This window comes from Ranitomeya imitator, chromosome 2 (assembly GCF_032444005.1).
Source record: "Ranitomeya imitator isolate aRanImi1 chromosome 2, aRanImi1.pri, whole genome shotgun sequence".
Taxonomy (NCBI): Eukaryota; Metazoa; Chordata; class Amphibia; order Anura; family Dendrobatidae; genus Ranitomeya; species Ranitomeya imitator.
In genome coordinates this window covers 543108458-543370309 of record NC_091283.1, presented here as the reverse complement: position 1 = coordinate 543370309, position 261852 = coordinate 543108458, and the positions used below count along the sequence as shown (strand labels likewise).

At 45.5% G+C, this 261852-nt stretch overlaps 1 protein-coding gene across 2 annotated transcripts; it reads left to right on the top strand.

Annotated features, from left to right (window-relative positions):
- Positions 1 to 20590: 20590 nt before the first annotated feature.
- RBL1 (RB transcriptional corepressor like 1) lies at positions 20591 to 148844 on the top strand. Of its 2 annotated transcripts, XM_069751931.1 has the most exons (23): positions 20591 to 20869; positions 21962 to 22095; positions 22193 to 22393; positions 22739 to 22803; positions 22897 to 23025; positions 32708 to 32859; positions 43695 to 43744; positions 51008 to 51200; positions 57554 to 57720; positions 57797 to 57909; positions 59689 to 59792; positions 60479 to 60616; positions 79953 to 80114; positions 80225 to 80357; positions 94484 to 94714; positions 94812 to 95014; positions 95093 to 95269; positions 118624 to 118716; positions 133600 to 133671; positions 133756 to 133843; positions 134296 to 134444; positions 138617 to 138781; positions 147417 to 148844. In XM_069751931.1, exons 1-23 carry the CDS (start codon positions 20699 to 20701, stop codon positions 147582 to 147584), a joined length of 3258 nt encoding a protein of 1085 aa, XP_069608032.1. In that variant the 5' UTR covers positions 20591 to 20698; the 3' UTR covers positions 147585 to 148844. The 2 variants fall into 2 exon arrangements, with proteins under 2 accessions (XP_069608032.1, XP_069608033.1); XM_069751932.1 differs by lacking the exon at positions 118624 to 118716 and having other exon boundaries at positions 20592 to 20869.
- Positions 148845 to 261852: the final 113008 nt, after the last annotated feature.

Here is a 261852-nt window from a genome sequence, read left to right as displayed (position 1 = left end):
GTACTTAGAAAAAAAAGTACTTTGAATAAAAAATACACGAATACAAGTGCACGAATGCACCCCTGCATGAATGCTTCCCCAAGCTAAGTCTACATTTATAGAAGGCTAGCCCTTAGATCTTCCTATTTTTTTTTTTTTTTTTGTGTTAAAGCTCGTTAGCAATCAATCAAACTCAGTTGAGACAACAGGACACAATAAATGTAGTGATCAGATAAACAAATGTCCAGGTCTACATGGATCATAGACCACTTTGAAACAGTTATGTGATCTCTCTGAGTAAGGACATGCAAAGTCAGATTAAATATCTATAAACACAAAAAATGCATAATAGGATGACTAACATATATAGATATATGCAGGATTCAATGCCGAAGATGGAATGACTCAGATACCATTCAAGCTGCTTGCTGTCAGGGACTGGAGCAATAGACATGCAGGATATTTCAGCTCAGAGAATGAATGATCTGTTTACCATTCAAGCTGCTTGCTGTCAGGGACTGGAGCAATAGACATGCAGGATATTTCAGCTCAGAGAATGAATGATCTGTTTACCATTCAAGCTGCTTGCTGTCAGGGACTGGAGCAATAGACATGCAGGATATTTCAGCTCAGAGAATGAATGATCTGTTTACCATTCAAGCTGCTTGCTGTCAGGGACTGGAGCAATAGACATGCAGGATATTTCAGCTCAGAGAATGAATGATCTGTTTACCATTCAAGCTGCTTGCTGTCAGGGACTGGAGCAATAGACATGCAGGATATTTCAGCTCAGAGAATGAATGATCTGTTTACATATATAGATATATGCAGGATTCAATGCCGAAGATGGAATATATATACATATACATATATATACATATACACATATATATATATATATATATACATATATTGTAGGGATTTCACTCACTCAGGTGTGACGGCTGACACTCAGGAGGCAGGTTCCTTTAAAAGTTCACAGGGTTTATTACTTCATAAACCACGCGGCAAAAATAACAGAAAACAAATAGCCTTTTGCTCAGGGAAAGAAAAACAAATGTCCAGTCCATCAGGCTCAATTCTGGAGCCTTAACACACTCTGGAGGCTAGCACCTCCACACATACCCCCTGTGTTAAGCATTAGGCTTTCTTTTATATGTCTAACCACACCTAGAACCTATCACATGACCAGACATGTGGTTGTGACATCACCACAGGTCCTGAAACACATATAGGTAGCTATGGTTACATCACAGCGGCAAGCCATCTGTGTGACACATATCTCCCGTCGATTAGACACCCTTTAGCCACGCTACATACCTCCCCCCTCTGCCTAAAGCCGTGGGGCTTGGCACTTTCCCCCACTAGACAAGGGATTCTTGACAAGGCATCAGCATTACCGTGCAGCTTTCCGGCCCTATGTTCCACATGGAAACAGAAGTCCTGCAGGGCTAAGAACCAACGGGTGACCCTAGCATTTCTACCCTTCGTTTCCATCATCCACCTAAGTGGGGCATGGTCGGATATCAGTCTAAATTTACGTCCCAGCAGATAGTACCGTAATGTGTCCACCGCCCACTTTATGGCCAAGCTCTCCTTCTCTACGACTGAGTATTTCTTTTCAGATGAGGACAGCTTCCTACTCAGATAGAGAACAGGATGCTCCTCCCCGTGTAATTCTTGGGAAAGGACTGCTCCTACCCCAACATCTGAGGCATCTGTCTGAAGGATAAACTCTTTCTTGAAGTTTGGGGCCATCAGAATGGGTTGCTTACACAGAGCCTCTTTCATCTCTTGGAAGGCTAACTCTGTTTCTTCGGACCATTTAATCATTACTGATTTTGTCCCTTTTAGCAGATCAGTCAGAGGCGCAGCCATCGTGGCGAAGTTTGGGATGAACCTCCTGTAATATCCCACGATTCCCAGGAAGGCTTTAACTTGCTTTTTGGAAACTGGTTTTGGCCATGTTTGAATTGCCTCAACTTTACTGATTTGGGGTTTTATTTCTCCATGACCCACTATATATCCAAGGTACTTAGCTTCTTCTTTACCCACGGCACACTTCTTCGGGTTTATTGTAAACCCCGCCTCTCTTATAGCATCAAACACCGCTTGGACCTTTTCCAGATGACTCTCCCAGTCCGGGATAAAGATGACGATATCATCCAGGTACGCAGCAGCGTATGCCTTGTGGGGTGCAAGGATTCTATCCATAGCCCTTTGGAAGGTGGCCGGAGCTCCCTGTAGGCCAAATGGCATCCGGACATACTGGAAGCATCCATCTGGTGTAGAAAACGCTGTCTTCTCCTTGGCTTCCTGTGCCATGGGGATCTGCCAATACCCCTTCGTTAAATCCAAGGTGGCTATGTACCTGGCGGGCCCAAGCCTTTCGATGAGCTCATCAACGCGGGGCATGTGATATGCGTCGAACTTGGAGACCTCATTCAACTTTCTATAGTTGTTGCAAAATCTCCACTCCCCATCAGGTTTTGGGACCAGGACAATTGGGCTCGACCAACCGCTCTTGGATTCCTCAATGACTCCAAGCTTCAACATACGCTCCACTTCCTTGGAGACTACTTCTCGACGGGCCTCAGGAATTCTATAGGGCTTCACGTTCACGCGCACATGTGGCTGTCAGGACCTCATCCTCTATGACCTTCGTGTACCCAGGCAACTCAGAAAACAGGTCCCTGTTTTTCTGGAGTAACTCACGGCACTGCTGTTTCTGGGTCTTCGATAGCGTTTCCGCTATAGTAACCGCTCCAACCTCACCTTCGGGGTTGCTTAACAACGATGGAGTTACTGTCGGCTCTCTATCTTGCCACGGCTTGATGAGGTTGACATGGTATACTTGGAATGGTTTCCGTCTTCCTGGTTGGTGAATTTTATAATTTACTTCACCAAGTTTCTCGACAACCTCATACGGCCCTTGCCATTTGGCCAAGAACTTGCTTTCCACCGTTGGAACTAACACAAGAACTCGGTCTCCCGGATTGAACTGCCTCACTCTTGCAGACCGGTTGTAGACTCTGGCCTGAGCTTCTTGTGCCTGGAGGTGTTCTTTCACGATAGGCATCACCTTTGCAATCCTCTGCTGCATCAGGGCCACATGCTCAATGACGCTTCTGTGGGGCGTGACTTCAGCTTCCCAGGTTTCCTTGGCTATATCCAGGAGTCCTCGCGGATGTCGGCCATATAGAAGCTCAAACGGTGAGAACCCTGTGGAGGCCTGTGGAACTTCACGAATGGAAAACATCAGATAGGGTAAGAGACAATCCCAGTCTCTACCGTCTTTCTCTATAGCTTTTCTCAGCATGCTTTTCAGTGTCTTGTTAAATCTCTCAACAAGGCCATCTGACTGGGGATGGTACACCGAGGTCCTCAACTGGGAGATTTTCAGGGCTTTGCATAATTCCCTCATCACCTTGCTCATGAAAGGTGTCCCCTGGTCAGTCAGGATCTCCTTCGGCAGACCTGTCCGGGAAAAGACATGGACCAACTCGCGAGCTATACTCTTTGAGGAAGAATTTCTCAAGGGAATTGCCTCAGGATAGCGTGTGGCATAGTCCAGGATGACTAATATATACTGATGGCCCCGGGCTGATTTAACTAAGGGACCGACCAAGTCCATGGCAATTCTCTCAAATGGCACCTCAATAATGGGCAGTGGCACAAGGGGGTTCCGGAAATGAGGAGTGGGAGCAGTTAGCTGACATGTAGGGCAGGACCTGCAATAGTTCACTATTTCCCGGTGACACCCAGGCCAATAGAACCTCTGCACAACCCGTTCCTGCGTTTTTTTCCACCCCTAGGTGTCCACCCAAGATGTGTGAATGGGCCATGTCCAACACCTTCCGTCTATACGGACCCGGCACTACCAACTGCTCTACCAACTCCTCCCTTACTTTTGTGAGCCGGTACAACAACTCCCCACTCATTATAAAATGGGGAAATCTTGTGTCCGCCCCCGGCTCCTGTACCACCCCGTCAATAACTGTGACATTATTAAAGGCTTCCCGCAGAGTGGGGTCCCTATGTTGGGCAGTCCCAAAATTTTCATAGGTCACCTCTAACTCCAACCTCTGCTTTGTTGTACACTTTGACTTTTGATTTTTCCTCCTGTTTGCCAGTCGTTGCATCATGGCTGAATTCATCATCATCCTCCTTGTCTTCATCTGGATGATGCAGAGAAATAACAGTGTTCTCCGGCAGCTCTAAATCAGGGCCAAGAATCACCTTTGAGGTTAGGACGCAGTGTTCATTTATCCTCACTCTGTTCTTCACAATAACATTATTACAAACTACAGATTTTCTAATTGTCACATCATCCTCAATTCGCACATCATCCCAAATATACACATTATCCAAAACTACTCGATCACCAATTGTGCAGTTTTTCCCAATACTGGTGTTGCTGATGCTGCATTTAGACCCAATGGTCGTGTTGCTCCCAATTAGTACATTCTCACAGAGGACACTGCCATGGCCACGCCTGACATCTGCCCCTCTGTATATATTGTGCCGGGAGTGTGTGGAACTCTGGTCCTCCTGGTCAGTAAAGTTCGTTTCAGGCGTTCTGGGATACAACCAACGGCACAGGATGTCCGAAGTGACAGCTTCATACATTGACAGGTTGGATACACGAGCACCATACTCCTCCTGAGTCACATAGAGGTGTATCTGATTACCTAAAATCTCCTCATTAACCAAGATGCAACAGAACCAGCAGGAGCAACGGCAGCAGATGCAGCTTCTGGCAACCGCCATCCAGGGCAAGATGAGCGCCCCAACCCCAGGTCTGGCTGATGACACCCATGTTCGGAAGACGGTAAGACGCGCATTGCAGAAAATGACTCCCGGGGATGATGTTGAGGCCTTCCTGACGGTGTTTGAGAGGGTCGCTGAGAGGGAAAAACTTCCGCCAGAGCAGTGGGCAGAGGTATTGGCGCCTTACCTGACGGGGGAACCTCAGAAGGCGTACTATGATTTGACCTGCGGAAGGTGTGTTAACGAAACGCGCGTCGGGGTGGGCGCAAGGACCCTGGGAGTCACACAACTACATGGTAATTAGCACTTTTTTCATTTTGCTATTTAATATGGGAACCACGTAGTTTGCTGTTGTTATATTTCCTACAAAGGTATATTTTTAAGTCTATTGTGGCCCTCATTTACTTACTTATTTGGACGTTGAAAGTGCACCCATGCTTTTCCATATAGACATGTATGTACCCTTTATCTCTCCTCCGGTAGAGGGAATGCATGGTTCTCTATAGCAGAGGTCCCCAACTCCAGTCCTCAAGGCCCACCAACAGGTCATGTTTTCAGGATTTACTTTGCATTGCACAGGTGATGCAATTATTACCTGGGCAAGACTAAGGAAATCCTGAAAACATGACATGTTGGTGGGCCTTGAGGACTGGAGTTGGGGATCTCTGCTCTATAGTGATCTATTGTAGTATTTATGTGTTGAATTCCCGGCTCTGTGCGCTCTTGGTTTATTACACGACTGTGCAGTATCTTTGTATGCCATGCTGCGTCTTGCCCCTACCTGTCTGTTATTGTTTTATTAATAAAGTTGTTTGATATTTTGCTACTTTTTGAACTTTTTTTTGGTCGTTCTTTTGGTCCACTCCTCCTCTATGATTTGACCTTGCAGGATGCCAAGGAATATCACAAATTGAAATCCGAGGTTCTCACACGTTTGGGGGTGACACTGACTGTTAGGGCACAGCGAGTTCACTGCTGGGCCTATCATCGGGACAAACCGCCTCGCTCCCAAATGTTTGACCTGTTGTATCTGCTACATCAACAGCCTGTTGGTCTCTTGCTGCTGTGACTGCAACAGCCTGTTGGTCTCTTGCTGCTGTGACTGCAACTGGACCAAGTGTTTCAGCAGTTCCTCCATTTTTCCCGGCAATGTTTGCTGGCTTACAACAGACTTGACCCAGGACATCCAATAATAGAATTATGTCTTCGCTGGGAATGCTGCCCGCATTCTCCACCAATTGTAGGGATTTCACTCATCAGGTGTGACGGCTGACACTCAGGAGGCAGGTTCCTTTAAAAGTTCACAGGGTTTATTACTTCATAAACCACGCGGCAAAAATAACAGAAAACAAATAGCCTTTTGCTCAGGGAAAGAAAAACAAATGTCCAGTCCATCAGGCTCAGTCCTGGAGCCTTAACACACTCTGGAGGCTAGCACCTCCACACATACCCCCTGTGTTAAAGGGACACTGTCACCTGAATTTGGAGGGAACAATCTTCAGCCATGGAGGCGGGGTTTGGGGGTTTTTGATTCACCCTTTCCTTACCCGCCGGCTGCATGCTGGATGCAATATTGGATTGAAGTTCATTCTCTGTCCTCCGTAGTACATGCCTGCACAAGGCAATCTTGCCTTGCGCAGGCGTGTACTATGGAGGACAGAGAATGAACTTCAATCCAATATTGCAGCCAGCATGCAGCCGGTGGGTAAGGAAAGGGTGAATCAAAAACCCCAAAACCCCGCCTCCATGGCTGAAGATTGTTCCCTCCAAATTCAGGTGAGTGTCCCTTTAAGCATTAGGTTTTCTTTTATATGTCTAACCACACCCAGAACCTATCACGTGACCAGACATGTGGCTGTGACATCACCACAGGTCCTGAAACACATATAGGTAGCTATGGTTACATCACAGCGGCAAGCCATCTGTTGTGTGACACATATCTCCCGTCGATTAGACACCCTTTAGCCACGCTACTATATATATATATATATATGTATATATATGTATGTGTATATATATATGTATATATATATATATATATATATATATGTATACACACATATATATACCGTATATACTCAAGTATAAGCCGACCCGAGTATAAGCCGACCCCCCTAATTTTGCCACAAAAAACTGGGAAAACTTATTGACTCGAGTATAAGCCTAGGGTAGGAAATGCAGCAGCTACCGGTGAATTATAAAAATAGATGCTCCGTACCGTTCATTATTGCCCCATAAGATTCTCCATATAAAGCTGTGCCACATATAATGCTCCATACTGTTCATTATGGCCCCATAGATGCTCCATATAAAGCTGTGCCCCACATATAGTGCTCTGCACCGTTCATTATGGCCCCATAGATGCTCCATAAAAAGGTGTGCCCCACATATAGTGCTCTGCACCGTTCATTATGGCCCCATAGATGCTCCTTATAAAGTTGTGCCATATAGAATGCTCTGCACCGTTCATTATGGCCCCATAGATGCTCCTTATAAAACTGTGCCATATAGAATGCTGCTGCAATAAAAAAAAAAAAATCACATACTCACCTCTCTTCGCTCAGGACGCCGGCGCTTTCAACTACGTCACCGCACCCTCTGACCTGAGCGTCACTGCCAGAGGACGTTGGAGACGGAGCCGCACCGGAGCGAGGAGCAGGTAAATATCGCACAGCGCTGCCCCTCCCCGTATACCTGCTCTCGGCGCGGTCCCTGCTTCTTGCACCACTGCATCTTCTTCCTGTATTGAGCGGTCAGTTACCGATCATTAGTCATGAATATGCGGCTGCACCTCTATGGGAGGTGGAGCCACATTCATTTCTGTAATGAGCGGTACCATGTGACCGCTCAATACAGGAAGAAGATGCAGCGCTGGAAGAAGCAGGGACTGCAGGGTCCGCATCGGGAGCAGGTAAGTATAATTACACAGCCCCCGCTCCCCCTCCCCCTCCGACCCCCGGGCATGACTCGAGTATAAGCCAAGAGGGGGACTTTCAGCCCCAAAAAATGGGCTGAAAATCTCAGCTTATACTCGAGTATATACACACACACGTGTGTCACTGACATATATATGCATAGGATATATACATAGATCTCTCTCTTCTAACTTGTCACTCTGTAATAACACTGTATGCGGCGGATGATTTGCCGGCTTTTGTATCTAAATATATGTATTACTAGATGGTGGCCCGATTCCACAGCATCGTGTATTCTAGAATATGTATGTATGTATGTACAGTACATATGTTAGTATGTCGCGCTTAGCACAGCCATGTAGTATATAGCACAGCCATGTAGTATATAACACAGACAGCCACGTAGTATATAGCAGCCATAGTATATAACACAGCCCACGTAATATATAGCACAGCCCACGTAACACAGCCACGTAAAATATAGCAGCCACGCAGTATATAGCACTGCCCACGTAGTATATAACAAAGCCCACGTAGTATATAACACAGGCAGGCCGCGACCCATCAGCGACGGGCAGAGTCCGGCCGCGAATTTGCACCTTCCTACTCTGTCAGTATCCCCTCCAGTCAGCGCTCACATAAGGTTAATGGCTGCGTTACACCGCGGTGTAACGCAGTCCGTTAACGCTGCTATTAACCGTGTGACCAACTTTTTACTATTGATGCTGCCTGTAACAACTCTGCTGGCATCACAGCATGGCCTCACATCTCTCACACAATCTTACCCACTGCTCCAGGCCATGATGTGCTTTCTCTTTAATGCCAGCTCCATGTTCTGTGTCTTTGCTCTCTGCATGCCTCATGGCTATGTGTATAGGGGGCCGGCGCCTGAACTCTCTGGTTCTTATAGGAATCAGGTGCACCTGTCCAATCAGTTCCTGACCAATTACCAAGAGGCCTCCTGTATATAGTGCAGCTCCACCCTGTGTTCTGGGCCTGTGCAATGTGTTAGCTCAGTTAGTGTTTAGCTGCTGAGTTTGCCTGGCCTTGCTCTGAGTTACTCCCTCTGACCTTTTCTCTGTGCTTTTGCCTTGTTCTTGTAGTCCGCCCTCCAGGAGGCAGAATATCCTGGTCCCTGTGTCTTGTTCTATTGCCTTGTCTGTACTTTGTCTTTTCTCGGTCTCCTTGTTTGTGGCTTCCTTCCCTGCTTTCTTTCCTTGTGTTTTCTGTCTGCTTACTCTCCGCACTCTTGCGGCTCTGCACTCAGACCTTGCTTCGCACTCTCTGGCTTTGCTCTGTGGCTCCGCTCTTTGCGGATCTATCTGGCTCCGCTCTTTGCGGTACTATCTGGCTCCGCCTCCTGTGTTTCTGCACTTGGCTCCGTCTCTGCTCTTGGCTCCGCCTCCAGCGTCTCCGCTCTTGGCGTTACCTCCAGCGTCTCCGCCTCCAGCGTCTCCGCTCTTGGCTCCGCCTCCAGCATCTCCGCCTCCAGCATCTCCGCCCTTGGCTCTGCCTCCAGCGTCTCCGCCCTTGGCTCCGCCTCTTGCGGCTCCGTCCTTGGCTCTGCCTTCTCCTTCTCTTAGTTCCACCTTCTACTTGTTACCTGTTCCTCTGGTGTGAACAGGTCCCTACCTGTTCCTTCATTCTCCTTTCCTTCTGGCTTGTTTCCGTACCTGCATCTTGTGTGTACAGGTCCCTACCTGTTCCTTCATCACACTCACAATAGGACTGCACTCGGGTGTCATCAGAGTGTAGCCTGATTCATACACCACACCAGTCCTGTGTATCCTGTGTTCCTGCCCTGCCTTCCAGTCCTGTGTTCTCTGCAGTGCCTCCCAATCCTGTGTTCCTGCCAGTCCTGCCCTGCCTTCCAGTCCTGTGTTCCTGCTGTCCTAGCCAGTCCTGTTTCCTGCCGTGTCTCTGCCAGCCCTGTCTCAGCCGTACCAGCCTACTCGTCTGTGTTCCAGCAGTGCTCTTCTGCCAGTCCTGCCTAATGCCCGCACCAATCCAGGTGTTCCTGTCTCCCAAGTGGGATCAGCAGCCACAGCCAGACACCACCCTGGAGTAGCACCTGGCAGCTGCCTGCTGCACAAGCCTGTCCTCACCATCAGAGGCTCCAGTGAAAACCCAGGCAGCTGTCATAGTCACGCCCCTTCCAGGGTAGTCTGGTTTGTGGCACAGTGGGGCCACAAACCCCCCGAGCTCACGCCCACCAGTCAGGGCGTGAGCGTGACACTGCCTAAGCAGCATCAATAGTAAAAAAAAAAAAAAAAAAAAATGTAACGTTAAAATTAATAAACAAAATAAAAAATCATTATATTCTCACTTTTCGTCGCCTTTCCAGCTGTTCCTCGTGACGCTCCGGTCCATGCATTGCGGTCTCGCGAGATGATGACTCGTGCATTCTTGGGACCGGAGCATTGGTAAACGCCTGGGCTGGATCCGGGGGCCGACGGAAGGTGAGTGTATCACTATTTTTTATTTTAATTCTTTTTTTAAGTGCGATATGGTGCCCACATTGCTATATACTACGTGGGCTGTGTTAGATACTGCATGAGCTGTGTTATATACTAAGTCTCTGTGCTATATACTACGTCGCTGTGGTATATATGACGCGGCTGGGCAACATACTACATCGCTGTGCTCTATACTACGTGGCCTGTGTTATTAACTTCATTTGATGTGTTATATACTACGTGGCTGTGCAACATATTACATGGCTGGGCAATATAATACGTGGGCTGTGTTATATACTACGTGGCTGGGCAATATACTACATCGCTGTGCTCTATACTATGTGGCTGGGCAATATACTACATCGCTGTGCTCTATACTACGTGGCCTGTTATATACTGCATGGGCTGTTATATATTACGTCTCTGTGCTATATACTACGTGGGCTGTATGCTACTTGGCTGTGCTATATTTCTCTGCTGTATCTGTGCATCATGAATCGTGGTATGTTAAAGAAGGGTGCCCACTGAGACTCTTTTGCCCGGGGCCCTCAAAAACCTGGAGCAGGCCCTGCCTTCACTGATTGTTCGCGGCCGGGCGTGACAGGCGCAGTCCGGCCGCGAATTTGAACCACGCTTCGCTAATTGGTCGCACCCGGCCTGACGAATCTTGTGTATAAATTGCATTATTTTGAATACTTCATAAACTACATTCATATTCTAGAATACCCGATGCGTTAGAATCAGGCCACCATATATACTGTACTAGATGGTGGCCCGATTCTAACCCATCGGTATTCTAGAATATGCATGTCCACGTAGAGCGACGTAGTATATTGCAGTTTGCCCAGCCACGTAGTATATTGCCCAGCCACGTAGGATATTGCCCAGCCACGTAGGATATTGCCCAGCACAGAGCCACGTAGTATAGAGACTTAAAAAAATAAACATATACTCACCTTCCGAAGGCCCGTTGGAAGTCCTGCTATACTTACCATCCGCCACCTTTACCGCTCCTCGCCACACTCCTGGGACCGCTCCATTGCAAGCGCCAGCATTCCGCTCCCAGCACTGGTGTGAGCAGGACCTATGATGACGTCGCGGTCACATGACCGTGACGTCACGGCAGGTCCTTGTCGCACAGCAGCGCTGGGAGCGGAAGCTGCCGCTTGCAATGGAGCGGTCCTGGGAGCGTGGCGAGGAGCGGTAAGGGTGGTTTCACACTTGCGTTTTTGTCTGCGTTTTTTTTCCCTATATTTAACATTGAAAACGCATGCTTTTTTTGTGTACGCGTTTGGTCGCGTTTTGTGACGCATGCGTTTTTTTACTGCATGCGTTCATTTTCTGAAATGCTACTTGTAGTATTTTTAATGAACATAAAGCACCAACCCATTTCCTCAAATAAAGGATGGGTCACACTCCAAATAAACTATAAACATATTGACCAAAGAGTCATTAAACTCAGTCACAAAGTGTATTCAATCTTAAAACCAATCTTTATTAACACATAGACAATAAAAAACATTAAAATAGTGCCTCAAAATCAGAATACATATACACTCAAGGTAAGCGACGGGAACTACAGATGCATTCAATCCAATAACTATAAAGATTAAATAGTCCTAAAGGGATGTTTCCTTATAATTTATATAACAGTCATCAGGTGATCCTTAACCATATTGTTAACACGTCTCTCCATGGGAAATACCCAATTATTCAAAGTGATAATCCACCGAGATTGATGAATCACAGATGGTCCACACAGAGGAGGATGTGTTCAGGACCCAGGGCTAATCCCTTACCACATTAATTTAAATCCAGGAGGGATTACAAAATATTACACATATCCCATACTACTAAGATCCAGGGCAAAACAGCCCCTGTCATCAGACGAGACGCCTCTGTGCACCTCAGTTTGAACACACCAGCCATACAGGTGACCCCCTTATACTGTCAATGTAAAAATATGCAAAGAAATGGGCAATTTGCCCGATACATATTACCTTAGTGGACTCACTGTTCCCCTGCCTCGTGGCACGCTATCCCTTGACAACCCCGACGCGCGTTTCACATCCGCTTCCTCCTGGGGGCGCCCCCAGGAGGAAGCGGATGTGAAACGCGCGTCGGGGTTGTCAAGGGATAGCGTGCCACGAGGCAGGGGAACAGTGAGTCCACTAAGGTAATATGTATCGGGCAAATTGCCCATTTCTTTGCATATTTTTACATTGACAGTATAAGGGGGTCACCTGTATGGCTGGTGTGTTCAAACTGAGGTGCACAGAGGCGTCTCGTCTGATGACAGGGGCTGTTTTGCCCTGGATCTTAGTAGTATGGGATATGTGTAATATTTTGTAATCCCTCCTGGATTTAAATTAATGTGGTAAGGGATTAGCCCTGGGTCCTGAACACATCCTCCTCTGTGTGGACCATCTGTGATTCATCAATCTCGGTGGATTATCACTTTGAATAATTGGGTATTTCCCATGGAGAGACGTGTTAACAATATGGTTAACCCCTTCCCGACCCATGACGCCACGTAGGCGTCATGAAAGTCGGTGCCATTCCGACCCATGACGCCTATGCGGCGTCATGGAAAGATCGCGTCCCTGCAGATCGGGTGAAAGGGTTAACTCCCATTTCACCCGATCTGCAGGGACAGGGGGAGTGGTAGTTTAGCCCAGGGGGGGTGGCTTCACCCCCTCGTGGCTACGATCGCTCTGATTGGCTGTTGAAAGTGAAACTGCCAATCAGAGCGATTTGTAATATTTCACCCATTATAACGGGTGAAATATTACAATCCAGCCATGGCCGATGCTGAAATATCATCGGCCATGGCTGGAAATACTAGTGTGCCCCCACCCCACCCCTCCGATCGCCCCCCCACCCCCCCGATCTGGCCGGTACACTGCTCCGGCTCCCCTCCGTCCTGTGCTCCGCTCCCCCCCGTGCTCGTGTCCGCTCCCCCCGTGCTCCAATCACCCCCCCTGCACTCCGATCCACCCCCCCCGTGCTCCGTTCCACCCCCCGTGCTCCATTCCAGCCCCCCCGTGCTCCGTTCCACGCCCCCCGCGCTCCGTTCCACCCCTCCCGCGCTCCGATTCCCCCCCCCGTGCTCCGATCCCCCCCCCGTGGTCCCCCCCCACCCTATCATACTTACCGATCCAGCCGTGGTCCCGTCCGTCTTCTCCCGGGCGCCGCCATCTTCCAAAATGGCGGGCGCATGCGCAGTGCGCCCGCCGAATCTGCCGGCCGGCAGATTCGTTCCAAAGTGCATTTTGATCACTGAGATATAATCTATCTCAGTGATCAAAATAAAAAAAATAATAAATGACCCCCCCCCTTTGTCACCCCCATAGGTAGGGACAATAAAAAAATAAAGAAATTTTTTTTTTTCCACTAATGTTAGAATAGGGTTAGGGTTAGGGTTAGGGCTAGGGTTAGGGTAAGGGGTAGGGTTAGGGGTAGGGTTAGGGTTAGGGTTAGGGGTAGGGTTAGGGTTAGGGGTAGGGTTAGGGTTAGGAATGTGCACACGTATTCTGGTCCTCTGCGGATTTTTCCGCTGCGGATTTGATAAATCCGCAGTGCTAAACCGCTGCGGATTTATGGCGGATTTACCGCGTTTTTATGCGCATTTCACTGCGGTTTTACAATTACGATTTTCTATTGGAGCAGTTGTAAAACCGCTGCGGAATCCGCACAAAGAAGTGACATGCTGCGGAATGTAAACCGCTGCGTTTCCGTGCAGTTTTTCCGCAGCATGTGTACAGTGATTTTTGTTTCCCGTAGGTTTACATTGAACTGTAAACTCATGGGAAACTGCTGCGGATCCGCAGCGTTTTCCGCAGCGTGTGCACATACCTTTAGAATTAGGCTATGTGCACACGGTGCGGATTTGGCTGCGGATTCGCAGCAGTGTTCCATCAGGTTTACAGTACCATGTAAACATATGGAAACCAAATCCGCTGTGCCCATGGTGCAGAAAATACCGTGCGGAAACGCTGCGTTGTATTTTCCGCAGCATGTCAATTCTTTGTGCGGATTCCGCAGCGTTTTACACCTGTTCCTCAATAGGAATCCGCAGGTGAAATCCGCACAAAAAACACTGGAAATCCGCGGAAAATCCGCAGGTAAAACACAGTGCCTTTTACCCGCGGATTTTTCAAAAATGGTGTGGAAATATCTCACACGAATCCGCAACGTGGGCACATAGCCTTAGGGTTAGGGTTGGAATTAGGGTTGTGGTTAGGGTTAGGGGTGTGTTGGGGTTAGTGTTGTGGTTAGGGGTGTGTTGGGGTTAGGGTTGTGATTAGGGTTATGGCTACAGTTGGGATTAGGGTTAGGGGTGTGTTGGGGTTAGTGTTGGAGTTAGAATTGAGGGGTTACCACTGTTTAGGCACATCAGGGGTCTCCAAACGCAACATGGCGCCACCATTGATTCCAGCCAATCTCGTATTCAAAAAGTCAAATGGTGCTCCCTCACTTCCGAGCCCTGACGTGTGCCCAAACAGTGGTTTACCCCCACATATGGGGTACCAGCATACTCAGGACAAACTGCGCAACAATTACTGGGGTCCAATTTCTCCTGTTACCCTTGTGAATCTAAAAAAATGCTTGCTAAAACATAATTTTTGAGGAAAGAAAAATGATTTTTTATTTTCACGGCTCTGCGTTGTAAACGTCTGTGAAGCACTTGGGGGTTCAAAGTGCTCACCACATATCTAGATAAGTTCCTTGGGGGGTCTAGTTTCTAAAATGGGGTCACTTGTGGGGGGTTTCTACTGTTTAGGCACACCAGGGGCTCTGCAAACGCAACGTGACACCCGCAGACCATTCCATCAAAGTCTGCATTTCAAAAGTCACTACTTCCCTTCTGAGCCCCGACGTGTGCCCAAACAGTGGTTTACCCCCACATATGGGGTATCAGCGTACTCAGGAGAAACTGGACAACAACTTTTGGGGTCCAATTTCTCCTGTAACCCTTGGGAAAATAAAAAATTCTGGGCTAAATAATTATTTTTGAGGAAAGAAAACGTATTTATTATTTTCACGGCTCTGCATTATAAACTTCTATGAAGCACTTGGGGGTTCAAAGTGCTCACCACACATCTAGATAAGTTCCTTTCAGGGTCTAGTTTCCAAAATGGGGTCACTTGTGGGGGGTTTCTACTGTTTAGGCACATCAGGGGCTCTGCAAACGCAACGTGACGCCCGCAGAGCATTCCATCAAAGTCTGCATTTCAAAACGTCACTACTTCAATTCCAAGCCCCGGCATGTGCCCAAACAGTAGTTTACCCCCACATATGGGGTATCACCGTACTCAGGAGAAACTGGACAACAAATATTGGGGTCAAATTTCTCCTGTTACCCTTGGGAAAATTAAAAAATTCTGGGCTAAATAATTATTTTTGAGGAAAGAAAACGTATTTATTATTTTCACGGCTCTGCATTATAAACTTCTATGAAGCACTTGGGGGTTCAAAGTGCTCACCACACATCTAGATAAGTTCCTTTGGGGGTCTAGTTTCCAAAATGGGGTCACTTGTGGGGGGTTTCTACTGTTAAGCCACATCAGGGGCTCTGCAAACGCAACGTGACGCCCACAGAGCATTCCATCAAAGTCTGCATTTCAAAACGTCACTACTTCACTTCCGACCCCCGGCATGTGCCCAAACAGTGATTTACCCCCACATATGGGGTATCAGCGTACTCAGGAGAAACTGGACAACAACTTTTGGGGTCAAATTTCTCCTGTTACCCTTGGGAAAATAAAAAATTGCAGGCTAAAAGATCATTTTTGAGAAAATAATTTTTTATTTTATTTTCATGGCTCTGCGTTATAAACTTCTGTGAAGCACTTGGGGGTTCAAAGTCCTCACCACACATCTAGATTAGTTCCTTTGGGGGTCTAGTTTCTAAAATGGTGTCATTTCTGGGGGATCTCCAATGTTTAGGCACACAGGGGCTCTCCAAACGTGACATGGTGTCCGCTAATGATTGGAGCTAATTTTCCATTTAAAAAGCCAAATGGCGTGCCATCCCTTCCGAGCCCTGCCGTGCGCCCAAACAGTGGTTTACCCCCACATATGGGGTATCAGCGTACTCAGGACAAACTGGACAACAATATTTGGGGTCCAATTTCTCCTATTATCCTTGGCAAAATAGGAAATTCCAGGCTAAAAAATCATTTTTGAGGAAAGAAAAATTATTTTTTATTTTCATGGCTCTGCGTTATAAACTTCTGTGAAGCACCTGGGGGTTTAAAGTGCTCAATATGCATCTAGATAAGTTCCTTGGGGGGTCTAGTTTCCAAAATGGGGTCACTTGTGCGGGAGCTCCAATGTTTAGGCACACAGGGGCTCTCCAAATGCGACATGGTGTCCGCTAACAATTGGAGCTAATTTTCCATTCAAAAAGTCAAATGGCGCGCCTTCTCTTCCGAGCCCTGCCGAGTGCCCAAACAGTGGTTTACCCCCACATATGAGGTATCGGCGTACTCGGGAGAAATTGCCCAACAAATTTTATGATCCATTTTATCCTACTGCCCATGTGAAAATGAAAAAATTGAGGCGAAAAGAATTTTTTTGTGAAAAAAAATTACTTTTTCATTTTTACAGATCAATTTGTGAAGCACCTGAGGGTTTAAAGTGCTCACTAGGCATCTAAATTAGTTCCTTGGGGGGTCTAGTTTCCAAAATGGGGTCACTTGTGGGGGAGCGCCAATGTTTAGGCACACAGGAGCTATCCAAACGCGACATGGTGTCCGCTAACGATGGAAATAATTTTTCATTCAAAAAGTCAAATGGCGCTCCTTCCTTTCCGAGCCTTACCATGTGCCCAAACAGTGGTTTACCCCCACATGTGAGGTATCGGTGTACTCAGGAGAAATTGCCCAACACATTTTAGGATCCATTTTATCCTGTTGCCCATGTGAAAATGAAAAAATTGAGGCTAAAAGAATTTTTTTGTGAAAAAAAAGTACTTTTTCATTTTTACGGATCAATTTGTGAAGCACCTGGGGGTTCAAAGTGCTCACTATGCATCTAGATAAGTTCCTTGGGGCGTCTAGTTTCCAAAATGGGGTCACTTGTGGGGGAGCTCCAATTTTTAGGCACACGGGGGCTCTCCAAACGTGACATGGTGTCCGCTAAAGAGTGGAGCCAATTTTTGATTCAAAAAGTCAAATGGCGCTCCTTCCCTTCCAAGCCCTGCCGTGCGCCAAAACAGTGGTTTACCCCCACATATGAGGTATCAGCGTACTCAGGACAAATTGGACAACAACTTTCGTGGTTCAGTTTCTCCTTTTACCATTGGGAAAATAAAAAAATTGTTGCTAAAAGATAATTTTTGTGACTAAAAAGTTAAATGTTCATTTTTTCCTTCCATGTTGCTTCTGCTGCTGTGAAGCACCTGAAGAGTTAATAAACTTCTTGAATGTGGTTTTGAGTACCTTGAGGGGTGCAGTTTTTAGAATGGTGTCACTTTTGGGTATTTTCAGCCATATAGACCCCTCAAACTGACTTCAAATGTGAGGTGGTCCCTAAAAAAAATGGTTTTGTAAATTTCGTTGTAAAAATGACAAATCGCTGGTCGAATTTCAACCCTTATAACTTCCTAACAAAAAAAAATTTTGTTTCCAAAATTGTGCTGATGTAAAGTAAACATGTGGGAAATGTTATTTATTAACTATTTTGTGTCACATATCTCTCTGGTTTAACAGAATAAAAATTCAAAATGTGAAAATTGCAAAATTTTCAAAATTTTCGCCAAATTTCCGTGTTTATCACAAATAAATGCAGAATTTATTGACCTAAATTTACCACTAACATGAAGCCCAATATGTCACGAAAAAACAGTCTCAGAACCGCTAGGATCCGTTGAAGCGTTCCTGAGTTATTACCTCATAAAGGGACACTGGTCAGAATTGCAAAAAACGGCAAGGTCTTTAAGGTCAAAATAGGCTGGGTCTTGAAGGGGTTAAGGATCACCTGATGACTGTTATATAAATTATAAGGAAACATCCCTTTAGGACTATTTAATCTTTATAGTTATTGGATTGAATGCATTTGTAGTTCCCGTCGCTTACCTTGAGTGTATATGTATTCTGATTTTGAGGCACTATTTTAATGTTTTTTATTGTCTATGTGTTAATAAAGATTGGTTTTAAGATTGAATACACTTTGTGACTGAGTTTAATGACTCTTTGGTCAATATGTTTATTGTAGTATTTTTAGAAGCGTTTTTTGGACAAAAAAAAAACGCATGCGTTTTCATGCTTTTTTTTGGGTCAAAAAATACACTGGAGTCAATGGGGACGCATGCGTTTTTTGGTGCATGCGTTTTTTGCGGTAAAGAACGCACGCTTTTTTTATTAAAAAAACAGAAAACACACTGATATGCCACCCCCCAACATAAAGGTGATAAAGGGAACCTAACCCTACCCCTAAGGGATCCTAACCCTAACGCTACCCCTAACCCTAAGGGATCCTAACCCTACCCCTAAGGGATCCTAACCCTAATCACTTTATGGTTAGGGTTAGGGGTAGGGTTAGGATCCCTTAGGGTTAGGGGTAGGGTTAGGATCCCTTAGGGTTAGGATCCCTTTAGGGTTAGGGGTAGCATCCCTTTAGGGTTAGGGGTAGGATCCCTACCCCTAACAATACCCCTACCCCTAACTATTTCTGTTTATAGTGGGTTTTTTACTTTATTTTGATGATTGGCAGCTGTCACACATTTCTCAGCATGCGTTTAAAAAACGCAAACTCATGTAAAAACGCATGTAAACGCGTCAAAACGCCACGTTTTTTTCACCACATGCAAAAGCGCATGCGTCAAAAAAACGCAGCGTTTACACGCGTTTTTTCACCATGCGTTTTTTACCGCAAAAACGCACCCCAAAAAACGCCAATGTGAAACCAGCTTAAAGGCGGCGGAGGGTGAGTATAGCAGGTTTTTTTTTTATTATTTTTAACATGACATTTTTACTATTGATGCTGCATAGGCAGCATCAATAGTAAATAGTTGGGGACACACAGGGTTAATAGCAACGGTAACGGAGTGCGTTACACCGCGGGCCGTTACCGCTGCCATTAACCCTCTGTGAGCGGCAAGCGGAGGGGATTACAGAGCGGGCGCCGGGCAGTGAGTGTAGGGGAGGGACTAATCGGACTGTGGCCGTCGCTGATTGGTCGCGGCAGCAATGACAGGCAGCTGCCGAGACCAATCAGTGAACGAATAACCGTGACAGAAGGACAGACAGACGGAAGTACCCCTTAGACAATTATGTATATATATATGGTAAATAAAATTTGTTTGTTTTGAGAAATATTTCCTTTGAAAACGATGTGTAAAAATGACGGAGAATTGCTTTATGTATAAGCTCATGTTAAAATCGCATTGCAATCGCACTGCATGCTGATGTATATCGGATGCTAGTTGGGAAAAATTGGATACTAGCATAAAAAAAACACATGACACTCGCATTACACTTGTCAGACTCTGATGCATCAAAATCGGACAGATTTTAAAAATCGCTAGTGTCTCCACAGTGATTTTATCAAAACTGCAGCAAGCAGCTCATTAAGTGATAAATGGCTGGAATCAATATATACAGACACATACACGCTGCTCTGTGGGCCGGTATACTGTGATTAAGGGCTCATCCTCACTTGCGAGCAAAACAGACGAGTGCAATCCGACAAAAAAAATCAGATTGCACTCGGACCAATGTTATTCAATAGGTGACATCTCATTTGCGATTTTTTTTTTCGCATGACAATCGCATAGTTTGCATCCATCTTTTTTTGGTCCAGATTACGGACATTTTTTTTTTTTTTTTACTCGCAAATGGGTATAAGCCCTTAGGCATATAGGACTCCGTTGCCCATGCTGCAGCCAATTCCACACAACTCCTTTGACAGCAGTGAGCTGATTGCATCAAATCCGCGCCTGCGTTCTCTGCCAAGAGATGCAGAATCCGCACAAAAAATTCCACAGGGTAATCCGCAACGTGGGCACATAATCTAATACAAAAATTGACGAAAAAGGAGAAGAAAATTGACACAGTACTTGACTTCATATGACACCCCTTGTACCTTGGCTGCAGGGGAGCATATGGCACTGAGGTGACCGCCATTTTTCTCCACAGCTAACACTATCATCACTGTCCCAGCACGCCATGACAATCTGCAGTACGAACAGCAGAATTACCAGCCCCGTTATAACAGACCAAACACCAGACTTTTAACTTTCGCAGAAACTACAACTCCAAGAGTGCATTGCGATGCGAGCTACAAATTCATCCGCCGCTCATGAAAAAAAACTCCTCATTACTCATCTTTCCCATATATTCATTCCCTTCACAGACAGTAACCAGTGTAGAGACAGGCGGGACGAGCAGGGGAGTAAGCATCGGGTTTGTCACTTTACAGCGGAGGAATACAGCGCGGAAGTCAGGGAGTGAGCCTGTCAGTTTTCGCGCCTTTTTCGCAGCGCAAGGTCCTCTGGGAAGAGTCGGTGTTTGCTACGAGAAGTGCGGGGAATTGGGAGAAGTTTGGGGCCGGGAGGACGCGCTCACCGCCGCTATGCAGAGAGACGAGGCCGACCAGGAATCCTCCAACTCCTCGGACGGGGGCCCCGGGGAGCTGGTGCGGGAGCAGCTGGACAGTCTGTGCCGGGAGCTCAACTTAGACCAAGAGACGGCGGCCGAGACTATGAGCGACTTCACCAAGACGTGGAGCACGTACAGCCTCGAGGTGAGCGCTGCCGGGGCTCTGGGAGGGACCGGTGGGGGAGGCCGTCACCTGAGGAAACCGTCACCTGAGGCTTAGTACCTGGAGGGGAGGGCTAATGGGGCATCTGGGGTGCAGGTGGGCGTGGTCTGGGAGTGTGTGTGGCAGGGCTCCTCCCACTCAACTTTCCGGCACCACTGCCCTGGTCACTACTGAGCATGTGCATAAAATGCTGCACAGATTCATCGCCTGTAGGACTCCACAGCCCTGGTTACTACTGAGCATGTGCATAAAGTGCAGCACAGATTCATCGCCTGTAAGACTCCACAGCACTGGTCACTACTGAGCATGTGCATATTCTAAAGCTCATTAGGATTCATCTCAACTAAACCTCTGACTTCACATCACTTTCTCTCTGCTGAGCATGTGCATATTATGAAGTGCAGCACAGATTCATCTCAAACTAAAAGCTTGGAGCAGAACGATACAGTAAAGATATATATCTTGGTATCGTGTTAGCCAGTAGATAGAAAAATATTTAGAGTTGAGAGTCCTCAGTGGTTGATACCTTTTTATAGTTTACCTTTTCAGTTAGCCATTAAAAGGTATCAACCACTGAGGACTCTCAATTCTAAATCTGGAACAGAACGGACACTTCAGAACTTTCACTAGTTCTAATGACAACCAGCACGTCCTGCATTGCGCTACTGCACCCAATTCATTATATATTGTCTGAGTTGGTCCATTTTATTCTGACGCCACAGCCTTGGTGCATGGGGTGGCCTGAGGCTTATGGGGCTAGTGAGGGTGCACTGGTTGGGGGAAGGACGTGATGAGAGCTTCTCTGGAGGCACTGGTTGGGGATGGTCTGAGGTGATGGTGGACTGAAGGGTGCTGGCTCCCATTAGATCCCACTGCCCTCACTATGATGCCTCAGAAGCTGTTTCCTACCAGGTATGGTGCGGATGGAGCTGTAAGAAAAAAAGTTACTAACTTTAGAAGAGTCTAATTATAAAGATCTGAGGTCTACCTGTTAATGGACATTATTAAAAAAAATTACAAAACCTATTTTTTTTTTTCTTTCTGAATGATAAGTAACTTATGTTTTTCTCATAGGGGGATGTCAAGCACTGGTTGGCCTGTGCTTTATATGCTGCATGTCGGAAAGGTTTCATCCCAACCGTTGGGAGAGGTGTAATGGAGGGTAACGGGGTGTCTCTTACCCGTATTCTTCGCTCTGCCAAGTTGAGGTTGGTTGCCTCTACATCTCCTTTTCCCCTTTTTTCTTTTTGTCCTCTGTTTTCTACCTGAAATAATGGTCTCATCATGCCCATCTACGTTCCACAGTCTGATACAGTTCTTCAATAAGATGAAGAAATGGATGGACATGTCCAATCTTCCCCAAGACTTCAGGGAAAGAGTGGAAAGGCTTGAGAGGAACTTTGAAGTTTCAACTGTAATATTCAAGAAGTTTGAACCAATATTCATGGATATATTTCAAAACCCTCATGAAGAGCTTCCAAGACTGCCAAGGAGCAGAAAGCAAAGGTAACCACAGAATACGGGTAGGTGATGGATGTCTTATTACTGGGACCACATTAATCACCAGGACAGGGGTCCTTAGACATACCTTCTTGATGAGGAGTCCAGTCGCCCCAGCAGTTGTCTATGGGACTGATCTACATAGTGCAGTACAAGGCACAATAACTATTGCGTTCTCGTGATGTGAAGAGAATAGTGAGACCTTTCCTGGATGTTCAGTTTGGATTCTCTTATTGATATTTAAAACATTCTTTCTAAGTCAGGATTGACTGTCAGTAAAACAGTCACAGAGGTGATGGGTCCTGCTTTACTATTGGACTGTAGTATTGATATTTGTGGTCTTCTTTTCAGGAAACTGCAGTGTAATGCGAAGGAGCTCTTTAACTTCTGCTGGACATTGTTTGTGTATACCAAAGGTGAGTGCGATCGGTAGTTATTTCAGACTGTGCCTTTGATAAAATGTCTTGTTGTACGAAGAGTTGCTTTACTTTTAAATTTTTCTTTTTTAGGCAATTTCAGCCTAATAGGGGACGACTTGGTTAATTCCTACCACTTGCTTCTGTGCTGCCTGGATTTGGTTTATTCCCACACGTTGCAGTGCTCTTATAAGGATGATTTGCTAAATCCATCATTCACAGGTAAGTGGTTGTATTGTTTCCTATTCAGCTAGGAAACTGATTCGTCAAGACACGAGGAAGAGTGTTCTGGAGTAAGATGCTCTAATGTCTAAAAAATGACAGCTGTGAGCCAGATTAGGTTTCTGCTATTATTTGCACCACTGGCTGAATCTTTGCAGCCTCCCATTAATCCGTACCCAATTTTTAGAAATGTGGTTAAACATATCTCAAAGAACGACAACATTTTTATACCAGAAAAAAACTGCCATGAAGGTTATTATGAAATTCTTTCTTAAAGGGAACCGGTCTACAGTTTTGTGACAGCAGCTAAAAATATCACCTTTTTCAGCGTCTGCACTGCATGCCTTAAGTCCTTATGCCTCCGATAAACCTTTTTTAATTTCTCCCATGCTGTATGGTAACCACCTTGGTCCAATTCGATGGATGTTGCTTCGGGCCTATCCATCCCCAGATGCTGCTCGCCATCCTCCTTTAATTTGATGTGCAACATCTCACTCCAGTGCAGAAGAAATATAGCATCTCACACTTGCACTGTATGGTTTGCCCAACTGCGGGCAGAGCCGAAAAACAAGTGCGCATGGGTTCCACTCCAAAGATGGCTTGTACTCTGTGCAGGGACATTTACCCCGCTGAGTGCTAAGTATTGTTTATAGCTGTTCTTTGACTTGCTATCTTGCCAGCTATTATTCAATTTATTGTTTTAGGCTACTTTCACACTAGCGTCGGCCCGACGTACCGACTCATACTGTGCAAGCGCCGCACAACGGGGGCAGCGGATGCGTTTTTCCAGCGCGACGTGTGGCAATGCGTCGCTAATGTTAGTCTATGGGGAAAAAACGCATCCTGCAGACAACTTTGCAGGATGCGTTTTTTACCCTAAACGACGCATTGCAATGTATTCAAAACGACGCTAGTGTGAAAGTAGCCTTAAGGTACCTTCACACTAAACGATATCGCTAGCGATCCGTGACGTTGCAGCGTCCTGGCTAGCGATATCGTTCAGTTTGACACGCAGCAGCGATCAGAATCCTGCTGTGATGTCGTTGGTCGGGGCTAGAAGGCCAGAACTTTATTTGGTCGCTGGCTCTCCCGCTGACATCGCTGAATCGGCGTGTGTGACGCCGATTCAGCGATGTCTTCGCTGGTAACCAGGGTAAACATCGGGTTACTAAGCGCAGGGCCGCGCTTAGTAACCCGATGTTTACCCTGGTAACCATCCTAAAAGTAGAAAAAACAAACACTTCATACTCACCTTCCCCTGTCTGTCCCCGGCGCTGTGCTTTCCTGCACTCACTGAGCACAGCGGACGGAAAGCAGAGCGGTGACGTCACCGCTCTGCTTTCCGGCCGCTGTGCTCACAGCCAGTACAGAGAAGCACAGGGCCGGGGACAGACAGGGGAAGGTAAGTATGAAGCGTTTTGTTTTTTTTACTTTTAGGATGGTAACCAGGGTAAACATCGGGTTACTAAGCGCGGCCCTGCACTTAGTAACCCGATGTTTACCCTGGTTACCGGCATCGTTGGTCGCTGGAGAGCTGTCTGTGTGACAGCTCTCCAGCGACCAAACAGCGACGCTGCAGCGATCCGGATCGTTGTCTGGATCGCTGCAGCGTCGTTTAGTGTGAAGCTACCTTTACTCTTGCACTCTTGCTGCCTTTGATATTTTGCATGGACTTGTTGTGGTTAGAGGACATGGTACATTAAACATGGTGTTTTATGGGATATGAGACACAGCTGCACCTTCATTGCCTTTATATTATTATGCATTTTGTGTTTTTTTTTTTTTGTTTTTTTTTAAATCTTAAGCTTTATTCAGCTTAAACTTGCTCATGGAGTCCATTATTTAGCACCATTGCACTTTTTTTCCAAGTTTACATGCTCTGCTCATTATTGATTTATACCCCACAACCCATTTCTGGGACCATTAGCAACCATATCACAGGTTGTTTCTGTGTGTGTGTGTGTTTTTTTTTTTTTTTTTTTTTTTTTTTTTTTTTTTTTTGGTAGAGAAGATTACCTTACAGCGTGGGAGAAATTTCAAAAAGGTTTTCTGTATCGCCTTTCATTGGGGGACACAGGAACCATGGGTGTATGCTGCTGCCACTAGGAGGCTGACACTATGCAAATAAAAAAGTTAGCTCCTCCTCTGCAGTGTACACCCTACCGACAGGAAGTAGGATATTCAGTGTAGCTTAGTGTCAGTAGGAGGTGGACACGGGTCTTTCATTAGACCCTTATCTACCTCAATGTGCGTCGTTTCTTTTCAGGTTTCCGGAGGGATACAGGGTGAACAGTCACACCTGTAGTCCCACAATACGGACTATGAGTACGGCGTGTACTGCCACCCCGTATCCTCATAGATCCGACAGCAGGACCATGATCCTAGCACACCAGCGTGCTCAGAAGTCCGGTCCTGGCTCCGTCCCCCACCCACTCGCCTTCCAGAGCCTGTCAGTTGGAGGAGACGAGGACGTCCATCACAGCTTCCTGGACGTCTCATTCCTCTTCAGGTTAGTATCGACGTGGGAAGTTGAGGTGAGTATTTCCCATCCCAAATCTTTCAAGGGGGGTTCTGGCTAGGGCTCCCAGATTACCTGGTCGTCGCTTGCTCCCAGATTGCGCAGCACGGCACGAGATTACTGTTCCCATGCAGCCCCCTCTGCCTTCTATTCCGGCACAGGGCCTTTACAGCCTGCCGCGCCGCTTCCTCCACTCTCCCCAGTGAGACAGCCCTGACTAGCTGTCCTGCCGTTCTTTCTGCGGCGTGCTTCCCTGGCGCCGCGGCTTTAATGGGGCCACACTTCTTTCTCCAGCGCGACAGCCCTCTCAGGCTGCCGCGCCGCTTCTCCCTGCGGCGCACTACTCTGGCGCTGCGGGTGTTTCATAGCAGTCGCTCCATCCTCTTCAGCGTGACAGCCTTGGCAGGCTGCCGCGCTGTTTTTCTACCTTTGGCGCACTGATCCGGCGCCGCGGCTCTCCTCCGGCGGTCGCTGGCCTGTAATTTAGGCCCCGGCTTCTGCCCGGGCCTACTTCCAGTGCCGCGCTCCGTCCACTTCCGCTTTCATCGGGCGGGCTTTCTCCCGCCCGACAATCTCTTTACTCCCCGCCCACCGGCGCCATCTTGGTGCTCCTGGGCCCATGATTTCTACGACGCTGCTTAGCGCCACATCGCAGCAGGGCGCACGTTCCAGCGCCCTTTTCAGCGGTCTCCTTCTACGGTTCTTCCAGACTGCAGCCAGGACCTTTTTTCCCCAGCACACGTTTCCTCCGGCGGGGTCCCCTGCATCCTCCTTAGGTTGCCATTTCATCGCTGGTGCCCTGGACCTGTGCCATGATGCCGGTCGCAACTACAGTCAGGAGCAGTCTACAGGACTCTACTATTACTGTGAGTAGCTCTGCTATGCAGCCTATTACTCCCCTCTCCTGTTCCCCTAACCTTCGGGCATCATTTAGTGGGTCTGCTCCCAGGCCTAACCCTACAAGGAGAGCGTCCCCGTCCTCCTGCTTCCTCTTGTCAGCTGCAGCAACTCCCTGTCCAGGAGTCCCTAACCCGGGTGAGGCCGAGACCCCTATCCCTGGGTGGGCTTTCCTTCTGTCTGTCTGGGGCGGACCTCACCAGGATGTCACGACCTTGGTATCCGTGCCTGTCCGCAATCGCTAGTGGGTCACAGGATTCTCCGTCCAGCCTTGTTCAACTTGGCCACAAGAGAAACAGAACAGAGGGATACAGGGTGAACAGTCACACCTGCAATCCCACATTATGGACTATGAGTACGGCGTGTACTGCCACCCCGTATCCTCATAGATCCGACGGCAGGACCATGATCCTAGCACACAAGCATACTTAGATGTTCGGTCCCAGCTCCATTCCCCACCCACTCGCCCTCCAGAGCCTGTCGGTTGGAGGAGACCAGGACGTCCACCATCAGCCCCATGGACGTCTGACACCTGTCTTTCCCGCTCCATCTTGCCCTCAGGTCTGGACCGGTGAGATCCCTCTTCCTGATCCTCCTCTCTATCGAGAGAGAGACGGGCTTCCTCGGTCATGTTTGCAGAGGAAGTTTCAGACTTGGATAACCTTATTGTTGCGAACAACCAGACCCTAAGCATCATGGATACCTCTACGGAACCCGCAGAATAGGCGGTTTTCGTTTAGACGGTCAAACCACCTTCCAGGATCTTTGCCCCACACACACTGAATATGTGGTGGTACTTGCCAGGAGAAATGCGAGCCATACCAGATGCTTGCAGACAGGGAAGCGTCTCGGCATCCTATATCACTTCTCTCCTGAGCTCATCGCTAACTGGTCTGATTCCTCGGCAGGAAGTGGGCAATTCTGGACTCGTCAGTTCCCAGACTGTCTACCAGCTTGGCACGGGTTCCAAGGATACTTTTATAGAACCACTGGAAAAATCAGCCTTTTGTAACGGCTGCTTCTACTTTGTGCCTCGGCCATTACCTCTACCTGGGTCTCAAGGACCATAGATAGATGGACCAAACAGCCTTGTAAGAGCACCCCGCCTGGAGCTCCTCCGGGGGAGCTAGCCGACCTGACGGACCGGATTTCCTATGCAGGGAAATATTTGGTATCTGCCTCCCTAGATGCGCAGCTTGTGCAGCTCACGCATCCAGCATTATGGTGGCCATCCGACGGAATATTCGGCTCTACACACAGCCCTTCCAGGGGGCCTGTTTCTTTGGCTACATGAGGGAACAAATTATTAATGACGCCACGGGAGGCACGAGTTCCCTTTGTCCCTTCGCTGTTTTGCGGTGTCGGAAGATTCCTCTAGCTAACACAGACTGTGATCTCGTCTGGCTAGAGAAAAGGCTTCCTTTAAGCCTATCCCTTCCCTGTGTGCCCGCAACTCCCATGGTTGGTCCACCAGGCCTAGACCTGGCAGATCTTCTTCGGCATAATAACTTGTGCTAACGGCCCAGCGTTTCTTCCAGTTTGGGCGGGCATCTCCTGCCTTTTTCAGGGATGTTTGGCTGGCTTCGGTGGAGGACGCCTAGATCAGGGAGGTGGTATCCTCTGGATACAAGATAGGGTTCGCTTAGCGGCCCGGAATCGCTTCTTTGAATCCCGCCCTCTAAAAATCCTCCTCTGATCTCAGGTTTCTTTGCGTCCATTACCTTCCTTCTTTGTTCGGAGGTTATTGTTTCCGTCCCACAGCAGGTACGCTTCCCAGGTTTCTATCCAAACCTGCTTGTAGTGCCGAAGAAGAGCGGCGCAGTTCGACCCTTTCTGTCTCTGAACTTAGTGAACAGAAGGTTCCGCATGCGGCATTTCAGGATGAAGTTCCTCTGTTCAGTCCTGGCTTCCATGGACCCACAGGAATTCCTGTGCTACATGGATATCCAAGAGGCCTTGCTCCATGTCCTGATATTCCTTGATGATCAGGGGCCTTAGTTCTCATTCCATACCTTGAAGTAATCCTCATCAAGCCTCTGCCCCTCTCTCAGGCCCCGAGGGTCTGACCATCGTCCTAGACTCCCTGTCCTGTTTCTGGTGGCTGGCCAACAGAACAAAGTCTTGTCTTGTTCCGAGTCAGCGTCTCGTCCTCTTAGGCATGTTGTTCGACATCGCCGGGGGGTTTTCTTCTTGAGAAGCGGGCAATTCTCCATACGGAGTTCGCTCTCTGCAGGGCCCTCGGCTGCCTTCCTTCCGTTCAGCTACGACGGTCCTGTGATGCATGGTGGCAGCTCCGTAAGCGTTCTCTTTTGCGCGGTTCCACTTGAGACCACTTCAGCAGGCCATCCTTCCTCAGTGGGACACGTCTGTGCTGTCTCTGGACCCTCCAATCCGACTTTCCATCAGATTCTAATAGCCTCTCAACTGGTGGCTGTCATCCCCTCTCATTCCTCATGTCCGGTCCTCCCCAAGGCAGGTGGTGACGACGGTCACCAGCCTTCCCGGCTGGGGTGCGTTTTCTCGCCATCCGTCATTGAAGGGGGCGTTGGTCGGAGCAAGGGTCCTCTCCGCCGATCGACACCATTGAGAGAGGGGCCTTTCTTCTATCCCTGAGTCACTGGGAAAGGCTTCCCAGAGGTCTGCCAGTCAGAATCCAGACGTCCAATGCCTCGGCTGTGGCTTATGTCAATCGCCAGGGAGGGAATCAGTCTCTTGGCAATGGCGGAGGTATCCAGGATCCTCTGGGCAGAGGCGACGGTTTCAGCACTATCCGCAGTGCATATCCCCGGCGTGGACAACTAGGCCGCAGTGTTTTCTCTGCCACGAGGTCCTTGCGGCAGGACAGGGGTCCCGACTCAGGAGGTCTTCCTTCAAATTTTCCTTGGATGAGGAACTCCGGACACGGATCTCCTGGCGGCCCGACTGCTTAGGAAGGGTCCACCGTTTTGTTTCCAAGTCCGCGATCCTCTTGTTGTGGATACCGATACCTTGACCATTCCTGGGTCGCCATTTGTACTTACCTTTCTGTTCCTCCCTCCCCTTTCTTCCCAGACTGTTGAAGATCTATGTGGAGGGGGTGCCGGTCATTCTGACCAGAAGGTCTGGTTCGCTGAGATCGTTTATCTCCTCGCGGACTCTCACTGGAGGCCCCAGTCAGGTCAGATCTTCTGTACTAGGGATCCATCTGCCGCAGAGTTCTTGGTGTCTCAAGTTAACAGCTTTGCTGTTGAAACCTTCCTTTTTGGCCGTTCTCTCTAGGCGGGACTTGATGCTGGCCTTGCCCTTAGTTTTCTGAAGGGTCAGATAGCAACCCTTTCCATCCTTTTTCTGAAGTCCCTTTTCAGAGGTCCTTCGCTACTGGCTATCACGTTACGAAGATTTATATACGTCCCGTTCTCAGATCAGAACCTTTCTTCAGTAGCGCATGCAGCTCCCTCGTACCACACTTCCGTGGATCCCTGGGACCTCAGTCTTGTTCTGGAGGCTCGGTGGACTTTCTCCCTTGAGCCTCTCCATGAGCCTCACTGTCTGCTCTGTCCTGCAAGGTGGCTTTGCTGGTGGCCATCTCCACGCATCTCTGAGTTGGTGGCTCACTCCTGTCGCCCCTTTCTTGGTTTTTCACCAGGATAGGGTAGTTTTACGGCCTTCGTTGCCTTTTCTTCCCAGGGTGGTGTCCTCCTTTTACTTGAATAAGATCGTCCTTCCCACCTTTGTCCTGCTCCGATCGATTCTCTGGGGCGTTCTCTGAACAGGCTAGTCCTGGTCAGGGCGGTGAGGATCTATTTGTCTAGGGCCGCCTTCTTTAGGAAGACGGACTGTCTTTTGTCATTCCAGACGGTACGCCAAGAGGCCTGCCGGCTTCCAAGGTTACGATTGTTCTCTGGATCAGACCTGCCATTCTGGAGGCTCACCGGATCAAGAACAGAGTGACTCCTCCCTCTGCTGCGGGCAGTGGGCGCCTCCTGGGTGGTGCACCATGGGGCATCCGCCCTACATCTTTGCTTAGGTGGCAACCTAGTGTTCCGGTCACTCCTTTGCCAAGGGGTTATAAGCTCCATACCTACGCTTCGGCAGTTGCCAGCCTAGGCGGAAGGATCTTGCAAGCGGCAGTGGTGATTCCTCCGACCTGAATGGAGTTTTTCTGCTGTTCCCACCCCAGGGACTGCTTTGGGACGTCCCATGGTTCCTGTGTCCCCCAATGAAAGGCGATAGAGAAAACAGGATTTTTGGTTGCTTACCGTAAAATCTGTTTCTCGGAGCCTTCATTGGGGGACACAGCACCCTCCCAAGTTGAACAGCTCTGTTTACTGTATACGTTTGAGTTCTTTGAACACTCTTTGAGTGTTTGAAACTATTGATCTGTGAAGCGCCGTGGAGTTTGTTGGCGCTATATATAAAGTTTATTATTATATTATTATTCTTTCTCTTTTACACGTTGCTTCTCCTACTGCTTTCTCACTAACTGAATATCCTACTTCCTGTCGGTAGGGTGTACACTGCAGAGGAGGAGCTGACTTTTTTATTTGCATAGTGTCAGCCTCCTAGTGGCAGCAGCATACACCCATGGTTCCTGTGTCCCCCAATGAAGGCTCCGAGAAACAGATTTTACGGTAAGCAACCAAAAATCCTGTTTTTCTGGGCTGTACAGAGGGGTCGGTGTTATAGAAGGACTAAGGGAATGCAGTGCAGACGCTGAATGAGGTGATATTTCTAGCTTCTATATCACCAATCAGGTGATGGGGTCGCTTTTGAAGGGGTTGTCCGCTATGTATCCTGGGTCAAAATCGACAAATCCCCACAGCGTACAGTGTATGCTTTGGGGGGGATTCATTAGGTTGCAGTCACATGGTAAGTCAGCAGTCACCGTATCTGTTGTGAATTCTGTTGTCGGGCTCCCTCCTGTGGTCATGAATGGTACTTCGGCTGGTTCTGTCCATGGACTTCCTCGGGTGGCTGTGGATGTTTCTGAGCTTCCTTCCACAGGTGACGAGGTTAATTCGTTAGCTGGCTGCTCTATTTAACTCCACTTAGATCTTTGCTCCATGCCACCTGTCAATGTTCCAGTATTGGTCTAGTTCACTCCTGGATCGTTCTTGTGACCTGTCTTCCCAGCAGAAGCTAAGTTCCAGCTTGTATTTCTTTGGTTTGCTATTTTTCTGTCCAGCTTGCTATTTTTATTGTTGTCTTGCTTGCTGGAAGCTCTGGGACGCAGAGGGAGCGCCTCCGCACCGTGAGTCGGTGCGGAGGGTCTTTTTGCGCCCTCTGCGTGGTCTTTTTGTAGGTTTTTGTGCTGACCGCAAAGCTACCTTTCCTATCCTCAGTCTGTTCAGTAAGTCGGGCCTCACTTTGCTAAATCTATTTCATCTCTGTGTTTGTATTTTCATCTTTACTCACAGTCATTATATGTGGGGGGCTGCCTTTTCCTTTGGGGAATTTTCTCTGAGGCAAGGTAGGCTTTATTTTTCTATCTTCAGGGCTAGCTAGTTCCTTAGGCTGTGCCGAGTTGCATAGGGAGCATTAGGAGCAATCCACGGCTATTTCTAGTGTGTTTGATAGGATTAGGGATTGCGGTCAGCAGAGTTCCCACATCCCAGAGCTCGTCCTATATTATCAGTAACTATCAGGTCTTTCCGTGTGCTCTTAACCACCAGGTCCATTATTGTTCTGACCACCAGGTCATAACACGTATCTATTTGGACCAGGCAACCGCTTTAATTGTTTTTTCTTTATTCTTTCACATATAAACATTAAATAAGTGGAAATCTGTTTTTCTGATGTTGTATTTCCATGTTTTCATGTCATCCTTAATTAGTGAGGTAAACCCCCACATAGTTAACATCTTGATACTTCTTAATGGAGGCAGTTGGGTGTGTGTCACCGGTTCAGGAGATAAGCTGGCTCCACACAGGGCAGAGGCTGGCGCTGTTCCACAGCCGAAATCTGCCTTTAATGGCCAGACATCACTCTGAGTATTTAAGCCACACAAACCCACCTTGTCATTCGTTCTGAGCGCCCATTGCCCAGATGATAGTAGGTGTCGGGAGAGAATGAACATACGTTTCACTTAAACATCCCCCATCCTTCTCCCTGGCCCCCTTCCTCTGTGGCTGTTCTCCATGTTTTGATAATTTTGCACACTTGTATTTTTTTTTTTTTTATATATATATATTATGTGAGGTTGTCACCCTTATTAAAGTTTTGACATGTCCATAGTTTTCAACTATTTTGAAAATGTAATTCTTTTGTCTTCTTTTCTTGTCTGACCAGCAAAGTTGTCCACTTCAGATAATGATGATGGTGAAGATCCTCCTTGTGTCATCAGTACATTATGTGACTATTACGATGGTCTTACAGTAGAAGCTAAAGGAATAAAGCAACATTACTTTAAGCCTTACATATCTAGATTGTATGACAGAAAGGTACGGTTTCTATTATCATGTACTAAATATTAAGATGCAGCTCTAACTTTGAATGCCAAGCCTTTAAGGTTAACGTTATGCACTAGTTACCCTTTTTTTTTTTTCTTCTTTTTTTCAAATATATATTTACATGTGTATTTTGAGATATAAATATTTTTTTGAAATGGAATTTTACTAAAAAAGTTTCACAGTTAATCTTTTTAATGGTATTTGTTTTTCTGCACATTGGTGACTGCAAAACGAGAATTTGTTGGTGAGCTGTTCTGGCTGGGGCTTTTTAACTGTTCTGTCTTTTCTGTACTCCTCAAAGCTGATTTATAACCATAGACTATCAAAGTTGAGCTGAACTTTCATGTGATCATAAATTGACGGTGAAAAGGCTCAGAAAGACAGATGAGTTACAAGCTCACCAACAGAAGAATCGATAATAAAAATGTATGAAATTTTATTTAGATATTTTAAAACATACTTGACAAATTTTTTAGTCAATGACACAGAAGATTAAAACTTATAATCACAATGGGACATAGTAACAAGAACTATAAAACAGGAACACACCTCATAATCTAGCATATCTGGAATAATATAGAAATATTTTATAATGGGTATCGATTGGACTGATTGAAACAAATATTACCAAACTCATGTTATGAAATGGATACCTATATACCCTTGTTGTAATACTGCACATGTAAAGGACGGATCTAGAAACTATGAAAGACCAAATTTATATGTAGTAGGAGTGGAACCATAATAGGAATGACACAGTGGAGGCACATAGTCACACATCCGCCAAAATCGCTGATCCATAACCTGTAGCCATAATCAAGAGGTGTGTGTCCTGCTTACTCGGATTTCAATTAATTCAATAGATACATATTATAACACTAGATGGTGGCCCGATTCTAACGCATCGAGTATTCTAGAATATGTATAGTAGTATAATGCGCAGCCCACGCAGTATAATGCGCAGCCCACGCAGTATAATGCACAGCCCACGCAGTATATAGTAATGTGGGCACCATATCCCTGTTAAAAAAAGAATTAAAATAAAAAATAGTTATATACTCGCCTTCCAGCGGCCCCCGGATCCAGCCCGGGCATTTAGCGAGTCTCCTCGCGACGCTCCGGTCCCGAGAATGCATTGCGGCAATAACACGCGATGATGTAGCGGTCTTGCGAGACGGCTACGTCCTATCCGGTCATTGCCGCAATGCATTCTTGTGACCGGAGCGTCACGAGGAGCGGGAAAGGTGCCGGAAGGTGAGAATATAATGATTTTTTAATTATTTTTAACATTAGATCCTTTTACTATTGATGCTGCATAGGCAGCATCAATAGTAAAAAGTTGGTCACACAGGGTTAATAGCAGCGTTAAGGGACTGTTACACCGCGGTGTAACGTCCGTTTAACGGACTGCTAAACCGCTATGGGGGCACTGACTGGAGGGGAGTAAGGAAGGGCGAATTCGCGGCCGGACTGTGACCGTCGCTGATTGGTCGCGGCCGGCCGCGACCAATCAGCGACGCAGGATTTCCGTGACAGACAAACAGACGGAAGTGACCCTTAGGCGATTATATAGAAAGATTTCAGTATTATTCTAGATACTCTAGATTATGAGGCGTGTTACTGCTTTATAGTTCTAGATATCATGCCCTATTGTGATTGTTTTAAACTTGTGTTATGGACTATACAATTTGTCCATTATGTTTTACAATAACTAAATTAAATTTGATATTTTTATTATCGTTGATCGTTTACTCCCTAATAATCGCTATTGGTTTTTATGCTCTAACTAAGCAGGATCATCATACCATACATTCTTTGTTAACTCATTCTGCAGTCAGCATGCACAAATGACTCTTATTATCGCAGTCCTGTATGTTAGGTTTGTGCGCACGATGGTATCTGCGTTTTTTTTTTTCTTTTTCTGTTTTTTGCAGTTTTGTCACAAAACGTAAACATATTGAACTGGTTTAAAATCTGTACCATGTTAATTCTTTCAGTGTTTTTGCAGCGTTTTTTCATCAATGCTATTGATCTAGGAAAAAAATTATGCAAAAATAGGAAAAAAAATATGCAAAAACAAGTTTCTTTATGTAGCATTTACAGCAAGTACTTAACATGTCACGTACTCGGATGCAGAGTTTCAGAGAAATGCAGGCTAGGGACCATGCATCATGGATGACTGGTCTGAGACAGGTCACTGCCTGTGTCTCCGTTTCCCAATCCCTTTAAGTCTCCCCCTCACCTGATTGTTTTGTGTAGCCCACAACAATTTCAAAACTTTGGTAAGCCAGCTGCTGCAGAACCATGGGTCCCAAACTAGGAACATACTGTAGATTTTTTTTTTTTTTTTTGGGGGGGGGGGGGGGACCTGCAGTTCCCTGCACTGCTGGTGGAGTCATACAGGATGGACCCAGGATACACAATGGTTGAAGAAATGCGGTTTTATTAGACACGGCAATCCAACGAATGGTTCCTGAGAAGTCCACTTTTTTCTCACTTTCAAATTGGCTGACGATCTTTGCGACAGATTAATGTGTAAAGGGAATCTGTCACCTCAACCCCCCCCGGAGGTAAAAGACCTATTAATATGGGCATACACGTAACAGAAATATTCCATTAGTCCTACTTGTCTGCCTCATATTAACGGTCTTGATGCTAAGAAATGTTATATTCTGTCTTTATGGTAATGATTTCTTCCAGGCTCCAGGGCGTGCAGTGCCTGGATGAGATCCTGCCTCTTGTCTTCATTATAATACTTACCCTGTCCCATCATCGTCAGTTCTGGTGCTGGAATCCCGTGCCCTGCACGCAGAAATACATACCCCATCCTCCATTCTATGGGCACTGCATTCAGGGATCTTCTGCACAGGCTGGGTCACTGCGTCCTCCAGTGTGTGCCCCGATAATACGCTCTCCCCCCCCCCCCCCCCCCCTTCCTCCCTGCATAGTCATCGCTAGGAACCATGTGTACATGGCGATGACTATGCAGGAAGAGGGGAGAGCACCTTATCGGCGCACACACCGGAGGTTACTGGAGCGGAAGTTACCTGCTGAGAAGATCCCTGAATGCAGTGCCCACAGAAAGAGAGGATGAGGTATGTATTGTGGAGGGAGTGCAGGGCGCAGGATTTTGGGGCCCTAACTGACGCTGATTGGAGGAGGTAAGTATTACAATGAAAACAGGAGGAAGGGATTTCTTACGGGCACCGCACGTCTGGAAGAAATCATTAACATAAAGAGAGAATATAACATTTCTCTGCATCAAGACCATTAATATGAAGCAGACAGGTAGGACTAGTGTAACATTTCTATTAAAAGAGAAAAATGTGACAAAGACCGTATGGCCGAAACGCGTAGCTTTCTTCACTTGTGATATGGCATTGTCCCAGGAGTGTGTCTTCTACTATTTTATATGATGGATTAAGTTTACATTTTATCAAGAAGCTGGAACATTTTTCTCTTTTACTTGGATTTGCACTACGTCGAGTCAGGACGAAGTTCCGTGCTCCTTGCACATATCGGTGAGCTGGCTTTTTTCTTTCTTTGTACTTAACATTTCTATTACCTGTATGCCCATGTTAATAGGTCATATACGTCCCGAGGGGTGACAGGTTCCCTTTAATCTCTGTGCCAGAGATGTTTCTTTCTCGCCTCATTGGGGGACACAGGTAACCATGGGTGTATGCTGTTGTCACTAGGAGGCTGACACTATGCAAATAAAGAAGAAATAACTCCTCCCCGGCAGTATACACCCTCCGACAGGCACCAGGCAACTCAGTTTTTGCTTAGTGTCTGTAGGAGGCGGACCTGGATCTAACACCAGATCCGCATTTCTTTTTACAGGGGTTTGTTTTGTTTATTAACCTTTTCCCTTTCTTTTTCAGATTTTTCCTTCAGGGTAACAGGGTGCAGTTTTCTCACCCTGTTTTCCCCACTTTAAGCGACCGAGAGAGCAGTGTGGTATCACCCACATCGCACCCTCTCGGACCCGCTGGGCAGGACCTTGTCCCCTGTCACCCATTCGGGTGTTCAGGGTGACCACCTTCCTCGGTGGCCGGTCCTGCCCGTTTCCCCTCCTCATCCCTCTCCTCGGAGTGGGCTGAGAGGAAGACGGCGGTCACTTCCAGTGACCCTCTCCCCCTGGTTAGGGGTCGACGCCGTCTTCTGCACCGGAGAGTTCGTGGCGTGGGAAAGAGGACTTCTTCCAGGACCCTCTAGTCTACAAGGGATCCTGTTGGTTCCTCATCTCCAGGTAAGGGATCTTCAATCAACAAAGCACCCCCTTCCTTCCCTCACCCTGCCAGGCAGCGATCTCCATATAGCTTACCAGGCTTCCCCTGTGATAGGAGAGAGGGTCACATTTTCAGGCGCTGGGACACGCTAAACTGCGAAGAAAAGCTTCACATAATGCCGGCATTCTTTCCCTCCTTTTTTCTGTCTCCCGGATTTTCTCCTTTTTTGGCGCTTGGAATTATTGCGGCCAGAAGTTTTTTTTTTTTTTTTTTTGTTTTTGTTTTTTTTTTTGTTTGTTTTTTTGTTTGTTTTTTTTCCCTCTCCTGGTTTTTCTTCACTTTCCTTTTGGCGCCTGAGCGCCGGCATTATTGCGGCTGGGATTCTTTCAGCGCTGTTGGGGACGTTTTCTTCTGCTTCCCCCTTCAGCGCTTGTGCCCACCCACAGCGTCGGGCTGTCTCAGCGCTCTTTTCACTGTCAGCGTCTGCTCACCGCGTGGGACAGAAGTTTTTCGGGGTAACACAGGCACCTGCGGTTGCTGCTGTCGCTTTTTTCGGCAGGCTCAGCGCTACTGCTCTCTCGGGCTCAACTCCTCCCGACAGTACTTCTCCGCTCCAGGACAAGGTAATATCCACCTATGTCCGACCCCACCCCGGCCTTTGCCACTACGGCCATCCATTACGCCTGCGCTCACTGTAAGAAAAAGTGGGCCTCAGGTCAGCCTCCACCCTTCTGCCCGTCCTGTGTTCCTCCCACCATGTCCGTCCCTCAGGAAGCTCCTAGGTCCCGGGATAAGTGCACCCCCCCCTCCCCCGGAGTGGGCTGTTGCTATGTCTCAATCAGTGTCTGACCTGACTAAGGTTTCTCAGTCCCTGGTCCAGGCACTTGAACGTATCCCGCCTCTCTCTAATGCCACCAGTGCCACGAACGCCTCACACGGAGATTCGCTCGCACCTGTCCAAGACCCTCACAGAGGCAGACCGGACAAAAGAGACAGAAAACGGACCTTATCTAGATCCTCGTCCAGTTCCCTGGACGGGATTCCCCTATCTGCCCGTTCCCCCTCCTCGCAGGCGGACGTCGGGTCTGACCTATCCTCTGTCGGGATCTGACTCTGATGCAGATCAGACTTCCGAAACACAGGAGATGGTTGATAGCCTTATTTCGGCTATCATTCAGACGCTTGATCTTAAGGAGTATGAAGCGAGCTCTCAGGACGTCTCCGTTGCGTTTAAATGGATTAAACGTCCTAGGTTTTTTCCTAATCACAGGGAATTTGACAACACTACCTCTACACACTGGGAAAACCCCGGCAAGCGTTTCCCTGGCAGGAAACGGCTTGACGTGTTATACCCTTTTCACTCCGACCTTGTTTCCAAATGGTCCGAGTCTCCTAAGGTCGACCCGCCCGTCTCCAGGCTATCCTCGCAGACAGTTCTGTCTATCCCGGACGCGGCTTCCCTTAAGGACCCCACGGACAGGAAAATCGAGGCATTAGCAAAATCGGCATTTGAGGCTTTTGGAACCTCCCTCTGCCCTAGTTTCGCCTCGTCCTGGGTAACCAAGGCTGTGTCAGCCTGGGCCAAGACCCTGCGCAGAGGCATTTTGGCCTCTGCTCCTGCTGAGGAACTGTCTGAATTGGCGGATCAGATTTCTCTTGCGGGAAAATACCTCATGAATGCCTCCCTTGATGCAGCGGCCTGCTCCACCAGGGCTAACAGCAACATTGTGGCCATTCGCCGGATTCTCTGGCTAAAGGCGTGGAACGCTGACCCCGCTTCTAAAAAAAATCTCTCACTGATCTGCCCTTCCAGGGTTCTAGACTCTTCGGCACGCAGCTGGATCAAATGATCTCGGACGCTACGGGTGGTAAGAGTACCTCCTTACCCCAATCCAAGCCGAAACGTCCCTTCAACTGGAGGGGCCCTCAGTCCTTTCGTCCCTTTCGGTCCTTCGCCTCCTCAGGAAACCCCAACCAGAACCGTTCTTCCTCGCAAGGAGACCGAAGGAAACCTTCTTTCAGGCCTCCACCGTGCTGGAGAGCTAAGAGCCACCCCGCAAGACCATCTGGATCTCGGGGCCACAGGTCCTCTAATTAATGACGGGTCGCCCCCACCTGGAAATCGCTCCAGGGTGGGAGGCCGACTTCTCCTGTTCTCGACGACGCCTGGGTCAGGGAGATCGTCACTTCGGGCTACAAGATAGAATTTTCTTTGCCCCCAGGAAGACGTTTCCTGCTCTCTCGTCCTCGCAAACAGCCCTCCCACCTCTCAGGACTTTTCCAGGCCGTCGAGTCGCTCCTCGCCTCAGGAGTCGTAGTTCCGGTGCCTCATCGCGAGCGGTTTTTGGGTTTTTACTCAAACCTGTTCGTGGTTCCAAAAAAGGACGGTTCTCTCCATCCAATTTTGGATCTCAAGCGGCTGAACCGCCATCTCCGGATTCGGCGTTTCAGGATGGAATCTCTACGCTCGTTGATCGCGTCCATGGGAACCGGTATAGAGTTTCTGTGTTCCGTGGATATCCGAGATGCGTACCTTCACGTCCCTATTTGCGTACGACATCAGAGATTCCTCCGGTTCGCGATCCAGGGTCATCGCTATCAGTTCACGGCCCTCCCTTCCGGTCTGGCGTCTGCGCCCAGGGTCTTTACGAAGGTCATGGCCATCCTACGTTCAAAGGGGATTCTGGTAATCCCATACCTCGACGACCTCTTGATCAAGGGTCCGTCCGGTCGAGATTGCAGTCAGAGCCTCCAGCTTACTCTGGACACGCTTCTTCGCCTCGGCTGGATAATCAATTACCAGAAGTCTTCCCTGATTCCTTCTTAGGGGTTGGAGTTGCTGGGCATGGAATTCGACACCTCTCAGGCTCAGGTCTTCTTTCCCAAAGAGAAGTTCCTTTCTCTTCGTCGGGGGGTCAGGACACTAAAGAGTCAGCCCTCCGTCTCTCCGCCTTGCCATGAGGGTTCTGGGAAAGCTGGTCGCCTCCATGGAAGTGGTCCCCTATGCCCAGTTCCACTCTCGTCCCCTCCAGCTGGCCCTTCTGTCGGCCTGGTACAGGAATCCACTTTCCCTGGATCGCCCGTTTCGCCTCTCCCCCAGAGTGAAAGTCTCTCTCTTGGTGGACGCTGTCCACCCCCATGCTGCGCGTGAGGTCATTCCTCCCTCCCCGCTGGCAGGTGATCACCACCGACGCCAGTCTCCAAGGTTGGAGAGCAGTTTTTCTCCACCTCACGGCCCAGGGCCGCTGGACTGCTCAGGAGGCGCGCCTCCCTATCAACCTCATGGAAATCAGAGCCATCTTCCTAGCCCTCATCCGCTGGGAGTCTCTCTCCTTTCATGGAAACCAGTCCGCATTCAGTCACGGCCGTGGCTTACATAAACCATCAAGGAGGGACTCGCAGCACACAAGTCATGGCGGAAGTGGCAAAAAATCTGCGTTAGGCGGAGTATCACGTTCCCTCTATGTCAGCCGTCCACATCCCAGGGGTGGACAATTAGGAAGCCGACTTTCTCAGACGCCAGGACATCGTGGCGGGCGAGTGGTCTCTTCTCCCCTCAATCTTCAGCCAGATTTGCCAGCGGCGGGGCATCCCAGACGTCGACTTGATGGCATCCCGGGCAAACCACAAGGTACCCCAGTACGTCTCCAGATCTCGGGATCCGATGGCCGTCTGATGCGACTCTCTCGTCATCTCGTGGACCCAGTTCCAGATGCCCTACCTGTTCCCACCCCTCCCCTTGGTTTCAAGGGTCGTAAAAAAGATCAAGACAGAAGGGGTTCCCGTACTCTTGGTAGCTCCAGATTGGCCTCGCAGGGCCTGCTATGCGGAACTGGTGATCATGCTATCGGACGTTCCGTGGAGGCTTCCGGATCGTCCGGACCTTCTTTCGCAGAGGCCCCTCTTCCACCCGAATTCTTGGTCTCTGAATTTAACGGTATGGCCGTTGAGGCTGCAGTCCTGAAGGACACGGGTTTTTCTCATAGCATCATCCAGACTATGATAAGGGCGAGAAAGCCGGCTTCCTCGTGAATTTATCACAGGTGTCGGAAGGCCTTTTTCAGGTGGTGTCAGGACAACAATCTGTTTCATATGACCTTTTCCCTTCCATCTCTTCTCAGTTTCCTTCAAGCGGGTCTAGATTCGGGTCTTTCCCTTAGCACCTTGAAGGGTCAGATTTCCGCTCTGTCCATTCTTTTTTCAAAGAGACCTGGCCTTCCTGCCTCAGGTGCGGACCTTCATCCAGGGGTTCGCTCATATAGCTCCTCCTTATCGTCCTCCTGTCGAGCCTTGGGACCTCAACCTCGTTTTGGACGCCCTCCAGCTTGTGCCTTTTGTTTCAATAAATTTTTATTTGAAAAGTATCACATAGATCTCCCAACATGGGAGTATTGAATGTACAGAAATCACATACATATCAACAATAACATGGTATAGTAATTGGGGGTTAGAGATGTTGATAATATTAAGACAGGACAAAGACAAGACAGAAACGAGAGGGGATAAGCTCAAGATCATGAACACTATAAAACCGCTCCACAATTTTACAAAAAAAAAAAAAAAACTTCTCTCATATCAACAAATATTAGTCGGACACCATCGTCGGACACCATCACCGGCCCAATCAGGCATCCCCAGACCACCACAGAGTCAAAAAAGAATCGACGACTCATGGAGAAAGAGTAAGAGCCAACCTCACTTGATCGTCCGGATGTAATTCCAGCCATGGCGACCAAGTTTGAAAAAAAGAGTTCCAGTTATCAATCCTCGTCGCTTGGATGCGCTCGTATATCATGATAGTGTTCATTCTATCTTTTACAAGAGAAATCGAGCGCGAGGGAGACCTCCACTTTGACGCTATGTGTATTTTAGTCGCCATTCCCAGCAGGACCACCAATCTGTGTAGGTTTTTGGATAATCCCTTCGGTTTTAATTTCAGGAGGAAGGTCAATGGGCTCATTGGTATCTCTTTTCCATACATCCTCTCCACCAAGAGCTTCACCTCTCGCCATAGGTCAGACACCACCGGGCAGGTCCACCATATGTGACCCATATCTCCAGGTGCGTCACAACCTCTAAAACATTTATCAGAAACCTGAGGATATATGGCATGCAGCCTCGTAGGGACTAGGTAAGTTCTATGTAAGACTCTGAGAGAAGACTCCACTAGGGATACTTGGTGGGAGCCTCTTGATAAGGCGTTACAACAACTCTGCATTCTCCCAGCGATATGTCAAACCCCAGCTCCTCCTCCCATTGTTGCATAAATCTAAGCTTCTTCTCTTCCTGTATAATGGCGAGGGAAGAGTATAAGTAAGAGATAAAATCCCCCCCCCCCCAGCGGATCACTTGAGCATTTCTGTTCAAATCCAGTGATTCGGAAAGGCCTCCCACCCAGTGCACACTTTCTAGCAAAATCAAAGATTTGATTAATACGGAATGCTTCCCGGACTGGCGGTTCATACTTTTGAATGAACTCCTGTTTAGATAGGATTACATTAAACGGGGAGCAGAGATGCTCCCCGCCTCCAAGTCCACAATTGCACGTTGGATCCGTTCAGCGGTTCTGGAGGCATACCGTGTTCAAGACAAACGGCCTCCATCGGGGGTGAAGGCTCACTCTACCCGGGCTGTGGGGGCTTCCTGGGCAGTTCGTCACCAAGCTTCAGCCTCGCAGGTTTGCAAGGCCGCTACGTGGTCATCCATTCACACCGTTGTAAAATTCTACAAGGTGCATACTCGGGCTTCTGCGGACGCGAGCCTGGGTAAGAGGATACTGCAGGCGACGGTTTCTGACCGGCCGACCTAACTCTTTTTCTGCAGAATATCCCGCCCTAAGGACTGCTTTTGGACGTCCCATGGTTACCTGTGTCCCCCAATGAGGCGAGAGAGGGATTTTTGGTTCTTACCGTAAAATCTCTTTCTTGGAGCCTTCATTGGGGGACACAGCACCCTCCCTTGAAGTTGTACCGTGTTGGCTAACGTGCCGTTGTTGTGGGTTGGTACATAGGTTGAGTTTTAGATTACCTGTTCCTACTACTGCTTTTGCACCAACTGAGTTGCCTGGTGCCTGTCGGAGGGTGTATACTGCCGGGGAGGAGTTATTTCTTCTTTATTTGCATAGTGTCAGCCTCCTAGTGACAACAGCATACACCCATGGTTACCTGTGTCCCCCAATGAAGGCTCCAAGAAAGAGATTTTACAGTAAGAACCAAAAATCCCTCTTTTCGGCTCATTTGCATGTAAAAAAAATTGGACGTCTCGTGAACCACTTCATTGGATTCCAGATATCAAGGTATCATTTGGCGTAACTTCTTATGACCTGTATGTCCATGTTAGCCTACAGACAGATTCACTTTAAAACATTTTTTTTTTTCAATTAAAAATGTAACTTTTGGAGTAACCAACTCTCTCATATTTGTGTGTGTGTTCGGTGTTTTTTTTTTTTTTTTTTTTGTAATAAAAAAAAATGAATGGTAACTCCTGTGGGACATGCAGTGACTAGCATTTTGATAGTTGCCTTTCATTTTCCAGGCTATTACAAAAAACAGTGATATTTATTGTAACATTTATCCTTCCCCACATGTATTTCAGATCATAAGAGGAGACTGTTTGCTGGATCTTTCAAGTTTTACAGACAATAAGTGCGTACATGTAATGGTTACATTTTACTTACTTTCTAACTACGGTACTCCCTTTAATTATGGTGAAGCTTTTCTGCCATTACTTAGCTGTGTAATTAAAACTTTAAGGGGTTCTCCGAGAATATCCTACAAATGGCCACCATTGCATATTTTAATTTGGTCATGTGTCAGGATGGGTTGCAGCCTGAAGAAACACTGCTCAAGACATGTCTTGACTGTCAGCAGGCTTGTGAGGCTCAGGTATGCAGGGCTGGAGCAGGAAAAAAAAATAAATTTGTTTGTTGGCTGAACAGAACAGCCATCCTCCCTCCCAGCTGCATCTTGCTCTGCTCATTAACTTGAACTACTGAATACAGGAAAGATATATATCTTCGTGCTGTTAGCATACTGAATAGTCAGTCCGGCAGCTTTACAGCAGGGAACTGAGACTTGAGTAGTCGCAGCATAGCTTGGCACAAGGAAGAAAAAAAAACATGTTCTGCTCAGTTCAGTCAGCCGATGAGGTTTATTTTTTGTTCGCACCCCCCCTCCCTACCCCCCAGCTCTTCCGTTGAGTATCAGATCAGGTATGTTTGTACACGACGATGCTCCTTTGACACTGGAGACAAGTTTTTGAGTTTTCACTTTCTCGGAGAACCCTTTTAAAGAGTAACTAAACTTCAACTGTGCGTGGGTTAAGTACTTGTGGGCTTTTTTAATTCCAATCATTCAAACATCCATCCGAGAGGACATGGAGTGCAGCTCCTGCGTGAGTTTGCACGCAGTACAGAGTCCGGAATCTATAGCCTATGCTTTTTTTTGAATCTGGACTTCCCTTTTCAGGCCATTAGTGCTTCACTGAAATGGGAGTAGGATTAAAGTAGGGACAGCGGGGTACAGATATGTGTCCATAAGCACAGCGCTGGAGAAATGGGGTGCTTTCTCTCTTGCCCTGCACTGAACAGAGTGGCCAGAGTCTTGCAGTGTGAGAGAATACCTAGCTGCAATATTCATTGTGACCAGGAGGAGTGCTACATGAGTCAGAGGAAGGTGGACTTCTAACTGCAGACTACAAGGCTGGGTGCTCACAATCTGGAACTTGCAGCTCATGTTTGCTGCGTCCAAAGCGATGCCATCTGGTGAACGCAGGTATATACACACATGGTAACTGAACCATGCGGATTCAGTTCAATACATTCTATTGGGGAGACGTCTCTTGCGTAGACTAGCGTTACCGCAAGTGAAATTGACATGTTGCGGTCTGGAAAGATGCGTCACATGTCAGTCTCCGCGGGTAAATGTCAGTCGTCTGTGGACACATAGAGGACATGGCTTTTCTTGAAATCCCATCCTGCTGTCACAGCTGGCTGCTGCAGGTTTGACGCTGCATAAATATTGCAGCGTCAAACTCTCAGCAGTTCTTGATCGTGGGCACGTACCCTAAGGCTACATTCCCACAATGAGCTTTTGGTGAGGTTTTTGAAGCTGCAGAATTCCTGAACCTACGTTTTAAATTGATTACTTGTGATTTTTTTTTTTTTTTTGTGTACTTTTTTTTTTATTTTTTTATACATGTATCTAGTTTTTGATGCTGCTTTTTTTTCTGTGTGTGAGCTGCTTCAAATAAAGCTGCTTTGCTTTTCATACCTCCTGGTATTTGGCTTTGACAACTTTATTAAGGTGCAGAATACATGCTTTTTTATGTGTTTACACGGCGGCAATGCGCTAAAAATGCATGTGCGTTTTTTACCTGCTAATTTTTCACATTTAATGCAAGTGTATGGGGAATATGCACACCGAAAACTCTGCTTTCAAATTTGAAACACGCAATGCAGGTCCGTTTACACTGAGTATATAAAAGCACAGTGGGCATGATATTTCTATAAATCTGATCCACTTTGGTGGAACTGTAAGACACTGTTTTTGATGCATCAAAAATATGCGGCGTTAAAAACGCATCGGAAGCTCATCATGGGAACATAGCCTAAAGATTAAGTGCATCTTAGGCTATGTTCACAGGCTACGTTTTTGCTGCATTTTTTTTTTCTGCAGGAAAAACCTGCACTCTTGGCAGTAATGCAGTCGTTGCTATGTTTTTCAGGATCTCAAAGTTCAGCTTTGCTTGCATTGCTCATGCTTTTGTGGTGGAAAGGGGTCACCAATGCAAGACGTGTGAAACCATGAAACCATTTTTTTTTTCTCCTTCGTCTCATTGGGGGACACAGGACTGTGGGTGTATGCTACTGCCGCCAGGAGGCTGACACTAAGTAAATATAAAAACGTTAGCTCCTCCCCTGCCGTATACACCCTGACACTGGCCGCAGGTGAACCCAGTTCATGCTTAGTGTCCTAAGGAGGCACATCTGTTTTTTTTTTTTTTTTTTTCCCCCAGATTTTTTTTTTCTTTTTGTTATGAAGATGAGACAGAGGTGACCGACCCTTTTGAAAGGGGCCGATCTCCCCAAACCAACAACGGGCGAGCACGTGGAGTGTCGCCTCCACGTATCCTCTCCCGCAACGTGGGACAAGATGCTGGACTCAACCCTGAACTACCTAAGGTAAAGAAACCCCAAGGCTGTACAGAGGCATATGACAGTCCGTGCGGCCCCCACTGCATCACCAGTTCTAAGAACTGTGGTGATGCAAGGAGTCGGATGGTCCCTCTCCTCATCCCCTGTAGGGAAGATTGAGTTAGGGTGCCTGCACTGTCCTTTACGCAGCCCCCCTCCCTCTCTAACCTGAAATTGGGAGCGCTCCATCTGCGGATGTTTTGCAAGAGCTGGGGGTTTGGGAGGGCTCCTGCTGCACCATTTCCCTGGGCGATCTCTGGCTGGTTTGGCCCAAGTCAGGATTTCCGGTCGTCCACGTTCTGGGCAGGAGCGGCACTATGCGCGTGCCTTTCCCCCCCCCCCCCCGTAAATGGCACCGTAAATTTAGTCCCTGGCTTCTGTCGGCGCTAGGCCGTGGGCAGAAGTCCCGCCCCATTAACCGCCTCAGCTTTCGGTGAACCCACCCCCTGTATCCTCATGCGGGCACTGGAAATTTAGCTCCCTGCTAAGGCCGTCACTAGGCCGCGGGTGGAAATCTCGCCTCCGCAAGATGGTTTTTTTTTTTTTTTTTTTTTCCCCCGGTACCGCCTCCAGCGCTTGTCTGTCTGGGTCCAAGGTCTGCCCACAGAAGCAACATCCGGCGGAACCTTAAAGAGACATTGCTGAAGTCTCAGGCGGCGCCCTCTTACGTGTTTTGCAGAACGGCCAGAGACTCAGGACTGAGGTAAGTGCTACTCCCCCCAGCCTGGCAGCTCCACTCTCTACTCCTGCACCTTATCCAAATTCTCCTGCTTCAGATCATATCGGCATCAGGTCCAGCATGTCTAGAAGGACCAAGACTCATACGGTATTATATGCCTCATGTGTTGCCTGTCGGTCCGCTTTTCCGCATGCCCAGAGTAATCGTCTCTGTGAAGCCTGCGATTCTGAACGTGCCCAGGGGCCCTCCCCTGCGACTAAGCCCAGTGTGTCAGGTTCCCGGAATGGGCCATGTTTCTGTCGCAGTCTATGGCGTCACTAACAAGAGCAGTTGAGTCCCTTCAGGCCCTTGATAGGGGCAGTGGTTCACCTGTCTTGGAGGGGTCCTCCGTCTCGCAGGAGCCTCCGGACTGCAGGGGGCCGCTTTCTCACCAGGCAGACGCGGGGGAAACAAACCCACACAGTCTCGCCTGGTCCGTCCGGTGCCTCTGCATCCATGAGTTCCGTCTCTCCCTCACCAGCAGAGATTAGCAAACTAGGCTCAGATTATGATTCCGAGGGGCCCCTCAATTTAGAGGCGCTTAATTACTAGGAGACAGTAGACAGTCTCATTGAGGCTGTCGACCAAACTCTGGGGATGGATGATGAATCCACCTTGGCTTCCGGTCATAAGGTGTCCTTTAAGCGGATCAAACAGCCCCGTAGAGTATTTTGCACTCACCCAGAGTTTGAGGACTTAGTGTAACTCCACAGGGAGCGGGCCGGATAAGCATTTCTCAGTCCCTTACTGCTCTGCCCTATTATTCGGTGAAAAAATTGGATCAGCTCATTTCTGACACCATAGGAGGTAAAAGCAGCTTTCTCCCGCAGCAAAGGATTAAGCAGCCATTTCGTTGCCAGCTTCAGGCACTGTTTAAGTCCTTTCGCAACCCTGGTGGGACTGCAGCGGCAAACCCCATCTGCTCAGGTCGGCCTAATCAGGACATAGATCGTCAGATCTCTTACAGCGCCAACCCGTTGGGAAAAATGTGGTCCCACCAACCAAAATCAAGGGGATCTAGGTCCCAAAGATTTTCAGCCAAATGACTGGAGGCAGGCTTCGGTCGACACCAGCATATTAGGCGGCCGCCTCCTCTGGTTTCACCATTTGTCTTGTCGTTCGCAACAAGTGTGTAAGAGAGCTGATGTCCTCAGAGTACAAGATAAAATCTACTCGGGTCAGCTCCAATTGTCCGCTCAGATCAGACAGGCGCTTACATGGTGGACAATCAGTTCCTCTCTTCGACGGGGGAAGCTGTTTTCTCCAGTCTTATTGGCTAGTGGTCACGACAGACACCAGTCTTCTCGGATGGGGAGCAGTGTTTCGTCACTACACAGCCCAGGGACTCTGATCTTCACATGAGTCAACCCTCCCAATCAACCTTCTGAAGATTCGGGCTGTTTGGCTGGCTCTACAGCACTTTCATTATCTTCTGGCAGGCTGCCCCGTCCCGAATCAATCAGGCAATGCCATGGCCGTGGCATACATAAATCATCAAGGGGGTACCCGCAGCAGGGTGGCCATGCATGAGGTAAAACATGTCCTCTGCTAGACTGAGAGAAACCACTCCGTGATCTCGGCAGTCCACATTCTGGGCGAAGAGAACGGGGTGGCGGATTTTCTCAGTCAACAAGGTCTTGCGTCGGGAGTGGTCGCTCCATCCCGACATTTTCTGGCAGATTTGCCAACGCTGGGGAACTCTGAACGTAGACCTGATGGCCTTTGGGATAAACTCCAAAGTACCCAGGTTTGTCGCCCGATACAGAGATCCACAGGCAATCCTATTAAGTCAGGGGGTCCCAGCAATTCTGGTTGCTCCAGATTGGCCTCGTCGGTCATGGTACGCAGACCTAGTGCAGCTGCTCGCCGTGGCTCCGAGCGCCCGAACCTTCTCTCCCAGGGCCCGATTTACCACCAGAACTCAGGGGCCCTGTGTTTAATGGCCTGGCCTTTGAATCTTGGATTATAACCCAGGCTGGCTTCTCCCAGAAGGTAGCCGCTACTATGATTAGCGCCCGGAAGCCCGCCTCAGTACTTTTGTACCATCACACCTGGAAGGTCTTCTTCGCATGGTGCAGAAAGCACGGTCTTTCCCCGCTTCGTTTCTCTATCCCCAACATTTTAGGGTTCCTCCAAGCCGGCCTAGGTTCGAGTCTAGCACCAAGCACTCTCAAAAGGCAGATATCAGCTTTGTCTGTCCTTTTTCAGCCCAGGATCGCTACCAATTTACAGGTGAACACTTTCATACAAGGTGTTGCTCACATGGTACCGCCTTACTAGGCCCCCCTGGATGCTTGGGTCCTTAACTTGGTCCTTTTGAGCCTTTTCAGGATGTCTCTCTGACATACCTTTCCAGGAAGGTTGTTTTTAATGGCCATAACATCCATCAGGCGGGTTTCGGAGCTGGCGGCTTTATCCTGCTGAACTCCGTTTCTACCGTTCCATCAGGATAAGGTGGTGCTCAGGCCAACACCCTCCTTTTTTTTTTTTTTTTTTTGCCAAAAGTGGTTTCCTCGTTCCTCATTAACGAAGACATTGTTTTGCCCGGCGCCAACGCACCGTGTGGAAAGAGCTCTCCAGTCGCTGGATCTAGTGAGAGCGCTCAGGAGGTATGTGTCACGCACGGCGTGTTTTCGACAGACAGACACGCTGTTCGCCCTCCCCAAGGGTAGCAGGAAGGGACTCGCCTCAAGAGTGACCATAGCCAGGTGGATACGATTGACTTTTCAGGAGTCCTACCGCATCAGAGACGCAGTCATTCCGGCTGGGACCAGGTCACACTCCACCCGGGCAGTGGGTGCTTCCTGGGCACTTCGGCACCGAGCATCGGCAGAACAGGTGTGCAAAGAAGTGACTTGGTCCAGTCTACATGCTTTTTCCAAACACTATAGTATCCATACTCTGGCTTCGACGGATGCAAGTCTGGGTAGAAGGATTCTTCAGGCAGCGCTAGCGCACCTATAGGCAGTAAGTGCCTAGGGCTTATACCGTTTAGTCAATTTCCCACCCAGGGACTGCTTGGGACGTCCCACAGCCCTGTGTCCTCCAATGAGACAAAGGAGAAATATGGATTTTTGTGTTACCATAAAATTCTTTTCTCTGAGACGCTCTTTGGGGGACACAGCTCTTTTTTTTTTGCATTGCATTTATCAGTCGGTGGGGTTTTCTGGACATGTTGGTCCTGCATTAAAGCTGATTTACTTTTTGTTCTCCTACTGCTTTTGCACCAAACTGGGTTTGCCTGCGGCCAGTGTCAGGGTGTATACGGCGGAGGAGCTAACCTTTTTTTTATGTTTACGTAGTGTCAGCCTCCTGTTGGCAGTAGCATACACCCACAGTCCTGTGTCCCCCAATGAGCGTCTCGGAGAAAAGGATTTTACGGTAACACAAAAATCCATATTTTTTGGTGAAAAAAGATTCTGGAAAAAAAATTAACTACTCTGAACAAAAAAGATCATGTGAGTTCGTAAAAAAAAAAATAGTCACAAATGTAACAGCAGGGGGAGGGGTGAATTGGTCAGGAATAGGTTAGCTAAGACATTGGCAGAGCAGTGTACCTGTTCCTTTTTTTTAATCTGATACTTGCTTTTTTGTATTTGCTCATTGCTTTCTATGGGTGAAAAAAACACTGCAACAATGCTGAAAAGTGCCGTTTTCCAATTCAGTCAGGGAAAAATAAAACTCTTCACATGAGATTTCTGAAATCACATTGCTCTTGCTGGTACTGTACTGTAAAACACTGTAAAACACAGCTTTTAATTTGCATAAAAAACTCAAAAACACAATATGTGAACATAGTCTAAGTAAGACATTATCTTGCTAAAGTCATCTTGTAATCCAAAATTATATTTGCTGGGGTTCCATATGTTTTCTTAGAGTAGGTTCTACAGCCACTTCACATTGTAGACTGTTTAGGGTTGAGCATGTAAAACAATGTAAGTCCATATAGCCAAGATCTCTGCAATACTATATACAACTTTTTTTTTTTTTTTACAGTAAATTACTAAATAAGGAGTATGAGGAGTATGTCCTAACTGTAGGAGACTTTGATGAGCGGGTGTTCTTGGGAGCTGATGCAGATGAGGAAATCGGTACCCCTCGTAAATTTTTGACTGAGCTTCCATGTACTGTAGGCAACAGTACACCAAGGAAAAATTTGGAGTCCAGTCTCCAGCAACATTTTGAGAAGGTAGCAATCAAGGTCTTTATTTATTTTTTTGCTTGCAAACTGTCACTTGTAATAACTGGCATGAGACCACAGTGAGAGGGGCTAGCATTACCCTACCAATGTGCTGTCATTTTAGTATTCTGGGACATATTAGCAGATCTGTATGTTCAGATATCCGATTGGATTTGAACCTGCTGTAGCCTACCAAAGTTCATTTTAAATCTGATTTTTGATTTTAAAACCTTAATGACTTGGCATATTGGGCATTTAGGAGAAAGTACTGTATTTTCTGGCGTATAAGACTACTTTTTAACCCTTGACAATCTTCTCAAAAGTCGGGTATCGTCTTATACGCCAGGTGTCGTCTTATAGGGCAGGTGCGGAGTAATCTGCGGTCGCCGCATATTGTGGGGGGAGCGACCCCAATGACTAGGAGAGTGGGCACCTCACCGGGAAGGTGTAATTGAAGCAGAGAAGGAGATAATAGGATACAAGGGTGAGCTAGATTAGTGAAAGAGGAGTGTTTTTCTAGGCACAGCACCGCTCTGTCTCTTATTTGCATAACCTTGGCATCCCAGACGCTGACAGTTTGCTGCTGACAGTTTGCTTCACTTACACCTTCCTGGTGAGGCGCTCCCTCACCTCGTCATCGGGACCACTCCCCCCCCACTATATACTTCGACCGCAGATTGCTCCGCACCCACCCTATAAGACGACACCCGGCATATAAGACAACCCCCGACTTTTGAGAAGATTTTATATTTTAACTGGAAAAGTTGGGGGTCGTCTTATACGCCCAGTCATCTTATACGCCGGAAAATACGGTAGTTTTTTATTTATTTCATTCTTGTATTCCAAAGTGCCATAATTTGCTCATTACGGTAATTTTTATTCTGGGGAGAAATGGATAAAGGAGCAAACGAAGAGCAATTCTGTTCTTTGATGTTTTGAAGTTTACTCTAATTATGTCCTGCATAAATAGTGTTAACTTCAGTGTTCAGTGTTGTCCATATGATTATAGTACTTTTTGAAGGTATGTAGTTGTATCATTTGTACAAGAAATGCACTGTTTAAAAATTTGTCTTTGTGTCTCTATATACTGAGGGGCACACATTTTAGTCTTCACTCAAAGGAGCTGTATGACAGCTTATATTTTACGTGATAATTAAGTGGCACCATTTTCTGGTACATTTGAATTTTTTATCACTTTTTGGAGGTGGAATGACCAAAGTAACAGTGATTCTTGAAATTATTTTTTTTTGTTAAAAACTGTTCACTCTTCAGTTCAATTGACATGTTCACTTCATTCTGCAGGTCAGTACGATAAAAACAAAACCCAATGTGTTAATTTTTTTGGCCATGATCTGAGACCCATAACCTTTTTTTTTTTTTCTCCCTTCATTGGGGGACACAGGAAACCACGGATGTATGTTGCTGCTGCTAGGAAGCAAAAAAAAAATTAGCTCCTCCCTAGCAGTGTACACCCACCAACTGGTTTGAAGTTAACATATTTTGTGGACTCTGATACTCACCCCAAGCTTTGGCGAGGGGAAATAAGGAAAACACATTTATTTATTTTTTTTATAAACTAGTGCATTTTAGTCTGATTTTTTTTTTTTTACGGTAGCTTACCGGGGCATGTGGTGGAGCAAGGTCACTGCGGCAGGAAGCTGGCGGCGAGGGGGCCCCTGAGCTGTCATAAAATTTCAGCTTTGATCAGAGTCCCCTTGCTTTACCTTTGATTTCTCTGTGGTGGGCTTTGAGAAAATGTTTGCCGGAGACAACGCATGCGCAGATTAGGGTCTCAGCTCCTGACTTTTTCAGAGCACTCTCAACTTTATTTCTGTTTCCCCTACCTGGGGTTACCCCAGGACAAGGTAGTCCTGTGTCCGATCCACTCCTTTCTTCCTAAGTTCGTTTCCTCATTTTACCATAGTGAACACATCATATTTCCTTCGCTTTGTACTTCTCTTTCTCATCCTCAAGAGCAGTCGCTAAACAAGCTGGGCCTGGTGAGAGCTCTGTCTCTACCTCTCCAGAATGGCACCCTACAGATGAGTGAATTCTCTGTTCGTAGTGCCCGGTTATTGCAGAGTCCTTCCTGCTTTGTGACCTACCATGGCCCGTTGTTTTTTTTCCCATTCTGGAAGCCTGTCAAATAAGGGACAGAGTGCGTCCACTAAGGGTCGCTGCTCACTCCACTTGTGCATTGGGACCTCCTGAGCTGTTTATCAGCAGCTTTGCAAAGCTGCTACATAGTCTTCCATTCATACCTTCTCAAAGTTCACACCAAGTTCAGTTGTGAACCTCAGTAGAAGGGTCATGCAAGCCCGAGCTTAGACTTGAATACTGTCCTTTTTTTTTCAAACCCTTGGGACTGCTTTTGGTCGTTCCGTGGTTTTCCGTGTCCTCCAATAAAGCGATAGAGAAAATAAGATTTTGGGTTCTCACCATAAAAAGTTTCTTGCTGCCTTCATTGGGGGACACAGCACCCGCCCTTGTGTAAAGTTATCTTGGTTCGGCTATGTTGTTTTCAGATACGTTCTTGCCTTTTTGTTGCTTCTCCTACTGCTTTCTCACTAACTGATTAACTGTGTCAGTTGGTGGGTGTGTACACTGCTAGGGAGGAGCTTATGCTTTTTTGCTTAGTGGCAGCAGCATACAGCCATTTATTTCCTGTGCTATTATCACGTCCCCATCCACAAGAACTCCCAGAAATAACTCAGACTAGCAGTAGTCAGGGGAGGGGAAGTAAGGGAATATCAATACAAAGCTCTTCCCTTTCGCATATCAGTGGCACCCTGCATATTTATCAAATTGATTGCGGAAATGATGGCCCACCTGAGAGAAAAAGACATTTTGATAATTTCATACTTGGACGACTTTCTGATTGTAAGCAATTCAGCCCAACACTGCTGTCAACAATACGACAGAGTGATAGAAACTCTAACAGAGTTAGGGTGGCTTATAAATCTTCAGAAATCAAAACTAGAACCGACCAGAGATCAAGAGTTTTTGGGCATAACCCTGGACTCAATAACACAGGAATGTCGCCATCCAGACCAGAAAAAAACAAAAAATATTAAATCTTGTCTAAAAGGCTCGCTCAAACCCTCGTATGACCCTAAGAAGGGCAATGTCATTGCTGGGGTCCCTTTCTGCCTGCCTCCCAGCAGTCCAGTGGGCACAACTCCACACAAGAAACCTCCAGTGGGACATTCTGAGGAATCAGAATACACTAAGGGGACGTCTAGAAGACCACATCACTCAAAATTCAACCACTATTCATTCCCTAGTTTGGTGGTTGGATCCCAACAACCTGTCAAAAGGGGTCCCCTGGGTAATAGATGTATCTCGAATAGTTACCACAGATGCGAGTCCCACGGGGTGGGGAGCTCACCTGGGCAACAGTGTCACTCAGGGAATCTGGAGGGGTCAGGAATACAAAGCTTCCTCAAACCAAAAAGAACTCTGGGCGGTGGGCCGCGCTCTATTATCCTTCCTTCACAACCTACAGGGGCATCATGTCCGGGTGTTTTCGGACAATCAGGTAGTGGTAGCCTACCACACCGGGGGGGGGGACCAGATCTCATGCCCTTATGAAGGCCACTTCCGAAATCTTCAGTTTAGCGAAGAACAACTTCCTATCCCTTTCTGCACTACATATAAGAGGAGTAGAAAATCAGAAAGCAGACTTCTTAAGCCGTATCCATTTAAAACAGGGGGACTGGACTCTAAATCAAAGCATCTTCGATCAGAGCACAAAGATTTGGGGGGTCCCTGTAATAGACCTTTTTGCCGATGTAAAAAAACAGAAAAGCAAAAGAAATTTGTTCTCTAGACCCCAGGGGGGGGGCCCTCAGGCGATGGATGCATTCACGATTCCCTGGACTCAGGGTCTCGCATATGCTTTACCCCCTCCTATGCTTATTCCGGCAGTTCTGAGGAAATCAGACAGGACAGGGCGAGATTCAATAGCCCCTTCTGGCCCAAAAGGATCTGGTTTTCCAGGCTGAGGATGCTATCGGTCACCGATCCCTGGGTTCTTCCAAACCTCCTATTACAGAGACCGGTGCTCCACCCTCACGCAGAGGGTCTCCACTTGACAGCGTGGAACTTGAGAGGTCACTACTAAAAGGAAGGGGCTTTTCGGATAAATTAGTTTCCACACTGTTAAAAAGTAGGAAAACGGTAACCACTAAAATATACGGCAAAACTTGGAAAAAGTTTCTGTCCACCTCTGGGGTGAAATTACAAGATGGGGTCCAAATTCCTAAGGTGTTAGAATTTCTATAGCGGCCTTGGGGGCATTATACAGTGAGAATATAGCTGCTAACCCATGGGTAACACATTTTATTGAAGCTGCTATAAGATCGAAACCCATAAGCATAAAAAAACTACCAACTTGGGACGTAAACCTGGTCTTGTCAGCTCTAACAGAACCCCTGTTTGAGCCTATAGATTCATTATCCCTTAAAACTTTATCACTTAAATCAGCCCTTCTAACAGCCTTAACATCTGCCCGTAGAATAAGTGATCTCCAGGCCATATCTGCAAGGCCTCCCTTTACACAAATCCTGGATGATAGGCAGGGTTTGTTCTCAGGATAACCCTATCTACCCAAGGTTGCGTCCAAATTCCACAGGTCCCAGGAGATAATCCTTCCTTCCTTCCTTCTGCCCACACCCTAAAAATAAAAAAGAGGAAAAATTCCACACATTAGATGTGAGAAGGTGTCTAGCTCAATACTTAGAATCCACCCAGCGGCATAGGAAGGAAGGCTCTCTCTTTGTCTGTTTCCAGGGACCCAGGAAAGGACTCAAAGCCTCCAAAGGCACTATAGCACACTGGATAACAGATGCGATAGCCTTGGCGTACTCGTCCACAGGAAACACAGTTCCCGAGGGGCTGAAAGCGCACTCTACAAGAGCTATAGCGACCTCCTGGGCCGAAAGGTCGGAGGTATCAATAGACCAAATCTGTAAGGTGGCCACCTGGTCATCACCTTCAACCTTTTTTAGACACTACCGTTTAGACCTAGCCTCTTCATCTGATTTAACCTTCGGAAGAAGGATTCTGCAGGCTGTGGTCCCTCCCTAAGCAATAATCTCTGCAATTCTCTCTGGTAGTGCTGTTATGGGAGACTGAGAAAAGCATAGTTACTTGCCCATAACTGTATTTCTCAGAGCCCATGACAAGCGGCCCTGCGCTTAGTAACCCGATGTTTACCCTGGTTACCAGTGACGACATCGCTGAATCGGCGTCACACACGCCGATTCAGCGATGTCAGCGGGAGATCCAGCGACAAAATAAAGTGCTGGACTTTCCCCAGCGACCAACGATCTCCCAGCAGTGGCCTGATCGTTGGTCGCTGTCACACAGAACGATTTAGTTAACGATATCGTTGCTACGTCACAAAAAGCAACGATATCGTTAACGATATCGTTCAGTGTGACAGTACCTTAAGCTGAGCCCACCAGTCTAGAATCTTCTGGTGGACCCAACCATTGAATAGAAGGTGTGACCCCTATCCCCCTTCATGGGCTAATCCCAGGAGCTCAGACAATCCATTCTTATTTTTGAGATCAGATGTGAGTTGATCCTTAAAGGAGAAGGAGTGGGGATTCTTAGCTGAGGCAAGACCCCATGTCCATCTGTGACTGTGGAAGCGAACGGGGCGAGACTTGAGCTGAGGACATATCTCGTCGTTCGTGAGATTGTTTTGGGATCCCTTGGACTCGTGTGGACTATTGCTTTGTTAGTTGGCACAAGGATTATCGGGAGGTGCCCCCGAATCTGTTCCGTTGGACTAATTGTGGACTCTGTAGATCTACCTGCATGTGTTGTTCCAGCGTTCTTGATAATAAATCTGTTGAATCATCCCTCGGCCTGTTGTCCCTTCTTGCTCTGCCGTACACCCCGTCACAATGACCTATTCAGGCAGACTAATTACGGTAGTTTGGTTTCTCCCGTATGTCTAACTTGCTGTCCACTGCCTATTGTGATATACAGTTTCTCTAGCTTCTGAGATAATGTAAACGTTAACTTTATTTCTTTATGAAGGCAAATGTTGAGGTGTTGTGTTCTTTCCACTTTTGGCACCAGAAGAGAATGTGCTTATATGGGAGCTATTACAGCAAACTGACCTCATAATCTGCCCATTATTTCATTTCCTTATTCTCTACCAAAGCATCTGACCAAAATTTCAACTGGAAATATTGTCTTCGGAAAGTGGTAGTAAAGCACCTTAGTCCTTGGGCCTTCTGCCTAGTCAGTTGTGATATTGCTATATACCAGAGCCTTCTGGTAAATTTCTGGCAAATTGTTATGTCAGTAGTATTCATTATATGGTAATATTATATATTGTTCCACAGAAGAGATCATTTGCTCCATCCACTCCATTAACTGGTAGACGATACCTGAAGGAGAAGGAGGCGGTAATCACTCCTGTCTCATCAGCCACACAGTGTGTGAGTAAGCTTCAGAGCATGGTGAGCGGACTCCGGAATACGCCCAGCGACCAGCTGATTACGATCTTTAAGTAGGTATCAGCTATACTTATTTTCTCACTCCTATGTTAGTGATGGTGGTGTCAGACGTGTGTGGTTTTGCTCTAGGTCATGTGCCCGCAATCCGATTGAAAATATACAGAACACAGTGAATGACGTCCAGAGACGCTTTTGTCATCATTATACTCAGCCATCAGGAGATCAGCCTGGTTCTCATATTGGTAAGCTTCGGAAACCATTTGCGTGGACTTTTTTTGTTTTTAGTTAATACATTTGGCATTACTTTTGCAGCAGTGATGTCACCACTACAGTGTACATCACCGTCTACATCAGCTGAGCTCAGTGATATCTGCAGAGGTGATGTGCTCTGTAGTCCATGTAGGGCAGCTTGTAAAACAAAGGCAACTCTGTATAGGAGAGTCGTTGCTGGAACAGCGGAGAGAATAAATGCTATTTTAGTCATTTAAACCTAGTTCAAGATGATGGACTGAATAAAGTTGTTTGTTGGACCCCCCTCTAACCAGTTTCATAGAAAATTCTAAACTGCAACTTTTGCTTATGAAAGCACTTATGTACCGTATATACTCGAGTATAAGCCGACCCGAGTATAAGCCGACCCCCTAATTTTGCAACAAAAAAATGGGAAAACTTATTGACTCGAGTATAAGCCTAGGGTGGGAAATGCAGCAGCTACCTGTGAATTTCAAAAATAAAAATAGATGCTCCATACCGTTCATTATTGCCCCATAGATGCTCCACATAAAGCTGTGCCATATATAATGCTCTGCACCGTTCATTATGGCCCCATAGATGCTCCATAGAAAGCTGTGCCATATATAATGCTCTGCACCGTTCATTATTGCCCCATAGATGCTCCATAGAAAGCTGTGCCACATATAATGCTCCATATTGTTCATTATGGCCCCATAGATGCTCCATAGAAAGCTGTGCCATATAGAATGCTCTGCACCGTTCATTATGGCCCCATAGATGCTCCACATAAAGCTGTGCCATATATAATGCTCTGCACCGTTCATTATGGCCCCATAGATGCTCCACATAAAGCTGTGCCATATATAATGCTCTGCACCGTTCATTATGGCCCCATAGATGCTCCTTACAAAGCTGTGCCATATATAATGCTCTGCACCGTTCATTATGGCCCCATAGATGCCCCATATATAATGCTCTGCACCGTTCATTATGGCCCCATAGATGCTCTACATAAAGCTGTGCCCCACATATAATGCTCTGCACCGTTCATTATGGCCCCATAGATGCTCCATAGAAATCTGTGCCATATAGAATGCTCTGCACCGTTCATTATGGCCCCATAGATGCTCCATATATAATGCTGCTGCTATAAAAAAAAAAATCACATACTCACCTCTCTTCGCTCAGGACGCCGGCGCTTAAAATATTTACCTGCTCCTTGTGCGGCTCCGTCTCCAGCACTGACGCTCAGCAGAGGGCGCGCACTGACTACGTCACCGCGCCCTCTAACCTGAGCGTCACTGCTAGAGGACGCTGCAGACGGAGCCGCAGCGGAGCGAGGAGCAGGTAAATATCGCGCAGCGCTCCCCTCCCCGTATACTTACCTGCTCCCGGCGCGGTCCCTGCTTCTCCCGGCGCTGCATCTTCTTCCTGTATTGAGCGGTCACAGTTACCGCTCATTTACAGCAATGAATATGCGGCTCCACCTCTATGGGAGGTGGAGCCGGATATTCATTGCTGTAATGAGCGGTACCATGTGACCACTCAGTACAGGAAGAAGCTGCAGCCCCGGGAGAAGCAGGGACTGCAGGGACCGCGCCGGGAGTAGGTAAGTGTAACTAGACAGCCCCCGCTCCCCGTCCCCTGCCGACCCCCGGGTATGACTCGAGTATAAGCCGAGAGGGGGACTTTCAGCTAAAAAAAATGGGCTGAAAATCTCTGCTTATACTCGAGTATATACGGTACATTAATAAACAACAAGGCCTATCTTTGTTTTCTATTTTCAGACTTTGCTGTTAATCGATGGAAGCTGGCCGAGATTTTGTACTATAAAGTATTAGAATCTATTGTTTTTCAAGAAATCAGAAGGCTTAATGGGAAAGACTTGACGGTAAGACGAGAAACTACTTGACCTTTCCTCACATTGATGCTTAACTGTAGGCTAAAAATTCACTGAAATTTTTTGGCACCTGACTCGTAGGCCGGGTGCCCACGATCCGGATGTAGCAGTGCTTTAGACACAGCGCATGTTTGCTGCATACAAAGCGCTGCCTTGAGCACAGGTAAATTCAAATGTGTTCACTGAACCATGCAGATTTACCGCAGTCATTACATTTCTATTGAAGTAAGAGATGCGCCACATATTAGCCTCCGCAGAATATCCACAGGCGTCTGTGGACGCATAGTGGACATAGAATTTCTTGAAATCCCATCCACTATGCTGTTACAGCTGGCAGCAGTGGGTTTGACACTGCATAAACATTCAGTGTCAAACCCTCAGCAATTACTGATCGTGAGCACATACCCTTAGAGAGTGATGTATTCAGGTGATGAGGTACAGTAAAAATTGCAGTTGCAAGACTGTGTTGCAGGTATTTGATTCAGTAGCAGTTTCTACATGTGGGTGAAATACATCTTAATTTACATATTTTTTTGAGAACTGTAACTGGTTTTTGTGGCCAAATTTCAAGTATTTATATCACCTACAGTTCTAATGCAATTTAACTTCAAAATCTGATTACATTCTACAAACCTATACATCGCCATTGTAAAAATCTGTCTTTTTTTTTTTTGTAGGCATTACTGGAGCAGGATATTTTTCACCAATCTCTGCTGACATGCTGTTTAGAAATTGTTCTATTTGCTTATAGTTCTCCTAGAAAATTTCCTTGGACCATTGAAGTACTTAACCTTAGTCCGTTCTATTTCTATAAGGTAAATTAGCGGGGGGAAGGGGAGGGGTGGGGGGTGAAATTGTTGCATTGCTCAACTTCCAAAGTCTAAGAGGTTATATAAAAATGGTTCTTAAATGGCCACTGTAAAACTTAAATCAATAGCTCAAGCACATATAAGAAACTGTGTAATATGTTATCAGGGAAATATATTCTCCACTTATGAGCCATCTCTCCCCCTACCTCCTAAATTCATCATTCACTTTGAAAAAACAAAATAACTCAACTACTTACTGCTCAGCACAAGAATGCCTGCCAGCACAGTGAAATGGCAGGTTACAGAACACGTTGAATTATATGGGAGGAAGTGCAAGAGACGGATTATTTGTGCACTGAATGTCTGGCTTATCCCAGAGTTGGATTCACAGCTACACTTCCCATTACTGCAGGAATCCCTTCCTGTGTGCTGTGCTGTGTCTGGGAGACATCATAGCAGCTAGTCTTCTCCCATCAGCTCGGGGTCACTTGAAAGTTAAAGAGCTCTCAAAGGGAAAAACTAGTAAAAATGCAGGATATGTCATATGATGAGCAGAGTTTAACCCCTTAGTGACAGAGCCAATTTGGTACTTAATGACCAAGCCAATTTTTACAATTCTGACCACTTTAACTACTTAAAATAACCTGTGGCTGATGGGAGTGGGAGTGCACATGTCCAAAAAGGCTATAACACAAATAGAGAAAAAGACCAGCACATCCAAGCTAGTGTGAACAGGCGCCAACCAATTAAAGCATATAAATTGAAAAACGATTAAGGTTGCACCATGATTTACCAAGAATGATTACTCTAGAACATAGAAAATGCATTCCTGCATTAGAAAAGGGGGGGGGAAAGCACTATATAATGTACACATGAAATATTTATCTTCAAAAATTGCTATGAAAGGAGATTGATGGGGAGAGTGGCTTCTTGGGGGCCCTAGCGATCCTGTGCTGTGTGATGTAGAAAAACCGCTCCCCAACCGAGGAGACTGGCAACGGTGGTGACCTGCCCCTGGAGAGGAAGGAAGGACTTCCCATGTAGGACTGATGCTGGTAGCGTCCACCAGGTCAGGGACTGCCTCACCTTGAGAGGCAGAAGCACGGGTTGGTCCGGGGAGACAGTCCTCTAGTCCCAAGTCGACGAGTGCCAGCTGAAGAGGATGGGTATGGAACTGGGCAAAAGGCAGGGCTTCCATGCCAGCAATCATGTTCCCCAGAACTCTCATGCAGGACCGCAGGGGAAGAGTAGCTGGTCTCTTTAGAGTGCGGATCCCCTGGCAGAGAAATCTTTTCTCTGATGGAAGACACTGGCTTGGGCCGTGTCGAACCTCATACCCAGAAACATCAGATGCTGAGCTGAGGTCAGGGAGGACTTCTCTCTGTTGACAATCCAGCCGAGATGGAACAGCATGTCCAGAGTGATCTGAAGACTTTAGTCGCATTCTCAACGGGACGGCCGCTTGATCAGAAGATCGTCCAAGTAAGGAATTCTGAGAATCCCCTTCAAGCGAAGGATGGCCATGACCGCTGCCATGACTTTCATGAACACTCTGGGGTCAGAGGCCAGGCCGAAGGGAAGGGCTGCCAAATGAGTGATCCTCCTGGATTGCAAACCGTAGGAATCTGATGCTGAACACAAACAGCAATGTGAAGATAAGCATGTCTACCAAACAAAGAAATTCTCCCGGTTCCATGGAGGCGATTACAAAACGTAGGGACTCCATCCTGAAATGACGGATCCGAACGTGATTGTTCAATCGCTTGAAGTCCAAAACCGGACGGAGCGATCCGTCTTTCTTGGGGACTACGAAAAGATTGAAGTAGAACCCTGAGAACTGTTAATTCTGGGGAATGGATACGACTACTCTTGTGCATAGTAGGGAAGAGATGGCCTGAAGAACCCCTGTAACCTGAAATGGATGTCTTGGCGGGCAAGACCGAGAGAAACGTCTTCCTTGGGGGGGGGGGGGGGGGTTAGATTTTGTAACTGGACGTGACTCTCTTACCATGCATCATCAACCACCGACAACCATACTTCCTGGAAGAGAAGAAGCCAGCTTCCACCCTGGAGAAATTGGAGGGGGTGACTTGTCACGCCGAGGAGAATCTGTTGGCGCGGGACCCTGAAGACTTGGAAGAGCGACCCTTTGGACGTCAGTGAGGGGCAAGTTTGAAAGACTGCTTCTTCCTTTCACCTTGGGCGGAAAAGCGGTCCTGCTGGGCGGAAGTCCCTGAAGCAGAGAAGGGCCGACAGGAATGAAATTGAAGTGACCTCTTCTTATTTAAAAAGATGTTTAGACTTGGACTGGGGAAGCGAGGTGCTTTTTCCGCCGGTTGCATTGGAAATTATTTGATCCATTTTTTTTAAAATTTCGTTTATTAACCCCTTTCTGACATCGGACGTACTATCCCGTCGAGGTGGGGTGGGCCCCTATGACCACGGACGGGATAGTATGTCCAGCGCGATCGGCGGCGCTCACGGGGGGAGCGCGGCCGGGTGTCAGCTGCCTATCGCAGCTGACATCCGGCACTATGTGCCAGGAGCGGTCACGGACCGCCCCCGGCACATTAACCCCTGGCACACCGCGATCAAAGATGATCGCGATGTGCAGGGAAGCATCGCGCAGGGAGGGGGCTCCCTGCGGGCTTCCCTGAGCCCCCCGCAGCAACGCGATGTGATCGCGTTGCTGCGAGGGTCTTACCTCCCTCCCTGCTTGCTCCAGGCCCGGATCCAAGATGGCCGCGGATCCGGGTCCTGCAGGGAGGGAGGTGGCCTCACAGAGCCTGCTCAGAGCAGGCACTGTGAAGCAGCCTGCACTGCTATCAGATCGGTGATCTGACAGAGTGCTGTGCAAACTGTCAGATCATCGATCTGTGATGTCCCCCCCTGGTACAAAGTAAAAAAGTAAAAAAAAATTTTTCCAAATGTGTAAAAAAAATAAAATAAATAAAAAATATTCCTAAATAATGAAAAAAAAAATATATATTATTCCCATAAATACATTTCTTTATCTAAATAAATAAAAAAAAAACAATAAAAGTACATATATTTAGTATCGCCACGTCCGTAACGGGCCGACCTATAAAACTGGCCCACTAGTTAACCCCTTCAGTAAACACCGTAAGAAAAAAAAAAAAACGAGGCAAAAAACAACGCTTTATTATCATACCGCCGAACAAAAAGTGGAATAACACGCGATCAAAAGGACAGATATAAATAACCATGGTACCGCTGAAAGCGTCATCTTGTCCCGCAAAAAACGAGCCGCCATACAGCATCATCAGCAAAAAAATAAAGTTATAGTCCTGAGAATAAAGCGATGCAAAAATAATAATTTTTTCTATAAAATAGTTTTTATCGTATAAAAGCGCCAAAACATTAAAAAATGATATAAATGAGGTGTCGCTGTAATCGTACTGACCCGAAGAATAAAACTGCTTTATCAATTTTACCAAACGCGGAACGGTATAAACGCCTCCCCCAAAAGAAATTCATGAATAGCTGGTTTTTGGTCATTCTGCCTCACAAAAATCGGAATAAAAAGCGATCAAAAAATGTCACGTGCCCGAAAATGTTACCAATAAAAACGTCAACTCGTCCCGCAAAAAACAAGACCTCACATGACTCTGTGGACCAAAATATGGAAAAATTATAGCTCTCAAAATGTGGTAACGCAAAAAATATTTTTTGCAATAAAAAGCGTCTTTCAGTGTGTGACGGCTGCCAATCATAAAAATCCGCTAAAAAACCCACTATAAAAGTAAATCAAACCCCCCCTTCATCACCCCCTTAGTTAGGGAAAAATTAAAAAAATGTATTTATTTCCATTTTCCCATTAGGGCTAGGGTTCGGGCTAGGGTTAGGTTTAGGGCTAGGGCTACAGTTTGGGTTGGGGCTAAAGTTAGTTAGGGTTTAGATTACATTTACAGTTGGGAATAGGGTTGGGATTAGGGTTAGGGGTGTGTCAGGGTTAGAGGTGTGGTTAGGGTTACCGTTGGAATTAGGGTTAGGGGAGTGTTTGGATTAGGGTTTCAGTTATAATTGGGGGGTTTCCACTGTTTAGGCACATCAGGGGCTCTCCAAAAGCGACATGGCGTCCGATCTCAATTCCAGCCATTTCTGCGTTGAAAAAGTAAAACAGTGCTTCTTCCCTTCCGAGCTCTCCCGTGTGCCCAAACAGGGGTTTACCCCAACATATGGGGTATCAGCGTACTCAGGACAAATAGGACAACAACTGTTGGGGTCCAATTTCTCCTGTTACCCTTGGAAAAATTCAAAACTGGGGGCTAAAAAATAATTTTTGTGGGAAAAAAAAGATTTTTTATTTTACGGCTCTGCGTTATAAACTGTAGTGAAACACTTGGGGGTTCAAAGTTCTCACAACACATCTAGATAAGTTCCCTGGGGGGTCTAGTTTCCAAAATGGTGTCACTTGTGGGGGGTTTCTACTGTTTAGGTACATTAGGGGCTCTGCAAATGCAATGTGACACCTACAAACCATTCCATCTAAGTCTGCATTCCAAATGGAGCTCCTTCCCTTCCGAGCCCTCCCATGCGCCCAAACAGTGGTTCCCTCCCACATATGGGGTATCAGCGCACTCAGGACAAATTGGACAACAAATTTTGGGGTCCAATTTCTCCTGTTACCCTCGGGAAAATACAAAACTGGGGGCTAAAAAATAATTTTTGTGGGAAAAAATTTTTGTTTTATTTTTACGGCTCTCCATTATAAACTTCTGTGAAGCCCTTGGTGGGTCAAAGCGCTCACCACACATCTAGATAAGTTCCTTAGGGGGTCTACTTTCCAAAATGGTGTCACTTGTGGGGGGTTTCTACTATTTAGGTACATTAGGGGCTCTGCAAACGCAACATGGCGTCTCATCTCAATTCCTGTCAATTTTGCATTGAAAAGTCAAACGGCGCTCCTTCCTTTCCGAGCTATCCCATCCGCCCAAACAGTGGTTTACCCCCACATATGGGGTATCAGCGTACTCAGGACAAATTAACAACTTTTGGGGTCCAATTTCTTCTCTTACCCTTGGAAAAATAAAAAATTGGGGGCGAAAAGATAATTTTTGTGAAAAAATATGATTTTTTATTTTTACGGTTCTACATTATAAACTTCTGTGAAGCACTTGGTGGGTCAAAGTGCTCACCACACCTCTAGATAAGTTCCTTAGGGGGTCTACTTTCCAAAATGGTGTCATGTGGGGGCTTTCAATGTTTAGGCACATCAGGGGCTCTCCAAACGAAACATGGCGTCCCATCTCAATTCCAGTCAATTTTGCATTGAAAAGTCAAATGGCGCTCCTTCGCTTCCGAGCTGTGCCATGCGCCCAAACTGTGGTTTACCCCCACATGTGGGGTATTGGCGTACTCAGGACAAATTGTACAACAATGTTTGGGGTCCATTTCTCCTGTTACCCTTGGTAAAATAAAACAAATTGGAGCTGAATTACATTTTTTGTGAAAAAAAGTTAAATGTTCATTTTTATTTAAACATTCAAAAAATTCCTGTGAAGCACCAGAAGGGTTAATAAACTTCTTGAATGTGGTTTTGAGCACCTTGAGGGGTGTAGTTTTTAGAAAATACCCAAGTGTGACACCATTCTATCATATAGACCCCTCAAAATGACTTCAAATGAGATGTGGTCCCTAAAAAAAAAAAAAAATGATGTTGTAGAAATGAGAAATTGCTGGTCAACTTTTCACCCTTATAACTCCCTAACAAAAAAAAATTTTGGTTCCAAAATTGTGCTGATGTAAAGTAGACATGTGGGAAATGTTACTTATTAAGTATTTTGTGTGACATATCTCTGTGATTTTAATTGCATAAAAATTCAAAGTTGGAAAATTGCGAAATTTTCACAATTTTCGCCAAATTTCCGTTTTTTTCACAAATAAACGCAGGTACTATCAAAGAATTTTTACCATTGTCATGAAGTACAATATGTCACGAGAAAACAATGTCAGATTCACTGGGATCCGTTGAAGCGTTTTAGAGTTATAACCTCATAAAGGGACAGTAGTCAGAATTGTAAAAATTGGCCCGGTCATTAATGTGCAAACCATCCTTGGGGGTAAAGGGGTTAAACATCAGAAAAAAAGAGAACAATAAGACATTACATGTTTTGCTTGCAACCAAACCAGTACAAATGTATACAATAAGCCTTATCAGTACGTATCTTGGTACACAGAACTGGTCTCCTAAAACTTGAAATAGTAAAGTATGTCTAAAGCACCTGTAATAAAACCCTAAAACTGTTTGCTGCCAAAACCAATTCCATTTCGATAATAGTTTAATATTGAAGCAAGGCGTGAACCAATGTAAATTCTACCATTTATTATAGTGAAGCTAGGCTATCTGTCACATAACGACAGTGAGGTGTGATGAGTTCCATATATCCCAAATTTTACCAAATTTCCCCAAACAGCCCCTATTTTGGTATAACGTACATTCATAAGGTATAATTGAGTTCACCAAATCAATCCAGGCCCTAAGAGATGGGTGATTGTTTCCCATCCAACGCAAAGCTATTATTTTCCTTGCCAGGCAATCCCTCAAAGATTTAAACATGGTGTCCCCATGTCTCTTCTTCCAGTACCCCGAATAAGCATACTAATGGGCTCAAAGGAACGGAAATATGTATGAGGAAGGTTAGTAACGAAGTTACCTTGCTCCAAAAGGATTGGATAACTGGACATCTCCATATCATATGTATAAAGTCTGCTTCCACTACGTGGCATCTCAGTCATTCTGAAGAATTAGTCCATCCCATGTTAAATAGTCATGACGGAGTTAAATATGATTGGTGTATTATACACAGTTGGATTATTTTATTGTTGGCTGAGGGAGATACCCCAGTTGGGGATTCAAGAATTATCTCCCAGTCCTCATCTTGAAGATCAGGAACTAGGAGTTTCCATTTTCCTTTTATCGTCAATGCCCACGGATAACGTGTGATTTTAAGGATCCCTATTAACGGGAAGGATGATATTATTATCATGGTATTTACTTTCCGCATATGCGATTTTATTGCTGATCTGAGCTGCAGATAGCGAAAGAATTGGGGTTTCGGAATGTTATGTTTAATTTGTAAATGTTCAAAAGACATTAGAATGCCCTGCTCATACAGATCATAGATTGAAACCACACCATATGAAGTCTTAAAACTGAGTAGATGCGTGATTCAGTTGCCCTGGAAAGTACATGTTATTCCATAATGGCATTTCGGCTATAATGCCATCGAAATGAATGATACTTTTCACCTGTTTCCAAACCAACCTCACTAAGCAGAGAAGTTGTAATAATTTAGGGGTATTGGGTCTATCAATTTCCAATAAACCTATCGAGCAGTCAAGCTTCGCAGCGTGGGCCAAATGGCTCTCTGAATTTGGTAAATAACCCCCAGGCATCCATTCACCCTAAGCCCTGATTTGTCGGCCAAATAATACAGGAAGAAGTCAGGTAACGCCGCACTTCCCATTTGCTTAGACCTATGTAGGCTAGATAATATAAGTTTAGGCCTGGCTTTCCCCCATATAAAGGATGAAATTAAAGAGTTTAGATTTGAAAAAAAGATCTGGGAACAGGAACTGCACTATGTTGAAGGGAGTAATTGAGCTTCGGAAGTACCATATATACTCGAGTATAAGCCGAGATTTTCAGGCCATTTTTTTGGGGCTGAAAGTCCTCTTCTCGGCTTATACTTGAGTCATACCCAGGGGTCGGCAGAGAAGGGGGAGCAGGGGCTGTCTAATTATACTCACCTGCTCCTGGCACGGCCCCTGCAGGTCCCTGCTTCCCCAGCTACAGCTTCTTCCTGTACTGAGCGGTCACATGGTACTGCTCATTATAGTAATGAATATGCTGCTCCGCCTCCCATAGGGGTGGAGCTGCATATTCATTACTGTAATGAGCGGTAACGGTGACAGCTCAGTACAGGAAGAAGCTGCGGCCAGGGACTGCACCGCGCCAGTAGCAGGTGAGTATAAGGGGGAGCGCTGCGCGATATTCACTTGCTCCTCGTTCCGGCGCCGCTCCTTCTTCAGCGTCTTCTGCAGTGACGCTCAGGTCAGAGGGCATGATGACATGGTTAGTGCGCGCCCTCTGCCTGAACGTCAGCGCAGAAGATGCTGAAGACGGAGCGGTGCAGAAATTAAGTCAGATGAATATTGAAAGTGCCGGGGGCCTGAGCGACGGAGAGGTGAGTATGTGATTTTTTTTTTTTTTTTTTTTAATCGCAGCAACAGCAAATGGGGCAAGTGTCTGTATGGAACATCTTCTGGGGCCATAATCAAGGTTTGTGCAGCATTGTATGGGGAAAATGTCTGTATGGAGTATCTTATGGGGCCATAACGTTTGTGCAGCACTATATGGGGCAAATATCTTTATGGAGCATCTTATGGGGCCATAATCAACATTTGTGCAGCATTATATTGGGCAAATGTGTCTATGGAGCGTCTTATGGGGCCATTATTAACCTTTATGCAGTATTATATGGAGCATATTTTAATATGGAGCATCTTATGGGGCCATCATAAACTTTATGGAGCGTTATATGGGGCTCCTGATTCAATATGAATATTCAAAAACACTTAACCTACTGATGTCTCAATTAATTTTACTTTTATTGGTATCTATTTTTACTTTTGACATTTACCGGTAGCTGCTGAATTTCCCACCCTAGGCTTATACTCGAGTCATTAAGTTTTCCCAGTTTTTTGTGGCAAAATTAGGGGGGTTGGCTTATACTCTGGTCGGCTTATACTCGAGTATATACGGTAATATCATCTTAATCAGATTTATGCGACCAGAGACGGACAATGGTAATTTACTCCACACCGCAAATTTATGCTTAACTAGATCCAGTAACGGAAGAACATTAAATTTGTAGATCAAGTCTAAATATTTAGGAATAATTATACCCAAATACAGTAAAGTGGGACATCACTGGTAATAAGGATAGCTCTTCAAGGTGATCTGCTGAGACATGGGAACGAGGCATCAAAACGGATTTATTCCAATTTATATACAACCCCGAGCATTTACTAAATTTGTTTATGATACTAATCACATGTCACTGTCTCCTCTACGTCATCCATGAATATTACGATATCATCCGCATATAAGCCAACAACTTCCACGCGGTCCGCTACCTAAATACCTTTAATGATTGGAGTGGACCTCCTACGTATTGCTAGTGCTTCAATCGTGAGAGCAAAGAGAGCCGGTGAGAGAGGGCAACCCTGACGGGTTCCTCTGTTCAAGGAGAATGTCTCCGACATGGAGCTATTAATAATTATCCGAGCTTTAGGTTTCATATAAATTGCGCTAATCCATCTTTGAAATTCAGGGCCAAATCGATATCTCGGTAGACATGCAGATAGAAAGGGCCACTCAAGGGAATCAAATGCCTTGGCTGCGTCCAGCGAGGCCATAGCCCATTTATTCTCCGTTATCAATGAGCTATATTGAGCTATTGATTGGACTCTCCTAATATTAATACACATATTTTTACCTGGCATAAATCCGGTCTGGTCTGGGTGTATTATGTCCAATATTACTATATTTAACGTAGTGGCTAAGATTTTAGTAAAAATGTTATAATCTACATTTACTAATGAGAGAGGGTGATATGATTCACATTCCAGGGTAGTCCTTTCCTTCTTTTTTTAAAACTATAATATTTGCTTCATAATAGGAATCTGGCAGAGAACCCCCCCCACCACCTCCTCTCCAAATCCCCTGGAACACCTTCAAAAGACTCGGCGCTAGAATATCCCGATATTTTCTATCCATTTCTATGGGGAACCCGTCCGGGCCTGGTGCCTTTCCAGAGGCCATATCCGCTATGGCCGTATTAATCTCTTCCAGAGTGAAGTCTGCGTCTAGAAAAGCTTGTTTTGTAGGAAACTCAATGTCTGACAGGTAGTCTAAGCAACCTGAAGTATCAAAGTCCCCCTTAGAGCGATACAACTCTTTATAATAATCATGAAAACATTGAAGTATATCATTTGTGGAGGTCACTACTGCGCCGTCTGGTTTCCGGATTTTAAGTATAGTATTAGATGCATTGTGTTGTCGTACCATTAACGCTAGAAGTTTACTAGATTGATTCCCTAGTACAAAGTATGCTTTTCGGGTGAAAGAGTTTACGCTTAGATTTAGTATCTACATATTGAGTATATAACCTATGGGAATGTAACCACTCAGCCCTGTTCTCGCTGGTTTGGCTATCTATATAGGCCGCTTCCGAGTCACTCAGACGTCTCTCCATCTCATCATCTTCCCGTGAAGACACGTTTAATATAGGTAATTGTAGAGGACAAACTTCCTCTCAGATATGCCTTGAGACTGCATCCTAAAAAACATATTTATATTCTGTGGCTCTGGGTCAGATGTTATAAAACAGTCTAGTTGGTCTATAGTTCTATCATTGGGGCCTATCCGCTTTATCCAAAATGGATTTAGTTTCCAAACCGCATTATGTCTTGCCCTACCAAACTTAAGCTTAAGTATTACCGGGCTATGGTCAGAACATGGGAACAGGGGCATTTCAATCTCCCCCACCCACATCGCCAAATTACTGGATCCAAATATATAATCCAAACGGGATAGTATGTGTCTAACGGATGATTGGCAGGTGTATTCTTTTACGTCAGGATGGCGCATTCTCCACAAATCTAGCCACCCACTACCCTCCATGAATATTGACATTTGACAGACGAGATGAAGGAGGCCTGAGCATATCAAGGCAATCATCCATAACTAGATTAAAGTTTCCCATGCATATATGTGCATTCGGATAATTCAAAGCAAAACTCAATGCTCAATGCCTTTTTTATAATCGACATATTATAAGGGGGAGGGGGGTTGTATACACACATAGCATAATCTTTCAAATTAACCCATGCATGTACAAAGACAAAACGACCCTCAGGATCTCTCTATACCTCCCCAACTTCCCATCTGACATCTCTATGTATTAATAGAGAGACCTCTCTGGAATAGCTAGTGTGGAATGAACGTACAGACCATTGCACTCACAGCTTTTGCACATAGCGGACTGAGTCTCTGGTCAAGTGTGTTTCAACTTGGGTTACAATATGTGGATGGTAACGCCTTATTTGAGAAAATACTTTAACTCTCTTTCGGGGTGACCCAAGACCTTTCACATTCCAAGTCATACATGTAAGGTCAGATGCCATACCCCTTCATCCACAAATAATATACATTATCACGCCAATTACACTTCTGGTGTACAATGGAAAAAAACATGGCAGCAATTTCTATATAACGAATACCTAACAATACTAAAATAAAATAAAGCAAAATATGCTTCAAAAGGGAGCCAACTTTCATGCTCCTGACACAGTCCAAAAAAGAGGGTACCATTTCTGAACACAGAGTCCGGTATAGTTGTTTTCCTGGACTTTGGCGGAAAGAGCTCCTATCATTGAAAAAAAAAAAAAAAAAGAGAAAATAAAAGGAGAAAAAAAAACCAATGAGAGAGTTCTATTTCCAATGTATCTATCTATATATAGAGACGGCAGATGATCTAGGATTTTTCCTCCCCATTCGCTCCCACATGAGATCACATCCATTCCTCGGCTTCTGCTGGGGTCGTAAAAAAGAAGGAAGAGCCCTTGTAAACAATCCGAAGACGGGCAGGATAGATCATTGAATACGTATCAGGGCTGTGGAGTCGGTAAGCCACAGTTTTGACTCTGACTCCTGGATTTTATCAGGTTCCAGCTCCGACTCCTTCATAAATGGCCAATTCGTAACAATAAATTTACTGTTGTAAAATATTAACATCGTGCTTATTCAGTTTTTCACCATCATATAAGTAATCAGACCACTTAGAGCAAAAAATATATTTATTAGAATACAATTAGAATATAGCAAATAACTTTTCTAAACATTTCTAAACTCTTGTAAGTAAATATGCAATAAACACTTATGCAGTTAATAAGAAGAAATCTATAAATTTGTCCTCCGAAAAAGTATTGCCTCTGTCAGATCCTCCTTCATGGATGCCCTCAAATCTGATCTGATTTATTTTGAGAGCAGAGAACAAACTCTCTACACTAACTTGGGTTGGTGGCAAAGCAGTAACCACTCGTGCAACATCCCTGACTATGTCAGGATACAGAGGAATCGCTTGTTGCACTGTTATTTTTGATGACTGGTCAAATTTCTCAATTTCTTTTAGTGCACATGAAAAATTCTGCTGAAATGTATTGGCTGTGTTCTTTGATGGGGATGACTCTTCTATGCGGGAACACTTTGCATGGTCCTTGTGATCCAAATATTTTTCGAAATTAAATTCATCAGTTGATGAGGGTGAAGATGTGGCAGGACGAGCAAATTCTTCTTGTTCCTCCTGACTGTCCTGCAACCCTTTCATCCTTACTGCTATTTCAGACAGAGCTTCTTTTCCTTTAGTTAGCTGTTGATCATCTAGAAGAATCCGATGCATTGGGTCTACATAAACAGCTGCCAAAAGAATGTTATTTTGTAATAGTAGCTCCTCTCTCCGTTTCATTGATGTAGCAATGCCACTTGCAATTAACCCTCCTCTTTGGGACAGGCAAAACATCAGGTTTTTCCACTCCTTTAAATACCTGGAGTTAAGTCCTCTGCTTGTAATTTTTTAGTCACTGTAAATGGGTGCTCTAGCAATTTTTCCAGCTCAGTCACCTGATTCCACTGACTTTCATTTAGCGTCAGTTGAGGGTTAGCCATGTCTACAAGAAAGATTTTTCAGTTCAACCAAGCGCTGAATCATTAAGTAAGTACTGCCCCATCGTGTGGCTTGATCAATAATTGCCCCTTTTCCAGCACGTCTCTTCAAAATTGAGTCAACTTTAGGGGTTCTGGCAACAGTAGCCAATTTTCTCACCTTGCCAATAATCAGTGCAGCAGCATGTCCTTCTTGCAGACTGTCTCTTATAGCCAGCTGTAGCGTATGCACAACACAGCGCATGTGATGAATGAAAGAACGTATTGACACAGTTTCAACAAGATCATGTAAACTATCATGTTGCTGTTCATCTGAAGCAACTTCCGTTTGCTCCTCAGTTACAATACTGTCTTCCTCTATTTCAAACATTTCTGTGTCTGTGGACCCAGAATGTTCTTCTAGCTGCTGGTCACCATCATTACTCTCATTCATTAGCTTAATAGTACTTATCATATTTGAAGCATTGTCAGTTACAACAGAAAGAACTTGCTCTTTTTTAAGTTCATAGTCTTGCAGAACCTTTTCCACCAAGACCTGGAGAAACTCACTGGTGTGATGAGCTTTGGTGTCTTTTACTGCCAATGTCTTGGTAACTATTTCATTTTTGTCACAAACAAATTGGACATTGATGGCAAAGTAGTTCACTCTGTGACGTGTGCAGGCATCCATTTTAAGAAACAGAAAGCATCCCTTGAGAGTTTTTTTAAGTTCTTCCTTTTGTTTAAAAGCTTCTTCGATTACTAATTTTCTAATACACTCTCTCTCTCCAGAGAAACACCAAGCTTGCGGGCCATTTCCCCATTCAGACACATAAAAGCTGGTCGTGAAAATAATGAAATAGGCACACTATCCTTTACAACAAGCTCTATGATCTGTTTTTTAAATGTATCTACTGTCATTGTCACAGTAACTTTGTCACTGACAAAATATCTTGCAACTGATGGCTGCAAAGTTCTCTGCTCCTTTGTTTGGCTGGAAGAGCTGGGCACTGGTTCATTGGTTTGGATGCAGTCTTTCTTATCCACTGCTTTCAGTACTTCTGGATGAAAGCGCTGTAAATGTCTGTTTAGATTAGAAGCTCTGGTAGGAGCATTTTTATCTTTGCCTGAATATGCACTGATCTTGGCTTCACAGCATTTGTTTTCGTCTGGATCATTTGTCATACACTGACAGACAATGTTTTCTATCTTGAGTGATGGTGAAATGTTCAAATACAGCTGATTTAATGTGACGCTTCTTTGACATTCTCAGGTTTTTAATTCTGCATTTACAATCCAAATGACAATTGTTTTTCCTAAAAACAATTGTACAAAATTATTACCAGGTCGTACAACTGATATAGTGGTCAGTAATACGGTTATTCCTCACGTACTAACAGTTAACAGATGCAAAGTTTGTTGAAAGGATAATACTTCTTACAGTCTTCCTCTTCTGAGTAGCAGCTGTGAGATGCTTGGAAGACGCACACCTAGTAAACATCTAGTCTAGAGGAGGGGCTTTACTACTAAGAATTTGAAACACATTTTCACTTTCAGTTTACTACATTGTAAGTAGGGGGGTTGGGGCAGCATGAGGTTAACCAAGTATAAGATTAGATAAGGGCAGTGGAGAACAGTGACACACAAGAAGTAGGAAATGTCTCTATCTCCAGCAGAACTGCTTATCACTGTTCATAGTTTGATAGAACATATATATTTGAGTAACACTTATAAAATTCATATGAAAGTTCAATTATGAAATATTAATACATTTTTTTTAAAGCTGGAGTCTGTACATTTCTTCCGACTCCAACCAAAACTAACTGCGACTCCGACTCCACAGCCCTGCCTCGTATAAAATGTTTTTATCCTTGAGTTGCTACTTTATCTCCATGAATTGAGCACGTTGTTTTTGCAGTTCCATAGAGAAATCCGGGAATATTGAAGTAGTAGCATTATTGAATTTAATGGGACTTTTTTGGCTTGCCTTACGATGCACAGCATCTCTATCTCTGCAATTCAAAAGGCGCGCCAAAACTGGTCTCGGTGGGGTGCCCGGAAGAAGAGGTTTTGTTGGAACGATATGGGCGATTTCCACAGAGAATGTAGAGGAGAATTCATCTCCCAAAGTATCTTTGAGTCAACTTTCCAAGAATTGTTCAGGTTGTTGAGCGTTCTGATAGCCCAATAATACGGATATTATTCCGACGTAGTCTGTTTTCTAGGTTGTCCGCCTTCTGTTTCCAGGCATTTATAGAGCCTGCCACTTTTGTCAGTTAATAATAATATAATAATAATAATCTTTATTTTTATATAGCGCTAACATATTCCGCAGCGCTTTACAGGTTGCACACATTATCGTCGCTGTCCATGTTGGGGCTCACAATCTAAATTCTCTATCAGTATGTCTTTGGAATGTGGGAGGAAACCGGAGTACCCGGAGGAAACCCACGCAAACACGGAGAGAACATACAAACTCTTTGCAGATGTTGTCCTTAGTGGGGCTTGAACCCAGGACTCCAGCGCTGCAAGGCTGCTGTGCTATCCACTGCGGTCAGTTTAGTTTCCATGGGTACAGAATTGTCTTCCAGGCGAGATACCCGTGACTCCACCTCTGTGATACGACCCCTCATGGATTGCATGTCTTGTCAAAGGCGTCCCACCTCAGAGTGTACCTCCTCTATTTTCCCATTTGGGGATGTCCTGGTTAGAGAAATAGCCTGCCTCAACTGCTCAGATGCTTGTTTCAAAGTTAGGGCCCCCTGATCCCCATCCTCCTCGCTATTAGAGGCAGGTTTTTTTGGCTGGCTTGCAGTCTTGGCCCCAAATAAATTGTATTTATTTGACCGCAGGTTATCAGGGGATCAGATCGTGCACATTTTCTTAGTTTTTCAGTTGCACCTGAGGTTCTTGGGCGATGCATAGTTAATATTTTTAGGAGTAAGTTCCAATTACTATAGCACTCTAATAGGATACAGTCACTACTTGTTTAATGCACCAGTATGCTACAGTGTAGATATTTCTGTGCTAAATATCTGCACAGCGTGCAAAAGTCCTTACAGAAGGAGTAACGTGTAGCACCAAAGATTTATTGCAGATTTTACACTTATTTCCCTGGGGGGAGGATCAGGTCAGGAAAGATAGCCACTGTCTCCTGCAAGATCCGTCTCCTGTCCTGGCCTCCCCGATGTTTACCCAACCGGAGCTGCGCTTCACAACTCTGCAGAAGCCGGATGCCTCCAGGTGCCCCGGGGGAACACCACAGTGGCCAAAGAAATTCTCTCGGGTGAGTACACAGCAGGATGTTAGTCAGGATTATGGGAGATCCAGCCAGACGCGTCATCTCCGCTCCACTACATCGCCACACCCCCTTATTTCATCCAGTTTGGACCCCAAAAGTCTAGAGCCTTGGAAGGCGAGGCCAGTGAGGGACTTTTTTTGATGGCGGATCTGCATTCCACGCTTTCAACTAGAGAATGCGGCGTATAGCAACAATATTGCTGGTAGCCCTGGCGGAACAACTGGCCGCATCCAAGGAAGCGGTCAAAAGATGTTTGCCAGCATGGGCAATCTGATTTGCCAAATCTACCATCTAATCCGGAGGAGCTGCCGCTAGATTACCCTGGCGAAACATTCTTGACCAGGCAGACATGGACTTTGCCATCCAGGTGGAGGCAAAAATGGGACAGAGGGAGGCACCAGCTGCTTCAAAAGCGGAGTTAGCCTATGATTCAATCTGTCTATTCGTAGAATCCTTAAGGGATGCACCATCCGGTAGAGACAAGAATGTCTTAGAAAACATACGAGAAACAGGCGGAACCACATTAAGGGATTCTGCCAATCTACCAGCGAGGTCTGGGCTGAAGGGACAGAGAATATCTAGCTGCTTCCTTCCTGGAAAGCGCTTTTTAGAGTGTTAACAGTGTTTGGACATAATTGCTTCAAATTTCCTGTGATTAGGGAGATTCCAGGACGGACGTTTTACCTGTTTGAAGGAGACAGATTGCTCATGGGCAGGTGCCTTGTCCTCCTTTTAGGTTCAGAGTTTTGGTAATTGCCAGGATAAGGCTATTGATCACATCCTGCATCTTTGAGGTCTGGTCCGTATCAGACTCAGACTGGGAATCCACGTCTGACCCAAAAGCCACCTCCGAGGAGGGGGCATGGTTTGAGGAATGCATCCAGGAGGACACAGAGGGACCCGGAGAACTATAGAAAGAACCAGAAAGATCTTGCTTCCTTTGCTTTGTACCTGATTTTGTCCTTGTTAGGTCAGGTGCATTCAAATCCTTGTGAGAAGCATTCGGAGCACTGGTGGTGGTAGATAAATGTGGAAGTCGTTCCAGGACCTGGACCAGGGACTGAAACTTTTGTCAGGTCTGAGACCAACAGAGACATGGCAACAGCCCACTCCAGAGGGAGAGGAGTTCTCTCATCCCAGGCGTTAGAGGGCTCCTGTGGGGCAGACATGGTGGAGGGGCTGCAGGACAGGTAGAAAGGGAAGACTGGCCTGAAGACCACTTTCTTTTGCAAAGGGCACAGGTGTAGTGAATCACTGAGTTTAGAGGGGCAAGAAGAAGCCTCTCTAGAGTTGGGCATAAGTTGAGCCTTGGGGATACGGCTGTGGGGGAGCCAAAACAAACAAAAAAAAGAACAGAGCCTTCTGGATGCCAGCGACGACCAGCAGAAAGTCCTGTGGAAGCTGTGTGTGAGCACAGGTATAGCTGTGTCCTCTGTGTGCAGAGCGCCAGCAGGTTTGCAGAGCACGCAGGACATGGCAGTGTGAAGAGGCTGATGCAGCCTTGGCTTGTCCCCACACCGCTGCAATCTGCTGGCCGGCAAAAGAGAAAGCTAGTGTCCTATTGGCTGACATGCCGGGGGAAGGAAAACTGGAAAGGAGTGTGGCTGGCAGAGGGAGTGGGAGTGCCTACAAGTGCTGAGCTCGGCCATGGGAAACATGGCCACGGCCGCTGGCTGTTCCCCATCACGAATGCTGCTCTGTCTCCTTGCAATGAAGGGACAGTGTACCCCGGGATGACGCCTGTCGCTGAGGAGGGAGACATACCTGCGGTGAGTCCCCGTCCCTCTGCAACGATGAGGATCACATCAGGAGCCCTCAGGTGGGTGAGGGTCACCAGAATCAGGGATCCTCCTTCCTGCACCGTATCCAGATGGTGCAGAAGACCATGTCAATCCCTTACAAGAAGGGGGAGGCCACCACTAGCGCCCACCGTCTTCCTCCCAGCCCTCTCCACCTGGAATCACCCTAATGCACCCGAAAGGTGACAGGGGATCAGATCCTGCCTTGCGGGACTGAGAGTGGGTGACACCACACTGCTCTCTTGGTTGCATAGGTACAGGAAAACGGAGTGAGAAATTACACCCTGTTACCCTAAGAAAAAAGGAACCTGAAAGACAAAGGGGAAAAAGGTTAATAAACAAACACGGGGAATATGAAAATGGATCTGGGAGCAGATCCCGGTCCGCCTCCTACAGACAAAAAGGTTAGTGAAGTACTTGGTGCCTGTCAGTGGGTGTATACTGCTGAGGAGGTGCTATGTTCCTTTTTTGCCTAGTGTCAGCCTCCTGGCGAAAGCAGCATACACCCACGGGCACGTGAGTCCCTCCCAATGAAGTGATATAGAAATAACATTTCCCTTTTTTTTTTTTTTTTTTTGCAGTTGCCGTTATTCTGTTATCGGCGATTGCAACACTGCCGAGACCCCAGAGAAATTCCGACACTGGGGGGTGTTATACACTTATTTTTCTGAAAAATTACTTTAACATATGGTTACTCTTTTAAAACGAATATGTTGTGATATTCATGCTGCCTGGAGCACAAGACATCATGAATCGGACACTTGCTGCATTATTGCATCTTATGCGACACCTATAAGAAACAAAGTGAGCAAAAACCCTGCTGTAACTAAGTAAAAAGCGTTCTTAGTAATACTATTTTTGATAAAAAATAGCATAAAAGCCATCCCGCCATCGGCAAGGTGACTCTGATCGGGGAGTCCTACACTGACTAATATTAAAAACCTTACCATGTGTCAAAGTTGACCTCGGTGTGTGAATTAGGGCAGACAAAAAGGACTGAGTCCCAACAAGTGGACACCAGTCTGGTGATTTCCAGCTCAGGAGAGGGAGGCCACACCCCGGCTTGCATAGAATGCAAAAATACAAAGAAAAAACACACAAATTGAGCTTGTACTCACATCAGCCAACGCCTCTGATTGGAGGTAAACTTTCTATCCCCTGTCACAGCTGCAGGCTTTCTAACCGGTGGTGGTAATCTTACTGACTATCATGGCTGCCGGTGTTTATCGTACTGTCATGAAGATGACAGCATGGGAAACACCTGATGGGTGCCAAACCCGAACAGTAACACTGACTTCCTAGGGATGTCAGTGTTCGGGGTCTGTGCCCAAACAGTAGTTGTAGGCTTTGGACCCAAAACTTTACTATTTGTGTGCGCCCATGACTAAACACTAGTTTCTGGGGAAGGAAGCCATCAACCTGGAGCAGCAGTTTCATTGTACTCTTCAAAAGCCTATTTACAGCAGGTAAAATATCTTGAGAATAAATAATTAAAATCTGTTTATCACATAGGTCATTGAAGTGTTCATCCGGTCAGAGGATGGGTTGTCACGAGATATGGTGAAACACCTTAACAGCATTGAGGAACAGATCTTGGAGGAGCGAGCCTGGACAAACAGCTCTGTTCTGTGGGACCTACTTCGGGCATCAGAGACTGTGCCAACCTGTGAGGAGGTATGTATAGTGTACAAATTGTATGTTGATGCACATCTCAAAGGTAGTAATTATGCTACTGAACCTACCTCATATTGATTGTGTTTTTCATATTTATTTTTCACTTTTAGGTTATAATGCCAAGCAACTTTGAATCTGGCAATGATGCAGGCTTAGGACATCTCCCTATGATGCCTGCTTCACCAATCATTCATCCTCGTTTGAAAGAAGTCCGCACGGATCTTGGAGGCTCTTGCAGAAGAGGTATAGTTACTTTTGACTTGTATACTTCAATTGTAACCATGTATATTGTCTGTGTAAGGGAGGGTAGTGGGGTGTATGGACTTAGCCAGTTAAAAAGATTGTTATTGGACCTGAAAGTATCTCTGACATTTAGGCTATGTGCCCACGTTCAGGATTTTTAGCATTTTCTTTTCGTTTGTGCGGTGGTTTTCCGCTGCAAAAACACTTACATTAAGCATCCCATCATTTTAATGCGTTCTGCAGTTTTTGTGCCTATGCTGAAAAAAACGCATCATGTTCATTAATTTTGCAGATTTTTTTGCAATTTTGCAGCTGTATTATTGCATTGGGAAGCTCCGGGAAAAAAAACTTGAGAAAAACGTAAAAAAAAAACACGCGAGCGGATTTCCTGCGCAGGGAGTTTGGTTTTGCTCAGGAAAATTCTGCAGACCTTCTGCAACGTGGGCACATAGCCTGAGTCTTCAGGGGAAAAAAAAACCTTTTTTAGACACCACGATGGGATCTGCGACGTGTTTTTTTTTTTTTGTTTTGTTTTTTTTCCCCACTCTTGTCATCTGTGTAAATCTATTTAGTGTACAGAATTCTAAGAAATCTCCCATGTAGTGATATTGGTTTGACCCAGTCAGATAAAGGCGTTTTCTCATCTTATTGAATAGGAATGCACCACTCCGAAGCCTGCTGCTTGCTGGGAGATTGTGTGTGTGTGTGTGTGTGTTGCTCCTAATTGACAGTGCGTGCAGTTGCCTGGGTGAGCTGGTGGCACCAACTATGTGCTTTCTGATAATGCAGGCAGAGGCAGCTTTCCTTCTAACATCATCAGAGGAGTGCACGACCATTCAAGCTGGCCAGATTCACAACAGCGTTTGTAAGATCTAGAGAAAAGAGCTTCTAGTCACTGCTTTCCTTACATAGGAGACTGGCCACAGACCATATAGGTGGCCATAAACCTAGGCAACAAGCGGTTAACTATACAAAACCCTCTATTCTTGAGAAAAAAATTAAAGATGAGTTGATTTCAAAGTTGCTTGTTTATAGAAGTAGTTTGCAATTTTAGTTATTTACAATGATAAGACCACTGCAACAAATGGAGAGGCCTATTGAGGATGTTCCAGTAGTCAGGATAAAAATGTACACTTTTCTTTTATCTGGATAGTCACCTAACAAGGTACTTATTTAAAAACAGGCTTTTGATTAAAGGGATTTATAAATGTAGTGTTTTTTGAAGGTTTCTTTTTAATTTCCAAATTTAAGATCTGAAACTCCTATTTCTCCTTCACCTCACTGGGGGACGCAGACCGTGGGTGTATGCTGTTGCCACTAGGAGGCTGATACTAAGTAGACAGAAAAAGATTAGCTCCTCTTCTGCAGTATACACCGCCCACTGGCTCCAGCCGAAACAGTTCAAACTTAGTGTCAGTAGGAGGCACATGTGTTCTGATTTTCAGACCACATCTGATTTTTATTTTTATTCCCAATATTTTTCAAAGGATTACAGAGGGTCGACTGATCCCTTAAGTGCTCCACTCTCCCCAAACCTACAACAGGTGGAAACGCGGAGTGTCGCCTCCACGTACCCCCTCCTGTATCGCTTGCTACGGTATTTCTGAGATCTTTTAGGGGTAACGGGTCTCTTCAGGGCATCGCTCTCCCCACACCAATAACAGATGGGAACATGGTGTCGCCTCCATGTACACCCTTTTGCATCCAGGCCTATTACAGTGATACCACACATTTTGATCAGTCTGCTCCAAACCCTTTGACCATTGACTGACAGTCTTCTCATCACACTTGATATTAAATCCCTTTACTCTAATGTCAGCCATGAATTAGGTTTATTTGCTATTAATCATTATCTAATGAAGGATGATTCGATGTGGATAAACAGAAAGAATTCATTCTGAATGGCATTTCCTTCATTCTTCAGAACGTTTTTTCCTTACCTATCGCCAGTTGAGGGGCTGCGCAATGGGGACGAGGTTTGCCCCGAGTTATGCAAATTTTTTTATGGGGCTCTTCAAATCCATTTACATTGCGCAATCCGATCTGGCTCCAACCCACATTGTTTTATATCGTTGCTTTATCAATGATTTGTTCTTTATATGGAGAGGCACTAGGGAGGAGGTTATTGGGTTTGTGGCCCATTTGAACTCAAATTCTTGGGGGCTGTCTTTTACATCTTATATTGCCGACGGAGCCATTCAATTCCTGGACTTGTCCATCCTGCTGGATGCCTCTGGGAGGTTTCCACAGCCATGCATTTCAAACAGGTTGACGTGAAATGGGTTCGACAGTGGACACCTTCCCAGTTGGATCAAAAATATCCCATATAGTTAATATTGGAGAATATGTAAGAACTGTAGTAGTGACCATGATTTTTTTTCTTGGAGTCACAAGTTCTGCAAAAAAGATTTTTGGCTAAAAGATATCCAAAAAGGCTGCTGAATGATGCTTTTAATAGAATTAAGGCCTTGATGCAAGCAGATTGTATTGAAATGATCCACTCCACATCAAATTCAAAAGAACGGGATGATGTTGTTAAAAATTTGAGTCTTGTAACAACCTTCAGCCAGTCTCGGCAGAAGCTCCAAAGATTGATGAATAAATACTGGTTTATTCTTATGAGTGACCCAATTTTGTCAAAAAGCTTGCCCACTAAACCAAGGATTATCTATAGGCGTAGCCAAAATCTTAGAAATGTAGTAGCTCCTAGTACAGTATATTATAATAATAATACTTTTATATAGCGCCATTTATTCCATGGCACTTTACATGTGAAAAGGGGCAAATATAGACATGCACAATAAACATGAGCAATACAAGGCACACGCAAGTACAGAAGGAGAGAGGACCCTGCCAGCGAGGGCTCAGTCTACAGGGGATGGGTGAGGATACACTAGGAGAGGGTAGAGCTGGTCGTGCGGCGGTTCAGCAGACTAAAGGCCCCGTCACACATAGCGACGCTGCAGCGATACCGACAACGATCCGGATCGCTGCAGCGTCGCTGTTTGGTCGCTGGAGAGCTGTCACACAGACCGCTCTCCAGCGACCAACGATCCCGAGGTCCCCGGTAACCAGGGTAAACATCGGGTAACTAAGCGCAGGGCCGCGTTTAGTAACCCGATGTTTACCCTGGTTACCATCGTTAAAGTAAAAAAAAACAAACGCTACATACTTACCTATCGCTGTCTGTCCCCGGCGCTCTGCTTCTCTGGTCTGGCTGTGAGCACAGCGGCCGGAAAGCAGAGCGGTGACGTCACCGCTCTGCTTTCCGGCTGACCGGCGCTCACAGCCAGACCAGAGAAGCAAAGCGCCGAGGACAGACAGCGATAGGTAAGTATGTAGCGTTTGTTTTTTTTACTTTTAGGATGGTAACCAGGGTAAACATCGGGTTACTAAGCGCCGCCCTGCGCTTAGTAACCCGATGTTTACCCTGGTTACCAGCGAAGACATCGCTGAATCGGCGTCACACACGCCGATTCAGCGATGTCAGCGGGACCTCAACGATCAAAAAATGGCCCAGGCCATTCCGACACGACCAGCGATCTCACAGCAGGGGCCTGATCGCTGGTACGTGTCACACATAGCGAGATCGCTACTGAGATCGCTGTTGCGTCACAAAACTTGTGACTCAGCAGCGATCTCGCTATGTGTGACGGGGCCTTAAGGATCACTGCAGATTGTAGGCTTGTCTGAAGAGGTGGGTCTTCAGGCTCTTTTTGAAGGTTTCCGTGGTAGGCGAGAGTCTGATGTGTTGGGGTAGAGAGTTCCAGAGTGTGGGGGAAGCACGGGAGAAGTCTTGTCTGTGGTTGTGGGAAGACGAGATAAGAGAGGAGTAGAGAATAGAGAAGGAGATCTTTAGAGGATCGAAGGTTGCGTGTGGGTAAGTACCAGGAGACCATGTCGCAGATGTATGGAGGAGACAGGTTGTGGATGGCTTTGTATGTCATTGTAAGGGTTTTGAACTGGAGTCTCTGGACAATAGGAAGCCAGTGAAGGGCTTGGCAGAGAGGAGAGGCTGGGAAATAACGGGGAGAGAGTTGGATTGGTCAGGCAGCAGAGTGTAGGATGGATTGGAATGGTGCCAGAGTGCTGGAGGGGAGACCAGAGAGTAGGAGGTTGCAGTAATCGAGGCAGGAGATGATGAGGGCATGCACTAGCCACTAGCGGTTTTGTGGTTTCATGGTCAAGGAATGCACGGATCCAGGAAATATTTTTGAGTTTGTCGGCAGGCAAGGGCTTGGATGTGAGGTTTGAAAGAGAGGGCAGAGTCGAGGATCACCCCGAGGCACTGAGCATGTGGGACTGGGGAAAGTGAACAGCCATTGACACTAATGTATAGGTTTGGTGGAGGGGTAGAGTGAGAAGGGGGAAAGATGATGAATTCTGTTTTGTCCATGTTCAGTTTTAGAAAGCGAGCAGAAATAGCAGATAGACATTGTGGGATTTTGGTGAATACAGAGCTGAGGTCGGGTCCAGATAGGTAGATCTGTGTGTCATCGGCGTAGACCTGATACTGCAAACCATGGGATTCTGTGAGCTGTCCCAGGCCGAAGGTGTAGATGCAGAAGAGCAGGAGCCCTAGGACTGAGATTTGGGGAACACCGACAGACGGGGCGAGATGAGGAGGTTGTGTGGGAGAGGGAGACACTGAATGTTCGGTCTGTTAGATATGACGAGATTCAGGATAGGGCCAAGTCTGTGATGCCAAGAAATGAGAGAATCTGTAGCAGGAGGGAGTGGTCCACAGTGTCAAAGGTAGAAGACAGGTCCAGGAGACTGAGGACCGAGTAGTGTCGCTTGCTCTTGGCGGTTAGTTGGTCATTGGTGACTTTAGTTGAGGCAGTTTCAGTTGAGTGATGCGATCGGAAGCCAGATTGTAACCGGTCAAAGATGGAGCAGGAGGAGAGGTAGGAGGACAGTTCAAGATAGACATGCTGTTCCAATAGTTTTGAGGCATAAGGGAGAAGAGAATATCGGGCGATAGCTAGACACAGAGGATGGGTCGACGGAGGGCTTTTTGAGGATGGGTGTGATCGAGGCATGCTTGAAGGATGAGGGGAAGACACCAGTTGTGATTGAGAGGTTGAAGAGATGTTTTAGGGTTGGGATGAAGACTGTGGCGAGGTTAGGGATGATGTGGGACGGGAGCGGGTCAATCGTGCAAGTGGTGAGATGTGATCTTGACAGGAGGATGGAGAGCTGATCTTCTGTCATGGCGGAGAAGCTAGTTTTGGAAGAACAAGGCTGAGCAGTTAAGAGGAGGGGCATTGTGGGCTGCGGGCAAAAGCTTTCTTTGATTGTATTGATCTTCTGCTTAAAGAAAGAGGCAAAGTCTTCAGCAGAAATGAGAGGACAGGGGGGATGGAGTAGAGCATTGAAAGTGTTGAAAAGCTGTTTAGGGTTGTGAGTCAGGGAGGATATGAGATAAGCAAGTTTTGTTTTGCGGCAGTGAGTGTGGACTTGAAGCTGGTGAGGGACTGCTTGTATGCGATAAAGTGCTTGGCAGAACGGGATCTCTTCCATCTCTGCTCAGCAAACATGGAAGCCCGTTTCAGTTATTTGGTCAGCCAGGGCTGCCTGTTGATTGTACGTGTTTTGCTGTGCGTGAGGGGGACACCGAATCAAGTGCTGCTGTTATTTTGGTGTTGTATAAAGTGGCAGCAGCATCTGTGTCATGTAAGGAAGCTATGTCTGTAGAGGGAAAAGGAACTCGGAGAGTGAGTGTAAATTGAGGTGTTTGAGATTTCTGGAATGGGGGTTGCAAATGGAAAGGGAAGAAAATGTTAGTAGGTTGTGGTCAGACAGGGGGAGGGGTGAGTTAATGAGATTAGTAAGGGAACAGAGGCGGGTGAAGATGAGGTCCAGCATGTGGCCATCTTTGAGAGTGGCCGCAGAGGACCTTTTCTCCGAGCCACTCATTTTGGGACACAACACCCACCCTGTTGACCTGACTGCTTGAGTATGTTCTTTGGTTTGATGTTTTATTACCCATGTATTGTTCTTGATTTCCTACTGCTTTGTCACGGAACTGGTTCGGCTGGAGCCAGTGTGTGGGTGTATACTGCAGAGGAGGAGCTAATCTTTTTGTGTCAGCCTCCTAGTGGCAGCAGCATAACACCCATGGTCCTGTGTCCCCCAATGAGGCGAAGGAGAAATGGGAGTTTTAGATTTGGAAATTAAAAAGAAACCTTCAAAAACACTACATTTATAAATCCCTTTAATCAAAAACCTTTTTTTAAATGAGTACCTTTTATTTTGTTAGACAACTATCCAGATAAAAGAAAAGTGTCACGGATCCCTCTCCTTGCTGTCACTAATTCGTCACATATCTGCTCTCAGCACGTGACTTGGGGTTATGCCTGCAAGGGTTATTCTATCTCCCCACTCTCAATCCAGCATTCAACCTCTGTCCTATGCTGTGATGGGAGCATAAATCACACACCCGCTCATACACGCTGCCACTACTCACCAAATACACGGGCGATAAGTCCTGGAAATTACTAATATTGTCTACCACTCATAAGGCCGGCTTCACACTCAGCGTATGAAAATACGGTCCGTATATTACGGCCGTAATACGCTGAAATGTCCCGAAAATAGTGGTCCGTAGCTCCTCCGTAGGCAGGGTGTGTCAGCGTTTTTTGCGCATGGCATCCTCCGTATGTAATCCGTATGGCATCCGTACTGCGTGGTTTTCTCGCAGGCTTGCAAAACCAACATACCGCTACAGAAATGATCCATGTGTCCCAAAAAGAAAAAAATATGTATACTGTGTATATATATATATATATATATATATATATATATATATATATATATATATATATATATATATATATATATATATATAGTCATTAGACACATATATGTATATATATTTAATATTTTTTCCAGCGCTATACAGCTTGAAAGCCGGTAATTCAATTACCGGCTTTTTCTTTCTCCTTCCTAAAACCCGACATGATTTGAGACATGGTTTACATACAGTAAACCACGTCTTCTCTCCATTTTTTTTGCAGATTCCACACTACTAATGTCAGTAGTGTGTATCTGCAAAATTTGGCCGTTCTAGCTCTTAAAATAAAGGGTTAAATGGCGGAAAAAATTGGCGTGGGCTCCCGCGCAATTTTCTCCGCCAGAGTAGTAAAGCCAGTGACTGAGGGCAGAGATTAATAGCCTGGAGAGGGTCCATGGTTATTGGCCCCCCCCCTGGCTACAAATATCTGCCCCCAGCCACCCCAGAAAAGGCACATCTGGAAGATGCGCCTATTCTGGCACTTGGCCACTCTCTTCCCATTCCCGTGTAGCGGTGGGATATGGGGTAATGAAGGGTTAATGCCACCTTGCTATTGTAAGGTGACATTAAGCCTAATTAATAATGGAGAGGCGTCAATTATGACACCTATCCATTATTAATCCAATTGTAGTAAAGGGTTAAATAAAACACAAACACATTACCGGTATTTAAAATTATTTTAATGAAATAAAAACAATGGTTGTTGGAGTATTTTATTCTACGCCCAATCCAGTCACTGAAGACCCTCGTTCTGTGAAAGAAAAAACATAATAAACCAACAATATACTTACCCTCCGCAGATCTGTAACGTCCAACGATGTAAATCCTTCTGAAGGGGTTAAAACATTTTGCAGCAAGGAGCTTTGCTAATGCAATGCTACTCCTCGCTGCAAAACCCCGGGGAATTAGTCTAAATATAGATCAATGATCTATATTTAGCTTCATTTGCGGTGAGGCGCCCTCTGCTGGCTGTTCCTAGATCGTGGGAACTTACCTAGAAAGCTCCCAGGCTTTCTAGGAAAGTTCCCACGATCTATGAACAGCCAGCAGAGGGCGCCTCACCGCAAATGAAGCTAAATATAGCTCATTGATCTATATTTAGACTCATTCCCCGGGGTTTTGCAGCGAGGAGTAGCATTGCATTAGCAAAGCTCCTTGCTGCAAAATGTTTTAACCCCTTCAGAAGGATTTACATCGTTGGACGTTACAGATCTGCGGAGGGTAAGTATATTGTTGGTTTATTATGTTTTTTCTTTCACAGAACGAGGGTCTTCAGTGACTGGATTGGGCGTAGAATAAAATACTCCAACAACCATTGTTTTTATTTCATTAAAATAATTTTAAATAATGTGTTTGTGTTTTATTTAACCCTTTACTACAATTGGATTAATAATGGATAGGTGTCATAATTGACGCCTCTCCATTATTAATTAGGCTTAATGTCACCTTACAGTAGCAAGGTGGCATTAACCCTTCATTACCCCATATCCCACCGCTACACGGGAATGGGAAGAGAGTGGCCAAGTGCCAGAATAGGCGCATCTTCCAGATGTGCCTTTTCTGGGGTGGCTGGGGGCAGATATTTGTAGCCGGGGGGGGGGGGGGGGGGGGGCCAATAACCATGGACCCTCTCCAGGCTATTAATATCTGCCCTCAGTCACTGGCTTTACTACTCTGGCGGAGAAAATTGCGCGGGAGCCCACGCCAATTTTTTCCGCCATTTAACCCTTTATTTTAAGAGCTAGAACGGCCAAATTTTGCAGATACACACTACTGACATTAGTAGTGTGGAATCTGCAAAAAAAATGGAGAGAAGACGTGGTTTACTGTATGTAAACCATGTCTCAAATCATGTCGGGTTTTAGGAAGGAGAAAGAAAAAGCCGGTAATTGAATTACCGGCTTTTTGCTATATCGCGGCTGTATGAAGTAAGAATATATATACATATATGTGTCTCACTTACATATATATATATATATGTATAGGTATATATACCTATACATATATATATATGTATAGGTATATATATATATACCTATTCTATGTGTACATATTTATTCTACCTATTCTAATGTCAGCTGTCAGTGTGATTTTACTGTACACCGCACTGAATTGCCGGCTTTTCTCTCTAACACCGCTGCGTATTCCTCGCAAGTCACACTGCTGGTCCGTGTGTAATCCGTATTTTTGGGGCTTCCATAGACTTTCATTGGCGTTGTATTTGCGCAATACGGTGACAAACGCAGCATGCTGCGATTTTCTACGGCCGTAGAAAGCCGTATAATACTGATCAGTTTAATTCGGCAGATAGGAGCAGGGGCATAGAGAGTAATTGTGCCGTATTTTTTGCGAGTTTTACGGACGTAGTTTCTGCGCTCTTACGTCCGTAAAACTCGCAAGTGTGAAGCCGGCCTAAGGCTCACACACCTTAGGCTATGGATTCTTTAGAACATAGAAGGTTCAAATGTTAGTTTTATGCTTTAATACAAAAAGATTCAGTGCTTACAGTAAAGAAAAAGGTATAAAAACATGATAAAAAGACATACAGGTATGCAAAACAGTATAAAATAAACAGGAGAAAACTTGTGAATATGGAATTGGTGGAACACATCAGCTTCCCAGGCTGCCCTCACATGTGTACAATTTTGAATGTATACAAGCCAAATTTATAGTCAACCTGGAGGTCAGATTGAGTTGATATTCTAAATTCTTGTTCTTGATTGGACCACGGCCGCACCCCCAATGAATATATTATTTCTCTGAGACTCTTCCTGTAAAGCTTCCTGCAGATAGTGTCAGACTGTACTTGACATCTCTCTTCCAAAGAGCTAGGAGGTGTCAAATGTTCCCTTTCTTGGTTCCCAGCACGACCCCCTGGTGAGATTTGGAGACAGAAGTCTGCTGTCTCAGGAAAATACATATTAACACCTGGGTGAGACCTGCAGCCTTCAGGACAGATGTTACATTATTACTATAGGTTATTATTAGAAGAGCGGTCCCTCCACGTTATATTCAAAGGAGCACATACGGCACCGTGCACGTCGGCATCCCTTCGAATTACAACATAGCATATAAGTTCCTGGTAAACACTCTGCATATGTCAATGACTTTAATAAACTATAATGCACTGAGTATCGTCATGGAGACCCAAAAAGGACCGCCCACTAGTCTCTAACAGGAACCATATTATAGAGGGATAGTATCAGTAGTACATGTGAGCTTCTCACACACCTCGAAGATAAGGAGAAGAGTGTGCATCCATAGAGCTTACTAAATGATTAAATTCCACTTCCATGGTTATCTAGTAATCGCACTCCACCATTCATCAAAGTCGTACATACACACTAATAATACCTAATTGAATCAAACTGATTCATCTAGCGAACTAGCAGAATAGACAGAGGACATGTCCACAGGGCATGTGGGCGGTCCTTTTTGGGTCTCCATGACGATACTCCGTGCATTATAGTTTATTAAAGTCATTGACATATGCAGAGTGTTTACCAGGAACTTATATGCTATGTTGTAATTCGAAGGGATGCCGACGTGCGCTGACCCGTATGTGCTCCTTTGAATATAACGTGGAGGGACCGCTCTTCTAATAATAAGTCATGTGCCGGTGGGCGTGCCTTTATGGTAACCATGACGACTTTTAATGCGGTTTAATATATGAGAAGTATGTATGCATGCAGTGAGTGTGCTTGAAATATATTGTTATGCTGTAGTTTGTAGAGGCTGCTGATAGGCGCGAGGTGTGCAGAGCCGTTTGTGATCGCCAGAGTATAATTCCCGGGGCCGCCCCTCTTGGATGTGTGACGGGACCATGTGACTGGTGGGCGTGTCTTGCTGGTTATCATGGCGGTGTCGCATGCATAGACTTGTGACGTGCAGCTGTGGGGCCGGTCGACATGTGCATTGCGCTCAGGGGCCGTCTGCACACTGTGATATGGGTGAGTCTCCAGATCGCCAGAGTATAACTCCCAGGGGCCGCTCCTCTTGGACGTGCGACGGGACCATGTGACTGGTGGGCGTGTCCTGCTGGTAACCATGGCGGCGTCGCATACATAGACTTGTGATGCGTGACTGTGGGGCTGGTTGACATGCGCATTGCGCTCAGGGGCCGTCTGCACGCCGAGATATGGGCGAGTCACCTGTGATATGGTTGGTTGATGTCCAGCTTTGAGAGTGAATCTGGATTGGTTCTGATACAGTGGGATAGACTTACGTCGGTATCTAGGATTGGGCCGACTGCAGGAGTATTGATTTGCTGGTGAGAGATTGTGAGTCACGGATTATGCTATTGGCTGGTTGCGCACATGAGTGCCTCTTTGAACATGATGATTGGTGCTGACTTGACAGGCAGTGCAGTTTGTTTGTTTTGATTCACTACATGTGCTGAGTATTATGATTGTGGATTGTATTTTGCATCATATGGGGCATTTGGGACATTGTGATAAGCTTTTTAATATGTATATTTCAATGTATGTTAATTTTTTATATTGGTAATATGATTATCAAACACTCTGTATGTAAATTGTATGGGTGGTCACAGACAAGGTGATTGGTGGGTGATTATCCACTTCCTATTTAAGGCCGTCTTCTTGATTATGTATGCTTGAAAAAGACCCTTGAGGTTGAAACGTTGCACTTTTGGCACAATAAAGGAAATATTTGCTTTCACCTGGATTGGATGCTGTCCTTCACTTCAACCTATGGTATGTATGGTTCCACTTGGATCCAGTGGAAGTAGGACGGGCATCTGCCTTTGTCAGTACTTCTATAAACAAACAACTTTGAAATCGACTCATCACAAATTTTCTCACGAATAGAGGGTCTGTATAGTTAACCATTTGGTATCGCCGCGTTCAGAATCACCCGATTGATCAATAAAAAAAAAGCATTAACCTGATCGCTAAACAGCGTAGCGAGAAAAACATTTGAAATTACGTTTTTTTGGTCGCCGCGACATTGCATTAAGATGCAATAACGGGCGATCAAAAGAACATATCTGCACCGAAATGGTATCATTAAAAACGCCAGCTCGGCACGCAAAAAATAAGCCCTCAACCGACCCCAGATAACGAAAAATGGAGAATCTATGGGTATTGGAAAATGGCGCAATATTTTTTTTTTTTTTTTAGCAAAGTTTGGAATTTTTTTTCACCACTTAGATAAAAAAATAACCTAGTCATGTTAGGTGTCTATGAACTCTGAATGACCTGGACAATCATAATGTCAGGTCAGTTTTAGCATTTAGTGAACCTAGCAATAAAGCCAATCAAAAAACGTGTGGGATTCAATCAAAACACGTGTGGGATTGCACTTTTTTTGCAATTTCACTGCACTTGAAATTTTTTTCCCGTTCTCTAGTACACGACATGCTAAAACCAATGATGTTGTTCAAAAGTACAACTTGTTTTGCAAAAAATAAGCCCTCACCTGGCGATATTGACGGAAAAATAAAAAAGTTATGGCTCTGGGAAGGAGGGGAGCGAAAAACGAACATGGAAAAGCAGAAAATCCCAAGGTCATGAAGGGGTTAAAGGATTCTACTGATTTTGAGATCTTTTTTTCCGTGACATATTGTAGTTCATGATAGTAGTAAAATGTTTGATATGACTTGCGTTTTATTTGGGGAAAAAACAAAACAGAAAATTAGTGAAAATTTGGAGTACTTTGCCATTTTCAAACTTTTGTTGCTCAAAATACTTAATAGCATTCCCACATGTCTACTTTACATCAGCACCATTTTTGAAAATAAATTTTGTTAGGAAGTTGGAAGGGTTAAACGTTGACCAGCCATTTCTCACTTTTCCAATTAAATTTACAAAGCTATTTTTTTTTTGGGACCACATCACATTTGAAGTGACTATGAGGGGCCTATGTGACAGAAAATACCCAATAATGAAACCATGATAAAAACTGCCCCTCTCAAGGTGCTCAAACACATTCAAGAGCATTTAATAACCCTTCAGTTGCTTCACAGGAACTGAAGCAATGTGGAAGAAAAAAATATAACATTTAACCTTTTTTTTCACGCAAAATTTACTTTAGGTCTAAACTTTTTTTATTTTCACAAGGATAACAAAATTTGTTGGCCAATTTCTCTGGAATATGCTGATACCCCATATGTGGGGGAAAACTACTGTTTGGGCTTTGAACTGGTGCTTTCGGACGGAAATGCGTGCATCGCTGACCCCCGTCAAGTGATCAGCAATGCGTCGGCATGACAACCAGAGGTCTATTGAAGATCTCTATGGTTGTTGATGCCGGATTGCTGTGAGCACCATCCTGTGGTCGGCACTCGTAGCAATGCAGCAATTCTACTAACATAGGAGCGATCTGAGCTTTGCTCTTATGTAGCAGAGGTGATCGAGTTGTGCCAGCTTCTATCCTCCCATAGAGGCTATTGAAGCATGGCAAAAGTTAAAAAAAAAAAAAGTTTTAAAAAATATGAAAGAATATAAGTTTAAATCACCCGCTCCTTTCGCCCCATTCAAAATAAAACAATTAAAAAAAAAAATCAAACCTACACATTTGGTATCGCGCGTCCAGAATCGCCCGATCTATCAATAAAAAAAAGATTAACCTGATCGCTAAACAGTGTAGCGATTTTGTTTCGCAAAAAATAAGCCCTCACATGCCTATATTGATGGAAAAATAGAAAAGTTATGGCTATGGGAAGAAGGGGAGCGAAAAAGGAAAAAAAAAACCTGGTCATGAAGGGGTTAAAAAAATTCTAACCCTAACACAACCCTAATCCCAAATGCAAAGAATGGATTTTTTTTTAAGAATTTTTTTTCTAACGAAGGGGATTTGACTTCCTATCACAGTGATTAAAATGAACCAATAGGAAAAATTCCCTATTGTTGTCAGGTATTGGCCAGCAGATGTCCATTATTTATTTTTCCAGGGTGGTGATGCAGAGCACCCAGGGACGGAACAGGAGGTACAGGGGCAGCTCGGGAAACCTAATTTCTCTCTTCTCTGATCTGTATATCCTGTCAAAAGAGAGAAATTATTTTAACAACGGGCACAAGTTTTAGTTTTTTTTTTTTTTTGAAATAGCCATTATTGATTGAATAATGGTGATGACTTGATCAGCGACCAGAAAATCTGGCCCTGATCATGCTCTCCAGGGTCTGTTACCCCAGTAGATTTTATGACTCTGGGGGACGCTATACCCTTATTCCCGATCACCGTTTTAAAATAGCATTGAGGGAATAAGGCCCTTAGTGGCCGTCATTGAAGTGCGTATGGGCGGTTGTAAAGGGGTGAAATAATCATGATGATGCTTAGTTTCTTACGCATATTCCTATTCATTTTTTAGATATGCAGCCACTGTCGCCACTTTCTGTCCATGAACGATACAACTCTCCTACTGCTGGCAGTGCTAAAAGGAGACTGTTTGGGGATGATGGGCCAAAGGAGTCACCAGTAGAAAGATTGCACACTACACCAGAGATTACCAGGATAAGAATTGTTCCCTGTCAGGCCTCAGAACAAATGTGCGTGTCTCCAGTTAAAACGCTGTGGTGTGGACAGAAGGTGAATATAACAGGTAATTGTTCACTGTCCTGCCAAAGGATTATTTTAGGTAATTTTTAAATGTCCACTATTTAACGTGTATATATATTTTGGATCATGACATTTATCAGGTGTTCAGAATGAATCTGGTCAACAGTCTTCACAGTCAGTAAATACCTATCCACAGTCACAAAGTGAAAATGGCATTCAGGTCCCCCTGACGGCACAGGCTTTGGTCAGCACTAAAAGTCAGCTCTTTAAATCCCAAGATGTCTGCTCCACATCTACTAACAAGCCCAAGAAAACAGGCTCTCTAGCTCTGTTCTTCAGGAAGGTATGGAGTTTTATTATTTTGTTTGATTGTAATGATTTTCTTTAGTGGTGTGACAGTCAGTTTCTACTTGTGCTGTAGGTGTACCATTTGGCCAGTGTTCGTCTGAGAGACTTGTGTTTGAAGCTTGATTTGTGTAATGATTTGCGACGCAAGATTTGGACCCTGTTTGAGTACTCACTGGTTCACTGCACAGATCTGATGAAAGACAGACACATTGATCAGCTTCTTTTATGTGCAGTTTACATTATGGCAAAGGTAAGACTTTACTGTTCATGATCTTCGAATTCCTGTTTTTTCCCCGATAAGATCATTTTTATTGAGAAAATTCATCAATACTAACTCTTGTTGTTTTTAAGTGAGACTTGCTTTTTTTTTACATGTCCTCGTATAGTAATAAACAATCTTATAAACACAAGGAAGCCTTATGCCAAGTATATAAGACAAGTATCTTTATTTAAACATATACATAAGCAAAAACTATAAAAAAAAAATGGGGGTGATGCAAATACAAAAATGTATAGCATCCAAAGGGTGTATGCTGATTCTATAAAGGATTGAATAATTTCATATATTATCATGGCTTTCTTATTATTACAGAACATTAGTCTAAAGAGGTTATTTGTAGAAGTGTCTGAGATCAATATGGATTAGTCTGTAAGGAGATGAGCCACATACACAAAAATAGAGTATGGTAGATATTAACCCCTTCCTGACCTTGGGATTTTCCGTTTTTCCGTGTTCATTTTTCTCTCTCCTCCTTCCCAGAGCCATAACTTTTTTATTTTTCCGTCAATATGGCCGCATGAGGGCTTGTTTTTTGTGGGACGAGTTGTACTTTTGAACAACATTGGTTTTATCATGTCGTGTACTAGAAAACGGGAAAAAAATTCCAAGTGCGGTGAAATTGCAAAAAAAGTGCAATCCCACACTTCTTTTTTGTTTGGCTTTTTTACTAGGTTCACTAAATGCTAAAACTGACCTGCATTGTGATTCTCCAGGTCATTACGAGTTCATAGACACCAAACATGTCTAGGTTCTCTTTTATCTAAGTGCTGAAGAAAAATTCCAAACTTTGCTAAAAACAAAAAAAAAAAATTGCGCCATTTTCCAATACTTGTAGCGTCTCCATTTTTCATGATCTGAGCGTTCCAAGCTGACGTTTTTATTGATACCACTTTTATGCAGATACGTTCTTTTGATCGCCCGTTATTGCATTTTAATGCAATGTTGCGGCGACCAAAAAAACAGAATTCTGGCGTTTTTAATTTTTTTCTCGCTATGCTGTTTAGCTATCAGGTTAATGCTCTTTTTTTATTGATTGGGCGATTCTGAACGCTGCGATACTAAATATGTGTAGGTTTGATTTTATTTTTTTGATTGTTTTATTTTGAATGGGGCAAAAGAGGGGTGATTTAAACTTTTTTATATTTTTTTATTTTCACTTTTTTTTTTTAACTTTTTTTAACTTTTTTTTTTTTTTTTAAACTTTTGCCATGCTTCAATAGCCTCCATGGGAGGCTAGAAGCTGGCACAACTCGATTGGCTCTGCTACATAGCAGCAATCATCAGATTGCTCCTATGTAGCTGAATTCCTGCATTGCTATGAGCGCCGACCACAGGGTGGCGCTCACAGCAATCCGGCATCAGCAACCATAGCAGTCTCAAGGACCTCTATGGTTACTATGGAGACACATCGCTGACTCCCGATCATGTGATGGGGGTCGGCGATGCGCTCATTTCCAGCCCGATGGCCGGAAGCGCCGGTTAAATGCTGCTGTCAGTGTTTGACAGTGGCATTTAACTAGTTAATAGCAGCGGGTGGATCGCGATTCCACCCGTCGCTATTGCGGGCATATGTCAGCCGTTCAAAAAAGCTGAAATGTCCCGGCTTTGATGCGGGCTCACCACCGGAGCTCACATCAAAGTGGGGGTTCTGACCTCGGACGTCCTATCCCGTCCGAGGTCATAAAGGGGTTGAGTCAATGTTGCTCTTGCATTAAATTTCTATGTATGGGAGGATGGGCTCCAGTGGTGAAGGTCTGTTAGGCCTCTTTCACACTTCCATCGTGCATTTCCATCACAATGCGTCGTTTTGTGAAAAAAAAAAAAAACACGCATCCTGCAAATTTGCCTGCAGGATGCGTTTGTTCCCCATAGATTTGTATTAGCGATGCATCACGATGCATGGCCACACGTTTAGTCCATCGCGCCCTGGATCCTGCGCAATTTGACGGCACGTCGTCTGGAAAAAACGTTCAATGAAGCGTTTTTTTTGTCAGCGTCGGAAAAACGTGCAACGACGCATCCTGCGGCATACGTTGTTGGATATAATGGCAGCCTATGGACGCAGGATGCGTTGTTACCTGTGAAAAGCAGGAATCCTGCGACGTATTGTGTTTTTCTATTCTGCGCATGCCTGGAAGGATTTTTTCTAGTCTGGGGAAATATTCTCCCTCTCCCGCTCCAGAAATTTATACCTATAAATTCAGGCACTTCCTCATTCGATTGATGCGTTGGATCCGGTTTTCTTTGTTTTCCTGACATCCGTCGATACATCACAACAACGCATTGTGACGGCCGCCGAATGACTGAAGTGTGAAAGAGGCCTTAGTATAATAGCCTGAGTAATGCACAATTTCGCTTCATTGGGGGACACAGGTAACCATGGGTGTATGCTGCTGTTGCTAGGAGGCTGACACTAGGCATAAAAGGAAAACTGCTCCTCCCCAGCAGTACACACCCACCAACAGGCACAAAGTACCTTAGTTTAAGCTTATTGTCTGTAGGAGGCAGACCTGGATCTGGATCCATTTTCTTTTTCAGGTTCCCTGTGTGTGTTTAATAACCTTTTTCCCTTTATCTTTCTTTTTCTTAGGGTAACAGGGTGCAATTTCTCACCCTGTTTTCCCGTACTTATGCGACCAAGAAAGCAGTATGGTGTCATCCACATTGCCCACTCTCGGGCCCGCAAGGCAGGATCTGATCCCCTGTCGCCTTTACAGGTGATTCCAGGTGGCCCATCCTTTGCCTTTTCCCTTCCCCCTTCTTGTAAGGGATTGACACTGTCTTCTGCACTTTCTGGATACGGTGCAGGAAGGAGGATCCCTATTCCAGTGACCCTCACCCACCCGAGGTCTCCTGATGTTATCCTCCATTGCTGCAGAGGGAATAGGACTTACCGCAGGTGTGTCTCCCTGCTTTCCCTCCACAGCGGCAGGCGTCATCCTTGGGAACACTGTCCCTTCATCGCAACAGTCGGCACAGCCGAGACCATTTCTCCTATGGCCGGGCTCGGTTCTTGTGGACACTCCCCCTCCCTTTGCTGTCTGCATCCCTTTCCGGGACACTTTAGCCACTCACCGTCGCGCGTTTAAATCGCGCCCCTTTTTTATCCAATAGGAGGCTTTGTCCTCTTCTTATCTATCTGTCCATGCCCCCTGCAGCGTGCACTTTTTCAGCCCGTTTTTTCCGCTCCTATCACAGAGCTTCTTCCTGGCTGTTCAGTCTCCCGATGTGTCAGCCAATCGGAGGGGGAATTTCTTTTTCAGCGGCCGGCAGATCTTGCTGGCTGTTCACGCCTCCGCCATGTCAGCCAATATGATGCTTGCTTTCTCTTTCACCGGCTGCCAGACTTCAGGGAGCAGTGACACAGCCAAGACTGCATCATCTTCTTACACCGCATATCACGGGGGACACAGCTATATCCTAAGCTCTCTGCAGATCTGCAGACGCTCTGCACATAGGGGACACAGCTTCCACAGTTCTTTCTGCTGGCATCGGGTAGGCTCTGTTATTTTTGTCTTGGCTCCTCCACAGAGTACCCCGAAGGCTCAACTTATGCCCAACCCTCGAGAGGCTTGTTTTTGCCCCTCTAAGCCCACTGTAATTAACTACGTGTGTGCCCTCTGCAAAAATAAGTGGCCTTCAGGTGAGCCCTTCCCTTTCTGCCTGTCTGCAGCCCCTCCACCATGTCTGCCCCACAGGAGCCCTCTAACTCACAGGATGAGAGCACTTCTCTCCCTCCGGAGTGGGCTGTTGCCTTGTCTGTCGGTGTCTGACCTGACAAGAGTTTCAAAATCCCTGGTTCAGGTACTGGAGCAACTTCCACGTTTGTCTACTGCCACCAATGCTCCAAACGCCTCTCACTGTGATTCGCATGCACCTGACCATGACCTTCACAGGGACAAGTCAAGTACAAAGCAAAGGAAGCGGACTCTTTCTAGTTCTTCCTCTAGTTATCAGGGTCCCTCTGCATCCTCCTGGATGCATTTCTCACCCCATGCCCCCTCCTTGGAGGCGGGTTTTGGGTCGGATGTGTATATTCCCAGTCTGAGTCGGAGTCCGATACGGACCAGACCACAAAGATGCATTATATGGTCAATAGCCTTATCTTAGCAATTACTCAAACTCTGAACCTAATGGACGACGAGTCACCTGTTCAGGAGCACTCTGTTTCCTTCAAACAGGTAAAACGTCCTTCACGGAATTTCCCTTTTCACAATTTGAAGCGATTATGTTTAAACACTGGGAACACCCTGAAAAACTAGATGTTATCTATTCTTTTAGCCCCGACATCGTTGGTAAATTGGCAGAATCCCCAAATGTGGATCTGCTGGTTTCTCGCCTGTCTTCCAAGTCTTGTTTCTACCAGACGGTGCATCTCTTAGTTATTCTACGGATAGACAGATTGAATCATTGGCCAAGTCATCCTTTGAAGTATCTGGGTTTCCCTCGTTCCTATCTTTGCCTTCAACTTGGTGGCAAAGTCTGTTTGCCTGGGCAAGAATGCTTTGTCAGGGTATTCTAGTGGCAGCTCCTCTGGATGAGATGGCAGATTTGGCAGATCAGATTGCCCATGCCGCCAAATATCTTTGCCACTTCCTTAGAAGCGGCTGGTTGTTTCACCAGCGCTACCAGCAACATCATTGCTTTACGCCGCATTCTCTGGCTGAAAGCGTGGAATACAGATCCGCCATCAAGAGTCCCTCACTAGTGTTGCCTTCCAAGGCTCTAGACTTTTTGGGTCCAAACTGGATCAAATTTTTCCCCGATGCTACCGGCGGAAAAAGCACTTTGCTTCCCCAGTCCAAATCTAAACGTCTTTTTAAAGGGAATCTGTCACAACAAAATTCGCCTATAAGCTAAGGCCACCGGCATCAGGGGCTTATCTATAGCATTCTGTAATGCTGTAGATAAACCCCCGATGTAATCTGAAAGATGAGAAAAAGTTAGATTATACTCACCCAGGGGCGGTCCTGCTGCGGTCCGGTCCGATGGGCGTTGCGGCCCGGTTCCAGCGCCGCCCATCTTCATACGATGACGTCTTCTTCTTGCCGCGGCTCCTGCGCAAGCGTACTTTATCTGCCCTGTTGAGAGCAGAGCAAAGTACTGCAGTGCACAGGCATCGGGACTCTCTGACCTTTCCTGCTGCCTGCGCACTGCAGTACTTTGCACTGCCCTCAATAGGGCAGATAAAGTACGCTTGCGCAGGAGCCGTGGCAAGAAGAAAAAACAACGTCATCGTATAACGATGGGAGGTCCTGGGACCGGACCGTGACGCCCATTGGACCTGACCACCCCTGGGTGAGTGTAATCTAACTTCTTTTTCTTATCTTTCAGGTTACATCGGGGGCTTATCTTCAGCATTACAGAATGCTGTAGATAAGCCCCTGATGCCGGTGGCCTTAGCTTATAGGCGAATTTTGGGGTGACAGATTCCTTTTAATAGGAAGAGGTCACTTCAATTTCATTACTTTCGGCCCTTCTCTGCTTCGGGGACTTCCGCCCAAGGGGAAAGGAGGAAGAAGCAGTCTTTCAAACTTGCCTTGGAAGGGTCGCTCTTCCAAGTCTTCAGGGTCCTGTGCCAACAGGTTCTTCTTGGCGTGACGGGTCACCCCTCCCGGGAATCGATCCAGGGTGGGAGACCGGCTTCTTCTGGGAAGTATGTTTGTCGGTGGTCGACGATGCCTGGGTCAGAGGGATGGTCACGACCGGTTACAATATCAACTTTTTTTCCCCCTCCCCTAGGAAGATGTTTCTTTCTGTCTCGTCCATCAACATCCATCTCAGGCCTGTGTCTTCCTTCCAAAGGAGAAGTTTTTACCCTTCGCCACGACAGCACCCACTATGAGAGAGGGACCCGCCCATAGGAACAGGAAACCTACAGAGATAAAAAGAGCGGCCCCCCTCTCCTCCTCAGTTGATTTCCTGTTCCTATCGGAAATCCTGGAACTCCTACATGGGGGGAGGTGGTCGGAGCACCTCCATGTTACCTGACCCATGCACCCGCCTGTGTGGTATCCGAGGGAACAGCAGGGGCTGCGGTGTCAGCGGCAGCGTCGGGGGAGGCACTGCACGCATCCTCCCCCCTCGTCTGAGCACCATCCGGCAGGTTCCGGGCGACAGAAGTCCGGCCTATGGAGGAGGTAGGTGTGGAGGATTATCCGCTCTCCAGCGGCGCTGCTGTGTGAGTGTGCACTAGGAGCGGCGGCGGAAGCATCGCGCGGGTAAGTCCGCGCTGATTCACTGAACCGGAAGTGGATGGGTACACTTCCGGTTCGCGGCAGGCGGCGTTCTAATGACCGCGCTTTTCATATACAGGCCGGGGCACAGCGCTAATCGCTCACTATGCTGTCCCCGGCACATAACGAGCTTCCACCAGCGGTGGATGACAGCGCTGACATGAGCAGTGCTAAATCTGCAAAGAAGAGTGATCGCTCCATGGCAGGAGCTGATACTCACAGGACTAAGACAAGAAGTAGAGATTCAGATCTACTTATTCCCCACACAGAATCTCCACCTCCAAGACCGGTATGGCGTTAGCTTCACTGGGTGAGTGTTTCATGGTCCTCTACCTATAAGCTGATCCCTTCCTTCTTTGCCTCTCCCCTTAGGCTAAAAAGACCAGTAAAACTAAGCACAAGCAATGTGCCCTATGTTTACAACCCCTGCCTGACACGTACCCCAAAAGGTTATGTCAGAACTGTATAAAGCAGACTTTGCAAGACGAGGAGGCTGTAACAACCACGAATATTAGGGCCATGATACGACAGGAGATCCAGTCTCTCGGATCAAAATCCTTAGAGAAACATGGAACTAAGCGCCTCTCTCCTGCCTCTAATACGGAGTCTGAAGAGGGCCTCATCCGGTCTTCCAATACTTCAGGATCATCTCCCAGCTCGTCTGAAGATGAAGGCGGAGCATGTTTTCCCGTAGAAAGTATAGACAACCTCGTAAGATCCGTCAGGAACACTATGGGGTGTCCAGACACGAGAGCTGTAAAATCTGCACAGGATATCATGTTTTCAGGTCTGGGTCATAAAAAAAGGCGAGTTTTTCCAGTTGTTTCTGCCATCAAAGACCTCGTAAAAAAAGAGTGGGATAAACAAGGAAAAGGGTTTCTCCCATCCTCTTCTAAGAGGCGTTACCCCTTCAGTGACGAGGAGCTAGCAGTATGGTCCAAGGTTCCGAAAGTAGATGCAGCAGTGGCATCCACCTCGAAACAATCATCTCTTCCTGTGGAGGATGCAGGGATCCTATTAGATCCTGTGGATCGCAAGACTGAAGCACTCCTGAAAAGATCCTGGGAGACAAATACAGGAGCCTTTAAGCCTGCCATATCTGGCACGTGCACTGCAAGGTCATTGCTGGTATGGGTAGACCAGCTGGAACAGCAGATAAAAGGAAAAATCGCAAGGGACAAAATCTTACAAGCAGTCCCTTTAATTAAAAGTGCTGCGGCATTTTTTGATGACGCTTCAGCGGATTCCCTAAGCTTGGCGGCAAGGTCTGCAGGACTTGTCAATGCGGCTCGTCGAGCTCTCTGGTTGAAGGGATGGAAGGGCGATGCACAATCTAAGTCCAGATTATGTACAATCCCATGTCAGGGTGAGTTCCTGTTTGGGAAGGTTCTTGACGAACTCCTTAACAAAGCAGGAGAAAGAAGGAAGGGATTCCCTAAACAGTTTCTTCCTTCTTATAGGAGAGCGTTTAGGAGACGGCCGTTCAACAGAAGGAGGCCGTATGAACCGCAGAGAGACTGTTGGGATTCGAAGGAAGCAAAACCGAAAGGTGCCTTATTCAGTAACCCCGAGACCTCTAGACGTGGTAGATACCATCAGTAGTATCCCAGTAGGGGGAAGACTGAAATTTTTCCATCAACAGTGGGAGCAGATATCTTCGAACCAATGGATCCTTAACATAATCAAAAGGGGCCTAAAATTGGAGTTCTTCAAATTACCATCAGATACTTTTGTAGTTACATCATTAAAAGCGCCGGAACAACGTAAAGCGCTTCAAATAGAAATTCTGAGCCTTTTGGCTAAGATTGTTCTCATAGAGGTACCAAAAAATCAGGAGAGGAAAGGATTCTATTCTTCTTTGTTTCTGATTCAGAAACCAGATGGTACTTTCCGTACTATAATAAATCTAAAGAGATTAAACTCCTATCTCCGTGATCATACCTTTAAAATGGAATCGATAAGATCAACTATTAAACTTTTGTTCCCTAGGTGCTTTATGGCGGGTCTAGATTTGAAAGATGCATACTACCATCTTCCCATCTGTGCAGAACACCAACAGTATCTCAGGGTAGCAGTACAGCTACAGGGCCGGATCCGTCACTTCCAATTCACAGCCATGCCGTTCGGCCTCTCCATGGCTCCTCGGATTTTCACAAAGGTTATGCTCGAGGTGATGGCTTATCTACGTCATCAAGATACATTAATTGTCCCTTATCTAGAGGACTTCCTGATAATTGGTAACTCCGCTTCACAATGTAAAGAACGTCTGACTAATGCCATTTCATCATTACAGGATTTGGGTTGGATTGTGAACTTCAAAAAGTCCAGACTACATCCAGAAACTCTTCAGTCCTTCCTAGGTCTAATCTTGGACTCTAAGTCAAAGATGTCTCTTGCCAGAGGACAAAAAATCAGTTATAATTTCAAAGGTGACTATGGCGAGGTCTAACCCTCGGATGTCCCTCAGAGACGCTATGTCTCTCTTGGGTTCACTGTCCCCTTGTATTCCTGCGGTTCAATGGGCCCAGTACCATACTAGAACCTTACAACATCAAATTCTGCAGGTTCAGTCGTATTGCCATGATCGTTTAAATACAAAGATGACCCTGTCTAAGGACGTACTTAGTTTTCTCCTTTGGTGGCTAGATAGAACACATTTGTCCAGGGGAGTCTCATGGTCAATAAAACCCTCAAAATTAGTCACTATTGACGCAGGTCCAGAAGGTTGGGGGGCCCATCTGAATCAAGATATAGCTCAAGGCTGCTGGAATTCTAATGAAATTCAGCAGTCCTCCAATTGGAAAGAATTAAGAGCAGTTTATTATGCGTTGAATTTGTTTCTTCCCCAGCCCCGAGGATCTCATATCAGAGTGCTATCGGACAACACGACGGTTGTCGCGTATTTAAATCATCAAGGAGGAACGCGATCAGGAAGTCTAATGTGTTCAGCGGCAAACATCTTCAACTTGGCAGAAAACAATTTTTTATCACTAACAGCTCTCCACATCAGAGGAGTAGAAAATTTAAAAGCCGACTTCCTAAGTCGCCACACACTCCGTCAAGGAGAGTGGACTCTCAATCCTCGGATATTCAAGAACATAGTGGACATATGGGGCCTGCCGCAAATAGATTTATTTGCAACCAAGAACAACAGACAGGTACCGATGTTTGCCTCCTTAAATCCAACAGACCATCCAGACATGATAGACTCACTCCAACATTCGTGGGAATACGATCTGGCTTATGCGTTCCCTCCAATGATGCTGATTCCTTTGGTCATCAAAAAGATAAGGGAAGATAAAGCGAGGGTGATATTGATAGCACCGTTTTGGCCAAAGAGGCCCTGGTTCTCATGTCTTTGAGCGATGTCAGTTTGCGATCCCTGGATTCTGCCAATGACCCCAGACCTACTATCTCGGGGTCCATTCTATCACCAGCAAGCCAAAAATCTTCACCTGACAGCGTGGAACTTGAAAGGCAGATACTAACGCTAAGGGGATTTTCTCAAAAACTTATTAACACACTGCTGCTAAGTAGAAAGAGGTCTACAACCCTAATATATAGCAGAGTATGGAAAAAATTCCTTACCTTCTATACAAAGCCCTTCTCTAGTAAGGTTCCTATTAAAGCTATCCTAGAGTTCCTACAAAAGGGACATGAGCTCGGTCTATCAGTTAATACCTTAAGAGTTCAGGTGTCTGCTTTAGGAGCCCTCTACAGTGCCAACATAGCGGGTGATAGATGGATAGCTAGATTTATTAGAGCATGTGAACGATCTACTCCGGTTCATGTCCCACGTCTACCACCTTGGGATTTGAATCTAGTTCTAGACGCCTTAACGGGTCCTCCCTTTGAGCCTTTAGATTCTATCTCTCTAAAAAATGTCACATACAAGGTAGCTTTACTGATAGCCTTAACGTCGGCCAGACGAGTAGGAGACATCCAAGCCCTCTCCATAGACCCTCCATTCCTAATGACATACCAGGACAGAGTGGTTCTCAAACCAGATCCATCATATCTCCCTAAAGTAGCGACAAAATATCATAGATCTCAGGAAATTTTCCTACCTTTCTTTTATAATTTACTAAATCCAGAGGAAGAGAAGCTACATATGTTGGACGTAAAAAGAGCAGTCCTAAGCTACATAGAGAGAACCCAGTCCTGCAGACAGAGTAGGGCTCTGTTTGTATCTTTTCAGGGTCACCGAAAAGGCTACGGTGTCACGAAAGCTACCTTGTCCCGTTGGATCAGGGAGGCTATCCATCTTGCATACTCGTCAAAAGGCAAAGATCCTCCAGACAGAGTGAAAGCACATTAAGCTCGGGCTGTGTCATCCTCGTGGGCGGAGAATAAAGACATCTCCATCGAACTTATATGTAAGGCCGCAACCTGGTCGTCGCCTTCGACTTTCTATAAACATTATAGACTTGATCTGTCTTCCACATCTGACTTGGCATTCGGGAGAGCCGTCCTTAGTACGGTAATCCCACCCAGGTGAAGGTTCTCTGAAAATCTCTCATAGTGGGTGCTGTCGTGGCGAAGGGTAAAAAGCCGGATTACTTACCGGTAATGCCCTTTTAATGAGCCACGACAGCACCCTGTCACTTCCCACCCTAGTTATATATATAATTTTTTATAAAAAATATTCCACGGGTGAATATAAATTAAATGATTTATGCAATAATGAGCGTATATGCTAATTGGACAATGGCGGTTCCTCTTGTACTCGGAAAAACAACTGAGGAGGAGAGGGGGGCCGCCCTTTTTATCTCTGTAGGTTTCCTGTTCCTATGGGCGAGTCCCTCTCTCATAGTGGGTGCTGTCGTGGCTCATTAAAAGGGCATTACCGGTAAGTAATCTGGCTTTTTTCCACCTTTCCCCTTGACTCAGTCGTAAACATTAAGGCAGAAGTGGTTCACGTAATCCTGATGCCTCCAGACTGGCCAAGACAGGCCTGGTACGCGAAGCTGGTGAACATGCTCATGGATGCTCCCTGGAGGCTTCCAGACCATACAGATCTTCTGTCGTAAAGCCCCCTCTTCCACCAGAGTTCAGTCTGAGTTTAACACCATGGCTGTTGAGGCGGCAGTTTTGTGGGAGGCTGGTTTTTCCCATCAGGTCATGCAGACCATGCTTGGGGCGAGAAAACCAGCAACCTCTGGTATCTACCACAGGTACTGGAAGGCCTTCTTCCGTTGGAGTGAGGACAAAAATTTGGTCCCTGTGTCCTTTTCCTTCCAACCTTGGTTTTCTACAAGCGGGCCTTGACTCTGGTCTATCACTCAGTACTCTTAATGGGCAAGTTTCTGCTCGGTCAATTCTTATCCAACGAAATCTGGCTTTTCGTTCCCAGGTGAAGACTTTTCTTCAAGGAGTCGCCCAACTGGCACCTCCTTATCGTCCTCTGATAGATCCATGGGATCTTAACCTTGTCCTTGGCGCACTCTAGCGCTCTTCTTTTGAGCCCATTCAAGACATTCCCTTTCCTCTCCTGCCATGGAAAGTTGCCATTATGTCCATCGGGAGAGTTTGAGTTACCAGCTTTATCCTGCCTCTCCGCGTTCCTGATTCTATATCAAAACAAGTTGGTTCTCAGACCTGTTCCTTCCTTCTTGCCTAAGGTGATTTCTTCAATTCACATTAATGAAGACATTGTCCTTCTTTCTCTGCCCCTCTCCAGTCTATCACCTGGAGAAGGCCCTCCACAAATTGGATCTAGTTAGAGCTATCCGAGTCTACCTTTCAAGGACTGCTTCCTTTTGCCACTGATGCCTTATATGTCATCTCTGAATGTCTTCGTAAATGGGGTCCCTGCTTTTAAGTCCACTATTGCCCATTGGATTCGTTCGGCAAATTGAAGGCATACCGCGTTCAGGATAAACTGCCTCCTCCGGGGGTGAAGGCTCACTCCACTCGGGCAGTGGAGGATTCCTGGGCAGTTCGTCACCAGGCCTCGGCTTTACAGATTTGAAAGGCCACAACCTGGTCATCTCTGCACACCTTCATGAGGATTTACAGGGTTCATACCCATGCCTCGTCTGATGCAGGCCTGGGAAGGAAGATTCTGCAAGCTGTGGTTACGCACTGGCCGGCCTAAGTCTGTTTTCTTTGCTTTTTTTTCTGATTCCCACCCTAGGGACTGCTTTGGGATGTCCACGGTTACCTGTGTCCATCAATGAAGCAATAAATAAAGAGGGATTTTTGGTACTCACAATAAAATCTTTCTTGGAGCCTTCATTGGGGGACACAGCACCCTTCCTAAATGTTGGCTCTTTTGGGCCTATGTGCCTTTGTTGTTGGATTGGTACATATGTTGAGTTTTGGTTGCTTCTCCTCCTACTGCTTTAACACCAACTGAGGTACTTTGTGGCTGTCGGTAGGTGTGTACTGCTGGGGAAGAGCGGTTTTAACTTTTTTATCTAGTGTCAGCCTCCTAGTGACAGCGGCATACACTCATGGTTACCTGTGTTCCCCAATGAAGGCTCCAAGAAAGATTTTACAGTGAGTAGCAAAAATTCCTCTTTGATTGCAGCAGTATACTTTTATATTTAACTAGCTATTGAACCCGTTCTACGCCCGGGTGGCGAGCATTTATATTGGTATATGGTCTCCATCATGGTATGTGCTGCTCCATCCTGCGTCCCCATCCTGTCATGTGCTGCTCCATCCTGCGTCCCCATCCTGTCATGCGCTGCTCCATCCTGCGTTCCCTTTCCTGTCATGCGCTGCTCCCATCCTGCGTCCCCATCCTGTCATGCGCTGCTCCCATCCTGCGTCCCCATCCTGTGATGCGCTGCTCCCATCCTGTGATGCGCTGCTCCCATTCTGCGTCCCCATCCTGTCATGTGCTGCTCCATCCTGCGTCCCCATCCTGTCATGTGCTGCTCCATCCTGCGTCCCCATCCTGTCATGCGCTGCTCCATCATGCGTCCCCATCCTGTCATGCGCTGCTGCATCCTGCGTCCCCATCCTTATGTGCTGCTCCATCATGCGTCCCCATCCTGTCATGCGCTGCTGCATCCTGCGTCCCCATCCTTATGTCCTGCTCCATCCTGCGTCCCCATACTGTTATGTGCTGCTGCATCCTGCGTCCCCATCCTTATGTGCTGCTCCATCCTGCGTCCCCATCCTTATGTGCTGCTCCATCCTGCGTCCCCATCCTTATGTGCTGCTCCATCCTGCGTCCCCATCCTTATGTGCTGCTCCATCCTGCGTCCCCATCCTTATGTCCTGCTCCATCCTGCGTCCCCATCCTTATGTCCTGCTCCATCCTGCGTCCCCATCCTTATGTCCTGCTCCATCCTGCGTCCCCATCCTTATGTGCTGCTCCATCCTGCGTCCCCATCCTTATGTGCTGCTCCATCCTGCGTCCCCATCCTTATGTGCTGTTCCATCCTGCGTCCCCATCCTTATGTGCTGCTGCATCCTGCGTCCCCATCCTTATGTGCTGCTCCATCCTGCGTCCCCATACTGCCTCTGACCCGCTCGGCGCCGAGTGCTGGAGGGCCTGAGCAGGCGGGGACACCGGCGCGCTGTGGGGGTCAGGTGCCGGTATCGCCGCCAGCTCAGGCCCCCCCAGCACTTACTATACTCACCTGTCCGGCGTTCCATCGCTGAGCGCCGCCATCTTCCCGGTCTCCTGGCCGTGACTGTTCAGTCAGAGGGCGGCGCCGGCGCGCATTAAGCGCGTCATCGCGCCCTCTGAACTGAAGGCCACAGACCGAAGACCGGGAAGATGGCGCCGCTCAGCGATGGAACGGGGACAGGTGAATATAGGCCGATACTCACCCTCCTGGCGGTCCCTGCTTCTGCGGTGGAGATCGCGGTGTGTGTTCAGTGTGAACGCACACCGCGATCTCCCGGGAGCGTCGCTCCGTGAGGCCCAGACTGCGCCGGCGCTTGCGCTTGCGCAGTCTATAGAGGCTTCGGACAGAGTGACGCTCCCAGCGTTATATTATAGATTATGCACTATGCTTATGCATTAAAGTTGATATAGGTAAAATACCTTTAAACATATAACAGCGCACTATGGTAAGATTTTTTAGCAGCACATCATGTCTCCCAGAACCCTCCAAGGAAGGCGCTAACGCGAAACGCGCGTTGGGGGCCCTGTTCTGCATTCTCAGGTTGTGTACTCTTCCTTTGCCTATCTGCCTCATATTGTGCTACTATTTTACCTTGTATGCCTACTCTTAGTGTAATTGTGCTGCTACTCCACATGATGTGTTGCTAAAATCTTTCCATGGTGTTACTATATGTTTAAAGGTATTTTACCTATATAAATTTTGACTGCAGCAGTATACTTTTAATTTCATTGTGCATTATGTTTATGCACTAAAGCACATTATTACATTTTTTGGATAAATCAACTTTATTGAAAGAACAATACAGAAATACATTCTTAAGAATAGACAAGAATATAACTTGGTCACGAACATGTAATAATATCAACATGCGAATTATAGTAAGTTTATGTTTAGTAACAAGAATTACAGCAAAGTTTGTAACGCCGTCTACTCATTAAGCTAGTTGCTAATGTCGTTACAATCAATAAAAAAGTTTATGAAACATCATGTCTCCCAGAACCCTCCTAACTTTGCTAACTCAGTGAGGCTGTGACCTCTGATACAGCTAGGGGCGCTGTTTGTTCTCCCCAGAATGTGCATGCAGACAGATGAAGTCCATAGGTGTGCATGAGAGTCACGAATCTCCGGTCCAGCTTTTCCAGGTGGCTGAAGGCCACAGGTTTGTGTGTGTTTAAAAACGCTGCAGTAAGGGGTATGGTTGTGTCAGGTGTCTGGCCAGGTCAGGCCAGGTGTACGTCAGTGTCAGTCTGGTGTGTGCTGGTCTGCAGAGTGCATGGAGGCCAGCAGAGTCAGCACCCAGGGCAGCTGAATAGCCTGGCACCCGCAGCGTACACAGAGATGCAAGTCGTCCATGGTACTGGTCTCGGATGTGGATAGTCCTGTGCCCGGAGGTGGATGTCCTGTACCCGAAAGAGGACTAGCATGTGCAACGATTGCAAACAGGTGGATATGGTGCCCAGCTGCTATCCGGAGGAAATCCTGAACTGTGTACGACTGTGTGAGTAAAGCGACTGTAAAGAGACTGTGATACAACGATGCAGGACACCCACCAGAACTAGTCAGAGGAAGGCTGGCATGTGTAGTGTCTGCAACATATGAGGCTGTGTGTATGGAGACGAATAGAGACTGTGAGATGGCGTGCGGTCGCCCAGGGAAACTGGACAAGGGAAGTCTGGCCTGTTTAGGGACCGCAAATCTAAAGCCATGTGATATGTATTGCTTTGAACTGGTGTAAGGCTACGTTCACATTTGCGTTGTGCGGCGCTGCGACGGCGACACAACGCAAATAAAAACGCACCAAAATGTACGCAAAAACGCTGCGTTTTGCGACGCATGCGTCCTTTTTTGCCGACATTTGGACGCAAGAAAAATGCAACTTGTTGCGTTTTCTGCGCCCGACGCTTGCGGCAAAAAAAACCGCATGCGTCGCACAACGCATGTCCATGCGTCCCCCATGTTAAATATAGGGGGCATAACGCATGCGTCGCCCGACGCAAACACGCAAAACGCTAATGTGAACGTAGCCTAAACTGGTCACTGATAATATCCACTGAAGTGGGGAAAGAGCCATGAAGGGGGGAAAGAGCCATGCATACCAGGACAGTATGGGGAGAGCCACACATACCAGAACAGGGATGAGGGGACAATGCATACCTGGCTTATACTATTCAATAAGCTTACCCAATTTTCCTTAGCAAAATTTAGGTGCCTCGGCTTATACTCGAGTATATTTGGCATCTAATTCTGGAGATTCCCTAAATACGATCCAAGGAGCCCAATTGTTGTAGATTTTATCAGGGGTTCCCGTTGCTTGACCATCATTTGTTCCATTCTATAGATGTTAAGTTCTGCAACTAATTTGGAACGTGAGGGAAATTTTCTCTTCTTCACACAGCCGAGAAATCAAGTTCCTGGCTGCAGTAAGGAAATGTCTAATAAGACCCTTCTTGTACTTGGATATTGTCAGATCACTTAAGGATAATAAAGCTAACTCCATTGAAGGTCGGATCTTGAGGATACTCTGTTATAGAGATCAAAAATTGCAGACCATAACTTCTTTATGGGTGGACAAGCCCATCAGATATAGGCATATGTGCCGCCTTTTAGACATCTCCAAAAGGTTTCTGGAGTCCTTGGAAACATGGAGTGAACAGCAGAGGGGCATCTATACCACCTTGACAAGACATTATAGCTCTTCTCCTGTGACACCGAACACAGCGATGACCGAAATGTAAATAGAAGTATCTTTGACCTCGCCTCGGGTGATAGAGGTTTTCCCAAGTCGCTCTCCCACTTTGAGAAAAATACTGGGAAATCGTGAAGGGAATTTGTCCTTCTTGATAGAGCTTATACAAAAGAGACTGTGTGGTCTGGAGGGCCCTCTGATACGTAGAGCGCCTCAAAGGGAGTTAGTGGTCTACTAATGTTAGTTTGTTTAGTTATTGTATTGATAAAGCTTTTCAATTGTTAGTAAAAGAACCAGGTCCCTGTGGATGGCTCCTCGCTTAAAAATATTTCTTGGAGAGACTTTATTCCATTTTGATTTACATAGTCATGTATAATAGGTCGAGTCTCTGTGTTTGTGCAAAAAGTTCACCCTACCCATCCCTGCCGTGAATGCTGGATTATCATAAACTTGGGTTAATGGTCCAGGTGATGTTGAGATTTGAAGACCACCGTTGCCTAGTTTGATAAATAGTATGATGTTCCGAGTAAGGAAAGGCAAAGAAGCACCTCTTCCCTCATCTCCGAAGGACCACATGAGAATCCCGACCGTTAAAGGGAACCTGTCACCCCCCTTAGGCGTTTGTAACTAAAAGAGCCACCTTGTGCAGCACAAATGCTGCATTCTGACAAGGTGGCTCTTTTAGTTATGATGCCTGCACCCGCTGAAATAAACGTTTATAAAAAGTGCCCCCTCATACCGTGAAATGTTCCCGGGGGCGGGTCTTTCCACCCCTAATCAGACGCAGCACAGACGTCACTCCGGACCTGTGCGTGCCGGGCGCCGCCTCCTCTTGCTGCATTATCGTCCCCGGCGACTGCACGTTAAGTTTTTTTTCCGGGCGTGCGCAGTTGCGCTGCCCTTCATACTTACAGCGCAGGCGCTGGGGACGATAATGCATGAAACATGAAAGGATGTCTCTTGTGCTATACACTTTCTCCCCGTCTATTTTTGATAAAAAGGATGTGTTTTTTTTTTCCATATTGATAGAAGCGATTTGAGTCGTTCTCTAAAGCAACGTGATTTCAGATCTATTATGGCAAGTAACTTTTGCATTGCTGTGGCGAGATCTGCGAGTGTATTGGCAGTGAGATCTTGTTTGTTTGATTTCTAATGTATGAATTTGTTTTCATAATTTGGCTATTTCAGCAATTCTCTTCCCCCTCAAAACGCCCTCCAGAGTTTCCCATTTAATAGAGGGACCTGTGTGATCCCCTTCATAATCTGCCATAAAATTGACTATCGTTTGTTCTACGTTGGAATTGCACAAGGAGTCCCGTAGTAAATTCTCATTCAGGCGCTAAGAGAAGCCTGATTTCACATTAGAGTTTAAAAGGATTAAAAAGTATATGGGAGCATGATCTGACCACAATATTGACCCCACATCAGCCTCCACTGGCAGATCTAGTAAGTTATGTGAAATGAAAAAATAATAAATTCTGCTATAGATGTGAATTTGTGAGTAGAAACTATAATCTTTGTAGTTAGGGTGGAGAGCCCTCCAGACATCCACCAGCCTGATGCCAACCATCTGTTTTCTTACTTGACTAATAACAGCCGAAGAATAAGAGGACTTACCCGAGGAAACGTCAATTGCAGGATTCATCGGTATGTTGAAGTCGACCCCGAGTATCACAGGAGAGCAGCCCGCAAACTCCCCAAGGCGCCTCTTGCACTCTGTTCCAAACTTCCATTGTCCTTGGTTTGGAAAATATACGTTAGTTATGACAAGTTTACGACCTCCCCACGAAAATGAATCTACCCTCCAACTAAAGAAACTTTTAAGATTTCAGGTATGAAGGATTTGTGAAAAGCTATCAAGACCCCTTTGGATTTGGAATATGGATTTGAGGTACCATTTTAGGATAGTATTTTGAAGTGCATTGTGGTGTTGCCCCCCACACTAAAAAGGGTCTCCTGAAGCATTAGCACTGAGACTTGTTGTTTATGGTTGGAAAATAGAACCTGTCTTCTCTTTTCTGGTATATTTAGCCCCCTTACATTAAGGGAGTAAAACTTAATTTTATCCATAATCTAAATACTTACCAGTGCTCCGGATTCCCGGGAATCTGCTCGAAGGAGAGATCTGTGGAGTTGAAATGTGGTTGGATAGGGTAGGGTATTGGGGAGAGAGGAAAAAATAGAAAAAGAATGAAAACCATGATGAAGAAAATTGAATTAGAGCGAGTGCTCCGTGTTGTCACTGACGTGGTTTATGGAACCACTGTGCCACGGACCGTGGAGAGCCTGGAGGGGCATGGCTAAGTGAACACCTGACTGTTCACTAGAGCCTCTGATGGTGAGGTTAGACTTGGCTCCCGATGAACGCCAGGTGCCACTCCAGGAAAGACCAACGGACACGCAGCTGCTGGACCCAGAGGGCAGACTGGAGGAAGCAGCTGGCAGAGTTTGATGTGAGCTGTCTGCTGCATTCTAATACAGAGTGCAGCAGGCAGTGTTTTTATTAGAGTGCAACAGGCAAGATCTGCAGTTGAGTGCAGCAGGAACTGGTATGCAACCTTGCAGAACTAAGACTGCGAAATAAGAAGGTTGCTCAGGCACCTCCCCAGTGGGGAGGAAGCAATATATACATAATGTTCCACAGCCATCGGCTGGGGAGGAAATCGCAAGTGCACCAGCTGGCCCTTTAAGAGGGCGGAAACGCACATGTGTGTGCCCTAAGAACGTGGCTAGAGGATCGGCTGGAAGCATCCAGAGCATGAGGAAGGGAAGAACTGCAGCATGGGTGAGTGAAGAGACGCCGAACACCCTGCCTGTCAGAGCAGGGATCTGGCGTGCTGCTAACATGCGTGTCTTGCGCCATTTGTGCTAACATGGGTAGTAGACTACCTACGCACCGTACAAGTAGAAAGGAAGCCTAGAACAGGTAAGGACCTCCACCCACCCATCAGGTCTCATGAACACATCAAAAAATTGTTAATTTGTCTAAAATGAAGGAGATCTATCTGAACACAGAAGTGAACTTGCTATTAGGACTAAAGGTAATGGTAGTATAGATATCTATATAGGAAATATGGCCATGTCTGGTCAGACCCTGTGGTTCTGTGAGGAATCACTGCAGTGTCCCACCAAAGTGCCCATTGTCATTTATAACTTACAAACTCTGTAAATTAAGACCAGTTAAAAATGAGACCTATTCACTTAATACAAAACACCCATGTTACACACAAAAATTAAACAAGATATGTATCCGTCCAGGCAGGACCACCGGTCCAAAAATGATCTCCCATTGTGGTCGGGTTTGACCTTTTGTAGGAATTGTAGACAAGATGAAAAAATGGAAAAGGTGCTCATGTCAGGTTGGGATAAGCTCTGCAATTGCTTCATTTTTTTAGATTGCTGGACCTTGAGCCATCTTAGTGGGGCTTCTGGAAGTGCTGGGAAGGAGGGCCATTCTGGAAGATTTATCATTGGAATTTCAGAAGTTAGCCAAATCACCAATCTGTCAAAAAGTAGCTGATTTACCTCCTTTGAAAGCTGTTAAATGAAAGGGGTATTTCCACCTGTAGGGGACATCTCTTTAAGTTCTGATAGTAAAGGTTTCAGAGCTCTATGGAGTAACAATATGCATCTAGATAAGTCTGACAAGATTAGGATTTGATGGCCTTCATATCTTAAGGTAGGAACTGTCTCGTGGTTTAGCTTGTGCCATTGCGGATCTCGTATGTCTAGCCTGGGGGGTTGAACTCAGATAGCGCTTCATGTCTTCCATGGTGCCCCTGGATTAGTGTTTGTGGTCTGGCCAGCAGCCTGCCGGATTTGCCCATATGTGGCTGTAGCTCGTATTACTTGTGGGTGGTTATGGAGAGCAGCAGAGAGTGCAGCAATCACCCCATTAGTCCCAGTCCCCCATCAGCAAGCCACCTCCAAATTGTATGTTTATTTGTTAGGGTAGTTGTTAGGAGCGTATACAGAGGCCCAAAATAAGACCTTCAAGGAGATTTTAAAATGAGAAGGTTTTGGTGCTATTCTGTAATCCGCCATTAGGTGACGCCAAGACCTCTAAGAAGTTATACCAGAATTCTTCTGCGTGCTAATCCCTGCAAAGCTCACTTAGATTTATAAGAAATTTCAGACCAGCAGGCATTTATTTGACAAGGTTTTAGGTTAATCAGTAAGGCAGCAAATCTCTGTTAAATTTGATGTCTGAGAGTCTGTTGGATTAATACATTTTGTGACGGGTGTATTCCCCCCTCAGTTCTTACCCTTCCAAAATGGTGACGGCTCCCTATGACGAGAAGAGCCCTCAGATGGCAGGCACGGCTGGTGGGTGGGTTTATAGTTGCCGACTTGGCTCCCATCAGTGTGTCGCCACCCCCTCTCCTGCAAAGACCAAGCGCTCACCAGACGCCGGTGAAAACTCTGATGATCTGGATCCCAGCTGGGAGATTATGGATCCTATGGACGGTGTTGCATGGCAGGCGTCGGGAGTCACGATTTCCCCCTACCTCCAATCCGGGGTTCCCTGCAGCCGCAGCAATATTACTGCACTCCCCTCTGGGCACCTTCCTCCTTTTGATACCGCCGGAGACGCAGGGACCACCCCACCAAGTCCTCCTTTGATCTCCCGGACTGCGTCACAGGCCCGCAGGACAGACTGCGGTTTCTGAGCCTCCGGTAGGCCCAACCCTCCGAATCTGTACCGCCGCTCCAGAGGTCCCCTGCAGAAGAGCCACCCCGTTCTAGGCACTCTTCAATTGAGTACCAACTATGGGTGACCCAGTGATGTTCCCTTGGGACTCTTATATCCCTCCTGATGTGAGGTCTCCACCATGCGGCCTTCTCCTTCGGTTGCTGTACACATTACATTTTTTGCGCATTCTCTCGAAGATAACTCAATGTTTAGACTATTGAAATCAATTTTCTTAGGCTATTATACTAGCAGACCTTCACCACAGGAGCCCCCCCCCCATACACAGAAATGTAACACAAAAGCAACATTGACTCTTAGGCTAAGTAGGTTTTATTGGTAGATACTGTCTACCATACTCCTCTCTGTTTTTGTGTATGTGGCTCATCTTACAGACTAATCCATATTGGTCTGTCAGCTTCTACAAATAACCTCTTTAGACTAATGTTCGGTAACAATAGGAAAACCATGATGATATATGGAATTCTTCAACCCTTGATGGAATCAGTATACACCTTTCTTTTGTATGCAGTAAATTTTTGTATTTGTATCACCCCCATTTTTTAATAGTTTTTGTGTATGTATATGTTTAAATACCGTAAATATACTTGTTTTTTAAAAACTATTTATAGATAACTTAGAGAATTTTGTCTAATACAAGGACGTGTCAGTCACATGTTACCCACATTAAACAGTGGTGTGCTTTAGAGGAAGCAGCTCATCTGTGCATTCAGCTGACTGACGACTATTCATTGAGATTAAGAATGTAGTAATTTTTCATTTACCTTGTGGTTGTGCTGTGGAGGAGTTAAACATTCGCAGCAAGTCCTCACAGATTGCAAATACATGTTGGAAGGTTAAACTGTGGACCACTGTGTTATCTCATTGTCTGGACAAATCTTTTTTGTTGGGAAGACTTGCCTACAAAGTGCACAAGCTTTCTTACACCACATAGTGATGAGTAAGGTTTCCTAGAGAGAGAGCCGAGCATACCTAGCAGTGAATTTTCCACAATGCTGGTTTGCATCATAGTCCTGAATTTGGTTTTGGAGAAAATGTGAAGATTTCATGTTTCAAGTACTTACACAAACCTAAACAGGCAGTAGATCCTTTGTGGTATTGCACTGCCGCCATCAGTCGGAGATAGAATATTTTCCCATGTTATCATTCTGTTACCTTTGCTCTCCTCAAAAAAATCCATAAATTAATGTTTTTAATACTGAAAACAAAAGCCTGATAGTACATGGACTTTTCATTTTTTTTGCCCACTAAGATAATCAAATAACAATAATATTTTCTATTTCTGTGCTGGCAAAATATTCCGCATCAGTTTACATTTTAGAGGGGACTTGTAGAGACATTACAGAGTAACACATACATCAACAGATGCTAAAAGTATTGAGGGCCCTGCTCCCAATCTTGCAACGTTTCATTCTCTATTGATTCTGGTACTCATGTCTTATTCAACTGTGATAATTCTAAACATCACAGTACCTTAAAGAGAATCTGTCATAATGGTACATGCTATAGTAGAATTCTGAAAGCTGTAGGCACCCTCTACAGTTCTCAGGAGTCCATGAACCTGGACATCTTTGTGTCCTGGAAGCAAATAATTGGCAAATATGACAACTGCTTTACAATAATTCACAGTGCTTTAGAACTTATTGATGCTATCCATTATGCAGAGTGAAAAACATGTTTTTTGCTTTATGATTTTGTCCAGGACTTCTATACTTACAACCTGTCTTAAGAATAGATCATCAATATCCAGTCGTTGAGGGTTGAACACTCCCACCAATCAGCTATTTGTATTAACCTCTGTGGCCAGATATGCAGGGCCCTGCAGTGTAGTGGCCATTCTCTGGTATTGTGGCTAAGCTCCCATTCACTTCAGAGCTGCAGTACTCGAGTGGTTACACCCTGCAAACAGCTGATTGGCAGGAATGCTGGTTGTCTCCCCCTCAACAATCTGATGTTGCTGGCTTAAATCCTAGACAACCATTTTAAAACTTCAGGCACCTGCCACAGTTATTGGCAGATGGAGCTCTGGACTCAGAGGTGCATGCTGCATGATTATTGCAGTGTGTACCTTCATGACGGATTCTCTTTACTGTACTTATTTCCAGAGTGATGGTAGTGAGACCGTGGAAGATGCTCTGAAAAGCTTTAAGAGCTTATTTCACTGGCGTGGTTTCTTAGAAGACTATGAAATAGCTGGGGTATGTTATGATTTTATTTGTATTTTGGTAATTGTTTTGTTTGTGAACCTCCTCCCAACACAATATCATGCAGTCCAATTGTTTCTAATGACAGACTGTTATTTTTCTTAAACCTTCACCAACCTCCTACTGTAATATCCATATTTGTGTTCTGACTTTAATGTGACATTTTTGCTTTCTTTATCACTTCATTCATGGACACAGGTGACCATGGGTGTGTGCTGCATTCGCTAGGAGGCTGACACTGGGCAAAAAAGTTAGCTCCTCCTCAGCAGGATACACCCATCAACTGGTCCAAAGCTCGCCAGTTTTCGCTTGGTGTCAGTAGGAGGCAGACCTAAATCTGGTTCCAGATCTGTTCTTTTTCTCCTTGGATCACCTTGTTGTTTGATCTTTTCCTTTGTTTTTCAGATTCTTCTCTTCAGGCTAACAGGGAGTAACGTCTAACTCTGTTTTCCCAAATTAGCAACCGAGAAAACATTGTGGTGCCATCCACATCTTACCTTCTGGTCTGCAATGCAGGACCTTACCCCTGCTCTTCTAACGTGTCTTATGACAGTGTGTCGTGGCCGATCCTTATCCTCACCCCATCCCCCTCCTAGGAGAGGGCCAGGAGTAAGACGGCGGTCACTCCTCAGGGACGAGACAGTCTTCTGCATCATCCAGGACCTCGACGGTTTGGGAAGGAGGAGGGGCGTCACTGGGAATGGGCGCCCTCACCTGGGAGCACCTCATGCCATCCTCTGGATGGAGAAGGAGTCTCGTGACTCTTTCCACACAGGCACTCTCCCTCCTCTTCTCCACAGTCCCCGCTTCAGTAAGGATAGACAAGAACATAGTTCCTTTCCTCTTTGTAGCATGTGTTTTCCAGTGCTGCGAAATTTGCATCCAAGTAATTTAATACCCGGCTTTTCCAAGGGCTACACATTTTATTCACGTCTCCTCCTCCTCATGCGCAGCAGCCAAACAGCATTTGAGGGCTTGCTGACATTCCTCCCTATGAGAGCTCGCCTTTCACTTACATGGCAGCCTTGTTCATGTCCCCACTAGGTGCGTACCAACCAATGGGCGCACAAGTGCTCGCACACACGCCTTCCCTCCTATGGGAGTGCTTGTTTTATCCTTCGGGGGTCTGACCTAGATTCCCAGTCAGAATCTGATCCAGACACCAACCAGTCTTCCAAACTCCAGGATATGTTCATCAGCCTTATATCTGCTGTTAATCAAACCCTCAATAAAGAGGAGTGTTCTACACTGGATCACTCGGTCTCATTCAAAAAAGCAAAGTCCCACAAGGACTCCCCTGACAGAATGAAGCCCTAGCCAAGTCCACCTTTGAGGCTGCTAGTGCTTCTCTCTGTCCTGTCTTTGCTTTCTATAGGTAGCCAACTCTGTTAATGCCTGGGTAAATTTTCGACAGGGCATCTTATCAGCAGCCTCACTGGATGAACTGGCAGAGCTTGCGGATCAGATTGGCCATTCAGGTAAATATTTGCTTGCTGCATCTCTGGGCGCCGCCAGCTGCCCCGCCCGCATTACTATCAATATTGTAGCAATACACAGAATTCTCTGGCTCAGGGGCTGGAATGTGGACCCGGTCTCAAGAAAATCTCTTACAAGTCTCCTCTTCCAAGGATCTTGGCTCTTTGGGTCTAAGTTAGATCAGCTCATCTGGGACTCAACTTGCGGTAAGAGTTCATCGCTTTCCCTGCCCAAGCCAAAACGTCCATTCACCTGGAGACATTCTCTTCAGTTTCGCCCATTTCATCATTTCTCATTCCCTGGAACCTCCTCTCTGCGAGACCGGTCTCCTGCCCAGCGAGAGCAAAGGAAAACTGCCCTTCTAAATCCTTAGGGTCTTGATCCAATAGATTCTCTTCTGCATGACAAGTCACCCCCACCTGGAAATCTACTCAGAGTGGGTGGCAGTCTTCTTTCACAAGGATGCGTGGCTCTCCATAGTCGTTGACAACTGGGTCACGGAGATCGTTACTATGAAATACAAGATAGAATTTTCTTCTCTCCTTCGCAGACGTTTCTTCATGTCCCGCCCTCCAAGAGTTCCAGCCCTAGTTCCCGACTTCTTTCACGCCATCGCCTCTCTCCTCCTGGGAAGGAATCATCGTACCCGTTCCCTCTCAAGAATTCTTCTCAGGATTTTATTCCCAACATGTTCATGGTTTCAAAGGCTCACTCCATCCAATCTTGATCCTGGATCTCAAGCTACTAAACCAGCGGGAGCGCCTGCATCATTTCAGGACTGAATCCCTCTTCTCGTTGATTACTTCTATGGAGCACGAGGAGTTCCTCTGCTCAGTGGACATCCAGTATGTCCACCCCCACGTTCCGATTTGTTGCTCCATCAGATGTTTCTCCACTTTGTGGTCCAGGGGGCCCACTGCCAGTTCACAGCTCTACCCTTTGGACTGGCCTCTGCCCCAGGGTGTTTATGAAGATGATGGCAGCAGTCATGGCCATTTTTTGCTCTAAGGGGGACAGTAAGCTGCCCCTAACTGAAAGACCTGATCAAGAGCCCGTCTTTCCGAGACTGTTGTAAAAGTCTTCAGATCACCCTGGACACGCTTAACTGTCTAGGCTGGGTAGTCAACGTGGCAAAATTGTCTCTGATCCACAGCCAACGCCTTGTTTTCCTAAGCATGCTAATTTGATACCGCTCTTACAAGAGTTATTCCAGAGGAGAAGATTTCGACACTTCGTCTGGGGTTTTGTTCCCTAAGACGCCCATCCCCATGCTTCCTTCAGCTTGAAAGGTCTAGGGAAGATGATTGCCTTCCAACTAGCCCTTTTGTCAGCTTGGAACATAAACATTCTTCCCTGGATCACCTGATACTTCTGACTGTGGGAGGCAGTCATTGGCATGGTAGAGTCCACCCTCCATTAGGCGCGGACACCAGCCTCCTCGGATCGGAAGAGGGCGGTCTTCCTTCGACACATAGTCCAGGGTTGCTTGAACTCTTGGGAGACTTTTCTTCCCATTAACCTTTTTCGAAATCGAGAGCAATCTCCCTCTCTCCTCCACTGGCCAGGACCTTCTAGCGGCCGTCCAGTTCGCATTCAATCTCACAATTCCACGGTTGTGGCATACATAAACCACTAAGGCTATATGCACACGTTGGAGATCCACAGTTGTCTTTCCACGTGTATTTGCAACAAATCCGCAATGAGTGCTCAGGCAATGTTAATGGGAATCCAGAATTTGGTGTGCACATGTGGTTTACATGATGTTATCAATGAAATAGAGACATCCTTGTATCAGAAGCCAATCGACCGTCCAACATACCTTAAATGGGACCGTTTCCATCTAAAACACATAACCTCTATTGTCTACAGCCAAGCCTTCAGATACAATTGTATATGTTCTAACCCCATGGATGGGGAAGAACACCTTGGTCGCCTCAGAAAGACCTTTTTGAATCAGGGTTACCATCCAAGAACCATTTAAAACCAAATTACAAGAGCCACTAGAATATCAAGGAATCACCTGCTACATTACAAAGCTAAAGAAGAAAATAACCGGGTGCCTCTAGTAGTCCCCCACAATCCAAATCTGGAGGTGCCAGGGGGATCTGCACGGAAATTACAACCTTTACTTTACAAAAAGATGCCCACATACAATCCATTTTTCCAGACCCCCCCCCCAGTACTGTGTTTTAGGCAGCCCCCAAATCTAAGAAGCATCATTATCAGAAGCTCTCTGTCCTCTCAAACAGCTGCAGGAACCTTTCCCTGCAACAAGAAAAAATTTTAAACCTTTCCATTTTATAATGACCACGGACAAGATAAAGATCCCCAATTCACATCAGGACTACAAGATACCAGGTACTTTCAGCTACATTACTACTTATGTGGTATATTTAATTATTTGTACTAAATGTCCAACTGGGGGTCTTTGTGTAGACAACTGAGGACAAGGATAAATTCTCACCGCCACACAATAAGAGAAAAAAGAATGGATCTACCTGTGGCAAAACATTTTTGTATTTCAGATCACAGCACCATGGACATGAGATTACTTATTTTAAAAGGTAACTTCAAATCTCAGACAGAAAAGTCTGGGAGTATAAACTTATGACCGTTTTTTACACTCTCAGTGCAGGAATTAATGTGTCACATGGATTTGTCTTTTTACATCAGTTAAGGAATTTGCTCCTCAGTCCTTATGGGGGCATAACAGCACAGAACCAGACCCCAATCGGAGAACCATAAGGGTATGTGCACACGATGCTGAAAACGCTGTGGATCCGCAGCTTTTCCGCAGCTGCGGGTCCGCAGCAGTTTCCCATGAGTTTACATTACAATGTAAACCTATGGGAAACAAAAACCGCTGTTCACATGCTGCGGAAAAAAACGCACGGAAACGCAGCGGTTTACATTCCCCAGCATGTCACTTCTTTCTGCGGATTTCGCAGCGGTTTTACAGCTGCTCCTATGGAAAACTGCAGTTGTAAAATCGCAGTGAAAACTGCAGAAAAACTGAGGTAAATCCGCTATAAATCTGCAGCAAAAATGCAGCGTTTTTGCCCTGCAGATTTATCAAATCCACTGCAGAAAAATCCGCAGTGGACCATTATATATGTGCACATAGCCTAAAACATTTACACTCCTTATCTATGAACTGTTCCAATATTTATGGACACAACGGTTTATCACTCTCCCATATTGGTAGTTCTGCTTTACGTTACCTGTCTTATCTATGGCATTATTCTTGTGCCCTGTTGTGTATAAATTTGGGATTCTTCAGATTTTGCATTATTCTATGCCTCATGAAGAGACCTGCATAGTCTTGAAAGTTTGCAATGTGTTACCTTTTAATGGCTAACTGAAAAGATTGTAACAACCACTGAGGACTTTTAATTCTAAATATTTTTTTCACATGCTGTGGAAAATTCTGCACTGATTCTCAGCGTTTTATTTTCCGCAGCATGTCAATTCTGCGTTTCTGCACTCATTGACTTACATTGAGTCAGTCTAAAACGCAGGTGTAAAAAGGTCTATGGATTAGCTGCAGATTTGCATGCCAAAAACACTGCAGAAAGGAAGGAGGAAGAGTGTGTGAGCGGAGAATGTGTGCGGGACTGTCTGCGGGTGTGTGTGTGTGTGTGTGTGTGTGTGTGTGTGTGTAGCCAGGCATCGTCTGATGGGACTACTGCTCCCATCTAGCTATGTCTGCTGTCACATATAAAAGTTCAAGTGTAAAAAAAAAAAACACATTTGCATAATCACATACAACATTCATACTCACCAAACACCTAATTCCCCGATGCCCTCGATCTCTTGCAATAAAAATAAAATAAACCACCATATATTTACCCTTTCGCCGTAGTCCATTTAATATTGAGTGTCCTACATCGGGAGATGTGACTGCTCTACACTGCTCCGGCGATACACTACGGGAGTGATTACCTCCTGTCAGTGTATCACTACGCCACCGTGAGTTCACCGTAGTTTGTGCTGTCACTTGCGGCACCACTGCGTGAGATAATTCACGCTGCAGTGCCGTAAGTGAGAGCACGAACTACGGTGGACTGACAATGTATCACCGGAGGCCGTGTAGAGCAGTCACATCTTGTTGTGGGACACTCGTTATTAAATGGACTATGGTGGACAGGGAATATTCGTGTTGGTTTATTATTTTTATTTTTGTTGGAGGCGATCGAGGGAGTCTGGGATTAGGCGATGCAGTAAGTATGGTTGATTATCATTAATAAAGGACTTTATTGTGGCTGTGTCTTTATTTACCATACAACTATAGAATTCGTAATGGATAGGTGTCTTATTGACGCTTCTCCATTACTAATTCGTGGCTTGATGTCACCGGACAATACAAAGGTGACATCAACCCCCACAAATATGAACCCCCCTTGCCACCGCTACAGGATAAGTGGGAAGTGCGAGGCTAAGTACCAGAATTGGTGCATCTATAGGATCTGGGGCGGCTGCGAGATGATGTTTTTAGCCTGGGGGGTGCCAATATGCATGGCCCCTTCCCAGGCTATTAATATCAGCCCACAGCTGTCTGCCTAGCCTTTGCTGGTTCAATTTTATAGGGGGACCCCATGTAAAAAAATTTCTGAGTTTCCCCTGTAAACTAGTCAGTAAAGGCTAAGCAAACATCTGTGAGCTGATATTAATAGCCTGGGAACCTTTATGACTATTGGCTCCATCCCAGAATATTAACATAAACTGTCTGCTTTCTCTCTGCAGGTTAACAAAAATTCGCCGGAGCCCACGCAATTTATTATTATTTTTTTTTTAGGGTGTTTTCCGTCTAAAGCGCTGCCGGCTTTTGAACGCAGTGATTATGCATCTGTTCATTGAACCGTGCGGAATCACCGCACTCAATACATTGTACAGACACATGCTGACGTGTATGTCAAATCCCATCCACTATGCTGTATCATCTGGATGCTGTGTGTTGGACGCTGCGGATGTACGCAGCGTCCAACCCGCAGCGTTTACGGACCGTGGGAACATACCCTTATAAAGTTTTTGAAAATTAAAAATTGCATTTCACACAGATTTCGTGTGTATGTCTGAGTGTGTGTGTCTTTTTTGTAACTATTTACCACTTTATTAATGAGGGTATCTGTCTGACACCTATTCATTACTACACCTCGGGCTTGGAATTATATCTATCTATCTATATATATCTATATACATATCTACTATATAATTGTCTAAGGGTCACTTCCGTCTGTCTGTCTGTCATGGAAATCCAAGTCGCTGATTGGTCGCGGCAAAACAGCCACGACCAATGAGCGACGGGCACAGTCCGGAAGAAAATGGCCGCGCCTTACTCCCCTCCAGCCACCGCTAACACAGGGTTAATGCCGGCCATAACGGGCCGCGGTGTAACGCACTCCGTTACCGCCATTAACCCTGTGTGTCCCCAACTTTTTACTATTGATCCTGCCTATGCGGCATCAATAGTAAAAAATGTAATGTTAAAAATAATTTAAAAAAAAAACCTGCTATACTCACCCTCCGTTGTCCGCCGAGCCGGCCGCCATCTTCCGTTCCCGGCGATGCATTGCGAAATTACCCAGAAGACTTAGCGGCCTCGCGAGACCGCTAAGTCATCTGGGTAATTTCGCAATGCATCCTGGGAACGGAAGATGGCGGCAGCCGCGCGCTACAAGGGGCCCTCGGATCGGATGGTGAGTATATTTATTTTTTATTTTGTAACCTGTGACATACGTGGCTGGGCAATATACTACGTGGCTGGGCAATATACTACGTGGCCATGCATATTCTAGAATACCCAATGCGTTAGAATCGGGCCACCATTTAGTGTATGTATGTATGAGCACCATGGAATAATGGTGCTATATAAATTAATAATATATATATATATATACAGTTAGGTCCATATATATTTGGACAGAGACAACATTTTTCTAATTTTGGTTATAGACATTACCACAATGAATTTTAAGCAAAACAATTCAGATGCAGTTGAAGTTCAGACTTTCAGCTTTCATTTGAGGGTATCCACATTAAAATTGGATGAAGGGTTTAGGAGATTCAGCTCCTTAACATGTGCCACCCTGTTTTTAAAGGGACCAAAAGTAATTGGACAGATTCAACAATTTTAAATAAAATGTTAATTTTTAGTACTTGGTTGAAAACCCTTTGTGGGCAATGACTGCCTGAAGTCTTGGACTCATGGACATCACCAGACGCTGTGTTTCCTCCTTTTTGATGCTCTGCCAGGCCTTCACTGCAGTGGTTTTCAGTTGCTGTTTGTTTGTGGTCCTTTCTGTCTGAAGTTTAGTCTTTAACAAGTGAAATGCTGCTCAATTGGGTTGAGATCAGGTGACTGACTTGGCCATTCAAGAATATTGCACTTCTTTGCTTTAATAAACTCCTGGGTTGCTTTGGCTTTATGTTTTGGGTCATGGTCCATCTGTAGTATGAAACGACGACCAATCAGTTTGGCTGCATTTGGCTGGATCTGAGCACACAGTATGGCTCTGAATACCTCAGAATTCATTTGGCTGCTTCTGTCCTGTGTCACATCATCAATAAACACTAGTGACCCAGTGCCACTGGCAGCCATGCATGCCCAAGCCATCACACTGCCTCTGCCGTGTTTTACAGATGATGTGGTATGCTTTGGATCATGAGCTGTACCACGCCTTCACCTTACTTTTCTCTTTCCATCATTCTGGTAGAGGTTGATCTTGGTTTCATCTGTCCAAAGAATGTTCTTCCAGAACTGTGCTGGCTTTTTTAGATGTTTTTTAGCAAAGTCCAGTCTAGCCTTTTTATTCTTGACTCTTATGAGTGGCTTGCACCGTGCAGTGAACCCTCTGTATTTACTTTCATGCTGTCTTCTCTTTATGGTAGATTTGGATATTGATACGCCGACCTCCTGGAGAGTGTTGTTCACTTGGTTGGCTGTTGTGAAGGGGTTTCTCTTCACCATGGAGATTATTCTGCGATCATCCTCCACTGTTGTCTTCTGTGGGCGCCCAGGTCTTTTTGCATTGATGAGTTCTCCAGTGCTTTCTTTCTTTCTCAGGATGAACCAAACTGTAGATTTTGCCACTCCTAATATTGTAGCAATTTCTCGGATGGGTTTTTTCTGTTTCCGCAGCCTTAAGATGGCTTGTTTCACCTGCATGGAGAGCTCCTTTGACCGCATGTTTACTTCACAGCAAAACCTTCCAAATGCAAGCATCACACCTCAAATCAACTCCAGGCCTTTTATCTGCTTAATTGAGAATGACATAATGAAGGGATTGCCCACACCTGTCCATGAAATAGCCTTGGAGTCAATTGTCCAATTACTTTTGGTCCCTTTAAAAACAGGGTGGCACATGTTAAGGAGCTGAAACTCCTAAACCCTTCATCCAATTTTAATGTGGATACCCTCAAATGAAAGCTGAAAGTCTGAACTTCAACTGCATCTGAATTGTTTTGTTTAAAATTCATTGTGGTAATGTCTATAACCAAAATTAGAAAAATGTTGTCTCTGTCCAAATATATATGGACCTAACTGTATATATATATATATTTATATTAGATATCTATCTATCTAGTGTCATGGCCAAAAGTATTGACACCCCTGCAATTCTGTCAGATAATACTCAGTTTCTTCCTGAAAATGATTGCAATCACGAATTCTTTGGTATTATTATCTTCATTTAATTTGTCTTAAATGAAAAAACACAAAAGAGAATGAAGCAAAAAGCAAAACATTGATCATTTCACACAAAACTCCAAAAATGGGCCAGACAAAAGTATTGGCACCCTCAGCCTAATACTTGGTTGCACAACCTTTAGCCAAAATAACTGCGACCAACTGCTTCCGGTAACCATCAATGAGTTTCTTACAATGCTCTGCCGGAATTTTAGACCATTCATTGGCAAACCGCTCCAGGTCCCTGATATTTGAAGGGTGCCTTCTCCAAACTGCCATTTTTAGATCTCTCCACAGGTGTTCTATGGGATTCAGGTCTGGACTCATTGCTGGCCACCTTAGAAGTCTCCAGTGCTTTCTCTCAAACCATTTTCTAGTGCTTTTTGAAGTGTGCTTTGGGTCATTGTCCTACTGGAAGACCCATGACCTCTCAGGGAGACCCAGCTTTCTCACACTGGGCCCTACATTATGCTGCAAAATTTGTTGGTAGTCTTCAGACTTCATAATGCCATGCACACGGTCAAGCAGTCCAGTGCCAGAGGCAGCAAAGCAACCCCAAAACATCAGGGAACCGCCGCCATGTTTGACTGTAGGGACCGTGTTCTTTTCTTTGAATGCCTCTTTTTTTCTCCTCTAAACTCTATGTTGATGCCTTTGCCCATAAAGCTCTACTTTTGTCTCATCTGACTAGAGAACATTCTTCCAAAACGTTTTAGGCTTTTTCAGGTAAGTCTTGACAAACTCCAGCCTGGCTTTTTTATGTCTTGGGGTAAGAAGTGGGGTCTTCCTGGGTCTCCTACCATACAGTCCCTTTTCATTCAGATGCCGACGGATAGTATGGGTTGACACTGTTGTATCCTCGGACTGCAGGGCAGCTTTAACTTGTTTGGATGTTAGTCGAGGTTCTTTATCCAACATCCGCACGATCTTGCGTTGAAATCTCTTGTCAATTTCTCTTTTCCATCCACATCTAGGGAGGTTAGCCACAGTGCCATGGGCTTTAAACTTCTTGATGACACTGCGCACGGTAGACACAGGAACATTCAGGTCTCTGGAGATAGACTTGTAGCCTTGAGATTGCTCATGCTTCCTCAAAATTTGGTTTTTCAAGTCCTCACAGTTCTTTGGTCTTCTTTCTTTTCTCCATGCTCAATGTGGTACACACAAGGACACAGGACAGAGGTTGAGACAACTTTAATCCATGTCAACTGGCTGCAAGTGTGAGTTAGTTATTGCTAACACCTGTAAGGTGCCACAGGTAAGTTACAGGTGCTGTTAATTACACAAATTAGAGAAGCATCACATGATTTTTCAAACGGTGCCAATACTTTTGTCCACCCCTTTTTTATGTTTGGTGTGGAATTCTATCCAATTTGGCGTTAGGACAATTATTTTTGTGTTTTTTCATTTAAGACAAAATAAATGAAGATAATAATACCAAAGAATTTGTGATTGCAATCATTTTCAGGAAGAAACTGAGTATTATCTGACAGAATTGCAGGGGTGTTAATACTTTTGGCCATGACTGTGTGTGTGTGTGTGTATATATGTGTATATATATATATAACGCTGGGAGCGTCACTCTGTCCGAAGCCTCTATAGACTGCGCAGGCGCAAGCGCCGGCGCAGTCTGGGCCTCACAGAGTGACGCTCCCGGGAGATCGCGGTGTGCGTTCACACTGAACGCACACCGCGATCTCCAACAGAGAAGCAGGGACCGCCAGGAGGGTGAGTATCGCCTATATTCACCTGTCCCCGTTCCATCGCTGAGCGCCGCCATCTTCCCGGTCTTCGGTCTGTGGCCTTCAGTTCAGAGGGCGCAGTGACGCGCTTAATGCGCGCCGGTGCCGCCCTCTGACTGAACAGTCACAGCCAGGAGACCGGGAAGATGGCGGCACGCAGCGCTGGAACGGGACAGACAGGTGAGTATAGTAAGTGCTGGGGGGGCCTGAGCTGGCGGCGATACCGGCACCTGACCCCCACAGCGCGCCAGTGTCCCCGCCTGCTCAGGCCCCCCAGCACTCGGCGCCGAGCGGGTCAGAGGCAGTATGGGGACGCAGGATGGAGCAGCACATAAGGATGGGGACGGAGGATGGGAGCAGCACATAAGGATTGGGGCGCAGGATGGAGCAGCACATAAGGATGGGGACGCAGGATGCAGCAGCACATAAGGATAGGGACGCAGGATGCAGCAGCACATAAGGATGGGGACGCAGGATGCAGCAGCACATAAGGATGGGGACGCAGGATGCAGCAGCACATAAGGATGGGGACGCAGGATGCAGCAGCACATAAGGATGGGGACGCAGGATGGAGCAGCACATAAGGATGGGGACGCAGGATGGAGCAGCACATAAGGATGGGGACGCAGGATGGAGCAGCACATAAGGATGGGGACGCAGGATGGAGCAGCACATAAGGATGGGGACGCAGGATGGAGCAGCACATAAGGATGGGGACGCAGGATGGAGCAGCACATAAGGATGGGGACGCAGGATGCAGCAGCACATAAGGATGGGGACGCAGGATGGAGCAGCACATAAGGATGGGGACGCAGGATGGAGCAGCACATAAGGATGGGGACGCAGGATGGAGCAGCACATAAGGATGAGGACGCAGGATGCAGCAGCACATAAGGATGGGGACGCAGGATGGGAGCAGCACATAACAGGATGGGGACGCAGGATGGAGCAGCACATAAGGATGGGGACGCAGGATGGGAGCAGCGCATGACAGGATGGGGACGCAGGATGGAGCAGCACATGACAGGATGGGGACCCAGGATGGAGCAGCGCATGACAGGATGGGGACGCAGGATGGAGCAGCGCATGACAGGATGGGGACGCAGGATGGAGCAGCGCATGACAGGATGGGGACGCAGGATGGAGCAGCACATGACAGGATGGGGACGCAGGATGGAGCAGCACATACCAGGATGGAGACCATATACCAATATAAATGCTCGCCACCCGGGCGTAGAACGGGTTCAATAGCTAGTATATATATATGTGATAGAAGAGATAGATATATAGAGATCGATAGATATATATATATATATATATATATATATATATATATATATAGATATAGATTATATGATACATACATACATTATATATATATATATATATATATATATATATATATATATATATATATATATATATATATATAATCTATATCACTTATTTGTTTTGCGTGTAGACCGTATATTTGAACATGGTATGTAATGATATTATGGTCCTCAATGGAGAATGTAAAAGAGTTTGGACTAGGAATGATATCACAATTCTTTTTTTTTTTTTGTTAAATAATAGATCTTTATTTAGCGTACAAAAACGCATACAAATCCGCATGAACAATCCGCATCAAATCCGCACAGATTTTAAACTGCATTTTCTGCCAAGAGAGGAAGAATCCGCGCAGATTTTTACAACAGCAAATCCGCGCAGATTTTTACAACAGCAAATCCGCAATGTGCGCACATACCCTAAGGCAGGACACGCAGCAACTCCGTCATGTTAGTGGTCTCACGGATTCTGGATTGGGCCGAATGACGTTCTGCAATATCAGTGGTGCACATTCCAGGCGTGGATAACTGGGCTACTGACTTTCTAAGTCGTTAGGGCCTCTCCTCTGGCGAGAGGTCTCTCAACCCCTATGTGTTCGATCAGATCGGTCATAGGTGGGGAGCACTCCCAACGTCGATCTGATGGCGTCTTGGATGAATTATAAGGTCCCTCTATTTGTGGCTAGGTCTTGCTACTCACTGGCAATCAGTTATGACGCTCTGGTCATTCCATGATCCCAGTTTAGACTTCCATGCCTTTTTCCACCTCTTATTCTGATCTCCAGATTCATCAAGGCGGAAGGTGTTAATCATCCTAGTGACCCCAGATTGGCCTAGAAGAGACTGGTATTCAGATTGTCAACCTAGTTGCACATGTACCCTGGAAACTCCAAGACCGTCCAGACATACTCTCTCAGGGTCCCCTCTTCCACCAGAATTCTCGGTCTCTCAATGGCATGGCCGTTGAACCCGCGTCCTGCGTGAGGCAGATTTCTTGTCTTTGGTCATACAGACCATGATCAAGGCAAGGAAAACCATGTCTAACTACAAACCGGTTTGCCTCTTAGTACCCTCAAGGGTCAGGTATCTACGCTTTCCATTCTGTTTCAACGGAACTTGGCCTTTTAGTCCCCAGATCAAGACCTTCCTTCTAGGAGTCGCTCAACTAGCACCACCATATCGTACTCCTGTGGAGCTATAGGACCTTAATCCAGTTTTAAGTGTTCTTCAAGGACCCACTTTGAACCCATACAGGACACAGCACCTTCTCTTCTCTCCTGAAAGATAGCCTTTTTAGTTGCGATCAGCTGGGTCTCAGAATTGGGATCTCTCTTGCTGCTCTCTTTTCCTCATCATCCACCGGTACAAGGTGGTCCTGCGACCACTTCCTACATTCCTTCCTAAGATCGTCTTCCCTTTTCATATCAACAAGGATTTTGTCCTTCCTTCTGCCCTTCCCCTGTCCATCCCTTGGCAAAGTCCCTCCACAAGCTGGACCTTCTCAGAGCTTTATGTCTATCTTTCAAGGACAACTTCCTTCATTCGGATGCCTTGTTTGTTATCCCTGAGGGTCGTCGTATGGGAGTCCCTGCCTCAGAGTCTATTGCCCGCTGCATTCACTTGGCTATACTGGAGGCTTACCGAGTTAAGAATAGACCACCACCATCTCCTGGAGTGAGGGCTTGCTCCACTCGTCCAGTGGGGGCCTCCTGGGCCATTCGCCACCAGGCCTCTGCAACTTAGATTTGTAAGGCAGCTACTTGGTCATCTTTTCATACGTTTGCAAGATTGTACAGGGTATATACCTACACCTCACTGATGCTGGCCTAGGTAGAAAGGTGCTGCAAGCTGTGGTCATCTGACCTGATTTGTGCACAATATTGTGTTCCCTCCCTTGGGACTGCTTTAGGATGTCCCATGGTTACCTGTGTCCCCCAATGAAGCGATAAAGAAAAAAGGATTTTTGGTACTCGCCGTAAAATCTTTCTTGGAGCCTTCATTGGGTGACTCGGCACCCTTCCTGATTTGTTCCTTTGTTGTGTTCTTTATTGCTTCTCTTACTGCTTTTTCACTAACTGACGAGCTTTGTGCCAGTCAGTGGGTGTACCCAGCTGAGGAGGAGCTAACTCTTTTTTTTTTTTGCCTAGGGTTCACCTTCTAGCGACAGCAGCTTATTCAACACATGATTACCTGTGTCCCCCCAATGAAGGCTCTAACAATGATTTTACTAGGAGTACCAAAAAGCCTTTTTATTTTATTTCTCAACTTTCACTGTTCTATGTTTCTGCGCACACTATACATTGCTTGAAGCTGTTCAATTGCCTACCTAAAGTTTTCTGCTTTCTAGGAATTTCTCATTAAACACTGCCATTTGAAAAGTAATTCCAGAGTGAAACCTCTTGGTTAATAGGAAGTGCCTGCAAAATTTCTTGCTACATAATCACTATTCCAGAGACTTTACACAATCTTCCTCTTGGCCACAACTGATGCTAATGCTCTTCAAAAGTTCAAGAACCCACAGTTATATTTTGGCAGTTTTACATTGAGAAGCTTTTATGCACTTGTCATGGCAAGCTGTAGCCCCGAAAGACAAATGTTAACCCACAACTTTGTAGTCTTACTTGTCTTTTGTAATTGTATTTTACAGGTGACAAAGGAAGAGAGGCTGTTCCATGACATCATGAAATGTTATCGTAATCAACCCCAAGCAGAGAGCCGTGTAAGTGAAAACAGATGTGACATGGTTTTATCTCTTTTGATGCTTTTATACATCAGCATTACATACTTGCTTGTTGGTTGTTAGGTGTATAGGCATGTATTACTGAAAAAAATGCCAGAAGAGCAACAGAGAGACGCTGATTCCAGTCAAGATGTGGAAATGGTTGATTGTGGTAAGAAAACATTTGTCTTTGGATGAAGTGTCATCTTGCTGATGCAGAAGTTTGCTTTGTAGCCGGTGGTCTTGGTTTCCTGTATTTGCCACGTCAGTCGTGTTTTATCTCTCAGACCATTTACCTCCTAACCTATAGCTCTCCAGCTGTTGGATACAAAACTATAACTGTCAGCCTAGGGATATCGGACATGTACGAATTGTAGTTTTCAAACAGTCGGGAGAGCCACAGTTTGGGTAACACAGCTTGACCCTATTTAGTTGGCTTGGTAAATGTTTTCTGCCTGTAAGTTTGCTCTTTTGGTGTTATTCAAAGGAAGTTAATAATTTTGTTTTTCACTCCAGGCCATAGAATACAGTGGGTGATTAGCCAATTTTCAAGCATAAACTTTCCTGTACCTTGCTTAATATCTCAGACAATGTAACCTTTATTGTATTCTTGCTCTTCTACAGATTCCGATGACTCTCACTCATTCCCAAAACAAGCTTCTGAGACCAGTGAACTAGAAAGAGGAGACTTGATAACCTTTTATAACAATGTCTATGTGGAACGAATACAACTATTTGCACTTAAATATGCAGTCAGCACCAGTGACCATCTGGTAGGAACCTCATACCATAAAGCTAGGAGAGAACATGAATTTGTGGGCTTTTTACCTTCAGGAAAACTGCAGTGCTAATATCTTGGGAATTTCGTAACTGAATTGGATGCTAATTGGTCTTGCTATTGTGGGGAAAGGGAAGCGTATGATATTCAGTGCTTATGCATACCTGCTGGGTAAGTTTACTGTACAAGTCCAATGTACACTAAAATCCCAGTGTGAACATATGTTTAAAATGGTTTTCCTGTTTGGCCAACCTAATGCATCTGCCCCAGAGACCAGCCGAAAGCGGTCATCAGCTGACATCTGATCAGCTGTCATGTGCACCAAACAGCTGTGTGTGGAATCGGCTAATGTGTTAAATGCTGCGATCAGAGATTGACAGCGGCATTTAACTCTCGCAAACCAGATGTATCATTAGCACCACCCATTGGCATGAAAATGGGGGAGCCGATGGGTTGGCATGACAACCCAGGGTCTGCAGGAGCCCCCTGTCGTTATCATTGCCGAACTGCTATGAGCACCTCCCCGTGATCAGCACTTACACAAGATAAGCATTTTTGCTACACATAGCAGGGCTCTATCACAAGTGTTCAGATGATCGCAGCTTCAAATCTCCTAAAGAGACTATTGAAGCAGGTAAAAAGTGTCAAAAAAATTAAAACTGTAAAATAAAAAAATAAAAAAAATGTAAAAGTTCAAATGCCTCATTCAAAATATAACAATTTTTTTTTTAAATACACATTTGGTATTGCCACGTTCAAAAACACCTGATCTACGGTATCAAAATATAAAAAGAATTAATTTGATCAGTAAATGGTGTAGCGAGGGGAAAAAAAAAAACCAAAACGCAAATGTCACACATCGCAATAATGGGCGATCAAAACATTATATCTACACCTTAACCCCTTTCTGCCAGCTGACGGAATAGTACGTCAGCTGGCAGATCCCCTGCTTTGAGGTGGGCTCCGGCGGTTAACTAGTTAAATGCCGCCGTCAAGCGCTGACAGCGGCATTTAACTAGCGCGCACGGCCGGGTTATAATGACCTGGAGAATCATAATGGCAGGTTAGTTTTAGCATTTGGTGAACCTAGCAAAAAAGCCAAACAAAAAACAAGTGTGGGATTGCACTTTTTTTGCAATTTCATCACACTTGGAATTTTTGTCCCGTTTTCTGTTACATGGCATGGTAAAACCAATGGTATCGTTCAAAAGTACATATCGTCCCGCAAAAAATAAGCCCTCACATGGCCATATTGACAGAAATATAAAAAAGTTATGGCTCTGGGAAGGAGGGGAGCAAAAAACGAAAATGAAAAAACGGAAAAAGCTCCAGGGGTGAAGGGGTTAATAGTATTGATAAAAACGTCGGCATGTCATGGAAAAAATAAGCCCTCTCCTGGCCCCAGATCATGAAAAAAGGAGACTGCATGGGTCTCGGACAATGGCGCCTTTTTTTATTCTTTTTGTAACAAACTATGTTTTGTTTTTTTAAGAATAAAATAAAAAAAATAACCCATGCATGTTTATCTACAAACTCTTAATGAACTGGAAAAAATCCTAGAGGTAGGTCCATTTTAGCATTTAGTGAACATGGTAAAATAAAACCCCCAAAACAATTGTGGAATTTGTACTCTTTTTGCAATTTCATTGCATTTGGAATTCTTTTTTCCAGTACACTATATAGTAAATTCAATGGTGTCATTCGAAGTACAACTTGTGCCTCAAAAAAACAAGCCGTCGCATATGGCCATATTGACGGAAAATTTTAAAAAGTTATGGCTCTGGAAAGAAGAGCAAAAAACGAAAGTGCAAAAACTGAAAAACCCAAGATGGTAAAGGGGTTAAAAGAAGCAGTCCACTACCATAACTCTGTTACTGATTTTATCATAAATGCTTAAGGACAATATCCCCAAATAATGCCACATACCTTTTCTGCCATGTTCATGTTTTGTACCATTCTGCTTCGTTCCCAATGCCCTGACATCAGCTCTAATGTTACAGCCATCACTTTGTCATCAAGATGCAGACGAGCAGGGGTACAAAACAATGGAATAGAGCGCTGTGGCCTGCTGTATAAACAGTTAGTTATAATGGGGCGATTTTTCTGCAGGTGCAATGTGAGCTCTCTTAAATAAAGCCCCAGCCTCCTACATGGCAAGGTATGCTAACCTGTCCGTTTCCAGAGCTTGGAAATTAGGGAGATTTTGATGTGACATTTAAGGAAGTCGTAGAATTTTCAGCCAGAGAAGGTGACCAGGAGAGCATCTCCTTACAGAAGGATTTGGGAAAGCAAAGGATTTACAAAAACAGCTGTTCTGTGGCAGGTAGTTCACATGAAAGGGACTTGTATCATTAATGGGGTTGGCTGCTACTTTAACCCCTTTCTGACCTCGGACGGGATAGTACGTCCGAGGTCAGAAGCCCCGCTTTGATGCAGGGCTCTGCGGTGAGCCCGCTTCAAAGCCGGGACATGTCAGCTGTTTTGAACAGCTGACATGTGCCCGTAATAGGCGCGGGCAGAATCGCGATCTGCCCGCACCTATTAACTAGTTAAATGCCGCTGTCAAACGCAGACAGCGGCATTTAACTAGCGCTGCCGGGCGGCCGGAAATGACGTCATCGCCGACCCCCGTCACATGATCGGGGGTCGGCGATGCGTCAGGATGGTAACCATAGAGGTCCTAGAGACCTCTATGGTTACTGATCACCGGTGGCTGTGAGCGCCACCCTGTGGTCGGCGCTCACAGCACACCTCCATTTCTGCTACATAGCAGCGATCAGCAGATCGCTGCTATGTAGCAGAGGCGATAGTGCTGTGCCTGCTTCTAGCCTCCCATGGAGGCTATTGAAGCATGGCAAAAGTAAATAAAAAAAAAAGTTAAAAATAATGTGAAAAAAATAAAAAAAAATATAAAAGTTTAAATCACCCCCCTTTCGCCCCAATCAAAATAAATCAATTAAAAAAATATCAAATCTACACATATTTGGTATCGCCGCGCTCAGTATCGCCCGATCTATCAATTAAAAAAGAAACATTAACCTGATCGCTAAACGGCGTAGTGAGAAAAAAAATTCGAAAAGCCAGAATTACGTTTTTTAGGTCGCCGCGACATTGCATTAAAATGCAATAACGGGCGATCAAAAGAACGTATCTGCACCAAAATGCTATCATTAAAAACGTCATCTCGGCACGCAAAAAATAAGCCCTCAACCGACCCCAGATCACGAAAAATGGAGACGCTACGAGTATCGGAAAATGGCGCAATTTTTTTTTTTTTTTTTAAGCAAAGTTTGGAATTTTTTTTCACCACTTAGATAAAAAATAACCTAGTCATGTTAGGTGTCTATGAACTCGTACTGACCTGGAGAATCATAATGGCAGGTCAGTTTTAGCATTTAGTGAACCTAGCAAAAAAGCCAAACAAAAAACAAGTGTGGGATTGCACTTTTTTTGCAATTTCACCGCACTTGGAATTTTTTTCCCGTTTTCTAGTACACGACATGCTAAAACCAATGATGTCGTTCAAAAGTACAACTCGTCCCGCAAAAAATAAGCCCTCACATGGCCAAATTGACGGAAAAATAAAAAAGTTATGGCTCTGGGAAGGAGGGGAGTGAAAAACGAACACGGAAAAATGAATGAAGGGGTTAACATTGCTAGAGGCACTGTAAACACACCAAATGCATAAAAAACGAATGGGTTAAGTGGCGTTCAAATGTAAACTTTACAAATGACAGCAGCTTTGTACTGCTGCTGGCTTTTCACAGTTTCCTTGCATGATTAAGAGATTATTCAGGGAAACTGGAAAGACCACAGCAGCACAGGGCTGTTGTACTTTGTAACCGCTGCATGTGAATACAGGCTTAAAACAGTTTACCTACATTAGGATATTGAGGGTGTATTGTTAGGATTGTCCATAAAATTCAGACCCAGATTCTCGGTTGTCATGTTTGGGGAAAGATGCTTCAAAGTCAGGGACACGACCTATGAGGAAAACATACATCATATGTCGTGAAGGGGTTAAGGTAGGGTACTGCATTGTTGTCTTATTGAATCGAATAGACCAGCCTCATCAGAAAGCAGATTTGCGGGAGTGCAGGGACTGCACACTCTCAATAGAACTATGCTTATTGGTTGTGATTTATTTTTTTTCTCTTTCATCTTTAGTCTGCTGTTCCTCCACTTTCCCCATTCCCCAGCATCAAACAACAAGCAGTCTCTCCACGTCGGGTATCTCAGCAGCATTCCATATATGTGTCTCCACATAAAAACACAAGTTGCCTCACCCCTCGCACAGCACTTCTATACAAGTTCAATGGAAGTCCTTCTAAAGTAAGTTTTTAAGATGTCCACTTCCACTAGCGCGTTCATGTCTGTCCGTCTGTCTGTCTGTGCATATGTATGTGTATATGTATGTATGTATGACACATACATACATATATATATGTGTATGTATGTATGTGTGTGTGTGTGTGTGTGTATAATTACACACACATACCCTGCTCAAAAACATAAAGGGAACACTTAAACAACAGAATATAACTTCAAGTAAATCAATCTTCAGTGAAATCAAACTTAGGAAGCAACACTGTTTGACAATCAATTTCACATGCTGTTGTGAAAATGGAATAGACAACAGATGGAAATTATTGGCAATTATCAAGACACACTCCAATAAAGGAGTGGTTCTACAGGTGGGGACCACAGGCCACATCTCAGTACCAATGCTTTCTGGCCGATGTTTTGGTCACTTTTGAATGTTGGTTGTGCTTTCACACTCATGGTAGCATGAGACGGACTCTACAACCCACACAAGTGGCTCAGGTAGTGCAGCTCATCCAGGGTGGCACATCAATGCGAGTTGTGGCAAGAAGGTTTGTGGTGTCTGTCAGCGTAGTGTCCAGAGGCTGGAAGCACTACCAGGAGACAAGCCAGTACACCAAGAGACGTGGAGTGGGCCGTAGGAGGGCAACAACCCAGTAGCAGGACCGCTACCTCAGCCTTTGTGCAAGGAGGAGCACTGCCAGAGCCCTGCAAAATTACATCCAGCAGGCCACAAATGTGCATGTCTGAACAAATGGTTAGAAACCGATTCCATGAGGATTGTCTGAGTGCCCGACGTCCACAGATGGGGGTTGTGCTCACAGCCCAGCACCGTGCAGGACGCTTGGTATTTGCCACACAACACCAGGATTGGCAACTTCCCCACTGGCACCCTGTGCTCTTCACAGATGAAAGCAAGTTCACACTGAGCACATGTGACAGATGTGACAGTCTGGAGATGCCATGGAGAGTCATCTGCTGCCTGCAACATCCTTCAGCATGACTGGTTTGGCAGTGGGTTAGTAATGGTGTGGGGTGGTATTTCTTTGGAGGGCCACACAGCCTTGCATGTGCTCGCCAGAGGTAGCCTGACTGCCAATAGGTACCGAGATGAGATCCTCAGACCCCTTGTGAGACCATATGCTGGTGCGATTGGCCCTGGCTTCCGCCTAATGCAGGACAATGCCAGACCTCATGTGGCTGGAGTGTCTCAGCAGTTCCTGCAAGATGAAGGCATTGAAGCTATGGACTGGCTCGTCCGTTCCTCAGACCTGAATCCGATTGAACACATGTGGGACATCATGTCTCGCACCATCCACCAACATCATGTTGCACCACAGACTGTCCAGGAGTTGGCGGATGCTTTAGTCCAGGTCTGGGAGGAGATCCCTCAGAAAACCATCCGCCACCTCATCAGGAGCATGCCCAGGAGATGTAGGGAGGTCATACAGGCACGTGGAGGCCACACACACTACTGAGCATCATTTCCTTGTCTTGAGGCATTTCCACTGAAGTTGGATCAGCCTGTAACTTCATTTTCCAGTTTGACTTTGAGCATCATTCCTACTTCAGACCTCCGTGGGTATTAGTTGTGATTTACATAATAATAATAATAATTTTTAAGTTTTATTGTTCTCAACACATTCCACTATATAATGAATAAAGATTTAGAACTGGAATATTTCATTCAGTGATATCTAGGATGTGGGATTTTAGTGTTCCCTTTATTTTTTTGAGCAGTGTGTGTGTATATGTATATATGTGTGTGTGTATGTATGTGTGTGTATATATATATATATATATATATATATATATATATATAGATATATATAGATATATAGATACATACACACACACACACACACACACACACACACACACGTACATACCACATACATATATATATATATATATATCCAGACAGCAAAGAAGAATCGCAAATGCACTCACCAACTGCAGTTGAAGGTGTTTATTCGAACACAAAGCAGGACATCTTCACGGCACGGGGGAGAGGGAAATGACCAAAGGGAGTGCGGCAAACGAGACACACTCCCTTTGGTCATTTCCCTCTCCCCCGTGCCGTGAAGATGTCCTGCTTTGTGTTCGAATAAACACCTTCAACTGCAGTTGGTGAGTGCATTTGCGATTCTTCTTTGCTGTCTGGATTCATATGGACTTTTTTTCATGCAAATAGCACCTCCTTCTCTCTCTCGGACTGCTATAGCGGACCTGAATGTGTTAATTTGGATTTTCTCTACGTTGGTGTGGGGGGTTGTGCTGCTCCTTTCTTCTTTTGTTTTCTGACATATATATATATATATATATATATATATATATATATATATATATATATATATATATATATATATATATATATATATATATATATATATATATATATATATATATATATATTTACATATATACATATATAATATATATATGTGTGTATATTTCTCCTTCGCCTCATTGGGGGATACAGGACCATGGGTTATGCTGCTGTCACTAGGAGGCTGACACTAAGCTGAGACAAAAAAAGGTTAGCTCCTCCCCTGCAGTATACACCCTCATGCTGGCTTCCAGAGACCCAGTTCAAGCTTAGTGTCCGTAGGAGGCACACTGTTTTTTCATCACGCGGACGAAGGGGGCGACGGATTCTTTCAAGGTCCGATCTCCCACGAAACAGCAACAGGCGAGCACGGGAGTTTCACCTCACCGTATCCTCTCCTGCGACGAGGGAGCCACTGCCTGAGCTGACCCTTTTTTGGGCGACGGTTTTTTCCCTAAAAGGGCGCCGATCTCCCCACTTGATACAGACGAGCACTGGGTTTTCCTCCAGTATCCTCCTCTGCAGCCAGGCTTTTTATTGCCGGACATCTGCCCTGGCCACCAGGTTTTACCCTCGGCTGTACAGAGGCACTATTTCTGTGGCGTCCGTGCAGACCACACTGCATCACCAATGTTCTTCGTGATCCAGGTGGTGGACGGTTCCTCTCCACCCCCCTGTTTGGGGCTGGTGGATAGAGGCTTCCCAACCCCTGCACCGTCCCATGCCATCCTAAGGCACCTCTCACCTCCTCATGGCACCTCTGGTAAGTGTCTCGTGGGGGATGGGGGGGATCGTCGGTCTTGTGGTCCGGAGGGCTCCTCCTGGGCAGCGCCCATAGTGGCCTGGAGCATTCCCACAGTTTTTTGGCATTTTGCGCCGCGCGCCGGGCCGAAGCCGCAAATTTAGCCCCCAGCTTCGGCCTAGCCGCTGGACGCTGCGATAGGCTCCGCCCCCCGCTGCGCGTCATCGGCGGCTCCGCCCCCCGGTCCTGGCGCTTCTCGCAGCCGCCGAGATCTCTCTCCTGATCTCGGCGGCCATCTTTATTCCACACTGCACGCCGCAGCTCAGCCTCTACAGAGCGTCTAGCTGTCACAGCGCCCAGGGGAACCCCACTTGCAGCCGGTTTTCTTCTCTGGCAACACTTGCCCTCTCTGGAACGGGACACAGGACCAGGGTAAGGAGACTTCGTCAACTCCCCTCTGCAGCGTCGCCCTCGGCTTCCCCTCATTTATAGACCCTGTGATCTAATTTTCTCGCATTAGAATCATGTCCCAGTCAAGGTCCAAAAAATCCTCTAAGGTGCATACGACCTTTTTTTCTGCGTGTACCACCTGCCAGGCCCCGCTCCCTAGGCCGCAAAGTTCTCCCCTCTGCTCTGCCTGCGATGCTCCATGTGCCCAGGAGCCCTCCACCGCTACCGACTCCGGTGTACCTAGTCCCCCCCCGTGGGTCGCCTCACTTTCACAGTCCGTGGATTTTTTAGCCAACGCCATCAAATCCATTCAAAATCCTCCCGGGGAACGGGGCAATCCGTTACAGGTGTTAAGAGATCCCTCCATAGCAGGGGAATCGTCGGCCAGCAGGGGCCGCTCTCCACTTAAAGAGGCACGGTCATCCAGAAAACGTATCCGTACTACTTCTCCTGAGCGTTCACCTCGCCACTCAGACTCTGGCAGCTCCACCTCTCGCTCACCCTCTTTGGGGGCTCGCAGCGTTCACGACTCTGAGCATGAGTCCGAGGTATCATTGGACCCGGAGGCTCCGGAGTTCAGAGCTACGGTTGACTCCCTCATTGTAGCAGTCAATCACGCGCTTAAGGTGGATGATGATTCTAATTCCGCTCCGGAACACGCGGTCTCTTTTACCAGAACCAAGCGTTCCCACAAATCCTTTGCCTCTCACCCAGCTTTTCTAGATATAGTCAAGCGACACAGAGAGCGTCCAGATAAGCGTTTCTCGGGTAAGAAGGATCTGGTATCAAAGTATCCCTTCTCAGCAGATCTCGTGAAAGACTGGACGGATCCCCCTATAGTAGATCCTCCGGTCTCGCGCCTGGCCTCTAAAACTCTTCTTTCAGTCCCGGACGGCGCTTCAATTAAGAGTCCCACTGAACGCCAGCTAGACTCTCTAGCTCGCTCAGTGTACGAGGCCTCAGGCTCTTCCCTGTCCCCCTCCTTCGCTGCGGCTTGGGTGACCAAGGCAATGGTTTCCTGGGCGGATGCTCTAGCGAAATCCATTCAGGAACAGGACCTCCCGTCTGAGATGGCGGACCTGGCTAAGCAGTTAGCCATGGCTAGCGATTATGTAATGTACGCATCTCTCGACGCAGCGAATTGCACAGCATCGGCGGCTTCTAACGCCATCGCTATTAGAAGGGCTCTTTGGCTCAGAGAGTGGCGCGCAGACTCCTCTTCTAAAAAATCCCTGATCTCTCTCCCTTTTCAAAGCGGGCGTCTTTTCGGCGAAAAGCTTGACCAGCTTATTTCCGACGCCACGGGGGGAAAGAGCAAGTTCCTTCCCCAACAGAGGCCCAAGGCGGCTTTCCAGCGCCAGCCTTACTTTCGTTTTCGGCCCTTTCGTACCAGCCCAGCCTGGTCCAATCCTTCCGGTCTTCCCAGATCGGACCGATCCGCTCGCACAGACAGAGACTCTCGCCCCTCCTTCAGGCCGAACCCTTCCTGGCACGGAAAACCTAGGCAGCCCAGAACCCGAGGTTCCAGACCTCCCAGATTCCCGTCTCAATGACTCGGGAACGGCGCCAGTCGATACCACCAGAGTAGGCGGACGTCTACTCCTTTTTCAGGAAGCCTGGCTCTCCGTCGTTCACGACGAATGGGTCAGGGATCTGGTATCGTCAGGCTACAAAATAGAGTTCTCCTCTCCTCCTCCAACTCGGTTTTTCCCCTCTCGTCTCCCCAGTTCGGCAGCTCAGTCTCGCGCCCTTCTTTGCGCCATTCACGCTCTCCGCCAGAGTTGGGTCATTGTTCCGGTCCCGGAACACGAGAGGTTCAAAGGTTTCTACTCAAACCTCTTCGTCGTGCCAAAGAAGGACGGAAAGGTGCGACCCATTTTGGATCTCAAACTCCTGAACAAGTGCGTAAGAGTCCGGCACTTCAGGATGGAATCCCTCAGATCGGTCATCTCTTCGATGGAAAGAGGGGAATTCTTGGCCTCGATAGACATCAAGGATGCCTATCTTCACATCCCGATTTTCCCACCTCATCAAAGGTTCCTCCGCTTTGCCGTTCTGGAGGACCACTTCCAGTTCACGGCCTTACCCTTCGGTCTTGCCACGGCGCCCAGGGTATTCACCAAGGTCATGGCGGCTGTCATGGCCATCCTTCATTCTCGAGGAGTCGTCGTGTTACCTTACTTAGACGATCTCCTCATAAAGGGCCCGTCTTTCCAATCCTGCGAGTCAAGCGTCCACATTACCCTGGATTCCCTTTCGCGCCTGGGCTGGCTGATCAACTTGGACAAGTCCTCTCCCGTTCCTGCCCGTCGGATCTCCTTTCTGGGAATGATCCTGGACACTTCAAGGGGGCTGGTCTTGCTTCCTCGGTCCACGGCCCAAGCGCTTCATCAGGGAGCCCGAGCGCTATGCGATCCTCGTCCGCGAACCATTCGGTTCGCCATGAAGATCCTGGGAAAGATGGTTGCAGCAATCGAAGCGGTTCCCTTTGCTCAACTCCATCTCCGTCCCTTGCAACAGGCTCTGCTGGACAACTGGGACAGGAGTCTCTCATCTCTCGACCGTCCTTGCCCCCTGTCCCCGCGGGTCAGACAATCTCTCGTATGGTGGACCCTGGGCTCGTCTCTTCTCCAGGGGAAGTCCTTCCTCCCGATCTGCTGGTTAGTGGTAACCACCGACGCCAGTCTCCTCGGCTGGGGGGCGGTGTTTCTCCACCACTCTGCCCAGGGCCGTTGGACAGTTCGGGAATCCAGATTCCCCATCAACATCCTGGAGATTCGCGCTATCAGACTTGCTCTGAGTCGCTTTCACGCCCTGCTCGCGGGCCACCCAGTACGAGTCCAATCGGACGTCACGGCGGTGGCTTACATCAACCACCAGGGGGGTACCCGCAGCAGGGCGGCGATGCAGGAAGTCTCCCTCATCCTTCGTTGGGCCGAATCCAACCATTCCATCATCTCTGCGGTACACATTCCGGGAGTCGAGAACTGGGCGGCGGACTTCCTGAGCCGCCAGGGCCTTGCCTCGGGGGAGTGGGAACTCCACCCAGAGGTATTTCACCAGATCTGTCTTCGCTGGGGGACCCCGGACGTGGATCTGATGGCGTCCAGATTGAACGCCAAGGTCCACAACTTCATTGCCCGTTCTCGGGACCCCCAGGCCATAGGAGTAGACGCGCTGATTTCTCCGTGGCATCAGTTTCAGCTCCCATACGTGTTCCCTCCCCTTCCCTTACTGCCGAAGGTGATCCGAAAGATCAAGACGGAGGGAGTTCCGGTCATTCTAGTCGCCCCAGATTGGCCACGTCGCGCTTGGTACGCGGAACTCGTTCAGCTCGTGGCCGACGTTCCCTGGCGGTTACCAGACCGCCCAGACCTGCTTCTCCAAGGTCCGATTTGCCACCAGAGCTCAGGGGCCCTACGTTTAACGGCGTGGCTGTTGAAACCTGGATTCTAACTCGTGTCGGTTTCTCTCAGCAGGTCATCCCCACCATGTTAAGCGCTCGTAAGGCGTCTTCCGCCTCCATTTACCACCGCGCCTGGAAAACCTTCTTCTCATGGTGCAGGCTCCGGGGTCACCCTCCGCTCGTTTTCTCTATCCCTTGCATCTTGGATTTCCTTCAGTCTGGTCTGGACTCCGGCCTGGCCCTGAGTTCCCTTAAAGGTCAGATCTCCGCGTTATCCGTGCTGTTCCAGCGTAAGATCGCCAACAACCTTCAGGTCAGGACCTTCATTCAGGGAGTCTCCCATGTGGTTCCTCCCTACAGGATGCCTTTAGAGACCTGGGATCTCAACTTGGTCCTGGGGGCTCTTCAGGAACCTCCGTTCGAACCCCTTCAAGACGTTCCGCTCTCTGTCCTCTCTTGGAAGGCTGCCTTCCTGGTAGCGGTGACGTCCATCAGAAGGGTTTCAGAGCTCGCCGCTTTATCCTGCCGGGCACCTTTCCTTGCTTTTCATCAGGACAAGGTAGTCCTACGCCCTTCCCCGGCGTTTCTTCCGAAGGTGGTCTCATCTTTCCACCTTAACGAGGGCATCATTCTTCCCTCCTTCTGCCCGCAGCCCAAACATAGGGTCGAGAAGGCTCTCCATACTCTGGACGTAGTACGGGCCCTCAGGAGGTACATTTCCAGAACGGCGCATTTCAGAAAATCCGACGCCCTTTTCGTGCTCCCGGAGGGTCACAGAAAGGGTTTGGCTGCGTCTAAATCCACGATTGCCAGATGGATCCGATCCGCTATCCAGGAATCCTATCGGGTCAGGGGCGTTCCTATCCCGGCGGGGATTAGAGCTCACTCCACTCGGTCGATGGGTGCTTCCTGGGCCATCCGGCACCAGGCAACAGCGGAGCAGGTTTGCAAGGCCGCAACGTGGTCCAGCCTGCATACTTTCTCAAAGCACTACAATGTCCACATTCACTCCTCTGCGGACGCGGCCCTTGGCAGGCGTATCCTGCAAGCGGCCGTTGCGCATTTGTAGTCAGATGGTACATGGAGTAATTTGGTTGTATTGTTTCCCTCCCAGGGACTGCTTTGGGACGTCCCATGGTCCTGTGTCCCCCAATGAGGCGAAGGAGAAATAGGGATTTTTGTGTGTACTCACCGTAAAATCCTTTTCTCCGAGACACTCATTGGGGGACACAGCACCCACCCTGGTAGCCTTACGGCTCGTTGCCTTTTTTGGTCTTTGACTGTTGGTTTGACATGTTATATTCTAAAGTTACCTGTTATATTGTTGTTATTATCCTACTGCTTTTGCACTGAACTGGGTCTCTGGAAGCCAGCATGAGGGTGTATACTGCAGGGGAGGAGCTAACCTTTTTTTGTCTCAGCTTAGTGTCAGCCTCCTAGTGACAGCAGCATAACCCATGGTCCTGTGTCCCCCAATGAGTGTCTCGGAGAAAAGGATTTTACGGTGAGTACACACAAAAATCCCTATATGTGTGTATATGTATTGTGTGTATATATATATGTATGTGTGTGTGTGTATATATATATACATACATACATACATACATACATACATACATACATACATACATACATTACCATTTAACAGGTGCAAATAGGCTTCTATTAAATAGACCTGTCACTGTCCACTGATCTTCACTTGTTGTTGGAATTGTAGAGCTTGGAAGATATCAACAGCATGATTAAACAAGACCATAGGAGCCGCAAACGAGCGATAACCATTGACAGTGACTCTGAGTCTCCTGCAAAGAGGATGTGCACCGAGAGTGACGACGTATTGATAAAACGCCTTCAGGATGTTGTGAGCGAGAGGGCAATCCGTTAGAGGTTCTCACGGTGTGACATTTCAGTGGATATTGCACATTTTAGTGGATATTGCACTGTTCAACAGTTGTGCACACTGTGGTTTTTATCTTCTTGCGTCTGTAAGTCCTTGTTTTTATTCAGCATTAAACCTATTTTAATCTTCTGTGTTCTATAAAACTACTTTTTACCAGTTGTACTGTGGTTGTTTTTATAAAACTCATTTTAAAGGGTTTGCTAATCTGATGTACATCATGTAGAATTCTATTAAAGGACATTTTCGGTCCTTGGCTGACCACATTGCACTTACTGCTATTAATCTGTCATGATGTACATTCTTAAAGGGGTTTTCTGAGATTTTCCAAAAGTTACATAAGAACAAGGAATATTTTAAAATATTCGTTCGTTTGTTGAATCACTCATTGCTTCAGTGGTCCATACCAGTCCTCAAACGATCACATATGATACATTATTCACATGACTACCAAGGAAAATGATTGGCAGTTGAATGTTGTATTTTATTATTCCTGTAGGACCAGTGCAATGCAATGTCAGAATATCGGCGAGTATGTAATAGTTAAAGTGGAAGATCCTTTATTCCTGAGAAACTTTTGCTAAAAAGCCTTAAATCTTTTTTCGGGATCTCAGAACTTGTGCTGTTTGTCCTACAATTGTAGCATACTATTATAGAAAACAGAGTTTCTCCACTGTTTTATTACATTAATCACAGTCAATTCTCATCTGGTAAAAAAAAAATCAGTGAATTGATGGTTTAAATTTTTATTGTTAAACAGCATTGGCTTTGTTGTCAAATGCAAACTTTAATAAGCAATTACAGTGTAAGAAACCTTATATCTTTGCATTAAGTATGTTAAAGACTCTCCGTATGCACAGTGAGCACAGCCTGTTTTTGGTTAGTTTGCAGTTTATATGTGTGCCAGGAACCATTGTCCTAATTTAAGAGACCATTATAATGATATTCATGAATAAGCATAACTGGTTCTTACTGCATTCGAAGACTACTGAATATCGTTATGTATTATTACAAAGCAAAAGTGGTTGCCAGCACTTTGCATAGGTAAGAGGATCACTGCAAACCAGACAATGTTGTGTAGCATCTACACATCTTGTACATTTGGGTGCTTACAAGCCTATGATTAAGTGTAGATGTCTGCCCTCTTTGCATGAGTGGCCAAGGAAAGGTTGGTTACTTTAGAGGCGGTGGTTAATACCCGTTTGCACATATTTGTACATATGTACAATAAACTTTATCCTTGCTTTATTCCATCGTCTGTCTGTTTTTGTCTGATATTACTCAAAATTTTTCCACCAGATACACAAAACCTCAGCCTGACATAAGACTGTGTGGGTATATATATACAATATATAAATATATATATATATATATATATATATATATATATATATATATATATATATATATATATATATATATATATATATATATATATATATATATATATATATATAATTTTTTTTTTTTTTTTTTTTTTTTTTTTTTTTTGGGGGGGGGGGGGTTGGAGAATTTTTAAAATTAAAAAAAAAGAAAAACTATGAAACTTATGCCTGCAAAGCTACGATTTTTCAAACACAGATACACCAGGCCTCAGCCTGACATAACGGACTGTATATATAAAACAAGACAGGATTGTAGAGAGAGAAATGGGAAGCGCAGACTTCTGAGTGTAGCAGTTAGTTTCCAAAGGTGTATACTCAGTGTGAATCCACTCACCTTTTTGGTGTCTTGATATACTGCATATACTGTAGATCCAATCCATGGATCACTCCATTCCTCTTTCCATTCAGTTTGCTGCAGAGATCTGGGATCTGATGAGCGAACTGAACAGTGCTTTCATAGGCGATAACACTGTGTAGATATTTCTCCCAGCAATTTGCGCTCCTGGAGGATGATGATGGAACTCTATATTCTGATTCAAGGATGATTTTTCTTTCAAACTAAAATACAACCGGTTTCGACTACTTGGAGTCTTCCTCAGGTTTAACATTATACCTGAGGAAGACTCCAAGTAGTCGAAACCGGTTGTATTTTAGTTTGAAAGATAAATAATCCTTGAATCTGAACATCGAGTTCCATCATCATCCTTCAGGAGCGTGTATTGCTGGGAGAAATATATACAAAATAACAGACTGTATAAAACATTTTTTTGGGGGGGCGGTGAATTTAAAAAAAAAACACAACAAGGCTAGCACACAGAACTATGATACATATGCCTGCGAAGCTATGATTTTTCCACCAGATACACCAGTCGTCGGCCTCAGATAACGGACTGATGTAAATGTGGCCTTGATTTTTTTGGGGCCCAACTAACAAATGTTAAAATAAGGGGGCTATGGATTGCTTTAGAATAAAAGGAGCAGGTATCAGGTGAAGAAAAAAAAGCCACAGAAAACTGCAGCTAGATATATATTAAATAAGCAGCAGCAGACAGTAATGGAGCTTTTAGAGTTATGCAGTGAGAGCTATGTACTCACATAGAATGCCTGCAGGCCTTGCACTGATCTGGATATGTGCAACACCCCAGGTGACCGGTTGTTGCTGTGATGTTGCCTTTTCAGGATGGTGATGTCACGCTTGGAGGCAAGGGCGATTCTCTCTATCAGGTAAGGCACTCACATTCAACACAATCTGAATCCAGGCCAGGAGGGGGAGCTCAGGACCCAGATTCAGGGGAGCTTCCTTACACTTTATGTATCTTTGTCTGGAGGAGGAGTCAGGCAGTCTGAAGGAGACAGTGGAGGGAGACAGTCAGTCTGGGCTAGTCTCCAGGAGGGGGAGAGAGAGAAGGACGTCTGGAGCGGAAGGAGGGGCCAAGCAGCCACAAGGGAGCTGCAACCCCTGGAAGGAGTGATAAATTGAAGGAGTTGAGTTGTGGAGGAGCTTAGAGGGAAGAAGCACAAAGGAGGAAGAGGCTCAGGAGGGGAACAGCGGAAGGACACCATAGAAGCCAGAGCGCAGAAACCGAGGTCGTGTTGTTCTCCAGGACCCGTGACAGAACCGGAGAGCATAGGACTGTATGTCAGTTGCCTGCACCAAGTCTGAGGTGAAGCAGTAAATTGAGAGCCCGGATCATGATAGAGATCCTATAAACAGGCTCGCACTGCCTATTGTGCAGACATCTGTCTTAGGACAGGAGAGAGGGACTTTGCAACCAAGCTTCAAGCGGCAGGGACCTCGCCAACTAAAGTAGCGCAAGTAGGAAAGGCTTACGGACCTCACCTGGGAGAGGGATCTCCTATTGCCTCCAAGCCGGCTGGACCACAGCTACCCTGCACTTGGCACCCTGGACTGAGGACTGCTAACAGCAATAAACCAGGTAAAGACTCCAAACATGTGTCCTCGTTCTTTACTATACTATTCGGCAGCATCCCAACAGGTTAGTTCTTTAGGATGCGCATGATATGGTCTAATGATGCCATCTTTGAACTATAAGCTGACAACCTTAGAGACAGATTTCTAAACAGAGGTTACTCTGAAAATATTGTTCAGAGAGGCTACCGCAGGGCCAAGTTCTCTAAGGGTATGTTCATACTGGGTGCTTTTGCTGCTTTTTTTTCTGCAGCAAAACCTGATTTCTTGGCAGGAAAGAAGCTGCAGCAAAAACGCATTTTTTAGTGCGGTTTAGGTGTGTTTTTTTTTTCAGGTGTTTTGGGGGCTAACTTGGGTCTCTTTGTGAATGCTAATAAAGCTGAGCGCCCACAGAGAAAATAAACTACTTCCTGTAGAACCGTACTTCCTTTGAAAAGCCGTCAATTCAAGGGCCGCTACAGTAAAATCACACTGACAGGTTAGAATGGATAGAATAGATATATATACATAGAATATATATAGAGAGAGAGAGAGAAAAACCAGGAACAGCATCTAGTACTACCTCAATGGTGTGCAAAGCTCTCCCAACCAGCAATCCAAACGGCCTCCAGTAATATCAAAAAAAGAAAAGCAGCACAAAAAGTAATAGAAAAAAGTGGACTTTATTGCCTGAGCGGCGTGGCAACGTTTCGGATATAAGAATCCTTTTTCAAGCAGTGAACATGTGAGTGAGACATCTCTTTATACAGATACTGAGCATATCCAATTAGAACATTCATTACATTCAATAACATAAATGCTGAATAAATATAAATATCAATACTTCAAAAAGTCAGTGTAATAATGTGACCTATGTGCCCCCTATAAAATTCATTGTCCATAAAAACAATGCATTACACATCCTGTGATTAATCTTAAAATTTTGCTCAATGAGCAATTAATACTTATAAAATCCAGGTGCTCCATTGCCCAGAATCATGGTTATATCAAACTTACAGCGTTGTTTTCATACATGCCCCTGTCTTCGGCGTCCTAGCGCACTCACTGCGCATGTCTGTGACATCACAGCCAGCGTACCCATAGTACACAGGTACGCAGCTGCGCAGTACCGCCAAGAAGACCGCGGCGCCATCTTGTTTATGGGAAAGATCGCTGTATGGAGTGCCGAATCTCTTAATTAAGTAATGGTAATAGAAAACAGGTCAAGCTATGTCTGATTTACATCACCCTGTTCTCATTAAGTTAAATAACTAAAAAAAAAAAATGAAGAAATAAAAAATCTAAAAGTTAGCACCTGAGAGCATTATTCCATATTGTGCTGGGGATGAATCAAGTTGTGCCTTCAGCAGGATTTAAAGGGCCAGGGCACACGCCCATGAAAGTCATAAGGGCCGGGATACCCTCCCCAATCAAGTGGGGCACCCCGTACCTCCATGTGGAAATAGAGACACTTGGGGGTGGTACCCCCCCGCTTACCTCCAACCCACCAATGACTCGGTACGACCCATATCCATGGCCACAACATATCAAAACCCATAATAGAAACACACCGTCACAAATGCACCCGATATTCAAAGTTTATTGTGCTCTCATTGTTTTTTCTTATTCATTTACTTTCAAAAGAACAAATAATAAAGCGAGAACCAGGAGATGTAGAGGCCATAAAAGTTAAATGACCTTAAACAAAGTGATACAGAAAAATACAACTAAAGCATGGAGAATCAGTCACCCCATAGGCAAAGAATTTTTTTTATATAAATGAAGATATACATATATATACACATATACTAGATGGTGGCCCGATTCTAACGCATCGGGTATTCTAGAATATGTATATAGTTTATTTATGAAGATTAAAGAATAATGCAATGAATACACAGGATTTTCTGGCTAAAATATATTTATTATTAAATCTTATTGGTCATAGAACTTAATACAATTGAATGAAATTATGAAACAGATCATCAAAATATATAAACCACATTACATGAATATCTAACTGTATTTAAATAAATCATCAGACAAAAGTACATTGACACTGTATTTGTTAACAATATCAAGCCAAAATATTTTTGTACACATTTCTTGTGAATACCTTTTGACTACCTATAGGCAACTTTCCTTGTAAAGGGGTAGGAAAAACTTGCACCTTGACGTTAGATCTCATTTTAAATCTTGAAAATGCAACGTAGAGTTGTCCATGACCAAAAACGGGCTCTGGTAGATATATGCCAACACTGTGTAGAGTTTGACCTTGTGACTTGTTAACTGTCATGGCAAAAGCTGGTTTTATTGGAAACTGTCGACGCCGAAACCTAAATGGAAGACCGGTTTCCGAAGGACATAAATCAATGCGTGGAATGAACACTTCATCTCCTTTTGCTGATCCAGTGATCACTCTTGCTTGAATGATCTGAGAATTGAGTCCAGTAACAATAAGGTGAGTTCCATTACATAGACCATTTTTCGTATTTAGATTCTGCAGCAACATTATGATTGTTCAAACTTTCAGTTGTAGTCTGTGGGATGGCATTCCTGATGGCGCAAGACTATTTAAAAATTCAACTGGATAATGCTCTCGTTCATCTTCATTGTCTACATCCACTGAATCATCACTTTTATACAACTTATACTAACCAGGCATTCTATCCATCACCCGGGAATTTAGCAGAGCCACGTCATCGTTCTTGGGACAGAGAATTGCACGAGAAGAGGCCCTCTCAACACTGCTTTGGTCGTTCACATCAATTTCAATGCATTGTCGAAAAACATCAGTTACGATGCAGTCAGTGCACAACATGTCTTCTGGTATTTCAATATCTTCTCCACGGTTGTATTCGTTGCTAAGTTCACCGTTACCAAGTTTAAGAAGCCAGTTGCTATACTCTGGGTCAGAAGATCGCATATTGTTAATTAGTTGGAGTTTATTGAACTGTTTCCAAAGATCAGCCATTTTTAAGCTGGACTCGATAACATCTGTTCTTGTTCCATTTGGTATGACTGGAAGGCATTGCCTAAAATCTCCGCCAATGACAAAAACTTTACCTCCAAATGGAATTTTATTTTTTTTTCAGTAACATTTGTAGTCATTACTTCACGTAGAAGTCTGTCAATTAAGCTCAAAGCTTATTTGGGTGCCATGGTGCACTCGTCAAGTATGAAAACATTTGCGTTTTTTAACTGTCTTCCTGCAAATGTGTCTTGTTTTATTCTGGAAATAGAGATTTAATTGACTGGAACTGGTATCCCAAAAAGCGAATATATAGTGTGACCTTCTCGTAAAAGGTTTGCTGCAATCCCTGTTGTAGCCGATGGCAATACGACTTTTCCCAACCCTCTAACGTGATGCATTATAACTTCATAGAGGTATGTTTTACCGCTCCCTCCTGGACCATCAATAAACATTTTGGCCTTGCATCTGCGTGGTTTTCTATAGCGCTCACAAGTGTCATATGCAATCCATTGTTGTTCATTTAAGGAGTTTGTCTTCTCTGTTGCCAACAATAATTCATAAGCCTCGTCATACTGTGGAACTTGAATGACAGGCTGTGGCAAATTAAAGTCTGAAAACGTTTTTCCATGTAGTAAGATATTTTTGGCATCTTGCATGGCATAAGATTTGCAATTTTGACAACTTCCACTTCTGTTGTGAAGATGTAAGCAGTAGTCCTCGATTAGATGTTCTTTAAAATTTGTCCAAAGTTGAGCTGGATTTGTAGGCGGTCCAAATACACAGATGTAGGCAAACAATTCACGAAGTTGCTTAGGCATATGTAGGGTAACTGCGTCTTCTAAAGTAAGTTTCCACACAGCATAATCCAATAGAAGTCCTAAAGCCTAAGCTGCAGCTTTAAATGTATCGTGCAATACTCCGTTACGGCTATGTGCACACGTTAAGTTTTTTCGCGTTTTTTTTTTTGTGCCAAAAACTCATTAAAAACGCATACATTATGCATTCTATCATTTAGAATGCTTTCTGCATGTTTTGTGCACATGGATGCGTTTTTTCCATGAAAAAAACGCATCACGGTAAAAAAAATGAGCACATTCATTATTTTTGCGGATTTTCTGCGTTTTTCCCGCAATTCTATGCATTTGGAAAAAACGCACCAAAAACGCGGTAAAAACGCATGCGGATTTCTGGCAGAAATGTCCGGTTTTTGTAAGGAAAATTTCTGCAAGAAATCCTGACGTGTGCACATACCCTGTTTTCAAATCGTCATAAGTTTTAGCTACTTTGACATGCAGTACTGACAGCCGAAGGCAATATCTTTCTTGATCCTTGACACTAACAGTATACATGCGTCCAATTATTCTGCTAACTCCTAGTTGTCTTGGATTCCAAGTTTTATTCCAAATGTAATGCTCTGGAATCTCTCGGTACAAATACTGCCTTGCATTTTCGTCACGTTGGCTCAGCAAAAACCATTCCATTAATGTTGATGTCATGCTTAAAGTTTTTGAGAGATCTTTGACTTCAGCATCTTCAAAGAAATAAAGCTGCTGTTGATTTGGTAAATGAATAGCTAAACATATATTGGAATGGGACTGTGAATGCATTGGAAATGCAAATATCCTCCAAGCAGCTTCTGGAGCACTGACATATCTTGAGTCAACAAAAGTTGATGATTCATCGTGATTGACGGTTTTATGTTGTATTTCGATGTTAGCTTTGTCATGCCCCTCATGTACTTGAAAAGCTATTTTACACTTTTTATTGAAGCACAGATATCTATGTTGATGTAACAGTTGTAGCATTTTGATAAGTACGGGTTGTATGGGACTATCCATGAGTTATTTATAATTTTTTTGTTGCAAACAATGTTATCAATATGTTGTCGCCGGTAGGATGGGTAGCCATCCAAATCTTTAACAGTGTGCTGTTTCAACTCCTTTGGAAATCCTTTTGTACACTTTCCGTTTTCCATGCATGGACTTTTTGGATTTGCTACACCGCATGGGCCATGAGCCATATGAGAGACTACAATATTATACAGTTCAGGATACTTTTCTTGGTTAGGAATATCAATCCACACTATGTTGTTGATTTCCTCCTCTGTATGAATCTTGGGATCCATGTCTAAAATAATTAGTATATGTGCATGTGGGAGACCTCGTTTCTGAAACTCTATGACATGTACCATTGCTATGACTGTTCCAAAAAGCCCAATATTGATGTCTTTGAAAAGGCTGATGAGTTTCAGTCGAAATACGCCTGCGACTAAGTCCGGCCTGTGTTCAAGTTTTTGCCAGGGTTCTAGATTTTCGGTAATTTCCAGCCATTTAGGATTACAGGTCATTGTCACAAAAAATGTCAGGTCTTCCATACTTTGTTACTATTGCCATTGCATCTTGATAACGCTGTTGCATGTTGCGGGGACTACTTTCAAATGACAACGGGAGAATTACTGATTTTCCAATTGGAATTCCTATTTCAATTGATTGTTTTTGCAAATGTTCTTGAAAAACACAGTAGTCTTCAACTTTGTTGTTTTTGGTTCATTCCTATGAAATTTAGACGATTAGCTTCAATTCTAACATATGCATCAACAAAGTACAGTTGTGTCAGTTTCCCACCGTTTAAAATAGGATTGAAGGAAATTCGGACAGACAGAAGAAAACTGTACTATTGCAGTTGTGTAATTCTTCTTGAAGTTCCTTGCTGGTTTAGGTTTTCATGCCACCCTTGTTCACCTATTGTAAAGAATAGCGGATACAGAAGAGCATCAAGGTTGCTGTGCAAAATGCTAATTCGTTGTGTCTTAGGAACCAAAGGGTTGTTTTGGTCTGGCTTAAGATGGACTAATATATCCCTTTGAAAAGGAGGTTCTCCATCGTTTTGAAAAAAAACTGCGACCTCACACGTGGTTTGTTGTAAAGTCGAGGATTCTGCTTACGTTCTTGTTTAATGTCCATGACAATAGAAGGCATTTCAGTACCATTTTGTATAGCCCTCTGTTCCTCCTCAGCTTCAACGTCTTTTAGCATGCGATATGCAGCAGCAAATGGGCTTATTTTTTGTAAATGTACAGCAATTTGGTTCATCAGTTCAGCATCACACTTTTCGTTTTCTTTCAGGTTCATCCTTTGTTCTGTAGCCTCATTTGTATCAATCTATATATATAATTGCCTAAGGGGTACTTCCGCCTTTCTATCCTTCTGTCGGCAACTTCCGTAACGGAAATCCAGCGTCGCTGATTGGTCTCGCCAGCTGCCTGTCATGGCTGCCGCGACCAATCAGCGATGGGCACAGTCCGATTAGTCCCTCCCCTACTCCCCTTCAGTCACAGTGCCCGCCGCCCGCTCCATGCTCCCCGCAGTCAGTGTCCCCGGCACCCGCTCATACTCCCCGCAGTCAGTGTCCCTGGCGCCCGCTCCATACTCCCCCGCAGTCAGTGTCCCCGGCACCTGCTCCATACTCCCCTCCAGTCATAGCTCACACAGGGTTAATGGCGTTATGCCGTGGGTAACGCATTCCGTTACCGCTGCTATTAACCCTGTGTGACCAAGTTTTTACCATTGATGCTGCCTATGCAGCATCAATAGTAAAAAGATGTAATGTTAAAAAAAATAAAAAAAACAAAGTCATCTGGGTAATTTCGCAATGCATCCTGGGAACGGAAGATGGCGGCCGCATCACACAGCTTCACTGGATCCCGGGGTGAGTATATAACGATTTTTTATTTTAATTATTTTTTTTAACAGGGATATGGTGCCCACACTGCTAAATACTGCGTGGGCAGTGTTACATACCTACATGTCTGGGCAATATACTATGTAGCTGGGCAATATACTACGTGACTGGCCAATATACTACGTGGCTCTGTGCTGAATACTAGTCGCTGGGCAATATACTACGTGGCTGGGCAATATACTACGTGGCTGGGCAATATACTACATGGCTAGGCAGTATACTATGTCACTGGGCAATATACTACATGGCTCTGTGCTGAATACTATGTCGCTTTCGTTGATGAAAAACCATCTGACAATCAGAGAGTCGCATTTAGAGCAAACTGCATTCATATTCCCACAGTAGTGTTCATGAATTGTACTTTCATTGTCTGTTACGTAATGTGCAAGTTGTTGAATATTGTCCTGGTCGTGCCTTAGTTGGTAGAGCATTCGTTTTTTATGAATTTGGCGATCATGTTGTTCCTGTCGTACAACAGTTTGTTGTGGTGTCTCCTGTTGGCGACCGTTGTCTGGGAGATTCCACATCCTGGGCTTGTCTGGCGGCAGTTTGTTGTGGTGTCTCCTGTTCCTGATGTTGTCGTTTTCTTGCTGCTGCTGCTTTTGTCATCCGCATTGGCGTATTTTCGTTTACGACCCATTCGAAGATAGAAAGCATAAATCGTGATAGCGTACAGTAAAGAAGTATCTGTTCAGCACACTGTAACTGACAGAACGTATTCAGTGAACGTGACTGAACTACGTGGCACTGTGACCGACAAAAAGTGTTCATTAAACGTGACTGAACTACGTGGCACTGTGACTGGCATAAAATGTTCATTAAACGTGACTGAACTATGTGGCACTGTGACTGATAGAAAGTGTTCATTTAACGTGACTGAGGTACGTGGCACTATGACTGACCTGACAGAACTTATTCAGTTAACGTGAGTGAACTACGTCACGCTGTGAGTGGGGGTTTAATTGCGCACCAATATGACTGACCTGACAGCCAAGCAGTGTTTGGCTGGCCGCGACCAATCAGAGAAGCTGTATTTAAATCCCGCGCCAATTCGCGGCCGGACAACGACGCGGTGGAACCGGAGCATCGCGAGGAGCAGGAAAAGTTGCCGCAGACAACGAAAGATGAGAATATCAGGTTTTTTTAATTTATTATTTTTAACATTATATCTTTTCTCCTTCGCCTCATTGGGGGACACAGACCGTGGGGTGTATGCTGCTGCCAATAGGAGGCTGACACTAAGTGATACAAAAAAAGTTAGCTCCTCCCCTGCAGTATATACCCTCCTGCTGGCTCTCAGCTAACCAGTTCTTGCTTAGTGTCTGTAGGAGGCACATGGGTCTGTTTCAGACCCCAACGTTTTTATTTTATTGTTTACTTTTTATTTTTTAATTAACGGAGTGAAGGGGGCGACGGTTCCGATCTCCCCCGAACCATCAACAGGCGAGCACGGCGAGTATACCTCTCCGTACCCTTTCCTGCGACGTGGGAAGCCATGCCTGAGCTCACTTCAGGGGCGACTGTTCCTTTCATGGTCCCGACCTCCCCACACCAGCAGCAGGCGACCACATGGAGTGTCGCCTCCATGTATCCTCTCCTGGAGCCAGGCCTAATGCCGGACAACTGGCCCTGTCCACCCGGACTGAACTCCGTGGCTGTACAGTGGCCCCTCTCTATGGCGTCCGAGCAGCCCCCACTGTCCCACCACTGTGTAAGCGGATGGCACAAGGAGGCGGACGGTTCCTCTCCACCTCCCTAACAAACGGATGATGGATTGAGGCTTATCCCTGCACCGTCCACGCTGCACAGAACAGCGCTGAAACCCACATCTGCGGCGGCTCCATGCCGGGGCGCGCACCAATGGTGAGTGGATCCATCTTCAGAGGGATATCCACATGCTGACAGGCAGCCTCAGCCACTTCCCTGTGGCCCACCTCTCTGAGGTAACGCTCTGGATGGCTGCAAAAATTTAGTCCCCGGCTTCGGCCGATTTGTAGGCCGCATCCTGGAAGTCTTGCCTGGAACGCCCCACTGGTGTCGCCCGCCGGCTACAGAAATTTAGGCCCCGGCTTGGGCCTATTCAACATCGTGTCTGTGGCTCCGCCCCCCAAATTGGCGCTTCTCGCTCTTTGCGAGATTTTATCAACTCTGCAGCTCCCGGTGGCCATCTTGGTCCACCCAGCCAGCTCACACTGGGGTGACAGTATTTTTGCATTAAAGGGGCACATCGACTCTACATCAGTACCCGGGTAAGGAAGTACCTGGTCTTAACCCCTTTACCTCCAAGGGTGGTTTGCACGTCAATGACCAGGCCAATTTTTACAATTCTGACCACTGTCCCTTTATGAGGTTATAACTCCGAAACGCTTCAACGGATCCTGGTGATTCTGACACTGTTTATTCGTGACATATTGTACTTCATGATAGTGGTAAAATTTCTTTGATAGTACCTGCGTTTATTTGTGAAAAAAACGGAAATTTGGCGAAAATTTTGAAAATTTCGCAATTTTCAAACTTTGAATTTTTATGCAATTAAATCACAGAGATATGTCACACAAAATACTTAATAAGTAACATTTCCCACATGTCTCCTTTACATCAGCATAATTTTGGAACCAAATTTTTTTTTTGTTAGGGAGTTATAAGGGTTAAAAGTTGACCAGCAATTTCTCATTTTTACAACACCATTTTTTTTTAGGGACCACGTCTCATTTGAAGTCATTTTGAGGGGTCTATATGATAGAAAATTCCCAAGTGTGACACCATTCTAAAAACTGCACCCCTCAAGGTGCTCAAAACCACATTCAAGAAGTTTATTAACCCTTCAGGTGTTTAATAGGAATTTTTGGAATGTTTAAATAAAAATGAACATTTAACTTTTTTACACAAAAAATTTACTTCAGCTCCAATTTGTTTTATTTTACCAAGGGTAACAGGAGAAAATGGATCCCAAAAGTTGTTGTCCAATTTGTCCCGAGTACGCTGATACCCCATATGTGGCAGTAAACCACTGTTTGGGCGCATGGGGGAGCTCGGAAGGGAAGGAGCGCCGTTTGACTTTTCAATGCAAAATTGACAGGAATTGAGATGGGACGCCATGTTGCGTTTGGAGAGCCCCTGATGTGCCTAAACATTGAAACCCCCCACAAGTGACACCATTTTGGAAAGTAGACCCCCTAAGGAACTTATCTAGAGGTGTGGTGAGCACTTTGACCCACCAAGGGCTTCACAGAAGTTTATAATGCAGAGCCATAAAAATAAAACAAAATTTTTTTCCCACAAAAATTATTTTTTAGCCCCCAGTTTTGTATTTTCCCTAGGGTAACAGGAGAAATTGGACCCCAAAAGTTGTTGTCCAATTTGTCCTGAGTACGCTGATACCCCATATGTGGGGGGGAACCACCGTTTGGGCGCATGGGAGGGCTCGGAAGGGAAGGAGCGCCATTTGGAATGCAGACTTAGATGGAATGGTCTGCAGGCGTCACATTGCGTTTGCAGAGCCCCTAATGTACCTAAACAGTAGAAACCCCCCACAAGTGACACCATTTTGGAAAGTAGACCCCCTAAGGAACTCATCTTGATGTGTTGTGAGAGCTTTGAACCCCCAAGTATTTCACTACAGTTTATAACGCAGAGCCGTGCAAATAAAAAATATTTTTTTTTCCACAAAAATTATATTTTAGCCCCCAGTTTTGTATTTTTCCAAGGTTAGCAGGAGAAATTGGACCCTAAATGTTGTTGTCCAATTTGTCCTGAGTACGCTGATACCCGATATGTGGGGGGGAACCACCGCTTGGGCGCATGGGAGGGCTCGGAAGGGAAGGAGCATCATTTGGAATGCAGACTTAGATGGATTGGTCTGCAGGCGTCACATTGCGTTTGCAGAGCCCCTAATGTACCTAAACAGTAGAAACCCCCCACAAGTGGCCCCATATTGGAAACTAGACCCCTCAATGAACTTATCTAGATGTGTTGTGAGAACTTTGAACCCCCAAGTGTTTCACTACAGTTTATAACGCAGAGCCGTGAAAATAAAAAATCTTTTTGTTTTCCCACAAAAATTATTTTTTAGCCCCCAGTTTTGTATTTTCCCAAGGGTAACAGGAGAAATTGGTCCACAAAAGTTGTTGTCCAATTTGTCCTGAGTACGCTGATACCCCATATGTGAGGGTAAACCCCTGTTTGGGCACACAGGAGAGCTCGGAAGGGAAGGAGCACTGTTTTACTTTTTCAACGCAGAATTGGCTGGAATTGAGATCGGACGCCATGTCGTGTTTGGAGAGACCCTGATGTGCCGAAACAGTGGAAACCCCCCAATTATAACTGAAACCCTAATCTAAACACACCCCTAACCCTAATTCCAACGGTAACCCTAACCACACCTCTAACCCTGACACACCCTCTAACCCTAATCCCAACCCTATTCCCAACTGTAAATGTAATCTAAACCCTAACCCTAACTTTAGCCCCAACCCTAACTGTAGCCCCAACCCTAACCCTAACCCTAGCCCTAATCCTAGCCCTAACCCTAGCCCTAGCCCTAACCCTAGCCCTAACCCTAACCCTAGCCCTAGCCCTAACCCTAGCCCTAATGGGAAAATGGAAATAAATACATTTTTTTTTATTTTTCCCTAACTAAGGGGGTGATGAAGGGGGGTTTGATTTACTTTTATAGCGAGTTTTTTAGCGGATTTTTATGATTGGCAGCCGTCACACACTGAAAGACCCTTTTTATTGCAAAAAATATTTTTTGCAATACCACATTTTGAGAGCTATAATTTTTCCATATTTTGGTCCACAGAGTCATGTGAGGTCTTGTTTTTTGTGGGACGAGTTGACGTTTTTATTGAAAACATTTTCGGGCACGTGACATTTTTTGATCGCTTTTTATTCCGATTTTTGTGAGGAAGAATGACCAAAAACCAGCTATTCATGAATTTCTATTGGGGGAGGCGTTTATACCGTTCCGCGTCTGGTAAAATTGATAAATCAGTTTTATTCTTCGGGTCAGTACGATTACAGCGATACCTCATTTATATCATTTTTTTATGGTTTGGCGCTTTTATACGATAAAAACTATTTTACAGAAAAAATATTTATTTTTGCATCGCTTTATTCTCAGGACTATAACTTTTTTATTTTTTTGCTGATGATGCTGTATGGCGGCTCGTTTTTTGCGGGACAATATGATGCTTTCAGCGGTACCATGGTTATTTATATCTGTCCTTTTGATCGCGTGTTATTCCACTTTTTGTTCGGCGGTATGATAATAAAGCGTTGTTTTTTGCCTCGTTTTTTTTTTTTTTTTTCTTACGGTGTTTACTGAAGGGGTTAACTAGTGGGACAGTTTTATAGGTCGGGTCGTTACGGACACGGCGATACTAAATATGTGTACTTTTATTGTTTTTTTTTTTTTATTTAGATGAAGAAATGTATTTATGGGAATAATAATTTTTTTTTTTTCATTATTTTGGAATATTTTTTTTTATTTTTTTTACACATTTGGAAAAATTTTTTTTTACTTTTTTACTTTGTCCCGGGGGGGACATCACAGATCAGTGATCTGACAGTTTGCACAGCACTCTGTCAGATCACTGATCTGACATGCAGCGCTGCAGCCTTCACAGTGCCTGCTCTGAGCAGGCTCTGTGAAGCCACCTCCCTCCCTGCAGGACCCGGATCCGCGGCCATCTTGGATCCGGGGCTGGAGGAAGCAGGGAGGGAGGTGAGACCCTCGCAGCAACGCGATCACATCGCGTTGCTCCGGGGGTCTCAGGGAAGCCCGCAGGGAGCCCCCTCCCTGCGCGATGCTTCCCTGCACCGCCGGCACATCGCGATCATCTTTGATCGCGGTGTGCCAGGGGTTAATGTGCGGGGGGCGGTCCGTGACCGCTCCTGGCACATAGTGCCGGATGTCAGCTGCGATAAGCAGCTGACACCCGGCCGCGATCGGCCGCGCTCCCCCCGTGAGCGCGGCCGATCGGCTATGACGTACTATCCCGTCCAGGGTCAGATAAGCCCAGGGCACCTCGACGGGAAAGTACGTCTAATGTCACAGAGGGGTTAAAGGCACATGACCAGTATTCCCAGTCTTAAAGGTGCATGACCAGTATTCCTTGGTCTTAAAGGCGCACGACCAGTATTCCCTGGTCTTAAAGGTGCACGACCAGTATTCTCTGGTCTTAAAGGTGCATGACCAGTATTCCCTGGTCTTAAAGGCGCATGACCAGTATTCCCTGGTCTTAAAGGCACATGACCAGTATTCCCTGGTCTTAAAGGCGCATGACCAGTATTCTCTGGTCTTAAAGGCGCATGACCAGTATTCCCTGGTCTTAAAGGCGCATGACCAGTATTCTCTGGTCTTAAAGGCGCATGACCAGTATTCTCTGGTCTTAAAGGCGCATGACCAGTATGCTCTGGTCTTAAAGGCGCATGACCAGTATTCCCCGGTCTTAAAGGCGCATGGCTGGTATTCCCCGATCTTAAAGGCGCATGGCCAGTATTTCCTGGTCTTAAAGGCGCATGACCAGTATTCTCTGTTCTTAAAGGCGCATGACCAGTATTCCCTGGTCTTAAAGGCGTATGACCAATATTTCCTGGTCTTAAAGGCGTATGACCAATATTTCCTGGTCTTAAAGGCGCTTGATCAGTCCGAGGAGCCCTCCGCCGCTGACCCCAGCTTTATCCTCTAGTTCCCCTCAGTGGACTTCTTCACTGACCAATCCATGGTTCTCTGACCAAGAGATTGAATCCCTCTGTGTACCCTCTGTGTTTGGAGTGCTCGCAGGACCAATATACATGGTCCCTATCCTACATGGGAGCCGTCGGCTAGCAGGGGCCGCAAGTATTCTAGAAACGTGCAGGCGTCTAGAAACATACAGGCATCTAGAAAACGGAAGTTTTTAGTTTCCTGCTCCCTCACCAATGATTTGATGACAACAAGGCTCTGAATATGGATTGGATATTGCCTGAGCTTGCCAGAGCTTCAGAGACTAAACTCCCTCGAGAGCATTTGCCAATCAATTCGGATAAGCGATTCACTGGACAGAAGCCTCTACGTGGGATGCCATGCCTGGCCTGTTTTTTAAGGGCAACGGGTCCTTTAAAGGGCACCGATCTCCCCACACCATCAACAGACGAGCACACGGAGTGTCGTCTCCATGTTTCCTCTTCTGCATCCAGGCCTATTGCCAGACAACCTGTCCTGTCCACCTGGAGACCTGTACTCTGTGGACATATAGAGGCACCCTTTTTGGCGTACGAGCTCCCCCCTCTGCATCACCACTATTTAGTGGATGATGCAAGAAGGCGGACAATTCCTCTCCACTTCCCTGTTAAGAGGTTGATGGATCGAGGGTGCCTAATTTTTATCTCTGCACCGTGAAAAGAGGAGATGGCAAGAGACTATGACCTGCTGGATGCAGCCGCACATTCTGCCATGGGGCAGATTAACCGGGTAGAATCTCCTGTGGTATTCCTACCAGTATCCCTACCTGATGGGTCATCAATTAAAAATACCACGGACTGTCAGATAGCAAATCTGGTTCGTTCCGTCTTGCGGCTTCGAGTCCAGCGCTCTATCCTCCCTAGCGGCCGCATGGATTGCTAGAGCAATGGTCTCCTGGCTGGAGACCTTAACTACCTTGATTCACACCAGCAACAACTGGCCAATCAAATCCTTTGAGCGGGAGACTGACAAAGGATTGTATAAGGATTGTCCAGCACAGTCTAGATCTAAAGGATCTTGGTTCCAAACAGGGGAACGAAAAGTAAGATCGACCCTGGACCTCAAACTTCTAACAACCTTTGACATGGTCCTCCTTCTTTGGATGGAGTTCCTCCGCTCAGCCATTACTTCAACAGAAAAAGGTGCAGTTTCCGGCATCCATCGACATTCGGGTTGCTTGCCCTCTGCAAAAATTCCTTCGCCTTTCCATTCGTCAACAGCATTTTCATGTCACAACCTTGTCCTTTGGCCTTGCTTCCGCACCCAGAGTGTTCGCTCGGGTCATGGCGGATGTCATGTTTCTCTTGCACTCTAGAAGCGTGCTCGTCCTGCCCTGTTTGGTCTGTCTAGCCGCCCTTCCAGGACTACGCTGAGTCGTCTATATCTCTTGCGATACCTTCTCTCCCGGGCTGGCAGCTACACTTAGACAAGTTCTCCTCATTTCCAGCCCAGCAGATATCCTTTTTGAGGATGATCCTGCACACTTCTAGAAGGATGGTAATTCTTCCTCGAGACAAGGTCATGGCCCTTCAACAGGGAGCTCGCGCAAGGAGAGTTCTGAGGGCTTGATTACTCACCCCTCATTTCATTCGATTTGCTAAGAGAGTTCTGAGGAAAAATGGTGACGACAATGGAAGCGGTTTCCTTCGCTCCGCTCGTTTTTAGCAAGTCAAATAGACTTTCAGACAATAGTCTCTGAGCTCCTTCTTTATCCAGGGCCTTTCTCCCGGTTCAATGGTTATTAGTAACTACCAATGCCAGTCTTCTTCTCCCCATTATTGTTCTGGAGATCCAAACGGTAGACTTACATCAGGTCCACTGCCTTCTGGCGGGTCACCCTATCCGAATTCAATTGGATAATGCCACGGCGGTGCCTTACGTCAGTCATCTAGCAGGTACCCACGATCAGGCGCCATGACCGAGGTACCTCACTTTCTCTGATGGGCCGAATCTATTATTCGGTGATCTCGGCAGTACATATCCCAGAAGTAGAACTCTGAACGGCAAACAAATTCAGCCGAGTTCGTGGTTCGGCCTCGAGATCCAAAAGCCATCGCTCTCCATGCTCTGGTTCTGCCGTGGTACCAGTTTCCATAACTCCCCTTCCACTGCTTCCGAAAACCTTTCGGAAGCAGAAAGGGGCCCCAGTGATCCTTAGAGATCCGCACTGACCACGTCCGTTTTTTGTTTGCGGAGCTAGTATCTTCTCGCCTTATCACAGCACAACTGCAAGTAGGGACTTTCTCACAGGGAGTTTTCACACGTAGTTCTTCCCTATCGCATACCGTTAGATCATTGGGACCTTATTATTCCTACGTGCCTTACAGTAGGCTCCTTTTTCATCCGGGCAGACTTTACTATCAGGGAAAGTCGTCCCGTTCTCCTCTGCGATATTCTCACTCTGACGAGTCTTCGGAGCTAGCTTCTCTGCTCTTTCAGACTTTTTTCCCTTATTACCTTCGAGGCAAGGTTGTCCTCAGGCCATCTCCATCCCTTGTTACCAAGGTGGTACTGTATTACCACTGTTATGAGGGCATAGTTCTTCCCTCATCTCTTTTGGCTCCAGTCCACAAAATGGAATAAGATCCCTCATATTCTGGACGAAGTGAGTGCTCTGAGTAGGTACGTCTTGAGGACAGCGTCCTTCTGAAGGTTGGACATTTTATTTGGGCTTCCTGACGGTAGAGGAAGGCTTCCTGACATTTTCAGGAAGGGTTTAGCCGTTTCATCGACCATGATAACATGGTGAATTCTTTTCACCATCCAGGAGTCCTTCCGTCCTAGATGTCAGCCTATCTCCCTGTCTATCAAGGGTTCTAGGCACCAGGCGTCAGCAAGGCACGCCTGCAAGCTTGCGGATTCGTCCAGTCCGCATGCATTCTTGAAGCACTATAATTCCCACACTTCCACAGATGTGAGTCTGGGCAGGCGGACTCTGCAGGCCGCGGTGGCGCACTTGTAAGTAGCGGTTACACAGGGCCTGATCTATTGTCCCCACCCAGGGACCGCTTTGGGACGTCCCACGGTCTGTGTCCCCCAATGAGGCGAAGGAGAAATAGGGATTTTTGTGTACTCACCGTAAAATCCTTTTCTCCGAGCCATTCATTGGGGGACACAGCTCCCACCCTGTTATTAGCTTATGCTTGTTTTTTAGAATATGACATGCTATACGCTCATATATTGTTATTGATCTCCTACTGCTTTTGCACCGAACTGGTTAGCTGAGAGCCAGCAGGAGGGTATATACTGCAGGGGAGGAGCTAACTTTTTTTGTATCACTTAGTGTCAGCCTCCTATTGGCAGCAGCATACACCCCATGGTCTGTGTCCCCAATGAATGGCTCGGAGAAAAGAATTTTACGGTGAGTACACAAAAATCCCTATTTTACTATTGATGCTGCATAAGCAGCATCAATCAGGGCTGTGGAGTCGGAGTTAGTTTTGGTAGGAGTCGGTAGAAATGTACCGACTCAGACTCCAGCTTTAAAAAAAAAAAGTGTTAATATTTCATAATTGAACTTTCATATGAATTTTATAAATGTTACTCAAATATATATGTTCTATCAAACTATGAACAACAGTGATAAGCAGTTCTGCTGGAGATGGAGACATTTCTTACTTCTTGTGTGTCACTGTTCTCCACTGCCCTTATCTAATCTTATACTTGGTTAACCTCATGCTGCCCCAACCACCCTACTTGCAATGTATGAAACTGAAAGTGAAAATGTGTTGCAAATTCTTAGTAGTGCTGCTCCTCCTCTAGACTAGATGTTTACTAGGTGTGCGTCTTCCAAGCATCTCACAGTTGCTACTCAGAAGAGGAAGACTGTAAGAAGTATTATCCTTTCAACAAACTTTGCATCAGTTAACTGTTAGTGCATGAGGAATAACAGTATCACTGACCACGATATCAGTTGTACGACCTGGCAATAATTTTGTACAATTGTTTTTAGGAAAAACAATTGGCATTTGGATTATGAATGCAGAATTAAAAACCTGAGAATGTCAAAGAAGTGTCACATTAAATCAGCTGTACTTGAACATTTCACCATCACTCAAGATAGAAAACATTGTCTGTCAGTGTATGACAAATGATCCAGACAAAAACAAATGCTCTGAAGCCAAGATCAGTGCATATTCAGGCAAAGATAAAAATGCTCCTACCAGAGCTTCTAATCTAAAGAGACATTTACAGCGCTTTCATCCAGAAGTACTGAAAGCAGTGGATGAGAAAAACTGCATCCAAACCAATGAACCAGTGCCCAGCTCTTCCAGCCAAACAAAGGAGCAGAGAACTTTGCAGCCATCAGTTGCAAGATATTTTATCAGTGACAAAGTTACTGTGACAATGACCGTAGATACATTTAAAAAACAGATCATAGAGCTTGTTGTAAAGGATAGTGTGCCTATTTAATTTTTTTCACGACCAGCTTTTATGTGTCTGAATGGGAAAATGGCCCGCAAGCTTGGTGTTTCTCTGGAGAGAGAGTATTAGAAAATTAGTAATCGAAAAAGCTTTTAAACAAAAGGAAGAACTTAAAAAAACTCTCAAGGGATGCTTTCTGTTTCTTAAAATGGATGCCTGCACACGTCACAGAGTGAACTATTTTACCATCAATATCCGATTTGTTTGTGACAAAAATGAAATAGTTACCAAGACATTGGCAGTAAAAGACACCAAAGATCATCACACCAGTGAGTTTCTCCAGGTCTTGGTGGAAAAGGTTCTGCAAGACTATGAACTTAAAAAAGAGCAAGTTCTTTCTGTCGTAACTGACAATGCTTCAAATATGATAAGTACTATTAAGCTAATGAATGAGAGTAATGATGGTGACCAGCAGCTAGAACATTCTGGGTCCACAGACACAGAAATGTTTGAAATAGAGGAACACAGTATTGTAACTGAGGAGCAAACTGAAGTTGCTTCAGATGAACAGCAACATGATAGTTTAGATGATCTTGTTGAAACTGTGTCAATACGTTCTTTCATTCATCACATGCGCTGTGTTGTGCATACGCTACAGCTGGCTATAAGAGACAGTCTGCAAGAAGGACATGCTGCTGCACTGATTGGCAAGGTGAGAAAATTGGCTACTGTTGCCAGAACCCCTAAAGTTGACTCAATTTTGAAGAGACGTGCTGGAAAAGGGGCAATTATTGATCAAGCCATACGATGGGGCAGTACTTAATGATTCAGCGCTTGGTTGAACTGAAAACCTTTCTTGTAGACATGGCTAACCCTCAACTGACGCTAAATGAAAGTCAGTGGAATCAGGTGACTGAGCTGGAAAAATTGCTAGAGCACCCATTTACAGTGACTTAAAAATTACAAGCAGAAGACTTAACTCCAGGTATTTTCTTAAAGGGACTCTGTCACCTGAATTTGGCGGGACTGGTTTTGGGTCATATGGGCGGAGTTTTTGGGTGTTTGATTCACCCTTTCCTTACCCGCTGACTGCATGCTGGCTGCAATATTGGATTGAAGTTCATTCTCTTTCCTCTGTAGTACACGCCTGCGCAAAGCAATCTTGCCTTGTGCAGGCGTGTACTATGGAGGACAGAGAATGAACTTCAATCCAATATTTCGGCCAGCATGCAGCCAGCGGGTAAGGAAAGGGTGAATCAAACACCCAAAAACTCCGCCCATATGACCCAAAACCAGTCCCGCCAAATTCAGGTGACAGGTTCCCTTTAAAGGAGTGGAAGAACCTGATGTTTCGCCTGTCCCAAAGAGGAGGGTTAATTGCAAGTGGCATTGCTACATCAATGAAACGGAGAGAGGAGCTACTATTACAAAATAACATTCTTTTGGCAGCTGTTTATGTAGACCCAATACATCGGATTCTTCTAGATGATCAACAGCTAACTAAAGGAAAAGAAGCTCTGTTTGAAATGGCAGTAAGGATGAAAGGGTTGCAGAAGAGTCAGGAGGAACAAGAAGAATTTGGTCGTCCTGCCACATCTTCACCCTCATCAACTGATGAATTTAATTTCGAAAAATATTTGGATCACAAGGACCATGCAAAGCGTTCCCGCATAGAAGAGTCATCCCCATCAAAGAACACAGCCAGTACATTTTCAGCAGAATTGTTCATGTGCACTAAAAGAAATTGAGAAATTTGACCGTTCATCAAAAATAACAGTGTAACAAGCGATTTCTCTGTATCCTGACATTGTCAGAGATGTTGCCTGAGTGGTTACTGCTTTGACACCAACCCAAGTTAGTGTAGAGAGGTTGTTCTCTGCTCTCAAAATAATTAGATCAGATTTGAGGGCATCCATGAAGGAGGATCTGACAGGCAATACTTTTTCTGAGGACAAATTTATAGATTTCTTCTTTTTAACTGCATAAGTGTTTATTGCATATTTACTTACAAGAGTTTAGAAAAGTTTATAAAAGTTATTTGCAATATTCTAATTGTATTCTAATAAATATAGTTATTGCTCTAAGTGGTCTGATTACTTATATGATGGTGAGAAACTGAATAAGCACGATGTTAATATTTTACAACAGTAAATTTATTGTTTCGAATTGGCCATTTATGCCAGAGTCGGAGCCTGATAAAATCCAGGAGTCGGAGTCGCAACTGTGGCTTACCGACTCCACAGCCCTAGCAGGAACATGCATTTGCATCAGTTTGAATGCACATAAACAAAGCAAACGCAGGCAAAAACGCATACAAACTCATGCACACGCAGCATTTTTTTTTGGCGTCATACGTAAGCTGATGCGGATAAAAAACGCAGCATAACCATGCATTTGCATGCGTTTTGGCATGCGTTTGCACCTGCAGATGATACGCTGCGCAGATACGCTAATGTGTACTTAGCCTTACCCATTCTTTCTTTGTTACTTATTACTGCACTTACCAAGTTCCTTCATCAACCTGTCACACTGACTCAAACTGAGTTTCCCTGTAAACCCATACCTCTTCTTCCTTCTATCCACATACTTTATGCAGAAAATCGACCCCGGTTGTATAAACTTAACATCTCCTTCCAAAGGCTCATTCTTCTCACAACAACAAAAGCGTCCACAACCTAATCCCTTTCTTGACACGTTTCCCATATTTACTATCTAAATCCTGTCGGCTGCTCGCCCATTAACCCCCAAGTGCACTGCACGCAGCGTTAATTATAGAATGCTGCCTGCCCTGCACATGAAGATTGACATCTGGGTGGGCAGGGTTAGCGCCCAATGCTCTCCTGTCCCGGAAGAGAAGCTGCTGAGTCCAGAGTGATCTCTGTGCCGGCAGCTCTGTGCCTCCCCAGGGATCTCTGTGCTTTTCTTCTGGTGATATGTGCCCTCCTGTGATCTATGTGCCCCCCAGCTATGCAGCTACGTGCCCCATATGATCTCTGTGCCCGCCCCAGCTATGTTCCCCATGTAATCTTTTTGCCCCGTGATCTGTGCCCCCCTAACTATATGCCACCCTGTGATGTTTGTGCCTCCCAGCTATATGCCCCATTTGGTCTTTTTGCCCCCTGTGATCTGTGAGCCACAACTATATGCCACCCTGTTATCTTTGTGCCTCCCAGCTAAGTTTCCCATGTGATCTGTGCCTCCCCTGTGATCTCTGTAGACCCAACTATGTGCCCCTCCGTGATCTCTGTGCCCCATAGTTATATGTCCCCCTGTGATCCCTGTTCCCCCAGCTATGTGCCCCTTGTGATTTCTGTGCCCCCAGCTATATGCCCCCTGTCATTTTTGTGCCCTCTTGCTACATGCCCCCGTGACCTCTGTGCCCTCCAGCTTTGTGCTCTCCTGGGATCTCTGTGCCCCCAGCATATAACCCCTGTGATCTGTGCCCCCAGCTATATGCCCTCTGTGATCTCTGTGCCCCCCCCCCCCTGGTTATCCTCTGTGTCCCCTATGTACCCCTGTGATTTTTGTGCTCCCATGTGATCTCTCTGCCCCGTGATCTATGTGCCCTCCAACTATGTTCTCCTAGGTGATATATGAGCCCACCTCGGTGATCTATGTGCCTCCCCGGTGATGCCTGTCCCCCCAATGCTGTATATTCCCCAGTGTCGCATTTACCCCAGAAGGGCTGTACATCCCCCGAACACTGTATATTACCCACCTGTGATGTAGATAGCCCCCAATAATGTATGTGACCCCACCAGTGATGTATATTTCCTTATTTCCTCCAGGAACATATATACCCCAGTGCTGTCTGTTCTTCCTAGTGATGCATATAGCCCCTCAGTGATGTCTATTCCCTCCATATTCCCTGTCGATGAATGTCCCAGCATCTCCTGTGATGTCTATGCCCTGCCAGCTCCTTCCCTAATTTATATGACCCCACAGTCTCCTGTGATGCATACATATCAGTTTCAAAGTTTCCTATGTTATGTCTGTACAGCAGTCCCAGCTTCTCCTGTGTGATGTATATACAGCAGTACCAGCGTCTCCTGAGTTATGTATATACAGCAGTACCCGCATCTCCTGTGTGATGTATATACAGCAGTCCCAGCATCTCCTGTGTGATGTATATACAGCAGTCCCAGCGTCTCCTGTGTGATGTATATACAGCAGTCCCAGCGTCTCCTGTGTGATGTATATACAGCAGTCCCAGCGTCTCCTGTGTGATGTATATACAGCAGTCCCAGCGTCTCCTGTGTGATGTATATACAGCAGTCCCAGCGTCTCCTGTGTGATGTATATACAGCAGTCCCAGCGTCTCCTGTGTGATGTATATACAGCAGTCCCAGCGTCTCCTGTGTGATGTATATACAGCAGTCCCAGCGTCTCCTGTGTGATGTATATACAGAAGTCCCAGTGTCTTCTGTGTGATGTATATACAGCAGTCCCAGCCTCTCCTGTGATGTATATACAGCAGTCCCTGCATCTCCTGTGTGATGTATATACAGCAGTCCCTGCGTCTCCTATGTGATATAGATACAGCAGTCTCAGCGTCTCATGTGTGATGTATATACAACAGTCCCTGCATCTCCTTTGTGGTGTATATACAGGTGCCTCCAATATGATGTATATACAGTAGCCCCAGCGTCTCCTATGTGATCTATATGATTTACAAAACTTATGATAAAAAGTTGACTGCTTTCCTGGCAGACATAAACCTGGAAAAGCAGCTGTGAGAAGCAACATGATCAGTATCACCTAACATCACAGCTGCACCAAAGAGAAGCTGCTCCAGCCGTCACATTAAAGGGACTCTGTCACCCCCTCCAGCCGTTATAAGGTAAAAGAGCCACCTTGTGCAGCAGTAATGCTGCATTCTAAGGCTAGTTTCACATTTGCATTTAAATCCGCAGCATTTAAAACGCATCCGCAAGTGGTGGAAAAAACGCATGTAAACGCATACAAATGCGTTTTTAGACGCATGCGGTTAAAAAAACGCCGCGTTTGTGCACGTTTACATGTGTTTTTTCCTGCGTTTCCATTTTTGGTGCGCATGATGAGAAATTTCACAAGAGAAAAATCAAGATAACCATACACCGCCAACATTAAACTGGATGAACCAGTTGCACACCCACTGCCCGATTTCCAGCATCACCCGCTGCGGTCAACTGCAGCCGTTGGTCACATACGGGACCAATTTGCTGCCTTCTTTGATTCAGATATTGGACGTGTGTCATGGCAGGACAATGTTGTGTAAATGTCCTGTTGTGTAAATGTCCTGTGTACCAGTAATTTTCTACAATGATAATATTTCTCATTAATAAACTTTAGTTATGGTTGTGTTGATGTGGCCAAAAAAGTAAGTGTGTGGTGACGTTTCTTGGCACATGGTGTGTGTTGCCGGCGGCAGAAGACACAATAAACCAAACATAATTGTGGCAAATCAAATTTTTTTTTTATTTTGTTAACAACTCAAAAAATTATTTTTTACTGCGCCGGCTTTGGGTACAGTGATGTAAAACAAGGGATTCAAGCTTGAGGAGGCTAATTTGCATATTCCAGGTGCCTTCTGGGAAAGCGAAGAGTCTCCCTAAGCTAGAAGATCGTTGGGTACAGCCGGGACCAGCTGCTTAGAAAGAATCACCAAACCAGGGATTCAAGCTTGAGGAGGCTAATTTGCATATTCCAGGTGCCTTCTGGGAAAGCGAAGAGTCTCCCTAAGCTAGAAGATCGTTGGGTACAGCCGGGACCAGCTGCTTAGAAAGAATCACCAAACCAGGGATTCAAGCTTGAGGAGGCTAATTTGCATATTCCAGGTGCCTTCTGGGAAAGCGAAGAGTCTCCCTAAGCTAGAAGATCGTTGGGTACAGCCGGGACCAGCTGCTTGGAAAGAATCACCAAACCAGGGATTCAAGCTTGAGGAGGCTAATTTGCATATTCCAGGTGCCTTCTGGGAAAGCGAAGAGTCTCCCTAAGCTAGAAGATCGTTGGGTACAGCCGGGACCAGCTGCTTGGAAAGAATCACCAAACCAGGGATTCAAGCTTGAGGAGGCTAATTTGCATATTCCAGGTGCCTTCTGGGAAAGCGAAGAGTCTCCCTAAGCTAGAAGATCGTTGGGTACAGCCGGGACCAGCTGCTTGGAAAGAATCACCAAACCAGGGATTCAAGCTTGAGGAGGCTAATTTGCATATTCCAGGTGCCTTCTGGGAAAGCGAAGAGTCTCCCTAAGCTAGAAGATCGTTGGGTACAGCCGGGACCAGCTGCTTGGAAAGAATCACCAAACCAGGGATTCAAGCTTGAGGAGGCTAATTTGCATATTCCAGGTGCCTTCTGGGAAAGCGAAGAGTCTCCCTAAGCTAGAAGATCGTTGGGTACAGCCGGGACCAGCTGCTTGGAAAGAATCACCAAACCAGGGATTCAAGCTTGAGGAGGCTAATTTGCATATTCCAGGTGCCTTCTGGGAAAGCGAAGAGTCTCCCTAAGCTAGAAGATCGTTGGGTACAGCCGGGACCAGCTGCTTGGAAAGAATCACCAAACCAGGGATTCAAGCTTGAGGAGGCTAATTTGCATATTCCAGGTGCCTTCTGGGAAAGCGAAGAGTCTCCCTAAGCTAGAAGATCGTTGGGTACAGCCGGGACCAGCTGCTTGGAAAGAATCACCAAACCAGGGATTCAAGCTTGAGGAGGCTAATTTGCATATTCCAGGTGCCTTCTGGGAAAGCGAAGAGTCTCCCTAAGCTAGAAGATCGTTGGGTACAGCCGGGACCAGCTGCTTGGAAAGAATCACCAAACCAGGGATTCAAGCTTGAGGAGGCTAATTTGCATATTCCAGGTGCCTTCTGGGAAAGCGAAGAGTCTCCCTAAGCTAGAAGATCGTTGGGTACAGCCGGGACCAGCTGCTTGGAAAGAATCACCAAACCAGGGATTCAAGCTTGAGGAGGCTAATTTGCATATTCCAGGTGCCTTCTGGGAAAGCGAAGAGTCTCCCTAAGCTAGAAGATCGTTGGGTACAGCCGGGACCAGCTGCTTGGAAAGAATCACCAAACCAGGGATTCAAGCTTGAGGAGGCTAATTTGCATATTCCAGGTGCCTTCTGGGAAAGCGAAGAGTCTCCCTAAGCTAGAAGATCGTTGGGTACAGCCGGGACCAGCTGCTTGGAAAGAATCACCAAACCAGGGATTCAAGCTTGAGGAGGCTAATTTGCATATTCCAGGTGCCTTCTGGGAAAGCGAAGAGTCTCCCTAAGCTAGAAGATCGTTGGGTACAGCCGGGACCAGCTGCTTGGAAAGAATCACCAAACCAGGGATTCAAGCTTGAGGAGGCTAATTTGCATATTCCAGGTGCCTTCTGGGAAAGCGAAGAGTCTCCCTAAGCTAGAAGATCGTTGGGTACAGCCGGGACCAGCTGCTTGGAAAGAATCACCAAACCAGGGATTCAAGCTTGAGGAGGCTAATTTGCATATTCCAGGTGCCTTCTGGGAAAGCGAAGAGTCTCCCTAAGCTAGAAGATCGTTGGGTACAGCCGGGACCAGCTGCTTGGAAAGAATCACCAAACCAGGGATTCAAGCTTGAGGAGGCTAATTTGCATATTCCAGGTGCCTTCTGGGAAAGCGAAGAGTCTCCCTAAGCTAGAAGATCGTTGGGTACAGCCGGGACCAGCTGCTTGGAAAGAATCACCAAACCAGGGATTCAAGCTTGAGGAGGCTAATTTGCATATTCCAGGTGCCTTCTGGGAAAGCGAAGAGTCTCCCTAAGCTAGAAGATCGTTGGGTACAGCCGGGACCAGCTGCTTGGAAAGAATCACCAAACCGCGCGCCTTACGGCGCGCAAATTTTTGCCTGTAGGACATTATTGCAAGAGAGCTTGGCTGAGTAGATTACACAAGAAGGAAAACACACAGCAACTCAGCAGGATCTAGGAGCAACATGGCAGATGTGACAACCTACATGGTGAGCTGCAGCATGTGCTACATGTTCACAGATCGACCAGAAGAAGAATTAAATTTCACCTGTCAGAAGTGTAGACTAGTGGCCCTTTTAGAAGAAAAGGTGCGGGGTCTGGAAGAAAGAATAGCAACTTTGAAACTCATCAAAGAGAATGAAGACTTTCTAGACAGAACAGAAGCATCTCTACTGGTCACAGAAGGTGAAAAAAGTGTCAGAGAACCTCCAAAAGCAGATGAGTGGAAGCATGTGATCAAAAGAAGCACGAAGACCATGGAGAAATCACCAACCACACAACTGAAGAACCGATATCAAATCTTTGTAGAGGATGAAGATGGCACACCTAAGGATGAAGCAATACCAGCAAGCAAAAAATAAAAGGGCACACAGCAACAAGTGACAGCAAAAAGTACAGCCAAGAAGCAACGAAGAGTGGTGGTGGTGGGAGACTCACTACTGAGAGGCACAGAAGCAGCCATCTGCAGACCGGACATAACTGCAAGAGAAGTATGCTGCCTTCCAGGTGCAATGATCAAGGATGTGACCGATAGGATACCAAAGCTCTTCAACTCCAAGGATGTCCACCCATTTCTTCTGATACATGTTGGCACCAATGACACGGCAAGGAAGGACCTACCGACAATCTGCAAAGACTTTGAAGAGTTGGGGAAGAGAGTAAAGGAACTGGATGCACAGGTAGTTTTTTCTTCTATCCTTCCAGTAGACGGGCATGGCACCAGGAGATGGAACAGGATCCTTGATGCAAACAACTGGCTAAGACGATGGTGCAGACAACAAGGATTCGGATTCCTGGACCACGGTGTGAATTACTTGTACGATGGACTCCTCGCCAGAGACGGACTACACCTCAACAAACCTGGGAAACACACATTCGCCAGAAGACTCGCTACACTCATCAGGAGGGCGTTAAACTAGAAGAAGAGGGGACGGGAAGAAAAACATTAGACTTGAACAAAGAAGATCCAGGAAAACATACTCAGAAGGGAGGTAAGAACATTTCTAAAACAATCCACAGCGAGGAGATTGGAACAAAACAAAATCCTCTAAACTGCATGCTTGCAAACGCCAGAAGCCTGACAAACAAGATGGAAGAACTAGAAGCAGAAATATCTACAGGTAACTTTGACATAGTGGGAATAACCGAGACATGGTTAGATGAAAGCTATGACTGGGCAGTTAACTTACAGGGTTACAGTCTGTTTAGAAAGGATCGTAAAAATCGGAGAGGAGGAGGGGTTTGTCTCTATGTAAAGTCTTGTCTAAAGTCCACTTTAAGGGAGGATATTAGCGAAGGAAATGAGGATGTCGAGTCCATATGGGTCGAAATTCATGGAGGGAAAAATGGTAACAAAATTCTCATTGGGGTCTGTTACAAACCCCCAAATATAACAGAAACCATGGAAAGTCTACTTCTAAAGCAGATAGATGAAGCTGCAACCCATAATGAGGTCCTGGTTATGGGGGACTTTAACTACCCGGATATTAACTGGGAAACAGAAACCTGTGAAACCCATAAAGGCAACAGGTTTCTGCTAATAACCAAGAAAAATTATCTTTCACAATTGGTGCAGAATCCAACCAGAGGAGCAGCACTTTTAGACCTAATACTATCTAATAGACCTGACAGAATAACAAATCTGCAGGTGGTCGGGCATCTAGGAAATAGCGACCACAATATTGTACAGTTTCACCTGTCTTTCACTAGGGGGACTTGTCAGGGAGTCACAAAAACACTGAACTTTAGGAAGGCAAAGTTTGACCAGCTTAGAGATGCCCTTAATCTGGTAGACTGGGACAATATCCTCAGAAATAAGAATACAGATAATAAATGGGAAATGTTTAAGAACATCCTAAATAGGCAGTGTAAGCGGTTTATACCTTGTGGGAATAAAAGGACTAGAAATAGGAAAAACCCAATGTGGCTAAACAAAGAAGTAAGACAGGCAATTAACAGTAAAAAGAAAGCATTTGCACTACTAAAGCAGGATGGCACCATTGAAGCTCTAAAAAACTATAGGGAGAAAAATACTTTATCTAAATAACTAATTAAAGCTGCCAAAAAGGAAACAGAGAAGCACATTGCTAAGGAGAGTAAAACTAATCCCAAACTGTTCTTCAACTATATCAATAGTAAAAGAATAAAAACTGAAAATGTAGGCCCCTTAAAAAATAGTGAGGAAAGAATGGTTGTAGATGACGAGGAAAAAGCTAACATATTAAACACCTTCTTCTCCACGGTATTCACGGTGGAAAATGAAATGCTAGGTGAAATCCCAAGAAACAATGAAAACCCTATATTAAGGGTCACCAATCTAACCCAAGAAGAGGTGCGAAACCGGCTAAATAAGATTAAAATAGATAAATCTCCGGGTCCGGATGGCATACACCCACGAGTACTAAGAGAACTAAGTAATGTAATAGATAAACCATTATTTCTTATTTTTAGGGACTCTATAGCGACAGGGTCTGTTCCGCAGGATTGGCGCATAGCAAATGTGGTGCCAATATTCAAAAAGGGCTCTAAAAGTGAACCTGGAAATTATAATAATAATAATAATAATTTTATTTATATAGCGCCAACATATTCCGCAGCGCTTTACAAATTATTTAGGCCAGTAAGTCTAACCTCTATTGTTGGTAAAATATTTGAAGGGTTTCTGAGGGATGTTATTCTGGATTATCTCAATGAGAATAACTGTTTAACTCCATATCAGCATGGGTTTATGAGAAATCGCTCCTGTCAAACCAATCTAATCAGTTTTTATGAAGAGGTAAGCTATAGGCTGGACCACGGTGAATCATTGGACGTGGTATATCTCGATTTTTCCAAAGCGTTTGATACCGTGCCGCACAAGAGGTTGGTACACAAAATGAGAATGCTTGGTCTGGGGGAAATTGTGTGTAAATGGGTTAGTAACTGGCTGAGTGATAGAAAGCAGAGGGTGGTTATAAATGGTATAGTCTCTAACTGGGTCGCTGTGACCAGTGGGGTACCGCAGGGGTCAGTATTGGGACCTGTTCTCTTCAACATATTCATTAATGATCTGGTAGAAGGTTTACACAGTAAAATATCGATATTTGCAGATGATACAAAACTATGTAAAGCAGTTAATACAAGTGAAGATAGTATTCTGCTACAGATGGATCTGGATAAGTTGGAAACTTGGGCTGAAAGGTGGCAGATGAGGTTTAACAATGATAAATGTAAGGTTATACACATGGGAAGAAGGAATCAATGTCACCATTACACACTGAATGGGAAACCACTGGGTAAATCTGACAGGGAGAAGGACTTGGGGATCCTAGTTAATGATAAACTTACCTGGAGCAGCCAGTGCCAGGCAGCAGCTGCCAAGGCAAACAGGATCATGGGGTGCATTAAAAGAGGTCTGGATACACATGATGAGAGCATTATACTGCCTCTGTACAAATCCCTAGTTAGACCGCACATGGAGTACTGTGTCCAGTTTTGGGCACCGGTGCTCAGGAAGGATATTATGGAACTAGAGAGAGTACAAAGGAGGGCAACAAAATTAATAAAGGGGATGGGAGAACTACAATACCCAGATAGATTAGCGAAATTAGGATTATTTAGTCTAGAAAAAAGACGACTGAGGGGCGATCTAATAACCATGTATAAGTATATAAGGGGACAATACAAATATCTCGCTGAGGATCTGTTTATACCAAGGAAGGTGACGGGCACAAGGGGGCATTCTTTGCGTCTGGAGGAGAGAAGGTTTTTCCACCAACATAGAAGAGGATTCTTTACTGTTAGGGCAGTGAGAATCTGGAATTGCTTGCCTGAGGAGGTGGTGATGGCGAACTCAGTCGAGGGGTTCAAGAGAGGCCTGGATGTCTTCCTGGAGCAGAACAATATTGTATCATACAATTAGGTTCTGTAGAAGAACGTAGATCTGGGGATTTATTATGATGGAATATAGGCTGAACTGGATGGACAAATGTCTTTTTTCGGCCTTACTAACTATGTTACTATGTTACTATGTTAAACTGGGGGTGTGAAGAACTTGAGGCCTGGCTAACCGTGGACGACGCAGAGGTGGCAGGAGAAGGGGCAATGAAACTAGAAGGGTCTGGAAGTTCGGGGATGGGGCTTGACACATGAGAGGCTTGAGACGAACTGGAAGGGTGAGACAAATCTGACATTACAGACACATTGGTAGGTGAAGGGGGAGGAATGCTAAGAGTCCTCTGTTTTTTTTTTCTGGTTTTTTTTTTGGTTTGCCTGGTTGGGGGAGGTCTTGGTGGGCTCATATGGCTTGGCGTGGTGGCGGGTGACCTGTCAGGGTCCGGCTGCACTGTGTCAGAGTCCATAGTGCTCGTAGAGCGTGCAGCCATTCCAGAGTCCATAGCGCTTGTAGAGCGGAAGGCCATGCCAGGGTCCTGCTGCATCGTGGTGGTGGCGGTACAGAAGGCCATGCCAGGGTCCTGCTGCATCGTGGAGGTGGCGGTACGGAAGGCCATGCCAGGGTCCTGCTGCATCGTGGAGGTGGCGGTACGGAAGGCCATGCCAGGGTCCTGCTGCATTTTGGTGGTGGCGGTACGGAAGGCCATGCCAGGGTCCTGCTGCATCGTGGAGGTGGCAGTACGGAAGGCCATGCCAGGGTCCTGCTGCATCGTGGTGGTGGCGGTACGGTGAGAAGTGGCCTGCAACTATCCACACCCTCCCTTTTATCACCTTGATGGTGGGGGGTGGCTTATCAGTGTCTAGACATGGTTTTCTCAATTGAAACGCATGCGTTCAAAAACGCAACCAAATGCATGTGCTTAAAAACGCATGCGTTTACATAGGCTGCAATGCGGTTTTTTTTACGCAAACCATGCGCAATCGTTTCCTGGCGGCAAATAGACGCCTCTAGAAATTACTACATGTTGCATTTCCGCGCCAAGCCGCAAGCGACGAAACGACGCATGCATCGTCAAACGTGGCAAAACGCAAACAAAAAGCATGCGTTTTTAATGTTAAATATAGGAAAACACGACGCATGCGTTTATATGCGGTACAAACGCTGCGGCAAAAAACGCAAATGTAAAACCAGCCTAACAAAGTGGCTCTTTTAGTTTTTGGTGCAGTTATTGCCAAAATAAAGCGTTTTATAATTTCGCCAAAATACCTTTCTTTAGACAGGGAGGCAGGTCTTAACCCCCCTGCTGGAAACGCCACACTGCCGTAACTCAAATCTTTTGGGGTGCCGGAGCGCCGCCCCCTCCGCGCTGTTTTTCAATGAAATCCGGCACCTGAGCTGCTTAGTACTGGCTGGGGCAGGCACAGTAAGCTCTGGCCGTCTGATCTCACATGCAGTCTTGCAGACTGCGCCTGTGCGGCCGCCCTGCTTGTGAATCCCAGCCCCACACTCTGCATAATGCATAACACACTGCGGGGCTGGGATTCACAAGCAGGGTGGCCGCACAGGCGCAGTCTGCAAGACTGCATGTGAGATCAGACGGCCAGAGCTCACTGCGCCTGCACCAGCCAGTACTAAACCGCAGGCGCCGAATTTAATTGAAAAACAGCACGGAGGGGGCGGCGCCCCAGAAAATTTGAGTGACGGCAGTGTGGCGCTTCCAGCAGGGGGGTTTGACCTGCCTCCCTGTCTAAAGAAAGGTATTTTGGCAAAATTATAAAACGCTTTATTTTGGCAATAACTGCACCAAAAACTAAAAGAGCCACCTTGTAATCTTGCCTGAAGAAGGAGCCACTGTGATCTGAAAGCTTGCAAACATATTATTTTCTGGTTAGCCAATAAAGGTATCACTCCTAGAATACTTCTGTCATCATTGGGCAGAAAAGTATTCACATCGATTTTTCTGGCTAACACGGTACCATAATATAATTTGTTATTGTACATCATGTTTTGAATTAGAAAACAGTGTGTGATGTTCCCAATGCATGGAAATAAAAACTAGTATAAAGATTTTGTGATTAACTCCTGTTTTTGAACACACTGCTATTATTTTGAACAGTACTGTATAAATATTGAGATAAAATCCTGTGTGTGTATAAGGGAAAAATGGTAAGAAATATTTTTTTCTTCACATAACAGGAATATAATGCAAAATAAAAAAAATATATATACCTCCCGTTTAACATATGTTCACATGGTGCGTTTTGGCTTTCTTTTTTCCTTTAACATTTGTGAGGGCTCTCAATCCTACATTTATGAGGTCCCTCCCTCATTCCAGATTGTTAACTAGATAGTAGAATACATATTCCCCATCACTTTACAATGCCAGCTAAAACATGCCCATTTGAATTTGGGCTTCACCCGGCACCACCACCACCACCATGTCATTATGCGCCCCTCGCTTCACATTTTCATAGGGCCAGCAGGTGCCATGAAATATGAGTTTTGTAAGCTCCACAGTTCATTTTGGCCACCGGGTCCCAATGGAGCCACTGTCATAGCGGGTGAAGCCGCTGTAAAGTGAATATAATACAGGAGTTGGGGGAGCTGTATGCTCAATGTCAGTAAATGTGATTCTACCAGACACAAAAAGCATTAGAATTAAAATCTGAATACAGTATATGCAAGCGAGGGCCTGTATTGTGGTCAGTCTGTCAGACCTCAAACCCATGTCAGGGACATGTACAAGCCTCATTTTACTTGGAAGCAGCCTCCTTACTGGAAATTGACAGTAGTGCCATTGACCAATCTGCACAAGCCTACACACTTCTTCTGGAAACCACACAACCAGGCAGAATGTATCTTTTTCATGGTTTCGAGCAACAATGGAGTAATTACAGGACATGTCCCAGAGAGTGACGAGGGCAGTGGAGTGTATTACTCAGGTGACAGGCAGTGCTACAGAGCTCAGGTAAAGGCCTTAGCATGGCAATGACCATGTTCCAATGTGTGTAAGGCGGCGGCCTGAATAGGTCTGTGGAGGGTATTAACCCAGTCTCTTAGACGTGCTTAAAATGCACAGAAACCGGCCAATAACCCACCACCATTTTTTTTTAACACCCAAGTTTTGAAAATTTAAGGGAATCGACAGTTTAATAGAGACATAGGTCTCTTTTATGAGCATGGAAAAGCCATCACTGGTCTTTGTCCAGCACCGGACAATGTAAAGTAACAAATATGTATGCCCTATCTAACAATTTGTGAACAGACAAATATGTTGACTGTTGTGTCTGTGCAACTACAGGTTGTGGGCAGGAGGCATCAGTGTCTGCTTCCTGGACAGCAGATTGGGAAGGCCATAACACAGGGGAAGGGCCAGTGGTTTCATCCTCAGACACAGATTTTGTACACAGACATTCCACCCATCTACTGGGGTGCTGCGCATGTGAGCAGTATAAGGCGTATGCTAACAGAGATATTATTTAGAATTTCCCTGTATAAAGGGATGTGTGGGTAAGATTTTCGAACTAGCAGCATATAGAAAGAGAGAGAGAGCATGTTTCATTACTTACATTTTTACTGTGTGTAAGGATTAATCCTGAAGCAGGGCCGGTTTTCGGCAAATGGGGCCCTAGACAAAAGTTTAAAATGGGGCCCCAAATGCTAACATATTGCACACCACACAGAAGGAGTTCTGTTGTATTTACATGTGCTGAGTTGAGGCCGCCGCTAAACGAGTGTGATCGACAATATTGAAGTCGTTCGCTTGTTTCCCGCCCTCTTTACACCAACTGAGAAAGAATGATGGAGACAGAACAATCACTATTAGATCAATCTGTCCCCATATATTTAATGATTTTTGTTCCCGCATAAACAATCCAATCACTTGATGAATATGTAGCATTTTGCTTGTTTAGAATAATACACTCCATAGTCCTCCACATAGTATAATGTGCACCACAGTCCTTTATATTGTAAAATGCACACCCCATAGTCTTTCATGTAGTATAATACACTCTCCATAGTCCTCCATAGAGTATAATACTCTCTATAGTCCTCCATATATTAAAATATACTCCTCAGTCATCCAGATAGTATTATACACTACCCATAGTCCTCCATACAGTATAATACACTCCTCATAGTCCTCCATATATTAAATACACTCCTCAGTCCTCATTATAGTATAATATACTCCTCACAGTCCTTCATATATAAACATACACTGCTCAGTCCTCCATATAGTATAATACTCGCCTCATAGTGCTCCATATAGTATTATACACTCCCCATAGTCCTCCACATAGTATAATACACTCACCATATTCCTCCATATAGTATAATACACTCACTATAGTCCTCCATATATTAAAATACACTCCTCAGTCCTCCATATAGTATTATACACTCCTCATAGTCCTCCATATAGTATAATACACTCAGTCCTCCATATAGTATAATACTCTCCTCAGTCCTCCATATATTATAATACACTCCTCATAGTGCTCCATATAGTATAATGCACCACCATAGTCATCCATGTAGTACAATTCACTTCCCATAGTATAATGCACCCCATAATTCTTCATATAGTATAATGCATTCCCCATAGTGCTCAATACAGTATAATGCAGCCCACATAGAGTATAATGCTGCCACCCCACAGAATATTATGTAGCCCCCTGAGTATAATCCTGCCCCACCACACAATATAATGTAACCCTATAGAATATAATGCAGCCCCCTCATATAGTATAATGCTGCCCCTCCATGGAATATATGATAGCCCCCTCATAGAGTATAATGCAGCCCCTCATAGAATATAATGTAGCCCCTCCATAGAATACAGTGTAGCCCTCCTCATATAGTATAATGCACCCCCCACAGAATATAATATAGCCCCCTCATAGAGTATAATGAAGCCCCCCATACAATATAATCTAGCCCCCCATAGAATACAATGTAGCCCCCTCATAAAATATGATGCAATCACCCCTCATAGAATATAATACATTTAAAACATAGAATAAATTTAATACATAGAATATAATGTAGCCCCCCATAGAATATAATACAGCCCACCTCCCCATAGAATATAATGTAGCCCCATAAACGAGTATGATGCAATCCTCCCTCACAGAATATAATACAGCCCCCTATAGAATATAATACAGCCCACCTCCCCACAGAATATAGTGTAGCTCCATCTCTGGCCATGCGGGTAAAGTAAAAAGCAATCAACCACAATGTATGGTTATTGCAATATATAAGACTGGCCACAAGATGGAGACATATATGTAAAGACAAAGAAATAAAAAGGGCAAAGTGCTGTGCAATGCATTATATGAAAAATAGATGATCGGCATGTGTATGTACCACAACTAGGAAAGCAAAATGTGTATGTACCATAACTCTAAAATTAGGCTGTCAGATAACTACATATATACAAAATACATATATCAATATACACATAGATCACATTGAAAATATATCAAATTAAAAGTGCATGGTACAATGCAACCCGATATACTGACAGTACATAATTATTCAATGATACTAGTATACAAATGAATGCAGAAAAAAGTGTGCAGTGCAGTGCAACACAGTACAAAAAAATACATAATCAATGGAATATACAGTCTTGGCTGAAAGTGTTGTCACCCTTGATATTGTTTCAGAAAATGAAGTATTTCACCCCAAAAACGATAGGTTTTGTTATACAGATGTTTATTTCCTTTGTATTGAAACAACAGAACAAAAAACTGAGAAAAAAAGGCAAGATGGACATAATTTCACACAAAACCCCCACAAAGGGCCAGATATAATTGTTGGCACCTTTCCAAAATGTGGATAAACTTTGTTTCATGCATGTGATGGTCTTTAAAACTCATCTGTGGCAAGTAACAGGTGAGGGCAATATGAAAATCACACCTGAAACCAGATAAAAAGGGAAGAAGTTGATTTAATCTTTGCATTGTCTGTCTGTATGTGCCACACTAAGCACGGAGAACAGAAAGAGGAGAAGAAAATTGTTTGTGGACTTGAGAACCTCAATATCAACAATCTCAAGGGTACAAGACCACCTCCAGAGATCGTGATGTTCCTTTGTCCATGGTGCGTAACATAATCAAGAAGTTTACAACCGATGGCAGTGTTGCTAATCTCCTTGGACATGAGTGGCAGAGAAAAACTGATGAAATGGGGGGGAGGGTATTCATTTTATAGGAGGGGAAGATAGTGCAGACAGAGACCTGGGCACAAATAAGGAAGTTGGGGGTGGCGGTGGCATGGGGGGTGGGGTCAGAACAGTTAATAATTTAAGAAATAGAAGTACAGAGAGGAACATAAAGTGCATGTATACTAATGCCAGAAGCCTCGCCAACAAAATGGACGAATTAGAACTAATGTTGTTGGAGCATAATTATGACATGGTGGGGATATCTGAAACGTGGCTGGATGAGAGCCATGACTGGGCTGTTAACTTGCAGGGCTATAGCCTGTTCAGAAATGACCGTACAGATAAACGAGGGGGAGGGGTGTGTCTATATGTAAAATCGTCCTTAAAACCCATCCTGCGCGATAATATAGGTGAATTTAATGAAAATGTAGAATCCCTGTGGGTGGAGATAAGGGCAGGGGGAAAAAATAATAAATTACTGATAGGGCTTTGTTATAAATCTCCAAAAATAATGGAAGCAATGGAGAATATCCTCGTAAAGCAAATAGATGAAGCTGCGACTCAAGGAGAAGTCATTATTATGGGGGACTTCAACTACCCTGAAATAGATTGGGGAACAGAAACCTGTAGTTCCAGCAAAGGTAATCGGTTTTTGACAACTATGAGAGACAATTACCTTTCACAACTTGTTCAGGACCCAACAAGAAAGGGGGCACTGCTAGACCTAATATTAACCAACAGGCCAGACCGCATATCAAATATAAGGGTTGGGGGTCACTTGGGAAATAGCGATCAGAAAATAATAAGTTTTCATGTATCCTTTAAAAAGATGTGTAGTAGAGGGGTTACAAGGACACTAAACTTCAGGAGGGCAAATTTCCAACGGATGAGAGAGAATCTTGGTGCAATTAACTGGGACGATATCCTGAGACACAAAAATACACAAAGAAAATGGGAGACATTTATTAGCATCCTGGATAGGACCTGTGCACAGTATATACCGTATGGGAATAAACATACTAGAAATAGGAGGAAACCAATATGGCTAAATAGAGCTGTAAGGGGCGCAATAAGTGACAAAAAGAAAGCATTTAGAGAATTAAAGGAAGTAGGTAGTGAGGAGGCATTAAATAAATACAGAAAATTAAATAAATTCTGTAAAAAGCAAATCAAGGCAGCAAAGATTGAGACAGAGAGACTCATTGCCAGAGAGAGTAAAAATAATCCTAAAATATTCTTTAACTACATAAATAGTAAGAAACTAAAAAATGATAGTGTTGGCCCCCTTAAAAATAGTCTGGGTGAGATGGTGGATGAGGATGAGGAAAAAGCCAATATGCTAAATGACTTTTTTTCATCAGTATTTACACAAGAAAATCCCATGGCAGACAAAATGTCTAGTGATAAAAATTCCCAATTAAATGTCACCTGCTTAACCCAGCAGGAAGTGCGGCGGCGGCTAAAAATCACTAAAATTGACAAATCTCCGGGCCCGGATGGGATACACCCTCGAGTACTGCAGGAATTAAGTACAGTCATTGATAGACCATTATTTTTAATCTTTAAAGACTCCATAATAACAGGGTCTGTGCCACAGGACTGGCGTATAGCAAATGTGGTGCCAATATTCAAAAAGGGAACAAAAACTGAACTCGGAAATTATAGGCCAGTAAGCTTAACCTCTACTGTGGGTAAAATCCTGGAGGGCATTCTAAGGGACGCTATACTGGAGTATCTGAAGAGGAATAACCTCATGACCCAGTATCAGCACGGGTTTACTAGGGACCGTTCATGTCAGCCTAATTTGATCAGTTTCTATGAAGAGGTAAGTTCCGGATTGGACCAAGGGAACCCAGTGGATGTAGTGTATATGGACTTTTCAAAAGCTTTTGATACAGTGCCACACAAAAGGTTGATACATAAAATGAGAATAATGGGGATAGGGGAAAATATGTGCAAGTGGGTTGAGAGCTGGCTCAGGGATAGGAAACAAAGGGTGGTTATTAATGGAGCACACTCGGACTGGGTAGCGGTTAGCAGTGGGGTACCACAGGGGTCAGTATTGGGCCCTCTTCTTTTTAACATATTTATTAATGACCTTGTAGGGGGCATTCAGAGTAGAATTTCAATATTTGCAGATGACACTAAACTCTGCAGGGTAATCAATACAGAGGAGGACAATTTTATATTACAGGGTGATTTATGTAAACTAGAAGCTTGGGCTGATAAATGGCAAATGAGCTTTAATGGGGATAAATGTAAGGTCATGCACTTGGGTAGAAGTAATAAGATGTATAATTATGTGCTTAATTCTAAAACTCTGGGCAAAACCGTCAATGAAAAAGACCTGGGTGTATGGGTGGATGACAAACTCATATTCAGGGGCCAGTGTCAGGCAGCTGCTACAAAGGCAAATAAAATAATGGGATGCATTAAAAGAGGCATAGATGCTCATAAGGAGAATATAATTTTACCTCTATACAAGTCACTAGTTCGACCACACTTAGAATACTGTGCACAGTTCTGGTCTCCGGTGTTTAAGAAAGACATAGCTGAACTGGAGCGGGTGCAGAGAAGAGCGACCAAGGTTATTAGAGGACTGGGGGGTCTGCAATACCAAGATAAGTTATTACACTTGGGGCTATTTAGTTTGGAAAAACGAAGACTAAGGGGTGATCTTATTTTAATGTATAAATATATGAGGGGACAGTACAAAGACCTTTCTGATGATCTTTTCAATCATAGACCTGAAACAGGGACAAGGGGGCATCCTCTGCGTTTGGAGGAAAAAAGGTTTAAGCATAATAACAGACGCGGATTCTTTACTGTAAGAGCAGTGAGACTATGGAACTCTCTGCCATATGATGTTGTAATGAGTGATTCATTACTTAAATTTAAGAGGGGACTGGATACCTTTCTGGAAAAGTATAATGTTACAGGGTATATACACTAGATTCCTTGATAGGGCGTTGATCCAGGGAACTAGTCTGATTGCCGTATGTGGAGTCGGGAAGGAATTTTTTTCCCCAATGTGGAGCTTACTCTTTGCCACATGGTTTTTTTGCCTTCCTCTGGATCAACATGTTAGGGCATGTTAGGTTAGGCTATGGGTTGAACTAGATGGACATATAGTCTTCCTTCAACCTTAATAATAACTATAACTAATGTTACAAAGCAGGATAGTCTGGATGATGGATAAGCAGCCCCAATCAAGTTTGAAAGAAATTCAAGCTGAACTGCAAGCTCAGGGTGCATCAGTGTCAGCGTAGACTATCCATTGACATTTGAATTACATGAAATGCGGTGGCAGGAGAATCAGGAGGATGCCACTGCTGACACAGAAACATAAAAAAGCTAGACTGCAGTTTGCCAAAATGTACTTGAGAAAGACAAAATCCTTCTGGGAAAGCGTCTTGTTAATAGATGAGTCCAAGATAGAGCTTTTTGGTAATGCACATCATTCTACTGTTTACCGAAATTGGAATGAGGCCTACAAAGAAAAGAAGACAGTACCTACAGTCAACTATGGTCTTGGTTCAACAATCTTTTGGGGTTGTTTTGCTGCCTCTAGCACTTTGTGTCTTGACTGTGTGCAAGGCTTTATGAAATCTGAAGATTACCAAAAGACTTTGGGTCACGATATAGTGCCCAGTGTCAGAAGGCTGGGTTTGCATCCTAGGTCATAGGTCTTCCAGCAGGACAATGACCCCAAAGATACTTCAAGAAGCACCCAGATATGGATGGAAGCTAAGCGCTGGAGAGTTCTGAAGAGGCTAAGTCACAGAAAAAGACCCCACTGAACTATATTGCACTATATTAAAAGATAACTTTTATTAATACATTTTAAAATATTCAACTGGTGCATAAAAAACAAATAGCATCATGAAATATAAGACGAAGAAAGCTAAATAGGAAAGGCCACATGAGGTGCCTCATCCTACTCTACAGCTATCTGCACCCTACCTACCAGCAGAGGTAGGCACCATATTCCTGTGCAAATGGCGCCCCCGCTCACTGTCGACTGTCCCTTCTACCCGTGAAATGCCCTATATAGGAAGGTGGAAAACTACCAACCGAAAAAATATCCACTATTGGAATGTGGCAACAAATTGCAAAGCGCAGGAGGGAGGGGGAATTTCTAAGATGTATGATATAGGCCAGGGTTGTGGTGTATTTGACCCTGTTCTAACCCTGCCTGACGGGAGGTTGGCAAGCTTATATTGTAGCAACGAAATTGGCGCCCCCCACTCCTCACCCAAATTAACCCTGATTATGACATGGGAAATATAATATACCTACTGATATATAAGGTGCTAGCGTGCTTATATAGACATAGAAAACCGTGAGATCAAATACCGGATACCACTGGAGCTCACCAAGGGAAGTTCTGTTGTGCTTAATGCTATGAAATCAATTTAGTAGATGTAAACACATGCATCATTTATAGAATAACAGAGAAAAGTCCCCCTTGTTATCCTCCGTCCAACTTCCCAGACCATAACATCATTAGCATAATAGAGGAGCTCTTCACGGTAGAAACAAATTCATAAACCATCAAAGCATGTATATCCACATGTTGGTTTATGAATTTGTTTCTACCGTGAAGGGAGCTCCTCTATTATGATATTATGACTGGGGTTTTTACCATTTTTCTTTTTCAGAAAAAAAATACAAAATTTATTGCTTGGAAATTCAGAGACATGTTGTCAGAAGTTTATAGACTAAAAGAACAATTTACATTTTACTCAAAAATATACCTATAAAGAGAAAAATCGCACAAGCTGAACATTTTTTGCAGTCTTCTCTTAATTTTGCCAGAGCTGTATATAAAACGTATGTAGTGTGGGCCATACAATGTAGAATGCATACATGAAAAAAATAATAAACAGACAATGAATAAATGGTGCTGTGCAGTACAAAGTGTAGAAAAAATATGAAACGAAAAAACAAATTTATACTGTATATACAGTATACACTTCACTAGTAAAAACACAGAGTGTGGTCAATAAGTTAATAACATGGAAGATAATAGATAATATGCAGAAAATCCGTAAAAAGGTGTACAATGATGAATGAAGATATAAAAAATGAAGTAAGTATTATATAGCCATATCAAAAAGGTAATGTCACGGGGTCCTATTCCGGTACCACACAATCAACAGAGCCAGCGTAGAGTGAACAATCCCAAGACCTTTATTTAGGCAAAAATACGAAAGGTCCATACACGATCCACCACACAAAGGATAAAATAGTCCAGAACACGAATGCAGTTCAGTAACAGGATAAAAGTCCAACAATCCAGCAGACAGAGGATTACATAGTCCATATACTCTTCTTTCTCTCTGAGGTGCTGTCTGCACATCATCATTCCACACAGGACTGATCTGTGTCTCACCTCCCTGATATTTTAAAGGTACCTTCACACATAACGATTTTGTTAACGATATTGTTGCTTTTTGTGACGTAGCAACGATATCGTTAACGAAATCGTTATGCGTGACAGCGACCAACGATCAGGCCCCTGCTGGGAGATCGTTGGTCGCTGCGAATGATCAGGACCTTTTTTTGGTCGCTGATCACCCGCTGTCATCGCTGGATCAGCATGTGTGACGCCGATCCAGCGATGTATTCACTGGTAACCAGGGTAAATATCGGGATACTAAGCGCAGGGCCGTGCTTAGTAACCCGATGTTTACCCTGGTTACCATTGTAAATGTAAAAAAAAACAACACATGCTCACATTCCGATGTCTGTCGCGTCCCCCGGCGTCAGCTTTCCGCACTGACTGTGTCAGCGCCTGCCGGCCGTAAAGCAGAGCACAGCGGTAACGTCACCGCTCTGCTTTACGGCCGGCGCTTACACAGTGGAGGGAAGCTGACGCCGGGGGACGTGACAGACATCGGAATGTGAGTATGTGTTTTTTTTTTTTACATTTACAATGGTAACCAGGGTAAACATCGGGTTACTAAGCGCAGCCCTGCGCTTAGTAACCCGATGTTTACCCTGGTTACCCGGGGACTTCAGCATCGTTGGTCGCTGGAGAGCTGTCTGTGTGACAGCTCTCCAGCGACCACACAACGACTTACCAACAATCACAGCCAGGCCGTATCGCTGGTCGTGATCGTTGGTAAATCGTTTAGTGTAACGGTACCCTAAGCCTCCCTCCTCAATCACAGGTCAGGAGGGGGAAGGTCTCAGGGGCTCATTGTTTCAACACTCTAGGTCAACATGTCAGGTATGGGTCTTCCTCCAATCTCGGCCAGATCTACCGCCTTCCCCCCCTTCTCTCTGTGCCCTCAGGTGGAGATTTTTACTAAACTGGTGGCCGCTGATCTGAAAAGGATTGATAATAGAGGTAAAAGAGACAATCTATCCTGGAGCCAAAGAAAAGCACTGAGGGAAATTAGGTCATGGAATGATGTGGTAATCAAGCCAGCGGATAAGGGGGGGAATGTGGTGATCTGGCCGATTGATAAGTATGAGAGGGAGGCTTTGAAACAACTTCGAGATAAAGATACATATGTTTTGCTCCCCCAGAATCCTCTCTCCAAATTTATGGTTGAGATTTCACTCATCCTTGAGGAATCATTTTTGGACGGAGTAATAAACAAAAAAATCTTGGATGGGCTTGTGGTTAAAAATCCAGTTATTCCAACATTTTATCTTCTCCCCAAGGTCCATAAGGATGCAGTCAATCCTCCGGGGCGTCCCATTGTCTCTGGCATAGGGGGGCTGTGTGATCCTATATGTAAATTTATAGATTATTATTTGAGATCGCAGGTTGAAACGTTGCCCTCCTATGTCAGGGACACTGTGGACGTCCTGAAGAGATTGGATGGTGTTGTTTTGGAGCCTGACATGTACCTCGTCACGGCGGATGTTGAGGCATTATATACCTCCATCCGCCATGATGATGGTTTGGAGGCGGTTTCTTTCTTCCTGGAATCCAGCAATATTGAAATGGAGATGAGAGATCTGGTGTTGACACTTTTGCGGTTCATCCTTACGCACAATTTCTTTACGTTCAAGGATAGATACTACCTCCAGAATCGGGGTACTGCAATGGGGGCGGCGTGTGCGCCTTCATATGCTAACCTCTTTCTGGGTTTCTGGGAGAGGGGCATTTTTCAGGGAGGCGCACACTCCGCCTCCCAGATTCTGGGGTGGTATCGTTTTATTGATGATATTTTGTTTATTTGGCAGGGATCCAGTGAGGATCTCCATGGATTTATGCAGGATTTGAACCGCAATGGTCTTAACATCAGACTCACATACACTTTTGATCAGAAAAAAATCTCCTTTTTAGACATTAGTTTGCTGGTCCAGGAGGATGGATCCATCAACACCGATGTATATAGAAAGGAGACGTCTGTCAACTCCCTCCTCCATGCATCATCATCCCATACCAGCTCAACGATTAGAGCTATTCCGACTGGACAATTTCTCCGTATGAGGAGGATTTGCAATACGGACGAGGCATTTGAGAGACAATCCCGGGACCTTGGGGAGAGATTCCTGGCAAGAGGGTATAGCAAGAGAAATATTAAATCTGGACTTGCCCGTGCCAGGAAATCAAAAAGATGTGATTTATTAAACCCAAGAAAAGTGGATAAACAAGAAAATTCGGGGATACGTTATATTTCTACCTTTAACCATCAATGGGGGAGAACGTATGAGATTTTGAAGAGGCACTGGCCCATTTTGATGACGGAACCGAGCCTAGTAAGATGCCTTTCGGATTCACCCCTCATGACGGCCAGGAGGGGAAAAAATCTGAAGGACATCTTAGTCCGGAGCCACTATGTGGCGAGGACACCTGAGCTGTTTGGGGCGGGAAAACGTAAGTGGGGATTTTACCCATGTGGTGATTGCATGGCATGTCGGAACCATACTAGGGCAGTTTCCTTTTCTTCCTCAGATGGCCGGAGAAATTTTAAAATCACAGACTATATATCATGTAGTACGACATTTGTGATATATTTGGCCAGATGTACCTGCAACTTAAGTTATGTTGGATTAACATCACGTGAGATCCGGGTACGTACCCGTGAGCATGTCAGGGATATCCAGGCAGCCGTGGAAATTGAGGATTACACCACTCTAAAAACAATCCCACGCCATTTTAAATTGTGTCATGGATGCAACCCAAAAGATCTTCAAGTGATTGGGATTGACCGAGTGAGGTGTGGGATCAGAGGAGGTGATTTAAAGAGGACGCTTGCCCAATTAGAATGCCGGTGGATCACTACATTGGGCACTATGACCCCAAGGGGTCTCAATGAACAACTTAGTTTTTCGGCATTCCTTTGAGGAGTAATGTATAAATATTATAACATCGGTTCCTGTGCCTGTGGCCTTTCTGGTAGATCTATTCCTTGGTTTTGGTTTTTAACTATGTGTGTCTTTTGTCTTTTTATGTAGTCATTTGTGTCATCATTTCTTACCATTTTGTGGTCGACTTCCCGTATGCAGAGATTCGTCTGCGCAGCTTTTTTTGCTTCGGAGAGATGGTTGGAGAATTGGTCCATGAAGAATTTGGAATCTCTTTCACATTGGATCTGTGGGACATTCACGAATTGGTTTCGGATGAAATTAATATACTGGGATGTTTAAATAATGATTTCTATTTATATGTGTCACTATTATAGCCATGCTTTCTATTGTGGGTAGTTATATTTATAATGTCATTGTACTAACATATCTTAGATATGATTCACTTTTTTCACTAGTTATTTTTAATATATTTAAAAGCATGAAATATTGTTTTTCTTTATGATTATTTATTATATTGTAATAATTTCACGATAATATTTAGTATATATGGTTCCTTCATTTTCTCTTTTCTCTTCTGTTTCTTTTCTTATTGATTGAAGGGGAATACTATTTTTGGTTTGGTTGGTTTATCTTGTTTTCCCTTCTCCTGTTATACTTACTCTTCAGCATGTGCGCATGTCCGCCGGTGATGCATCCTGATCCATCCCTGTGGGCTTCCGTAATGTCGGGTGGGTGATATGACGTCATGGGGATTTCCCCTCACCCATCCTGACAGGTGTGCGGCCCGCGGTGATGCATCTTGGAGGGTGCACTGCACGGCGCACATGCGCCATAGGATGCTGTGATGGGTGGTAGGCAGCGATATACGTAGATGGTGCCGCTGCCTGATGGGCGTCCTGGTGCCCTTGTGCGCACGCGCGATTATCGCTCATTTCTGTTCTCTTAGTGCGCAGGCGCTAGGGATGTGCGGCTAGACAGCGGTATATTGACACTACGCTGCTTACCTAAGTTACGTATGACATCTCAATACGCATGCGCGGATATTGCTTTACGACCCTGTGGTCGTGAATTACATCTTAGAGCGCAAGTGCTGGGGAGTGGATGATTAGGAGCGGAAACAGCTGCGGGAGGGATATATAAGCACATGGGAATGACACACACATACAGCCCCCGGAAGAAGCCCACGCGAAACGCGCGTTGGGGCTGCTGTGGAGCGCACACTGGCGGATTATATTATGGGTAAGATGAGCGTCCTTTGATAGGGGTCAATGGATATTTCCCTATTACACCATGTTTGGTAGAATCTCAGCTTGTGGGGAATAGGTCACTGATATCCATGCAGAGAGGTTGTGTTGCCCTTAGTGTTTAGCCCTATTATGGGATGTTACGCGCTATAATGGATGTTGGTTATCGTGGACTATTGCCTATTAGGTACGCTTACCTTCTCAGTCTGGTATTTTAGATGTGCTGCTCTTTCTTCACATGAGTTTCTGTTTGAACCTTTTTTCATGTCTGTTATGTACGTATGTGTTATATTTTTATATATTGCATATTTATTAATAAAGTACTTTTAAATGTTCACTTGAGTGGGACATATACTCCTTTTGTGGTCTTGTGTAGGATTTATGTCATTAGCATATTAGCAAACAATACAGTGCTGTGGGGGCTGACAATCAGATGACAGCAACAGCCATTCATCAATTAGCAAATAACTCCTTCTACAAGACAACACCATGAAAATAAGTAAAATAGAAATATACAAAAAAAGATACCCACATAGCTTATCACACCATCACAACCTCTCCCCCCTCATAATAAGTGAGCACGCTATGAGGTCTACACAGACCTCTGGCCTGCTCACTTTAGTCTACATTGCTCAATAGTTTACAGTTCCTTGTACAGTGGCAGGGGTTGCAACAATCATGAGCACTTGTCCATAAATTCCCGGGTCCTGGCTTTATGGTCATACCAGGCTTTTTGACTGGACTGGGCCGTTCGCTGATGATCATTAGCCAAGGTAGCTAGCTGGGCGAGACAGTCTCTGAACTCTAGAACGTAGGGAATGATGGGTGTTCGGTATCTGCGATATCTCCCTCCAATTGTTCTTTCAGAAGAGTGAGAGGCCACGGACCTTCTGCTCCCACAAAATGACTTTGCAAATCCTCAATGTCATTTCCAAGGAGGATATCTGCAGGAAGTCTTCCCATAACTCCAATCCAACACAGTTTTTCTCCAAGACCATAATCCAAACGTACCAAAGCTTGCTGTATATATTTGCGGACACCCCACGCCAGGACAATGGGAATTCCCGGGCCCTGGTGAATTGCCTTGGGTCGAATCACACGGGGATCAGCGATAGTAAGGAATTCCCCCGTGTCTCTTAATCCCGACACTTTGTATCCATCAATTACGACATCCTGCAGGTGGCAATGCCGTTGCTCTGTATTTCTGATGGACAAAAGGCCGGAATCCGTTCCCTCCAGGAGGGGTATCTATGGTGCCGTGGTCGGTGGTCCACTTTGTTGGGGGTGGTGGTAGCTCTTCCTCAGGCGGGATGGAGTGCACAAGATGTACTGGACGCGGTGGGGGTGCGTGGGGCTCACTCCAAATCCTTGAGGGACAGCCAGACTGCAAATGTCCAGGTTGCCCACACCCATAACATCTCCTCTGTGATACCCCCAGGTCGTTTTCAAAACTGTTGGGGCTCAGGATTGTGAGGCGTGATTGTCATTGGCTTGCGACTAGGTGGAAGGGAAGATATAATTGGAGGGGGACGGGGTGCGGGAGAAGGCCGTGGTTCATTGTCCAGAAGCCTCCTCCATTGCGGTCGGATAGTAAGGGCTTCATCGGCCAGGGCGGCAGCTCTATCCACGGTACACGGCGTGTACTCCCGGACCCATTCCCGTACCTCTGCGGGGCACTTGGCAAGAAATTGTTCTATAAGGAACGCCTGTATAACATCTTCCACAGTAAACGTGTTTTCTGCTTCCAGCCATCTCCAACATGCCTGAGACATCTTATGTGCATACATCCTAAACGATCCCCCCGTAGTGCATGAGAGGTCTCGGAACTTGGCCCTATATGAGTCTGGGGTGATAGCATGGTAATCCAGGATAGTCTGCTTTACAATGTTATAATCCCTATTCCACAGTGAGTCAATGGTTCAGTAAGCCTCTGCCATGCTACCGTTCAGGAGTCCCACTAACAAACGCATCCAGCCAAAGTGGGGCACCTCCATCACAGCACACTGCTGCTCAAAGTCCTTGAAGAACCCCTCCGCATCCCTGGAAGCCTCATAAAATGGCTTAAACTCTGTCCGGGTGATCCGTACAGGCTCCCTAATCGTTGGGTTTACATTCCACATTGCGTTACTCCCTATTTCAAGCTCCATTGCTTCTTGTCTCCGCTGTGCCCGGAGGGCAGCTTCCTCCGTATACTCCTGAGAGACGCCTGAGCCCAGAACCGCCATCTCTTCTTCGTACCACACCACCCTCTGGCTTTTTGGGGTGGGGGTCCTCGTCTCCAGTGCTCGTCCTTCAGACATATGGGAGGAGGTGGCCGGGCTGGCACCCACCAGTAGATTAATTAAGGCCTCTTTAGTCAGTCCCTGGAAGTTCAGGCCCAGGTCTCTGGCTCTTTCCTGTAAACTGGATACAGTCCAATTTCTGTACTCACTCTGTGGGTGGTTCTCCATTAGGTTACGCTCTGTTGATCCCACTGCTTGCCACCAGTTGTCACGGGTTCCTTCTCTGGTACCGTACAATCAACAGAGCCAGTGAAGAGTGAACAATACCAAGACCTTTATTTAGGCAAAAACACGAAAGGTCCATATACGATCCACCACACAAAGGATAAAATAGTCCAGAACACGAATGCAGTTCAGTAACAGGATAAAAGTCCAACAATCCAGCAGACAGAGGATAGCATAGTCCATATACTCTTCTTTCTCTCTGAGATGCTGTGAACACATCACTATTCCACACGGGACTGATCTGTATCTCACCTCCCTGATATTTTAAGTCTCCCTCCTCATTCACAGGTCAGGAGGGGGAAGGTCTCAGGGGCTTATTGTTTCAACAAGCTAGGTCAACATGTTATTAGCATATTAACAAACAATACAGTGCTGTGGGGGCTGATATCAGATGGCAGCAACAGCCATTCATCAATTAGCAAAAAACTCCTTCTACAAGAGAACACCATGAAAATAGGTAAAATAGAAATATACACAAAAATGATACCCACATAGCGTATCACACCATCACAAGCACTATATACTGTGACTGATGAACATTATATAGAGTGACTGGTAAGCACTATATCCAGTAAATAATGAGCACTATATACAGTGACTAATCAGCATTATATACAGTAAATAATGAACACTATGTAGAGTAACTGATGAGAACTATATACAGTGACTAAAGAGCACTATATACAACGACTGATGAACACTATATATATACAGTGACTGAGAAGCATGCATTATATACAGTAAATAATGAGCATTTAGATACAGTGACTAATGAGCACTATATACAGTGACTGATGAGCATTATATACAGTGACTGATGAACACTACAGTGACTGATGAGCACTATATGCAGTGATTGATGAGCACTATTTACAGGGACTGATGAGCACTATATACAGTGATTGATGAGCACTATATACAGTGATTGATGAGCACTATATACAGTGACTATTGAGCACTATATACAGTGACTGATGAGCACTATATACAGTAAATAATGAGCAGTATATACAGTGAGTGATGAGCACTATATACAGTTACTGATGAACACTATAGACAGTGACTGATGAGCACTATATACAGTGACTGAAGATCACTACAGTGACTGATGAGCACAATATACAGTGATTGATGAGCACTATATACAGTGACTGTTGAGCACTATATACAGTGACTGATGAGCACTATATACAGTAAATAATGAGCAGTATATACAGTGAGTGATGAGCACTATATAGAGTGACTGATGAACACTATAGACAGTGACTGATGAGCACTATATACAGTGACTGAAGATCACTACAGTGACTGATGAGCACAATATACAGTGATTGATGAGCACTATATACAGTGACTGATGAGCACTAAATACAGTGACTGATGAACACTATATACAGTGACTGATGAGCACTATATACAGTGACTGTTAATCACTACAGTGACTGATGAGCACTATACACAGTGATTGATGAGCACTATATACAGTGACTGATGAACACTACAGTGACTGATGAGCACAATATACAGTGAATGATGAGCACTATATACAGTGACTGATGAGCACTAAATACAGTGACTGATGAACACTATATACAGTGACTGATGACCACTATATACAGTGACTGTTAATCACTACAGTGACTGATGAGCACTATACACAGTGATTGATGAGCACTATATACAGTGACTGATGAGCACTAGATACAGTGACTGATGAACACTACAGTGACTGATGAGCACAATATACAGTGATTGATGAGCACTAGATACAGTGACTGATGAGCACTATATACAGTGACTGTTGATCACTACAGTGACTGATGAGCACTATATGGAGTGACTGATGAGCACTATATACAGAAAATAATTAGCACTATATACAGTGATTGATGAGCACTAAATACAGTGACTGATGAGCAGTATATACAGTGATTGATGAACACTATATACAGTGACTGATGAACACTATATACAGTGACTAGTGTTGAGCATTCCGATACTGAAAATATCAGGTATCGGCCGATATTCGCTGTATCGGAATTCTGATACCGAGTTCCGATATTTTTGCGATATCGGAAATCGGAATCAGAAGTTCTTATAGTGCAATTATGCACTATAATGGAGTGTTGGCGGTGCGTGGGCGGTGCATGGGCGGAGACTGCGTGTGTGTGTGTGCGGGTGGTGTCTGTGCGGGCAGTGTCTGTGCGTGACCTTGGGGCTCTGTGCGTGTGTACCGGGGCCCTGTGCTTGTGTGCTGGGGCTCTGTGCGGGCTGCGGGGCTCTGTGCGGGCTGCCGTGGCTCTGTGCGGGCTGCCGTGGCTCTGTGCAGGCTGCCGTGGCTCTGTGCGGGCTGCCGTGGCTCTGTGCGGGCTGCTGTGCCTCTGTGCGGGCTGCCGTGCCTCTGTGCGGGTGTGCTGCGGCTCTCTGCGTGTGTGCAGGCATCGACTGATGGGACTACAAGTCCCATCGGACGATGTCTGCTACACTGACAGTGATTGACACATTAGCCAATGATGGGACAGTAGTAGTCCCATCATCCGTGTAATGTGTTGAATGAAAAAAAAAAATGCTCCATACATACTTCATACATACTACATACATACATACTACATACATACTATATACATACTACATACATACTGAATACTACATACTACATACATACATACTACATACATACATACTACATACATACTACATACAGAATACTACATACATACATACATACTACATACATACTATGTACATACTACGTACATACTACATACATACTACATACATACTACATACATTCTATATACATACTACATACATACTACATACATACACACTACATACATACATACAACATACTACATACATACATATATATTACATACATACTACATGCATACATACATACTACATACATACTACATACATACTACATACATACATACTGCATACATACTGCATACATACTTGTTATGATCTGGTGGCCTAGGAGCAGCATGAGACGGACTCTGGAGAAGGTGGTCCCTGTACTGACCGCAAACCCTGAACTAGCAGCGCAACTAGAAGTAGCCGTGGGGGGTACCTAACACTCCCTAGACCCCTCGGCACAGCCTAAAATCTAACTACCCCTAAAGGCAGAAACAGGAAACCTATCTTGCCTCAGAGAAAATCCCCAAAAGATAGATAGCCCCCCACAAATATTGACTGTGAGAGGAGAGGGAAATAACATACGCAGATATGAAATCAGATTTTAGCATAGGAGGCCATACTAGCTAAAAAGAAAGAAAAGAACAGAGTACTATGCGGTCAGTACAAAAACACTAGAAAATATCCACCGCAGAAAATACGGATCACCACATCTGACTAAAGACATGGGGGGTATATCTGCATCTCCAGAGAAATATCTAGGCTGCAAAAAATCCTTCACAGACTAAGCTGGACAAAACAAAAACATGAAAAATGCACAGAACTATAAAGTCCACTGCAGGTGGACAGAAAAAACCAAGCAGGACTTATCTTAGTAGAAAAGCACAGCAAACTGGAGGGACCAGCAGGGAAGTGAATCCTTCCAGAACAATGGACAACTGGCAATGACTAAAGGATCCAGCAAAGCTATATACCCCAGTCAGTTTTGCAATTAGTAGACACACCTGTCCACTCCTGCAGTCCAGGCACAACTGCATTACCCTCTACAACCACCGGAGGGAGCCCAAAAGCTGAATTCACAACACATACTACATACATACACACTACATACATACTACATACATACATACATACTACATACATACATACTACATATACAGTACAGACCAAAAGTTTGGACACACCTTCTCATTTAAAGATTTTTCTGTATTTTCATGACTATGGAAATTGTACATTCACACTGAAGGCATCAAAACTTTTAATAAACACATGTGGAATTATATACTTAACAAAAAGTGTGAAACAACTGAAAATATGTCTTATATTCTAGGTTCTTCAAAGTAGCCACCTTTTGCTTTGATGACTGCTTTGCACACTCTTGGCATTCTCTTGATGAGCTTCAAGAGGTAGTCACCGGGAATGGTCTTCCAACAGCCTTGAAGGAGTTCCCAGAGATGCTTAGCACTTGTTGGCCCTTTTGCCTTCACTCTGTCGTCCAGCTCACCCCAAACCATCTCGATTGGGTTCAGGTCTGGTGACTGTGGAGGCCAGGTCATCTGGCGCAGCACCCCATGACTCTCCTTCTTGGTCAAATAGCCCTTACACAGCCTGGGGGTATGCTTGGGGTCATTGTCCTGTTAAAAAATAAATGATGGTCCAACTAAACGCAAACCAGATGGAATAGCATGCCGCTGCAAGATGCTGTGGTAGCCATGCTGGTGCAGTATGCCTTCAATTTTGAATAAATCCCCAACAGTGTCACCAGCAAAGCACCCCCATACCATCACACCTCCTCCTCCATGCTTCACGGTGGGAACCAGGCATGTAGAGTCCATCCGTTCACCTTTTCTGCGTCACACAAAGACACGGTGGTTGGAACCAAAGATCTCAAATTTGGACTCATCAGACCAAAGCACAGATTTCCACTGGTCTAATGTCCATTCCTTGTGTTCTTTAGCCCAAACAAGTCTCTTCTGCTTGCTGCCTGTCCTTAGCAGTGGTTTCCTAGCAGCTATTTTACCATGAAGGCCTGCTGCACAAAGTCTCCTCTTAACAGTTGTTGTAGAGATGTGTCTGCTGCTAGAACTCTGTGTGGCATTGACCTGGTCTCTAATCTGAGCTGCTGTTAACCTGTGATTTCTGAGGCTGGTGACTAAGATAAACTTATCCTCAGAAGCAGAGGTGACTCTTGGTCTTCCTTTCCTGGGGCGGACCTCATGTGAGCCAGTTTCTTTGTAGCGCTTGATGGTTTTTGCCACAGTACTTGGGGACACTTTCAAAGTTTTCCCAATTTTTCAGACTGACTGACCTTCGTTTCTTAAAGTACTGATGGCCACTTGTTTTTCTTTACTTAGCTGCTTTTTTCTTGCCATAGAACAAATTCTAGCAGTCTATTCAGTAGGACTATCAGCTGTGTATCCACCAGACTTGTGCACAACACAACTGATGGTCCCAACCCCATTTATAAGGCAAGAAATTCCACTTATTAAATCTGACAGGGCACATCTGTGAAGTGAAAACCATTCCCGGTGACTACCTCTTGAAGCTCATCAAGAGAATGCCAAGAGTTTGCAAAGCAGTCATAAAAGCAAATGGTGGCTACTTTGAAAAACCTAGAATATAAAACATATTTTCAGTTGTTTCACATTTTTTTGTTAAGTATATAATTCCACATGTGTTAATTCGTAGTTTTGATGCCTTCAGTGTAAATGTACAATTTTCTTAGTCATGAAAATACAGAAAAAACTTTAAATGAGAAGGTGTGTCCAAACTTTTGGTCTGTACTGTATACATACATACTACATACATACTACATACAGTACATTCATACATTACATACATGACATACATATAGACATACAGTACATTAAACATACTCACCATTACTTGTCATTTTGATTCCCAAAGCCAGTGTCAACCTGTAAAAAATATGAAAAAAAACAAACAACCAATATACTCCCTGTCCGCAGAAATCCACGAGTGTCCCACGACGATCTCCCGTGGAGAGCAGCAACATCAGATGATGCAACCGCTCTCCAGGGGCCCCAGAAACACAATGACGGGAGGAAGGTATTCCTCCGCCGCTGTAAAAAAAAAGTCCCTAGTCTCACTTGTGGCATTGCTGGGTGAGAAATTTTCTCACGCAGCAATTGCCATAAAGTAAGACTTTGAACTTTAGTAACCTCAGTGATACACTGCAGGAGCCATTGTCTCCTGTCAGTGTGTCACTGAGGGTCCTATAGAGCAGTGACATCACCTGATGTCACTGTTCTATAGGGGAGATCGTCGTGGGACACTCATTAATTGGACTACGGCGGACAGGTAGTATACAGTTTATTATTTTACATTTTTTGCAGGCGCTGAAGTATGGTCCCAAAATTATATTTTCACATGATCTGCTGCCCTCTGGTTTTTATTAGTGTTTGTCTGATGTTTATATCACATACAGAAATATAATTGCAATCATATTATGAGTACCAATAGGTTATATTGACAGTTAGAATGAGTTAATGCAGCAAGTCAATATTTGCAGTGTTGACCCTTCTTCTTCAAGACCTCTGCAATTCTCCCTGGCATGCTCTCAATCAACTTCTGCACCAAATCCTGACTGATAGCAGTCCATTCTTGCATAATCAATGCTTGCATTTTGCCAGAATTTGTTGGTTTTTGTTTGTCCACCCGTCTCTTGATGGTTGACCACAAGTTCTCAATGGGATTAAGATCTGGGGAGTTTCCAGGCCATGGACCCAAAATCTCTATGTTTTGTTCCATGAGCCATGCATTATGGCAAGGTGCTCCATCATGCTGGAAAAGGCATTGTTGGGCACCAAACTGCTCTTGGACGGTTGGGAGAAGTTGCTCTTGGAGGACATTCTGGTACCATTCTTTATTCATGGCTGTGTTTTTAGGCAAGACTGTGAGTGAGCCGATTCCCTTGGCTGAGAAGCAACCCCATACATGAATGGTTTCAGGATGCTTTACAGTTGGCATGGGACAAGACTGGTGGTATCGCTCACCTCTTCTTCTCCGAATAAGCTGTTTTCCAGATGTCCCAAACAATCGAAAAGGGGATTCATCAGAGAAAATGACTTTGCCCCAGTCCTTAGCAGTCCACTCTCTGTACCTTTTGCAGAATATCAGTCGGTCCCTGATGTTTTTTCTGGAGAGAAGTGGCTTCTTTGCTGCCCTCCTTGAAAGCAGGCCTTGCTCAAAGAGCCTCCGCCTCACAGTGCGTGCAGAAGCACTCACACCAGCCTGCTGCCATTCCTGAGCAAGCTCGGCACTGCTGGTAGTCCGATCCCGCAGCTGAAACAGTTTTAAGATATGGTCCTGGCGCTTGCTGGTCTTTCTTGGGCGCCCTGGAGCCTTTTTGACAACAATGGAAGCTCTCTCCTTGAAGTTCTTGATGATGCGATAGATTGTTGACTGAGGTGCAATCTTTGTAGCTGCGATACTCTTCCCTGTTAGGCCATTTTTGTGCAGTGCAATGATGGCTGCACGTGTTTCTTTAGAGATAACCATGGTTAACTGAAGAGAAACAATGATACTAAGCACCAGCCTCCTTTTAAAGTGTCCAGTGATGTCATTCTTAATCATGACTGATTGATCGCCAGCCCTGTCCTCATCAACACCCACACCTGTGTTAATGGATCAATCACTAAAACAATGTTAGCTGCTCCTTTTAAGGCAGGACTGCAATGATGTTGAAATGTGTTTTGGGGGTTAAAGTTCATTTTCTGGGCAAATATTGACTTTGCAAGTACAGTAATTGCTGTTAAGCTGATCACTCTGACATTCAGGAGTATATGCAAATTGCCATTAGAAAAAATAAAGCAGTAGACTTTGGAAAAATTAATATTTGTCTCATTCTCAAAATTTTTGTCCATGACTATATATAGTGACAGATGAGCACTATATACAGGGATTGATGAGCACAATATACAGTGACTGATGAGCACTATATACAGTGACTGATGAGCACTATATACAGTGATTGATGGGCTCTATGTACAGTGACAGATGAGCACAGTATATAGTGACTGATGAACACTATATACAGTGAATGATAAGCACTATATACAGTGACTGATGAGCACTATATACAGTGACTGATGAGCACTATATACAGAGACTGATGAGCACTATATACAGTGACTGATGAGCACTATATACAGTGACTGATGAGCACTATATACAGAGACTGATGAGCACTATATACAGTGAATGATGAGCACTATATACAGTGACTGATGAGCACTATATATAAAGACTGATGAGCACTATACACAGTGACTGATGAGCACTATATACAGTGACTGATGAGCACCATATACAGTGACTGATGGGCTCTATGTACAGTGACTGATGTGCACTATATACAGTGACTGATGAGCACCATATACAGTGAATGATGGGCTCTATATACAGTGACTGATGAGCACTATACAGTGACTGATAGGCAGTATATACAGAAAATGATGAGCACTGTATACAGTGACTGATGAGCACTATGTACAGTGACTGATGAGCACTATATACAGTGACTGATGAACACTACAGTGACTGATGGGCACTATATACAGTGACTGATGAGCACTATATGCAGTGATTGATGAGCACTATTTACAGGGACTGATGAGCACTATATACAGTGATTGATGAGCACTATATACAGTGACTGATGAGCACTATATACAGTGACTGATGAGCACTATATACAGTAAATAATGAGCAGTATATACAGTGACTGATGAGCACTATATACAGTAAGAGATGAGCACTATATACAGTGACTGATGAACAGTATATACAGTGACTGGTGACTACTATACAGTGACTGATGAGCACTATATACAGTGACTGATGAGCACTATTATTATTATTATTTATTATTATAGCGCCATTTATTCCATGGCGCTTTACATGTGAGGAGGGGTATACATAATAAAACAAGTACAATAATCTTGAACAATACAAGTCACAACTGGCACAGGAGGAGAGAGGACCCTGCCCGCGAGGGCTCACAATCTACAAGGGATGGGTGAGGATACAGTAGGTGAGGGTAGAGCTGGCCGTGCAGCGGTTTGGTCAATCGGTGGTTACTGCAGGTTGTAGGCTTGTCGGAAGAGGTGGGTCTTCAGGTTCTTTTTGAATGTTTTGATGGTAGGCGAGAGTCTGATATGTTGTGGTAGAGAATTCCAGAGTAGGGGGGATGCACGAGAGAAATCTTGTATGCGATTGTGGGAAGAGGAGATAATAGGGGAGTAGAGAAGGAGATCTTGTGAGGATCGGAGGTTGCGTGCAGGAAAGTACCGGGAGACGAGGTCACAGATGTATGGAGGAGACAGGTTGTGGATGGCTTTGTATGTCATGGTTAGGCTTTTGTACTGGAGTCTCTGGGTGATGGGGAGCCAGTGCAGGGATTGACAGAGGGGAGAGGTCGGGGAATCGCGGGGGGACAGGTGGATTAGTCGGGCAGCAGAGTTTAGAATAGATTGGAGGGGTGCAAGAGTGTTAGAGGGGAGGCCACAGAGCAGGAGGTTACAGTAGTCAAGGCGGGAGATGATGAGGGCATGGACTAGGGTCTTTGCAGATTCTTGGTTTAGGAATGTGCGGATCCGTGAAATATTTTTGAGTTGGAGGCGGCAGGAAGTGGAAAGGGTTTGGATATGTGGTTTAAAGGAGAGATCAGTGTCAAGGATTACCCCAAGACAGCGGGCTTGTGGGACTGGGGAGAGCGGGCAGCCGTTTACTGTAATGGATAGGTTCGTTGGGGAGGTCGTGTGAGATGGGGGAAAGATGATGAATTCTGTTTTGTCCATGTTAAGTTTTAGAAATCTAGTGGAGAAGAAGGATGAAATAGCAGACAGACATTGAGGGATTCTGGTTAGTAGGGAGGTGATATCTGGTCCAGAGATGTAGATCTGTGTGTCGTCAGCATAGAGATGATACTGAAAGCCGTGAGATTCTATGAGCTGTCCCAGACCAAAGGTGTAAATGGAGAAGAGCAGGGGTCCTAGAACTGAACCTTGCGGGACTCCGACAGATAGGGGGCGAGGTGAGGAGGTGGTGTGTGAGTGGGAGACGCTGAATGTACGGTCAGTTAGGTACTATATACAGTGACTGATGAGCATTATATACAGTGACTGATGAGCACTATATACAGTGACTGATGAGCACTATATACAGTGACTGATGAGCACTATGTACAGTGACTGATGAGCACTATATACAGTGACTGATGAGCACTATATACAGTGACTGATGAGCACTATGTACAGTGACTGATGAGCACTATACAGTGACTGATGAGCACTATATACAGTGACTGATGAGCACTATGTACAGTGACTGATGAGCACTATATACAGTGACTGATGAGCACTATACACAGTGACTGATAGGCAGTATAAACAGGGACTGATGGGCACTATATACAGTGACTGATGAGCACTAGAGTTGAGCGACTTTTACTTTTTTAGGATCGAGTCGGGTTTCGCACTATATACAGAGACTGATGAGCACTAAATACAGTGAATGATGAGCACTATATACAGTGACTGATGAGCACTATATATAAAGATTGATGAGCACTATACACAGTGACTGATGAGCACTATATACAGTGACTGATGAGCACCATATACAGTGACTGATGGGCTCTATGTACAGTGACTGATGTGCACTATATACAGTGACTGATGAGCACCATATACAGTGAATGATGGGCTCTATATACAGTGACTGATGAGCACTATACAGTGACTGATAGGCAGTATATACAGAAAATGATGAGCACTATATACAGGGTTAGTAGGGAGGTGATATCTGGTCCAGAGATGTAGATCTGTGTGTCGTCAGCATAGAGATGATACTGAAAGCCGTGAGATTCTATGAGCTGTCCCAGACCAAAGGTGTAAATGGAGAAGAGCAGGGGTCCTAGAACTGAACCTTGCGGGACTCCGACAGATAGGGGGCGAGGTGAGGAGGTGGTGTGTGAGTGGGAGACGCTGAATGTACGGTCAGTTAGGTACTATATACAGTGACTGATGAGCACTATATACAGTGACTGATGAGCACTATATACAGTGACTGATGAGCACTATATACAGTGACTGATGAGCACTATGTACAGTGACTGATGAGCACTATATACAGTGACTGATGAGCACTATATACAGTGACTGATGAGCACTATGTACAGTGACTGATGAGCACTATATACAGTGACTGATGAGCACTATACACAGTGACTGATAGGCAGTATAAACAGGGACTGATGGGCACTATATACAGTGACTGATGAGCACTAGAGTTGAGCGACTTTTACTTTTTTAGGATCGAGTCGGGTTTTGCACTATATACAGAGACTGATGAGCACTATATACAGTGAATGATGAGCACTATATACACTGTTATGAAGGCAATCCAGTAACACAGTGTGCAGTAATCAGAGCACATACAGTGATCTGACAATAACCCAAAAACAATAGAACGAGCTCTGAGACGTGGAATCTCTGTAGACCGCAATACCTGAACCTATCCTAAACACAACTAAAGGCAGCTGTGGATTGCGCCTGACACTACCTATGCAACTCGGCACAGCCTGAGGAACTGACTAGCCTGAAGATAGAAATACAAGCCTGACTTGCCTCAGAGAAATACCCCAAAGGAAAAGGCAGCCCCCCACATATAATAACTGTTAGCAAGATGAAAAGACAAAACGTAGGGATGAAATAGATTCAGCAAAGTGAGGCCCGATATTCTAGATAGAGCGAGGATAGCAAAGAGAACTTTGCAGTCTACAAAAAACCCTAAAGCTAAAAACCACGCAAAGGGGGCAAAAAGACCCACCGTGCCGAACTAACGGCACGGCGGTACACCCTTTGCGTCTCAGAGCTACCAGCAAAAACGAATAGACAAGCTGGACAGAAAAAACAGCAACAAAAGCAAAGAAGCACTTATCTAAGCAGAGCAGCAGGCCACAGGAAAGATCCAGAAGCTCAGATCCAACACTGGAACATTGCCAAGGAGCAAGGAAGACAGAATCAGGTGGAGTTAAATAACAAGGCAGCCAACGAGCTCACCAGAACACCTGAGGGAGGAAGCCCAGAAGCTGCAGTACCACTTGTGACCACAGGAGTGAATTCAGCCACAGAATTCACAACAGTACCCCCCCTTGAGGAGGGGTCACCGAACCCTCACCAGAGCCCCCAGGCCGACCAGGATGAGCCACATGAAAGGCACGAACAAGATCTGGAGCATGGACATCAGAGGCAAAAACCCAGGAATTATCTTCCTGAGCATAACCCTTCCATTTAACCAGATACTGGAGTTTCCGTCTAGAGACACGAGAATCCAAAATCTTCTCCACAATATACTCCAATTCCCCCTCCACCAAAACAGGGGCAGGAGGCTCAACAGATGGAACCATAGGTGCCACGTATCTCCGCAACAACGACCTATGGAAAACATTATGTATGGAAAAGGAGTCCGGGAGGGTCAGACGAAAGGACACAGGATTGAGAATCTCAGAAATCCTATACGGACCAATAAAACGAGGTTTAAATTTAGGAGAGGAAACCTTCATAGGAATATGACGAGAAGATAACCAAACCAGATCCCCAACATGAAGTCGGGGACCCACACGGCGTCTGCGATTAGCGAAAAGTTGAGCCTTCTCCTGGGACAAGGTCAAATTGTCCACTACCTGAGTCCAGATCTGCTGCAACCTGTCCACCACAGAATCCACACCAGGACAGTCCGAAGACTCAACCTGTCCTGAAGAGAAACGAGGATGGAACCCAGAATTGCAGAAAAATGGAGAGACCAAGGTAGCCGAGCTGGCCCGATTATTAAGGGCGAACTCAGCCAACGGCAAAAAGGACACCCAATCATCCTGGTCTGCAGAAACAAAACATCTCAGATATGTTTCCAAGGTCTGATTGGTTCGTTCGGTCTGGCCATTAGTCTGAGGATGGAAAGCCGAGGAAAAAGACAAGTCAATGCCCATCCTACCACAAAAGGCTCGCCAGAACCTTGAAACAAACTGGGAACCTCTGTCAGAAATAATATTCTCAGGAATGCCATGCAAACGAACCACATGCTGGAAGAACAAAGGCACCAAATCAGAGGAGGAAGGCAATTTAACCAAGGGCACCAGATAGACCATTTTAGAAAAGCGATCACAGACCACCCAAATGACTGACATCTTTTGAGAAACGGGAAGGTCAGAAATGAAATCCATCGAAATATGTGTCCAAGGCCTCTTCGGGACCGGCAAGGGCAAAAGCAACCCACTGGCACGTGAACAGCAGGGCTTAGCCCTAGCACAAATCCCACAGGACTGCACAAAAGTACGTACATCCCGTGACAGAGATGGCCACCAGAAGGATCTAGCCACTAACTCTCTGGTACCAAAGATTCCTGGATGACCAGCCAACACCGAACAATGAAGTTCAGAGATAACTTTACTAGTCCACCTATCAGGGACGAACAGTTTCTCGGCCGGACAACGATCAGGTTTATTAGCCTGAAATTTTTGCAACACTCGCCGCAAATCAGGGGAGATGGCAGACACAATGACTCCTTCCTTGAGGATACTCGCCGGCTCAGATAAACCCGGAGAGTCGGGCACAAAACTCCTAGACAGAGCATCCGCCTTCACATTTTTAGAGCCCGGAAGGTACGAAATCACAAAATCGAAGCGAGCAAAAAATAACGACCAACGGGCCTGTCTAGGATTCAAGCGCTTGGCAGACTCGAGATAAGTAAGGTTCTTATGATCAGTCAATACCACCACGCGATGCTTAGCTCCTTCAAGCCAATGACGCCACTCCTCGAATGCCCACTTCATGGCCAGCAACTCTCGGTTGCCCACATCATAATTACGCTCAGCAGCAGAAAACTTCCTGGAAAAGAAAGCACATGGTTTCAACACTGAGCAACCAGAACCTCTCTGTGACAAAACCGCCCCTGCTCCAATCTCAGAAGCATCAACCTCGACCTGGAACGGAAGAGAAACATCTGGTTGACACAACACAGGGGCAGAACAAAAACGACGCTTCAACTCCTGAAAAGCTTCCACGGCAGCAGAAGACCAATTAACCAAATCAGCACCCTTCTTGGTCAAATCGGTCAATGGTTTGGCAATGCTAGAAAAATTACAGATGAAGCGACGATAAAAATTAGCAAAGCCCAGGAACTTTTGCAGACTTTTCAGAGATGTCGGCTGAGTCCAATCCTGGATGGCTTGGACCTTAACCGGATCCATCTCGATAGTAGAAGGGGAAAAGATGAACCCCAAAAATGAAACTTTCTGCACACCGAAGAGACACTTTGATCCCTTCACGAACAAAGAATTAGCACGCAGGACCTGGAAAACCATTCTGACCTGCTTCACATGAGACTCCCAATCATCAGAGAAGATCAAAATGTCATCCAAGTAAACAATCAGGAATTTATCCAGATACTCACGGAAGATGTCATGCATAAAAGACTGAAAAACAGATGGAGCATTGGCAAGTCCGAACGGCATCACTAGATACTCAAAATGACCCTCGGGCGTATTAAATGCCGTTTTCCATTCATCTCTTTGCCTGATTCTCACCAGATTATACGCACCACGAAGATCTATCTTAGTGAACCAACTAGCCCCCTTAATCCGAGCAAACAAGTCAGATAACAATGGCAAGGGATACTGAAACTTAACAGTGATCTTATTAAGAAGGCGGTAATCAATACACGGTCTCAGCGAACCATCCTTCTTGGCTACAAAAAAGAACCCTGCTCCCAGTGGTGATGACGATGGGCGAATATGTCCCTTCTCCAGGGATTCCTTCACATAACTGCGCATAGCGGTGTGTTCAGGCACGGATAAATTAACCCTGCTGTTCTGTTCGGTCTGGGGAGACCTATTTTGAACTTTGGTATTTTTTGGGGTGTTCAAGATGCGGTTCTGAAACTTGTGGTTGATTGACTTAAATGAGGATGGGTCGGTCGGCCACGGGTTTCAGAGCCGCATCTTGAATATTTTAAAGAATATTGAAGTTCAAAGTCGGTCATTTTTGACCAACAGAACAGCAGGGTTAAATAAACGACCTTTAGGGAATTTACTACCAGGAATCAAATTGATAGCACAATCACAATCCCTATGCGGAGGTAGGGCATCGGACTTGGGCTCTTCAAATACATCCTGATAATCAGACAAGAACTCTGGGACCTTAGAAGGAGTGGATGACGAAATAGACAAAAATGGAACATCACCATGTACCCCCTGACAACCCCAGCTGGATACCGACATAGAGTTCCAATCCAATACTGGATTATGGGTTTGTAGCCATGGCAACCCCAAGACGACCACATCATGCAGATTATGTAGCACCAGAAAGCGAATAACTTCCTGATGTGCAGGAGCCATGCACATGGTCAGCTGGGCCCAGTACTGAGGTTTATTCTTGGCCAAAGGTGTAGCATCAATTCCTCTCAACGGAATAGGACACCGCAAAGGCTCCAAGAAAAACCCACAACGTTTAGCATAATCCAAATCCATCAGATTCAGGGCAGCGCCTGAATCCACAAACGCCATGACAGAATACGATGACAAAGAGCATATCAAGGTAATGGACAGAAGGAATTTGGACTGTACAGTACCAATGACGGCAGACCTATCGAACCGCTTAGTGCGCTTAGGACAATCAGAAATAGCATGAGTGGAATCACCACAGTAGAAACACAGCCCATTCAGACGTCTGTGTTCTTGCCGTTCAACTCTGGTCATAGTCCTATCGCACTGCATAGGCTCAGGTTTAATCTCAGACAATACCGCCAGATGGTGCACAGATTTACGCTCGCGCAAGCGACGACCGATCTGAATGGCCAAAGACATAGACTCATTCAAACCAGCAGTCATAGGAAAACCCACCATGACATCCTTAAGAGCCTCAGAGAGACCCTTTCTGAACAAAGCTGCCAGCGCAGATTCATTCCACAGAGTGAGTACTGACCACTTCCTAAATTTCTGACAATATACTTCTATATCATCCTGACCCTGGCACAAAGCCAGCAAATTTTTCTCAGCCTGATCCACTGAATTAGGCTCATCGTACAGCAATCCGAGCGCCAGGAAAAACGCATCGACACCACTCAATGCAGGGTCTCCTGGCGCAAGAGAAAATGCCCAGTCCTGAGGGTCGCCGCGCAAAAAAGAAATAATAATCAAAACCTGTTGAACTGAATTACCAGAAGAATGAGGTTTCAAGGCCAGAAATAGCTTACAATTATTTTTGAAGCTCAGAAACTTAGTTCTATCACCAAAAAACAAATCAGGAGTAGGAATTCTTGGTTCTAGCATAGATTTCTGATCAATAGTATCTTGAATCTTTTGTACATTTATAACGAGATTATCCATTGAAGAGCACAGAGCCTGAATATCCATGTCCACAGCTGTGTCCTGAAGCACCCTAATGTCTAGGGGAAAAAAAAGACTGAGCACAGAGCTGAGAAAAAAAAAATGATGTCAGAACTTCTTTTTTCCCTCTATTGAGAATCATTAGTATGGCTCCTTGTACTGTTATGAAGGCAATCCAGTAACACAGTGTGCAGTAATCAGAGCACATACAGTGATCTGACAATAACCCAAAAACAATAGAACGAGCTCTGAGACGTGGAATCTCTGTAGACCGCAATACCTGAACCTATCCTAAACACAACTAAAGGCAGCTGTGGATTGCGCCTGACACTACCTATGCAACTCGGCACAGCCTGAGGAACTGACTAGCCTGAAGATAGAAATACAAGCCTGACTTGCCTCAGAGAAATACCCCAAAGGAAAAGGCAGCCCCCCACATATAATGACTGTTAGCAAGATGAAAAGACAAAACATAGGGATGAAATAGATTCAGCAAAGTGAGGCCCGATATTCTAGATAGAGCGAGGATAGCAAAGAGAACTTTGCAGTCTACAAAAAACCCTAAAGCAAAAAACCACGCAAAGGGGGCAAAAAGACCCACCGTGCCGAACTAACGGCACGGCGGTACACCCTTTGCGTCTCAGAGCTACCAGCAAAAACGAATAGACAAGCTGGACAGAAAAAACAGCAACAAAAGCAAAGAAGCACTTATCTAAGCAGAGCAGCAGGCCACAGGAAAGATCCAGAAGCTCAGATCCAACACTGGAACATTGCCAAGGAGCAAGGAAGACAGAATCAGGTGGAGTTAAATAACAAGGCAGCCAACGAGCTCACCAGAACACCTGAGGGAGGAAGCCCAGAAGCTGCAGTACCACTTGTGACCACAGGAGTGAATTCAGCCACAGAATTCACAACAATACAGTGACTGATGAGCACTATATATAAAGACTGATGAGCTCTATACACAGTGACTGATGAGCACTATATACAGTGACTGATGAGCACCATATACAGTGACTGATGGGCTCTATGTACAGTGACTGATGTGCACTATATACAGTGACTGATGAGCACCATATACAGTGAATGATGGGCTCTATATACAGTGACTGATGAGCACTATACAGTGACTGATAGGCAGTATATACAGAAAATGATGAGCACTATATACAGTGACTGATGAGCACTATGTACAGGGTTAAATCGGCCGATTATCGCGAAAAGTAGGGGGCCGACTGAAACACAAAACTCAATTGAAGTCAATGGGGAAGCAAAGTCGGCAGAGAGTGGAAGACAGGAAAACACCTACAGTGCCCATTTTAATGACAAAAACATCAATTCTTGTTACTTAAGCTTGTCAATCTTAATTTACCTTATAATAATAGTTAGGCATTGAAAATTGGGGGTCATTTGGCTAAAGTTGTGGGGGGGGGGTAGGGCTGGCTCTAGTTTTTCGTGGGCCCTGGAAACGCGGACTACATCACGGAGCAGGGAGAGGTAAGTATTTCAACTTTGCAAGTGCTGTGATCCTGAGCAAGCAGGGGGGCCCACTCATTCGCATTGGCACTGGCACAGGGACCCTCAAAGTACGGCAGTGTGTTTGACAGCGGGGGCGCCTCCCACCGGCAGAGACACTTTTGCGTACTATGAGGGGCCCTGTGCCAGTGACGTCGCCAACAAGTATGACCCCCCCACCTGATGAAGGAACCTGCACTTTCATCTGCACCTTCCTCTTTGTCCACGTGTAAGGTGGTATAGTATGCGAGAAGGGGAACCAGACTTTCAGCAGGGTCAGATACTGGCTGTGTAGAGTGCAAGAGGAATGTAGTGGTCTGGGTCAATGCACCAGCAGACACATCTACCAGTGGCTTGGCAATGGGCAGGATGAGGGGGAAACACAGATATAGGCCCAAAGAATAAAGTAGGCTAAATGCAGTTCAAAATTGGTAACAGGACTAAACAGGCGGCATTGCTTTGTTCAGTGGAGGAAAACTGTAATGAGTGGCAGACACAGTTAGTAGGCCCAAGTAATAAAGTGGGCCAAATGAAGTTCAAAATTGTTACAGGAGTAAACAGGCGGCACTGCTTTGTTCAGTGGAGGAGAACAACAAGCAGCGGTAGACACCGTTAGTAGGCCCAACCAAACAAGTAGGCCAAATGCAGTTTAATACTTTATATAGGCTGAAAGCCTGAAAATTGAAGCTCAGCTTTGTTCAGTGGAGGAGAAAAGCAAGGAGCGGCAGACACCATTAGTAGGCCCAACCAAACAAGTAGGCCAAACGCAGTTTAATACTTTATATAGGCTGAAAGCCTGAAAAATGAAGCTCAGCTTTGTAAAGTGGAGGAGAAAAGCAAGCAGCGCCAGACACCATTAGTAGGCCCAACCAAACAAGTAGGCCAAATGCAGTTTTACATTTCATATAGGCTGAAAGCCTGAAAATTGAAGCTCAGCTTTGTAAAGTGGAGGAGAAAAGCAAGGAGCGGCAGACACCGTTAGTAGGCCAAACCAAACAAGTAGGCCAAATGCAATTTTACATTTCATATAGGCTGAAAGCATGAAAATTGAAGCTCAGCTTTGTAAAGTGGAGGAGAAAATCAAGGAGCGGCAGACACCGTTAGTAGGCCCAACCAAACAAGTAGGCCAAATGCAGTTTTACATATCATATAGGCTGAAAGCCTGAAAATTGAAGCTCAGCTTTGTAAAGTGGAGGAGAAAAGCAAGGAAGGAAGACACCGTTAGTAGGCCCAACCAAACAAGTAGGCCAAATGCAGTTTAATATGTGATATAGGCTGAAAGCCTGAAAATTGAAGCTCAGCTTTGTAAAGTGGAACAGAAAAGCAAGGAGCGGCAGACACCGTTAGTAGGCCCAACCAATCAAGAAAGGCTAAATGCAGTTTTACATTTCATATAAGCTGAAAGCCTGAAAATTGAAGCTCAGCTTTGTTCAGTGGAGAACAACAAGCAGCGGCAGACACCGTTAGTAGGCCCAACCAAACAAGTAGGCCAAATGCAGTTTAATACTTTATATAGGCTGAAATCCTGAAAATTGAAGCTCAGCTTTGTTCAGTGGAGAACAACAAGCAGTGGCAGACACCGTTAGTAGGCCCAACCAAACAAGTAGGCCAAATACAGTTTAATATTTGATATAGGCTGAAAGCCTGAAAATTGAAGCTCAGCTTTGTTCAGTGGAGGAGAATAACAAGCAGCCGCAGACACCGTTAGTAGGCCCAATCAAACAAGTAGGCCAAATGCAGTTTTATACTTGATATAGGCTGAAAGTCTGAAAATTGAAGCTCAGCTTTGTAAAGTGGACAACAACAAGCAGCGGCAGACACCGTTAGTAGACCCAACCAAACAAGTAGGCCAAATGCAGTTTTATACTTTATATAGGCTGAAAGCCTGAAAATTGAAGCTCAGCTTTGTTCAGTGGAGAACAACAAGCAGCGGCAGACACCGTTAGTAGACCCAACCAAACAAGTAGGCCAAATGCAGTTTAATATTTGATATAGGTTGAAAATTGAAGCTCAGCTTTGTTCAGTGGAGGACAGCTGTATTGAGTGGCGCAGACAGACACAGGTATTAGGCCTAAAATAAAAAAGTAGGCTCAATACAGTTTAAAATAGGTTACAGGGGTACACAGGCAGCATTGGTTTGTTCAGCGGAGGACGATTGTAACGAGTGGCACAGACAGACTTAGTAGGTCTAAAATAAAAAAGTAGGCTCAATGCAGTTTAAAATAGGTTACAGGGGTACACAGGCAGCATTGCTTTGTTCAGCGGAGGACGATTGTGAGGAGTGGCGCAGACAGACTTAGTAGGCCTAAAATAAAAAAGTAGGCTCAATGCAGTTTAAAATAGGTTACAGGGGTACACAGTCAGCATTGGTTTGTTCAGCGGAGGACGATTCTAAGGAGTGGCGCAGATAGACTTAGTAGGCCTAAAATAAAAAAGTAGGCTCAATGTAGTTTAAAATTGGTTACAGGGGTACACAGGCAGCATTACTTTGTTCAGCGGAGGACAATTGTAAGGAGTGGCGCAGACAGACTTAGTAGGCCTAAAATAAAAAAGTAGGCTCAATGCAGTTTAAAATAGGTTACAGGGGTACACAGGCAGCATTGCTTTGTTCAGCGGAGGACGATTGTAAGGAGTGGCGCAGACAGACTTACTAGGCCTAAAATAAAAAAGTAGGCTAAATGCTGTTCAAAACTGGTAACAGAAGTAAACTGACGGCATTGGTTTGTTCAGTGGAGGACAGCTGTAAAGAGTGGATGACACAGTTAGTAGGCCATAATAATAAAGTGAGGTAAATGTCTGCCAAAACAATTTTCATAAATAAACAGGTGGCATAGCTATGTACAGGGGTGGGATCCTCTGCTGAGTAGCAGACAGTGGTAGTTGCCGCAAAGTATTAACTGGTCTAAATGGAGGCCAGGGCCCCTGAATATTTTTACTGTCATCTATCATTTCAACAAATTTTTATTGGCAGCGCCATTGAAGGATTTAACAGCACAGACTACACAGTGGTGGAGCCGGGAGAGGTAAGATTTGCAAGGGGTAGAGCGCTGTTTGAGCTGGGGGGGCACTATCTCACGGGCGGCGGTACTGGCCCAGGGCCCCTCATATTGCGACGGTGTGTCTGACGTTGGGTGTGCACCATCACCATCAGAGACACTTCATTGTAGTATGAGGGACCCTGTGCCAGTGCCGTCGCCCAAGAGTGGGCACACCCACCTGTCCAGTCAAACTGCACTCCCACAGGTGCTTGCGCTAGGTGGTGACCACAGCCCTGTGGGGGGAGTCAGCCCATTTATGGAGGTAAAAAATGGCCTATGGTGGACATTCAGCAGCTGCAAATGGAGGAATTGGAGAAGTGAGTAAGAGGAGGCCAAAAGCAAGACATTTTTCATGCAAGCTACGTGTCAGCAGGGGAAGGTGGGGCAAAATAATTTGAAATCCATGATTGGTTCATTTTAATGAAGGTTAGATCATCAACATTTCGGGTAGCCAGACGAGTCCTTTTTTCGGTCAGTATTGAACCAGCAGCACTGAAGACTCTTTCTGATAGCACACTAGCAGAAGGGCAAGCGAGCTCCTGTAATGCATATTCTGCCAATTCAGGCCAGGTGTCTATTTTAGATGCCCAGTAATCAAAGGGGAATGACCTGTGAGGGAGAACATCGATAAGGGAGGAAAAATAGTTTGTAACCATACTGGACAAATGCTGTCTCCTGTCACTTTGAATCGATGCAGCAGTACTTGTCGTGTCTGCGGTCATTGCGAAATCACTCCACAACCTGGTCATAAAACCCCTCTGTCCAACGCCACTTCTGATTTGTGCACCTCTAACACCTCTGCCATGTTCCCCCCTACAGCTCGTGTGAGAACCATCACTGCCGCTGTGTGTTGGGAATGCCTGAACCAAACAGTCTACAAGAGTTGCTTGTTTGGTAGCCAATATTTGCTCAAGGTTCTCATGTGGCATGATATTTTGTAATTTCCCTTTATATCGTGGATCCAGGAGGCAGGCCAACCAATAATCGTCATTGGTCATCATTTTTATAATGCGGGGGTCCCTTTTTAGGATACGCAAGGCATAATCAGCCATGTGGGCCAATGTTCCAGGTGTCAATTCACTGCATGTGCTGGGTTGAGGAGCACTTTCTTGCAAATCAACATCACTAATCTCCCGCAAAAAACCTGTACCAGACCTTGCAACGCCACCAGTTTCTATTGCCCCCTGAGAAGCATCCTTCTCCCATAAATATTCATCCCCATCATCCTCCTCCTCCTCCTCTTTGTCCGCCACCTCGTCCAGGAGAGTTCCCTGAGCAGACAATGGCTGACTGTCATGAAGGCTTCCCTCCTCCTCGGCTGCAGATGGCTGCTCCTTTATGTGCGTCAAAATTTGCATCAGCAGACGCATAAGTGGGATGCTCATGCTTATGATGGCGTCGTCTGCACTTACCAGCCGTGTGTATTCCTCAAAACACTGAAGGACTTGACAGAGGTCTTGTAGCTTTGACCACTGCACACCAGACAACTCCATGTCTGCCATCCAACTGCCTGCCCGTGTATGTGTATACTCCCACAAATACATTACAGCACACCTCTGTTCGCACAGCCTCTGAAGCATGTGCAGTGTGGAGTTCCACCTTGTTGCAACGTCGATTATTAGGCGGTGCTGGGGAAGCTTCAGCAATCGCTGATGGTTCAGCATACGGCTGGAGTGTACGGGCGACTGGCGAATGTGCGAGCAAAGTCTTCGCACCTTCAGGAGCAGGGCTGGAAACCCCGGATAATTTTTAAGGAAGCACTGCACCAGCAGGTTCAAGGTGTGAGCCAGGCAAGGTATGTGTTTCAGCTCTGAAATGGCTATGGCAGCTATAAAATTCCTTCCGTTATCACTGACTACCTTGCCTGCCTCAAGATGTACACTGCCCAGCCATGACTGAGTTTCTTGCAGCAAGTACTCGTCCAGAACTTCCGCGGTGTGTCTGTTGTCGCCCAAACACTTCATTTCCAACACAGCCTGCTGACGCTTACCACTAGCTGTTCCATAATGGGACACCTCGTGTGCAACACTGGCAGCTGCGGACGTAGTGGTCGGGCGACTGCGCTCTGTGGACGAGCTTTTGCTTCTGGAGGAGGAGGAGGAGGAGGAGGGGTGTCGAACACCTACAGCCAACTGTTTCCTAGACCGTGGGCTAGGCAGAACTGTCCCACTATGGCTGTCCCCTGCGGACCCTGCATCCACCCCATTAACCCGGTGTGCCGTGATGGACACATAACGTCCCTGGCCATGCCTACTGGTCCATGCATCTGTTGTGAGGTGCACCTTTCTACTGACTGATTGCCTCAGTGCATGGACAATGCGGTCTTTGACATGCTGGTGGAGGGCTGGGATGGCTTTTCTCCCAAAGTGTCGACTGGGTAGGTCATAGTGTGGTACTGCGTAGGCCATCAGGGCTTTGAAAGCTTCGCTTTCAACCAACCGGTGGGGCATCATCTCTAATGAGATTAGTCTAGCAATGTGGGCGTTAAAACTCTGTGTACACGGATGAGAAGATGAGTACTTCCTTTTCCTAACGAGAGTCTCTTGTAGGGTGAGCTGGACTGGAGAGCTGCATATGGTGGAACTAGCGGGGGTGGTGGTGGTGGACATGGCAGATTGAGAGAGGGTTGGTGATGGTATTCTTGATGTTGGCCTACATACAGTGTTTCCTACCACGAACCTTGTGATTCCCTGACTGCTTTGGCCTTGCGACGATAGCTCCACATTTGCTGCTGGTGGTGTCCTAAGCAGTGGGCTGTAAAGCTGCAGTAGCATCGTACGCAGTGAAGAAGCAGTGACCCACAAATTCAAACACAAAAGTCTCTTTTAATGTGTTTCTTCACAGCATTAAAGTTCAATTCACATAAATGCATATAACTTCAGTGGATATTATCAGTGACCAGTTTACACCAGTTCAAAGCAATACATATCACATGGCTTTAGATTTGCGGTCCCTAAACAAGCCAGACTTCCCTTGTCCAGTATCCCTGGGCGACCGCACGCCATCTCACAGTCTCTATACGTCTCCATACACACAGCCTCATATGTTGCAGACACTACACACGCCAGCCCTCCTCTGACTAGTTCTCGTGGGTGTCCTGCATCGCTGTATCAGTCTCTTTACAGACTCTTTACTCACACAGTCGTACACAGTTCAGGATATCCTCCGGATAGCAGCCGGGCACCATATCCACCTGTTTGCAATAGTTGCACATGCTAGTCCTTTTTCGGGTACAGGACATCCACCTCCGGGCACAGGACTGTCCACATCCGACTCCATCAGGCACAGGACATCCACCTCCGGGCACAGGACTGTCCACATCCGACTCCTTCGGGCACAGGACATCCACCTCCGGGCACAGGACTGTCCACATCCGACTCCTCCGGGTACAGGACATCCACCTCCGGGCACAAAACTGTCCACATCCGAGACCAGTACCATGGACGACTTGCATCTGTGTACGCTGCGGGTACCAGGCTATTCAGCTGCCGTGGGTGCTGGCTCTGCTGGCCTCCATGCACTTTGTAGACCAGCACACACCAGACTGACACTGACGTGCACCTCGCACACCTGGCCTAACCTGGCCAGACACCTGACACACCCATACCCTTACTGCAGGGTTTTTAAACACACACAAACCTGTGGCCTTCAGCCACCTGGAAAACCCGGACCGGAGATCCGTGACTCTCATGCACACCTACCAAGGTACCAAGATATATTTCTTTCCTGTATGCACACCTACGGAATTCATCCGTCTGCATGCACATTCTGGGGAGAACAAACAGCGCCCCCTAGCTGTATCAGAGGCCACAGACTCACAGGGCTTACAGTGATGGAAGCAATGTAGCGTTGCTGACTACCTTCATTCTGAGCGGCTGCACCAACGGAACGGGACATTTGGTAGTTAGTCCAGGCTTGCAAGTGCATGCTGGTTAAATGTCTACGCATGCATGTTGTATTTAAATTTTGGACATTCTTCCCTCTGCTAAAGGTCTTTGAGCATTTCTTACAGATAACTTTGCACTGATCATTCGGATCTTGGTTAAAAAATTCCCACACTGCGCTCTTCCTATTATCGAATACCTTTTCAGGCATTGCACGCTGTGCTACTTTCACCGGATGGCCACGCTGTCCTAAAAGTGTTTTTGGTTTTGTCAAATGTTTTTGGCCAGATACGGGCCTGCCAGATGAAAGCTGTTGCAATGTAGATGCCTGCTGCGGATCATCCTCCTCCGCATCAGAGCTACTGCCAGCGGCACCCTGTTCCCCCAATGGCTGTCAATCTGGGTCAACAACTGGATCGTCTATCACCTCCTCTTCAATGTCATGTGCACCTTCCTCTGTGTCACCATGTAAGGTGCTATAGCGTTCGGGACAGGGCACCATAGTCTCATCAGGGTCAGTGTCATGATCCCAATGGCAGGGGATCACTAAAGGACAAGCACAGATACAAACAAGCTCTAGGGCGATGGAACCTAAGCTGACCGCGACCCTGAACCTAACACACAAATAAAAGTAGCCGGGGAACGTGCCTACGATGATCCTAGACGTCTCGCTCCAGCCGAAGATCTAACTTCCCCTATTAGAAGAAACACAGACCTCTCTTGCCTCCAGAGAAATCCCCCACAGAAATAGCAGCCCCCCACATATAATGACGGTGAAATGAGAGGAAAGCACATACGCAGTATGAAAACAGTTTCAGCAAAATGAGGCCCGCTAAAGCTAGATAGCAGAGGATACAAAAGTGAACTGCGCGGTCAGCGAAAAACCCTTCAAAAAACCATCCTGAAATTACTTGAACTCATGTGCCAACTCATGGTACATGAGGAGCAATTTCAGCCCACTAGCGCAACCAGCAGCAAGAATCACATATCAGCAGGCTGGACTAAAAACCAAATAAAGCAAAACACCAAAACAGGAAAATCCAAACTTAGCTTGACCAGAAGGTTCTAGGAGCAGGGAGCAGAGGTAACAAGACACACTGGATACATTGATAACCGGCGAGGAACTGCCAGCAAAGCCAGATTAAATAGGAAACTCCCATATGCTGATGGAACAGGTGGAACCCAGAAACCCAGGAAAGACAAGTCACCCAGTACCATCAGTAACCACCAGAGGGAGCCCAAAAACAGAACTCACAACAGGTCAGTTTCTGGGTCAGTACACTGCGAGGGCAATGTAGTGATCTGAGTCAATGGAACAGCATAATAATCTAGCTGTGGCTGTGCATCTGTGCACTACATTTCCGATTCATCTTGTAATGGGCTGTTAACTATTTCCCTTTCTAACCCTGGCACGGTATGTGTAAAGAGCTCCATGGAGTAACCTGTAGTGTCGCCTGCCACATCCTTCACTTTTGCTTTGGGTGAAGGACAAAAGGAAGCGACTTGTTCCTGACCGGGAGCATCCTATGACGACTCGCTGCTTTTATATTTGGAACTTTCTGAAGAGGAGGCGAAAGAGCTAGAGGCTGAGTCAGAAAGGAAAGCTAAAACTTGTTCCTGCTGCTCCGGCTTTAAAAGCGGTTTTCCTACTCCCAGATAAGGGAGCCTTCGAGGATTGTGTAGCCAGACGATGACTCTGGCTCAACACCTCCAGCCTTGGGTGCTATTTTGCTTTTCCCACTACCACCAGATGCTCCACCACCACCACCATCAGTACCAGCTGGCAACGACCGCCCACAGCCTCTTCCACCAGACTTCCTCATTTTGGGGAAAATGTAACCAAAATAACAACCGTTATATGCTACTGAAAAACAAGGTAGAAGGTGTATATAAACTTGTTGGCAATTTAAATCTCCCTTTTTTTGTGGGGGGAGACTGCAGCCAAAAACAGGCCCTGTGTATTACACTACACAATCTAAGTTGTAGAACGTGGCTGGCAGATATGCGCCAAACAGAACTGACGTAGATCCACTTAGTGGCAATTTAAATCTCCGTTTTTTGGGGGGCAGACTGCAGCAAAAAACAGGCCCTGTCCCCTGTGTATTACACTACACAATGTACAAGGCAGAACCTGGCTGGCAGATATACGACAAACAGAACTGACGTAGATCCACTTAGTGGCAATGTAAATCTCCCTTTTTTGTGGGGAAGACTGCAACAAAAAACAGGCCATGTGTATTACAGTACACAATGTACAAGGCAGAACGTGGCTGGCAGATATACGACAAACAGAACTGACATAGATCCACTTTGTGGCAATGTAAATCTCCCTTTTTTGGGGGGGAGAATGCAGCAAAAAACCGGCCCTGTGTATTACAGTACACAATGTACAAGGCAGAACGTGGCTGGCAGATATACGACAAACAGAACTGACGTAGATCCACTTAGTGGCAATGTAAATCTCCCTTTTTTGGGGGGGGGAGACTGCAGCAAAAAACAGGCCTTGTGTATTACACTACACAATGTAAGTTGTAGAACGTGGCTGGCAGATATACGACCAACAGAACTGATGTAGATCCACTTAGTGGCAATTTAAATCTCCCTTTTTTGGGGGGGAGACTGCAGTCAAAAACAGGCCCTGTGTATTACACTACACAATGTACAAGGCAGAACGTGGCTGGCAGATATACACCAAACAGAACTGATGTAGATCCACTTAGTGGCAATTTAAATCACACTTTTTTGGGGGGTAGACTGCAGCAAAAAACAGGTCCTGTGTATCACAGTACACAATGTATAAGGCAGAATGTGGCTGGCAGATATACGACAAACAGAACTGACGTAGATCCACTTAGTGGCAATGTAAATCTCCCTTTTTTTTGGGGGGGAGGGGAGACTTCAGCAAAAAACAGGTCCTGTCCCGTGTATTACACTACACAATTTACAAGGCAGAACGTGGCTGGCAGATATATCAAAAAATACAAGGGCTGTAATACAATTTCAATCTCCCTACAATGATCTCAGGACAAGTATGGCAGCAATAAAAAGGACTGCTGCACACAAAAGTGTGGACAAATAAACAAGAGAACTGTGCAGAAAGGAGCAACAGGATTTTTGCTTTTAAAAAAGCAGTTGGTTTGCACAGCGGTGTACAAACAGCAATACAGCTATCAGGGAGCCTTAAGGCAGCCTAATAAGCTACATTGCTGATGCACAAAAATATAAACTCCACTGTCCCTGCAAAGAAAAGGTGGTGCTGGACAGTGGAAATCGCTACAGCACAAGCGATTAGGGGGTTAATCTTCCCTCCGTAACTATATCACTGCTTCTGGTGAAGCTGCAGCAACCTCTCCCTATGCTCAGATCGGCAGAAGTAAGATGGCGGTCAGCATGCACGCCCCTTTATAGCCCCTGTGACGCCGCTAAAAGCAAGCCAATCACTGTCATGCCCTTCTCTAAGATGGTGGGGACCGAGACCTATGTCATCACGCTGCCCACACTCTGCGTCCTCCTTCATTGGCTGAAAAATGGCACTCAAAGCGTCATACGAAACACGACTTTGACACGAAGATCGCCGACCTCATGGCCGATCCCACACTGGGATCGGGTCGGGTTTAATGAAACCCGACTTTGTCGAAAGTCGGCGATTTTTGAAATTGTCCGATCCGTTTCGCTCAACCCTAATGAGCACTATATACAGTGACTGATGAGCACTATATACAGTGATGATGAGCATTATATACAGAGACTGATGAGCACTATATACAGAGACTGATGAGCACTATATACAGTGACTGATGAGCATTATATACAGAGACTGATGAGCACTATATACAGAGACTGATGAGCACTATACACAGTGATTGATAGGCAGTATAAAGGACTGATGGACACTATATACAGTGACTGATGAGCACTATATACAGAAACTGATGAGCACTATATACAGAGACTGATGAGCACTATATAGAGACTGATGAGCACTATATACAGTGACTGATGAGCACTATATACAGAGACTGATGAGCACTATATATAGAGACTGATGAGCACTATACACAGTGATTGATAGGCAGTATAAAGGACTGATGGGCAGTATATACAGTGACTGATGAGCACTATATACAGAGACTGATGAGCACTATATACAGTGACTGATGAGCACTATATACAGTGACTGATGAGCACTATATACAGTGACTGATGAACACCATATACAGTGACTGATGGGCTCTATGTACAGTGACTGATGAGCACTATATACAGTGACTGATGAGCAAAATATACAGTGACTGATGAGCACTATATACAGTGACTGATGAACACCATATACAGTGACTGATGGGCTCTATGTACAGTGACTGATGAGCACTATATACAGAGACTGATGAGCACTATATACAGTGGTTGATAGGCAGTATAAACGGACTGATGGGCAGTATATACAGTGACTGATGAGCACTATATACAGTGACTGATGAGCACTATATACAGAGACTGATGAGCACTATATACAGAGACTGATGAGCACTATACACAGTGATTGATAGGCAGTATAAACGGACTGATGGGCAGTATATACAGTGACTGATGAGCACTATATACAGTGACTGATGAGCACTATATACAGTGACTGATGAGCACTATATACAGAGACTGATGAGCACTATATACAGTGACTGATGAGCACTATATACAGTGACTGATGAGCACTATATACAGTGACTGATGAGCACTATATACAGTGACTGATGAACACCATATACAGTGACTGATGGGCTCTATGTACAGTGACTGATGAGCACTATATACAGTGACTGATGAGCAAAATATACAGTGACTGATGAGCACTATATACAGTGACTGATGAACACCATATACAGTGACTGATGGGCTCTATGTACAGTGACTGATGAGCACTATATACAGAGACTGATGAGCACTATACACAGAGACTGATGAGCACTATATACAGTGACTGATGAACACCATATACAGTGACTGATGAGCACTATACACAGTGATTGATAGGCAGTATAAACGGACTGATGGGCAGTATATACAGTGACTGATGAGCACTATATACAGTGACTGATGAGCACTATATACAGAGACTGATGAGCACTATATACAGAGATTGATGAGCACTATACACAGTGATTGATAGGCAGTACAAACTGACTGATGGGCAGTATATACAGTGACTGGTGAGCACTATATACAGTGATTGATAGGCAGTATAAACGGACTGATGGGCAGTATATACAGTGACTGATGAGCACTATACACAGTGATTGATAGGCAGTATAAACGGACTGATGGGCAGTATATACAGTGACTGATGAGCACTATATACAGTGACTGATGAGCACTATATACAGAGACTGATGAGCACTATATACAGAGACTGATGAGCACTATACACAGTGATTGATAGGCAGTATAAACTGACTGATGGGCACTATATACAGTGACTGATGAGCACTATATACAGTGACTGATGAACACCATATACAGTGACTGATGGGCTCTATGTACAGTGACTGATGAGCACTATATACAGTGACCGATGGGCTCTATGTACAGTGACTGATGAGCACTATATACAGTGACTGATGAGCACTATATACAGTGACTGATGAGCACTATATACAGTGACTGATGAGCACTATATACAGTGACTGATGAGCACTATATACAGTGACTGATGGGCAGTATATAGAGTGACTGATCGGCACTATATACAGTGACTGATGGGCAGTGTACAATGACTGATGGGCAGTATACAATGACTGATGGGCAGTATATAGAGTGACTGATGGGCAGTATATACAGTAACTGATGGGCAGTATATACAGTGACTGATGAGCACTATATACAGCATACCTCCCAACCATCCCGGATCCAGCGGGACTGTCCTGATTTTGACAGTCAGCCCCGCGATCCCGGGCGGGACATTAATTGTCCCGCACTGGTTGGGAGGTATGTGAATCACCCGGTCGGTCAGCTGAGAGCTCCCTGCACCCGGCCAGCACAGCAGCGCATAATGGCTGCTCTGTGCACAGGACCTGTGATGAGGTCACAGGATGGGAGGAGTTAGGGGTCACATGATCGGATTCGGGAGGAGGACCTCCGTGTACAAGACTTTGCTGGTTGCCATGGCGCCGGAGGAGGGTAAGGCAGCGTATGTGTGAGGTCAGGAGGTGTTTACAGGGTGGATGTAGCAGAGCCGTGTGTGTACGAGGTGTATGGAGCTGAGCCGTGTGTGTAAGGGGTGTACGGAGCCGTGTGCATGAGGTGTACGGAGCGCAGCCACGTGTGTACGAGGTGTACGGAGCCGTGTGTACGAAGTGTACGGAGCCGTGTGCATGAGGTGTACGGAGCACAGCCGCGTGTGTACGAGGTGTACGGAGCCGTGTGCATGAGGTGTACGGAGCGCAGCCGCGTGTGTACGAGGTGTACGGAGCCGTGTGCATGAGGTGTACGGAGCGCAGCCGCGTGTGTACGAGGTGTACGGAGCGTAGCCGCGTGTGTACGAGGTGTACGGAGCCGTGTGCATGATGTGTACGGAGCCGTGTGCATGAGGTGTACGGAGCGCAGCCACGTGTGTACGAGGTGTACGGAGCCGTGTGCATGAGGTGTACGGAGCGCAGCCGCGTGTGTACGAGGTGTACGGAGCCGTGTGCATGAGGTGTACGGAGCGCAGCCGCGTGTGTACGAGGTGTACGGAGCGCAGCCGCGTGTGTACGAGGTGTACGGAGCCGTGTGCATGAGGTGTATGGAGCGCAGCCGCGTGTGTACGAGGTGTACGGAGCGCAGCCGCGTGTGTACGAGGTGTACGGAGCCGTGTGCATGAGGTGTACGGAGCGCAGCCGCGTGTGTACGAGGTGTACGGAGCAGAGCAGCATGTGAAAGGTGTACGGAGCGGAGCCGTGTGTGTAAGGGGTGTACGGAGCACAGCCGCGTGTGTACAAGGTGTACGGAGCACAGCCGCGTGTGTGCGAGGTGTACGGAGCGGAGCAGCGTGTGAAAGGTGTACGGAGCGGAGCCGTGTGTGTAAGGGGTGTACAGAGCACAGCTGCGTGTGTGCGAGGTGTACGGAGCGCAGCCGCGTGTGTGCGACGTGTACGGAGCGGAGCAGCGTGTGAAAGGTGTACGGAGCGGAGTCGTGTGTACGAGGTGTACGGAGCCATGTGTATGAGGTCTACGGAGCACAGCCGCGTGTGTACAAGGTGTACGGAGCGGAGCAGCATGTGAAAGGTGTACGGAGCGGAGTCGTGTGTACGAGGTGTACGGAGCACAGCCGCGTGTGTACGAGGTGTGCGGAGCGGAGCAGCGTGTGAAAGGTGTACAGAGCAGAGTCGTGTGTACGAGGTGTACGGAGCACAGCCGCGTGTGTACGAGGTGTACGGAGCGGAGTCGTGTGTAAGAGGTGTTCGGATGAGAGCAGAGTGTGAAAGGTGTATGGAGTGGAGCCACGTGTGTACGAGGTGTACAGAGCAGAGCCACGTGTGTACGAGGTGTGCGGAGCAGAGCCATGTGTGTGCAAGGTATACAGAGCGGAGCAGTGTGTGCAATGTGTATAGAGCGGAGCCGTGTGTGTACGAGGTGTACGGAGTAGTGCCGTGTGTGTACGAGATGTATGGAGAGGAGCCGTATGTGTATGAGGTGTACGCAGCGGAGCCGTGTGTGTGCAAGGTATACGGAGCGGAGCAGCTTCTGCAATGTGTATGGAGCGGAACGGTGTGTGTATGAGGTGTACGTAGTGCCGTGTGTACGAGATGTATGGAGCGGAGCCGTGTGTGTATGAGGTGTATGGAGCGGAGCTGAATGTGTACGAGGTGAACGGAACGGAGCCGTGTGTGTTTGAGATGTATAGAGTGGAGCCGTGTGTATGGAGCGGAGCCGTGTATGCAAAGTGTACGGAGCGCAGCCGCGTGTGTAGGAGTAGCTATGTGTGGCCATTATACGGTACGAAGTATCATGTGCGGCCAATATACAGTATGGAGCATCATGTGCGATCATTATACAGTATGGAGCATCATGTGTGGCCATTATACAGTATGGAGCATCATGTGTGGCTATTATACAGTATGGAGCATCATGTGTGGCCGTTATACAGTATGTAGCATCATGTGTGGCCGTTATACAGTATGGAGCATCATGTGTGGCCGTTATACAGTATGGAGCATCATGTGGGGCCATTATACAGTATTGAGCATCATGTGGGGTCATTATACAGTATTGAGCATCATGTGCGGCAATTATACAGTATGGAGCATTATGTGTGGCCGTTATACAGTATTGAGCATCATGTGGGGTCATTATACAGTATGGAGCATCATGTGTGGCCATTATACAGTATGGAGCATCATGTGTGGCCATTATACAGTATGGAGCATCATGTGTGGCTATTATACAGTATGGAGCATCATGTGTGGCTGTTATACAGTATGTAGCATCATGTGCTGTCGTTATACAGTATGGAGCATCATGTGTGGCCATTATACAGTATGGAGCATTATGTGTGGCCGTTATACAGTATGTAGCATCATGTGCGGCCATTATACAGTATGGAGCATCATGTGGGGCCATTATACAGTATTGAGCATCATGTGGGGTCATTATACAGTATTGAGCATCATGTGCGGCAATTATACAGTATGGAGCATTATGTGTGGCCGTTATACAGTATTGAGCATCATGTGGGGTCGTTATACAGTATTGAGCATCATGTGCGGCCATTATACAGTATGGAGCATCATGTGTGGCCATTATACAGTATGGAGCACTGTGTGGCCATTATACAGTATGGAGCATCATGTGCAGCCAATATACAGTATGGAGCATCATGTGTGGCCATTATACAGTATTGAGCATCATGTGCGGTCATTATACAGTATGGAGCATCATGTGTGGCCATTATACAGTATGGAGCACTGTGTGGCCGTTATACAGTATGTAGCATCATGTGCGGCCATTATACAGTATGGAGCATCATGTGGGGCCATTATACAGTATTGAGCATCACGTGGGGTCATTATACAGTATGGAGCATTATGTCTCCCCGTTATACAGTATTGAGCATCATGTGGGGTCGTTATACAGTATTGAGCATCATGTGTGGCCATTATACAGTATGGAGCATCATGTGTGGCCATTATACAGTATGGAGCACTGTGTGGCCATTATACAGTATGGAGCATCATGTGCGGCCATTATACACTATGGAGCACTGTGTGGCCATTATACAGTATTGAGCATCATGTGTGGCCATTATACTGTATGGAGCATCATGTGGGGCCATTATACAGTATTGAGCATCATGTGGGGTCATTATACAGTATTGAGCATCATGTGCGGCAATTATACAGTATGGAGCATTATGTGTGGCCGTTATACAGTATTGAGCATCATGTGGGGTCGTTATACAGTATTGAGCATCATGTGCGGCCATTATACAGTATGGAGCATCATGTGTGGCCATTATACAGTATGGAGCACTGTGTGGCCATTATACAGTATGGAGCATCATGTGCAGCCAATATACAGTATGGAGCATCATGTGTGGCCATTATACAGTATTGAGCATCATGTGCGGTCATTATACAGTATGGAGCATCATGTGTGGCCATTATACAGTATTGAGCATCATGTGCGGTCATTATACAGTATGGAGCATCATGTGTGGCCATTATACAGTATGGAGCATCATGTGTGGCCATTATACAGTATTGAGCATCATGTGCGGTCATTATACAGTATGGAGCATCATGTGTGGCCATTATACAGTATGGAGCACTGTGTGGCCGTTATACAGTATGTAGCATCATGTGCGGTCATTATACAGTATGGAGCACTGTGTGGCCGTTATACAGTATGTAGCATCATGTGCGGCCATTATACAGTATTGAGCACTAAAAAGTGCTGGGCAGCCCGCCTGTTAATACAAGGGGCGTCATCAATAGGTTGCATACAGACATTGTGCACTACACTTATCAGTGTGACTGGCGTCCTATGTGAGTCATATCAATGTGCATTTTTTCTGCTAGGCAGCCAACCCCTGCAACGTTTGGTTGGGGTGGCTGTTTTTAAAAAGTAGTTTGCACCTGTGCCGACCCTAGCCTTTATCAGTGGAGGCCGGCTGCATCCTGCTTAGTGTGCATTTGTCATCAGACAGAGTTTTGGGAAGGCCGTATCTCATGGTATGTATTTTTTAGCATCATGTGTGGCCATTATACAGTATGGAGCATCATGTGTGGCCATTATACAGTATGGAGCACTGTGTGGCCATTATACAGTATGGAGCATCATGTGTGGCTATTATACAGTATGGAGCATCATGTGTGGCCATTATACAGTATGGAGCACTGTGTGGCCATTATACAGTATGGAGCATCATGTGTGGCCGTTATACAGTATGGAGCATCATGTGGGGCCATTATACAGTATGGAGCATCATGTGGGGCCATTATACAGTATGGAGCATCATGTGTGGCCATTATACAGTATGGAGCAATGTGTGGCCATTATACAGTATGGAGCATCATGTGTGGCCATTATACAGTATGGAGCATCATGTGCGGTCATTATACAGTATGGAGCACTGTGTGGCCATTATACAGTATGGAGCATCATGTGTGGCCGTTATACAGTATGGAGCATCATGTGGGGCCATTATACAGTATGGAGCATCATGTGGGGCCATTATACAGTATGGAGCATCATGTGTGGCCATTATACAGTATGGAGCACTGTGGCCATTTTTTTTGTTTATAATTATTCTTTATGACCAGTGTGATCAGCAGTGCTAAATGGGTGTGGTTGAGACGTGGATATGGGTGTGACTAGTGAATGGGTGTGGTCAGAGGCGTGGCCTAAAATTTGCCGCGTTGCGCGCCGCTAACTTTGTCCCTCTTTCCCAGCTTCAAAAGTTGGGAGGTATGTATACAGTGACTGATGAGCACACAGGGTTGTACCCACCATTTCTACAGCCATCACATTGGAATACTCCCCTGCATAGCAAGTTAGCAACAGCTCGGCCAGATCCCCCCTCCCCTCTTTACAATCAACGTGTGACGTCACAGTAGCGTCAGTGACAGTTATCAAGTTTAACGGAAGCTGCGCGCATTGCCTGCCAAACCACGGAGGAGCGACCAGCAAGTAAGGAGTCTCGGCCACCGGAGGAGGAGCCACAGCCAGAGAGGAACGAAAACTGCCGGGTAACGCGAGGTACAGAGATCGTCTAGTGATGGAGAGGCTCCATCTTGTGGCCATCGTGAGGTATAACAGCGTCTTGTCTCCAGGCTTCTATTTAATGTCTGGAAGAAGGAAATCTGTTGCCTCGATCAACCAAGTACAACTTCCTTTACTTATAGTTCTATAGATAGTGGAAACTGTGCTGCAAATAGTTAATTTGGGCAAGAACTACGTTAAATTTAGATGGTTTCATGAATATTTCTAGGTGTGTGTATAGATGCATGTGATGTGTATATGCATAGATGTATATTTCTGTGACTGCATGATTATATAAAGGTATATGCGTGTATGAATATGTATATATCAGGATGTTCATTAGTGTATATATAAATGTATATGTGTGTGTACGTATATCAGGTATAGTTGTATATAGAGATATATATGTATGGCAAATTGGCAATGTGTATACATCTATAAATGTTTATGTGTGTGTATATATAGATGTATATGTGTATATAAGGATGGTTATTAGTGTGACTACATATATATAAATGTATATGTGTGTGTATATAAATGTATAGTGTATATAAGGATGGTTATTAGTGTGACTACATATATATAAATGTATACGTGTGTGTATATATAGATGTATAGTGTATATAAGGATGGGTATTAGTATATAGATGTATAGATGTATATAGTATGTAGATGTATAGATGTATATAGTATGTAGATGTATAGATGTATATGTGTATATAAGGATGGGTATTAGTGTGACTACATATATATAAATGTATACGTGTGTGTATGTATAGATGTATATGTGTATATAAGGATGGTTATTAGTGTGACTACATATATATAAATGTATACGTGTGTGTATGTATAGATGTATAGTGTATATAAGGATGGTTATTAGTGTGACTACATATATATAAATGTATACGTGTGTGTATGTATAGATGTATAGTGTATATAAGGATGGTTATTAGTGTGACTACATATATATAAATGTATACGTGTGTATGTATAGATGTATATGTGTATATAAGGATGGTTATTAGTGTGACTACATATATATAAATGTATACGTGTGTGTATGTATAGATGTATAGTGTATATAAGGATGGTTATTAGTGTGACTACATATATATAAATGTATACGTGTGTGTATGTATAGATGTATAGTGTATATAAGGATGGTTATTAGTGTGACTACATATATATAAATGTATACGTGTGTATGTATAGATGTATATGTGTATATAAGGATGGTTATTAGTGTGACTACATATATATAAATGTATACGTGTGTGTATGTATAGATGTATAGTGTATATAAGGATGGTTATTAGTGTGACTACATATATATAAATGTATACGTGTGTGTATGTATAGATGTATAGTGTATATAAGGATGGTTATTAGTGTGACTACATATATATAAATGTATACGTGTGTATGTATAGATGTATATGTGTATATAAGGATGGTTATTAGTGTGACTACATATATATAAATGTATACGTGTGTATGTATAGATGTATATGTGTATATAAGGATGGTTATTAGTGTGACTACATATATATAAATGTATACGTGTGTATATATAGATGTATAGTGTATATAAGGATGGTTATTAGTGTGAATACATATATATAAATGTATACGTGTGTGTATGTATAGATGTATATGTGTATATAAGGATGGTTATTAGTGTGACTACATATATATACCGTATATACTCGAGTATAAGCCGAGATTTTCAGCCCAAAATTTTGGGCTGAAAGTGCCCCTCTCGGCTTATACTCGAGTCAAGGTGGGTGGCAGGGTCGGCGGGTGAGGGGGAGAGGGCGCTGAGGTATACTTACCTAGTCCCAGCGATCCTCGCGCTGTCCCTGCCGTCCCACGGTCTTCTGTGCTGCAGTGTCTTCCCCTCTTCAGCGGTCACGTGGGACCGCTCATTACAGAAATGAATAAGCGGCTCCACCTCCCATAGGGGCGGAGCCGCCTATTCATTCCTCTAATCAGCGGTGCCGGTGACCGCTGATAGAGAAAGAAGCTGCGGCACCGAAGACCAGGCAGAGGGACAGCGCGAGGATCGCTGGGACCAGGTAAGTATAGCATATTCACCTGTCCTCGTTCCAGCCGCCGAGCGTCGCTCCATCTTCCCGGCCGGCGCCTCCATCTTCCCGGCGTCTGCGCTCTGACTGTTCAGGCAGAGGGCGCGATGACGCATATAGTGTGCGCGGCGCCCTCTGCCTGATCAGTCAGAGCAGAGACGCCGGGAAGATGGAGGCGCCGGAACGAGACGCCGGGAGCTGCAAGCAAGAGAGGTGAGTATGTGTTTTTTTTTTTTTATTGCAGCAGCAGCAGCAGCGGCGGCGGCAGAGATTTATGTGGAGCATCTATGGGGCACAGTGAACGGTGCAGAGCACCGTATATGGGCACAGCTCTGGGGCACAATGAACGGTGCAGAGCACCGTATATGGAGCACATCTATGGGGCACAGTGAACGGTGCAGAGCACCGTATATGGCACATCTATGGGGCACAATGAACGGTGCAGAGCACCGTATATGGCACATCTATGGGGCACAATGAACGGTGCAGAGCACCGTATATGGCACATCTATGGGGCACAGTGAACGGTGCAGAGCACCGTATATGGCACATCTATGGGGCACAGTGAACGGTGCAGAGCACCGTATAAGGCACAGCTAGGGGGCACAATGAACGGTGCAGAGCACCGTATATGGGCACAGCTATGGGGCACAGTGAACGGTGCAGAGCACCGTATATGGCACATCTATGGGGCACAGTGAACGGTGCAGAGCACCGTATAAGGCACAGCTAGGGGGCACAATGAACGGTGCGGAGCACCGTATATGGCACATCTATGGGGCACAGTGAACGGTGCAGAGCACCGTATATGGCACATCTATGGGGCACAGTGAACGGTGCAGAGCACCGTATATGGCACATCTATGGGGCACAGTGAACGGTGCAGAGCACCGTATATGGCACATCTATGGAGCACAGTGAACGGTGCAGAGCACCGTATATGGCACATCTATGGGGCACAGTGAACGGTGCAGAGCACCGTATATGGCACATCTATGGAGCACAGTGAACGGTGCAGAGCACCGTATATGGCACATCTATGGGGCACAGTGAACGGTGCAGAGCACCGTATATGGCACATCTATGGAGCACAGTGAACGGTGCAGAGCACTGTATGGCACATCTATGGGGAAATAATTATCTATTTTTATTTTTGAAATTCACCGGTAAATGCTGCATTTCCACCCTAGGCTTATACTCGAGTCAATAAGTTTTCCCAGTTTTTTGTGGCAAAATTAGGGGGGTCGGCTTATACTCGGGTCGGCTTCTACTCGAGTATATACGGTAAATGTATACGTGTGTGTATATATAGATGTATAGTGTATATAAGGATGGGTATTAGTATATAGATGTATAGATGTATATAGTATGTAGATGTATATGTGTATATAAGGATGGTTATTAGTGTGACTACATATATATATAAATGTATACGTGTGTGTGTATATATAGATGTATATGTGTATATAAGGATGCTTATTAGTGTGACTACATATATATAATTGTATACGTGTGTGTATGTATAGATGTATAGTGTATATAAGGATGGTTATTAGTGTGACTACATATATATAAATGTATACGTGTGTATATATAGATGTATATGTGTATATAAGGATGGTTATTAGTGTGACTACATACATATAAATGTATACGTGTGTATATATAGATGTATAGTGTATATAAGGATGGTTATTAGTGTGACTACATATATATAAATGTATACGTGTGTATATATAGATGTATATGTGTATATAAGGATGGTTATTAGTGTGACTACATATATATAAATGTATACGTGTGTATATATAGATGTATAATGTATATAAGGATGGTTATTAGTGTGACTACATATATATAAATGTATACGTGTGTATATATAGATGTATAGTGTATATAAGGATGGTTATTAGTGTGAATACATATATATAAATGTATATGTGTGTGTATATATAGATGTATATGTGTATATAAGGATGGTTATTAGTGTGACTATATATATATATAAATGTATACGTGTGTGTATGTATAGATGTATATGTGTATATAAGGATGCTTATTAGTGTGACTACATTCATATATATATAATATATAATATACTAGATGGTGGCCCGATTCTAACGCATCGGGTATTCTAGAATATGCATGTCCACATAGTATATTGCCCAGCCACGTAGTATATTGCCCAGTCACGTAGTATATTGCCCAGCTACGTAGTATATTGCCCAGGCACGTAGTATATTGCCCAGGCATGTAGCATATTGCCCAGCCACGTAGTATATAGCCCAGGCACGTAGTATATTTCCCAGCTACGTAGTATATTGCCCAGGCACGTAGTATATTGCCCAGCCACGTAGTATATTGCCCAGTCACGTAGTATATTGCCCAGCTACGTAGTATATAGCCCAGGCATGTAGTATATTGCCCAGCCACATAGTATATTGCCCAGCCACGTAGTATATTGCCCAGCCACGTAGTATATTGCCCAGCCACGTAGTATATTGCCCAGCCACGTAGTATATTGCCCAGCCACGTATTGCCCAGCCACATAGTATATAGCAGAGCCACGTAGTACGGTATATTGGCCAGTCACGTAGTATATTGCCCAGTCACGTAGTATATTGCCCCACCACGTAGTATATTGCCTAGCCACGTATTGCCCAGCCACATAGTATATAGCAGAGCCAGGTAGTATATTGCCCAGCGACGGAGTATATTGTCCAGCCACATAGTATATTGCCCAGTCACGTAGTATATAGCAGAGCCACGTAGTATATTGCCCAGTCACGTAGTATATTGCCCAGCACAGAGCCACGTAGTATAGAGACTTAAAAAAAAAAAACATATACTCACCTTCTGAAGGGCCGTTGAAGTCCTGCTATACTTACCATCCGCCGCCTTTCCCGCTCCTCGCCACGCTCCAGGGACCGCTCCATTGCAAGCGGCAGCTTCCGGTCCCAGGGCTGGTGTGAGCAGGACCTATGATGACGTCGCGGTCACATGACCGTGATGTCGCGGTCACATGACCGTGACATCACGGCAGGTCCTTGTCGCACACAAGCCCTGGGACGGGCCCGGAAGCTGCCGCTTGCAATGGAGCGGTCCCGGGAGCGTGGCGAGGAGCGGGAAAGGCGGCGGAGGGTGAGTATAGCAGGTTTTTTTTTTGTTTTTTTTAATTATTTTTAACATGACATATTTTTACTATTGATGCTGCATAGGCAGCATCAATAGTAAATAGTTGGGGACACACAGGGTTAATAGCAGCGGTAACGGAGTGCGTTACACCGCGGGCCATTACCGCTGCCATTAACCCTGTGTAAGCGGTGAGTGGAGGGGATTATGGAGCGGGCGCCGGGCAGTGAGTGTAGGGGAGGGACTAATCGGACTGTGGCCGTCGCTGATTGGTCGCGGCAGCCATGACAGGCAGCTGCCGAGACCAATCAGCGAATGAATAACCGTGACAGAAGGACAGACAGACAGACGGAAGTGACCCTTAGACAATTATGTATATAGATAATATACACACACTAACAAGTTACACAGAAATATATATAGTATGGATGAATAAGTATGTACTTTTCAAATTTGAAATTACAACACCAAGAAGGAAAGTTCGTGGGATTCTTGAAATCAGCTGTTCTGTACTGTGAGGTTGTGCAGCATCTGAGTCATTATTGCTCCACAACTCTTGCTCCAGATGCGGACAAGGAATATTTAATTTATTGGAAGTGGAAGAAAACTGGTGTATCTTGATGAGGTATCAGAAATAAGCATAGCCCAATGAATGACAAGCATGGTTATGCAATACGTGGGCAGACACCTGTCTCTCACTCAATAAGATCAAGTTCTTCACATTTCCTTTTCACACTAGTGATATAGTTATACTGCATTTCCAATCGATGAATTTTCTGGATCCTCAGGTTATTGCTTGCTATTTCGGCTAGTTATGGAACATTGGTTTAAGAAAATATACAAATTCTGGAAGTACAAAGGCTTTGCTAAATGGGCCAGAAACATCTGGATTATTCAGGGAACTTTGTTGTAGATAGAAGATAATTGGTGTTATTTAATAACATATCAGATAAACCACTGGATGAAAAAAGATGAATCATGGAGTGACACATTTAGGAAGATTTAGACACAAGCCTTCTTTAAGAGTCACAAAGATGGATTCATTTTCCTTATGACATTTAAAACATAATTATTATATGTTCAGAACCATTGATTTTCTAGACCATCAGACGCTATTTTGCTTTTATCCACAAATGATTGTAAACATTGGTGTGAAAATATGCATCGATTTTAGAGCTGAAGTAGTTAGCTAAAATGATTGGAGGAAATTAGATGTTCTACCATTATGTATGCATGCCCTGAAGACTAACATACAAGCTGTTAAATAATTTTTTTTCCGGCCTAATGGTTCAGAATTTTTACAACTTTGTCAATTGGTGAGATGGCAAATCTCGTTCCTACCTTATGCATGTTGTGACCCAATTCTTTCAAAGAAAATGGTCCAGAATGGTACCTTTCTTTAGGTGGAGAGAAAAGAAGTGATATCCATTGATGAGATGAGAAGAATGCACTGACCACTGGATGATAAGAATAGTGCACACAATACACAAAAGATGGACGGTGGTGCAACATATTTAGAGAGCTCTTGACACTATTTGCACACCTCTTAAAGTATGGCCATTTCTTCAGCAAAATCAAGTTTTTTACATATGTGTTCAACTTCTTCACAGCTGTAGAACCGTGATGAGACATCAATGGATAAAACGGACTGTCACAAACCACACCTGTTGGACTGTGAAAGGACACATTGAAGAAGGTCTGGACACCACCTACTTACAACTCTAGCCATTGAAAGTGACGAGCTCTTCATCAGAATCAAGTTCTTCAAACATATCTTTTGGGGTTTATCAATGTAGTTGTTATATTTTCTGAACCGTTGGATTTTATGTACCATCAGGTACTTTCCTGTTTTTTAACCTATACAATAGGAAATATTGGTGTGAAAAATATACCAATTTTGGAGATGGAATGGCCAGCTCAAGGGGTTGGAGGAGGCTGGCATTTTTGACATCATGTATGCATGCCATGAAGTCTAACATACATGTTGTAAAATAATTTTTTGGTGGCCTGTTGTTTCAGAATATTTACTCGATTGACAATTGTACGCATGCGTACTTCAGACGGCGCATGTCCAGGAAATGATTTCACCACCTCCACCATGCACGTCAACAACGCAAACACATGCCAAAATGCATTTTAATGTGTGCACGCGCAGCAGCATTTTTGTGTCATGCGTAAAGATTATCTGTGCGCAGCGTATGATCCACACAGATCTGCATGCATCATGCATACATATCTTTAACATGGTGTATGCAGGCACATGCGTTTCCATGAGTTCGTATGCGGATGTTTACATATGTTTTGTTTCTCGGTGTCAAGTGATTGAGTAAATGAAAACAATGCATTACTGTGTATGGGAATGCATTGGTACGCAAGGACATGCATACGCATGCGGTCGATACGCATGCGTACTTCAGATGGCGCATGTCCAGGAAATGATTTCACCACCTCCACCATGCACGTCAACAATGCAAACACATGCCAAAATGCATTTAAACGCATGCAGGCGCAGCAGGTTTTCTGTGTCATACGTAAAATGATGCAGAGTAAAACCACAGCATAAGCATGTGTTTGCATGCATTTGCGCATGCAGATGATATGCTGCGCAAAAAACGCTAATGCCTTAGGAAGTTTTGGACACCACCTATCTACAGATCTAGCCATCAATGAGTGTACATCTCCTCATCAGAATCAAGTTCTCCAAATGAGCCTTCATATTCTTTTTGGGTTTATCAAGGTAGTTATTATGTTTTCTGAGCCATTGAATTTTCTGTACCATCAGGCACTTTCTTGGTTTTAACCTATACAAATGGAAATTTGATGTGAAAAATACACCAATTTTGGAGATGGAATGGCCAGCTAAAGGGGTTGGAGGAGGCTGGATTTTTTTAACATCATGTATGCATGCCATGAAGACTAACATACATGTTGTTAAATAATTTTTTGGTGGCCTGTTGTTTCAGAATATTTACTCGATTGACAATTGTTGAGCTGGCTAAACTTTTTTCTTTCGTATTCATGCTGGGCCCTAATTCTTTCAAACAATGCCATCCAGAATGGTACCTCTAGGTGGAAAGAAGAGAAATGAATCATGTCCACTGATGAGAAATCAGTAGAACTCACTGAAAGATGGATGAAAAGAATAGTGGCTCAATACTCAAAAATTGGAGTGTGGTGCAACATACAGTATTTGGAGAGCTCTGGACTCTAGGTACTTGCATACAAATCTTATAGAATGGACATTGCTTTAGGAAGATCGAGGTTTTTAAATATGTGACAACTTCTCTACAGCTGTAAAACTATTATGAGAGAAAGAATGTCTCATCAATAAACAAAAGGACTGTGGCACAATCTACAACTGTTGGACTGTGAAGAGATACATTTAGGCTGGTTTCACATTAGCGTATCTGTGCGGAGCGTATGATCCACACAGATCCGCATGCGTCATGCATGCAGATCTTTAACATGGTGTATGCCGGGACATGCGTTTCCATGAGTTCGTATGCGGATGTGTACACATGTTTTGTTTCACGGTGTGCGGTGATGTCCAGCGACATTGAGACATCAAATACTGCGACAATGCATTACTGTCTATGGGAATGCATTGGTACGCGAGGACATGCATACGCATGCGTTCGATACGCATGCGTACTTCAGAAGGCTCATGTCCAGGAAATGATTTCACCACCTCCACCATGAACGTCAACAACGCAAACACATGCCAAAATGCATTTTAATGTGTGCACGCGCAGCAGGATTTTTGTGTCATGCGTAAAGATTATCTGTGCGCAGCGTATGATCCACACAGATCTGCATGCGTCATGCATACAGATCTTTAACATGGTGTATGCAGGCACATGCGTTTCCATGAGTTCGTATGCGGATGTGTACATATGTTTTGTTTCACGGTGTCCGATGATGTCCAGCGACTTTGAGGCGTCAAATATTGCGCAATCATGCACTTGTGGATGATTGCGAATGAGTACGTGAAAACAATGCATTACTGTCTATGGGAATGCATTGGTACGCAAGGACATGCATACACATGCGGTTGATACGCATGCGTACTTCAGATGGCGCATGTCCAGGAAATGATTTCACCACCTCCACCATCCACATCAACAATGTTAACACATGCCAAAATGCATTTAAACGCATGCACGCGCAGCAGGTTTTCTGTGTCATGCGTAAAATGATGCAGAGTAAAACCACAGCATAAGCATGTGTTTGCATGCATTTGCGCATGCAGATGATATGCTGCGCATGCAGATGATATGCTGCGCAAAAAACGCTAATGTGTATCTAGCCTTAGGAAGTTCTGGACACCACCTATCTACAGATCTAGCCATCAATGAGTGTACATCTCCTCATCAGAATCAAGTTCTCCAAATGAGCCTTCATATTCTTTTGGGGTTTATCAAGGTAGTTATTATGTTTTCTTAGCCATTGAATTTTCTGTACCATCAGGCACGTTCTTGGTTTTAACCTATACAATTGTTAATTTGATGTGAAAAATACACCAATTTTGGAGATGGAATGGCCAGCTAAAGGGGTTGGAGGAGGCTGGATTTTTTTAACATCATATATGCATGCCATGAAGACTAACATACATGTTGTTAAATAATTTTTTGGTGGCCTGTTGTTTCAGAATATTTACTCGATTGCCATTTGTTGAGTTGGCTAATCTTTTTTTCTTTCGTATTCATGCTGGGCCCTAATTCTTTCAAACAATGCCATCCAGAATGGCACCTCTAGGTGGAAAGAAGAGAAATGAATCGTGTCCACTGATGAGAAATTAGTAGAACTCGCTGAAAGATGGATGAAAAGAATAGTGGCTCAATACTCAAAAATTGGAGTGTGGTGCAACATACAGTATTTGGAGAGCTCTGGACTCTAAGTACTTGCATACAAATCTTATAGAATGGACATTGCTTTAGGAAGATCGAGGTTTTTAATTATGTGACAACTTCTCTACAGCTGTAAAACTATAATGAGAGACAGAATGTCTCATCAATAAAGAAAAAGACTGTGGCACAATCTACAACTGTTGGACTATGAAGAGATACATTTAGGCTGGTTTAACATTAGCGTATCTGTGGGAGCGTATGATCCACACAGATCCGCATGCGTCATGCATGCAGATCTTTAACATGGTGTATGCAGGGACATGCGTTTCCATGAGTTCGTATGCGGATGTGTACACATGTTTTGTTTCGCGGTGTGCGGTGATGTCTGGTGACTTTGAGGCATCAAATACTGCGCAATCATGCGCTTCTGGATGATTGCGAATGAGTACGTCAAGACAATGCATTACTGTCTATGGGAATGCATTGGTATGCAAGGACATGCATACGCATGCGTTCGATACGCATGCGTACTTCAGACGGCGCATGTCCTGGAAATGATTTCACCACCTCCACCATGCATGTCAACAACGCAAACACATGCCAAAATGCATTTTAATGTGTGCACGCGCAGCAGGATTTTTGTGTCATGCGTAAAGATTATCTGTGCGCAGCGTATGATCCACACAGATCTGCACGCATCATGCATACAGATCTTTAACATGGTGTATGCAGGCACATGCGTTTCCATGAGTTCGTATGCGAATGTGTACATATGTTTTGTTTCGCTGTGTCCGGATATGTCCGGCGGCTTTGAATCGTCAAATATTGCCCAATCATGCACTTGTGGATGATTGCAAATGAGTACGTGAAAACAATGCATTACTGTCTATGGGAATGCATTGGTACATAAGGACATGCATACGCATGCGGTCGATACGCATGCGTACTTCAGATGGCGCATGTCCAGGAAATGATTTCCCCACCTCCACCATGCACGTCAACAACGCAAACACATGCCAAAATGCATTTAAACGCATGCACGCGCAGCAGGTTTTCTGTGTCATGCGTAAAATGATGCAGAGTAAAACCACAGCATAAGCATGTGTTTGCATGCATTTGCGCATACAGATGATATGCTGCGCAAAAAACGCTAATGTGTACCTAGCCTTAGGAAGTTTTGGACACCACCTATTCACAGATCTAGCCATCAATGAGTGTACATCTCCTCATCAGAATCAAGTTCTCCAAATGAGCCTTCATATTATTTTGGGGTTTATCAAGGTAGTTATTATGCTTTCTGAGCCATTGAATTTTCTGTACCATCAGGCACTTTCTTGGTTTTAACCTATACAATTGGAAATTTGGTGTGAAAAATACACCAATTTTGGAGATGGAATGGCCAGCTAAAGGGGTTGGAGGAGGCTGGATTTTTTAAAGATCATGTATGCATGCCATGAAGACTAACATACATGTTGGTAAATAATTTTTCTTTATCGCCTCTCATTGGGGGACACAGGAACCATGGGTGTGTGCTGCTGCCACTAGGAGGCTGACACTATGCAAATAAAGTTAGCTCCTCCTCTGCAGTGTACACCCCACCGACTGGCATTATACTCTTCAGTTTAGCTTAGTGTCAGTAGGAGGTGGACACGGGTCTTTCATTAGACCCTTATCTACCTCAATGTGCGTCGTTTCTTTTCAGGTTTTTCGGAAGGGATACAGGGTGAACAGTCACACCTGTAGTCCCACTATGCGGACTATGAGTACGGCGTGTACTGCCACCCCGTATCCTCATAGATCCCTCTCCAGGACCAAGAGCCTAGCACACAAGCGTGCTTAGAAGTCTGGTCCTGGCCCCGTCCCCCACCCACTCGCCCACCAGAGCCTGTCGGTTGAGGAGACGAGGACGTCCATCAGCTCCCTGGACGTCTGATACCTTCCCCATAAGGTTTGAGGTTAGTAACGGACGACGTGGGATGTTTAGGTGAGTATTCCTACTCCTAGATTCCCTCCTCAAGCCCGGGGTAGCTATGGGAGGGTCCCTTTGGATTTCCCTTTTTTATTCAGCGTTTTCCTTACCATCCGGCGCCTTCAGGCACCTGAGCAAGGTGGACCCAGGAGAGGCCAGTGATCTCCGCCTACGGTTGTGCTCCTTTCCTCCCTGAGTGGTGGCTTTCTGGGCACTGTGCTTCTGCGGCCACATCTCTCGCCCTGCGCGGCGACCCCTTTAGGCAGCCGCGCTGCCTTCCCTGCGGCTGCGCTCTTCTCTGTCTGGTGTGGCGACCTTACAGGCAGCCACGCTAAATTCACTGTGGCCGCGCTCCTTTCTGTTTGATGCGGCGGCCTTATAGGCAGCCGCGCTAAATTCTCTGTGGCCGCTCTCCTTTCTGTTTGGTGCGGCGGCCTTACAGGCAGCCGCGCTAAATTCACTGTGGCCGCGCTCCTTTCTGTTTGGTGCGGCGGCCTTACAGGCAGCCGCGCTACTTTCCCTGCAGCCGCGCTCTTTCCTGTCTGGCAGGCGTTTTTTCCGTACCGCTCGCTCAGCGCCACGCACCCAGCATCCGGCCGGCGGTCACCGGTCTCTAATTTAGGCCCCGGCTTCTCCCGGGGCCTACTTCCGGCGACGCATCTCCGCCCCTTTCCTTTTCCTCGGGCGGGCTTTTCTCTCGCCCGAGCAGCATCCCTTGGTGTGCTCCTCCCATCGGCGCCATCTTGGTACTCCCGAGGCCCACGCACGTCCCTTGGCTCCCACTCTTTGCACTGCACAGTTAATTTTCAGCACCACGCACGACCTTCTCAGTGCACAGCCTGGCGTCTGCATCTGCTTCCTGTAAGACTACGTGCCCCAGGTCCTCGGTTTGCTGCAGGAGTCGCATCCCTCCGACCTGAAAGGGCATTTTCCCTGGGGGACAATCTACGAGCTGGGCATCTTCTTCCGTCTGAAACCGCTTCATCTGCCGTGAGTAGCTCTGCACTGCAGACTGACACTCCCCTTTGCCCCACTGTCCCCTAACCCGCTGGCATCTACCTTAGTCATGTACTTTGCAGGTTCGTCCTGTAACAGTAAACTTCCCTCTGGACCGATTACCTCTGTAGACCCCCGCAGTGGCCAGCGGGTCACAGGAGCCTCCGTCCGAGCCCTCTGTGATAAGCCGCAAAAGGTCCAGTCAGGAACATCTGTCTGAGTCCTCTCCTCACTCCACCTCGCCACACGGTCCTCCCCTGCAGTCGGCGTCCTCCCGAGTCAGGCGAGGCATTCTCTGATGCGCCTTTGGAGGATGTTTCAGAGCTGGATTCGAACCAGATCGCTACAATGAGTGATATGGTTCAGAATCTCATTGGAGTGATAAATCTAATCTGTGGCATCAAGGAGTCCTCTACAGAACCCGCAGATCAGGCGGTTTCGTTTAGACGGGCTAAACCACTTTCCAAGTTTTTCGCTCCTCACCCGGAATTCGAGGAGATTATGACCAGAGAAAGAAAGAACCCGACCAGACGCTTTCAGAGAGGAAAGCGACTTGGCGTTTTATATCCCTTTTCTCCGGAGCTCACGGCTAATTGGACTGCTTCTCTGTTGTGAATTCTGTGGTCAAGCTCCCTCCTGTGGTCATGAGTGGTACTTCGGCTGGTTCTGTCCATGAGCTTCCTTTGGTGGATGTGAGTGGGGCTGCGGCTTCTGAGTTTCCTTCCTCAGGTGACGAGGTTAAGTCGTTAGGTGCTGCTCTATTTAACTCCACCTAGTTCTTTGTTCCTGGCCTCCAGTCAATGTTCCAGTATTGGTCTTGCTCTCTCCTGGATCGTTCTTATGGCCTGTCTGCCCTGCATAAGCTAAGTTCTGCTTGTGTTACTTTTGTTTGCTATTTTTTCTGTCCAGCTTGCTATATTGGTTTGTCTTGCTTGCTGGAAGCTCTGGGACGCAGAGGAAGCACCTCCGTACCGTTAGTCGGTGCGGAGGGTCTTTTTGCGCCCTCTGCGTGGTTGTTTGTAGGTTTTTGTGCTGACCGCAAAGCTATCTTTCCTATCCTCGGTCTATTTAGTAAGTCGGGCCTCACTTTGCTAAAATCTATTTCATCTCTGTGTTTGTGTTTTCATCTTTGCTCACAGTCATTATATGTGGGGGGCTGCCTTTTCCTTTGGGGAATTTCTCTGAGGCAAGGTAGGCTTATCTTTCTATCTTCAGGGCTAGCTAGTTTCTCAGGCTGTGCCCGAGGCGCCTAGGTCTGGTCAGGAGCGCTCCACGGCTACCTCTAGTGTGGTGTGATAGGAATAGCGATTGCGGTCAGCAGAGTTCCCACGTCTCAGAGCTTGTCCTATGTGTTTAGCAACTATCAGGTCATTTTCTGTGCTCGTAACCTCCAGGTCCATTGTGGTTCTGAATCACCAGTTTATAACAGTACTGGAGGCCCAAAGTACTAATGCTTCTCAATAGAGGGAAAAGAGAAGTTCTGAGACCATTTTTTTTTCTTTGCACTGTGTTTTGTCTTTCTTTTCCCCTTTACATCAGGGTGGTTCAGAACACAGGTGTAGACATGGACATTCAAGGTCTGTCCTCTTTGATGGATAATCTCGCTATAAGTGTACAGAACATTCAAGATTTAGTGGTTCAGAATCCTATGTTAGAACCTAAAATTCCTATTCCTGAGTTATTTTCTGGAGATAGAGCTAAGTTTCTGAATTTCAAAAATAATTGTAAACTATTTCTGGCTTTGAAACCCCGCTCCTCTGGTGACCCAGTTCAACAAGTAAAGATCATTATTTCTTTATTACGTGGCGACCCTCAAGACTGGGCATTTTCCCTTGCGCCAGGAGATCCTGCATTATGTGATATTGATGCGTTTTTTCTGGCGCTCGGGTTGCTTTATGATGAACCTAATTCAGTGGATCAGGCAGAGAAAATCTTGCTGGCTCTGTGTCAGGATCAGGATGAGGTAGAGATATATTGTCAGAAGTTTAGGAAGTGGTCTGTGCTCACTCAATGGAATGAATATGCTCTGGCAGCAATTTTCAGAAAGGGTCTCTCTGAAGCCCTTAAGGATGTCATGGTGGGATTTCCTATGCCTGCTGGTCTGAATGAGTCTGTCGTTGGCCATTCAGATCGATCGACGCTTACGTGAGCGTAAAGCTGTGCACCATTTGGCGGTATTATCTGAGCATAAACCTGAGCCTATGCAATGTAATAGGACTTTGACCAGAGCTGAACGGCAAGAACACAGACGTCAGAATGGGCTGTGTTTTTACTGTGGTGATTCCACTCATGCTATCTCCGATTGTCCTAAGCGCACTAAGCGGTTCGCTAGGTCTGCCACCATTGGTACGGTACAGTCGAAATTTCTTTTGTCCGTTACTTTGATCTGCTCTTTGTCATCCTATTCTGTCATGGCATTTGTGGATTCAGGCGCTGCCCTGAATTTGATGGACTTGGAGTTTGCTAGGCGCTGTGGGTTTTTCTTGGAGCCCTTGCAGCATCCTATTCCATTGAGAGGAATTGATGCTACGCCTTTGGCCAAGAATAAGCCTCAGTATTGGACCCAACTGACCATGTGCATGGCTCCTGCGCATCAGGAGGATATTCGCTTTTTGGTGTTGCAGAATCTGCATGATGTGCTCGTGTTGGGGTTGCCATGGCTACAAGTCCATAACCCAGTATTGGATTGGAAATCAATGTCTGTGTCCAGCTGGGGTTGTCAGGGGGTACATGGTGATGTTCCATTTCTGTCTATTTCATCATCCACCCCTTCAGAGGTCCCAGAGTTCTTGTCAGATTACCGGGATGTATTTGATGAGCCCAAGTCCAGTGCCCTACCTCCGCATAGGGATTGCGATTGTGCTATCGATTTGATTCCTGGTAGTAAGTTTCCTAAAGGTCGATTGTTTAATTTGTCTGTACCTGAGCACGCCGCCATGCAGAGTTGCGTAAAGGAATCCTTGGAGAAGGGTCATATTCGCCCGTCGTCGTCGCCATTGGGGGCAGGGTTCTTTTTTGTGGCCAAGAAGGATGGTTCGTTGAGACCTTGTATTGATTACCGCCTTCTAAATAAAATCACAGTCAAATTTCAGTACCCCTTGCCGCTGCTGTCTGATTTGTTTGCTCGGATTAAGGGGGCTAGTTGGTTCACCAAGATAGATCTTCGTGGTGCATATAATCTTGTGCGTATTAAACAGAGCGATGAATGGAAAACAGCATTTAATATGCCCGAGGGCCATTTTGAGTACCTGGTTATGCCATTCGGGCTTTCCAATGCTCCATCTGTATTTCAGTCCTTTATGCATGACATCTTCCGAGAGTACCTGGATAAATTCCTGATTGTATACTTGGATGATATTTTGGTCTTCTCGGATGATTGGGAGTCGCACGTGAAGCAGGTTAGAATGGTGTTCCAGGTCCTGCGTGCAAATTCTTTGTTTGTGAAGGGGTCAAAGTGTCTCTTTGGTGTTCAGAAGGTTTCATTTTTGGGTTTCATTTTTTTCCCTTCTACTATCGAGATGGACCCTGTTAAAGTTCAGGCCATTTATGATTGGACTCAGCCAACATCTCTGAAGAGTCTGCAAAAGTTCCTGGGCTTTGCTAATTTTTATCGTCGCTTCATCAATAATTTTTCTAGTATTGCTAAACCGTTGACTGATTTAACCAAGAAGGGTGCTGATGTGGTCAATTGGTCTTCTGCTGCTGTGGAAGCTTTTCAGGAGTTGAAGCGTCGTTTTTCTTCTGCCCCTGTGTTGTGCCAGCCAGATGTTTCGCTCCGTTCCAGGTCGAGGTTGATGCTTCTGAGATTGGAGCAGGGGCTGTTTTGTCGCAAAGAAGTTCTGATGGCTCGGTGATGAAACCATGTGCCTTCTTCTCCAGGAAGTTTTCGCCTGCTGAGCGTAATTATGATGTTGGCAATCGAGAGTTGCTGGCCATGAAGTGGGCATTCGAGGAGTGGCGTCATTGGCTTGAAGGAGCTAAGCATGGCGTGGTGGTCTTGACTGATCACAAGATCTTAACTTATCTCGAGTCTGCCAAACGGTTGAATCCTAGACAGGCTGGTTGGTCGCTGTTTTTCTCCTGTTTTGACTTTGTGGTTTCGTACCTTCCGGGCTCTAAAAATGTGAAGGCGGATGCCCTGTCTAGGAGTTTTGTGCCCGACTCTCCGGGTTTGCCTGAACCGGCGGGTATTCTCAAAGAGGGGGTAATTTTGTCTGCCATCTCCCCTGACTTGCGGCGGGTGCTGCAAAAATTTCAGGCTAATAGACCTGACCGTTGGCCGACGGAGAAACTGTTTGTCCCTGATAGATGGACGAGTAGAGTTATCTCTGAGGTTCATTGTTCGGTGTTGGCTGGTCATCCTGGAATCTTTGGTACCAGAGATTTGGTGGCTAGATCCTTTTGGTGGCCGTCTCTGTCGCGGGATGTGCGTTCGTTTGTGCAGTCCTGTGGGATTTGTGCTCGGGCTAAGCCCTGCTGTTCTCGTGCCAGTGGGTTGCTTTTGCCCTTGCCGGTCCCGAAGAGGCCCTGGACACACATCTCTATGGATTTTATTTCGGATCTCCCCATCTCTCAAAAGATGTCGGTCATTTGGGTGGTTTGTGATCGCTTCTCTAAGATGGTCCATTTGGTACCCTTGTCTAAATTGCCCTCCTCCTCTGATTTGGTGCCATTGTTTTTCCAGCATGTGGTTCGTTTACATGGCATTCCGGAGAACATCGTTTCTGACAGAGGTTCCCAGTTTGTTTCGAGGTTTTGGCGAGCCTTTTGTGCTAGGATGGGCATTGATTTGTCTTTTTCCTCGGCTTTCCATCCTCAGACAAATGGCCAAACTGAACGAACCAATCAGACCTTGGAAACATCTGAGATGTTTTGTTTCTGCTGATCAGGATGATTGGGTGTCCTTTTTGCCTTTGGCTGAGTTTGCCCTTAATAATCGGGCCAGCTCGGCTACCTTGGTTTCGCCGTTTTTCTGCAATTCTGGTTTCCATCCTCGTTTCTCTTCAGGGCAGGTTGAGTCTTTGGACTGTCCTGGTGTGGATACTGTGGTGGATAGATTGCAGCAGATTTGGACTCATACTAACATACTAACATACTTAGTAAGGCCGAAAAAAGACATTTGTCCATCCAGTTCAGCCTATATTCCATCATAATAAATCCCCAGATCTACGTCCTTCTACAGAACCTAATAATTGTATGATACAATATTGTTCTGCTCCAGGAAGACATCCAGGCCTCTCTTGAACCCCTCGACTGAGTTCGCCATCACCACCTCCTCAGGCAAGCAATTCCAGATTCTCACTGCCCTAACAGTAAAGAATCCTCTTCTATGTTGGTGGAAAAACCTTCTCTCCTCCAGACGCAAAGAATGCCCCCTTGTGCCCGTCACCTTCCTTGGTATAAACAGATCCTCAGCGAGATATTTGTATTGTCCCCTTATATACTTATACATGGTTATTAGATCGCCCCTCAGTCGTCTTTTTTCTAGACTAAATAATCCTAATTTCGCTAATCTATCTGGGTATTGTAGTTCTCCCATCCCCTTTATTAATTTTGTTGCCCTCCTTTGTACTCTCTTTAGTTCCATTATATCCTTCCTGAGCACCAGTGCCCAAAACTGGACACAGTACTCCATGTGCGGTCTAACTAGGGATTTGTACAGAGGCAGTATAATGCTCTCATCATGTGTATCCAGACCTCTTTTAATGCACCCCATGATCCTGTTTGCCTTGGCAGCTGCTGCCTGGCACTGGCTGCTCCAGGTAAGTTTATCATTAACTAGGATCCCCAAGTCCTTCTCCCTGTCAGATTTACCCAGTGGTTTCCCATTCAGCGTGTAATGGTGATATTGATTCCTTCTTCCCATGTGTATAACCTTACATTTATCATTGTTAAACCTCATCTGACACCTTTCAGCCCAAGTTTCCAACTTATCCAGATCCATCTGTAGCAGAATACTATCTTCTCTTGTATTAACTGCTTTACATAATTTTGTATCATCTGCGAATATCGATATTTTACTGTGTAAACCTTCTACCAGATCATTAATGAATATGTTGAAGAGAACAGGTCCCAATACTGACCCCTGCGGTACCCCACTGGTCACAGCGACCCAGTTAGAGACTATACCATTTATAACCACCCTCTGCTTTCTATCACTAAGCCAGTTACTAACCCATTTACACACATTTTCCCCCAGACCAAGCATTCTCATTTTGTGTACCAACCTCTTGTGCGGCACGGTATCAAACGCTTTGGAAAAATCGAGATATACCACTTCCAATGACTCACCGTGGTCCAGCCTATAGCTTACCTCTTCATAAAAACTGATTAGATTGGTTTGACAGGAGCGATTTCTCATAAACCCATGCTGATATGGAGTTAAACAGTTATTCTCATTGAGATAATCCAGAATAACATCCCTCAGAAACCCTTCAAATATTTTACCAACAATAGAGGTTAGACTTACTGGCCTATAATTTCCAGGTTCACTTTTAGAGCCCTTTTTGAATATTGGCACCACATTTGCTATGCGCCAGTCATGCGGAACAGACCCTGTCGCTATAGAGTCCCTAAAAATAAGAAATAATGGTTTATCTATTACATTACTTAGTTCTCTTAGTACTCGTGGGTGTATGCCATCCGGACCCGGAGATTTATCTATTTTAATCTTATTTAGCCGGTTTCGCACCTCTTCTTGGGTTAGATTGGTGACCCTTAATATAGGGTTTTCATTGTTTCTTGGGATTACACCTAGCATTTCATTTTCCACCGTGAATACCGTGGAGAAGAAGGTGTTTAATATGTTAGCTTTTTCCTCGTCATCTACAACCATTCTTTCCTCACTATTTTTAAAGGGGCCTACATTTTCAGTTTTTATTCTTTTACTATTGATATAGTTGAAGAACAGTTTGGGATTAGTTTTTTACTCTCCTTAGCAATGTGCTTCTCTGTTTCCTTTTTGGCAGCTTTAATTAGTTTTTTAGATAAAGTATTTTTCTCCCTATAGTTTTTTAGAGCTTCAATGGTGCCATCCTGCTTTAGTAGTGCAAATGCTTTCTTTTTACTGTTAATTGCCTGTCTTACTTCTTTGTTTAGCCACATTGGGTTTTTCCTATTTCTAGTCCTTTTATTCCCACAAGGTATAAACCGCTTACACTGCCTATTTAGGATGTTCTTAAACATTTCCCATTTATTATCTGTATTCTTATTTCTGAGGATATTGTCCCAGTCTACCAGATTAAGGGCATCTCTAAGCTGGTCAAACTTTGCCTTCCTAAAGTTCAGTGTTTTTGTGACTCCCTGACAAGTCCCCCTAGTGAAAGACAGGTGAAACTGCACAATATTGTGGTCGCTATTTCCTAGATGCCCAACCACCTGCAGATTTGTTATTCTGTCAGGTCTATTAGATAGTATTAGGTCTAAAAGTGCTGCTCCTCTGGTTGGATTCTGCACCAATTGTGAAAGATAATTTTTCTTGGTTATTAGCAGAAACCTGTTGCCTTTATGGGTTTCACAGGTTTCTGTTTCCCAGTTAATATCCGGGTAAAGTCCCCCATAACCAGGACCTCATTATGGGTTGCAGCTTCATCTATCTGCTTTAGAAGTAGACTTTCCATGGTTTCTGTTATATTTGGGGGTTAGTAACAGACCCCAATGAGAATTTTGTTACTATTTTTCCCTCCATGAATTTCGACCCATATGGACTCGACATCCTCATTTCCTTCGCTAATATCCTTCCTTAAAGTGGACTTTAGACAAGACTTTACATAGAGACAAACCCCTCCTCCTCTCCGATTTTTACGATCCTTTCTAAACAGACTGTAACCCTGTAAGTTAACTGCCCAGTCATAGCTTTCATCTAACCATGTCTCGGTTATTCCCATTATGTCAAAGTTACCTGTAGATATTTCTGCTTCTAGTTCTTCCATCTTGTTTGTCAGGCTTCTGGCGTTTGCGAGCATGCAGTTTAGAGGATTTTGTTTTGTTCCAATCTCCTCGCTGTGGATTGTTTTAGAAATGCTCTTACCTCCCATCTGAGTATGTTTTCCTGGGTCTTCTTTGTTCAAGTCTAATGTTTTTCTTCCCGTCCCCTCTTCTTCTAGTTTAACGCCCTCCTGATGAGTGTAGCGAGTCTTCTGGCGAATGTGTGTTTCCCAGGTTTGTTGAGGTGTAGTCCGTCTCGGGCGAAGAGTCCATCGTACCAGTAATTCACACCGTGGTCCAGGAATCCGAATCCTTGTTGTCTGCACCATCGTCTTAGCCAGTTGTTTACATCAAGGATCCTGTTCCATCTCCTGGTGCCATGCCCGTCTACTGGAAGGATAGAAGAAAAAACTACCTGTGCATCCAGTTCCTTTACTTTCTTCCCCAACTCTTCAAAGTCTTTGCAGATTGTCGGTAGGTCCTTCCTTGCCGTGTCATTGGTGCCAACATGTATCAGAAGAAATGGGTGGACGTCCTTGGAGCTGAAGAGCTTTGGTATCCTATCGGTCACATCCTTGATCATCGCACCTGGAAGGCAGCATACTTCTCTTGCAGTTATGTCCGGTCTGCAGATGGCTGCTTCTGTGCCTCTCAGTAGTGAGTCTCCCACCACCACCACTCTTCGTTGCTTCTTGGCTGTACTTTTTGCTGTCACTTGTTGCTGTGTGCCCTTTTCTTTTTTGCTTGCTGGTATTGCTTCATCCTTAGGTGTGCCATCTTCATCCTCTACAAAGATTTGATATCGGTTCTTCAGTTGTGTGGTTGGTGATTTCTCCATGGTCTTCGTGCTTCTTTTGGTCACATGCTTCCACTCATCTGCTTTTGGAGGTTCTCTGACACTTTTTCCACCTTCTGTGACCAGTAGAGATGCTTCTGTTCTGTCTAGAAAGTCTTCATTCTCTTTGATGAGTTTCAAAGTTGCTATTCTTTCTTCCAGACCCCTCACCTTTTCTTCTAAAAGGGCCACTAGTCTACACTTCTGACAGGTGAAATTTGATTCTTCTTCTGGTCGATCTGTGAACATGTAGCACATGCTGCAGCTCACCATGTAGGTTGTCACATCTGCCATGTTGCTCCTAGATCCTGCTGACTTGCTGTGTGTTTTCCTTCTTGTGTAATATACTCAGCCAAGCTCTCTTGCAATAATGTCCTACAGGCAAAAATTTGGTGATGCTTTCCAAAGCAGCTAGTCCCGGCTGTACCCAACGATCTTCTAGCTTAGGGAGACTCTTCGCTTTTCCCAGAAGGCACCTGGAATATGCAAATTAGCCTCCTCAAGCTTGAATCCCTGGTTTGGTGATGCTTTCCAAGCAGCTGGTCCCGGCTGTACCCAACGATCTTCTAGCTTAGGGAGACTCCTTGCTTTTCCCAGAAGGCACCTGGAATATGCAAATTAGCCTCCTCAAGCTTGAATCCCTGGAATCCCTGGTAGTGGACAATTTGACATTGTCCCAGGAGAAGGCTCAACGTTTCGCTAACCGCAAGCGCTGTGTGGGTCCCCGACTTCGTGTTGGGGATTTGGTTTGGTTGTCGTCTCGTTATATTCCTATGAAAGTTTCCTCTCCTAAGTTTAAGCCTTGTTTCATTGGTCCGTATAGGATTTCTGAGGTTCTTAATCCTGTGTCTTTTCGTTTGACCCTTCCAGCTTCTTTTTCCATCCATAATGTATTCCATAGGTCATTGTTGCGGAGATACGTGGCACCTGTGGTTCCTTCCGTTGATCCTCCTGCCCCGGTCTTGGTTGAGGGGGAGTTGGAGTATATAGTGGAGAAGATTTTGGATTCTCGTATTTCGAGACGGAAATTCCAGTACCTGGTTAAGTGGAAGGGTTATGGTCAGGAAGATAATTCCTGGGTCTTTGCCTCTGATGTTCATGCTGCCGATCTGGTTCGTGCCTTTCATTTGGCTCATCCTGGTCAGCCTGGGGGCTCTGGTGAGGGTTCGGTGACCCCTCCTCAAGAGGGGGGGGTACTGTTGTGAATTCTGTGGTCAAGCTCCCTCCTGTGGTCATGAGTGGTACTTCGGCTGGTTCTGTCCATGAGCTTCCTTTGGTGGATGTGAGTGGGTGCTGCTCTATTTAACTCCAGCTAGTTCTTTGTTCCTGGCCTCCAGCCAATGTTCCAGTATTGGTCTTGCTCTCTCCTGGATTGTTCTTATGGCCTGTCTGCCCTGCATAAGCTAAGTTCTGCTTGTGTTACTTTTGTTTGCTATTTTTTCTGTCCAGCTTGCTATATTGGTTTGTCTTGCTTGCTGGAAGCTCTGGGACGCAGAGGAAGCACCTCCGTACCGTTAGTCGGTGCGGAGGGTCTTTTTGCGCCCTCTGCGTGGTTTGTAGGTTTTTGTGCTGACCGCAAAGCTATCTTTCCTATCCTCGGTCTATTTAGTAAGTCGGGCCTCACTTTGCTAAAATCTATTTCATCTCTGTGTTTGTGTTTTCATCTTTGCTCACAGTCATTATATGTGGGGGGCTGCCTTTTCCTTTGGGGAATTTCTCTGAGGCAAGGTAGGCTTATCTTTCTATCTTCAGGGCTAGCTAGTTTCTCAGGCTGTGCCCGAGGCGCCTAGGTCTGGTCAGGAGCGCTCCACGGCTACCTCTAGTGTGGTGTGATAGGATTAGGGATTGCGGTCAGCAGAGTTCCCACGTCTCAGAGCTCGTCCTATGTGTTTAGCAACTATCAGGTCATTTTCTGTGCTCGTAACCTCCAGGTCCATTGTGGTTCTGAATCACCAGTTTATAACACTTCTCCTTCGGTGGAGCCTCCAGTTTCCAGACTGTCCACCATCACGGTCCTCCCAGTGTCCAAAGGAGCATCTCTGAAGGATTCTAACGATAGTCCTAGTATCTCTCGCGAAGTCATCCTTTGAAGCGGCCTCGGCTAGTTTTTTTGCCTGGCCTTTGCTTCCATTTGGGTTTCAAAATCCATATCCAAATGGGCCAAACTGCTCCGTTAGGGCACTCTGGACGGGGTTCCATCCGGACAGCTGGCGGAACTTGCCAACCAGATTTCTCACGCGGGTGATTATCTGGTCTCCGCCTCCCTGGATGCCGCGTCTTGTGCGGCTCAGGCGTCCAACCACGCGGTTGCCATCCACCGGACCGTTGGCTTAAGGCCTGGCAGGTAAAAGTCCCTTACCAGCCTGCCTTTTCAGGGGTTTCGTCTCTTTGGTTCTAAGCTGGACCAAATCATTAAGGACGCTACAGGGGGCACAAGCTCTCTTCTTCCCCAGGCCAAGCCTCGTTGCCCTCCTCCTAGTCGGCAATTTCGGTCCTTTCGGCGCTTCGTGGCATCCAACTCCTTTTTCCCAGCAGCAACAGAGGCCACAGGCACGTCAAGAGAAGAAGGCAGTGTCCTTTATGCCCACTCCGTCCTGGCGTCCTCGCTTCTCCCAGGGTACATACTCCAGGCCCAGGACTGGAAGATCCACCTCGGCATGACTCTCGGCAAGATTCCAGCCCAACTCCCAAGTTGGGCGGCCGTCTTCTCCTTTTCAGGGACGTCTGGATTTCCGCAGTAGAGGACACATGGGTCAGGAAAGTTGTATCCTCTGGATACAAGATAGAGTTCGCTTCCTGACCCCGGGATCGTTTCTTCCAATCCTCCAAGAGATCCCGCTCTAGTTCCGGGCTTCTTCGCAGCCATCGCTTCTCTGCTCAAATCCGGGGTAATCGTTCCCGTCCCAGAAAAAGTATGGTTCACGGGTTTCTACTCGAACCTTTTTGTGGTACCGAAAATAGACGGCAAGGTTCGCCCCATTCTGGAGCCTGTTAAGCTCATGGCTGAGTGGATAAGCTCCTGGTTTATGGAATAGCAAACTTTTCCTCAAATTGCTGAACAGGAGAGTTCGTCTGAGACACTTCAGGATGGAATCACTTAGTTCAGTAATTGCTTCCATGGAGGCCCAGGAATTTCTATGCTCAATAGATATCCAGGACGCCTACCTCCATGTCCTGATATTTCCCAGACATCACCGTTTCCTGCGCTTTGCAGTACACCGAGAACATTTTCAGTTCGTCGCCCTGCCGTTCGGTCTCGCAACCGCTCCAAGGGTGTTTACGAAGATCATGGTGGCGCTGATGGCCATCTTGAGAGTCAGAGGCCGGGTCCTATTTCCATACCTCGACGACATCGTCATCAAGGCTCTGTCCTTTTCTCAGGCTCACGAAAGGCTGTCCATTGTTCTCGACACCTTAGCCCGTTTCTGGTGGCTGGTCAACCGGAAGTCATCTTTCTGGGCATGCTTTTCGACACTCGTCAGACCAGAGTCTTCCTTCCCAAGGACAAGAGATCCACTCTTTGTCGGGACATACGCTTGCTCCAGGGTCCTCGGCCTCCCTCCCTCCGATCGGCCATGAAGGTTCTTGGGAGGATGGTAGCTACATTGGAAGCGATTCCCTTCGCCCAATTTGATTTGCGACCCCTTCAGCAAGCCATTCTGTCTCAGTGGGACAGGTCTGTTTTTTCCCTGGATCGGCCGATCAGAATCTCTTCTCGGGTCAAGCGGTCTCTCAACTGGTGGTTGACGTCACCTCTCATCTCCCAGGGCAGGTCCTTCCTTCCAGTTCACTGGCAGGTGGTGACAACGGACGCCAGCCTGCTCAGCTGGGGTGCGGTGTTTCGCCACCTGACGGTTCAGGGCCATTGGTCGTCGCAGGAGTCATCTCTGCCATTCAATGTCCTTGAAATTCGGGCCATCTTTCTGTCCCTCTGGGTCCAGACGGATAACGCCACGGCTGTGGCATATGTCAACCATCAGGGGGGGACCCGGAGCTCCTTGGCCCTTGCCGGGGTATCCAAGATCCTCCTTTGGGCAGAGGCAACGGCTCCGGTGATATCCGCGGTGCATATCCCCGGCATGGACAACTGGGCCGCCGACTTCCTCAGCCGCGAGGGTCTCGCGGCAGGAGAATGGTCCTTGCATCCGGAGGTCTTCCATCAGATTTGTCTTCGATGGGGGACTCCGGACGTGGATCTCACGGCGTCTCGAATGAACAGGAAGGTTCCGCAGTTCGTCTCCGGGTCTCGCGATCCTCTCGCAGTGGGCATCGATGCTCTGGCCATTCCTTGGTCACAGTTCGGGCTGCCCTACCTGTTCCCACCCCTTCCATTACTTCCCAAACTGTTGAAGAAGATCAAAGCGGAAGGGGTGCCGGTCATGCTGATCGCCCCGGATTGGCCCAGAGCTTGGTTCGCGGAGCTTGTCAACCTTCTCGCGGACGCTCCCTGGCGCCTTCCAGACAGGCCCGATCTGCTGTCTCGGGGTCCGATCTGCCACCTGAATTCTCAGTCGCTCAGTTTAACGGCGTGACTGTTGAGACCGCGGTTCTAAGAGCGTCCGGCCTTTCGGACCGGGTGATTCACACCATAATTCAGGCTCGGAAGCCTTCCTCTTCCAGGATCTACTACCGTATCTGGAAGGCTTACTTCCGTTGGTGCGAGTCCAACTGCGTTCCATCTATGGTTTTTTTCCCTGCCTTCTCTTTTGGCCTTCCTTCAGGCAGGACTGGATTCGGACCTGGCTCTTAGCTCCCTGAAGGGTCAGGTCTCTGCGCTTTCCATCCTCTTTCAGAAGACCTTAGCTTCTCGGCCACAGGTTAAGACCTTCCTTCAAGGACTAGCCCACACTGTTCCACCGTACAGGGCCCCTGTGGACTCATGGGATTTAAACCTGATACTGGACGTTCTGAGGGTTTCTCCCTTCGAACCCCTTAGAGGAATCTCCCTATCAGTTTTATCTTGGAAGGTGACATTTCTTGTGGCCATCACGTCTATTTGCCGTGTTTCTGAGTTAGCGGCCCTGTCTTGCCATCCTCCGTTTTTGGTTATTCACCAGGACAAGGTGGTCTTCCGGCCCCCACCTTCTTTTCTTCCCAAGGTGGTTTCCACCTTCCACCTCAATGAGGACATCGTTCTACCTTCCTTTTGTCCAGCTCCGACTCATCCTCTGGAGCGATCATTGAACAAGCTGGACCTTGCCAGGGCAGTGAGGATCTATCTGGATAGAACGTCCACTTTCCGGAAGACGGATTCTTTTTTCGTCATTCCTGATGGCACACGCAGAGGCCAACCGGCTTCTAAAGCGACTATTGCTCGCTGGATCAGAATGGCAATTTTGGAGGCTTACCGGGTCAAGAACAGAGTGCCCCCTCCTGGGATTAAGGCTCACTCTACCCGGGCAGTCGGCACCTCCTGGGCGGAGCACCACAGGGCTTCCGCCCTACAGCTTTGCAAAGTGGCAACTTGGTCTTCCATCCACACGTTCGCCAAATTTTACAAGGTCCATACCTACACTTCGGCGGGCGCCAACCTAGGCAGAAGGATCTTGCAGGCGGCAGTGGTGAGTCCTCTGACCTGATGGATGTCTGTTTTCCCGCCCTAGGGACTGCT

Excerpts from the sequence above, each read along its gene's own strand:
- RBL1 (XM_069751931.1), top strand. The coding sequence starts at position 20,699 with ATGCAGAGAGACGAGGCCGACCAGGAATCCTCCAACTCCTCGGACGGG. Across the intron at positions 20,870-21,961 it reads GGAGCACGTACAGCCTCGAG|GGGGATGTCAAGCACTGGTT; the intron begins GTGAGCGCTGCC and ends TTTTTCTCATAG. Across the intron at positions 51,201-57,553 it reads TCCAGCAACATTTTGAGAAG|AAGAGATCATTTGCTCCATC; the intron begins GTAGCAATCAAG and ends ATTGTTCCACAG.